Below are 279,921 nucleotides of genomic sequence, written 5' to 3'. Positions count from 1 at the left end.
AGACTTTTAAAAATCAGTGTTTCAACAAGTTATCTCCACTGCGTGTTGAGGAAAACTGCATCTGGTGAGGATCTTCTTTTTGCTGAGCATTGTGGTAGCTGTTACTTGATAGAGTCCTGTAACAGGTAATTTTATAGATGAAGGAACCAGGGCTCAGAGGTCTTAAATAATTCGCCCATATCACACCATTAATAAATTACAACGTTGAGATGCCAATTTAAAGCAAAATCACTTTCCAGGGCTCTTTTTATTTTTTTTATTTTTTATTTATTTTTAAAATTTTATTTATTTATTTTTGTTTGCATGGGGTCTTCGTTGTGGCACGCGGGATCTTCCGTTGTGGCATGTGTGCTTCTCTCTAGTTGTGGCGCGTGGGCTTAGCTGCGCTGCGGCATGTGGGATCTTAGTTCCCCGACCAGGGATCAAACCAGTGTCCCCCGCACTGGAAGGCAGATTCTTAGCCACTGGACCACCAGAGAAGTCCCTCCAGGGCTCTTTTTAAATCAAGCATCTGGGGTTTCTTAGTTTTTCTGAAATAATTCTGAAGTGTCCATTTATATCCTGAAAATCACAGCTTCTAACCAAAACATTAGACTTCTGCAATAATTAAATTTTCTTGAAAATACTTGTCAACTGTTCTAATGGTAGATCTAAGAAATAACAGAATCAGATCAAACCCTGGGCAGTATTGTCCGAGTGAGTGGCATATTTTGTTATATTTGGCAGCACTAACAATCCTCGTGCAAAGATAGATTTTAAGCTTCAAGCCATCCATTTGGGCATCACCAAGTTCTGCTTCATGAATAAATCTGAAAAAGGAAACCCATACCCATTTCAATCATTTCTGAAAGTTAATTTTCATATCATCTGTGCCTTTATCCATGTTACAATGTTCCTGCCAAAGAATCTATATTTTGGGTGGGTTGTGATTCAGGCTGAGAACAGTGAGAAGAAAGATGGGTGGGATGGGGGAGATGGGAGGGAGGTCCGAGAGGGAAGGGATATATGTACACATATAGCCGATTCACTTCGTTGTATAGCAGAAACTAACACAACATTGTAAAGAAGCTCTACTCCAAAAAAAAGAAAGAAAGAAACTCAGTATCACTGGCTTCTGAAACATTGCCGTGTTAGCTATGTGATTTCATACACAAATCACTGTTTGGGGTGAGGAGTAAGGGGCAAGGGAAGGATAGGAGGTTGGAAGGAAATATGAAAACTTTGGGGGAGCACTTAGCATGGGCCAGAAATGGAATCTTGAGCTCTTACATTCTTTAATCCTCACAACAGCTCATGTTGTTGCTCTTGTGATTTTACAGAAGAGAAAATCTAGGTTCAATAAATGACCCAGATCTCACCTATGTTATTGCTCATAGAACAACTTCTGAATCCCTTTGGGTTTTAGTCTCTAGCTTAGTGACCCTTAGCTCCAGGTGAACTGTCCTTCCCGTAATGCACACTCCCTGGTTGCTGAGTCAACTTTTTTTTTTTTTTTTAATGCTATTCTTGTCTGCTTACATTCTTTTTATTTATGTATGTATGTATGTATGTATGGCTGTGTTGGGTCTTCGTTTCTGTGCGAGGGCTTTCTCTAGTTGTGGCAAGTGGGGGCCACTCTTCATCGTGGTGCGCGGGCCTCTCACTGTCGCGGCCTCTCTTGTTGCGGAGCACAGGCTCCAGACGCGCAGGCTCAGTAGCTGTGGCTCACGGGCCTAGTTGCTCCGCGGCATGTGGGATCTTCCCAGACCAGGGCTCGAACCCGTGTCCCCTGCATTGGCAGGCAGATTCTCAACCACTGCGCCACCAGGGAAGCCCTGAGTCAACTTTTTATTCTTTGGTGGATGTGATTTTTTTTTTTTTCCTAGTGGGAAAATCAGGTATTAATGCAGTGAGCACAGTCTTAAAGGAATTTCCAATATCAACAAATGCAGTGTTTTCCAAACTTAGGTTTAACCTTGGTGATTTTTGCCATTTAAATGTAAGGTGAATGTGAATTTTAAAAATCATTCTCTGTAAGAATAAGGGCTCTTCAGTCCACAAAGGCACCTATGACCCTTTTGTTTCATGCATTCTTTTAACCAGAGAATATTCATGGTGTACGTGCTCCGTGCCAGGGACTGTTCTGGGACGCCAGATTAATAGCTGCTGCATTCATTAGTCACCTCTGACTAGTGGATGCTGGTATAGTCTGATGCACATGGTGTCTATTAAAAAGTTCATTACAAGTGACAGAATCATTGAGAGGGCTGGAGAGCCACTCCTCTGAACTAATGAAACTGCTGAACCCCAGGCACTACATTTTTCTTCTTTTTTTCTTTTTAACTGATGGTCATTTATTTTATTTTTTTAAGATTTTTATTGGCGTATAGTTGATTTACAACGTTGTATTAGTTTCTGTTGTACAGCAGAGACATTTTTCTTTCTTTTTCTTCTTTTTTTTTTTCCAGCCACGCCCCCATGGTAGGCAGGATCCTAGTTCCCCAGCCAGGGATTCAACCTGCACCCCGCGTAGTGGAAGCACGGAGTCTTAAACACTGGACCGCCAGGGAAGTCCCAGCAGAGACAGTTTTCAGTCCTACTCCCAGGACCTCACTCGGCAGCCCCTGCCGCTGCCAGCACCAAAGCTTCTTCTGTCCCAGGCGCTCTCCCTTGGAGCCACCACCATTATGTCTGCCTGAAAGAGAGAAGTGACTCTCCCAACCCTTTCCTCTTGTGTGATCAGTTCTTGACTCTAAATCCTCTGTCGATGTGCCTGATGGGAGATGCTCATGTCCTATGTACAGGAGAGCCTGGTAAATTGAGTGGAGCTGGGGATGGTCTTTTGCCTTCCTGCCCCTCCCACCAGGATTCACTAAATCGTTGGTTCTTCCAACATAGAAAGTTCAGGTGCCGAGTCACTAAAAGGAAAGGCAAATGTCATCTATGACTCAACAAAACAGACGTGGAACTTTCCGCCTAGCAGGGAAATAAATAAATACAGTTAGTCTCCTACATACGAATGAGTTCCTCTCAGAGAGCACATTCATAAGTCTAATTTGTTCGCAAGTCCAACAAAGTTAGCCCAGGTACCCAACTAACACAATGGGCTATATAGTACTGTACTGTATAGGTATATAATACTTTTCACACAAAAATAAAGTACACAAAAGCACAACCACTTGTAGAGGACGCACGCACGTGACAATGTACGCCAGACACATGAACTAACTTACGTGATTGGACATGCGAATGCACGTTCACATCTTTGAAAGTTTGCAACCTGAAGGTTCGTATGTAGGGGACTTACTGTAATCGTACAAGTCATTGCCGTAAGTGTTAAGAAGAAGAAAAGGAAACTTTGAGAGCCTATCATATGGAGATTTAAACAAATGTGAAGGAGCAGAGGAGGTGGCCTTAAACCTCGCCCTGGAAACTGAGAAGCAGCTGCAGGAAGAAAAGGGTGAAGGAGGCCATTCTAGACACAGGGAACAGCACAGGCTCTGAAAGTCAAAGAAAACGTGCGAACAACTGAAAGAAGGTCGCAGTGATGTGATTTAGAGCACTGGAGAGAAACTGGAGAGGCAGACAACAAACAGAGTATGCAGAGTCTGGGAGGCCAGGATACTGACTGTGGACTTCATTCCAAGAGTTCGGGGATGTCATTGAAGAATTTTAAACAGAAAACCAACAGGCATAGATTTGCGTAATTAAAAGACCACGCTTTTAAACTTAGAGAATGAACTTGAGAAAGACATGAATGGATGTGGGATGAAGAGATGACAGTGGCTTTTTTTTTTTGGCCATGCCACACAGCATGTGGGGTCTTAATTACCCGACTAGGGATCGAACCCGCCCACACCCCCTCCTCACTGGAAGCGTGAAGTCCTAACCACTGGACCGCCAGGGAAGTTCCTATAGTGGCTTAAAACAAAATCTGTGGTTGTGGAGATGGGGGGAAAATGGATTTGAGGAATATCCAGGAAGTGAAATCAATGGGATGGAGTGAACGATGGGCTATGTCACCCAAAGATGAAAAGGGTTACTCTTAGGCTGCTACCAGGTGATGGTTCCATTTCCTTAGGGACAGCAAGTCTAGTGGTTCAGAATGAGATTGAGGGCTTGTCAGATAACCCAGCAGACATGTGCACCAGGTCACTGGATAGATGAGTCTGGAACTCAGAGGAAAGAGCTGGGCTGCGGACACCGACTTTGGTCTTAAACAGCAAAAGGATGGTAGATGAAGCCGTGGAGGAGGTGCTACGGTCTAGAGGGACAGAGTGAAAGGGAAGAAGGAAGGTCTAGAAAGAGCCCCAGAAAATGGCAACACTGAAAGATGTGGACAGAGGAGAAGCTAAAAAAGAGGCTGAAAAGGAAGAGCCAGGGAGGAGGAGGAAAGCCAGGAGTGGGAACCGGGAGAGGAGCGTACTTACAGAGCCGCGATGCCAAACGCTGTTTCAAGATCAGTTTACAGGGCTTCCCTGGTGGCGCAGTGGTTGAGAATCTGCCTGCTAATGCAGGGGACACGGGTTTGAGCCCTGGTCCGGGAAGATTCCACATGCCGCGGAGCAACTAAGCCCGTGCGCCACAACTACTGAGCCTGCGCGTCTGGAGCCTGTGCTCCGCAACAAGAGAGGCCGCGATAGTGAGAGGCCCGCGCACCGCGATGAGGAGTGGCCCCCGCTTGCCGCAACTAGAGAAAGCCCTCGCACAGAAACGAAGACCCAACACAGCCAAAAATAAATAAATAAATAATAAAAATAAAGGAATTCCTTTAAAAAGAAAGCATATGTCACTTTATTAAAAAAAAAATCAGTTTACATGAGGGACTGCAGAGCATTTGCTGGTTTCATCAACTTTGTGGAGGAGGTGGCGGAGGAGGAATGGGGACAGCCCTTTCGGGAGCACGTGGCCACGGAGGAGAAGAAAGAGACAGGATGATGACTGCGGGATAGGGACGTGAGGGAGGACTTTTTTTTTTAAGCTGAACAGGTTTGTGCATATTTAAATAGTAAGAGAAGGATGGAGTAGAAAAAGAAGTTGAAGGTGAAGGAGAGATACAAGTAGGCAGGGTTTTGCTCTAGTCTCTTTTTGCTCCATTAAGATCAATGGCCCTGAGAAGGAGGAAGCTGCCTCAGAAGGTCTCCCTGAGACCCTCTCCTCCAAGCCCCTATCGCATAAGGCCAACGCATTCCCCGCCTTGGAGGGTGGGGCAGTTTTCCTGAGCGCAGTGATGCGCTTACCTTCAACACCATTAAACCAATAAATATTACTTGTAAAGCGATTTTGGGGGGGGAGGCCGCACCTCGCAGCACGTGGGCGTGGAGCCCTAACCACTGGACCTCCAAGGAAGTCCCTAAAGCGATTTTTTAAAGGCATGTGTGAAACTACATCCAACCTTGCAGTCACACCTGGTATGTAAGTTTGAGAGCACAAGTTAGAAAACTAAACTGGTCTTCATAATCCAGGCAGAGGAATTTGGGGTGAGTGTAGAGGTCAGATCCCTAGGGGATGGAGGAAGAGGAAAGAGGCCACAGATATTCTCTAGCTGAGAAGGACTTTGGAATGTAAATCTCTTTTTCCCAAACAAAATCTCCAGTGAAGTCTGCCCTGCTTGTTCCAGAGACTAAGTGGATTATTTGGGGGGCACTCAAAGAGATGTTGTATTTCACAACTGGGTCAAAATTGTAATTCAGAGAAAGCTGTACTTACCGGATAACTTGTTTTTCTCCATTGAAAAAATTAGGCTTCATTTACATAAAGTAAAACTTTTTAGTATACAGTTCTTCGAGTTTTGACAAATGCATAGAGTTATATAACTCCCACCATAACCAAGATACCCAGCAGTTCCATCACCCATCCCCCAAATTCCCACACCTTCATACTATTCATATTATCCTCATATTAAGAACAAATCCTGATTGGAAAACTGGAAACACCCTCAGTCAACGGTAGTTTTGATTGCTTATCCCAAAAATGATGGGAACAGGCAAAGAAAGTTAACATGGATTTAAAAGTTATACTGGGGTAATTGCAAGTGTTGAATGGAGTTGCAAACATGCCTTTAAAAATCATTTTACAAGCAATATTTATTGGCTTAAATGATGTTATAAGGAGCTCTTTCCAACCTGTTCTAAGCAAATCAAATAGACAAATTTTTTTTTTTTAAAGAAGGGAAAGCTATATCCACTCTCAAAACAGGATAACATATAGAGACCCATGCAGAGGTGGAAACTGCGGGGCCTTCTGGGCTCTAGTTCAAAAGCAGGCAGTGGAGCTGGAGGTGGGGAGTCGCAGCCCTCACAGGGGGTGCGTGCAGGGCCAAGGTCAGCCAGCTCTGGAAGGAAAGCTGGTGTCTGCGGGACAGAGGACGGCTCCTGCAGGCACTGCATCATAAACCCCGGCTGGTAGGAAGCTGAGGCCGAGGGAGGAGGAGCCAGCCTCACAGCCGAGCTGAGCTGCAGCCCAGGGGCACCGCCAAGGTCACAGTGGAGGAGACTCCGCAAACTACACAGGCGCGGAGGCCCCTGTGCTGCGTGCCCAGCAAAGACCTCCGGCCTTGCGGGAGCCTCCAGACCATGGCTCACACACTTTCATCTCTCGGCTTCCAGGATCTTGCCTTCTTGTGTTTTTCCCTCCTACATCCCGGGAGCTGCTCCTCAGGCTTCCTTGCTGGACGCCCCTCCTCTCTTGCCTCCTGATTCCAGCGCACCCCAGAGTGCTCCCTGGACATGAGCGCCCAGCATCTCATGGCATCTAGTTACGGAAGACTCCCGAGTTATGTCTGTAGCTGCGATCTGGCCCCTGGACTCCAGGTTCATACAACCATCTGCTTCCCACCTCCACTTGGACAGCTATCAGGCATCTCAAATTTATTGTGTCCAAAATACATTTCCCCTCCACACACAGACACAGACCACTCATTTCTCCTGCATTTTCCTCCATCTGATTAAAAGGCAACATGGTCCATTCAGTGGCTTAGGTCACCTCTTCCTCCCTCTCCGCCTGTGTCTCTGTAACACTCCAATATTCAACCTATCAGCAAATCTTAGCCTCTACGTTCAAAATACATCCCAAATCTAACTTCCGCCACTACCACCTCAGTCCAAGGCTCAAACCAGCCATTGCTCTGCTCACTGCCCCTCCTCCCCCCAGCAGTGACTTCTTATTTCCTTCTAGATAATATTTAGAAGTCTTGACCATGACCTAGCAGGTCCTACCTTGCTACCTTGATGCAATGCTGACCTCCTTAATATGCGTTCTGCAGGCTGGCTCCCACCTCCAGACCGTCTCATCAGGGGTTTCTGGGACTGTGTTGGGAGTAAAATGACTCTTTTCACTGTTGCCTCTTCTTTCTCCACTGGACCACACATTCCTCACCATCTTGGGCAGGTTCCATAACTTCACACTTGCTTTGGCGATTAAGAGGCCAATCTGATCCACTTGAAAAACACCCATCTCGGGGAATTCCCTGGCAGTCCAGTGGTTAGGACTCTGCGCTTTCACTGCCAAGTGAAAACTGTGTTTTTATTGTTGTTGTTGTTTGACAACAGCCATCCTAAATGCGTGTAAGGTGATCATGACTTAAATTTTCAATTTTTATCTGGAAATGATTTACGTTAAGTTAGATATACAACATAGTTAACAGTCACTTGTATGTGTGTGTGAGAGAGAGAGAGAGAGACTGCATAGGTATAAACTGCCTATTTTTGCTAATTAGCACTGAGAATACAATTGGAATTATTTGAGAAGGAAGGATTCAGTGTCATGTGGTAGCCAAAGCCCAGGCAGTGGAGAGAGGAATTCTTGTCTTTTTGCCCTTGACTCGGGTTTCGTGAGTGATCATGTAAATTCTCTGGGTCTCAGTCTCTTCATAGTGAGGATTAAAAGAAATATACATGTAAAAGAACAGGGGCTGACATGTATCAAACAATTAATAACAAGGCCATCTAGAATAAATAAAGGGAAACAACCAAAGGGAACTGGGCTAGATAACAGCCAAGTTCAGCCCATAGCTGAGGTCTTCACATTATAGATATTGCTGGAAATGGATGGTTTTCTCTATTTTGAAATACAGATAAAATTCACTTTATACATGGGACTTCCCTGGTGGTCCAGTGGTTAAGACTCTGTGCTCCCACTGCAGGGGGCAGGGGTTTGATCTCTGTTTGAGGAACTAAGTATCTTGCATGCTGCTCAGCCAAAAAAAAAAAAAAACCAATACTTCACTTTACATAGCAAACATGTTGAAGAGATACTGTGCCTATCGGGAATTGTTGTTTAATAAAGCAAATGAAAATGTAAATATTTTCAGAGAACTCTACATGAAGGAATCCCATGGTGAAGTTAAATGTAATTTGGTAATGTAAATAATCAGTGCGATTGCTAAGTACATGTTCTGGAAGAAATGTCTCTCTCTCTCTCTTCCATTTCTTTCTCTTCTTCATTCTTTTCTTTCCCACCTCCTTTCAAAAAGGACTCGATATACCATATCAAAGATGAGTATAAGATTAAAAGATGGGACTTCCCTGGTGCCGCAGTGGTTAAGAATCCGCCTGCCAATGCAGGGGACACAGGTTCGAGCCCTGGTCTGGGAAGATCCCACATGCTGCGGAGCAACTAAGCCTGTGCACCACAACTACTGAGCCTGCGCTCTAGAGCCCGTGTGCCACAACTACTGAGCCCGTGTGCCACAACTACTGAAGCCGGCGCACCTAGAGCCTGTGCTCCACAACAAGAGAAGCCAGCGCAATGAGACGCCCGCTCACCGCAACTAGAGAAAGCCCGCATGCAGCAACAAAGACCCAATGCAGCCAAAAATAAATAAATAAATAAATAAATTTTTAAAAATTAAAAGATAAATTGGAAGGAAGAGAAAGAAAAGAAAGGAGAAAAATTTAAAGTCAGAGCAAATATTAATTCCCCAAACACATGCTTTGTGAAGATATACTTTTTATTAAAGGAAGTGTGAAAAAAAAATTGGATCTGAGCATCCTAGCACCCAGTGTAAAGGGGGAAACATAATCCAATACAGCATGCACAGTCCAAAAAATTAAAACAAGCCCATTGTGTAATTCTGATTAGTGATGTCTGAAAGACTTTTCCCCCCGAGAAGTATTAAAAAAGGGCACAGTGTCCTATCAATACCTGCATACTCAATAGTTATCTCCAGAATAAATACAATACTGAATTTTTAAAAAATCAATGAACCAGCAAACCATAGCCTGGCTTGTGTCGAAGAGCCCTTTCCTTAGATGTTGCTGATCTTGTCTTTGTGAGCTCTTAGTCTTTTTATAATCTTCAGAACTGACTCATAAAAAACAAAGGAAAAAGCCTCTGTCGAACCTTTGGAGCCCCAGTCTTAACCTCAAAAATCCTAAGGAAAATATTTGATGACTTAAAGTTGATTATCGAAAGCATGTAAACTTGTGTATTAAAAATACCATAAACAAAGTCAGCAGATAAATGATAAACCTGGAAAATGCTGTTCAACAAATATGACAAAGAGAAAAATTGCCTCTTCTTCTAAGGCAGCCCCCCTCCCCTGTTCCCATTTACATGTAAGCGGATACAGCGCAGAGAAGGGAGGAACCAGGATTCGGGAAGGGCCATTAAGGAAGATGCTGTATGATAAAGTTTGTAGTTCATAAAATCTTTGTGAAACCCTTCTCTCAGAATCAGCCTTCTGCGGGGACAGTGCTCAACTTCCATGGTGTTTCTCCATCATACAACCTGTAACATCCCCCAGGTTCTGGCAGCCCCATGACCCTGCCTGGCTTTCTTGCTTGAGGACCCTAGAGCTTGGGGATGGGTGGACAGGTCCCGGGTAGTCTTTTTTTTTTTAATATTTATTTATTTATTTAGGCTGCGCTGGGTCTTAGTTGCAGCATGCGGGATCTTCGTTGCGGCATATGGGATCTTTTAGTTGTGGCATTCGGACTCTTAGTTGCGGCATGCACGCAAGATCTAGTTCGCTGACCAGGGATCGAACCCGGGCCCCCTGCATTGGCAGGCAGATTCTCAACCACTGCGCCACCAGGGAAGCCCCATACCACATCTTCTTTATCCATTCATCTGATGGACACTTACGTTGCTTCCGTATCTTGGCAATTGTACACAATGATACCATGAACATTGGGGTGGAGAAGTTGTTTTTGGACTGTTTAGAATTTGAAATGCCCATTGGACATCCAGTGGAGAAGTCAACAAGTGGTTAAAAATACAGGTCTGGGGCTTCCCTGGTGGCACAGTGGTTGAGAATCTGCCTGCCAATGCAGGGAACACGGGTTCGAGCCCTGGTCTGGGAGGATCCCACATGCCGCGGAGCAACTGGGCCCGTGAGCCACAACTACTGAGCCTGCGCGTCTGGAGCCTGTGCTCCGCAACAAGAGAGGCCGCGACAGTGAGAGGCCCGCGCACCACGATGAAGAGTGGCCCCCGCTCGCCGCAACTAGAGAAAGCCCTCGCACAGAAACGAAGACCCAACACAGCCATAAATTAATTAATTAATTAATTAAAAAAAAAAAAGATTCTCTCCTTGTTTAAAAACAAAAAAAACCCACTGGTCTGGAGATGTAAACCTGGGAGTCATTTATGATAGACAGCATGTACAGCTGTTGCTCTGGATGAGCTGCCCTCCCTAGAGAGCGTGGATTAAGAAGAGAAGGGGGCCCGGGTTTGGACCCTCAGATGTTCCAAAACTTAGCCAACAGCCAAAGAGATGGACCACTGTCATCAACACACATCTATCCTGTTTGAGGGACTGCCCCGTAAACGCTCATAATCACACAAGAACCAGTCAAAGCAAATAGTTTAACTTACACTCAGATACGGGTAGAGAAGAACCTGGAATGTCCAACCTCTGGAGGAGATTTTGTCATGTCAGTCTGGGGTTCTGGAAGCCTATGGTAGGAGGGGTGTGGAGTCAGAGAATATGGGGGGCATGGGAGGCCCCAGGCATCCTTCCTCTGGTCAGTATAGCCAGGCTTTGTAACCTTCTAGGTGTGGTTGTATCAGAATGTAAGAGTGATGGGCAGTGCAGTGTGGTGGCCAAGAGCTTGGATACCGGAGTCAGGCTGCGTGGGGAGAATCCTTGTTCTGACACTTAGCTGCGTAGACGTAGGCAAGATAAGTAATCTTTCTGCACCCGATTTATTCTTCTTTAAAAGGGAATGATATCAATTGATTCCCCTTTTGGTTATATGTCCTAAAGAATCGCAAGAAGGGACTCAAAGAGATATTTGTACTTTCATGTTCACAGCGGCATTATTCCCTATAGCCAAAAGGCAGAAGCAACCCAAGCATTCATCAAAAGATGAATGAATTAAAAAATGTGATATATACATATAACAAAATATCGTTCAGCCTTGAAAAGAAAGGAAATTCTGACATGGGGTACAACATGGATGAACCTTGTAGACATTATGTTAAGTGGGATAAACCAGCCACGAAAGGACAAATACTGTATGATTCCACTGATATGAGGTCCTAGAGTAGTCCAGCTCGTGGAGACAGAAAGTAGATGGTGGTTGCCAGGGGCTGCGGGCAGGAGAAAAGGGAATTTGTTGTTTAACGGGAACAGAATGTGTATACAATGTGAACGTCATGCCACATGGGTACACTCAAAAATGCTTATGTGTACACTTTAAAATGTACATTTAAAAATGGTTAGGGCTTCCCTGGTGGCGCAGTGGTTGAGAACCTGCCTGCCAATGCAGGGGACACGGGTTCGAGCCCTGGTCCGGGAAGATCCCACATGCCGCGGAGCAACTGGGCCCGTGAGCCACAACTACTGAGCTTGCGCGTCTGGAGCCTGTGCTCCGCAACAAGAGAGGCCGCGATGGTGAGAGGCCCGCGCACCGCGATGAAGAGTGGCCCCTGCTCGCCGCAACTAAAGAAAGCCCTCGCACAGAAACGAAGACCCAACACAGCCATAAATAAATAAATAAACCCAAAGTTAAAAAATAAAAATAAAAAAAAAAATGGTTAAAATGGTAAAATTTGTTATGTCTATTTTACTGCAATGGAAAAACAAGGAAGGGGGATAATAATATGTGCCTGGTAGGTTTACTGGGAGGCCTAGCTGAGCTGACACACGTAAAGACCATGGAGCAGGGCCCAGTGAATGGCAGTTACTGTTACTTTGTGAATTCATTCACCTTAAAAAGATGCTCATTTTATGGACCACTGTTCTCAAGAGTCCACCCTCTGGGCACGTCCCCTGCATGACCCGTATGTGGCCCTCCAATTGCCACCGTAAATACTGCTGAAGTGTCTCTCATTTTTCTCGGGAAAACTGACAATTGTTTAACTAGATCTCAGCAGTTTTTAACCTTAGTTATAAATCCATCTGTTTTGTTGACAAAACTTGAGCCAGGACACAGCTGACAATACTTAGAAGTGCCCGAGCCACTTGTTTATTGTATGGTCCAGGGAAGCTGGGTCGTCCAGGTCTCCCTGGATGTCAGGGGACACGTCCCAGCCGGCCTGGAGAGGGCGGGGCCTGGGAGGAACACTCCAGCTTCCAGGCCTGCTGGGTCTGTGTGGTACCCCCTTCCTGGCTCTCAGATCCTCTTGTAAGGATCCCAGTGGTATTGTTTATCAGATCATCACAGACACACTCAGAGTCACGTTTAACCAAATATCTGGGCACCCTGTGGCCCAATCAAGTTGACGCACAAAATCATCCATCACGAATCTCACATGAATCAGCGAGAAAAATGTCCTGGTTACAAATACAGTTCAGGACCTAGAAAGGGAACCAGGCTGAGCTCAATTTTAGGTCCGGAAAGGGCTTCAGAGGGCATCCTATAGAGCCTAGTGTTTAAGAGCTTGAAGTGCTTAAGTGTTTTGCTCAGATATGTAGAGCTACTTAGTGGTGGAGACCCAGGTGCCCTCAAATGAATGAGCCATTGCTTATTATGATAATAACAAGTTAACACATATTGAACCTCACGGTGGGCTGAACACCGTTTTCTGTTCATCTCCTGTATTAATGCATTTAATAACACATAAGCCCCGAATTTGACCAATGGGGATGCTAAGGTCAGGCCACCAAGGGGCAGAGCCAGGAATCAAACACATGCATTCTGGTTCCAGACCTTGTGCCCTTAGCCACTGTGCTAGAAGACCTGACTGATTTGCCTGAGAGCAGTGCATGGGTCCAGGAGAACTTTTTATTAGGCATGATCTCAGTTGGAACTTGAGTGGCCACTGTGGGCTGTGTGAGTTTGGCCAGTTTTGGCCTCTATGAAATTTTTGAATTGGATTCAACAGATCAGTCTGTTCTCTAAAAGGAAAAGGACCGCATTTGCTATTGGAATTTCATTAAAAGGAGTTTCTGGCCCTTTTACTATACCTTCAAAAGAGGATATACTGGGCTTCCCTGGTGGCGCAGTGGTTGAGAATCTGCCTGCCAATGCAGGGGACACGGGTTCGAGCCCTGATCTGGGAAGATCCCACATGCCGCGGAGCGACTGGGCCCGTGAGCCACAATTACTGAGCCTGAGCGTCTGGAGCCTGTGCTCCGCAACAAGAGAGGCCGCGATAGTGAGAGGCCCGCGCACCGCAATGAAGAAGAGTGGCCCCCGCTTGCTGCAACTAGAGAAAGTCCTCGCACAGAAATGAAGACCCAACACAGCCAAAAAAAAAAAAAAAAAAAAAGAGGATATACTTTCTTGCATGAGTCAACACTGCTGCTTTTCAAGAACATGGGACCGATCTTTATTTTGGAAGCTGTCAGCTGCCCTGTAGGAAATGAACCAGGCGAAATAGGGTTTCAATACCAGGGAAACTACTCAGTTTACTGCCCTCCAGGGACAAACAGGAAGCTCTGCTTCCTTCCCCTACAAACGGACTCACGTAGCCTTGTCTTTTTCCCTTTTTAAAATGAACCTGGAGTTTCCTTCCCACATTCCCATATATGTTTTGCCCCCATTCATGTTTTACCCATCAATGGTATTTTACCTTTATTTATTAAAAGCACACTGTTTTAGATCAAGTCCCCAGAAGCAGGACCTGAGAGAGATATTCTTGTGAAAGTGATTTATTAAGAGAGTGCTCTCCAAAAAATATCCTAAGGGAGAGAGGGAAGCGGGATGGAGATGGGGAAAGGCTGGGCCCCAGCCAGGATGCAGTCTCAGGTCAAGTGTAGGTTTGGCTTAATCCACAGGGCGAAGGTTCTAGAACATAAACCGCACTGCAGAGCTGACCCACCTCGAGGCAAGGGGTCAGCTGTGTCCACAGTACCATGATATCAGTTCGTGGCCTTGGGGGACTCCCCTCCGTGTCAGCGAAGGGTCATTCTCCAGACCCGGGGGGCTCTGGCCGGCGGTGGTTCTGGCTCGGGCATCACAGCTTCTGCTTCACACGTGTGGTTTGATTGCTCCGCATCCAACACCATTTCCCCGTAACTTCCCTCCTCCTCCTCTGCCTCCTGTGCATCACACAGCAGCTACCAAATCAGCACGGGCGGAAGCAGCGACGTGGAGGGGTTGGCAAGACAGGGGAGGCGGCGGCTGCTAGGGAACCAACTGCCCGTGGCCATTTGCTCTGTTCCTAACTCACCGTGCACCTGGCCTGGCGTTCAGTCCGCAGATGTGAAAAATCAGAGTGGGGGAGCAGGAAGGGAAGTTGGAAAACACCTGGTCGGCAGGTGGACAGACCTTGTGGGTGCCATGCTTGCGGTGTGCGTCGAATTCGTGACGAAATCAGGGCTGGGACTCAGGTCTCCTGACTTGAGGATGGGACTCTTTTCCCAACAGCCCGCTGCCTGTGCTGCCTTCTCAGGCCGGCTCCTCATGCTGTCTGCCCCGCCCACCCCCCCGGAGATACTATTTGCTGTGTGACAACCCTGGAGAGAGTACCTTAGTGCACACTTAGTGTCATCAAAGTCTGGGGCACAGGGACTTCCCTGGCGGTCCAGTGGTTAAGACTCCGTGTTTCCAATGCAGGGGGTATGGGTTCGATCCCTGGTCGGGGAACTAAGATCCCACCTAACGAATGGTGTGGCCAAAAAACAAAAAACAAACAAACAGACAAAAAAAAAAAAAGAAAAAAAACACAAACAAATACATGCAGGTCATTTCATTAAAAAAACAAAGGGATGGGGCACATGGCAAGGGAATGAGAATAGACAGGACAGAGATAAGTTGAGATAAGATTCTTCAGATTCTCCGATCACATGTTACGGAGCTTTCTGTAGGGCCTGGGTAACCAATGGAGATTTTTAACAAGAGGAATGATGGAATCGGTTGGTTTGGGGGGAAAGTGGCAGTATGGAGGATGAACCAAGAGAGAAAAAATGGCAGACGATTTTTAGCAAGTTAGGCAAGATATGGTGAGGGCCTACACTAAGATGTCTTATAGCATAGGTGCTGGGGGGAGAGTTGAGCAGGAGAGCCAAAAAGCCAGGGATCTGATGCAAGCAACTCCCCAAACTGCATCTGTAGGTAAAATAGGGGGTACCACCGAGAGCGCTTCCTAAAAGTCTCTTGCATGTGTCTCTCAGAAGGAAGGGGTAGGTGATTCCATGGCCAGCACCATCAGCGAAGGGTTGTATTAGGTTCCTAGGGCTGCTGTAACAAAGCACCACCAACCGGATGGCTCGAAACAACAGAAATTTATTCTCCCGGGGTTCTGGAAACTAGAAGGTCAAAATTCAGGTGTCAGCGGGGCTGGCTTCTTCTGGAGTTTCTGAGAGAGAATCTGAGGGAATTTCCACGCCTCTCTCCAAGCTTCTGGTGGCTCATGGCATTCCTTGGCTTGTAGATGCGTCGCTCCAATCCCTACCTCCATCACTACACGGTGTTACCTCCTGTGTGTGTCTGTGTCCTCAGCCTAATCTAATGGGGCCTCATCTTAGCCTGATCACATCTGCAAAGACCCTAATTCCAAATAAGGTCACACTCACAGGTATCAGAGGTTGGGACTTGGACACGTCTTTTTGGGAGACACACTTCAATCCACACAGGTGTGTTACGCCTACGCCTACTACGTTGAAAGTTTCAGACAACCTCTGGCTTTAGGGGAAGAAAGGGACTTGACCTACTTGCGTAATTTGAAGCACGAGGGCATGGCTCTGCCGTCCTCAGTGTTGCTTCACTGTCCAGAAGGATCTCTCCTCTGGGTGGCTAAGATTACCCTCCACCCACCCTGATCACATCCAGATTTACAAAGGTAATCTCGGAAAAAAGATCTCCCCCCTAAATCCGTGGCCACCTTTCCACAGGAGTCATGGGTCACATGCCCATCCTTGGAGGCAACTTGCCCAAATCATAACAACATTCCATTATCATGGAATGTGTGTGTGAGGGGGAATTCCCCGAAGTGCTGCTGGGCAATGTTCTTTCTCTGCCTCTGCCCGAGTGAGGGCAAGGGGAGAGCCCCAGCTGTAAATACCAGCTGCTTCCTGGCCGTCTTGATTTTGTGGGCAACCTACATGATGGGTAGACATCGCATCTGTTGACTTCTGTTCATGTGTTTCTGATGGACACACCTCTGTCCAGCCTTTACTTTATTCTGATCAGGAATCTGGCATTTGTCCCCGTTTCCTCACCTGCCCAGCAGAGATAAGAGCCAGCGGGAGAGGTTGCCTAATGAATGAGCTGAGCTCAGTACCTAGAGGCTGTCTGCTGTCAGTGCCTCTAGGGCCGTGACACTGGAGGTGGCTGGCCCTTGGGCGCTGTTCCTTGCATCACGTCCTTTGGGATTGCCCACCACCCATCAGCTTCTCCCTTCACAGGCCTCCCGGGGGTGCGGGGAACCTAGTCTGCTCCCACCTGGCCTGCTCCTACCTCTCTCACACAGGCAAGCAAGAAGCTAAAAACATCTTGAGGTCCATACCTGGGTCGTGGCTCTATAAACATCCTGCTACCACCACCGCCATCGCGCTCAGCTTCGGAGCTGGAAGACTGCCCTACTTCCCTCCGGCTGGCTTTTCTTCCATGTTGCTCAGCCTAAGAGTTCCCTGACCATAGGCCAACAGAACTAGGAAAAGCCCCAGGGACAACTAATCCAGGCCCCCTTCCGGTATGGACGGTGGTGAGATGTTCATTTTCACCCTCGTTCGCCTGTGGGGCGATGGAGGAAGGGAAGCCTTATCGTGCCTTGACTAGCATGGGCCTCCTGGACCGGGATGACCCGCGGCCCCCCTGGTTGCCTGTCTTCCCTTTGTCCCAGGTGAACAGCCCTCCTCCCCCCACCCCCCAACTTGGCACTCGCTTTTCCACCGTGAAGATAGATAAAGGAGACCTCCTTTAAAATGGAATTGGGCAGCTCTGAAAGGGGAGCTCTCACACACTCAGCCTAGGTCACCAGCAGGGAGAACAAAAGATGAGAATTATTCTGACAAGGGAGGGCATTTTCCACCCCGGGATTTTATCTCCTGTTTTTAAGAATAAGAAGGAAGATTCCTCCCTGCTCCAGCAACAGCGCTCCAGCTACCACTGGCAGCTGGTGAGAAACTGCCACGACCTTGAACTCTCCTTCTCCTCCTCTGATAAACTTTTGCTTAAAACAACCCTCCCAGTTTCCTCCTATAACCTTAATAAAAGCTGACCTTCCCTTTGTCTTTTTTGACTTGCCCGTGGGTCACCATAGCTTCCTTGTCCTGGATGGCAATTCCCCTGTTCTTCCCGAATGAACTTCATTTTGCTTCTTCTAATTTGTCAATTTTTTTTTTTTTTTTTAAGGTTGATGCCACTCACGTTCTCCTCGTTAGGACCTCCCATAGGGTGAAACAAAATATGAATATTCTCATGAACAATATCATCATTAACAAAATAATAATAATATGCATCCCCATGTGCCAAGCCCTGTATTTAGTCCTGTAATATATCTCTACTATTCAGATGAACACACTGAAGTTCAGTGTGAGAGATTGGGTAATAGGTCCACGTGCACAAACCTAGGGTGTGAAAGGACTGTCAGACTTGAACTCTGAGGGGGTGGCCTCAGGCCACGCAGGCAGTGGGAAAGAGGTGAATATGACTATGGCTCCTTTTTTGTCTTCTCCTTGGCATCACCTGCATTTGTCCCCTGTTCCTGGCCATCTCCTATAGGCATTTTTCTTAATTAGAAAAAAAAAAAAACTTTATTTTTTAATTTGTTCACTGCTTTTTAATTTTTGAAATATTAATTTTTGCCTTCTCGTCCTTCATTTCTTCCTTTTGATTCCCTTAAGTTTCTTTTTCAAATGTAAATGTTCTCAGTGTTATTTTCTAAAGAATCTATCATTGCAGCTTGAGTTTCTCTTTGACCCAGGAGTTAAAGAGAGGGCTCCTAAGATTTCCAAGTGGTTAACCTTTCCTGACTAATGACTAGTTTTCTTTGTGTGTTTTGATGGTGGGATGGGGGTGGGCCGGAAGGCTATTTGTGTAAGTATCTTTGTGTGTGTTTAGGAGAAACTTGTTTATTTGACCTGCATTAACTGACATCAGCTGTGTGAGGGCATATGTTGAACTCCACAGGAAACACAGAGGCAGGTAAGGCAACTCTTGTAGAGAATCTTAAGTCTCGATTACTTGCATCAGCTTCCAAGGCTTTTTGTTTTCTTTTTTTTAATTAAGATGTAATTGACATATAACGTTGTATTAGTTTTAGGTGTATAACGTGATTTGATATATGTATATATTGTGAAATGATTACTGCAGTACCTTTAGCTAACATTCTTCACCTCACATAGTTACAAATCTTTTCTTGTGATGAGAACTTTTAAGATCTAGTCTCTGAGCAACTTTCAAATATACAATTACTAGTGTATTAACTACTAGTTTTTATTGCATTGCTGTTAGATATTGTGACCTGTACAATTTCTACTTTTGGAATGCATAAAGCTTTTTAAAAAGAATATATATTCTCTGTAAAAGTAAATAGAAAGCTCTTAAAACTATTAAACTCGACATAGAAAACAAACTTATGGTACCAAAGGGGAAGGGGGGGAGGGATAAATTTGGAATTTGGGATTAACAGACACACACTACTAAATATAAAATAGATAAAAAACAAGGACCTACTGTACAGGACAGGGAACAGTATTCAATGTGTTGTAATAACCTATAATGGAAAAGAATCTGAAAAAGAATAAATATATATGTATCTATAATTGAATCACTTTGCTATACACCTGAAACAGTGTAAATCAACTATACTTCAATAAAAATGTGGGTACAAAAAAATTTTAGATTAGAGCCTAAAAATAATGAAATATAAAACTCTTGAGAAGAAAACATAGGGAAAAAGCTTCATGACATGGGATTTGCCAATGATTTCTTGGGTATGACACCAAAAGCACAGATAACAGAAGGAAAATTAGATAAATCGGACTTCATCAACATTACACACTTTTGTGCCTCAAAGGACAGTATCAACAAAATGAAAAGGCAACCTACAAAAGGGGAGAAAATATTTGCAAATCATATATCTGATAAGGAATTAATATCTAGAACATGTAACAGACTCCTACAACTCAAAAACAAAAACACAAACAATACAATTCAAAAATGGGCAAAGGACTTGAATAGACATTTCTCCACAGAAGATATACAAATGGCCAATAAGCATGTGAAAAAATGCTCAGCATCACTAATCATTAGGAAAATGCAAATCAAAACCACAATGAGACACCACTTTACACCCAACAGTATGGCTATTATAAAGAAAAAAAAGAAAAGAAAGAAAGGAAATAACAAGTTTAGACAAGGATATAGACAAATTGGAATCCTTGTGCATTGCATGTGGGAAATGATACAGCTGCTGTGGGAAACAGTATGGTGGTTCCTCAAAAAATTAAACAAGGAATGGTCCATATGACTCAGCAATTCCACTTCTGGGTATATACCTAGAAGAACTGAAAGCAGGGACTTGAACAGATATTTGTACACCCACGTTCATAGCATCATTATCATAGTAGCCAAAAGGTGGAAACAACCCAAGTGTCCATCCACAAATGAATAGATAAACAAAATGTGTTATATACATAAAATGGAATATTATTCAGTTTTAACTAGGAAGGACATTCTGACACGTGCCACAACATGGATGAGCCTTGAGAACATTATGCTAAGTGAAATAAGCCAGACACAGAAGGACAAATATTGTAGATTTCACTTAAGTGAGGTAGGTAGAATAGTCAGATTCAGAGGCAGAAATTAGGTTATGGGTTGCATGGGGCTGGGGGGAAGGGGGAAACGGGAGTTATAGTTTAGTGGGTACAGAGTTGCAGGTGGAGAAGATGAAAAATTTCTGCGGCTGGATTGTAGTGATGGTTGCACAGCAATGTGAACATACTTAATGTCATCGAACCATACATATAAAAATGGCTAAAATGCTAAATTTTATGTTATGTATATATATATATATTTTTAATGAAAGCTTATTTATGTATTTTTAATTAATTAATTAATTTTATTTTTTTTTGGCTGTGTTGGGTCCTCGCCTCTGTGCCAGGGCTCTCTCTAGTTGCGGCGAGCGGGGGTCACTTTTCATTGCGGTGCGCGGGCCTCTCACTGTCGCGGCCTCCCTTGTTGCGGAGCACAGGCTCCAGACGCGCAGGCTCAGCAGTTGTGGCTCACGGGCCCAGCTGCTCCGCGGCATGTGGGATCTTCCCAGACCAGGGCTCGAACCCGTGTCCCCTGCACTGGCAGGCAGTTTCTCAACCACTGCGCCACCAGGGAAGTCTTTCTTTTCTTTTCTTTCTTTCTCTTTCTTTCTTTCTTTCTTTTCCTTCCTTCCTTCCCTCCCTCCCTCCTTCCCTCCCTCCCTCCCTCCCTTCCTCCCTTCCTCCCTTCCTCCCTTCCTTCCTTCCTTCCTTCCTTCCTTCCTTCCTTCCTTGCTGTGTTGGGTCTTCGTTTCTGTGCGAGGGCTTTCTCCAGTTGCGGCAAGCGGGGGCCAATCTTCTTCGCGGTGCGCGGGCCTCTCACTGTCGCGGCCTCTACCGTTGCAGAGCGCAGGCTCCAGACGCGCAGGCTCAGTAGTTGTGGCGCACGGGCCTAGCCGCTCCGCGGCATGTGGGATTTTCCCGGACCCGGGCACGAACCCGTGTTCCCTGCATTGGCAGGCGGATTCCTAACTACTGCGCCACCAGGGAAGCCCCTTTTTCAGTTCTTCTATGTCACCGTTTTCCTATGAGATGTGACCAAGACAGAAGGAGTTAAAGTTTCTAAACTCAACGTGGTATTTGTGATTTTCCTTGTTCTTTGGATGGTTTTTACTTTAAATAAGTATATCATACTACTCAAGACCTACGGGTCTGTGACTGTTATTTCCTCCCATTTTTAAAATAAATACAAAAAATGTATTTTTTCCCCATTTCCTTTGTTCTGTTTACAGTTTTCACCTTGAATTCCACTTTGTATGACATTGGATTTATCATCTTTGCTTTCTCTTTTGGCTTATATTTCATTCACTCCTTCCTTCCTTCCTTCAATAAATAACCATGTTCCGCCACTGTGTGTCAGGTTCTAGGTGCTGAGGTAGAGTAGGCAACAAAATAAACCAAATCTTTACCCTCCTGGAACTTACATTCTAGTGCAGGGAGAAAAAGTAAAGCGAGATAAATATGAAAACTATGGTCTAGTGTTTTAGGTCCTTCCTATTTAAAGGGTCGCCCACAGATCCAGAGGCACAAGGTGGGAACGGGTTAGAAACGTGGGAACCCACGTTGGACCAACTGAATGTGCATCTGTGTTGTAACAAGTTTCCCAGGTGGATCCACCGGCACATTCCGGATGGAGAAGCACTGCTTACACCCTGATAAATGCGAGGGAGAAAAAGTAGACAGTGAAAGGGGTCGGGAGGCCTCGCTGGGAAGGGGGCCTTGGAGTAGAGGACGTGAGCTCCGCAGATACCCGGAGGAAGAAGCTGCAGCAGCGAGCAGGTGCAGGAGGCTCCCGAAGAAGCCGACTCATCCTCACTCGGCCTTGATCCCAGGCCTTTTGTTTTGGGTGTGCCCTGGCGGCGCTGTTTCTGAGCGCGGCGATTTGGGCGGCGCTGCAAGATCTCCCGGCGCTGGGATGCTAGGAGCGCCGGGCGCTGTGCTAACTCGGGGGCACTGGCGAGTAAAGCTTGCTTGCCCAGGGTTTCTGTCGCTCCAGCAGAGCTCCCAAGACTTTCTCTTTAAAATGCACCCCCGCCCTGCCCCTCCCCTTACACTAGCCAGGCTAGTAACGGGAGAAATACCAAGGCAACCCTTCGAGTTTACCCTTTTCTCTCGGCTTCCTCTACCTAAACGTACCGCCCTAAGTTCCTCCTCTCATCCCTGCTATCTTCCCCTGTTTTTCCACGCCTGTACCATCGAAACTCTTAGAAGAGTCGTCCAGGCAAGTGGATCTCAGACGGGGCAGACCGAGAGCATCACCTGTGCCTCCAGTGGCCCTCAGTTTCTGAGCAGGAGGACGTGGAGTCCGGCCTGGATCCGCGTGTGACCGAGCCGGGCTCCGCCGCCCAGCCTGGGACCTTGGCGCAGTTACTCGGTCTCGGCCCCCTGTCCTTTCCTCCGCTGTGAGAAGGAGGTAACCTCCGCCTCACCGGCCTGTTTTGAGGACCGAGAGAGAGCATTTGTAGGAAAGCATTTTGTAAGTGACAGAGTGCTAAACATACTGGACTAACTTAAGCTCGCGGATTGCGGCTAAATGACTGATGTCTGGACTCCCCCTCCCCCCCGCCGTCTTCCTGTTTCCTCTGCACTTGGAATTGCCCTCTCGCCAGGTTATTGCACACGACGTACTCGATTCTGCATCTCCGGCCACAGGTTTCCCCGGGGAGGGCAGGCCTGGTGCGGAGGAGAGGACTGATTGGCTGGGCGGGAGGTGGGACGAGCGGTGACGCGCGGAGCCCGGGAGGCTGCGCCGCGGGTGCGCGGGACGCCGGGGCCGCGGAGAGGGCGGGGCGGAAAGGGAGCGGACTGGTCGCGGGGCGGGGTGGGGGGAAGAGGGGGACAGGGCAGGATGGAGAGGAGGGGGAGAGGGGCGGAAGGAAGAGGGGAGAGGGTGGGGTGGGGCAGTGTGGAGGGGAGGAGGAGAGGAGGGGAGAGAGTGACGGGGTGGGAGGGAAGGAGGGGAGGGCCGGGGTGGGAAGAGGGCGGAGGGCCTGGATGGGGAGGGGAGTATGGGGGAGGGGGCGGAGACCTGGTCCCGGCCGGGTCGCCGCGTCCCGCTGAGGACAGTGTCCCTGGTGAATCATCACTGGTCCAGTAGGGAAAGAGACAGAGCCTGAGCTGCGGGAGGAGGGGGCGCGGGAGAGGGAAGGGCCCGCGGGGGCGCCAGGCCGGGATCGGCTTTGCAGCCGCCCGCAGAGCTTTGGCTCCTCGCGTCGCTGCGCCGGGAGGTTTCCGGTCACACCACGTCTCCGGGCATTTGGGTTCTTCCCGGGCCGGCTGTTCTCACAGCCGCCGCCCTTCCCTCCCTTGGCTGCTGCCCCGCGCGGGAGGCGAGGGACGTCGGGGTCGTGTCCCCGGCGCTGGTTGGCGGGGCGGAGAGGTGGGATCTCTCAGTGACCCACAGCGGGGCCTCCGTGTGCATGGTGCGGGTTTGTAGGCTGTGGAACTGGAGTACAAGGTCACCATGAGGACCCCGGGAGAGGGGCCGCTGCAGGGGCCCCTTGAAGGGGGTCTGACCTCGGGGTTTGCGAGGGTCAGGGTGGAGAAGGCGTGAGCCTTGAAAGATGGGTGCGATCTGGCCAGTGGAGAGGTGGGTGCTCCAGGCCGAGGGAATGCGATGATGGGGGCACGGGCCTGCTGGGGTCGAGGGCTGGAGGAGTGGGAGGCGAGCCGGAAAGGTCCCGGCCCGTCCAGTGCCTGCAGAGTGACCCGCTGAGGTGGCCCTTCCCTTCTGGGCCTTCAAGTCCTCATCTGTACGTGGGACAGTAGCTCACTGTTGGGAAGATTTATAATGTATGTGAAACTAGAGCAGTTCCCAGCATGGCTCTGCTTAATAAACTTAGTCCTTTTCCCTCCTGGAAGGAGAAGAAAGTGAACTTGTGAGGTTTCGCTGGACGTTTTACAAACACAGCTAAGAGCCAAATAGAGTTCAACAGAATAGATGTCTTAAGAGTCAAAAGGAATAGGCGCCTGGCCTGACCCACCATCTGCTTCTGAGATGCACACCCCTTAGGACTATGGTCTCAACTTGTTTAGGCTTCGTTGGGGATCCTTACCTAGCACAACAGAGGGAGTTTACTGGTACTGATTGCATTAGAATGGACAGGCACACACAGCTGGTGACTTTCTCTCTCTCATAGGGATCTAGAACCATCCAGATTATCTTCAGCCAGAATTCCTTGATTTGCAAGTCTATGCTGGGTTCAGGATTCAACCTAATAGGTCTGCGAGGCGGGTTCCCAGAGCTGTCACTGATGAGCCCTGGGCAAAACTTCTGTCACCGGCCAGGCCCCGTGTCCAAGATAAAGCACAGGGCAGGGCGACTGGCCTGAAGTCACACAGCCTGTGCGTTGGGCTTTGTGGAATTTTGACCTCGATGAGTCACGGAGGAGTTGAGAAGGCCTTGGCAAGGAGTTTCCATGACTCAGTTTCTCCACCTGTATCCCGGGAGTGAGAATACCGGCTGTTTAGCTTCCTTTAGGTTAGGTGCAGTCTTAAATAGCTCCTCCCACGACAAGGCAGTGGTGGGTGGGACGGTCATTTTTGTGGTATGGGAGTGGGTGCAGCCTCCCAGTGAGATGCGTGCTCTGGCACGGCTGAAGCAACATGGAAGAGCCTGGTGGGAGGGTGGGAGAGCCCAAAGGGAGGGGAGGAGGAAGGTGCAGAGGTGTGGCGGACTTGGCAGGGAGAGATGTCATGACACTCCCATGACAGGGGCAGGGCGGGCTGTGTGAATGCCCTGGACAATGGCCAGGACAGGTGAAGCTTCCCCTTGTGGGACCGTGATTTAGGAAGTAGCTTGAGTAATGGGACAGTCAGGGCTGAGCCACAGAATGTGGCCGTAAGTGCAAATAGGTGTGCACCTTCTTTCCTCTCTCCTACGAGCAGTAGTCAACCCAACCCTCCTGAACTTGGCTCCCGCCTTCGTTTCCTTCTCCAGGTGGGCTCTGCTTTGATGACAGGCTCACTCTTGGAGGTAAGGTCTTTCCGCAGAGATTTACATAATAGGACGCTGAGCAGGCCGCTCTTGATGTCATTGAAATACCCAGTGAGACCTAGCGGCAGCTCTGAGTGAGTGTAGTGGCTTGTGAGGCCCCTCTTCATTGTGGCCAGGCCATTGTCTCCTGCCCATCGTCCTTCTTAGCATTACCTCTGCCCCTCTCTTCAGCAAGCTCATTTATATCTTTATACCTGCTCTCAGGATACCCCCCTCCCCATGCACACACCTAGAATATTCTCTCCCACTGCAGTCAATCCTTCTCATCCTCAGGGTTTAGTGCAGCCCCACCTCCATCTCCAGTCCTCCCCTGACAGGTCCAGCCTTGTTCTGTGAACTCGAATAGCATTCAGAGTCATTTCACATGTTTATATATGATCATGAGTGCCTGCCACTGTTTTATGTTTCTGAATCTTAACTCCTTATCTGAAATGTGAGTTTCCTGGTGGCAGAGATGCTATCTGTATTTATGTCCTTTTGAAATGTTCCCATCAACCTTTAAGCATTTCCTTACTTAGTATAAGAATATTCTAGGCACATTTTGTACTCTGAGCCATTTGTCCTAGCAGCACCAGTTCTTTTTAGCAGAGAATGATTTAGAAACCAAGATTAGGGTGGTAGGTGTGCTTGTTACAGTTGGAGTGTTGCAACTCCCGTGCCTTCTCAGCGGACAGAGCTAGGGATATACACGAGGATACATTTGTATATTTGCATCTGTACATATATATTTATTTCTATATTGAAATGTACTGGTGAAAAGAATGAGCTCACACCAATACTTACTGATCACCCCCTTTTTATGTAACTGGTTCCCACTGCCACAGGTACCCCTTCCCTCTATGGATGCCACCCTCACCCCCTTGAACTCCAGCACCTCACTCACACACAGTTGCCTTCCTCACCCTTTTCAGGATCTGATACTCTGTGCCACACCCCTCCTTCCTGCTTGGACTCTGTCCTCCATATGCTTGGGTTTTGACATCCCACACTGGGGCACTCCTCAATACCCCCGTGGGTTCTCCTCACACTGCTCAGTGTCTGAGACCTCACACTGTCACCCCCTGAACCTGAAGTCAAATCCGGCCTCTGTACCCCAACACCAAATTGAATCTCGGAGTTTTGGGTGAAGTAGAAAAGAATAGCTTTATTGCTTTGTCAGGCAAAGGGGGCCACAGTGGGCTAATGCCCTCAAAACCATGTGTCCTGACCTGGAGGGGGTAGTGAGGAGATTTACAGTAATGGTTCAAAGAGGGCGTGATCAGCTCATGGGCAATCTTCTGATTGGCTGGTGGGGAGGTACGTGGGAGTCGGCATCATCAACCTTCTGGTTCCAGCTGGTCTGGGGTCTACAGGCTTGTGGGCAGCATACCATTGTCAACCATTAACTTCTCCCACTTATTTGGGGTTTCAGTATCTGCAAAACAGCTCAAAGATATTGTTATGTGTATCCCTTGATGGGGAACCAGGACCCTGCCCAGAGGCTGCAATATTGTTTCTCTTGACTGTTCCTCCCTTGTCTCCCAACCCCTCCCTTCCCTGATTAACAACTGTTCGAACCTGCGTATTGGAACTCAGGGAAGGTCATGGAGGCTGAGTGAAGCCTATTTCCTGTAATCAAAGAAATGGGGAACAAGAAAGGCTTTTGTGCCCAGGAGCGCCACAGGGTCTTGCTCAGTATCAAACTTAGCTGCCCTTCTACCCTCATGCAGACGTCCTTTCCACCTGCTTGGGGTGAAGTGGGGGCCCGACACCCCAGTCTAAACCCCTCCAACCTCCATGTGGACACCTGTTTTTCTAGGCTTCACCCAATGGCTTTAGGACCAAGTTATTCAGGAATGAAAAGGTAAGAGGAAGAGGCACATGCTAAATTTTTAGTCTCAGATTCCTCATCAGTAAAATGAGCTTAATAATGGTGCCCACCTAATACAGTTCTGTTACGGTGAGAACTACATGAGATAACGTACGGAAGTGCTTCCTCAGCACAGGGCTTGCCAGCACTCAGTGTCAAAGGCCGTCATTATTACTATAAATTAACGTTCCCATTTTTTTGCATCATTTGGCAGGAATACAATGGAGACATATAGAAGAGAATTAAACGGGAGGAATGGGTGCCAATGGCAGATGTATCAAGACGGGGGGACTGTTGCCTCTTTCTTAAGAGAATGAAGACACTCATTATATCAGCGAAGTTCAAGTATGTAAGTAAGGAGAAGAAACGGGGAGGAAACATCCAGTATGTTGAGTGGTTATCTTTTTGGTGGGATTATTTGACTTAACATTTTTTAATGTGTTTTCCAAAATGTATTCAATAAATATTATTCAGACTTTTAGACAAAAACATTTTAGAAGGACTCTGCTTAACTTCAACATAACTAAATGAAAACTGCTCTCAGCCTGAGTGGTTGGTTGTGCCTTTTTCTTCTGCCTGGTAGGTTCTGGAGTCAAGAGTGCCTGGATTCAAACTCTGGCTCTGCCATTTACTAGCTGGGTGACCATGGGCAAGTTAATGAACTTCTCTGTGCTTTTGCTTTTTGTTTTGTGAAGTGAGGAGTCTTGCAGTGCCTAATTCAGGGTTATTTAACAATTAAATGAGATAATGCTTCTAAAGCACCGACCCAGGGTAAGCACACAAAAATGTTAGCTTTTAATGTTATTATTATTCCATGGGACAGAATGTAGTGAGTGTTTCCTCAGATGTCTCAGAGGAAAGAATAGCCTCAGCTATGCCTCCCCCCGAGTGATTATCTTGTGACTAACCCAGAGACCTCAGGCAGCTGGGCCTCCTGTGGGACATCAAGCAGAGGCAAGGGTGACAAATTAAAGCAGGGGAAGTGTTTTCCTCACTTCTTGGATGGGATCCAAAGAGATCAGTTTCTTAACTGACTCAGCATCCTGACATTAGGACACTGTGACTGACACCCACAGGACAAATGATACAGCTCTGTCTGAGTTGATGTCCAATTTGGGATTCACTCACGCATTCGCTCATCTAGCTGTCAGTTTCATATATATTTATTAAATGCTTGCTATGTGTCAGGCACTGTTGTAGGCAATGTAGTATACAACCATTAAAATGCAATTAATTAAAATTATATTTAAAAATTAAAAATGTAATTAATAAGGGACTCAGATATCTGTATACCCATGTTCATAGCAGCATTATTCACAATAGCCAAAAAGTGGAAGCAACCCAAGTGGTCACTGATGGGTGAATGGATAAACAAAATGTGGTATATACATACAAAAGAATATTATTCAGCCTTAAAACGGGGGAAATACTGTCACGTCTACAACATGGATGAACTTGAAGACATTATGCTAAGTGAAGTAAGTCAGTCACAAAAAGACAAGTGTTGTATGATTCATTTGAGGTGCCCAGGGTAGTCAAGTTCATAGAGACAGAAAGCAGAATGTTGGTTGCCAGGGGCTGGGAGGAGTGGGGAGAAACGAGGAGTTAGTTTTTAATGGGTAGGGAGTTTCAATTTGGGATGATGAAAAAAAGTTCTCGAGATGGATGGTGGTGATGGTTGCACAACAGTGTGAACGTATTTAATGCCACTGAACTATACACTTAAAAACAGTTAAAGTGGTAAATTTTATGTTGTGTATATTTTACCACAATTTTTAAATGTGAAAAATTATAGATATTCCACTTTAGATCGTGGAGTAAAGAATAGAAAGTAAGTTCATGAAAAGATTTCCCTAACAGGTTTAGTTTTCACAATTTATTTTCTTTTAAAATTTCTTGGAGACTTCACCAAACAAGATGTGTGGATGGCAAATAAGCACGTGAAAAGATGCTCAGCATCATTAATCATTAGGAAAATGCAACTTAAAACCGCAATAAGATACCATCATACACCTATTACAGTGGCTAGAATTAAAAAGATTGACCATACCAAGTATTGACAAGAATGTAGAGCAATTGGAACTCTCATACTTTACTGGTGAGAATGTAAAATGGTACAACCCCTTTTGGAAAACAGTTTGACAGTTTGTTAAAAAAGTTGAACATATGCTGCCATATAATACAGCCATTGCACTTCTACATATTTACCTAGGAGAAATGAAAGCATACGCTCATACAGACAGGAAACAACACAAATGTCCATCAACAGATAAATGGATAAACAGACTGTATTATATGCATACAGTAGAATACTACTCAACAATAAAAAAAGGATGTACTACTGCTATTACATGGATGAATCTCAAAATAATTACACTGGGTAAAAAAAGCCAGGCAAAAAAGAGAGCATATACTGTATGATTACATTTATATAAAATTCTAGAAAATGCTAACTAATATATGGTGACAGAGCCAATCGGTGGTTGCCTGAAAATGAGAGAAGGGTTGGAGAGGGCTGGAGGAAGAGATTATCAGAGGACAACAAAGAAATTTGAGGGGCTGATAGATAAATTTATTATCATTTTTAAAAATATTTATTTATTTATTTTTTGGCTGCATTGGGTCTTAGTTGCGGCACACGGGATCTTCATTGAGGCGTGCGGGCTCTTCATTGCTTCTCTCTAGCTGTGGCGTGCGAGTTTTCTCTTCTCTAGTTGTGGCGCACAGGCTCCAGGGCACGTAGGCTCTGTAGTTCGTGGCATGCAGACTCTCTAGTTGAGGCACGCGAGCTCAGTAGTTGTGGCGTGCAGGCTTAGTTGCCCCGTGGCATGTGGGATCTTAGTTCCCTGACCAGGGATTGAACCTGCGTCCCCTGCACTGTAAGGCGGATTCTTTACCACTGGACCACCAGGGAAGTCCCTAAATTTATTATCTTGAGTGTAGTGATTCTTTCATGGGTGTGTACATGTCAGAGTTAATCAAATTATATACTTAAGTGTGTGCAGTTTATTGTATGTCAATTATACATTAATAAAACTGGTAAAGCCAGTTTAAAAAAATTGTAACGCACACAAAAAATGCAATAACGGGCAGGAAGATGAAAATCACAGAGTTCTATGGGGCTGTGCATGCAAGTGGTAGAGGTCAGGTGGGGCTTCACAGAAGTGAGCTGAGGACAAGTAAGTGTTGTCAGGCAAAGCGTGGGATTGTGGATGGTGTTTCACATTGGGGAAGAAATGGGTGTGATGACCCACAGGCAGGAGAGAGCCTGAGCTGAAACTCCGTGTGGCTAGAACTCAGGCCGTAGTGGGCAGTGGAGAGACATGAGGCCAGAGAGCACAGCAGGGGACCAACTATGACTGTAGAATTTACCCTGGAGTCAATGGAGAGCGACTACAGGCAAGCAGAGGGTTATCACTTGTGCAGTTTAGAAAGGTGCTCTGGCTGCAGTCTGGGAGTTGAGCTGGGGAGGAAGCAGAGTGCAGGCAGGAGTCAGGTATTAGGTAAGGAGGGCTGAGGACATTTGACTGGCGGGGAATGACCCAAGACTAGAGCTGTTGGGATATGCCACTTCCCTTCAACTTTTCAACACCCCGGAGAGTTAGGAAATTTTATCTCAGCTTTACAGAAGAGGAAGCAGACTTGCAGCAGTTAAGTAACTTGGTTACGGTCACACAACTCCTGAGAAGGAGATCTGGGGTTTCCGGTCTGATGGGTTCTGAGTCCAAAGTCCATAATGCTCACAGGCTTCTCTCTAATTTTAATAAAAGGCATCTGGGATGACTCTCCCTTCGCCTACTGCCTGCTTTTCTCATCCTCACTGTGGTTTGTTCCATGAATGTCTTCCCCTGGGAGGAGGCAGGGTGCCACGGGAACATGTAACAGAGGATGTAATGTCATCTGGGCAGTCAGGAGAGGAAGGCTTCCTGGAGGAAGGGACATGGCAGCTGAGCCCTGAAGAATTGGAAGGAGAGGGAAGAGCTAGTAAAGGAACATGCTGGGGGAGTGGGGCATGAGAAGGACAAGGTGTTCTAGAATGGAGAGAAGAGCATGTGGGAGTAAACTCCAGCATGGCATGCTGGAATAACAGCTTCAGAGCACCTGAGTGATGGCGTGAGAGGCAGAGAGAGGCATATCGGACAGATTTTTAGCTCTCTGTGTAGCAACTTAGAGAATGGAGCGGATGGGAGGGAGACCAGTAAGGTGAACCCTGTTGCTTTGATGGTGAAATCCTGCTCGCCAGGCATCTGCTTGTTGTGGTTACCATGGAAACATTAGACCGCAGACCCAGAAGCCTCTAGTCAGCCTCGCTTATTAAAGATGATGAGACTAAGTCCCTCAAGATGGAGAAGAGGTTTGTTTGCTGGCTTTCCTACTGGCAGCATGGAAACCTTTTTTTTATTTTTTATTTTATTTTTTAAAAATTTATTTTACTTATTTATTTTTGGCTGCGATGGGTCTACGTTGCTGAGCTCAAGCTTTCTCTGGTTGCAGCTAGTGGGGTCTACCCTTCGTTGCGGTGCACGGGCTTCTCATCATGGTGGTTTCTCTTGTTGTGGAACACGGGCTCTAGGCGCATGGGCTTCAGTAGCTGTGACACGCGGGCTCAGTATTTGTGGCTCGCGGGCTCCAGAGCACAGGCTCAGTAGTTGTGGCACACGGGTTTAGTTGCTCCGTGGCATGTGGGATCTTCCCGGACCAGGGCTCAAACCAGTGTCCCCTGCATTGGCAGGCGGATTCTTAACCACTGTGCCACCAGGGAAGCCTGAAACCTTTTTTTAAAAATAATGTATGTATAGTGATAAAATATACATAACATAAAATGTATCATTTTAGTCATTTTAAGTATATAGTTCAGTGGTAGTACATACGTTCACAGTATCCATCACCACCATTTATCTCCAGAAATTTTTCATCTTCCCCAACTGAAACTCTGTACCCATTCTTATAACTCTCATTTTCCCTTCCCCCAGCTCTTGGTAACTAGTATTCTACTTTCTGTCTCTCTGAATGTGGCTACTCTAAGTACCTCATGTAAGTGGAATCATGCAGTATTTGTCTTTTTGTGACAGGCTTATTTCACTTAGCATAATGTCTTCAAGGTTTATCCATATTGTAGCACGTGTCAGTATTTCCTTCCTTTTTAAGGCTGAATAGCATTCCAGTGTGCGTATATATCACATTTCGTTTATCCATTCACGTTGATGGATATTTGGATTGCTCCATCTTTTGACTATTGTGGATAATGCTGGTATGAACGTGGGTATGCTGGAAACCTCCTCTACAGACATGGATTATTGGTACTGAGTGAAGAAGACAGACTTTTGCTGATGAGTTTTGAGTAAAAGAAAAAGAGAATAGAGAGAAAAGAATAATGTTTTCCCTGAAAGTCAACCAGAAGTACCTTTTGTGCCTAAATATTTTAAGGACTCATTCTAGGCAATGCCCTCCTTTGCTGTTGTCCTGAATATGGTCCGTTAAGTCTGCACGTGGTCCACCTTGAGTTAACATGACAGACTCGGCAGAGCAGCTTCCATTTTGGAGGCACAGATTTGCCTTGGGACACTTCTCCTGAGGAATTCTTTGGGCTTCTAGGAAAATTGTCAGAAGGCCAACACGTTTACTCCGTCATCTGCAAGAATATAGGCTTCTTGATGGGAGGATCATGTCTGTTTGATTTTAATATCTAGTAAATCTCCAACACCTAGAGCACTGCCAGTCACTTAAAGAACATTTGTCAAATGAATGAATGTGTCTTCCACTGATTGAGCCCTCCATGCTCCTGGACAAGTCTTATCTCAAGAAAAGCGGCCACGGGACCCGGACCAGACTCAGGCGCTTACCCAGGCTCTGATTCTGTCTGATATGCCATGTGGTCTTGGCTTGTCGTTTATACTTTCTCATTTCTCATCGCTCAGCTGGTGGAAATGACACCTGCTTGGGCTCACCTCACCAGGTGTCACGGGCACGGAGGGGATCGTATAAATAAAAGTGACGTAGGAACGACATCGTGATCATGTCTAGCCTTGAGCTGTCTTCAGGGCACCAGCCCTGCCTTGACCACTAACCTTGCACCTGCGGGCACCTGCCCGATCTCAGAACCTCCCCACAAGCAGCCCTCCATCCCAGCTTCCTATTTTTCTCATTGTATCACTATTTTCTCGGTCTTTTGTGCTTGAAACTTGAGTCTCGCCTAGCTCTTCCCTCTCTCTTGCCTCCCCTTTCCTGCCCTAAGTCTAGCTGCTTCTTTCCTTTACCACCAGCCCTGGTCAGGAGTCCCTCCCTACACTATGACCATTGCCAAAGCCTTGACCATCTCCTGCCTCTTGACTTTGCTGCTGCCAGAGACAACCCCCAGCATGCAGCTCTGATTCCATCATGCCCCTACTCAAAAATGACTGAAGGATGCTTGCACACACTAGAATGGCAACTATCGAAAAAACAAAAAATAACAAGTGTTGCCGAGGATGTAGATAAATTGGAACCCTTGTGCCCAGTTGACAGGAATGTAAAATGGTGCAACCACTATGGAAAACAGTATGGTGCTTGCTCAAAAAATTAAAAATAGAACTACCATATCATCCAGCAATCCCACTTCTTGGTATATATCCAAAAGGATTGAAAGCAAAGACTCAAAGAGATATTTGTACACCCATATTCGTAGCAGCATTATTCTCAAGAGCCAAAAGGTGGAAGCAACCTGCCTTTATCCATTGACAGATGAGTGGATAAACAAATGTGGTATATACACACAATGGAATAGTATTCAGCCTTGAGAAAGAAGAAAATCCTGTCACAGGTTATAACATGGATGAACCTTGAAGATACTGTTAAGTGAAATAAGCCTGTCACAAAAAGACAAATACTGTATAATCCCTCTTGTATAAGGTACCTAGAATAGTCAAATTCATAGAGGCAGAAAGTAGAATGGGAGTTACCTGCGATGGGAGTAGGGGAGAATAGGGGAGTTGTTTAATGGGTGCAGAGTTTCAGATTTGCAGGCTGAAAAAATTCTGGAGACCCATGTCATAACAATGTGAATATACTTAACGCTACTGAACTGTACCCTTAAAAATGGTTAAGATGATACATTTTATGTGCTTTTCACCACAATTTTTAAAAAAATGACTGATGGATCAATTGACTGAATCTATCCTCCGCACCCTGGTTTTCAAGGCCCTCCCATAGCTGCTCTTTCTGCTGAGCTCAGCTGGATGTACCCTGAACATCCTTGCCTCTTTGCCTTGGCATCCACTGCCCCCTCTGGCAAGAACACTGATGTTCTCTCCTCCCTGCTCTGTTGAAATCCTGCCTGTGTTTTAAAAACCCAGCTCATGCGCTCCACTGTGCTATTTCTGCGCACCGTACGTGCTGTAGGTACGGTACCTACCGCATTGGCGGGGAAGTGTTTGGGTGCATTCCTTCCTTTGCTCCCCTGACTAGGCTGGATTCCCGAGGGTGGTGGTTTGTTCCAGCACAGTGTGGTCCAACCAGCAGTAGGTGGTTGCTGGTTTGGGGGTGGGTCTCCTTGCTCCCCCATGAGGCCTTTTCTGACTCTCTTTCTCTGTCTGTCCCAGCCTCAGGTGCTGACCTTATCTCCTTTCTGGTCCATGAGTTCTTGAAGGGCAGAGCCTGGAGTTTATTCTTTTTTTAAAAATTTTGGCCGTGCTACGTGGCTTGTGGGATCATAGTTCCCCAACCAGAGATTGAACCCGGGATGTTGGCAGTGAGGGTGCGGAGTCCCAACCACTGAACCTCCAGGGAATTCCCTGGATGTTTTGAAATACCTATGCATTGTGAAATAATCACCACAATCAAGCTAATTAACATATCCCGCACAGCATAAGGGATCTTAGTTCCCTGAGCGGGGGTCGAACCTGTGCCCCTTGCAGCGGCAGCGTGGAGTCTTAACCACTGGACCACCAGGGAAGCCCCTGGAGTTTATTCTTTGCATGGCCCACAGTGCCTTGCCCGGTGCCCAGCTCGGAGGGGCTGTACAAATGTTTGATGGTTATAAAAATAGGTGAGACTCCCTAGCCGTGGGCTTTGTTGCCTCTCTCCCTGATGGGAAGCTGAGAAGGAATTGACCGAGCCCTGCTTTCTCCTGCCCTTTATGAATCGTAAACCCTGGGTCCTAGCTGTCCTGCTGCTTCAGCATTTCTTTGTTCTGGAACAAGTGCAGCAGCCAAGACTGCAGCATAAGGGAATGAGGGAGTTTCTCAGCCATCGCAGATGATTGTACTTGTTGCATCTAGTGCCACCAGCCAAAGGCCTTTTCATGAGACCAGACGCGTTGGCTCTAGGCTGGCCGGGTTTCCTGTCACCGATGGACTCTGTGTAATGTCTCAGCTGGATTTGGCAGACGTGGCGATCCCAGGGGACGTGGCTGGTCCACTCTGGTGGATTTGCACATTGGCATCCTGTCTGCGTGCCTGTCTGCAGGCCTGGCAGCTTCCCGTCACTACTGCCTTCTTCTCGCAAGCTCAGCAGCAGGGCAGGGGGCTCCCTCCACTACCTAATGGAAACCGGACTGCCGTGCGCACAGAGGAACAAGACGAGTCAGGTCTGGGTTTTTCTGGAATAGTTGAGATTGTCGTCATTTTATTCATTGGAATGGCGATGAAGTGCTAAATGTAACAGTTAAATGTAATGTAGATGTTTTATCCTTGTGAAGGTTTTTTCCTGTAAATTCACTAATTAAGAAAAATCTTTTGGACAGTGACCTGCCCTTATTTTTGTGTGAGCCATGGGGAAACAGACGTAAGATATTCCAGCTGGGACACACTTTTCTGCTTCTGAACGTGAGGAATTGCCTTTAAAACGTTAGACATAAGAGAGAAGGCTGGAGTTAGCCTATTAGCGGGCAGCCTTTTGAAAGCATCCCTAAGGTCCTCTTTAGAGAACAGTGGGTCCCAGGCAACCATTTCTTATCTTCCAATTTGTCAGCACCTTGATCTTGTTGGTGATCCCTGATCCTCAATTCCCACTTTGAGCTGCGACTTTTGTATAAATCATGCCTTTTAATTTTTTGTATTGATATTTTCTGATGCATTGACATCTAGGGCTTGCTGATCCTGGAGAGACTGTCCCTTCCAGTCTGGGCAATTTCTAGAGCTAGTAAAGACATGCCTGCAAGGGCACCTTTCGTAAGCAATCCAACCAATCCAGACCCCACACCTCCAACCACCTCCTTTATCTGCTCTCACCCTCTGAGCCAATGTCCGCCTGCCCTAATCATCCCAGGGCCAGGTGCTAGACAACTAGGGACAATGCCTGTGACCCAGAGCCTGCTGAAGTTATTCAAATTAGCCAGTCCTAAGCCTGCTTCCCCTGCCTTGCCTTTCCTGCAAAAACCACAGTAAAGGCTCTTTCTTTCTCATTCCCTCTGCCCCCTGACTGACCCTGGTTCTTCCCCATGTGGCCCTGCATGGCATGTCATATAGCTTATTTTTAGGGGTGTCTGAGTATAAAGACTTCTTTCTTCATGATGGTCATTTTCATGCCTGCATGTTTACTATACCTGATTCAAATAATCAATATGCAGCCTTTCTTTGGCTCCAATCTTGGTAATTCCTGGTGACTCTCAAAATGGGACTTGGCCCCTTGCCTCTGGCCTCGATTCTTTAGCCTGAGAATAAGCCTGTCATCCAACTCTTCAGGCTCTATGCTTTCATTTCTTGCTGACCAGTGTCAAACTAGACACAACAAGCAATGCTGAACTTATGCCTGGAAGAGAAGTTTAGCTTCACAGGGTAATTTGAGTTGCCCTAGAAAAGCTCCAAGCCCCCTAAACTGCACCCTGATGCCTACAGTTTTCCCATCACTAACCCATCCCTTCTCCTTGAGCATTATCCTCTGCTTTCTTCTCAACTTTTTGTTTTGATATAATTTTCTCAGTTGCTTTTCCCCTTATAATAAAAAGAAGAAAGATTGGATCAAAATGGCATATGGAGTGCATGCATCTACTTCTTCTCCTATCACAAATCCCACGAAATGACAGTAAATATATCCTTAATAAGGAGGGCCTCCAAGCTTAGTCATTAGTTCCCCTCTACCCATACTGAGAGCATTTAGGGGAATGACGTATATTCTCATTAGCACTAGATTTTGATAGGAAAAAAATGAGTTTCAAGTTAAAGGATATCCATAGAAAAATAGAATAATAATGTAGAAATCATTAGAAGAAAAATGCAATCCAATAAAAGTCAGCAAAGAAAGAACAAGAAAACATGATAAGTATAAAACATAAAAGATAATCAGGAACAAATTTAAGTACATCGATAACTACAATAAATGAAAATGGGTTTAAATATTGTATTAAAAGTCTCTCAGTTTGGGTTAAGAAAAAAAAATCAAGGAATATACAGTTTATAGGAGACTTTTCTAAAACAAAATGTCTTAGTGTTAAAAACAAAGCATGAAAAAAGATATTTTAAGTAAATGTTAGTAAAAAGAAAGTATCAGAGAAAAATAAAACTCAAAGTGAAAATTATTATAAGAGAAGGGTTTTGTTTTTTATTATAAAAGCTATAATTCACAAAAAGAGCTATAATAGTTATAAATCTTTATGCACCTAATAACACAGCTTTAAAACATACTAAGCATAAACTGATAGAAGTATAAAGAGAAATGAATGAATCCATAATCATAGTGGGAGATTTAAAAATTCACCTCTTTCAGATATTGACAAACAAAGTAAACAAAAATTAAGTGAGGACACGGAGAATTTGAATAAATGAATACATTTTACAAATAACTATATGTAGAATTTTATACCCAACGAAGAGAAATTACATTATTTTTACACACTTATGGTACATGAATAAAAATTAACTACCAGTCTCACACACACAAAAAAATCTCTATTTGAAAAATGCAGATGGCTACAATAAAAAAATGATTGCAAAAGAAAATATACACAATGAAATCATTCATATGGTACTTAAGAAAGAATCAAAAGCTGTTGGTAGTGATTACCTCTGGGGAAGAGTTGGAGGTTGGTCTGGGCATTTTTACATATAGCCTCATGTATGAAGTATTTGCTCGAATTTATTATTATTGTGTGTAATTTTGAAGTGTCTAAAGTAACAAGTATATAAAATAACAAATGAATAAGATATATAATGAGCAAAATCTCCCTTCTTACAATAAAAAAACTGAAAAAATAAGATATTTAGAAATATATATATTTCTAAATATACATAAAAAGATCATCATATATAAAATCCCATGGATAAATACAAAGCAGTAGCCAGAGTAAATGTATAGCCTCAAATGCACGTTAGAAAATAATAAACAGAACGTAAGTGAACCAAGTGTTTAACTAAAAAGGCTTTTGTAAAGCCTTCCAAAACCCAAAGAAAGGCTAATCCAAATAAAAATTTCAAATATTGAAGAGACAAGACTATTATTGGCAGTTACTATAAACATCCTAGAGAATCAGCTGAAACCCCATAATCCAATAAATAAGAATAAAACAATGATATTTTTGCTCCTTATTTGGATAATATTTAGAATTTCCAGTGTTCGGAGGGGTGTGGGAAATAGACGCTCATATACAGTGCTGGTGGGGATGTAAGTCGGCCCATTTCGAGGGCAATTCAGCAGAATCCATCAGTTTTAAAAGCACTAATCCTTTGACAAACAATTGCACTTGTAACTATCCTAGAACAATATTTTTGCATGTGCTCAAAGAAACTCGTACAAGGAGTTCGCTGCAGCATTGTTTGAAATCGGGAAATTTAGGAGCAATCTAAGTGTTTATCAATGTGAAACAAAAAATGTCATCGATTTATACTATGCAATATAATACAGAATTTTTAAAAAACGGTATTAAAATTACTGACAGAGAATCTCTAAGACATACAATATTGTTAATTGAAAAACATATACAAATTTAAAAAGTAGCAGTTCTGTCAGGCACAGCTGTTGATAGATCCAAAAGCAGCTGTCAAACTGCCTCCTTGGTGCCACCTCCTTGGATGGTTGGAACAGTTAAACATTTGCCTTTCTGCTTCCACTGCATCTAGAGGTGGCCATGGGACACATTTGGCAAGTGAAACATACGGAAGCCTATTGGTAGGTTTCTGGAAATCTTTGCTTTCGTGATTAAAAAGATCAGATACAGCAGTTCTCGCCTCTTCTTCCCACCTAGAACACAGAGATGTAGCAGGTGGACCACTGGAAGGGTACAGGCATCTTGTAGCCACGAGGTCGCAAACAGGAGTAAAAGCTCCTGAGAATCATCAAGACAGTGGTGTCACCTAATGTCACTGAGCTTCTGGGCTAACTCTAGGACCAACTCATGTCCAGAATTCTTGGACTGTGAGTCAAATCAAACCCCCCTTTAAGTCACTGTAAAGAAAGTTTCTAGATGAACGCATTTCTAAGTAAAACAACTGTGCATTGGTATATGTATATCCAGAGAAGATGCACAGAGACTACCCAGAAGGCATCTCACCAAATTATCTATGGTTACCATTCCAGAATGGAATGGGATTGACTCTAAATCCTTCTGTAGTGTTTCACACATTTTCAAGAAGGAAGTATTTATGTATCAATCATGTAATTAACAATTTTAAAAATAAATAATGAAACCTTATGTTGAAATTATGGGATTACAGTCAAATGCAAAAGAAAATGATGTCACTTTTATCACACAGAAATAAACATTGTCCATTTGCTCTCTTTTTTTCAACTAATATGTTTTATGTTTTAGAAGTTTTAGATTTACAGAAAAATTGAGCAGCTAGTACAGAAAGTTCCCATATACTACCCCTCTCCCCTACAGTTGCTTCTGCTATTAACATCTTGCATTAGTATGGTGCATTTGTTACAATTAATGAAACAAAGCTGATACACTATGATTAACGAAAGTCCATAGTTTATATCATGTTTCACTCCTCCTGGTGTACAAAGAATTCTATGGGTTTGGACAAATGTGTAATGACATGTATCCACCTTCAAAGTATCATACAGATTAGCTTCACTGCCCTAAAAATTTCCTGTGCTTCACCTATTCATCACTCTTTTCTCTCCTCCCACCTCCCTCCATCCCCCACTGCCATCGGCCCAATCTCTGGCAAGCGCTGACTTTTTATTGTCTTAATTTTGCCTTTTCTAGAATGTCATATAGTTGGAATCATATAGTATGAAGTCTTTCAGATTGGCTTCTTTCACTTAGTAATATGCATTTGAGTTTCCTCCAAGTCCTTGCATGGCTTGATAGCTCATGTCTTTTTAGCACCAAATAATATTCCATTGTCTGGATGTGCTACAGTTTATCCACTCACTCACTGCAGGACATCTTGGTTGTTCCCAAGATTTGGCAATTCTGAATAAAGCCACTATAAATATCCACGTGCAGGTTTTTGTGTAGACATATGTTTTAAACTCATTTGGGTATAAATACCAAGGAGCACAATTGCTGGATGGTATGGTAAGATTTTGTTTAGTTCTGTAAAAAACTCCCAAACTGTCTTCCAAAGTGGCTGTACCATTTTGCATTCCCACCAGCAATGAATGAGAGTTCCTGTTCCTCTGTCAATGTTTGGTATTGTTGGATTTTGGGATGTTAGCCATTCTAATAGGTGTGTCGTGGTTTGTCATTGTGGTTTTAACTTGCAATGGCCTAATGACATATGATGTTTGCATCTGCTCACATGCTGCTTTATTTTCTATCTGTTGCTCTCTTTTCATAAAATGTGTAACCCAGGTGACAGCTGGGCTCTGCTGATCCCTCGAAGTCAGATAAGATTTTTTTTTAATTAATTAATTAATTAAATTTTTGGCTGTGTTGGGTCTTCGTTGCTGCGCATGGGCTTTTCTCTAGTTGCAGCGAGTGGGGGCTACTCTTCGTTGCAGTGCGCGGGCTTCTCACTGCGGTGGGTTCTCTTGCTGCGGAGCACGGGCTCTAGGCGCATGGGTTTCAGTAGTTGCAGCATGCAGGCTCAGTAGTTGTGGCTCGTGGGCTCTAGAGCGCAGGCTCAGTAGTTGTGGCGCACGGGCTTAGTTGCTCTGTGGCATGTGGGATCTTCCCAGACCAGGGATTGAACCCATGTCCCCTGCATTGGCAGGCGGCTTCTCAACCACTGTGTCACCAGGGAAGTCCCCCAGATAAGGTTTCTTAACCTATTTATTCCAAGCTCTGTGAAAGCGCTGATCCCTCTTTGAGGTAAATCTAGACTAGATTAGACAAAGAAAGGCATATAGACGTGGAGGAATCTATAATGCTTAACACCCAATCCTGGTCCTCTTCCAGCAGCCCCCATCTCTGTCTCATCCACTTGGGCAAGCCAGAGCCCTCAGGGTCACCCTCCATCACTCCACTGCCTCATGCCCTTATCCATGTCCTGGCAATGGCAGCTCCAAAATATTTCTCAAATCCATTCACTTGTCTCCACTGCCACCACTGCCACCACCAAATACAATAAGAACCTAGTTCAGGCTACCTTTTTTCTCGCCTAAAGGACTGCAAATGGGGCGAGAGCTAGAGAGACCTCTTCAACAGGCAAATCTCTTCACGTTACCCTCCTGCTTGCAGAATAGGTAAAACCCTGACAGGGTCCCTCTACCGCAACCCTCACTCCCCACTCCGCTCATCGGCACATGCACTTTTGTCCAGCCGCAGTCCTTTTCCTCGCCTCGATTCCTGGGAACACCTACTCAGTATTCACCACTCAGCTCAAGCATCACTCGGCAAAGAAGCCAGCTTCCTGAGCGGGACAGGCCTCCTTCTTACAACACAGGTTCTCTCTCCCGCAGAACACCTGTCACCGGTGTGATTTGATTGTGCGGTTTTCACAGTGCCCGTTTCACCATTAGACTGTGAACCCCGTGCCATTGAGGCTTTTGCCTGTTGTTGCCCACCATTCTATCCAGTGCTTAATACACTGTCACCCTCCTGACAGGCACTCGATAAATATTTGTCAAATGAATGAGTGACTAAATGAATCACTTCCCTAGGGGATTCTCAATACAGGACTAATTGATCCTCCTGGCTACCTTCTTCTGAGGCCGGCATAATAACACAGATAAAAAAATCGCCCCAAAATGTGAGCGGCTCTAACCCAGGTGACAGATGAATCTTGTTAAACTCAGCAAGGGAGAATGGCTTTTGACTTTCTGGGAAAAGATCCAGTATAATAAAATAATGCTTCTTTCTCCCAACATGCAACTAGGCTGGAAATATTTTACATCAGCTTGTGTTTTACATCATCACCATTCATTAGAGCTCCAGGGAAGCTCTCAGTATTCCAGAGGCTAAAATCTGGACACATCTGTGAGATCTGAATTTCCGCACCCTACGTTAGGCTAGCAGGAAGGAGGTTCCTGAGTTCGGCTTTGTCTGACTTCTTTCACATATGGATGATGTGACCCCGTGATGGGGGCACATGGGGCCCCTCTGTTTCTCCCAGGAGCTCGTAGCCTTTCTTATGCAGGACAGGGTATATATTAGGAGAAAGTTTGGACCACAGCCTCCTGCTGAGTCATCTGCCCAGAGATTTTGGGAGAATTCCACCGAGGAGGACTTTGAGGAACCAGAGGATACTTTGGGTGCCTGTTCGGTCTGTGCTCCCTTCTCTGAGATGCCTCACTGCGGAAGGGAGAGAGGTGACCCTAGGCTTTGTCTGGTCACACCTAATGGACCATAGGGGGGAACCCTGACTGAGCGTGGGTGAATGAGACAATTTTCCTGGAACCGGGGGCTGGCACAGAGACTCTTCTAGCTCATATTGAGCTTATGAGTCGGAAGGCTACATGGAGTCGGGGCTGGCATGACCATTTCTTCCCTGCACACAGAGAGGCAGGGCGAGCTGATCAGCAGAGAGAGGCGGAGAGACTAAAGCGCAAGAGACAAGAGACCGTTTAGTCCCAGTTCCTGGTTCCAGGCCCTTAAGGGAACTGGGTCTATTCCCCTCCCGATGTCCTACAAGATATTCCTGCATGCTGCCAATAGATTCTAATTTATGCTCGAGCATGTGCCGTATAAACAGTTATAGAGATATGGTGAGGACCTCCCATCTATCACCTCCTTTGCAAGAACCTTACGCATCCGATCTCATTACCCTCATTTGACAGATAAGGGAGCAGAGGCTTAGAGAGGTCAGGCAGTGTCCCAAGGTCACACACCTAGCAGGTGGCATGGAAGCAGATAAGGAGCTGGCATTAGGAACGAAGGTGGCAACTCCAGTGGCTCCTGCCTTAACGACTAACCGGTGGACCAGGAGTGGGGCGATGGCTGGGATGGACATCGTCTCTCTGTCCAGGGAAGCAGCAGCATCTCCCTCTTGTCCTAGTTATACCTGATCACCATCAGACCACGTGGCAGAATGCATCAAATTCACTGCTCTGTGCAAAATTCCTTCTCTGCCCCTCAGCCCCGTCTCATTTCCTCCGCTGACATGACAGGGTGCAATTTACATTGTTGCCTTCCCTGGCAGATGCCTGTTTGTCCCATCACTCAGGCCAGGGGAGGTCTGTGCTTCATGTCATTAAGGGGCTGGCATATTTCCCATCGGGGTGCCTGGGAAAGTGGGGGTGAGAGGAGGGAAGAGGAAGATGTATGTTCTGGTTGTAGAGCAGCAATCTTTGTGCTTTTCCCTTCTCACAACGTGTCTGCTGGTTCCTACCTCAGGCACTACATTCTCTCAGGAGCCAGGGCTGATTGTGTTAGAAGTTGCCCTTGTGCAAGAATAGCCCAAGCATGGTTTCCATGGGAACATCTCAGAAGGAGGATGCTAGGATTCCAGGCTTTTTGTGGCCTTGGATAAGCAATGAACTGATTGCTTCTGAGAAGCCCAGAACTTTCCCTCGACCTTCTCTAACACTGTGTTCAGTGCCCATCCCCCCCCCCGCCACATACAAAAAGCAAGTGAAATGAAAAATTAAGTCAATTCAGCCTTAAATTTGTAGGAAAAAAATAAACCTTGTGTTTATTTAATAATCCAAGTGTGTGTGGGTTTAAAAAACTGAGTGGTCAAACCCACTCAGAAGTACAAAGAATCCTAGTAGAGAATTCTAACCAGGGATCGCTGAAGTTCCTGTGGCGGACTGGGGGACCCTAGCTTCCCCTTGATACCTTGTCTGCTCAGTCACTGCCTGATTAAGTAGTCTCTGCCATGCTGCCCCTCAATTAAGGACGCATTCATCCATTCATCCATTCACACATCCCACTGTCATTTACGGAGCGCCTACCCCTGGTGGAGCCAGGTGCTGCACCACCAGCTGTGGACACAAAGGACACTTAAGGAACTCACAGCTTAGTAAGAAAGACAAATAGTGGGCAGGTTATAAATCACAGCTGAGTCCAGACCTGAGGCAGGAGGAATTCAAGCAGCTCCAGCCCCCACGTTATAACTCAAACATTGAGATATTATTGTTAATGGTCAGCCCTTAGCTTTCTGCCCTGGTGACTCTTGAGTAGTTGGGTCCTGTAGTTAGAGGGGAATGGCCTTTCTCTTTCTAGACTGCCTTCTAAGGGTTGGTACCTGCCATGGAGCCCCTGTGGTCCCCAGGACCCGCTTTAGCTGACTTCTCAGATGCTTTATTTTGTTTTGTTTTTTTAATAGTTTTAAAAAATTCTTTTTCAAATGCTTTTCTCATTTAGGTTATTAGAGTGTATTGAGCAGAGTTCCCTGTGCTATACAGTAGGTCCTTGTGGTTATGTGTTTTAAATACAACAGTGGGTACGTGTCAATCCCAAACTCCCAATCTATCCCTCCCCCTCATATGCTTTAGTATTGTAGGGAAAGACCGTGGGCTTTGAGGCCAGGATCTGGGATCAGATTCCATCCCTGTCATTTACCCACTGGGTGACTGCTGAATCTTGGTTTCCTCATTTTTATTTTTTAAAATGTTTAAAAATTTATTTTATTGAAGTATAGTTGATTTACAACGTTCTGTTAATTTCTGCTGTACAGCAAAGTGACTCAGTTATACATATATATATACATTCTTTTTCATATTCTTTTCCATTATGGTTTATTATAGGATATTGAATATAGCTCCCTGTGCTATACAGTAGGACCTTGCTGTTTATCCATCCTATATGTAATAGTTTGCGTCTGCTAATCCCAAACTCCCGATCCATCCCTCCCCTACCCCCTCTCCCCCTTGGCAACCACAAGTCTCTTCTCTATGTTTGTGAGTCTGTTTCTGTTTTGTAGATAAGTTCATTTGTATCATATTTTAGATTCCACATATAAGCAATATCATATGGTATTTGTCTTTCTCTTTCTGACTTACTTCACTTAGTATGATCATCTCTAGGTCCATCCGTGTTGCTGCAAATGGCATTATTTCATTCTTTTTTATGGCTATGTAATATTCCATTGTGTATATGTACCAACCACATCTTCTTTATCCATTCCTCCGTTGATGGATATTTAGGTTGCTTCCATGTCTTGGCTATTGTAAATAGTGCTGCAATGAACACTGAAGTGCATGTATCTTTTGGAATTATAGTTTTGTCTGGATATATGCCCAGGAGTGGGATTGCTGGATCATATGGCAACTCTATTTTTAGTTTTTTGAGGTTTCCTCATTTTTCAAATGGACTATCTGGGGGACTTCCCTGGTGGTCCAGTGGTTAAGTCTTCGCCTTCCAATGCAGAGGGTGTGGGTTCAATTCCTGGCTGGGGAGCTAAGATCCCACGTGCCTCATGGCCAAAAAACCAAAACATAAAAGAGAAGCGATATTGTAACAAATTCAATAAAGACTTTAAAAATGCTCCACATCACAAAAAAAAAATCTTAAAAAAAATGTACTATCTGGTAGAGATTGTCAAGAGGTTAAATGAAATAATATCTGCAAAGTGCCTGGCATGGCGTTTGGCATATGGAAAGAGTTAAATAAGTATCAGTCCCTTCCTTTCTACCTTTTAGAATTCCACCCCCTCCCACCCTGCTCCGCTTATTGCCACCTGTTTGCCTGGCCTGCCACTGGAAACAGCTGCCATTTGGGACCCAGCATTACTTGCCAAACTGTACTTTCCTTTTACTGGACCCCATAGCAGAGTGGTTTCGGCGAGTCCCCTGGCCGGCCCCATAGATAGACTGCTTTCTGCAGCTTAGAACTCACGCCCTTCCCCTCCGCCCCTGCCCCATTCCCCTCTTCTCTATTTCATTGTAAGAGGATAGGCAATGCATGGGGTTCCTGTGAAGGAACCTGAAGAAATGAAGAATGTAGGGAAAAGTATATTGAGAAGACAGGTCTTCCCAGCAGAAGTAAGTCGAAGTTCTCCTCTCTTGCAAGTTTCATTGCATTGGTCATTTATGTTCTTTCAATTCCCTGAAGACCTCCACTGCCCCACTTCTCTTTGTATTGAGTCTCATCTATTACAAGGCTTTCAACTCAACATTTACAAAGTCAGTATCTTGAGCGAAAGCACAGGCTGCGTTGAGCATCGCTCCCGGTCTCTGAAAGGGCGTGGTGATGGATGGGGCTGTCTGTCTGAGGAGGCTGAGCAGGCAGCCTCCTGGGAGGTGTGATTTGAGTTACGTCTTCTCCCCCCAAATATCTCCCCTCACCAGCTGTCGGAGCGCCTGAAGTTCCAAAATTAGACGATAGCTTTTTTTACTCCCCTTATTAAAATGTCCCAGTTCCTGGCAAATGCAAGTAGATGAAGTAGTCGTGGGATGGCCAGTGGGGCCAGCCTGGGGTTGCTGGGGACATGCGGGAGCCGGGACAGATTTGCGGACTTGACCTTTTCTTTGGTACTGTTCTACTAGCCTGAGACAGCCAGCCGAGAGCGTGGGCCTGAGGAGCCAGCAGACTCGGCAGGAGAGGAGGAGGAGGATGCGGATACAGGACAGGATCGGTTCTGATGTGGAAACCGTTTAAAGAGATTGTGTTCATACTTGACCATTCAGGGGCAGAGGCCAGGGGAGGGGCCCCGAGCTCCACAGAGGTGGCTTATGAGTGTCTTGAGACCGGGAAGTCCAGTGTGAGAAAAAACAAAGTTAGTGTGAGAGCACCGAGCCAGGACGGAGGGGACAAACTCGGAGGGGACAAACTCACGTGCTACACTGAGGGTCCCAAAGCCTAGGGGAGACTGCAGGTGGGAAGGCTGAGCAAAGCTGCAGGTTAGATGGGGACCAGCAGAGACCAGATTAGATTTGGGGGTTCCAGCAACACTCCACCTTGGGATTTGGGTTGTTGTGACCACTGCTGGGTGGGGTGGGCTTTAGGATGACTCCCACTGGGCCCTGGGAGCACAGCTCAGGGGCTGCATTGTGGGACCCTGGGCTGGCTTGCCTTCATGGGTCCCTATGGGATACTAAATAAAAAACAACAAAAACAAATAAACAGAAAACCGTGGTCTTTGTCCCCAGTTCCTGGCACAGATCTTCAAACACACTTGGACTTTCCAGGAAACTCCCTGGCGGTCCAATGGTTAGGACTCGGTGCTTTCACTGCTGAGGGTGAGGGCCCGGGTTCAATCCCTGGTCGGGGAACTAAGATCCCACAAGCCTCGCAGTGCGGCCAGAAAAAAAAAAGTAAAAAAAGAAAAAAAAAAACCCTTGGACTTTCCAGATGATGGAAACATCTTTTGTTATTTATAATGAGTGCCCCCCCTTTTTTTATTGGCTGTGCAGCCTGTGGGATCTTCGTTCCCCACCAGGGATCGAACCCATGCCCCCTGCAGTGGAAGCTCGGAGTCCTAACCACTGGACCGCCAAGGAAGTCCCTGTAATGAGCCCCTTTTAAACCTACCTGAGTTTATGCGGACAAGGTGACTCATGGCGGGGCCCCTAAATAGCTTCAGGATGGAGACTGGTACCAGAAAATCCCACCGCATGATCGGAGGGTTGGAACTCTCACCCAGCCCCACCCCACCATGCACCTCCAGGGAAGGAAGAGGGGCTGGAGACTGAGTTTGATCCCGTGACCATTGGCTTCCTCAACCAGGCCCGAGTATTGAAATCTTGGCAGAAACTGAACAACAAAGCTCAGGGAGCTTCCTGGTTAGTGAACTTATCAATATACCAATATATCCCCCCAGTGGGACAGAAGTGCCTGAACCTCTACCTCCCTAGGCCTTGCCCTAAGTGTTGCTTCTAGTTGGCTGTTCCTGAGTTGTCTCCATTATAATAAAATGGTAATCGTGTGTATAGTGCTTTCCTGGGTTCTGTGAGTTGTTCTAGTGAATTATCAAGTGGGGGAGGTGTTGTGGGAACCCCCGAATTTGCAGCTGGCTAGGCGGAAACATGGGTAGCTTGGCAATACCTGAGACCGTGGCTGGTGTTTGAAGTGAAGGTGATCTTGTAGGACTGAGCCCTTAACTTGTGAGGTCTGTGCTAACATCAGTTAGTGTCAGAACTCAGCGGAATTGTAGGAAACCCAGTTGGTGTCAGGACATAGCCCCTTCCTCTGATGAAAGATGAAATTATGTATTACAGCTGTATTGGTATAAATGTGAATGTAATCCAAGCTGGATTCACTATTATCAATCCATTATTATGACAGTCATTTTTTCCCATCTGACTCTAAAAAAAATTAACATGAAAACCTTCCCATCAGCCCCAGGCACTGAGCCTTGTGTGCTCAGGGCACGTCTCGGAGAAGCTGGGCTTCTGGAGCAGCTTGAGGATGGAGCATAGCCAGGTGCCCAGAGGGACAGAGAAGGAGGTAGGAAGGAAAGACATCATCATTTTGTACTAGGGTGATTCCTTATCTCCCATATTCCTGTTACAACAACCTGGACCCATGCCCTAATCATGGCAGCCTTTTTAGTCTTTGGGGACAACTTTTAGACACTATTTGGTGCTATCTTTGCTGGCACTCCGGCAAATGTCTAATCTACCAGGGGAGTGAAGCATTATCCTGGTTTAAGTCTAAGAAAGTGTTGTTCACAAAGATTTAAGAAGTTTCCACCTCCCTCTTACAAATTCTACCTTCTTCCAAATACAACCATGTGGCTACGCACTAAATATAGAAGGGAAGTTGGAGCGAATGTCATCAGGATATGAATTAACTTGAAACCTGGAGTTTCCAATCCCAACTTGTCTGGCGGTCTAATTGATATTCCACATAGGTCATCACCAGGCGCTGGGCAATCCCTGCCCCAAACCAAAACTCTAAGTTACCTAAATGGGGGCATGCATCCTTCCCCCTTCCCACTGAATTTGTTTGCTAGGGCTACCATAATAAGTTACCGCAAATGGAGTGGCTTAAACAACAGACATCCATTGTCTTCTAGCTCTGCAGGCCAGAAGTCTGAGATCAGGGTGTCAGCAAGGATGGTTCCTTCTGAGGGATGTGAAGGAGAATCTGTCCCATGCCTCTTCTCCAGCTTCTGGTGGTTTGCTGACAACGTTTGACATTTTGGATTATAGATGCAGCACCCTGACTTCTGCATTCATCTTCACGTGACGATCTCCCTGTGTGCACGTCTGTGTCCAAATTTCCCCTTTATATAAGGACACCAGTCATATTGAATGAGGGACCCACCCTACTCCAGTACGACCTCATCTTAACTAATTACATCTCCAGTGACCCTATTTCTAAATAAAGTCACTGCTTGAGGTCCAGGGGCGTTAAGACTTCAACATATGAATCTTGCCAGCGGGGGGCACAATTTAACCTGTGACACCTACCTTTACTCTTCCTTGTTCACTGGAGGCTCTAACTGAAGCAGGAAGGTACCCAGCAGCCAGAAGGCAAGGTGGATGAGGGCTCAGTGAGCTGGGGATGATGGGGCAGAGAACCGTATGCACATCTCTGGTCGTCCACATGCATCCTTCCTCAAAGAAGCTCAGCAGGGATTGGCTTCAAACGTCTGAATTATTAGACTTCCTTATGAATAATGTTGCACTTTAGCCGTTCTCTTTGGGACCTGCCTCATCTCCAGCGACTTTTCAGAGTCAATGTTTCCTCCGCTATCATGAGGAAAGTCACTTCCTGTAATCCAATGTCCCCTCGCTCCTGAATTAGAGCAGGTTCTTAGTGATGAGCAGCTGAAATTGTCTCTGGGTAATTTAAGAAGAAAAGGAATTGAGGAAAGGATGTTGGGCAGGTCATTGGCTCTCTAGAAAGGATGGCAAACCAGGCCAAGGCTGTGCTTCCGGAAACAAATCACACCACAGTCAGAAGGACCCAGCATGCGCTCTGCCACTGGGCTCAGGCACCCAGGAGGCATGTCCATCCTGGATGCTAGCTGCCTCCACTGCTCCTGGAAACTCTATCTAGAGGCTTTTTTTCCAGATTCGGAGGCATCCCTTAGCCCCAAAGGATAGGCACATCTGCGCTAAAGCTTTCTAAGGCCACCTTTATGACCAACATTCTCTGATTAACTGTAGATTCCAGTAGTCACCTCCTGACCGGTGAAAATTTGTCTCTGCTGGGGTCCCGACAGAAGCAGACACTGAGGTGAGTTAAGTGAAAAAGTTTAACAGATGGCCAACAAACACATGAAAAGATGCTCAACATCACTAATCATTAGAGAAATGCAAATCAAAACTACAATGAGGTATCACCTCACACCGGTCAGAATGGCCATCATAAGAAAATCTACAAACAATAAATGCTGGAGAGGGTGTGGAGAAAAGGGAACCCTCTTGCAGTGTTGGTGGGAATGTAAATTGATACAGCCACTATGGAGAACAGTATGGAGGTTCCTTAAAAAACTAAAAGTAGAGCTACCATATGATCGTGCAATCCCACTCCTGGGCATATACCCTGAGAAAACCATAATTCAAAAATATACATGCACCCCAATGTTCATTGCAGCACTATTTACAATAGCCAGGACATGGAAGCAACCTAAATGTCCATTGACAGAGGAATGGATAAAGAAGATGTGGTACATATATACAATGGAATATTACTCAGCCATAAATAAATGAAACTGGGTCATTTGCAGAGACGTGGATGGACCTAGAGACTGTCATACAGAGTGAAGTAAGTCAGAAAGAGAAAAACATATATCACACATTAATGCATGTATGTGGAATCTAGAAAAATGCTATAGATGATCTTATTTGCAAAGCAGAAATAGAGACACAGATGTAGAGGACAAACGCGTGGATACCAAGGGGGAAGAGGGATGAACTGGGAGATTGGAATTGACATATATTTGCCACTGGGTATGAAATAGATATCTAGTGAGAACCTACTGTATAGGGAACTCTACTCAGTGCTCTGTGGTGACCTAAATGGGAAGGAAATCCAAAAAAGAGTGGATATATGTATACGTATAACTGATTCACTTTGCTGTACAGTAGAAACTAACATAACATTGTAAAGCAACTATACCCCCCCCAAAAAAAGAGTGAAAAAGTTTATCAGGAGTAACACCTGTGAGAGGAAAAGGCAGGAAGCGGGATGGGGCAGGGGTGGGTTCAGTCAGACCACGATACAGAACTGTCCCCTGCAGCCTGATGGGAGCTCTGAGCAAACGCCTGCAGAGGAGTGATGGGTGGGAACGGCTGGGGACTCGAGCCGCGTCATGCTCGGTCACTGTCCAAACCACCCCAGGAAGATGGTGGCTTTGACGCCAAAGCGGAGGTGGACTTAAAGGTGTCTGTCAGTTAACTACTTGTCTAGCGGCTGGGCCGGAGCTTTGGTCCCAAGCAAAGGGAAACAGCCATTCAAGGCTGTGGGTCATGCATAGCCATGCAACTCTCAGAGTCTGCATCCGCTCCAGGCAGAACTGCACCTGTAGATGGGGCATCTTTACAGAGGAAACACATGTCAATATCATACATTGGCTTCTGTCATTTCTCTTCTTCTATGGGTCTTCGTTCCACTTCCCCAGTGAGATTGTGACTCTCCAAAACTACAGACTAATCTGACTTCCTCAGCATCCCCGACAGAGCCTAGCCTGAGGCTGAACACAGAGCAAATGCTCTAGGAACATTTTCTTTGTTTTTTCTTTTTTTAATTTTTTGGTCGTGCTATGCGGCATGTGGGATATTAGACCAGGGATTGAACCGGTGCCCCCTGCATTGGAAGTGCAGAGTCTTAACCACTGGACCGCCAGGGAAGTCCCTCTAGGAACATTTTCTGATCCATCTAAGGTGGCTTTCTCACTGCTTCCTCATCCCGTCTCCACCACGGCCCCCGCCCCGTCCCTAAGCACTGCAATTTGAAGGCTCCGTTAGAACAGGCCATACCTAAAGCCCCTGGCTCACTGTCAGGATGAATTTCTGACAGACAAGTGCTTTCCTGCCCATCGCCCTCTCCAATCATTCATTGTTCTTGTCACAAATTAAAAAGAAAAGCAGGCAGTGCTTAAGAAAATCTGTGGCCCCGCTCGACACCTCCCGCGCAGAAAAGCATTTGACGACCGGTTCCCATGGCAACTGGCTTTCTTTGAAATAATTTCTTGTTCAGTGAGCCAGACCCCCGCCTTTCTCTTCTTGGGAGTAATGGCCAGCGTTGAAAATGAGATCAGAGAAGGGAGAGAACATCCAGATGAACGGAGCCCACAGGCTGGCAAGAGGGCTCTCGCAGCCCAGGAGGGAAGAACTCAACGCCTCTGTCCTCAGGGCCACGCTGGTGCTCACCAAAGGGTTAAAAGATGCCAAGGATGAGGTCTGAAAAGAGCTGACAGCAGCATCAACAGGCACTATTTAGAGCCACACAATTGAGCAGAGTTCTCTAATTTTGGAAAAGGGCCATGTTCGCACATTCTGTGCAACTGTGCCTGCCCTGGAAGCTGCTTGCTTCCTTTTTTTTTGGTTCTTTGGTGCCGTGGTGCATGGGCAGCGCTTTCGCCTCAGAGGAGAGCTGCCCCTGCCCTTGCCCCTCATCCTTATCCCCACTGTGCTAAGCAGTGAGACCCGGACCTGACTTCTGTTGTAAGTTGACTTGTGGTCCCCCCAAATTCCTATGTTGAAGTCCTAGCCTCCAGGACTTCAGAATGTGATTATATACTTTGGAGATAGGGCCTTTAGAGGGGTGATTAAATTAAAATGAGACCGCTGGTGTGGGCCCTAATCCAAGCTGACTGGTCCCTTTATAGGAAGAGGAGATTTGGACACAGCAGAGACACCAGAGATGCACCAGCACTGAGGAAAGGCCATGTGAGGACTCAGTGAGAAGGCAGCCGTCTGTGAGCCAAGGAGAGAGGGCTCGGGAGAAACCAACCCTGCCTGCGCAGTGATCTTGGACTTCCAGCCTCCAGTCTGCGTGTTTTGTTGTGGCAGCCCGAGCACTCAAATACGACTTGCCCCTGGGCTGCAGAGGCTCCATTTGTCAGACTGGGACTCAGGAAAGTCAGTCTAAAATTATCTGCTTTACATTCCCTTCCGAGGGGGATGGGCTCCACCAAGAGCTCCAGCAAGCTCACTGCCCTCACCACGCGACCTGTGATGCACTTGTGTCTTGACGTGTCTGAAGGTCTCTTCTCTCACTGGATACCGTACTCTGTGAAGTGACTGACGGAGGCCCAGTGTCCACACTTAACAGCAAAGGAAGCCAGACGGGTCTAAGTGATTCAGCGCCGGAGGCTGGGCGACCTAAGTACTTGTCTCCTTGCTTCTCCATCCATGCACATTTATAGTATTTTAATGTATATGAGATCCCGGAATGGGATGCTTTGAGGTTGGGATGCTATCTTCTTCCATTTGTATCCTGGCCACTGTGCTTAGCATGAAAGCACTTAATACAGATCCCTGAATAAGTTAATGAATCTTATCCTGCCCAAGAGAAGGAAGCTTTAGGATTTAAATCAAAAGAGAAATCTCTGGTCTTTTGTTCCTTTTCTTTCTTTCTTTCTTCTTTTTTCTTTTAGACGAGGAGGCAAAGGCTTAGAAAGTGAAGTGACACAGAAGCAGAACAGGACCAAAACCAAGGTCTTCTGAACCCAAGTTCTGGGGTTTTCCACTCTGCCATTCGCTGAACTTAATACACAGCCAACTGTGTGTGCGCCCATGTCAGGAAAACAAAGACAATACCTATATTTTCAGGTAAGCACAGTCTCTTTTTTTAAAAAAAACATCTTTATTAGAGTATAATTGCTTTACAATGGAGCGTCAGTTTCTGCTTTATTACAAAGTGAATCAGTTATACATATACATATGTCCCCATATCTCTTCCCTCTTGCGTCTCCCTCCCTCCCACCCTCCCTATCCCACCCCTCTAGGTGGTCACAAAGCACCGAGCTGATCTCTCTATGTTATGCGGCTGCTTCCCACTAGCTATCTATTTTACGTTTGGTAGTAAGCACAAGTCTCTTAGGTTCAGCATTCAAGTGTGAATTTACTTATTATGCTTCAAAGGACCTGGTATTATTCCATGTACATCCTGGTATTTGCCTCTTTCATCTTTTCACTCCCTTCATTAAAATTCTCAATGGCTCTCAACTGAGTCCCAAGCAAAGAGACTGCACATAGTAAGCATTTGATACATTAAAAAAAATTAATGAATAAATGAAAGCAGAGATAATTCTTAATTCCTCCCCCTGGCATTCAAAGCTCTCCATAATCTGGTACCCTAATTTTCAGCCTTCATAGACAAAATCCTTTGCTCTAGCTGGCTCAGTTTCCTCTCTGCTCCCAGAAGAATGCATCATTTGTAACTCTACTTTGGTTGTTCGCCCAGACTCAGATCACCCTTCTCTCCCTTATTTGTCCATCCTGAAGTAGCTCACATCTTCAAGCCTAACTGAAGTCACCCTCCTTCTGGCTTGGTGCACAAATAAGAGCAATAAGGATTTGGAGTCTGGAAGATGTGGGTGGAGGAAAAGGAATCTACAAAGCATTCTGAAATAGAGCTGCAAGTTAGGAAGAAAACCTGGAAGAGACAGAAATAGAGGGGCTGCATTTGCCTTTGCCACTCAGAGAAACTATAACTTGAGCAAGTCACAATCCCGGAAGCTGAAGTTTCTTCATTTATACAATGGAGCTTTAGACTAGACAGTCCTTAAGACAATTCCAGCCTTAACACTCTGACTGCACATCAACCCAAACAGCTGCTGTCTCTCTTTGTAGGGTCCCCAACTCTTTTCTCTCCTCTTCCCCAAGGCCATGTATGCACAAAGCCCTGCTCTCCAGAGACCTTGACCATCAGTCACCCCCTCTTTTCTATCTTCAACTTCTTCCTCTCTAATGGTTCTTTCCTACCAGCATTGAATGCGCTGAAAGTCTTTTCCATCTTCCAGACAAGGAGGTGGGTTTCCACTTTTGTCCATGATGGAATATCGAGTACCAGACTTACCTTCCTGCCGTAAACACCAATTCATTAGACAAACTATATTTAAAAAATGTTTTCAGACATTAGGGAATGGGCAGTGCAGAATTGTGATTCCCAGTAGAAAGGCAACAACTGAGATGAGCCCTAAGATTGCTTTGGCTTTCTGCCTGGAGACACTTTCCCGATGATGGAACAAGAGGTACCCAAGCAGAGCCAGTGGTCTCAGTGAGTTGAGGGGAGGCCAGAGTAGCTGGGATTTGCCAGACAGAGTATCAGAGAGGAGGGAGCCATGTAGAGAAAGCCCTCCAGAAGTCAGCACCGGGGTCCCCTTGAATCTTTGGCTGAGTACTTAGTTATGCCCACATAGGAAAAAACTCCACATCACCAGGCAAAGAAAACTATAATTCCCCAAATGGAACAATTCCCAGAGCTCATGTAGGGCTTGGAGATGTTTGAGTTATGACTAGCCAAAGGAGAGAAACCCCTTTGAACACCTGGATCATTTAGTAAAGACGCCAGAAGGGTCATACATTAGTAGTAGGGCTAAATCAGCCCTATTTGACTTCCCCTAGCAAAGCTTAAAAACAAGCCAAATGATGCAATCAAAGGATGCAAGCTGTTTCAGAAATAACTGTCTGCTAGAGCTAACTTCTATACCCTTTAAAGGAAGGCAACAAAATCCAGACACTCAACAACCTAATATTCACGATGACCAGTGTAAGGGTTAAGTAGTCAGGGTTCAATCAGAGAAGCAGGATGAGTAGGGGTCATATATATAGGACATGAATTTATTAGAGGAACTGGCTTACACAATTGTAGGAATTGGCTAAGCAAGCCTGAAGTCCATAGGGCAGGCAGACAGCCAGGGAAGAACACAGTAGGCTGGAAGCACGGTGGGGAGAAGAAAGAAGAGAATTTCAGATCTAGTCATTGTTTGGAATCTCTGAGCTCAGCGGAGGCCCGAGGCCTCATTTTTTTTTTTTTTTTTGCAAGGTGATTCTCAAATTTATATGGAAATTCATAGATAGAATTACCAAGACACTGCTGAAGAAGATAGATGTGATAGAACTCACTCTCACTCTACTATAAGACTTTTAGACTGTATGGTATTGACATAAACATAGACAAATTGACTGATAGAATGGAAGTGGAGAGCTAAGAACAGGTGCATTTATATAATTTATGACAAAGGTGGCACTGTAGAGCAATAATAAAATAGTATTTTTGAGTTGACCCCTGCCTCACAGCATAATTAAAACTATATATATATATAAAATATAATTCCAAGGGGACTTTATATCTAAATGTACAGAGCCCTCTTTTAAAGGCTTCCAAATTATTAAGTTAGGCCCACTTAGAATACTCTCCATTTTATTAACTTACAGACAACTGATTATGGACTTGAATTACATCTGCAAAATTCCTTCAAAACGGCACCTGGATTTGTGTTTGATTGAAACTCTGGGAAAGGGTGTGTGTGTGTGTATTACAAAATAGCTGCAGTTTCCCTTCCATGCTCCAACTCCTATGAGAGAATATCCCTTGTACCCTACCATAACTGGAAACATACTAGAAAGGGAATTCTGGGGACTGTAGTTCAGCCTAGCCAAGGTGACATATCACAAAGCCATCACATTCAGCATCCATTAAAAGTTAGACCTTCATTGAAGCATAACCAGGAGACTCCCGTAACCAGGAGAAAAATATAAACAGACACAGACATGACAGAGATGATGGAACTAATAGAAAAGAACTTTAAAAGAGCCATCAAAAACATGCTCAAAAATTTAAGGGAAAACCTGAAGACAATAAGGAGAGAAATTGAAGGTATTAAAAGAAATCAAACAGAACATCTAGGGCTGAAAAAATAAAGTATCTACAGTGAAAAATACACCATATGGGCTTAGCTGTAGATTAGACACCAAAGAAGAGAAAAATTAATGAACTTGGAGATGTAGTAATAGAAATTCTCTAAGTTGAAGTACAGAGAGAAAAAGATCTGAAGGAAAATGAAAAGGAAGAGAGCCTCAGTGACAGTATCATGTAGTCTAACATATGTGTCTCCCCAAAAGAGACAGGGATCAGAAAATAATTTGAAAAAATTTTCCAAATTTGATGAAAAATATAAATCTCAATATTCAACAAGTTCAGTGAATACCAAGCAGAATAAATAGGTAGCACATCAAAGCACATAATAATCTAACTGATGAAAACCAGTGAGAAAGAGGAAAATCTTAAAGAAACTAGAGAAAAAAAGACACATCATATTCAAGAGAACAAAAATGAGATTTACTACAGAATTTTTGTCAGAAGCAGTATAAGCCAGAAGTTAAAGGAATGACATCCAATGTGCTGAAATTAAAAAGAAAAAAAACCTGCTGGGCTTCCCTGGTGGCGCAGTGGTTGAGAGTCTGCCTGCCAGTGCAGGGAACATGGGTTCGAGCCCTGGTCTGGGAGGATCCCGCGTGCCGCGGAGCAGCTGGGCCCGTGAGCCACAATTACTGAGCCTGCGCATCTGGAGCCTGTGTTCCGCGACAAGAGAGGCCGCGACAGTGAGAGGCCCGTGCACCGCGATGAAGAATGGCCCCCGCTTGCCGCAACTAGAGAAAGCCCTCGCACAGAAACGAAGACCCAATACAGTCATAAATAAATAAATAAATAAATAAAAAGAACGTGAATTTCTAAAAAACAAACAAACAAACAAACAAAACCTGCTAACCTAGAATTCTGTATGTAGTGAAAAGATTCTTTAAAAGTAGAGTAAAATAAAGACATTTTTGATAAAAGAAGCTGAGATAATTCATTGCCAATAGAGTAGCACTGCAAAAAATTGTAAAAGGAGTTTCCTCAGGCTGAAGGAAAATGACATGAAATAGAAACTCAAATGTACATAAAAAAAATGAAGAGTCCTAGAAATATTAAATGAGTGAGTAAATATAAAAGACTTTTTTTCCCCCTCATTTAAAAATCTTATAAAAGAACATTGGGTACCAGCCAGCAAGGAAACATAGACCTTAGACCTTCAACCTACAACCTAGAACCAGGTTCTGCCAGCAACTTGAATGAGCTAAAAAATAGATTGTTCCCCACGCCTCCAGGTGAGAGCCCAGGCAACACCAAAATGTGAGATCCTGTGCAGAGGGAGAAGTCCAGCGCATTCTGATTTCTGTGTTCAATGTTCTTTTATAAGATTTTTAAATGAGGGGGAAAAAAGTCTTTTATATTTACTCACTCATTTAATATTTCTAGGACTCTTCATTTTTTTTATGTACATTTGAGTTTCTATTTCATGTCATTTTCCTTCAGCCTGAGGAAACTCCTTTTACAATTTTTTGCAGTGCTAGTCTATTGGCCATGAATTATCTCAGCTTGTTTTATCAAAAATGTCTTTATTTTACTCTACTTTTAAAGAATCTTTTCACTACATACAGAATTCTAGGTTAGCAGGTTTTTTTTCTTTTTAATTTCAGCACATTGGATGTCATTCCTTTAACTTCTGGCTTATACTGCTTCTGACAAAAATTCTGTAGTAAATCTCATTTTTGTTCTCTTGAATATGATGTGTCTTTTTTTCTCTAGTTTCTTTAAGATTTTCCTCTTTCTCACTGGTTTTCATCAGTTAGATTATTATGTGCTTTGATGTGCTACCTATTTATTCTGCTTGGTATTCACTGAACTTGTTGAATATTGAGATTTATATTTTTCATCAAATTTGGAAAATTTTTTCCTATTTTTTCAAATTATTTTCTGATCCCTGTCTCTTTTGGGGAGACACATATGTTAGACTACATGATACTGTCACTGAGGCTCTCTTCCTTTTCATTTTCCTTCAGATCTTTTTCTCTCTGTGCTTCAACTTAGAGAATTTCTATTACTACATCTCCAAGTTCATTAATTTTTCTCTTCTTTGGTGTCTAATCTACAGCTAAGCCCATATGGTGTATTTTTCACTGTCTCCATTGTTTTGCCTTCTCAAGGATGTCATATAGTTGGAATCATACAGTTAAGTAGTCTTTTCAGATTGGTTTCTTTCACTTAGTTATATGCATATAAGGTTCCTCCTTGTCTTTTCACAGTTTGATAGCTCGTTTCTTGTTAGTGCTGAATAACATTCCACTGTCTGGATGTACTACCATTACTTATCCACTCACCTACTGCAGGACAACTTGGTAGTTTCCAAGTTTTGTCAACTATGAATAAAGCTACTATAAACACCACATGCAGGTTTTGCTGTGGGCATAAATTTTCAACTCCTTTGGGTATATACCAAGGAACATGACTGCTGGATGGTAGGGTAAGAGTATATTTAGTTTTTTAATTTTTTGGCCGAGCTACTCAGCCTGTGGGATCCTAGTTCCTCAACCAGGGATTGAACCTGGGCCCTGGTTAGGACTCGGCAGTGAGAGCACCGAGTCCTAACCATTGGACTGCCCGGGAATTTCCAAGAGTATGTTTAGTTTTGCAAGAAACTGCCAAACTGTCTTCCAAAGTGGCTGTACCATTTTTATTCCCACCAGCAATGAATGACACTTCCTGTTGCTCCACATCCTTGTGAGCATTTGGTTTGTTAGTGTTCTGGATTTTGGCCATTCCAATAAGTGTGTAGTGGTATCTTATTTTTGTTTTAATTTGCATTTCCCTGATTGACATATAATGTGGAGCATCTTTTCACATGCTTATTTGTTGTCTGTATATCTTCTTTGGTGAGGTGTCTGTTAAGGTCTTTGGCCCATAAAATTCTCTAATTTTAAGGGCTTATGTGATTAGATAAGGCCCACGCAGATCATTTCCCTCTTAATGTCAACTGTACCGTATAACATAACATAATCACAGGAGCGAGATCTCATCATGCTCGCAGATTCCAGGGCATGGGAATAAATGAAGATCACTGATATAAGAACAAAGGCAAGACACCATCACTTGCATTTAGCAGAGACTCAAAATCAGGCTGGGGAGTGGGAAAAGGGGAAGGCTTACCATATGCTCTTATTGAAGGCTTTTGGCATATGGAAGGTGGAGATGGGCTAATTGTAAGCAGAACATCCCATGTGATTGTTAAGGGTAGGATATTTGGCTTTCTCTTTTTTTTTATTTTTTTTAAATTTATTTATTTGTTTTATTATTTTTTTATTTCTGGCTGTGTTGGGTCTTTGTTGCTGCACACGGGCTTTTCTCTGGTTGCAGTGAGCAGGGGCTACTCTTCGTTGTGGTGCACGGGCTTCTCATTGTGGTGACTTCTCTTTTTGCGGAGCATGGGCTCTAGGCGAGCGGGCTTCAGTAGTTGTGGCACACGGGCTCAATAGTTGTGGCTCGCGGGCTTAGTTGCTCCGTGGTATGTGGGATTTTCCCGGACCAGGGCTCAAACCCGTGTCCCCTGCATTGGCAGGCAGATTCTTAACCAGTGAGCCACCAGGGAAGCCCTGGCTTTCTCTTTTTGTTCCTAAGTTGGAAGTGGAGGCAAAAATTAGGGAAGCTAGCAGTTACTGACCAAGTGCTGACTCTTTGGGGCTGGTTGCTGCAGAAGTTGTGAGTCAGAGATCTGTCTTTTTATATATGGTTTGCCCATTGTCATTTTGTATATTCAGCCTTTCAAGGAATTAGTGGGAAGATTTTGGGGGAGCATTTTAGAAATTCTACCTATTGCAGATATCTACAAAAAACGTATTTACAGCTAACACCAAACTTAATGGTAAGAGATTGAATGCTGGGACTTCCCTGGTGGCACAGAGGTTAAGAATCTGCCTGCCAAGGCAGGGGACATGGGTTCGAGCCCCAGTCCGGGAAGATCCCACATGCCACGGAGCAACTAAGCCCGTGCGCCATAACTACTGAGCCTGCTCACCTAGAGCCCATGCTCCGTAACAAGAGAAGCCACCGCAATGAGAAGCCCGCGCACCAAAAAACGAAGAGTAGCCCCTGCTTGCCACAACTAGAGAAAGCCCGCGCGCAGCAACAAAGACCCAATGCAGCCAAAAATAAATAAATAATTAAATTTAAAAAAAAAAAAAAAAAAAAAAAAAAAAGAGATTGAATGCTTTCCCTTTAAGATCAGGAAAAAGACAATGATGTTTGTTTTCACCACTTCTATTCAATATGGTACTGTGGGTTCCAGCCAGTGCCATAAGTCAAGAAAAAAATAAATGATATCTAGATTGGAAAGAGAGAAGTAAAACTGTTTTAATCTCGGATGACATAATCATTTATGCAAAAAAATCCATGACATCAAAAAAAAGTTACTAGAACTGATAACTGAGTTTAGCCAGGTTGCAGGACACATATCAATATATAAAAATTAATTGTAGCTCTATATGCTAGCAACAAACAAATTAAAAGACAAAATGACTTACAATAGCATTAAATATTAAATACTTAGGAATATAATTGACAAAAAGTGTGTAAGACCCCAATACTCAAAACTACAAAATTTTGCTATAAAAATTAAACATGACCTAATAAAATGGAGAGATATACCATGTTCATGGATCAGAAAATTGACTATTGTCAAAATTTTAGTTATCCCCAAATTGATCCATAGATTAAAGGCAATTCCAACAAAATTCCGAAAGGCTTTTTTGGTAGAGATTCAGAAGTTTGTTCTAAAATTCACATTGAAATGCAAAGGTTCACAAACAGAATAACTCTGAGAAAGAAGAACAAAGTTGGAGGACTTACACTACCTGATGTCAAGACTTATTATAGTGTTAGAGTAAATAAGATGGTCAGTATTGGTGCCAAGACAGACAAATAGATCAACGGGGCAGAATAGAGTCCAGAAGCAGATGCCCACATATATGGTCAATTAATTCTTGACAAAGATTCAAAACCCATTCAGTAGAGAAATGATAGTGTTTTCAAAAAATGGTGCTGGAACAGTTGGATATCCATATGCAAAAAAGAAGCAAAACCTGGAAGAACCAAAAGAGAGAAGCAGACAAATCCACAATTACGGTTGCATATTGTAACAGCCCTGTCTCAGTAATTCACAGAAGAAGTAGGCAGAAAATGAGCAAGGAAATAAAGTGTACAACTTTTTCAACCAACTTGACTTAATTAAAACTTGCAACCTACAACAGTAGAGTCCACATTATCCTCATGTGCACATTGACCATTCACCAAGATAGACCATATGTTAGAGCACAAGTCTTTGAAACCACGGGGTGTATTCTCTTACTACAAAAGAATTAAATTAGAAGTTAGTACAAAAAGATGATTGAAAACCCACATATTGGAAACTGGACAACATAGTGCTAAATAATTCAAGAATCAGAAAAGAGATCATAAGAGAAATTAGGAAATGTTTTGAAATGGCTAACAATAAAAAAAAATCAAAATTTGTGGTATGCAGGTAAAGCAGTTCACAAAGGAAATTTATAGCTTTCAAGGCTTATAGGTTGTTACCTATATTCCTGAACAACTGGCTATAAATCAGAAGTTCCCACATCCCCCTTTGGGTTCTATTAATTTGCTAGAGTGAATCACAGAATTCAGGAAACCTGTTTACTCACCAGATTACCAGTTTATTACAAAGGAAATTAAAGGATGTGAATCAGCAGCCAGATGAAGAGATGCATGGGGCAAGGTTCTGAATAAAGGAGCTTCTGTGGAGCCCTGGGGTCCAGCATGGTGGCACATGGAAGCATTCTGGTTCACCCACCTGGAGCTTTCTAGTACCCCTCCTTTTTGGTTGTCTTATGGAGGCCTCATTACAAAGGCATGATTGATTAAATTATTGACCATTGGTGATTGATTCAACCTCTAGCCCTTCTTCCCTCCCCAGAGATCAGGGGGTGGGGCTGAAAGTTCCAACCCTCTGTTCATGATTGATCCCCCTGGCAACCAGTGCCCCATCTTTAGGGGACTTCCAAAAGTCACCTCATTAACACAAACCCAGTTCTGGTGAAAATGGGCTTGTGAATAACAAGACACCTATTTCACCTTTATGGCTCTGAAGCCATTTCAGGAACTGAGAACAAGGGAACAAACATTATAACAAAAGATGCTCCCTTTGCTCTTATTTCTCAGGAAATTGCAAGAGTTTTGAGAGCTGTGAGCTAGGAACTATGGCTGGAAGACTGAAATATGTAGTTATTGTAAATCACCATATCTTTAACTACTTTGCACCCCTCAAAAAACTAATTCATGGTTTATGAAAAAAAAAAGAAAATATTTAAAGTATTATATAACAAAATTATTGGATATAATTAAAGTGATACTTGATTATAAATTTCTATGCTTAAATACATTTTTTTAAAAAAAATTCATGAAACAGAAAAGAAGAAACAATCCTCAAGAAGCTGGAAATGAAATGGTATATTAATTCTAAACATCATGAAAGAAATAATAAAAAAAGAACAAAAATTACTAAAATAATGATGGAGAGGATGAACAAGTCCAAAAGCTGATTCTTTGAAAAACATAGATGGAATAGCTACACTTCTAGGAATATTAACCCAGAGATAAAGAGCAAAAACACAAACAATAGAATAAGGAGCCATAACTGTAGAAGCATTAATAATTAAAAACATCTGAATAGAACACCGACAAATTTATGCCAATACATTTTTTAAAAACTAGATAAAATGGAAAAAAATCAGAAATCTGAGCTACTATAATTGACTTCAGAAGACCGAAAACCCAAATAGTTCAATAACCTGCCAACCACTTCCAAATATTTCTAGGTTCAGATGATTTTAAAGACAAATTTGTACTAAATCTTGGCTGAACAAGGTTTATTTATCCAGTGGTTTAAATATGTTATTGCCCTTTTGGCCTTCATATTTTCTTAAGAGAAGTCAGCAGTACAGTTAGCCCTCCATATCCGCCTGTTCTGCATCCATGGATTCAGCCAAAGGCGGATTGGAAATATTCAAAAAAAAAAAAATCCAGGTAGTTCCAAAAAGCAAATCTATTTACACAGCATTTATATTATATTAGGTATTATAGGTAATTCAGAGAAGATTTAAAGTAGACGGGAGGATGTGTGTAGGTTATATGCAATTACTGTGCATATAAGGGACTTGAGCATCGTGGATTGGTCCTGAAACTAATGCCCCTAGGATACTGAGGGAAGACTGTAATTCCCATGATTACTTTTCTCTATGAAATATGCCATTTTCCTCTGGCCACTTTCAAGATTTTCTTGGTTTACAGCAGTTTATCTTTTGTTACAGCAGCTTGACTACGATGTGCCTATATGTGTTTTTCTTCATACTTGTCTGGGGTTGTCTGTTCCCTTGCTTATGTTTTGTTTCACTCCTTGTCTGTTTCTAGGTTTTAATTTCCATTGCTCTGTCCTTTGTTTCTGGTGTAGGCTGGAAGTGTCAGGAGTTGGGGTCAGGGGAGGAGGCACGAATAGCCCTCTTGGCCTCTCTCCTTATCTCTCAATATGTATCAGGGCCCATCCCTGTGCCCTGAGGACTTTGTCTACTTCATAAACAGATTGTTCAGTTCAGGTTAACCTGCCCACTCCTGGCAAACACCACACCCCACCTGGTAACAGAGGTGGCACATGGGCCCAAACCCTATCCCTTGTAGTACAACTTTGATGGATTCCTAAGCCAAAACCATTCTCGTTACAGGTGGAATACATTTCAGGTCCATGCCACCGAGGGCTCTGAAGCATCAAAGAACCACCAGCCAGGCTCTGGTCAAGGAGGACTAGCTCCCCGCTAGTTCAGCTGCTGATAAAATCTAGGGTCCCGGGGAGGAATATGACCTAGGAATTCTATGGTCCTGCCAGGTTGCCCTCTTAGTCATCAACTAAAAGCCCATCCAAGGCCCTGAATATGGCCTGGGGAACGTCTGCAGGCTGGGTCCTCACCCCACATTGCCAACTGTAGCCATAAACCCAGGCCAGTGGCAGGGCTTGGGAGTCCAAAGGATTACTATCTTAGTTTTAGACCCATAAATCACCTTGAAATTGGAAACAGCCCTGGAAATTCTGGATTGGTTGATAGATGTTTTTCCCAAGATGGCAACACGCCCAGCCCTAGACATTTACAGTTGCCTCAGGCCTATATAACAGCTTTCTACTTAGAAACTTTAAAATGTTCATTAGCCACTAGTTGGGTAATGTTTTTTAAATTGAAGTATAGTTGATTTACAATGTTGTGTTAATTACTGCTATACAGCAAAGTGACTCAGTTATACACATAGATACGTTCTTTTTCATATTCTTTTCCAGTATGGTTTACCAAAGGATATTGAATATAGTTCCCTGTGCTATACAGTAGGACCTTGTTGTTTATCCACTCTATATTTACCAGTTTGCATCTCACTAGCCACTATTTGGAATAGCAGGGTCCCCAAGCTCAGGAAATGTCATTAAAGGCTAACACCCTTGTATGGGATATTACCAGGGAATGCATTATTTTGGCCAGTCAGCAGAACTCAGTGTCCCTTCTTTTTTTTGTTGTTGTTGTTGTTAATGTGTTTTTTATTTAAAACAGTTTTAGATTTACAGAATTATTGGATAGATAGTACACAGAGTTCCTGTATATCCCACACCCACTTTCCTCTATTATGAACAATACGTACATTGTTACAAATGAACCAGTATTGATACATTATTGTTAACTAAAGTCCACACAGCATTCAGATTTCCTCAGTTATTCTCTAAATTTTGTTTTCTGTCCCAGGATCCCATCTAGTATACCACATTACATTTAGTCATCATGCTTTCTTAATCAGCATCCGTTTCTTACCAACCTAGTTTCCAATGTCTTACATATGTTCATTTACAATACAGAGTTTACTCTTGTAGAAGGAAATCCTGCCACTTGTGGCAACATGGATGCACCTTGAGGACATTATCCTAAATGAAATAAGCCAGACACAGAAAGACAAATACCGTATGATTTCACTTACATGTAGAATCTAAAAAAGTCAAACTCACAGAAGCAGAGAGTAGAATGGTGGTGACCAGGGGCTGGGAGGTGGGGGAAATGGGAACATGTTGGTCGAAGGGCACAAACTTTCACTTATGCAGATTGAATAAGTTCTGGAGAGCTAATGTATAGCATGGTGACTATAGTTAATAATACTGCAGTATGCACTTGAAATTTACTAAGAGAGTATGTCCTAAGTGTTCTTACAACGCACACAACGGTAACTATGCGAGGTGATGGATGTGTGAATTAGCTTGATTGTGGAGATCATTTCACAATGTATACTTACATCAAAACATCACACTGTACTTCTTAAATATATACAACTTTTGTCAATTATACCTCAGTGAAGCTGGAAAAACAAAGTTTCCTTTTGTGACAATTGCTTGTTATTTCAAGAAAGCTTCATTTTTAGTAATTGAGTTTGTTAGCAAAGCTGTTGAGCCTAGAAGCCAGGAGAGACCCTCAGTGGGGCTGCCTTTAGGCCTGCAGAGCAGGGGCAGGTCTGGGACAGGATGGGATGGGGGTGAGCTTCTCAGCCCTCCCCTGGGGACATCCTGCAGTGGCTCCCAGCCTGAGCACCACGGTGCAGTCTGGGTAACTCCTCCCTCTGGGAACTTTTCCCTTCAGGGGGGCAGGGGCGGGTTGTGGGCAGATGGGGAAGTCTCAGCTGCCGCTTAAAGCAGCCCAGACAATTAATGGGCAGCTCCAGCTGGTGGCCTGAAAGAGACACTGAAATCCTACACCGGTTTTTTTTCTCTTATGATAGAATTGACTTTGGCATACACTTCTGGAGTTACTCTGGTTTTTAAGAAAATGTCCATTTGGGATGTCAAGGACCACTTTGGCACTGCAGAGAGTTGGATAACGGAGGTCTGGACCAGCGACAACTCCAGGGCCTGCTAGAGTGAGAAGGCTAGCTTCGGAGAAGCCCATTGTTGGACACCATCTTCCACCCCAGGAGAGCTTCTGGATGAGTGTTAAGTCTTCCCTGGGCAAACTCAAGAAGATCCTGGTCCACCCAGACAGGTGGGGGATGGGAGAGATGTCTGCCCTGATCCTGGGCCTTTAGACCGTCCAAAGATTATGCTGGTCAGACAACTACGACAAAACACACCCCGAGTGAGTTTGACAATACTTGTCTCAGACCCTCTTACTGCACTTGTATGTTTCATCTCAGGTTCCACTCCTTCAAAACTCTACCTTCCAACGCTCTAGCTTAAAAACTCTACCTTCCAACGCTCTAGCTTAAAAACTCTACCTTCCAACGCTCTAGCTTAAAAACTCTACCTTCCAACGCTCTAGCTTAAAAACTCTACCTTCCAACGCTCTAGCTTAAAAACTCTACCTTCCAACGCTCTAGCTTAAAAACTCTACCTTCCAACGCTCTAGCTTAAAAACTCTACCTTCCAACGCTCTAGCTTAAAAACTCTGCTTTTCCAGTCTTACTTGTAGGTCTCCCTTGGACACGGTTTGTATTCATTAGCTTTTTCTTCCTATTTCTTGTGATAACACCCAGCCAGATTCCATCCTAAATGCCGCATCCCCCCACCCCGAGAACATTAGCTTCTTTGCCAATGCTCTGTCCAGGCTTGTCAGGACCGAGCCCCAGTGGGTGGTGCAGCAGAGTGAGTGAGGACACGCCAGGAGGAAGCAAAGGTGTTTGCAAGTGGAGAAGTGATGGCGGTGAATGAAAGCGAGGCTGTCACCGCTCTCCAATCTCTCCTGAGGTGAGGGACACTGAGCAGCTTCCGCTCAAGGGACTTGAGGGCAACAGACCACCAGGAGGACCAGAGTTCAATTAAGGAATATGGTGACAGGGTATTCTGCAAGGACTTTGATGATATAGGCTGGTTTGTTTAGGACCTCATGGAATATCCAGTAGGCATGTCGGAGGGTCTTAAAGATCAACAGTTGGGAGGAGGCATTAGTGTAGTATGGGCATGAGAGTAAAGATGGGAACCGATGACCAGAGAGTCTTGGGTTTAGGACGAACAGCAGAAGACAACAGAAGGAGAGGCTTGGCAGGGCTGCCTGGCACACGTGGAGATGTCAGGTGATACCTACGGCCTGAAGAGGTGGGTGGCCCCTGGTGAAAAGTTAACTTCAGCCGTGGGTTATGTAATCTTGGAAGCCTCGGTCTCCAGGGTCAGGACCGGAGACAGATTAAGTACAAGGTGAGACCGATCTCCCGGAAGGTTTTGCTCAAGTGATTGGGAGAGACTGCTGGGTATTCCTGCAGACACCCGTCTTACAATGGGTCAGTCTGCACTGTGTACGGCCTTTGAGGAATGCTCCCTCATCGCGCTGTAGAAAAGAGGAAGGGAAATTTCGAGGGCCAGAGGCAAGAGAAATTTTATCCCCTCTCTACATCTATATAGTGAAAAATGATTTCATCCAAGAAATGCAGTATTTCACCTTTAGGTCATTTCACCCTTAGCAGAATAGGGGCTGGTGAATGTATCTGTACGGTTACTTGCCTAAGCAAATGAGTTGGAGGTCTCCAAGGGAACTGGCCTCCATCTGTCATTTCTTGTATTTTAAAGGGGAAATCAATGACGGGTGGACTGAGCTCTCTCTCATCCTTGGAGACAAAGCCCAAGTATTCCCATTCCAGCATTTTGCTCTCAGGTTTCCTTTTCTAGAAGAGGCAAGAGCTTTTGGTTTTAGCTTGATCTTTTAATCTTACCTCTCAATTTTTTTTTTTTTTAGTAATGAAATCCCTTCTTCAAGCATAGTTTATACAGAACCACAACACATGAAGCAGAAAAAACTCAGAATTTTGCCAGCATGTATTTATTTTATAACTTCACATTTATAACACTTTACTTTGCATACTGTGACTACATGAGAACAACAAGGCCATTTTCATGACTACAAAAAACACATGAAATCAGGGTGTATAGAATGACAGTTGTATCACTTTGGTTGAACAGTACTGAAAAATATAACTTAGATAAATGATCACAAATGGTACCTCTTAAAAAAAAATGTTTTTCTTACAATCTCAGGATATTCTTCAGTTAAAATATTCACGATCGGAAAGAAGAAGTTATTTCTTATAATCACTAACAATAGTCAACAATGGCTGGAAAATTTATCACAAAGATAACAGACAACAAGCACTCAAACTTACCACAAGAGCCAAAATGGTGTCTAATGCAATGTTGTCACAACCTCACAGGCAGATTACATATTTACTTGTTACTGCAGGACTGTTAGAAAAGGAAGAGAGCATGCATTGACCGGACAATAAGCAGTGTGAAAATAATAAAAAGAGTCTCGATGTATTGAGGGCTTTCTATGTTCCAGACATCACACTAAGTGCTTAAAAGGCATTACGTCATTTGATCTTAGCAACAGCCCTATTCTATTGTCCTCCCATTTTTCTGATGAGGAAACTGATATTTCAAGAAGTTAAGCCACTTGTTTATCGTACATACAAAGCTACCATGATGCTATACATCAGTTGTGTTGGAGCCTTGCCTAGCATTTAACTGAATGATGCTCATTTACGCTTGAAGCACACTTGACGTCACAGGACATGCACGGGCCTGATTTAAACACCTCTGACGTGCTATGGCTTCCTTAATCTATGAAGAATTAAAATAAGCTTGGATGTGTGCTCACATATCTCAAGGGAACCTTTCTTCCAAGGTCTGTACAAAATGAGTCAATCTGAAAACAAAAGCGAGCCTGTTGGTAAATGCCAGTGTGTTAAAATTCGGATATCAACACGCTTGTGTCTATCTGTTATTTATTAGAGATTTAAAGAGTTTAACATACATTTTCAAGATGGAACTGCTGAAAATCCCTGCAGAACTACGAAGCACAATTTGAAAACCGCGGTCACGGTGCAGAGAGGATTAGCCAGTGTCAGAGAGGTCTGGACTTCCGTCCGGGCTCTGCCACCTGTTAGCATTTTGATGTTGAGCAGACCATGTAACCCACCTGAGTTTTTTTTCCCTTCTCTTTTAAAATGAGCATAATTATACCACACTGGGGGTGCTGTACACATAAAATGACATACGTGGAAAGTGCCCGGAACAGAGCAGGTCCTCAGTAACTGTGAGCTCTCTTCCTCTCCCCTTTGCCCTTTGTTGCCACTAAAAATCCTCCTCTCTATCCAGGCTGGCCCGAATCCAACGTGGCCTGCACAGCCCCATGCTCCGTCAGGCCCTCCTGTGATGTCTACCCTTTCTTGAGGATGTCCCTCACACTGTGGACCTCTGTGTCCTCAGGGCCCAACACACTGCCTGGTACCATCTATCTGACACCCAGCAGAGAAGCGGGAAGTGCGTCCCAGGTAAGAAAAGAGAGAAACCTAAGATAGAGATGTCGTGCTCATTTGGCAACAACACTTCTCTTGGCTTCTATTGGCATCATGAACTTGTTTACACATAAGGTTATTTAGCTTTTCACACTCGGAGGCTATGTCCTCCCTGAGAGCAGGGCCAGGCCGGTGGGTTTATGACCGTTAGCTCTTTGAACACTGCCTCACATGGCTTGGTACTCAGAGATGTGTACTCGGTACTCTTGCTGATGTGAGAAAGGAAAACACTTGATAATTCAAAGAGCTTGGATTTTTACATAGATGACAAAATTTTTTTTTTTTTCTCACATCATTTCTTTCTTTTGGTCTATTGGGAGGTATTTAAAGGAAACCTGGTCCAGATTCCTTTAGGCGTACTATCTAGTATTTGGAATTTAATATTTTGTTTATTAATAATCTATGTAGGGTCCAAAAAACTCTCAGATATTTTTTTTCTTAGAAAGAAGAAACAAGACCGGGCTTGAATGCCATGATTTCCACTGTGTAAATTAGAGGGAAAAAAAAGACTGAAAAGGTCTTAGCCTGGTAAAACGGCTGTCTCTCCCCCTGCCGGCTGTGGGTCCCCCTGTGGGTTGGGTTTTAGTCATTGGCCTCGTTATCCCAGTGGCCATAGCCATCCCCATCTTCCGGCTCTTCAGTATTCTCATTTTCAAAAGAGGCCTCTTCCTCCTCTTCTTCGCGGATTACCTTCATTAAGTCCAGGAAGCTGGGAGGAGGCCCCTGGTCTCTCAGCTCCCTAAGCCTACACCAGAGGATCTCACTGAGGCTCGCCCCGGCCATGACCTGCTCCAAGCGGACCTGGTCCGCGATGTTCCTTGGGATGGCCCGCTTCTCCACAGCTCTCCGCAGCAGGGTTTCTAGCCGTAGCACGTACGCTGAGACTTTCTCTCCTTCCTCCTGATAGGTCTTCAGGTATTTCACCTGGGAGGTCCTACGACTCTCCAGGCTTCCAAACACTTGCTTAAATGCTTCCAAACACTCTTCCACACTTATGGACGGATTGTCTGCCTGGAGTATGTGCATGAGGTCCAGGGCAGGGCCACGAAGGCTTTCCATCAACCATCTTTTCTTTTCTGCCTCTGCTACCGGCCACTCTTTGACTATCTCGGTGGCCTGTTCCAACCAGATTTCAAAGGGCTCTTCCTCTGGGGTGGGCACAGCGCTCCCTGAGAACACTCTCAGTTTCCGGTACCTCATGGGGAGCAAAGGCTGAGGGGCGTGTGCTATTGCCTGTCCCAGCAGATGGGCCAGTAACTCCGGTGAGACACAGGGCATGGCCACTGGAGACACTCCCTCATGCCCAAGCGCTCGGAACATTCCCGAGACCGTCTGCCCCTCTTTCTCTAGAAAGAGGTTCAGTCTTTCAAGAAATTCAGTGTCCTGGTTAGGGGTCTTAAAGATCACTTTCCAGATACCCCCCTTTCCCTGAACCTCGCTGGGGATCACGGAGATGTCGGCGTCCTCCAGAAGCTCTACCAACACAGCATTGGCATTCTCCTGCTTCCTGAATATTTTGCCAAGCACTCTATACCTGCCCAGAGACTTTAAAGTCTCCTGGAGGACCTCCTGAATCTCGGCTTCATTGCAGCCCACTGGTATCCCCATGACCATCAGTGATTTCTGATCATCCACACTCATGATCCTACACCACTCCTCCAACAGGGCCAGCGCCATTGCCCCAGATATTGACTCGCTTGAACTCTATGGCGACCGATTAGTTTGTGGGGTAGATGGGCGTTGCCTTAGAATTGAGAATATCCTGGATGAACTTCTAAACTTATAACCCACCAGTGAACGGGTTCTAGGTCCTAGTTTTCTGTACCAATAACCCTCACTGCTCAGTGGCAAGAGCTCGGCACTTTCCGTGAGGTCTCCAGACCTGACCCAAGGTGGGTGGTTAGTATCTCAGTTATGACAGGACCACGGCCCGTGGCTCTGCAGCCCAGCGGCTGCTGATTCTCTCACGCAGCCACGTGGTGGGGCTGCCCCATGGGAAGCGTGTGCAAGAGCTGCTTTCACTGCCCTCGGGGTCTCTGCCGCCTCACCTCTCTCTAGCCAGTGGGGAGTCGCCTTCACTCCTGCGTCCAGAACTCCTGGAGGGAAGTCTCCCAGCAGAGTGGCTTGGGCTCCTAGGGAAACAAGGCTCAGTTTTAGCACACAGCCCTCTCCGTCCCGGGAAGCATCAGTACCTGGTTAGGGATGGAAGTGGTGGGTGGACCAGGGATTCTGCCTCACATGGTATTTGAGTCTTCTTTGCTTACAGTGACTTTTTCGTTCTCTTGGGGACCCTCCTGCAATCAGGCTTCCCCACCGTATGCTCATCAGGCGTGCCAATTAATGGAGCCCCAGTTGTGGACAGGACCACGATCTTTCCCGCGTGAAGAATGAAATCAGGAGACATGACTAGATACCTGTGTATGCATTCCAAAACGTTCCATGACAGCCACGGAGCTTATGTATTCTGCTTCTAGCACAGGAAGATGTCACCCAACGCTGCACAATGGCGTGTCTGGGTGTCTCTCAGCTCCATCCAAGCCAAGCTGCCCTGTATAAATATAATAATAGTGTACTTTTAAGACTCGATAATATCCAATGTGAAGACTGTTAATGCACTTATTCAAAAACATGACAATCCTTTACAGTTTAATTAAATCTACTAAACAATATTGAGTTGATTCATTTCTTTGATTAAAAAATCCGATTAGGAAACACTCAAACTTTTAAAATCAATTTAATATAGGTTTAGCAATATAACTTATATAATATACTTTAATATAATAACATAGATACAACAATTTAATACAGGTTTAACAATTTAAAAAATCTCAGAGCCAAATAAACTTGGAGTTATGAATTAATTCTCTTTGGTTATGCCTGGCTATGCTTTGCAAATGCATAACTAGGGGTTTCTTTTGCTATAAATGTTAAGTTAGTAACATGATGCTTTCTTCATAGCATCTGAACTTGAATGGGTCATTTGAGGACAAAGAAAAAAAGAGGAGGCAAGTCTGTGTCGAGCCGGTGAAGACTGGGTAATGTAAAAAGGGAAAAGCCGTCTATCTCCCGTTGCTGTCGTGGAGTGTGTGTTAAAGGGCTATGACCATTCTTCCTCTAAAAATCTCCATCAGTCCAAATGGGGTCCATATGCCACAGACACCAACCTGCAGCTACAGCGGTAGCTGCTGCAGGCACATTTCCCAAGTCCTTCTGGAAGGTTGAAAGGAGGGTGCGTGCCAGAGGGCGGGGAGGGCAAAATGCTGGATCGCGTCCTCGCCCAGCAGCTCCAGGGATCTGAGTCCAGTGATACCTCCCTCCATGCCTCACCGTCCTCTTCTAAGTTATGGGAGTGACCTTCCTCTCCGTTATAATATTTAGGGGAAACGTGAGATGTCATAAGGCATCAGATACCCAGGAAGAAACATCTCCAAGGTCTACATAACTGTCACGCTGAAGTTAGGCTACCTTTGGGTGGCTTCTTCCTCCAGGCAATCTCTACCTGCAATGCAACCTTCAAATAAAAAGACGGCAAGCGAAACGTCCCTGATACACAATTAGGCCAGGATTGGAAATATTTGGATATGGGAAAAAAAACGAGAAAATCTTGTCTTTTCTCACATAAAGATAGGATAAGTTGGAAAAGGAACCAGACTTTCAGGTGGAAGACCCCACTGGAATTGTTGGATCATTTAACTAGATAGTTACCTTGGACAAAGCATCTAAATCTGTTTCCTACCCTGGAACCCTTGAAAGTGGTTATAAGGAAGCACTCATGCCAGGGGGATGCTGGGAGTAGGAAATGATATAATTCGTGTGGGAGCCCTTTATTCAAATGTAAAGCACATCTGGTGCTAAGTCCCAGTGCCTGCCTTTGGTTCCCTCATCCCCCTGCATGCGGACATTCCTCTCTCCTTCCTCCTCTCCTTCGTATCCGTAGACTCCTGCCCACTTATCATGGTGGGCTTATCTTCAAGCTGAGATTGGTTGTCCTCCAAATTTAACTCCATTCGCCCAACTATCCCTCACAATTGTGGAGGAGGGCAGGGTATCCGCATTTAATCCTGCCAGGGGCAAGGGCGGACAATGGGACAGAATATTTGGTTGCTCTGCCCGGCGCGACGCTCCTGCGGTCAACAGTTTCCCAGCCCAAACCCGCCCTGGTTACTGAGCATGCCCAGAGCTCCTATTCGAGCCAGCCAAGGGATGCGCATCATTTCTGCAGGGTTTTGCCACTGTGGAGAGAGGGGCGGGGCTGTAATCCACCCTGGATAGGGACTGAGACATGGACAAAACACGGGGATAAGAGTAAGCAATGGACCCTCAGCAATGGACCTTCAGAGGCCGTGTTACTGTCATACATCAAGATGCCTTCTGATGCCACCAACCCGGTGGCTGTGGCCGATCTACTCGCGCAGACACACCAAGTCCCCATACATCGTTCCCCTGCTCGGCCTCTCACAATTCAAGGCAATCATCACCCCATCTCCTTACCCAGCCCTGGACGCACGCGCACTAACGCCCCAGGCGCTTGGCTTCTGGCAACGTAGGAAACCCCGCGGCTCTGGCGCAGTCCTCCACAACGGCGGTGGAACGAGGTGGGGCGCCCCGGGCGTCGAAAAGGGCTGGAGATTTGGGGAGTGGGCTTCAGTGTGTATCTTTCCCCCTTCTTTGGCGGGGGAGCGGGGCGGAAGATACCAAAGGAAGACATTCTGCTGGGCCCTGCTTGGCGCACTGGCACAATTACGGTACACAGCGCCCTCGGGCAATATAGCGGGCCTGCGTCCTACCTCACTATACACCTAAGGGGCCGTGCTGGGCTGGAATTTGCAGACTGCACGCTTTGCTACACTCGCACAGACCGCAGACCTAGGTGTCTCTCTCCATACCCACCCCCTCCGTATTTGCTACGTCCCTGTGTCTCTTCCCACCATGCTGCGCGCCCCCCTACTACAGTGGGTGCAGTTAAGTGAGGACCTTGTTTCAATCTCTGCTCCCAGCAGCCCACCAAGGCCCGTGGTTAGACTGAAGCTTTGGTGTCCGCGCCTCGTATGGTCCCCAGGTTTCCGCGCGGCCTGCGCCATCCCTTCCCCGCCTTCAGCGCCGCCCCTTCCTCTGCCCCCCACGCCGGTGTCCTGGCGCCTGCCACTGCGTGCCCCTTTCCCCATCCATCAGCTCACACCCCGGGTAAGAGGGAGGGAGCGCTCCCCACGGTGAGCCCTCATCGCTGGCCCACCTCCGCAGTGCGGTGGGGGAGAGGCGCCTGGGCCAGGCTGGTCTGGGAGCGGGGCGCGGGGGCCAGGCACTGCGCCCCACGATCTTCGCCCCCGCGTGCCCTGCCCCATACTCACCCTGGCGCCGAGAGCGGTCAGCGGGCCCTCAGTTCCGCATCCATTAGCCGGTGGTCTGGCAGCTTCACTTCCGGAGCGCGGGGCTCTGGGCTGCGCGGCCCTCCCCGCCTCCCCGCCTCTGCGCTCCCCTCCCCGGAGCCCCGCCCCGCCCCCGCGCCGCCCGCGCCGCCCTCCTCCCGCAGCTGCCGGGAGCTGGCAGCCTCTCCAGTCTCGTTGCCGCAGCGGCCACCCTCCCAGACCCAACTTCGCTGCTCGCCAGAGCTCGCGCGGCGGCGGCGGCGGCGGCGGGGGGCGTGGGCAGGGAGGGGAGAAAGCGGGGTCAGGAGGAGGGACCGGGAGGGGTGGGTCGCTCGCTCGCCAGCCCTCCTTCCTTTCTGTACACCTTGCGGGAGGCAGAGAGCGGCAGCCGCGGCAGCAGCCGGGGGCTTGGTGCATAGAGACAGGCAGACTTAGGGACCGGCAGACGGACTGACGGACGGAGAGGACCCTCCCCAAGCCTCCCCACGCCATGGCCGAGAGGAAGCAATCCGGGAAGGCGGCAGAGGACGAAGAGGTCCCTGCCTTTTTTAAAAACCTGGGCTCAGGCAGCCCCAAGCCTCGGCAGAAATTCTGTGGCATGTTCTGCCCGGTGGAAGGGTCCTCGGAGAACAAGACCATCGACTTCGACTCGCTGTCGGTGGGCCGGGGCTCGGGGCAGGTGGTGGCTCAGCAGCGGGACGTCGCCCACTTGGGCCCGGACCCGCAGCCGCCGTACTCCCGGCAGGGCCGGCGCGCCGGCGGGGAGCCATCTGTTGAATCGGGCCGGAAGGTGGAGATCCGGCGGGCCTCGGGCAAGGAAGCCCTGCAGAACATCAATGACCAGGTTGGTACGGGTGGGAGGCGGTGTTTGAGACAGAGGATGGGGCGTGGGGATGGCCCCTCCCTCGCCCCCTTCCAGTTCGGTGGAGAACCGAGGATCCCAGCGTGCCCACCGTCCTGCCCCGCCTCGAGTATTGCTTCCCTGCATGTGCATACGCACCCCACCCTACCCGGCCCTGCGTGCAGGGTGCCGAGGGGCTCGGGCTCGCTGGTGGGCGGCTGTGTGCCCACAAAGGCTGCCCGCGCCTCCCTGGGCCTGGGAAGGAGGGGGTGGGGGTAAAGGATGGGCTTATCTCCGGCTGGGGGTGGGGGGCGGTGGTGTCTCATGGTTGGAGGGGGAGGGGAGGGGCCGCGGTTCCATTCTTCTTAAATCCTCCCGGGCGGCTTCCAATTGCAGCTGCGGCTGGCTGCCCCACCCTTTTTCGATGCAGCTCTGAGCGTGCAGTGGAGGGTTCGCGTACAGGCCGGCGGGCTCCCCGGGGGTCGGGAGGGGCGGGGGCCTCGACGGCTGCTCCCCGCCGCGCCCTGCGAGCTTTCTCGGCGCTTCTCCTCCTGCGCCCTCCGCGCTCGCGGCCCAAGCTCGTAGGCAAGGACCATGGTCAGCGCCTCCCCGGACCGCAAGGGAGAATCAATCTCAGCACCCTGACTCCTGTTCGCACGGCGAGAAGAACCCGAGAGGCAGTGGAATCACGCCGAGGAAACCGCGACGCTCCTAAATAGCCCATGTGGAGAACAAAGTTCCGCTAAGTATCTCGGCAAGGGTTTCCCAGAGCGGTCCCCCCGGCCACTATTTGGGAGGGGCTTTGGGGATGGGGACTGCGTGGATTATATTCAAAGGGTAAAAAGAAAAGAAAAGGGAAAAACCCTCACATTTTGAATAGACTGTCACAGATGGATTAGACCCCCCCATACTGTGTTAATGAGGAAACAAAGACCAATTTGGTAAACCTAATTTCAGAAGATGTTTATCTCTGGCAAATAGTACAGTGTGCGTTTTAAGTCTTCTCATACCACGTGTTTTTTTCTTTATCAGGGTGACCTTCATACTTGTGCAATTTTTTTCCCCTCAGCCTTAATTTCTCAAGTGATAAATTACAGTGTGAAAGGTTTCAGCACTTGTTTGCTGTTGATCTCCCATGCCCGTTGGTGAAGACAAGAAATCAATGATTGATTATTTATTGAATACCTAGTGTGTGCCTTGCTTTTCTGGGTAAGGTGAAGGTTAGCTATTAAAAGTTGAAGGTGATTTCTTCTTAAGGGTCTTCCAGAGTAGTTGGGAGTGGTCTATACCTATCCACCGAGTGATAATAAGTGCATTTAGGTTGTAGGCTTACAGTGAACTCATCAGAGAACAACTAAGGGTTGATGACAGTGGTCTGAACACATTACTGTTTCCTGATGTGGCACAGAGTTTTGCAGCTTTTGACTTTCATAGGATCAATTCTAGGAGAGACAAACCATTTGCTGTCACTTTCAAATGACAGCTAATTACTTGATTCCTCCTCCCCCAGCTCTGTCCTCTGATTTATGCACATGGGAAGGAGGTACCTGCTACCCATATTTCACTATGAGTCAACTGGAAGAACTTAATCCAAGAAGTCACTTTGTTCCAAGTGATCAGACAATCAAAGTAAAAGTTCCTAATAATGTGACTTATACTGAAAGCTGAGTGATATGAAATACACTGGGTGAGGGCCACGCCCAGTGAGTGATTGTATAGCATCCTGGTTGTGTAACACCCTCATCTTCAACTAGTTGTGATGGTAATTCTAATGTCCTAAAGGAGGCAGAAAAATGCCTTGACATAAGGAAGAAATCATCTAAAAAATGGCAGATCAGAGGGCAGATGTTGAAAGTGACCGCCTTTATAATGATGACAGTGAATTAAAACTCAAGTTTGAAAGGCAAAGCTTCATTGGGTTGAATAACACATCTCTTTTCCTGCCCATTTAGAAGCTTGGATGTTTGATCATCAGAGCTGCTTGTTTGAACACTGTCTGAATTTAATAGAAATTCTAAATTGTAAACCTAGGGCACGTGGAGGGGGAGATTTGAAGATGAAATACCCAACCAATACCCCAGGCAGTTTTAGCCTCTGCAAACCCACATTTGCTTTAGGTATCCAGTTACTAGTAACAGAGTGATTCTGGCTTGGTCTTTCGGCAGCCTTCCCTGAATTTTCATTTTCAATGTTGCCTTATCACATAACGGCTGTTCCTGTGGGATTTTTTTTCATTCATGACTAAAAGCTTTTACCAGGATTGGTACATTTACCAGGATCAGTGTTTGAAGATTTCATGTCTATACAAGAGAGAAAAGGAATTTGGGGTTGTGTATCTATCTATATCTACATCTGTATCTATGTATATAGTAATGCTTATTTCCAAAAGCATGATTGAACCCACCACTTTGACTGAATTGAGTAGCCATTACTTAGTTTTCAGCTAACGAGCAGGGTAACTGCCAGCATTCCAGGGCATTCCTATCTGAAGTCCTGGAACAGAGAGAGGTGGAGGAGACTAGAGTGAGTGGATCCTGGGCTCCCTGACTCATGCCTCCCTCCTCCCCTGAATCTGTACTTACATGTGTCGTTATTGTATGGTCAGAAGTGGCTTTGTCCACCTAGAGGACCTGTCGCTCTAGAGGTCCTGCTGTTCTTCTAGCGAGGCTTTGGGAAGGGAGGGTACAGGCTTCCTTAGCTCAGATGCCACATGGCTTGCGGGAGGTGAGGGGAGATTGACCACCTGCATTTGCATTTGCAGGTGTGAGCAGGTTGGCACCAGAAAGCAATGGGCGTGGCTTGGGCTGGGTTGGTAGATTGTGGTGAAAGGAAAGAGCCGGTGTAGTGAATGTGAATGAGGACAGCTATCTCATTACTCTCTTTTTCCTTTGTGTCCTTGGGGATGTTCACCTTGGGCTGCAGTGAGATTAAGTTGATCACCACCCGTGAAGGACTCTGAGCCTCTTAGAATAGAGAGCAGCGTGGTTGGCCTAATTTTCCTTGCTAGTGCCCAGGGGTCCCTCAGCCTCCCCCCTGCTTCCTAGGAATTCCCTCCATTCCACCTCGGACACAGTTTAGCCAGAACCAGCTGTTCAGCCAGGGATACTGGATCATGAGCATCCCTTCCAAAGGGACTCCCAGGCTCTTTTCCCAGCAGCAAACAACCTGCATAGACTAGAGTGTCAGGGGAGTGATTCTCCACTTTCCTAGGGCAGGTGCCAGTGAGTGAACTATACAAGAGGGCTGCGGAATGTGACAAAATCCCCAAGTCTGTAAAATGTTTTCTGATGGTCCCTTCCATTCCGTGCCCCCATCCCTTCTCCCCATGTTGATTATCTTCCCAGCCCTAGATGCCCAGTGACTCTGCTGCCCTCTTACTGTTCAATGCCACTCCTACACCATCCTAATGGTGATGCTTTTTCTAGATCTTTCTTTCTCCAAAACCAACGGGTTCTGAAATCACTCTTCTCCTTTCCTGCCCCCCCCCCACCTTCTCCCATTCAAAAATCTCTTCTCAGGACTTCCCTGGTGGTCCAGTGGTTAAGACTTTGCTTTCCAATGCAGGGGGTGCGGGTTCGATCCCTGGTCAGGGAGCTAAGATCCCACATGCCTCGCGACCAAAATACCAAAACATAAAACAGAAGCAATATTGTAACAAATTCAGTAAAGACTTTAAAAATGGTCCACATCAAAAAAAAAAAAAATCTCTTCCTCATATTAATCTTAGCTAGAGAGAAATCCCAATGGTTGAAGGCATCCATCTCTTATGTGAGTAACTGATACACAAGTTGTCCCCAGAGATACTTGTTTGATAATAGACTAGCCTGTTCAACAAAATTGATGTCTAGTTAGCGGGATGTGTGGTAGAGATTTGGCTGGGAGCCTAAAACAAGGGCATTAATTTGATATCTTAGAGGCCACGTCGTCTCAAAAGGGGAGACACAAATATGAACATTCGTGTGTCCAGGATTCCAAAATACCTAGGACCCATCTGGCTTCGAAGGAGGAGGGGTACTTGGGGAGGAGAAGGAGATCGTGAGGATCCATAATTATTGGTTACTCTTGATTTCCCAAATGACCATATAATTCGCTAAAATTTAAGAAGTAATTGTGGTGAAATACACATAGCATAAAATTTACCTTCTCAACCATTTTAAAGGGTACAGTTCAGTCATGTTAAATATATTCATACTGTTGTGCAACCAATCTCCAGAACTTTTGAATCTTGCAAAACTGAAACTCTGTGCCCATTAAACCATTAACTCCCTATTCCCCTCCCCCCAGCCCCTGGCAACCAGCTTTCTACTTTCTGTCTCTATGAATTTGACTCTTCCAGGTACTTCACGTAAGTGGAATCATAGAGTTTGTCTTTTTGTGACTGGCTTATTTCAGTTAGCATCATGTCCTCAGGGTTCACCCATGTAGTAGCCTGTGACAAGATTTCTTTCTATCTCATGGCTGAATAATATTCCTAAGATCAGTTAAATTTTAACAAGTTCTTGATGATTGAAACATTTGTAACTCAATTAACTGATCTGCAATGATCTCATTGTGAGAGGAAGTGAGAAGAATTACAGTTGGGATGAGATAGACTCACCCAGCCTGGGGCCCAAGTCCTGAGTAGAAGAAAACTCCTACCAGCTAAACAGCCTCTTCCATTTTCCTTCCCTTGTAGCTTGAGGGTGGAGAGGAGAATTACTGTTATTGAACCTCCAGTGCAAAAACCTGGCCATGACCTCTTGAACATTGCATGGTTCACAAACTTGTGGACCATGGAAATCAGGCATGGGCTGGGCATTTTCCCACCCTTGGTAAAGACAAGCTAAGTATTCTCATGGGTCCTTTGGTGACAGTGTTCCTCTCTACTTCTTTGAGAAAGAAGGGAGAGTCAAAATTGATCATGGATTCACATGTGTACTACCATTGAATGTCTGGGCTTGAAAGAGACCTTATGATCACCTCACTTTAGAGGTGGAGAAATCGATGCCCAGAAAGACAGTGCTTCACCCTGTGGAACTCAGGTGACAGTCCCACGACTAGGACTGTCCCTCTCACTGCCCAGTCCCACTGCAGTCCTACACCAGTAAAACCTTGTTATTTATGTAGCACTGTATAACCCTAGAATGTATTTGTGGGAAGAGGTGAGCTTCACGTCCTACTACTCCACCATCTTGATTGCTCCCTAGAATGTACATTTATGTTCTAGATCCTGTATTTTAGAATGTGTAGAATATATTATTTTAAGACTTGTCCCCAAACCTTCTGATATAGGCATTATTCCCTTTCTGTAAATAAGGACACAGGGAGGTAGTGACATTGCCTGACCTATTCCAAGGTCTTGCTATTTAGTAAGTGCTGGAACTAGGATTTGAACCAAGGTTTCCTGACTCAGTCCCTTACTTCTTCTTGCAAGACACCATTCTATGACTCAGTTCCACTGCAGAAATAGTTAGTGAACTTAAAAGTACAATTTAGTTTTGTAGGCAAAATATTTCATATCCCATTAAACTTTATATATTCTATGGGGTATGCCCTGTGTTAAATGCTTTATATGCATTATCTTTTTAAAAAATTTTTATTGCAGTATAGTTGATTTACAATGTTGTGTTAGTTTCAGGTGTACAGCAAAGTGAATCATTTATACATATACATATATCCTCTCTTTTTTAAAAAAATTTGTATTGGAGTGTAGGTGCTTTACAATGTTGTGTTAGTTTCTACTGTACAGCAAAGTGAATCAGCTATATGTATACATATATCCCCTCTTTTTTGGATTTCCTTCCCATTTAGGTCACCACAGAACATTGAGTAGAATTACCTGTGCTATACAGTAGGTTCTCATTAGTTATCTATTTTATACATAGTATCAATGGTGTATATATGTCAATCCCAATCTCTCAATTCATCCCACCACCCCGCCTTTTCCCCTTGGTATCTTATCTTATTTATGCTAAGACAACTCTATTAAGCAGGTACTACTCTTATCCATATTTTGTAAAAGGAATATCTGAAGGTAAAAGAAACTTGCAAAGCAACTTGCTAACTAAAAGCCAGAGGCAGAATCTGAACCCAGGTCTATGTGACTAAAGAGCATCTTAATCATTGTGATGTACTGAATTGCTTTCTGCATTAATTATTCTTTTCTCATTTTATCTCCTAAGAATTAACTATTGTAAAAATAGTTCTGAGTAGTTCTGAGAATCTACTTTTTTTGTTTCCATTTTGCAATGTATTCTTTGAAGCCATTTATGAAAGAGACCTTTGATCTGTCTTTATGGATGTACCCTACACTGCTGATATTCTGTCCATCATTTTTTTAAACACAAGACATGGCTTCAAATATCACTGGGACAGAGGCCAACCCTGACAGTATGAATGACATGCTTTCCTAAGATTAGAGCAATGTGATGACAATGTGATTTTCCCACTTGATGCAAATCATGAACTACAAGCAAATAATGAGGGAGTCAGTAAAAACATTGGCAGGTGTTTTGAGGGACACTTGAGTTGGGTTGGTTGCAGCCCATGGCCAAGGCTGGTAACTTAGGCCAAGGGCTGCAAACAAATAGTGCCTTGAAGGGAAAACACCTGGTCTTGAAGGTGGCTTGGGGTTTGCTTTTGAGACATACAGACAGCTTGCCTGGGCTCTGATTCCAAGGCAGCTCCCTTGTGGAAAGAATTCTGGGCTAGGAGTCAGGAAGCCCAGCTTATAGTCCTGGCTTTGTCTTCACAAGCTGTGCTACCTGCACAGTCACCTACCTGGGGCTGTCATTGGGCCAGGCCTTAATCTCCTTCTCCCATTTCCACTAAAGGCTCTAAAAGAAAGCTGTGCTATCCCTGGTTGTTCTTTGTTTGTTTTTTTCTATAGAGGTAAAATTCATGTAATAAAATTCTCATTTTCACCATTTTAAAGTCTACAATTCAATAGCTTTTAGTACATTCACAATCTTATGCAATCATCACTACTAATTCCAGAACATTTTCATCACTCCAAAAAGAAATCCTGTATCTCTTAAGCTGTCACTTCCCAATCCTCCATCATCCCAGCCTGTGGCAACCAACCATCTACTTTCTGTCTCCATGGATTTACCTGTTCTGGACACTTCACATAAATGGAATCATACAATATGGCCTTTTGTGTCTGGCTTCTTTCACATAGTGTAGTGTTTTCAAGGTTCATCCACATTGTAGCATGTATCAGCACTTCATTCTGAACAATATTCCATTGTTTGTATAGACCACATTTTATTTATCCATTCACAAGTTGATTGATACTTGGGTTGTTTCCACTTTTTGGCTATTATGAATAATACTGTTATTAATATTCTTTTAAGTTTGTGTTTGAACATATGTTGTTGGTTCTCTTGGGTGTATACCTAGGAGTGGGATAGTTAAGTCATATGGTAATTCTATGTCTAACTTTTTGAGGAACTGCCAAACGGTTTTCCACAATGGCTGCACCATTTTACATTCCCACCAAAAGCATGCAAGGGCTTCAATTTCTGCATGTCCTGCACAACACTTGTTATTTGCTGATTATAGCCATCCTAGTGGGTATAAAATGGTATGCCATTGTGGTTTTGATTTGCATTTCCCTAATGAATAATGACTTTGAACATCTTTTCATGTGCTTATTGGTTATTTGTATAGCTTTGGAGAAATGTCTATTCAAATCCTTTGCCCATTTTTAAATTGAGTCGTTTGTCTTTTTGTTATTGAGTTTTAGGAGTACTTTATATACTCTAGATACTAGCCCCTTATCAGATAAAAGGTTTGCAAATATTTTCTCTCATTCTGTGGGTGTCTATTCATTTTTGATAGTGTCCTTTGATGCACAGAAGCTTTTAATTTTAAGTCCAATTTATCTGTCTTTTCTTTTGTTGCTCATGCTTTTGATGTTATATTATCCCTGGCTGTTCTCAAAACTGCTGGATCAAATGAAATCTGGCAAAGAAGTTCCAGGGCCTTGTTTCCTAGAATCATATTCATGTAACTAAATTCTGTTGTTTTATGGGAGCCTTGAAATTCATTTAGAATCGCACTTGCAATAGCACAGTATTCTTGAGTGCTCTGTGTACTGCCTAAGTCTGATCTTTCTGTCTCACAATCCTGTTCATGTAAAGAAAATGCTTTCGCGTGTGTGTATTCGCACATATATGTGTTTATATGTATAAATATATTTATATATTTTTTTAGTGAAGTAGAAAATTTGTTTTCTACACCAGTGATTTGGGAGTGGTAGGGATGGTATTAGGAGGGCAGTGACTAACAAGCTGAATTTAGGAAAAATAACTTTGAGAAACTAATTGAATTCAATTTTTATTTTGTTCTATTTTTTAGAAATAACATGACAAAGTACTATGTTTATTGTAGATTACTCTGATACGCAATTTAAAAGAAAAAGAAATCAGTGATAATCTTATTAGCTAGAAATAACCACTGATAGCATTTTGTGTATTATACAGCCTTTATACTCCTACCAAAAGTGAATGAGAAATACTGTTTTTCAGCATCCCTGACATCACTGGGTATTATAGTTCCTATAGATATTTCTCAAATTTATAGGTGACAAGTGTTATCCTGCTTTTTGCAGATTTTCCTATTAATGTATTCATATTTTAAACACTGATATGTAAAAAATCATATATTAAAATGGATACATTTTAAAATCACTTGTTACACGTTTTTTCTTAGTTTGCACCTAATTTTTTTGACCTTTATTTTTTGACATCCAAATTTAAATTTTATGTAGTTCAGTCAGTTCATCTTTTCTGACATGTTTTTTTTTAACTTTCAAGATTTATTTACTTGTATTTTCTTTTAAAACTTTTTTGGGTTTTGTGTTTATTTACATTTAAATCTGGCAATTAATTTTTGTCTATAACTTGAAGTAAGGTATAACTTAATTCTCCAAATAGTTAGCCAGTTTTCCTAATGGCATTTATTGAATAATTAATATTTCTTCACTTATTTTTTATATACTCAACTTTTTATATATGTCTGCATGGTTTTTGTCTTCCTGCTCTGTTTCATTGGTTTGTCTTACTAATTTTGTAGTGATTCAATACCACTGTAGTTACCGTAACTTTTTTTAAATTGAGGTGTAGTTGATTTACAATATTATATTAGTTTCAGGTGTACAACACAGTGATTAAAAATTTTTATAGATTATACTCCATTTATGATTATTATAAAATATTGGCTTTTTTCCTTGTGCTGTACTGTAACTTTTTTATTTATTTATTTATTTATTTATTTATTTATTATTTTTTATTTTATTTTATTTTTGGCTGTGTTGGGTCTTCGTTTCTGTGCGAGGGCTTTCTCTAGTTGTGGCGAGCGGGGGCCACTCTTCATCGCGGTGCGCGGGCCTCTCACTATCGCGGCCTCTCTTGTTGCGGAGCACAGGCTCCAGACGCGCAGGCTCAGCAGTTGTGGCTCACGGGCCCAGTTGCTCCGCGGCATGTGGGATCTTCCCAGACCAGGGCTCGAACCCGTGTCCCCTGCATTGGCAGGCGGACTCCCAACCACTGCGCCACCAGGGAAGCCCCTGTAACTTTTTAATATCTTAATTTTCTTCATTTTTTTCCACCATTCAACTGCATTTTCCATGAAAGATATTTTCAGTTGCAGAAACCTGATATGATTTTTACCACAATTATATTAAATTTATATATTGGATTATAAGAAATATTTATTTTTAAGATGGTGAGTCTTTCTACCTCAGTTTATAGTATGTTTTGCCATTTTTTCCTGATATTTTGCTTTATTCCTCTGAAATTTTTTGTTACATTTATTCCGAGAAGTTTTGTAGTTTACATTCTGGATGACTCTTGAGTTTTAAATTAATTTATAATAGATTGCTTTATTGAACTCAGTTTGCATTCTAATAGTTTTCAATTAATTCTTTTGGGACAGTTTAATTATCTAATATTAATTTTATATCTTTTTTCTAATGCCTTTGTTTATTATTTCTCTTCCTGGTCTGATTACATTGCTTGAACTCCTGGAACTATGTTGAAAAATGGTGTTCTTTTTAGGGTTCCCTGTTTGATTTCTGACTTTAATGAGAATTGAATGAGTTGGGTTTATTACTTGCTGCAGTGAGAGAGACCACACACCATAGGGAAACAGGGGGCATCTGTAGGAGGGCATTAGAGAGAGATTTGGGCTTTGGTGTGGTGATTTTGGTGAGGGCCCAAGGAAGCGAGCATTCCCTCTGGGCTGGGTGCTGTCATAAAGGGGTGACACTTCTGTGATTAGGTATCTCAATAACTCTTTATCTCTAAGGGCAGATTAGACTGAAGCTAAAGCTGTGGTTGGTAAATAAGCAGTGGTTACTCATATTAATTCGGATGGGGGATTTTGTTTGGTATTTTGTGACTTGGACAACGTTCATATTTTATCAGATGTGATTTTCTGGAGGGGTCTCATCTTTATTTTGATCCGTCGTGGTCACCGAGTGGCCTTCTCTGATACTGATGCTCTGTGAAATTTACATTTGACAAGAGATCGCTCAGGCCTTGCTGTGAGTGCCAGGCCAGCTCTTGGCAAGTATTTTCTGTTTCTTAATATGCTGTTAACATCAGGGCTTGGTGTGATACAGTCTATTCTGTAGTGTTTTATGTCTGTTTATATTTGAGAGATATCTTCCTGTCCTCCACTGAAGATGCCAAATAGTTTCCTGAACTCTCCCTCCCTCCCCCCAGGAGGTAGTATCTCTTATTCCTTGTTCTGTAATAATTTTTCATAAGCTTGATATTTTTCCCGTTGTATTTATCTTCAGTTCAGGTGAGGTCCCTTCAGAATTCATGATTTTAGCAGATGAGTGTGTGAACAGTCTTTGGCCTCATTCCCTGACTGTGTGTACCAGTTGAATCTTTATTAGGCTTAGAGTTTGAAGATTGATTCAAACACCAACTTCTTATCCAATTCCCGTTTTCTGGTGCCGAAGTTGCAGACTTTGGCTTTCACTCTTCAGTTAAATTTCAAAAACAATTTTGGGGAACAACTTAAGGGCTGCCAAATTTTATGTTGCCAAAATAAGGACACCAAAAAAAAAAAAGCCCAACATAACTCTGTAGTATCATCTTACAAAATGAAGAACATTTTTGCACTAAAACTAATAAAGAGAAAAATAACTCTAGAATTTAAACATATGCATAAATTGAGCTATATGAAAAACTACATGTATTGTCCTTATTTTTCTCATTTTGACTTAGATTTGTGAACACCTTGCCCCAGGCAGCCTGGCATTGGCTGCCAGGCCAGCATTGGTTGAGGTGGCATATCTCTTTTTAAAAAAATATATTTATTTTATATTGGAATAGAGTTGATTAACAACATTGTGTTAGTTTCAGGTGTACAGCAAAGTGATTCAGTTATACATATACATGTATCTATTGTTTTCCAAATTCTTTTCTCATGTAGGTTATTATAGTATATTGAGCAGATCCCTGTGCTATACAGTAGGACCTTGTTGGTTATCTATCTTAAATATAGCCGTGTGTACGTGTCACTCCCAAACTGTCAATCTATCCCTCCCCCCAACCCTCTCCCCCTTGGTAAGGTGGTACCCCTCTTACCTGTCTGGCCTTTCCTGCACAGTCTCTTTCCAGAAGTTTTCACCTCTGTGGGTTAAAAGAGACATGACCTCCCACAGGCCAGCATCGGCAATTGCTTTAAAATGCACCTGGGATTTGTTTCAATAACGTATGGGAAGACATGCGGACGTGGAAATGACTGCCATGAAGGAAGAAGTCTTTATTCTCACAGATTCTTAGAAGCAGGAGACAGAGCATGCGTGCAGGGCTACATGGAGAAGCACCAGAGTCAGTCAGGAGGCAGTGGGAGTGAGGGGAGGACAGGGGTAAGAGCCATTATTCTGATTTCTGGGAAGGAACAGGCAAGGCAGGGTAAACAGGATTGGCTAGTTTGGATAATTTTAGTGGGCCCTGGGACGTAGGGGCTGTCTTTAGTTGTCTGATACCTGATTAGGAAAGGTGAAGTGGCCCTGAGTTTAAGAGCTTCAAAAAGGTGGCAGGTGGGGTTATGCATTCTGGATTGATTGGTTTGCATATGAAAGGTGCACTCCCAGAAAAGTCTAGGAATCTAGGAACTGGCTAGCCCTGGGAGGGGCAGTCTCTCCAGGGTCAACTAGGCCCCAGATGTCCAAGGACTAGAAATACAGAACGTAAAAAGGCATGATTAATATAATAATACTAGCTGGCAATAGTAGACCTAAGATTATTACAAGATTCTGGCCTTATGTATGTGTCTGTTGGTCTTAGATTTATAGAATTATTGGGTGCTTCTGTATTTGTATGATCTTCATTACTATTTTAGTGGGAATGTTCTATCTGGGGTTTCTGACCTAACACCTTTTTGTTTTTGGCCTGCGTTGGGTCTTTGTTGCTGCGCGCAGCCTTCTCATTATGGTGGCGTCTCTTGTTGCAGAGCACGGGCTCTAGGCGTGTGGGTTTCAGTAGTTGTGGCTCACGGACTCAGTAGTTGTGGCTCGTGGGCTCCAGAGTGCAGGCTCAGTAGTTGTGGCACATGGGCTTAGTTGCTCCTCAGCATGTGGGATCTTCCAGACCAGGGATTGAACCCGTGTCACCTGCACTGGCAGGCAGATTCTTAACCACTGCGCCACCAGGGAAGTCCCCTAATGCCTTTTTAAGTCTAGAAATCCATAATCTGACTTTTAGTTCTTTAAAAAATTTTTTTAAAATTGAAGTATAGTTGATTTACAATGTTGTGTTAGTTTCTTCTGTACAGCAAAGTGATTCAATTATATGTGTGTGTATATATATATATATATATATATATATATATATATATATATACATTCTTTTTCATATTCCATAATCTGACTTTTAAAAACCTGATGCATGTTCAGAGTTATAGACACCATCACTAAAAGCAATGGAGCCAAAACCTGTCCATCACACTGCTGGGCTTTTAATTTATTTATATAAATGAACTACATTTCTTACAGGGCATATGATCATGCCACAATTGGTAGTGAAGATGACTAGAAAAAAAATTAACTGCAAAAAGCTATTATCTACAGTTCTGTTCACTAAATACCCTCCAACTGCAGTGACAGAATTAGCAAAAACAGGATTTCTGGGAAGGATCAGCTTTACCTCCTGACCATAAATCATTCAGTGAGCATGCTAATCACTGCCCTGTGGTCCTTAACTTAACAATAATACACCAGCAGAAGTATATCTTTAAAATGTTAGGGAATTCCCAGGCTGTCCAGTGGTTCGGACTTCACGCTTTCACTGCTGAGGGCCTGGGTTCGAGCCCTGGTCGGGGAATTAAGATCCCGAAAGCCACATGGCATGGCCAAAAAAAAAAAAAAAAGTTATTCTTGATATAACCTTTTACTGATCTGTGGCATTTTTGGTCATATGCTAATTAGGTGAGGACTCTGAAATTATCATTGCAGGATTCAGGAATTAAGTCCTGCATGGAATTATCTAAGTTTGGAGCCAGATAAAGCAATGCAGAGACATTTTACGAACTTCTTGGGCCCAGTAGGACTCTAGATTGCTTTTAGAACACAAGTATTTGACATTATCACCAGCTGGTTCTGTTCCTTTCCTTTTGGCCATTTAGTTAGGTAAGAAGATGTACTTCTGTGAGAAAACCAGTCTGGTGTTGTGTTTCACACTCAGTTCTTAAGGTTTCCTTGAATGTCACTGGAGAATGTAGTATGCAGAAGGTTAGGAGAGTTTTCCATGTTATGGAGAGTTTTTGATTATACCGGGTGATGGCTTTGAGCAAATCACCTATTCCTTTAGACCTGCTTCCTCATTTGAAAAGTGGACATCAAAATAGTGGCCCTATGGGTTTTCTGGGATGACTGAGTGGAATATTGTATGTAAAATGCTTGGCCTGTGTAGGGGCTCTGCAATCTTACGTGTTATTGTAAAATGAGTCTGAGATGGATGTGTGTATAAATAATTAGAGCACCATTTGATGAGGTCCATAGCAAAAGTATGGAGGCATTACTTGGAGCACCAAGGTGGGAAGAGTTTATTTTCATTTAACTGATGGCCACAAACTGCAGATGGACATTCAACCCTTTTGAGTACAAAGACAAATGCTCTACATCTTCTCTCCACTCCAACCTTACACACTCTTTCCTTCTGCCTTCTCTCAGTGGATGACTCCACTTTATTTACTGGGAGGTAGTGGGAGGAGCAGATCTTCAGGGAGGAACCCACTTATTTTCTCACCTTCCATCACTGGGACGGACTTCCCTTCCCCTCAGCTTACAGCAGAAGGAAGGTCCCTACTCTGCCCATGGCCACCTGCTCACGTACGCCCTGAATACCATCGCTTGCCCCCTCTGGAAACTGTCTACCCCTATTGCTGTCTACTGGATCATTTCCATCAGCACGCAAACATCCTTTAACACCTCCATTATAAAACAACAGAAGTAAAACTCATGAAATCCTCTCTTGACCCCATAATCCTCTCCAGATCCTGCGATTTTTCTACTCTTTTCTTAGTCAACTTTTCTAAAGTCTAATTTATATTTGCTGTTTCTGTTTCTTCCTCTCCCATTCACTGTTTTTAAAAAATGAACTTTATATATACCAACAGGAATATATTATTAAGCATAGCGATAAGGCTAAAACCCACTTTGACCATTCTCCCCATCCTGGTCCCCTCCCCCGACCAGAAGTAAGCAAGGTTTATCCATTCCTTTGTATCTTTCCAGCCCCTTTCCTACATATTTACATGTGCATGTATCCTTGGAGAAAATGTGTAGTATTATTTGTGTGCATGCGTGTGTGTGTTTGTTTTACATAAAAGATATCACTCTATATTGGCAGCCTGTTCCTTTTTTCTCTCTGTGTTTCAGAGGTCTTTGTTAATGTATATAAATTATGTTATTTCTTAGAAACTCACGTTCTTTTAACTGCTGATGCCAATAATGATTGCTAATATGCATTGTGTGCTGACCATGTCCTAAGCACTATTCTAATTGTTTTACATGGGGTTACCTACTTAGGGCTTTCAAAGACGCTGGGGAGTAGGTATTATTGTCTCCATTTTAATGAGGAAATTGAGGCAGAAAACAACTAAGTAATTTGCTTAAGGTTATGCTTGCTCAGTAAGTGATGAAGTCAGGATATAAAATCAGGCATTTGGCTCCAGAGTCTGTGCTCCTAATCATGACATTGTTCTAGAATATGCATATACCATGGCATATTTAGCCATTTTTCTGTTGTTTCCAGTTTTTATTGATAATAAGCAATGCTTCAGGGGGCATCCTGCACGTGCTTGTTTGTTTGTGGGGGATTGTGAGTGTTTCCCTGTGGTAAACCCTGGATAGTGAAACTTCTGGGTCCCAGGTAAGCACATCTAACATTATTATAGATACTGTCAAATCACCCTTGAAAGGGACTGTCCTTTTCACACTCCCATCAGCCATATAAGAGTATACCTGTTTCCCCATGATCTCACCGACCCCTGATACCAAATTTTAAAGATTTGCCAGTCACATAGGCTAAAAATGGTATCTCATAATTTTCACATGCCTTTGTCTGAGTGCTAGTGGATGGAGCACATTTTCATATAGTTACTGGTCGTGTATAGAGTTTCTTTTGTGAACTGCCTTGTTTATCATCTTTACCCATTTTTCTGTGGGAATATGTGTCTTTTTCTTTTTGGTTTCTAAGAGTTGTTCATGTATTTGGGATACCACAGCTCACCCTTCAACCCACTCCCATAGGACTTCTACACCTACTGAAACTCGTCGAGAGCATAACATTTTCCATGGAGTGTATTCAGTGGACCCTTTCCTGTCGTTATCTTACCCTATAACCCAGTGGTTTGTGAGGGTGCCCATTGTAGTGGGTTTGAGGACAATTCGGGCAGGTAAAGGGAAAAACGTGACCAGTAGATGGCAGTAGCACACAATGAGCTTTTTTGGGCGGAGCTTTGACAAGTTGCTAGAGAGGGGAAGTCCCTTCCAGCAGGAGACCTTCCCGGGACAGAGGTGTGGGCTGCCACCAGAAGGGGAAAAGGGCAAGGGAACTCGTAGGGTGAGAGGGGCGTCATACACGGTGGGGTAGGAGCTTATGATTCTAGGTAGTGTTGCTCAGTAGCACAGTGTGTGTCTGCAAAGCCTCAGAAGGGCAGCACCACTTTGGAGTCTTTTATAGACAAAAGGTTTTCAAAATCTATGGCTAGCAGATGTTGGGTGCAGATTTTCAGGATATGCAAAGCAGGCAGGCTTCAAATGGCTAAAAATAAGCTTACTGGGGCTATATTTAAAGCAATTGGATGTATAAGAATTTGAGTTTGGTGCTGGCGGGCTTTGAGCCAACCATCCCAGTGTACTGTGTAGAAGTAAATAATATAGGGGCCAAGATATAGGGGCCACCTTGAACCCATTTATTTAATACTCTATTTTTGAAGCACTCTTCTGATTTCTGTGATGCTACACTCCCCTGGTTTTCCTCCTAATCACCAGCCTCCCTCTCAGTCCTCTTTGCTGACTCACAGTCTTCTATCTGTCCTCTAAATCAGCCCTTCTCAAGCACTGATGCTTTTACATTCTTAAAAGGTGCGTTTACATTCTTAAAAATTATTATTATTATTATTATTATTTTGGCTGTGTTGGGTCTTCGTTGCTGTGTGTGGGCTTTCTCTTGTTGCGGCGAGCAGGGGCTACTCTTCATTGGGTGTGTGGGCTTCTCATTGCGGTGGCTTCTGTTGCAGAGCGCGGGCTTCAGTAGTTGCAGCACGTGGGCTCAGTAGTTGTGGCGCATAGGCTTAGTTGCTCCGTGGCATGTGGGATCTTCCCGGACCAGAGCTCGAACCCATGTCCCCTGCATTGGCAGGCGGATTGTTAACCACTGCACCACCAGGGAAGTCCCTCTCATGATGTTTTGTACCTATACAGTGTCAGTTGTAATGTTTCCTCTTTTATTCATGATTTTATTTGTTTGAATTCTCTCTCTTTTTCACTGAGTTTCCTGAGATAAGGGTTTGTCAGTTTTGTTTATCTTTTCAGAAAACCAGGTCTTAGTTTTGTTGATTTTTCTATTGGTTTTCTGGTCTCTATTTCATTTATTTCTGCACTGATACTTGTATTTCCTTCCTTCTGCTAACTTTGGGCTTAGTTTGTTCTTCTATTTTTACTTCCTGAAGGTATAAAGTTAGGTTGTTTATGATTTTTTTTAAATGTAGGTGTTTATCACTATAAACTTCCCTTTAGAACTGCTTTTCTACATCCTGTAAGTTTTGGTATGCTGTGTTTCCATTTTCATTTGTTTCAAGATATTTTAAAATTTCCCTTTTAATTTCTTCTTGGAGCCATTGGTTATTCAAGGAGTGTGTTGTTTAATTTCACATATTTATGAAGTTTACAGTTTTCCTCGGGTTACTGATTTCTAGTTTCATACCATTGTGGTTGGAGAAGATACTTGGCATGATTTCAGTCTTCTTAATTTGTTAAGACTTTTTTGTTACCTATCATATGAACTATCTTGGAGAATGTTCCAGATCTGCTTGACAAAAATATGTATTCTTCTGCCATTGGATGGAATGTTCTATATGTGTCCGTTAGGTCTATTTGGTCTAAAGTGTAGTTCGAATCCAACATTTTCTTGTCGCTTTTGAGTGGATGATCTATCCACTGTTGAAAGTGAGATATTGAAGTCCCCTAATATTATTGTATTCTTGTCTATTTCTCCCTTCAGATTTGTTAGTATTGTATTTGCTTAATATATTTAGGTGCTCCAACGTTGGCTGCACATATATTTACAATTATATCATTTTGATGAATTGATCCCCTTATCATTATCTAATGACCTAGCAGGAGGGTGAAGAATTTATTAGAGGTGGGATAAGTCTGGTGGCAAAATGACTAAAAGAGATTAAGGAGCAGGAACCAGAGGAACAGGATGAATTGCAAGGAAGAGTGGTAGCATGGTAGATAGAGCACTGCTAGAGCCATCTAGAGCTGGAGGTGAGTCAATTATTTTATTCTGGGCCTCAGTATAATGAATCTACTAGCTCTGGAGCCAATAAGAAAAATAGAGACAACCCTTATTCCATAGCACCACTCGGATTAACCAAGAGGATTGTAGACATACAGCGCCTGGTATTAGCAGGTGCTTAATCGATGGCCTATGATGTTAATTAACATCAAAAAAGTTAAGATAGAGAAGGGAGGGAAGGAAATTTCAGAAGGGGCAGGATGGTCAATAGTGTCTAATGCAGAATAAAATAAAGTAGGATGAAGCCTGAAAGGGCCCACTGGTTGTCTGTTAGGCTCTGGGTCTTTGTGGGAGCAGTCTTGATGGAGGGTGGGTGGCAGCTGCTGTGTGCTGTGAGGTTGGGGAGAGTGGGAGTGAGGTGGTGGAGGTAGGTGAGGGGATCACATTTGGGTATCCTTAAGAAAGACAGGAAATTTGCTAGGGAGGCAGGCACAGGGAGGATCCTTGTGTGTTTGTAAGTTCATCAGCTTTTTGTAAGATGGGGAACCCTGATTGTATGTATTTGCGTAGTGAGAGGAAGGCCCCAGTAGGAGGGCAGGACTGTTAGAGAGTGGGGAGTGGTTCCCTGATAAGGAGGGAGGGATTGGCTTCAAGCAGAGGTAAATGTGGGGATGATCACATTGCTTGGGGATGATCAGCGCTTTCTCTTGCAGCTGGGAAGGGACTATGTGAACCCAGGGATAAGGCTGAAGGTGAAGAGAGGCACTTGAGGGAATTTGTCCCTGGTGGGCTCAATTTTTAGATAAAAGGGGAGGGGAAGATGTCTTCCAAGGGCAAATGGGGTCAGAGTGAACCTCAGGAGAGGAGTGAGTTTTGGAAAAAGCATTTTTTATTGAGATATAATTCACATACCACAAAATTTTTACCCCTTTAAAGAATGCAATTCAGTGGTTTAAGTTTATTCACAAATTGTGCAACCATCTACCTTCAAAACATTTTTATCATGCCCCAGGGACACCCATTAAGTAGTTACTCTCTATTTCTTCCACCCCCAGCCCCTGGAAACCATGAATTTGCTTTCTGTCTCTATTGACTTGCCTATTCTGGACCTTTCATATAAATGGACTCATACAATGTATGGCCCTTTGTGACTGGCTTCCTTCCCTTAGTTTTATGGACTGCATGTTTGTGTCCACTCAAAATTCATATGTCGAATTCCTAATCCCTACTGGAATGGTATTAGGAGGTGGAGCCTTTGAGAGGTAATTAGGTTATGAGGGTGGAGCTCCCATGATGGGATTAGTGCCCTTCTAAAAAGAGGAGAGCTAGTCCTCTCTCTCTCTCTCTCTTTGCCACGTGAGGGTACAATGAGTAGATTGCTATCTGTAAACCAGGAAGAGAACTCTCACCAAAACCCGACCATGCTGACATCCTGATCTTGGATTCTAGAACTGTGAGAAATGAATGTTGCTTAAGCCACCCAGTCTATGGCATTTTGGTATAGCAGCCGGAACTTGCATAATATTTTCAAAGTTCATCCACATGTAATATGTATTAGTACTTCACTCCCTTTTTTGGGGGCTGAATGATAGTTCATTATATGGATATACTATTTTTTTATCAGTTGACAGGAATTTGGATTGTTTTCATTTTTTGGCTGTTATGAAAAATGCTGCTATGAATATTCATGTATAAGTTTTTGTATGGACATATGTTTTCAGTTCTCTTAAATATATATCTAGCAGTTGAATTCCTGGTTCATATGGTAACTCTATGTTTAACTTTTTAAGGACCTGCCAAACTGTTTTCCACAGTGGCTGCACCATTTTACAATCCCACCAGCAGTATATGAGGGGTTCCAATTTTCACATATCCTCGATAACACTTTTTTTTAGTGTTTTTGATTATAGCTTTCCTGCTGGGTGTGAAGTGGTATCTCATCGTGCTTTTGATTTGCATTTCCCTAATGACTAATGATGTTGAGCATCTTTCCATGTGCTTATTGGCCATTGGTATATCTTCTTTGGAGAAACATCTATTCAAGTCCTTTGTCCATTTTTTAGCCAGGTTGTTTGTCTTTTTGTTGTTGAGTTTAGGAGTTTTTTATATATTCTGGATACTAGCCATTTATCAGATACATGATTTGCAAATATTTTCTCCCATTCTGTGGGTTGGCTTTTCACTTTCTGGATGGTGTCCTTTGATGCATAAAAGTTTTAAATTTTGATGAAGTCCGATTTATCTATCTTTTCTTTTGTTGCTTGAGCTTTTGGTGTCATGTCTAAGAAACCAATTTCCTAATCTGAGGGCACAAAGATCTACCCCTATGTTTTCTTCTTAGAGTTTTATAGTTTTATCTCTTCCATTTAGGTCTTTGATCTGTTTTGAGTTCATTTTTGTATATGTAAATATGCATGTGGACCTCAGGGTGATCCACCCTAAGTATAATTGACAGGAGTTTACAATCTGCTAATGGCGCTTATTTCTCACCAGAAAGGAAGGAAATTCCATTAATTATATGATGAGTTTTCATGGGGCCTCCAGGTCTAAAGAGGAATTTGAATTTGAACTAGGGTCTCACAGAGGAGAAGAGAGAGCAGTTGTCCGTGGTAATTAACACACCTTATATAATCCCATAGCTGTCGCATCAATTATTTTACTCTCTGCCTGCCCACGGTAACCTTCAAAGAAAGCAAGGTGGGCAAATGAGAAGAGAAAGGTCCATCCAGGAGTTTGTCACTGAGCGTGACATGCCCGTAGACTGTCAGGGTGGGGATATTCTGTCAGCCTCTCAGCAGCCTTAATCCACCACTCCCGCTTTCCTGAAGGGCTTTCCTCCTTGGTGCCTATTTCACCACATCCTTCTGATGCCACTCCTTTTTTGTTCTCACCGCAGATTTTTTTTTTTAATTGGATTAGAAATAGCAGAACTGGCCCCTCTTCTTCCCATCATCCTCACCTTCTCCCCAGGTGGTCTCATGGTGTCCTCTGGCTTTAATTACTGTCTTGGTCCATTCAGGCTGCTATGACAGGATACCATAGACTGGGTGGCTTATAAACAACCGAAACTTATTTCTCACAGTCCTGGAGGCTGGGAAGTCCAAGATCAAGATGCAGCAGATTCCATGTGGTGTCTGGTGAGAACCTGCTTCCTGGTTCATAGACAGCCGTCTTCTTGCTGTGTCCTCACATGGTAGAAGGGCGAGGGATCTCTCTGAGGCCTCTTTTATAAGGGCACTAATCCCATTCAGGAAGGCTCTCATGATGTGATAACCTCCCAAAGGCCTCACCTCCTAATATCATCACCTTAGGGATTAGATTTCAATACATGAATTTTGAGAGGACAAAACATTCAAAATGTAGCAATTACCATCCATGACTAATGGCTCCTAAATTAAAATCCTAAGCCCTGACTTCTCACCTGAGAGCTTTATTTTCACTTGGATGTCTTAAACACATCTCAAATGACCATGCCTCAAATGGAAATCTTCCTCCCCCTCAAAAATAGAAATCTTGACCAGCTTCCACATTCTCACACCCCCATGTCACCCTGCTTCTCCCCTGGTCTTCCTGATATCAATCAATAGGACCACCATTCACCTAGAATCAGGCCTCAGATCTAGGGTTCACATTTGAGATATATATATATATTTTTTTTTTCCCCCTTATTTTCGGCCGTGCAGCTTGTGGGATCTTATTTCCCTGACCAGGGATCGAACCCGGGCCCTCAGGAGTGAAAGCACAGAGTCTTAACCACCGAACCACTAGGGAATTCCCACATGATATTTTCCTTGCCCTTAACTCCTATCCAATCTGTGGGTGATTCCTGCTGACTGTAGCAACAAGAGTGGGTAAGAGGAGGTAAGTGCTCAGACTCTGGCCAGACAGCAGATGCTAGATTCCTGGCTCTGCCACTTACCAGTTTTGTGTCCTGGAGAAAGTTCCTTAATCTCTCTCTGTTTCCACCCTAACTCACAGGGGTTTTGTGAGTATTAAATATAAGTATTATGAGGATTAACCTGAGCTAATACATGTAAAGTACTCAGAACAAAGCCTGGCTCAGTAATTACTGAAAAAGTGGTAACTGTTAATATTACCTCCAAAGTCAATGACATATTTGTCCATTTCTCTCAATGCTACCTGCCCCACCTTAGTCTCAGCTACGATCAACTCTCCCCTTCTTATGGATTGCCTCCCAACAATCCTTTCATCTCTGAAGCTAGAATAATACAGAAAGTATGAATCAGATTTTGTTGCTCCCTAAGACCTTTCAATGGTTTCCTTATAAACATAGAATAAAATCCAAATTTATTTCTATGGTCTAGAAGGTTCTCTATATGTGGCCCCTACCTATTGATTTAACTTCAGTTGTACAAGGTAGATATTGCTGTGTAACAAACTACCCCAAAATGGAGTGGCAAAAACCAACAATAGCAATTGTTTTTGTTTTTGTTTTTTTGTTTTTTGTTTTTGTCTTCACTGCGCAGCTTGTGGGATCTTTGTACCCCGACCAGGGACTGAACTTGTGCCCTCGGCAGTGAAAGTGCAGAGTTCTAACCACTAGACTTCCAGGGAATTCCCCAACGTTAGTTTTATTACGCTCATGGATTCTGTGGGTCAGAAATTTGGATACAATAGAGCAGGAATATATTGTTTCTGCTCTACAATGTCTGGGGCTTCGTTTGGGGAAACTTGAATGGCTTTGGGTGCCTTGAACAAGGGGATAGCAGCATCTGGAGACTTCTACATTCATGTGTCTGGCACCTTGGCAACGACGGCAGAAAAGCCAGGCTCAGCAGGGACTGTCCATTGAAATTCCTGTGTTGGCCTCTGCATGGCTTGAGCTTCTTTACATCATGGTGGCCGCAGGGTAGTGCGTTTCTTACTTGGTGGCTCAGAACCCAGGACATGGTATATGATGAGCTATACTTGGAAGGCAAATAGCATCTCTTCTCACATACTTGTTGGTCAAAGCAGTCACAATCCCACCCAGATTCAAGGGGAGGGCACACAGACACCACCCGTAAGAGGAGGATGTCGAAGAATTGTGGAAACGTTTGTTTTTATACTGCCACACTCATCTCTGTCTTTCTTGCTCACAGCTCTCCAGTCAGACCAGACTCCTTTCTGTTCTAAAAACATACTGCCTAATCCTAACCTCAGAGCTTTTCCAGCTTTTTGATCTCTCTGATGTGAACTGTCTTCTTATCTGAGTCCAGAGATGGACTAAGTCTTCACCGTTGATTCACAGAATGAGTCTGAAGCTTTGCTACCAGAGATGAAGCCCTCAATTCAGTTCCCAGGCACCACATTCTGACTTCTGTCTGTGCAGTCTGTTCCGACCTCTGCTGCCTGAGGCTAAGTCCAGAATTTTCCCTCCAGAGGCAAAGACCTGATTTTTGCTCTTGTGACTAAATCTCCACTCAGGTGTCAACTCTCCAGAAAGACCTTCCTAGACCACTGTATCTAAAGGGCCTCTCCATCTTTCTATCCTCTGTTTACTTCATTGATAGTGCTTACCACAATCTGTAGTTTTCTTGAGTATTTGTTTCTTTACCTGTTTATAGAATGTAACTTCCGTAAGTAGAGGAATAAGTTTTTTTCATTACTGTATCTTTTGGCACACAGGAGGCACTTAATATATCCTTGTTGAATGAATGAATGAAAGCTGGGAGGGGTCAGAAGTGAAGATTTGGAAGTCACAAACATTTAAGTGGTTATTGAAACCACGGCAGAGAAAGAGGCTCAGGGGATAACGTCAAGGATCATTGGTATTTAGGATGGCGTAAGAGGAGCCCACAATGAACATTTAGAAAGAAAGGCCATAAAGAGAGCCAGAAGAAAGATGTCAAGGAAGGAAGGGAGGGGAATTTGAAGAAAAAGGGTAGAGGCAATAATGTTAAGTACCACAGGGAGGCTAATTTAGATGAAGACTGCAAAATGTTCCTTAGGTTTATCAAGGAGGGGGCTTGTTGCCAGAGCTCTTTCAATGGAATCAGGGGAAGAAGCCACATTATAGTGGCTGAGAAGCAAATGGGAGTTGAAGTTGAGGAAATGGTGACCATGCCACTTAACAGTGAGGGGAGATCAATGCCAAGGCAATAGCTGTTGAGGAACACAGAGCCAAGGGTGGGGGGGGGGTGTCGCGAACGGATGAAAGATGTTTCCAAGCTGAAGGGAGTGAACAGTAGAGAGAAAGAGATTGAGATCCAGGAGGGAGGGACACAGCATGGATTCAGGAATAACCCTGGAACAGGCTGACCTCTTCCAGTGAGACCACGGGGAAGTGGAAAAGATGGGCGTGCACAATTCTCTCCTAGGAATACTCATTCCACTTGTAATTCTTTGTTCGGCATCTGCCTTGCCAGCCGGACTGTGAGTTCCACGAGGGCAGGTTTGAGTGTGGCCCGAGAAGACGGTAAAGGTCATGACAGCTGCTGAGACGCGTGAGGGGGTGACCAAGGCAAGGACAAGTGCAAGTGGGAGGCTCTTCTGGGATTATCTGTCCCAATCTTTAAGGCAGTGGGAGTTTTCTCTGCCTTCCTCCCGCTGTATCGGTGCAGGAATAGTGACTTCTGTGTTGCTCCAGGACGGGAAGTTTGCAGGGTAAGAGGAATAAAGGATGCTGCCGCCGAGAGCTGTTCAGGTGATGGACCATGGCGTCCGGCTTGGAGGGAAGAAGGTGATTCAGCTATTGATGTTGTGGTGGGAATGAGGGCTCATGTAGCCCTGAGAGGCAATGGCTGAAGATAAGGGCAAGCCAAGGTTGCTGGGATCAAGAAGGTGCATGAACTGAGGAGTGTGTTTGTGTGTGTGTGTTTCACACAGATTTTAAATCCAAATAGGATTATGATAGGAGTTGGGATAGAAAGAATATTGCTGCTATAACAAATAGACTCCAGTACGTATAACGGCTTAAGCACAAGAGGAGTTTATTTCTGCATCATGTAATAGTTCAAGGTGTGTGTTCTTGATCCGCAGGCCAGGATGGACACAGGGTTCCTGCTGCATGCAGTGAATTGGAGACTTGGGCTGCTGATGGCTCTACCACCTAGAACACATAGCTCCCAAGGTTGTCTGGGGGACCATCATCCCAGTCAGCTAGAAGGAGGAAAGAGCTTGCAGGAGCATAGAGGGAGTTCTCTGTATCTCAAGGCCCCCAAGAGACAGCCATAGTTGTCAGCCAATCACATTCAGTTGGCTAGAAACTCTGTCATATCTAGTTGCTGAGGATGCTGGGAAATGTAGTCCAGGTGTGTGTCCTAGAACAGGGGTCCCCAACCCCCAAGCCATGGACCAGTACCGGTCCACACAGCAGGAGGTAAGCAGTGGGCAAGCGAGCAAAGCATCATCTGTATTTACAGCCACTCCCCATCGCTCTCATTACCGCCTGAGCTCTGCGTCCTAACAGATCAGCGGCGGCATTAGATTCTCATAGGAGCGCGAACCCTACTGTGAACTGAGCATGCGAGGGATCTAGGTTGCACGCTCCTTATGAGACTTTAATGCCTGATGATCTGAGGTGGAGCTGAGGCGGTGATGCTAGAGCTGGGGAGTGGCTGCAAATACAGATCATCATTAGCAGAGAGGTCTGACTGCACAGAGACCATAATAAATCAATTGCTTGCAGACTCATATCAACACCCTATCAGTGAGTGGCAAGTGAAAACAAGCTCAGGGCTCCCACTGATTCTGCATTATGGTGAGTTGTACAATGATTTTATTATATATTATAATGTAATAATAATAGAAATAAAGTGCACAATAAATGTAATGTGCTTGAATCATCCCGAAACCATCCCCCCCTGCTTGCTACCCCTGTTCCGTGGAAAAATTGTCTTCCAGGAAACCGGTCCCTGGTGCCAAAAAGGTTGGGGACCGCTGTCTTAGAAGGAGAAGGAACATGGATTTCCTCAACAGCTGGCAGCCTCTGACACACTGCAGTGCCACAGAGAGAAAGACCGATCCAGTGGCTTACATCCTGAATAAATGTGGAAAGAGGTCTGGAAACAGAGATGCACAGGGCACTGGGTGCACTGGGGTGGGGCTTCTGCAACGTGATGGGAGAGTGATGGTCTGGAAATGACACTGTGGGGTGGACAGATGGTGTTCAAAGGAGTCAGATTTATCTGCATTTGAATGGTGGGTATGTTACTTTCTAGGTGTCTGAACTTGACCCAGTTATTTAACTTATATATTTAACTTCTTCCAGCCTTGGTCTCTTCATCTGTAAAATGGGAGCAATAGCACTGATTTCACAGTGGTAAATGGATAATGTAGGTGACAATTTCTTGGTGATGAGTAGCTGTTTCAGAAGTTATTTTTCTCCTTCTACTTACTTAAGGCTCATCAAAGTCACAGACAGAGGGAAAACTTTGTTCAAACAGTTGCCAGAGGTCTGTGGCTGGATAGAGCAAAACTTACCTGGATCCAGGTAGGTGGATGTGCAATGGTTATGAATGAGGAGGGTCTCGCGGTACATGAGGGACGGTAGCTGGAACTCAGCCTCAGTGTGAGGGAAGTGGAGGGGGTGTGGCGAATTGCACAGAACACAAGGCCCCCTCCAGGGCAGCTGCTACCCTGCTCCAGCCACCTGTGTCACCTGGGGACAGACACTAGAGTTGCCTAGAGCTTCTGAATGTAGAAGTGTGGCTTTTTCATACGAAGTGTCCTAATTTTTAAATGTTGGCTACAAATTCAAAATCAATTAAAATCACTGCATAGTCAAACAAGATGTGTCTCTGGGCTGATCTAGCCCTTGGGCCACCAATCTGCGACTTGTGGCGTATTCTGTGTCAATTAAGACCAGTTATAAGCCCTGGTCTCCACATCTGTGCCGCCCAATGCAATAGCCATAAGCACAAGAGGCTATTTGAATTGAAATTAACTTAAATGAAGTAAAATTAAAAATTCAGTTTCTCAGTCGCACTAACCACATTCCTACTGCTCCATTAGGCATGGGCGGCGGCTAGCGGCGACTGTGTTGGGCAGAGCAGGTATAGAACATTCTCTCATTACAGAAAGTTCTTTTACAAAGCACAGTGCTCTAGATGGAAGGGGCATGAAAGGCGATGTCGTGTCAGAAGTGGTTCCCTTTCTTAGACGTAGACATACGGCTATGTTTTAGCTGCGCTGATTTGTTAGGTGTTGTCATATAACCAGGATGTGGGTCAGAGGAATGATTCGTGCAGTTTCATATTGTCTCACGCTTCTCAGGGCTGTAACTTTGGTGAGTTATGGGGGCTTGACAGTGTCAGATGGATGGAAAAATCCCACCTCTCCATCCCGTTTCTAGCCACTCTACCCTGAGTATAAGAGATCCACCCCCTGCGTGAGGAGGAGTTTTATCTTAACACCCTTGAGGCAGAACTCTTGGTTCCTCCAGTGGGAAGGGGCTGTGGTCTGCACCAGGATGAATATGGAAGGTTGACTCATTTTTTCTTTTTTAATTTATTTATTTATGGCTGTGTTGGGTCTTCATTTCTCTGCGAGGGCTTTCTCTAGTTGTGGCAAGTGGGGGCCAGTCTTCATCGCGGTGCGCGGGCCTCTCACTGTCGCAGCCTCTCTTGTTGCGGAGCACAGGCTCCAGACGCGCAGGCTCAGTAGTTGTGGCTCACGGGCCCAGTTGCTCCGCGGCATGTGGGATCTTCCCAGACCAGGGCTCGAACCCGTGTCCCCTGCATTGGCAGGCAGATTCTCAACCACTGCGCCACCAGGGAAACCCTGGAAGGTTGACTCTTAAAAAGAGGTTGGGGGCTTCCCTGGTGGCGCAGTGGTTGAGAATCTGCCTGCTAATGCAGGGGACACGGGTTCGAGCCCTGGTCTGGGAAGATCCCACATGCCACGGAGCAGCTGGGCCCGTGAGCCACAATTGCTGAGCCTGCGCGTCTGGAGCCTGTGCCCCGCGACGGGAGGGGCCGCGATAGAGAAAGGCCCGCGCACCGCGATGAAGAGCGGTCCCCGCACCGCGATGAAGAGTGGCCCCCGCTTGCCGCAACTGGAGAAAGCCCTCGCACGAACCGAAGACCCAACACAGCCAAAAATAAATAAATAAATAAATAAATAAATAAATAAGAAAATCCTTTAAAAAAAAAAAAAAAAAAAGAAAGGGTCTAACTGTCATGACATCATAAGCCTTGGTAAATATTTAAAAAAAAAAAAAAAAAAAAAAAAGAGGTTGGCACTGGTGCTTAGTTGGGCAGGTACCATCCGTCAAACGATTAGGCTATCTGTAGTCACTTTTCAGGCAAAATGGGTGGCAGTGGTGGCATTTGTGGTGGTGGGGGATCTCTAGGATGCAAAGGCCAGTGGTTCATCAGTGAAGTAGAGCCCTGGGATGGGATCTGAGAGTAGGACTCTGAGGAACGCCAGCTGGTAGGTAGCGGGCAGCTATTCCAGGGGAGGCCCGCCGTTTTTCAGGAGATGCTCCCATCCGATCATCCCAGTGCCTGGACTTCACCAGGCTGGGGTGCAGCCTGTGATCACCTGGAGCCACTATATCTTCATGCTTTGATGAGAACCACAGCCTGTCGTGTTCCACATGGCAGCATCTCTCTCAGCCACGCATTCGCTGGTTGGACTCAGACTGGTGTGGGCAGACACAATTGCCACAGGAGAGCTACATGACGTTGCAATTTAAACAGGCCTGGAGGACGCTGTCAGAAGGACCCTGCCATGGTCGGGGAAGGGAGAATCAGGCATTCAGTCAGGTGTTGCTGTCTGAGTTGTTGAAGGTCCGAAGGCGCAGAGAGGCTAAGTCACTTCCCTATTGTTCGTGGTGATGCAGAGGACGAGTGGGATCGTGGCCAGCTGTCCCGCTCTTCGCGGTCATTCGGAGGACCAAATTAACCTGCACAAGTAAGCGCGGAACGCTTCCCGGGTTGTCCCAGTCGGAACCGCTGCTGAGCATTAGCCTAGGTAGGCTGAAACAGAGATGTAAGCCAGCTGCACTTTGGCCAATCAGCTATGGATATGCGTAGGCGGAGAGGGTGGCTTAAGCTGGCAATGGCCATGTGTCCTGATACTGCATGCTGTGTTTTTCATTATGACTTTGCAGCCTGACAACATATTTTGCTGCATCTTTGCTAGGAGAAATGACAATGGCCTTGATGTACTCTTCCCCACTGTTCTTCTCCATCATTCTGCTTTTGAGGTCATCATATGAATGCCCAGATCTGGCCTCCCCAGTAGATGAGGACTCAGGAAATGATCTGCACTGTGTCTCTCAGCTCTGGCCTTGACCCCAAAGGGGGATGAAAGGGAAGGGCTCAAACCAATGGCTCCCCAGGGGTCATGAGTTTAGGATTCAGACCCCTGCAGTTGTGAGGATAACCTCGATCTCCCACCAGATCATGACCACTTTTGGTTCTGTAGGCCAAATGGCCAAATGACTTGATATAGAAAAAAAAAAAAAAAAGAAAAAAAAGTGGGAGGAGCCAAGATAAAGAACATATATCCCAATACTGGATTGAAAGAACATTTCACAAGGTGACCTTGATCGTCCTGTCTTTGCCTATCTGAACTTCCCACATGCCAACCAAGAAGGATATTTGTCACACTGGAGGATGCCAGTGCTATAAAGAAGTCCTTTGTTCAAGCTATTCTATCCCATATCCATTAAGGAGAAGTGTCTGGAGATACATCCACAGATTCTAGAAGTTTCTGCAACATGGAGAGTGTCTCCCAGAGAAGACCTAATCCATCTATGAATATAAGGTGGTACTGGTAGCAAGTTAGGGCACCCAGGCCTTAGTGACAGGTCCACAGACTCTTCTACTAGGAGAGAACGGTTGTCCTGAGTGCCCGTCGGTCCTCCTGGGAGCATTCACTAAATGGATGGGGCCTAGGACAGAGCCTAGTTGTGAATTTTGTGCCTTAGAAGGTCATTTTAGACTCAAGTTCCAGTGTAACTGTATTTTATAACTGGGACATTTGTTCAGTGAGCTTATTCATTTATTCATTTATCCACCCTTTACCCATCAGTCCATCCATCCGTCATCCATCATCCATCCATCCATCCATCCATCCATCATCCATCCATCCATCCATCATCCACCCATCTACCCACCCATCCATTCTTTCGGAATTTGTTGTGGGCTTACTGTCTGCAAGGCACTACAGTGGGTGCTGCAAAAAAGAAAGCGTCATCTCTGCCCTCAAAAAGCTTATTGTCTAGGAGAAGGAGACAAGGTATAAAGAAATAGGTGCAGGAAACTGTTTCGGGTGCATTGTTAGAAGTCTGCACAGGGCCCAGCAGTGCATAACAGAGAGAGTGGTCAGCTCTACTTGGGGGCTCAGGAATGGCTGCACAGAGGAGGTACAGGAGTCAGAGAGGGGATGGGGGTGTTGGGGGAGATAGAGGTATGGGTACAGACACAGAGGCTACAAATAGCCCAACACCTTCAGGGAAAGCAAAGAGTTTGGTGTGGTTAGAGCACGGGCTGTGAACTAGGGCAGCAGAGAGAGCTAAGGAAGGCAAGGGAAGTAGGCAGAGGTTGGCTTATTCACAAAGCCTGGATACGATGCCAAGGGTTTTGGACTTTAACACACAGGTATTGTGGAGCCATTCTAGCATTATAAGCAGAAGAGTAACATGGCCAGATGTGCGCATTTGAAAAAGTACTCTGACTTCAGGACAGGATAAGACCCAGCAGCAGGGTCCCAGTTAATTAGGCCTGTGAGAGATGGTGACACCTCAGACGAAGGCAGTGGCCTGGGATGGAGAGGAGAGAGAAGGGGAGAGGAAGGGCACCGCCTCCCCCTTAGCCTCTTAGGCCTCCAGGATTACTTTCTTCCTCTTTCAGCCCAGTCACTTTAAAGTGGCCATTTTACTAATTTAACTCCATTTCTCAGTTCCCGAGGAACAGAGGGGAACTCCTGAGCCAGTGGCCCAGTGCAGGCACTCCAGCTCCTCCCACGGTTGGACTGCAGCGCCCACACGAAGTCAGTGTTGTCCGTGGGTGTAGAATCTGGTCTAAAGGCCCACGTCCTCAATGGAGAGTCTGCTCACAGCACAGCTTCCATTGGCTGTTCATCTTTCTCTGACTTCCTTATCTGCTTGTGTCTAGTGAGGTCTCGTTCTGTTTCTGGAGGGAGGCCGGATGTGCTCAGAAGTTGGATGGTGCTCAGTCTTTGGATGGGTGACACTCTGGGGGCACAGAGCCCGCAGCCGAGGCCTAGGGCAGAGGGGCACACTTTTCTGGAGCCGGTCAAGCACCCGTGCGTTGCCCGATGGCCTCGCTGTGCGCGGCACTTCGTCGTAATGCAAGGAGGGGCTGTGCGTAGGGAGCTTGTGAGCTCACCTCCCAATTTCCCTTCGGTCTTGGGCTGGTCCACAGTGGATAATAATCTCTGGCTAACTTGAAAACAAACATTGGGTGGGCTGGAGAGAGAGGAAGGAGGAGGGGGGGAAGGCAGACCAATCTGATTAAGGGGAGATTCCGCGTTTCTTGAAACCTTTACAATATCCAACTGGACTACTTCCAAGAATTCACAGACTAAGCTAATAAATCGCCCCAAAGAGGTCTCTAGGGAACCTGTCTAAAAAAATAGTCAAGAGGCATGGAGTGTTTTTGAATCAGTGTGTAGTTCTCAGTATTGGAACACGGCTGGATTCTTTTAAGAGACTTAAACTCCTGAAATATTATTTACATTCCCTGGGAACAGAGTTCATCCTTTTTCTCGGCCCTTTTTGGAACTGACACAGCTTCTGAATCAAGGAGGGCCCAGACTGATGACGAGGATCCGCTGTCTTTTCTGGGTGTGGGTGAGTCCGAGCCTGAGGTGTGGGCTTGGAAAAAGGAACCTGTCTGCAGTGCCCAAGGCTGGCCTGCAGGTGGCGCTGAGCGTTAGGATGCTTTTGGAGGAGAGATCCTAGTGGGAAGGGCATCTGCTCGTTCTGCCATGGATAACTGGAACCCAGCCCACAGGGCTCAACCCAATGAGGCGAATTCTTGATATCTGGCATTTTAAAAACCTGGGGTTTACATCAGGGAGGCAGAGGTGCTCACTTAGGCTGCGGGCTGGCTCAGCGGGGCCGGATGGCAGGAGGATGCCGGCATGGGGTCGTTAGGAAGGCCGCGCCATCGGTTTGCTCATTCACCTTGTGTTTATTGAGTGTTGTGAGGTCTGTCCTGGGTGGGGTGGAGGGCAAGGTCACTTAGGGAGTTTGCAGTTGAGAGGGAGAAGCGAAATTCCCCAAGTAAACGAATACACAAAAATACTTCCAACTTGTGATCATTGCTGCTGAGGTGCTGCTGAGACAGGGAAGAGTGGCGACTATGTGGGCTGACTTCAGACAGGCTGGGCGGGGAGGAGCACGCTGAAGAGGGTATTGAAGGGTGAGGAGGAGCCGGCCCTGCCACGAATAGGAGAAGAGGAAACAGAAGGAAACCAGGGGGCTGCAGAGTGGGGGAGGGTAGGGAGCCCAGGAAGAGTCTGGGGAGGAGAAGGTGGAAGTGAGAGTTTGCATTTTATTTATGGAAGCAGCCAATCAAGCTCTTCCCCTGTCAGTCACATGTTAATCTATCATGTTTCCAATGAGAGGAAAGTTGGGCCACTGAGAGAAACTGAATCCCGTTGAATGATGAGGAAAGAAAGAGATGGAGAATTATTTTGGGGACCGGGGAAGTGTCTAAGTAATGCACACGGGTCCTGATTGACTGATGGAAGTTCTCGGCGCCTCGAGTGGCAGCAAACGGGGTGAAGAAAGAGACCACAGGGACTTCCCTGGTGGTCCAGTGGTAAAGAATCTGCCTTCCAATGCAGGGGACGCGAGTTCAAGCCCTGGTCGGGGAACTAGGACCCCATGTGCCACAGGGCAACTAAGCCCACGCGCCACAATTACTGAGCCTGCGTCCCTCAACGAAGATCCTGTAACTAAGACCTGATGCATCCAAAAAAAAAAAGAAAGAAAATAAATAAATAAAATTAATTAATAATAATAATAAAAAGAATGATACTGCAGACCACCTACACCCACCTCTTTCATGGCAGGTCCTGGTTTCTGCTAAACAAGTATTTTAATCATTCAAAGAACTAGCCCCTTGGGCTTGGGGTCACCACACAGACCTGGATTAGAATCCCGCTCTTGTACTTGAAAGAGAGGTTTCTTTGAGCTTTACTCTCCTGCCTAGAAAATAAGGATATGGAGACTTACCTAGTAAGATTTTGGGGAGGATTGAATAAGATGTATTTAAAGCACCCAGTGCTGTACCTAGACTATGGTAGGTGCTCAATGAATGTCAATTCCCTCCTTGCTGACTACGTAACAGTGAGGACAGATAAGTAGAAAGATAGTGATGATGATATTAATCACTCTTTCATAAGATGCTCGCACTGGGGAAAGAGCAGGACCGTCGATGTACTTTGAGGAGGGGGAAGTCCCGGGTAGGGAGTGAGACCTGCATTTTAGTTCATATTCTCCCAGCTTCCTCTTCTGTAAAACGAGGGTAGGGGTGGTCTACAGGCCAGAGTTAGACTAGTTTAAAAACATTCTTGGGCCTTATCTCTGGAGATTCTAATCAGCAGGTCTGAGCTGGGGTCCTGGATGATTCTGACACAGAGGCAAAATCACTCCAGGTGATTAAGACCCAGGAACACTGGAATAAGTGTCTCCAAGACCCTTTCCTAGTCCTGAGTCATCATCCATCACACCAGACAAGGACCAAGGGGACCAGAACCACTCTCCTCATTTGCCACCAGAGGGCGAGCTTGAGGCATGATGGCCAGAGCGAGATGCTATCTGTCTCGGCTCTGACTGAAAGAGCCCAGGGAAAATCTGTAGTCCCACAGAGGGTGCTGTGCGAGACAGATAAGGCAGGGGTCATTTGGGAGGATTGTGTGCCAACTGGAGATAAGAGGAGAAAGCCAACGTCTACTAGATTCTGTGAAGTGTACGCTTTCTTCTGTGCCCTGATGTCGGACAAGATTTGGACGATGAAACTTGCTTCTTCGTGCAGTGAGGACTTCGTCAGGATGCTTCAGAGCCCCAACTTCCAGTTCCAGCAAAATCAGCATCTGGCTCAGAGGGCCAGTCACTCCCGACCCTCATCTGCCCCCACTCTGTCCCCCCCGGTAAAGGATGCACCCACTGGAAAAGGCAATGGGCAGGCTTGAATCTGTTGGTCCTTGGCTGTCCTTCTGCAGACTCTGCCCCTTCAGAGTTACATGCACAAAACAAAGGACCGTCATGGCCTGATTCCAGCTGCAGAGAAGCAGGCATCACTTCCCGTTCGGTGTCCTAGTCGATGCCCTTAGTTTTTGGCAAGGCAGAATTCCAGTCCTTTCTCTTTACCACCTCATTAATTTTGCCTTCTGCGGCAGGCTGCATTTGAGGCCACAGCCCTTGGCGTCTGTACTGCAGCAAAGTGGGGACTTGAAATCTTCTCTTCTTTGCCAGCAATTTATATTTGGACTTTCCCTGCTCGGTGACATCCTCTAGGTTCCACTTCCACAGAGACCCAGGGGGCCACAGAAGCAGAAATGGTTACCCCTGCTCCCCAAAGGGGGAAGAAGAAACCGAGGGCAGTGGCAGGGCTGGTCCAGGACTGCTGCTGAGGGTGCTGAGGAACCGAAAGCAGCCCAGCCACCCCGGAGTGCCTGAGTGACAGTACCTCACCTCCCGCCCGCAGTTCCTGGCAGGTTGTAGCATGGGAACACCTCAAAAATCCTGATTGGACGTCATCACTCCATGCACCCCATCCTTCTTGAGCCCCTACGCTGTCGGGCCCCATATTAGCGTAAGAGATGAGTAAGACTTTTGAGAGTTCCTGGACTCCATGAACTCAAACTTCACATGGAAGGAAAACCGTGCTCACCTGGTTATAGGTGAGGGTAGTAGTGTGTTGATGGAGTAATACGATAAATGGCATAACATGGGCACATGCAAGGAATAATGGGAGGGTGGAGAAAACGATTGAAGAAATTGATGCTGAGAAAAAATGACTAGAGACGCCTCATCTGATGCTGGAGTTGTTTTAGGATTCGATGCTCTCTCCCCGTGTTTTCTCAGTCTTGGTGGTATGTGGCAGTTTTTTTTAGGGGAGGCGTAGCTTAAGATTCAGGCAGCTACACCTGTGCGAGGAATAATAAGCTGCATTCTAACAAGGTCCTCATGCAGTTTCAGAGGACAGGAGTGGGCTGGCCAGGAAAGGAAGCCCCAGCAAGGTGGCAGGGCTAAAAGAAAGGCCTGCGCTGGGGATGTTGCTGACAACCAAACTCACCTCCGTAGGGATGTGAGTCTTTTTTCTTGTAATAGCAATGACAGCATTTGTTTATGTACCAAACGTTGAGGGTCCCGCCACGGATCAGGCAGTGTGCTGGTCACTGGAAAAAGAGGAATACAAGGCTCTTAGCTTCTGGGAGCCATGCTCTGATAGAAGAAATGGACAAGTAATTACGATGCAACAGGATGTGTGTTACAGCAGAGGTGAATAGAGGAGGCTGTGCTCAATGCTTTGGGGGGTGGATGGGTGCAGATGCACCCGGTGAGGAGGTGACATTTAAGCTCACTCTTTTTTTTTTGTTTTTGTTTCTTTTTAAATTTATTTATTTATTTATTTATTTTTGGCTGTGTTGGGTCTTCGTTTCTGTGCAAGGGCTTTCTCCAGTTGCGGCAAGCAGGGGCCACTCTTCATCATGGTGCGCGGGCCTCTCACTATCGTGGCCTCTCTTGTTGTGGAGCACAGGCTCCAGACGCGCAGGCTCAGTAGTTGTGGCTCACGGGCCTAGTTGCTCCGCGGCATGTGGGATCTTCCCAGACCAGGGCTCGAACCCGTGTCCCCTGCATTAACAGGCAGATTCTCAACCACTGCGCCACCAGGGAAGCCTAAGCTCAGTCTTATCTATTTATTTATTGTTTTGGCGGCGCCGTGCAGCCTGGGGGATCTTAGTTCCCCGACCAGGAATTGAACCCGTGCCTCCTGCAACGGAAGCACAGAGTCTTAACCACCGGACCAACAGGGAAGTCCCTCAGCTCGCACTTAGAGGAAGTGTTGAGGGAGCAGGAAAAGGGACCAGCATCCGCAGGCCTGGATTTGAGAAGGCACATGGCCCGGAGGGCAGTGCGTGTGTTGGTGTGTGTCTGCATGCGCCCCCCCTGAGCCTGGGTGTGGGGTCGTGGGTGCTGAGAGATGGGAGATGAGACTCCAGAGAGACTGTGGTCGGTCTGGTACAGCACCGGAGTAGAACTCACTCCTGCCGCTCATGGATCACGAGGCAAGTTCTCCCTTCCTCCAGATCACCAGGATGCCCGGGATAGAACCATCTCATTAACCCACTGTTCATCACTTCTTGCTCTTTCTGGATGCTGGGGGAGGAGTATGGGAAGTGGGGAGGCAGGGGCTCTGGGAAGGGGTCATGAATGTGGACTAGGCCAGCTTATAATGCTTTAATGTTTTAAAAATTCAGAAAAATCAATGCCTGAGAATCGGTTCATATATATGGTTCAGGGACAATGATTTTTAACTTTACAGGCAATTGTCATTGAGTGTTTGTCTAAAGACAGTGTAAAAATACTGTATATTAACAAGTCAATCAATGCAGAGTGGGTGGAAAAGTCTCCCCCACGTCCTTTACTTTTCTGCATTGCATTGAGTGGTAAGTATGCTAAAAAATGCAGATTAATGACAGTTCTTTTCCTTGGTCAGCTAAAACTATTTGGAATCTTCTATGTGCCAAATACTCTTAGGCTCTACTCAGAACAGACAAATCAACTTACACCTTACATCTTTAGATATTTATGAGTGGTAATATCAGTTATCACAGCCTAGGAACCTCATATGAATGGGTATAGAAATAAGACTGATACAAATAAGACGGACATAAAAGCTCCTGGGAGCAAAATATTCAAGGGCAAACTGATCAATAACAAGGTATAGTTAAAGCTGTTATGATTAAGCAATTCAGGAGCAGGAAGATAGAACAAGAATATAAACAAATAATGTAATTAGAGGTTATTTTGTTTTAAATTAATTTGACTCATTATTTGTTTGCCAAGTAGCATTTTCCTTATGATTTAATAGGACACTCGTCCCCCTGCTGCCCTCTCCCCCCCTCCCCCCACTGCTAGTTGGAGCCTACAGTGGGTTTTCTCGGGTAGGAGGGTACATTCTATGCTTTCTCAGACTTGTGACTTTGACCCTTTTAGGGTGACACCAATACTTGCTGACTTCAACTCACTTGGCTCTTAGCACATCACGTAGTTGGAGGGGGAAATGCTCCCTTTTAATTTTTAAGATGCACAGCTAATTGGAACTGGAATGAAATAACCAGCCGGGAAGCTTGCTGCATGCCTCACAGCCCCTTTCTGGGACTTCAGAATTTACAGGAATAGGAATGAAAGGGTGCATTTTACACCTTCTGGACAGACAAATAACCATCCACAGTGGCCAGATGCAGAAAGACTTTGAAACATGGGCCCATAGTAGCCTCAGGATTATTTTGCATTTATCTGGCTAATCTTTGCTGATCAGGTGTGAGCCAATTAGATTCTTTTTTTTTTTTTTTTCATGGTTGCCTGAAGGCCTCCATTATGTAGGGATTCTATCTATTGTTTGATCTCAAGCAGAGAAGCCCAAAGCTGTGGGCCAGCCCAGATGTTTTAGTCATTGTACCTGGCTGGGCAGCTTTCCAAAGAGATGACCTTTGGTAGATTGCTTGGGATCAACTGGTCCAGCTTTTTCCTTCTACAGGGATTCTGAAGTAAGAGCATCAGAGCAGGACTTGGACAGAGCCAAGGGGTCCCAGCCTGCTCAGTTGCTAGCCCAAGAAGAGAGGCCTTAAAAGCTGCTGTAAGTGTGATAGGATCTCTGGCTGGGGAGTCAAGTCTCCTCCCGTGTTTTAAACTCAGATTCTGGGAGGTTCTCTCCATGACTCAGGATCCCTTGCTTTTTAGGATATAAGCTCGCCTTTTTTTCATTCCTCCTGCTTCTCCAGTTCATCTCCCGGCTTCTGGCCTCATTATGTTAAGTAGGGGCCCGCCTACAGCAATGCAAATCCTTTGGGCTCCTAGGGCGCTGCAATCCCAACAGTTTCTCCTCAACAAAACTGCAGGCAGCAGCGAAATGCACTCTCTCCACCATATCCCCAAATGGGTGCAGGTGAGCGTGACTGTTAAAGAGGAGACCCGGGCCCTAGATTGGGCCTTTTTTGGCCTCAACAGGCGGCTGCTGCTTCCCCCCCTGCCCCCAAGTTCCCTGCGACCCCAAGGCACAAAAGGACGTTTCAGGGCGGGGTTTCCATCCCCAGCAGCGGGCTACAGTCTTCCCCGGCTGCCTTCCTTCCCTACTCAGAGCAGTGAGGGCTTCGGACTTTCCTTTCCAGCTAGCTGCCAGGCCACTGATGCCCGAAGCCCGGCCTCCGGCTCCACTTCCTGTTTGCTGCCTCACCTCGGGCCCGCGCTCCTCCACCCCGGGGGAGCCCAGCCCGGCGCCGGCCGCCCGCAGGCCCGCGGCCAGCTGCCCTTCTCCGGGGCTGGGCGTGGCCGGCGCGGCGCCGCGCGGAGACTTCCCGCCCCGCTCCCCTTCCCTCCGCTCGCGGCCATCTGAATTCCCCCTTCGACTCCTGGGCGGAGGCCGAGCGAGCCTTCGCGAAAGGCGACGGCGGCGGGAGGAGTACTTGGGCGCCCCTCCCGGGCGGCGCGGCGCCGGCCGGCCGTGCAGTCGCGCGCTCGCCGCCAGCAAAGCTATTGGCTCGGCGCAGTCACCCCACGCGGGCTGCAGCGGCGGCCTCCGCGGATTGGCGCGCGGGCGAGCATCCACCGGGGCGCGCGCGAGCGGGTGTGTGCCGCCTGGGCCGCACCGAGGCCCGCCGCCCGGGCCGCACCGAAGCCCACCGTCGCGGGGCGCGGTTCTCCCTGCCCGTAATGACCACCCCTCCGCTGTCCCTGCGTTGCTGATGCTGCATTTGGGGCCGCTGCCAGCCCGGGTGGCCGATGCACCAATGCAAAGAAAGGGCGCGAAAGGCGCGCTCCCCGCTCGGGCGCACGCACCGACCGCCGCCCTCGGCCGCACACTGCAGCAATTCGCGCTCTCGCGCCGCACCCCTCCCTGCCTGTACTCATTTGCATATCCCACGATTGTGGCCAATCAGGACCCGTCTATCTCGAAGCGGACGGCTTTGGCCTGAGAGGAAAGGGAGTGGCTGGCGGCGCATGCGCCGCGGTGGCCGACTTGAACCGAGGCTTTTATTGCTGTAGTTTATTTCCACCCCCTTCCCTACTGCTCTGTCTCTCTCTCTCTCTTTCTGTCTCTCTGTCTCTCTCTCTCTCTCTCTCTCTTTCTTTTTTTTCCACCCTAGCTGAGGCAGTGTTGGAGGAGAGGAAGAAAGGGAGACAGAGGATTGCGTATATCTCTTAACATTCCTGAAAATTTCTATCAGCAAGACCAGCTAAGCGGCTGCACATTTTTCAATCCTGCAAAAAATACCAAGTCTCTTTCCGGGCAATTTTTGTTTTAAAGCTGCCCTCTTGAAATTAATTTTTTCCCAGGAGAGAGATGTCTTATCAGGGGAAGAAAAATATTCCACGCATCACGGTGAGTTTGGTACTTGTGAAATCTGCGATCGGCCAGCAACCTTTTGTGGCACAGAACATATAAGGATTTTTTTTTAAGGAGGGGGAGGAAGAGAGACCCAACTTTTTTTTTTTTCCTTTTTTCCCCTTGTTGCTAAAGAAGGCGATCGTGATGGGAGACGCAATCCTATAGAATTGTAAGCCATATAGTTTCTAAGGCATTAAAATAGGAGCGTGAGTGCATTAAGGTCGTTTTAGGTAGCGCGCCAGATCCGCTGTATCCTTTTATTGTCAGAGCGAGATGCTGTAGTGCTGGCCTGCGGGGTGTAAGCAAATGGATGCCAGATTGAATATGCATGGTTGAAGCTCGGATATTGTTCTCCCGGCTGCGTGCTGCGATGCTGGACTCCAGGAGCTGGACTCCAAGAGCTGGATGGGGAGATGGGGAAATGGATTCTCCCTGTATCTCCCGCCCCCCACCATAAAGGGCTTTCTGGAGGCTTCCTCTGGTTCCTCAGAAAAAGGAGCGGGTTTTAGCCCGGAGGCGTAATGACAGCAGAGGGATGCTGAAAAGGGCTGGGTGTACCGGGATCCTGTGGAAACGGGAAGGAAAAACAGGGACGCGGTGTTGAGCAGAGGAGGGGGGGAGGTAGGCTTGGGCTTTTTGTTGACCGGGACCGGTTTTTGGTGGCCCTCTCGGCTTCCTCGCCCAGTGGTTTGGGGCTGGGACCCTGGCGGCTCTGGGCTCGCTTTCTTGTGTCTTTCTGCCCCTTCTGCAGCCGGGGAGGCGTCCGTGTTGGCGCATACAAAGCGGGCTGGGAGGGTGGGCGTTGGGGACAGCGCCGAGCCGGGCTCTGGGAGGTAATGGCGCTGCGCGACGCGCGGAGCAGATGGCCCGGCCTCGGCCAGACAATGATCGCAGAGGCCGGAGATGCCGGCGCAGCTCTGGGGCCTGGGGTTGTTAGTTTGTAAATCGCGAGAAGCTCCAAGCGATGACTTTGCGATGCTTCGGCGATGAACACAGGTTCTTGTTCCCGCTGCTCCCCCGCCCCCATCTTCTCCCCATCTTTTCCCGGAAAAGTCTCGCCAGTCTTATTTCTCTACATCCCCGAATGAAATCCCGGGGAGGGAGGAACGCGAGGGAAATTCATTGTTATGTAATGATGTGCAATTGCAATGGGCCGGCTGATTGCTGGGTAGAACCCAGGGCTGAGGCGGTGACCGAAAGAATCTTTGAAAAGTCCAGATGTGTTTAGGGCTGGGTTTGAGGGCGTGCTTTCGCTCTGGTTTCCTCCTTAGCCACGGGTACCCCGACTTCCACTGGATGTACAAGGGCACACCCATCCGCAGGAGAGAGATGTGGGAGCACATGCACAGGGGAAGGGGCGTGTGCTCGGGAGGATTTATAGGATGAGGGGCTCTACAGCGGGTGGTGGGTACTAGCTTTTTCTTGAGGGCCAAGGACCCAAGATCCCAAAGGGCAGAGGGCCGGGGGGCCCAGCGTTATGTGTTCCTTGCACTGCAGGAAGGAATCTGGGGAGTGGGGTGGAGAGCAGATTTGCTGCAAGCCTCAAGTACTCTGCTGTCTTCGTGAATGAAAAAGGCGGTTTCGTTTTGACAGTGTGGGGAGAAAAAAATTTAAAAAGCAAACAATCAACAAGACTGATTTTTAGAAGAGCGCCCCCTCTGCCCTTTAACAAAATCTGGTGGCATTATCATAGGACCTATAGCATGGTTTCCCTTCCTCCGTCAGCACGGCCAGCCTGTTATGTAAGATGCCACTCGAGTGAGCGGGGCTGTGATGTTTCATTTTTTTTCTCAACATGATGTTGGCTAGGGGATTCGCGTGATGGCTGGAACAGGTACTGCAGTGACTAAGGGGAACAGGTGGTGAAGGGCAGGGCTTCTCTTTGCCTCCCAGGCGATGTTTATCCCATCAGAGCTGGATTCTGGGGAAGAGGGGGAGATCACTGTAGACAGATAAGTGCACTGGATCAGGTGACCTTGGGCCAGTGGCTTAACCTCTCTGAGCCTCAGTTTCTTTATGTGTCCTTGGGACAAGAATCTAGCTCCCATCACTTCACAGATTTGATTTGAGGCTTGGGTGACGTGGTTTACAGGACAGGATTTTGTAAAGGTCTTAACCTTTACCTTATATAAATGCAGGAATCGTTTCTGACTATTTATTACCATTTGACTTTCCAAAGTCTACAGCAGGATGAAGGCCCCTACAGTGTAACAATTAAAATAATCTTAGTGTTTCTCATGATGTTAGAAAAACAATAAATACTTTCTAAACCCAGGTGTGTGTGCATTTCTGTGTAAAAGTATCTTTTTCCCTAGGTCTCTAGTAGCTTATATATATATTTTAAAAGTTGCTGTAATTTCTTGGTAGGTGCTAAATATAAAGCACTTGCTGAGAATATTATTCTTAACTGAATTTTGAGTTAACCGTTGTCAAAATGAATGCCGTTCTTTGAAGTGCTCTGTATACTAAAAAAGCAGTCATTTAAACCCAGCAGGGACTAATACAGGTGCGTGTCCATTGAACACAGAATTTTAGCATAACATTCCATCAACAGCATTTGGGATAGAGATGAATCATAAGGTAACATTTCTGTTACATTCTTGGCCCTTATATGCTGCTTGTCATATATTTTTTGTACCAATTAAAGTATCAGTATGTTTACAGTCAATAATGGTGTTAGATTTTAGAACTTGCCATCTCACCTACTTTATTCTAAAACTACCTTTTTCTTAACAGCTTCATAGTTAAAATGGTGCATGTTTGAAGTGTTTTTTCCCCCTCTTTGCTACAATTGCTGTGATTTACCTCGAAGATAAATGCAAATATAAAGAACATACTGAATTGAAACCTTGCTATGGATGAACCAAGTGTGTTTGTGTATAGTATCCCATGACAACAGACTTTTGGTTAAATTTTCCCAGCACAAATCTCACCAAGAATCTACTTCCTCTACATGTGGGTGTATTTTTTTTTTTTTTAAATGAAGTTTAGCCTAAAGCCATTTAAAGCGATTGCCTTCTTTATCTGAAATCGTTTTACTGATCTTTAAAGGAAGATTGTTAGGCTTTTTTTTTTCATTCTTTCTCTTTTGTGCTTGTAGGTCTAATGGAAATAGATAGTTGTTGTCTCTGTTGTGTTTTTTTTCTTTTTCTTTTTCTTTTTTTTCTCTAGGATAAGCTTTGAGCTTTGCCAGTATGTTCTGACTCATCAAGTGATGAGTAGATTGCCAAATACAGATTCACCTTTGTCACTGAGTCTTTCCAAAATTGGCTCATTTTGAGCAGTGAAAATGTGGTCTTAGCTCATTTATCTTACTACCAGCTGCTTCTCATGGATCAGTTACGAATTGTGACCTTACTACTTCTTTGTTTCAGAGTGATCGGCTTCTGATCAAAGGAGGTAAAATCGTTAATGATGACCAGTCATTCTATGCAGACATATACATGGAAGATGGGTTGATCAAGTAAGTGTAACTCATTATTGCCACAAATTTGGGTACCTTGCAGTGTTCCTAAGCATTAGCTACAATTCATACCCGTAGTATCAAGCTGTCGTGATTTAGAGACTAACTCAGTATCTGTTTAAGTCTAGTTTGATTGGTGGTAATGAGTGAGTTTGAAAACTCAGATTTAGGGAATTCAAAGCCACAATTAAATGCACACCCATTTCCTTACGTGTTATGTAATTGACTATTTTTAACCGAGGTGACACAACATCTTCTTGTTGCCACATACTCAGGTTATGATCCATTGACTATATTAAAGGTTTTACTAGAATGTACTTGTGTGGGGTGGACAGGACAATCAAAGGACACAAATGTGAAGTACAGCCTTTTCTATCATGATAGCACATCTGCCTTCTTAATCAAGAATCTAAGGTGTTGGGGGCAATGGACACCAAATTAATTACTTAAGTCACAGAGACAAATTACTGCCTCATTCTGAGGGAATTTTAGGTTTCATTTTTTAAGTGGCAACTAACACAAATAGGACTGCCCTTTTGTTTATTGTGTATTGTGTTTCAAAGGAGAAAACAACAAAGCAGTTACTGAATTAGGATATTTTTGGGTCCTAGAGGGTTAAGTGAGCTGAGAACATCTCAATATCCTCGTGCCCTTCCGACTGGGACAGCTCAGAGGGCTCTGAAGAAATAGCACATCTGTTTAAAGACAAACACTGCCGCAAATGACATCTTTTAAATAAGCAGCATTTATCAAGGGCTAGCAGTAAATCAGTCCAGAGGAGTGGAAAATTGTAGTGGACGTGTCTGTTGCCTGGAAACTCACACCCTGATTTATGATCCTAAAAGAGGTTTTAACATTTCCACATTTAATGTTTTCTCCATGTGTGTTTGCTTGTGACAGTCTCAGCTCCAGACTCTAAAATACCACGACTTTCATGTTCCATTTTCCCCCAAGTGGAAAGCAGCATGATCTGGTCTGTAACACTCTGGCCTAGAAGTGAACAAGCCTGTGTGCTATTTTTAGTCATCACTAATTTGTTTTAGAACTTTGCCAACTCCCCCTTGATTACTTTTTCCTTTTCAAAAAACTGGCATAAAGATGTAGCAGAGATATTTTTTAAAAATTGGAGATGAATCCTTGTTACCCAACTTAATGAATATTAATTTTGCCGCCTTTGTTATCTGAGTTGCTGATCACACGCTTCCATATTTTTAAATAGTTGCAATCATAGTGTTTACTTATTATTATTATCTTTGCTTTGTTTTGTTCTCTTCCCTTCCCTTCGACTCCTCATTTCTCTTAGCTGGAAAGGATATGGTGAAAATAAATGTTTGTAAAGTGCAACCAGGTCTGGAGAAAATTGTTATAGGATAATTAACTCAACTGAGTGTGTTGTAAGGAAAGTATAGTGATATTTTATGTAACTATCTCAGGGCTTTGTTATCATTTGATCCTATGGGTTTTCTGGTAACTAAGCCTCTTTGATTGGCCTCTGATGCCTTATTTAGATTTTGTTTTCTAGTATGCTCTGCATTGCCTCTTGAGGGTAGGGAGTGAGGGGTGCACAGATTATGAATGATAACAATAATCTGAAGAGTCTTTAGAACATAGGGAGGGGTTGTTTATGGCTTGGTGAAAATGTCTGTCAGATCCCATTTGATTTAGGACATTTCTTTACAATCATTATCACCCACCCTGTTTATTTAGGCAAATAGGAGAAAACCTGATTGTGCCAGGAGGGGTGAAGACCATTGAAGCCCATTCCAGAATGGTGATCCCTGGAGGGATCGATGTCCATACCCGCTTCCAGATGCCCGATCAGGGGATGACCTCTGCTGATGACTTCTTTCAAGGCACCAAGGCGGCCCTGGCTGGGGGAACCACCATGATCAGTAAGACAGCTTACAAAGAATAATCTTAGGGCTTGGGAACCATTATCGTTTGAAAATGAGTCTGTGTTGTTTGAGTCTTTCCTTTTAAAGGTTGCGGAGCTAAGCAGTGGACGGATCTACCACGTAAGGGGGTTAGGGTGGGCCAGCCTTACTTAGTCTCATTTTCTGTCCAGCTCTGAGGTTCTCCAGTTGAACTTGAGAATACGCTTCTAGAGAATTTTGGTAGGATAAAAGAGTGGCTTCTTGCTTTCTCTGCTTGAGAACTTTTGTCTTCCTTAACCTGAAAATGTGATTTGATTGTGGTCACTTTGAAAACACAGCATTTGGAGTAATCTTCAAAGCTATTAGTTTTGAGCCTTTGCTCCTAACTATTTGATTTTGACTTTTAAAGAATTCCTGAGTGTGTATCTTCTTGGAATGAGGCTGGGGTACAGCAAATGAACTGTTGAACCAGGAACGTCAATTCCACTCATAGGAAAATCAAATGGAGGGATTACTTCCTGGCCTGGGTTTGACATAAATGGAATTGGGCAGTCCTGCTTGGAGAAGCACCCACAGATATCAGTTGTTTAGATATGAAAATTGCTGCTGTGAACAGCTGGGTGCCCTGTAAATATTGCTCAGTTGGATTTATGCTTTTCATTCAGCTAAATCTAAAGTATATTTCCTAACAAATATGAAGAGTTTGCTTGTGAATGGTCAGTTTCCAGCATGCCTGTCGATTGTCCCTTTGGCAAATATCATTTTGAGTTTGAGGAGGTAGGCAAGTTGCACAGTGGCCCACCAGACACATTTTTTTTTTAATTTTTATTTTTTTATTGAAGTGTAGTCGATTTACAATGTTGTGTTAGTTTCAGGTGTACAGCAAAGTGATTCAGTTACATATCTATATGTATCTATTCTTTTTCGTATCCTTTTCCATTATGGCTTATTACAGGATATTGAATATAGTTCCCTGTGCTATACAGTAGGACCTTGTTGTTTATCTATTTTATATATAGTAGTGCATATCTGTTAATCCCAAACTGCTAATTTATCCCTTCTCCCCTTTCCCCTTTGGTAACCATAAGTTTGTTTCTATGTCTGTGAGTCTGTTTCTGTTTTGCAAATAAGTTTATTTGTATCATTTTTTTTTTTTTTGGTTCCACATATAAGTGACATCATATGATATTTACCTTTCTCTGTCCGACTTACTTCACTTAGCATGATAATCTCTAGGTCCATCCATGTTGCTGCAATTGGCACTATTTCATTTTTTTTTTTAAAGATTTTATCCAAGAGTGAAAGTCAATATACAGTCTGTCTTAAAAGCTTATGGTTCAGTTCAGAAGAGGGTCCAAGTGGAAAGAACTTAGCTCTTTCTGCTTTAGAAAAAAACCTATCTTGCTGGTTACTTTTCAGAATGATGCTCTCTTTACGTGTAACTTCAGGGTGTGTTTCTGAGCTTCCTCTTGTCTGCCCTACCACCCAGAAGAACATTGCTATCCTATTCTAGTTGGAGCTCTTCGACTTTTTAAATCACACACTCACCTCCCTGTGTCCTTTCTGGTCTTCGGGGTGTCATCACTGATCAGAAAGGGCATCCAAGTGTAAGCCTCACTGTTGCTGCCTCTTTCTTGCCGCCCGTATTACCTTCTAACCTAGAGGGCGCTGTTCTTGGTGGGGGCGGTGGTGGCATCCGCACACCCCTTGGGACCCTGGCCTAGTGTTGACGCCTGCTGTTTTGTCGGGGGCATCTGTCAGGACTCCCTGGAGCCAGTGGGCGTCTCTGCCCTCCTCCAGGGCCAGCCGTGGAACCGCACGGGAGCTTGGAGAAGCACGGATGGCCTGCGTGTCAGCCTAGAAGACCAAGTCAAGGTTATAATCGGCCTCAGTTTGGAGTCCCTGTGGCGGCCCTGTAGGCCTCTGCCTTGGTCACAGAGTGTTAATAAGTCACAAATAATATCTCCTAAGGGAGCGATCAGTGACATCTATCATTGGGCTGAGGGGCAGCCCTCCCAGGTGGAAATAACCCCCAACCAGGGCACTAACTTGCGGTGTGACCTTGGGCGAGTCACCTCGCTTTCTTGGGCTGCTCATCTGCACAGTGAAGGATTTGCACTAGGTGACCCTGGATGCCCTTTCCAGCGCCCACGTCTGGCGATTCACTGAGCTCAGAGACAGGGTTTGCCTCTAATCAGATGCACTTCGCGCCACAATGCATCAAAGCCCTGCTTTCTCTCCGACTTACTTGAAAGACCCCATGCTGCATTCTCGAATGTGCGTTTTTGCTCCTCAACACTTGACCGGTTCTTTGGCCCCTCTCCTGCTTCTTGTCCCTTTCTGCCTTCCCTCCCCCCCCCACCACCGTCACACGTGGGCGCATCCCCTCCTGCTGACACCCTGACATTCCCTTTGGCCTTCTTTCTCAGCGGTTGTGGGTATTTTTCCCTTCCTGCCAGGTGGGTTCCTTGTGTGCAGGGACCAGGGATGTCTCCACAAGTCCTGCACCTGTACCGAGGGCCCAGAATAGGCAGCGGATGACCTTATGGCAGCTCGGAACGAAGGAGGAGGGAGAAATCAGACTGCCTGCCCCTCTCAGTTGAGCAGAACGCAAGCGTATTTTAATGCAGGGGTGGTGATGCAGTCAAAGAGGAGGACGATTTAAGGAGCAGATCTCAAAGGACGAAAGTAATCAGAGGTAGTGGCGATGTGGTCACAGTTGTCACACCCCAAACTCCACTGCTTGTGTATCCTGAGAAAAATATTTACTCCTGCAAATGCTCACCTGTGGTTACTGACCTCTATAGAATCCCCACTGCCTGCCCTTCCCTCAGGAGATCACGTGGCAATAATACAGATGAGGAAATCAGGGTTCTTTTTTCTGCTTGCCAGTCCTGCGTTCTGCATTGCTTTAAGTGAGTCCGCGGCTGGAGCCTGTGTTATAGTGGGAGCCTTCCAAAGAGGCATAGCTAGCTTAGTGGGTCGGGACCTGCGACCTGCTGCTTCAGTGAGATTGTAGCTTCTTTAATGAGCATTGAGGCCAGAACTGAGTATTTCGGGCACTCCGAAGGGATTCAAGTGAAAACTTACAGAAACAAAAGCCATTGAAGGAAATTGGCACCATACCCCCGGCAGCCCCTCCCTCCCAGCTTTCTGAGTAGCTCCAAGCCATGTCACCTGATGTGTCTTCACCTGCCGCTTGCTGTGTGTTTCCCAGGTCACGGGACCTGGAGGCTCCATTTCGGTCTGAAATGGCCCAGCCTGTGGTGGAAAATGCAGCTGAATATTCCCAGTTTGGAAACGGAGGTGACACGTCAGCAGCAGAAAATAATATTATTGCCATCACACAGAGCCTCCCATTGAGAAATGTACAATGAGATCTTTGTAAGGGGCCGTCCGTGTGGGGCAGAGGGAATGTCCTTTGCCCTTCCCATCCAGTGACGCGTGGGCACAGGCTCTAGACATGCTCCCTGTAGGCGGTATCCAGACCAGCTGAGGGGTCACGGAAGCGACAGGGGTGCTGCTTGGAGAAAGCGCTGCTGGCGTCCCGGGGACTTTATGATCATCAGAGTTGTTGAGACCCCAGCGTCTCCAGGAAGCAGGCGGGAACAGTTACTTCCATTTCACAGAGGGGAAGCCAGAGGGCAGGGCACTCACCCCGCGCATCAGCGCAGGTGGCAGGTGTGGAGCGCACACCTGCAACTGTGACTTCACCACCTGCCAGCAGTGTGACCTTTGCTTTAAGCCTCGGTCGCCTCACCTGCAAAACCGGGAAAGTTGTTACAGAGATCGACAGTGGAGACATCAGAATAGTACCTGGCCCGCAGTTATCACTCAGCCGTGGTGGTTATTATCATTCCATCTCACATCAGGTACCAGCAACCGCCCATCTCCATAGAGGCCCCCTCTGGATCTCAACTCTCTCAACAGAGGCAGAGAAAAGAGGCTCCAGCTGTAGGGTCTGACCGGAACATTTGCTGGGAGCAGGGGTCCTCCAAGCACGGTCAGCAGACTGGGTACCCTGGTGTTACTTGGGGTAACGCCTCCTAAAACATTCAGCTTCCTGGGCCCACCCAGCCCCTTGAAGTGGAGAGTCTGCTGATGGGACCTGTGAATCTGTACTTGAATCTGGTGATTGTCAGGTGCACCTGGGGAGCTGTTGGAAAGTCTGGATCTCGGGGGTCCTTGCCAGATCTACAGACTCTAGATCGCTAAGGATCGGAAGCCACTGCTCAGCGAAGAGAGCCTGAATGTTTCTGCTAACCTGAACTCAGGGCTTTCCCTAGGGTTGTGGAGCCCCCAGCACAACACACCCAAGGGGGCTTCTTCCCCGCCCTGAAGCTGCTGTACAGCAGAGACCAGGACGGGACTTGAGCACAGACAAGGCGAGGACAGCCAGATGCCTCAGGGCTGGAAGGGGCTGTCTCTCCTGAGCTCTGGACTTGTCACTTACCTGCTGGATGTGACTCCCAGAGGTACCCCGATTCCCGCACCCAGCCATCCCCAGTCAGACTCACCCTCTTCTCTCCATCTCCTGCTGCTACCCCAGCGCCCAACCCTGGAGAGGGCTGCCCTCAGGGTCCTGCTGGCTCAAACCCACAGTCACCTTGTGCCGAATCAAGTTAATTCTGTCTCTGTATTATCTCTTGGCGTGTTATCTCTTCCTTTGCCGATCCAGACCTTTGTCGTCTCTACTGGATTTTGGCCCCAGCTTCTGAGGGTCTCACTGCCCTGATCCCTACCGCTGCAGCCCATACATCACCTCGCAGCCTGGGCTCTTCTTGTGGACCGATCATGCTACCTCCATCCTCTGAAGCCCTCAGCGACCCCCTCTGGCTCTGAGAATGCAGCCCAAGTGGCAGAACCCAATCCTGCTGCCCCAGCCGAGACTCACATTGTCAGTTACCCCAGCCAGGGATGCCCTTCCGTCCTTTCCTTTGCCTCTGGAAATCTTCGTTACCCTTCAAGGGCTAGCTTAGGTGTTACCTCCGTCCCGAAGCCCCCATGCAGCCCCCTCTGCCGTAATCTACCACTTATTCTGTGTGCCTCGGCCAACAGTGGGTTTTCATGGCCTGGCCCTCGGGACATTCATCCTGTGTTACAGTTTGATCAAGGCTCCTCTGCCTCTTTCTGTTAATGTTCCCCGCCCAGCAGTGTCTCACTCCTGAGACACTCACTCCACTGATGCCTGCGGTTGAATGAATGAATGAATGAATGATTGGATGAGTTTATATACTCATGGGACTTGGTTTCCTGCTTCATCTGAGTGTGATGCCAGAGGACCGAAAATCCTGGGGCGGGAGGAGGGTTTACACGTCTGGTGTTAATTGCGTTCATTTGCACCGAAACAGCTGTCTCTTCAGCAGTGCCCCGTTTCTGCCGCTCCAGACCCCTGGTCCCTGCGGTCCAGTCAGCTGTGGCAACAGTTGGAGGGGGAGAGAGGCAGGAGGGGAAAGCCCAGAGCTCGAGCATCGGCCTGAGGTCACGAATGGGTATTTCTCCCTCCGTCTTTTCGGCAGGAGGTGGGGATGCTGGTCCTCCCATGAGAGAGCTCGCTCTCCGAGTGCACGGGGTGGTCCCTGAGTGCCACGGTGAACTCAGCAGTCATCCCCGAAACCCCTCGGGCTTGTCCAGCTCTTCCTAGAGAGCCATGCCTGCGGAGGCAGGAGGCCTAGATCGAGGCTAGGTGACTTCCCACAGCCCCGCTGGCCGGGCCTTCCTGGGGGGACGTGTCCTCGGAGCGTCCCGGGGGCACATCCACTGCTTGTCGTTTCTTCGTCCATGTGGCATTTGGGTTTGTTCCCCCGCCTCTGACGGGTCCACGTGTGAACACACACACTGTAATGTGAATGTGTCTGTAATCGATACTTTGATTATTCCCTTTGCATCATTCATTTGACTCGGGTTAGAAAGTGTTTACAAAAAAACCTGACCACATCAGACGAAAGTCTCGAAGTCCAGGACCCAAGCTGTCGCCACTAAATCTGCCTGTGGGCTGGCGATTAGAAAGCGACGTCATCCGATGGGCTGTGGGAGTGGGCTCTTTCTGCCTGCTTCTCCTCGCGTCTCCCCAGTCCCCACTTGGGCGAGATCACACATTTTGCCTGCGGACACGAGGGCCTTCTGCAAGCGGACGCCACAGGACGGGGCCTGCTCAGGTGTCGCCGTGCAAGTCTTGGCCACGAATGGCTGGATTGGAAGAATCCGAGCACTCCCGGGGATATTTTGGGCCGATCACCTAATAGCTGGTACCGAGCAGAACAGAGGAAGAGAGTGAAAAAGGTGAAGCACCCTGGGAGGTAGCACCGCTCTTCCGGAAGGGCCAGCACCCTCTTTACTAGACGCTCTTCACAGGAAGGAGGCCGTTGGGTTGGGCTCCAGCCAGCCTCATGGTCCAGCTGGGTTTAGGGTCTGCCTGGCCCTTCCGGAAGCAGGGACATTTCTGTTTGGGTCCCTGGCCCTATTTCATGGACATTGTGGCAGTTATCCTAATCTACTCAGGGTGTCTTGCCTGGCTTCTGGCCCTGAGAGCTGGTGGTTACAGCTTTGGAAATCACCCCAGCCCACAGAAGGGTGGGCTTTATCTCTTAAGACGGCATCTGGGGACTTCCCTGGCCGTCTAGCAGTTAAGACTCCACTGCAGGAGGCACGGGTTGGATCCCTGGTCGGGGAGCTAAGACCCCACATGCCGTGCAGCGTGGCCAGAAAGTAAAAAATAAAAAGAGGCATCTGCATCCTCCGTGATCTAGTTCTGACGTGGCCCGTGGGTGCTGTGTACAGAGCGTGGAGTGTCTCAGTAGTGGATGTTCCCAGAGCCTGTTCTCTGACTTTCTGTGGAGCGGGATATTCTGACAGTTGGGGATGTCTTGTCAATCCTGTTGCCCAGAGTTGCTCTTCTTCCTGAGAAGAGCGTCTAGTAAAGAGGGTGCTGGCCCTTCCGGAAGAGCGGTGCTACCTCCCAGCATGCTTCATCTTTTTCAGTCTCTTCCTCTGTTCTGCTCGGTACCAGGTATTAGGTGATCGGCCCAAAATATCCCAGGGAGTGCCCGGATCCTTCCAGCCCAGCCATTCGTGGCCAGGGGGATGTGGATGTGATGGGCTCCAGCAAGGTCCTGCTGGCCTTTGATGTGAGGGACGGACTTTCAGCTGTCAGCGTCGCGCAGGCTCAGGGTTCCGCATGGCTAGATAAGAGCCTGCATGACACACACATGTCCAAGGATACCCTTGTTCCCTGTCCTTGCTGAGTGAGCTGGGCAAAGACTTAACAGACCGCACAGATCTTGTCCTATCCATTGTTATGCGACCCCCAGCAAATGTGGAAGCTGCCCTTGCTGGCTGCCTGATAAGCAGCTGAATGAGTCTGGACCAAAACCTGGACCCCATTGCTCTTCCTCTTGGGATCTTTGGCATTGTTGTCCTGGGGTCACCCTCTTCTCACGTGATGAAAATCTTACATGGGACCTGGTACCTGGCAGGTAAGACTAAGGAAAGCAGGGCAGCTCTGGCTGGAATGGTGGGCCATGGGAGAGCCCAGGTCCTCTCCCCCTTCTCTCCGTCCTCCCCCTGTTGGCAGCCCCTCTGCCTCTGGGGAATCCTAGGGCTTGGGGAAGCACAGTTGGAAAGCCCCCATTCCATCACTGCCTTCCCGCATTGCTTACCTTCCCTCCAGAGCCTGGCAACGCGACTGGTCCCTGCACAGCTTCTGTGCTGAGTTGTAGGGGGAAAGTAAGAAGTGTTCAGGAAGAAGGGACATACCCACTTAGTCACTTAGGAGAACTCCTAACCACACTGTACGTTTTCAGTGGTTTTGTTGAAGGTGATTTCTGTTCAAGACAGGAACTAGAACGCAGCACCCCATTTCATTTCCCTGCCCAGCTTGGTGTCCGTCTGCTGTGCTTCTCGTAAGAGTGCCTTTTCGTAAGAGGTGGACGTTCTGTCCTTTAAACAGTCAATGATGTGAGTGTTTTAAAGGGATAGATGACTATCTTAGGAAGGGGTTGGTCTAGGGATCTGTCCATAGCTCTGGTCCCCATCGCTCCATGGGGGGCCCTTTCCCCTGCTTTCCCCCTTTTTCCTCTTTGAAAAGACCTCCCTGTTGCTTCTCTGGAAATGATTATTTATTTCCCTGGGCTTTGAGGGCTCTGCCTTCAACTGTCTGCCGTTGTTGGATGAAGCCATTTACCCAGATCCCTTGCTTTTAGTCTTCTTAACTGCCAGGGGAATGACCCAGGGGAATGACAGTGAGTAGAAATTAGAGTTCTTTCTGGTTAACCCATATGGGATCCGGCTCTCTTTGAATGTGACTAAATGTGCCCCTAATGATAGGGAGGAGGCAGCGGGGTAGGGTCTCTGTGGCCGAGGCTGACTATCCTGTGAAAGGAATTTTGCAATGAGCCAGTTACAAACCTCGCCTGCACGCTGGAATCCCCTGGGGAGTTTTCACTAAGCACAGAGACCAGAACTTCTGACTTGACTGTTCTAGGTGGGCCTGGGTATTGGTAGGTTTTTGTATTTTTGTTTTTTAATACTTATTTTATTGTTTTTTGCCACACCGCGTGGCATGCAAGATCTTAGTTCCTCGACCGAGGATTGAACCCGTGGCCCCTGCAGCGGAAGTGCGGAGCCCTAACCACTAGACCGCCAGGGAAGTCCCCTGGGCGTTGGTAGTTTTAAAGCTTCCACGGGGTGGCCAGGGTTAGGAGCCGTGGATCTAGGTGCCTAGTCCAACAGTTGGACTTCTGTTGAAACTGAATGAATGTCTGCCAAGGTTTCCTAAAAGCCAGAGCTGCCTTCTGACCCCAGTTCCCTGCTGTATCCTGTCCTCTTTGCAAAGGGACGGGGATTCCACTGGTGTGACCTGGGGTGGGTGAGTTCTGTAGCCAGGTGCCCTCCAGAAGCTTAGAAAACAGGGTGGGGCTGAGCTCAGGTCCCTGAAAAGGGCCTCCTCCTTCGGTTGCTGTCCTTGGTGTCCTGGAAGGTTTTACTTAGCTGATTGCCTAACAGGGCACTGGTTAGGACTTAGAGTTGGGGGTGGGGGTGAGAGGTGATGAACAGGACAGGGCCGGATAGTGGGATGACAGGGGGTGCTGAAGGCAAAGTGGAGCTGGGGTGTGGACCCAGCCCTGTGGGCCACCTGCTGTGCTGGTTTCCCTGAGAAAACCCTACTGTCTTTAGGTTGAATCAATAGTGTTTATGACCTAATCTCCCTCTAATGATAGCTCAGAACTGGAATCCTTCCTTGTGGGGAGACTGTGAGGGAAAAATCAAAAGGGCCTGGTAATAACATAGAATCATAGACTTTTAAGGCAACCATTCATATCTTCTGTCCCAGCCTCTCTCTCCTTCTCTCAGCTGGGTGAAATTTACTGGAGCATGTTTCAGAGGGTGAGATTGCAAGGAACAGGGCAGGACAAGGATGGGAGAGCTCCAGCAATCAGAAGGCCTAAGTTTAATTTCCCTTTCTGATACTTTCTGTTTGAGTGTGATCATCTAATATATTTCTAGAGGCAATTTCCATGTCTATAAAATGGAGACAATAGATTCCTATTTCTTAGGGTTATATGCAAAGTAAGTGAGACTGTTTGTGCTATACTATTTATTTTTTAAGTTTTTTTATTTTTAAAAAAATTTTATTTATTTATTTACTTTGGCTGTGCCAGGTCTTAGTTGCAGCATTCGGGATCTTCGTTGCAGCATGTTTAGTTGTGGCATGCAGGATGATCTTTAGTTGCAGCATGTAGACTTCTTAGTTGCAGCATTCAGACTCTTAGTTGCAACATGCATGTGGGATCTATTAATAGTTTGGCAACCGGGGATCGAACCCAGGCCCCCTGCACTGGGAGCGTGGAGTCTTACCCACTGGACCACCAAGGAAGTCCCTGTGCTATTTTATTTAAAAATGATTATTGTGACACTTTTGGCACATGTGTGAATCAGTTGATCAGTTGATCTGTCTACCTATCTAATCTATGATCTAGCCATCTACTCTCTATATCAATATCTCAATTACCTATCTAAGCTATCATCATCTATCATCTATCTTATATATCTAGTCTGTATATTCTTGCTGTTTGTTATCTATGTAAATCAATATGATCTCTTTAATCCATCTATCTAATCTGATAGCTATCTATCTATCTATCTATCTATCTATCTATCTACCTACCTACTTGCTGTTCATCACTCCTGATCCAAGGATGCAGTCACATGCCAGCTGATTCCAGATGGATCTCTCCCTTTACTGCCACTTGGGGGGATCAGGAAGAAATTCGAGCTTCTTTCATCTTCAAGCCCATAATGGAGTTCATGTTTCCAACGCAGCAGGAAAAACAGTCATCTATAAAAAGCCCTTTAAAATGTCTTCTTATACAAAAAAAAATTTTTTTTTTTTTTTTACTTTTCTTCCCCTTCCAAATAATCACTAGAGAATTTGGGGCTTAAGTTTCTTGACAACACACTTGATGCCACAGATGCAAAGCAGTGTCATCAACAAATGGCTGATCTAGTCAATAACTTGCTAGATTTGAATTTTTAGCCAAAAAAGGAATTTAAACGGGGCCAACTTTATCATGGGTCGTCACTGTGCTGTTGAACGCCTGGGCCCCTCGTTTCTCGTGGTGGATGCATTACAGTGTCTGCATGGAGGTTTGCATTCTCTGCACAAACATCTCCCTTCCCACAGCCCTGCGGCCTGCTGCATTCCCAGTGCACGGCCTGGGGTTACCCCTCTGGCAGTGTTGGTGACAGATTCTTCCCCAGGGGCTGTTTTGGCTAAAAAAGCTTTCAGCCATAGAGGGCCTCACACTCAGAGACATGTGGCATGAGAGTCCTGTGGGACTCAGCTCACTCCTCTCTGGGCAGACGCTGCCAGGGACCGGTTCCTCTTTTGTGGCATCAAATGAAGGGACTGTGTCAGACCCCTCAGAGATGACAGCGCTGGTCCTGACCATTGGTGGCCAGTTCTGGTAGAGACAGACAGCTGCTTTTTACAAAAACTTATTTTATTTTATTGAGATATAGTTGATTTTCAATGTCCTGTTAGTTTCAGGTGTACAGCACAGTGTCTCAGCTATACATATATATTCCTTTCTCTTATGGGACACTACAAAATATTGATTTTAGTTCCTTGTGCTATACAGTAGGTCTCTGTTGGCTATCCATTTTATATATAGTTGTATGTATATGTTAATCCCAACCTCCTAATTTATCCCTCCCCCACTTCCCCTTTGATAACCATAAATTTACTTTCTATGTCTGTGGGTCTATTTCTGTTTTGTAAGTAGGTTCATTGGTATCTTTTCTTTTTTTTTAAATTTTTTTAAGATTCCACATATAAGTGATATCATACGATCCTTGTCTTTGTCTGGCCTACTTCACTTAGTGTGATAATCTCTAGGTCCATCCATGTTGTTGCAGATAGACAGCTGCTTTTGCTTCCACATTCACATCTCATACTTCTTTCATCCAGCTGGGAGTCTTTATAATTGTTATTTATTTATTTTTTGCCTTTGTTTATTAGCTCCACAAATCATGGGGGTAGAAAAAGCGGGCAGAACAGATCCATAGTTAAGGCAAGGAGAGAGTTTAGTTAGAAAACTATGTCCTGAGGGGTTGACAGATAATTTGGGGGCCCCTCTGAGCCCAGTGGAGGCGGGTAGACTTAGTATTTTGGAGGAAATGCAATCCTTGCTTCAGGGTTTTAAATGCAAACCCAACGGAGTGTCCCAGCAACAGGCTCGGAATTGGTGGTGTGTTTTACGTGTCATTTTACACAATTAGATGGGGGCTTCAGCCCTACGTGTACGATGGGCATGTAAGTTATTGTCCAAATTGGATGCACTTTTGAGAGTGAAAGGGCTGCTGCTAATTGTTACCCCAGGACAACAGCATAAACCAGGCTGCCCGGGTAAACCCATGTATATGTCACTCTTCTTCCAAGGGGCTCGCGTTGAGTTCTCTTGTTCTCTGATGAGCTCGGAAGGGGAATGACCCAGTGGCTGCTCTCCGGACCCCTCCACTGACCTGCAGGGGATCATAGTGGGGAGCTGCCTGATTCCGTCCTTTGCACAAGAAACAGTAGAAGAAAGTGAGATGATTTGGAGGCAGCAGATAATGGATACCATTGATTGGAGTCTGTGCCCCAGTACAAGCCCTGTACACACCATTTCTAATCCTTACGTCAACCCTGAAGACAGCTGGGCTTGTCCTCATGCCATAAATGAAGAATGGGAAGCCCAGAGATGCCAGCTGACTTGCCTAAAGCCACAGAGCTTGCCTGTGTTAGGGCTGATCCACGCTCTGGGCTCGTGGCACTCTCAGACCACAGAATAAGGAGCACTGTTGGCTTTCGAACAATCAGAGAGCGTGCTCATGGGAATTCCCTGGCGGTGTAGTGGTTAGGACTCTGCGCTTTCACTGCCGAGGGCGTGGGTTTGATCCCTGGTCGGGGAGCTAAGATCCCACAAGCCTCGCGGCACGGCCAAAAAACAAACAAACAAACAAACAAACAAGAGCGTGCTCACAAACGCTGCTCGGTGCCCAGCATCCAGGTGCTTACAAATATCCCAGAGGCAGTCGCCCACCTGTAGTTTGCGATGGGGCGTTGGGCTATCCAATCCCCAAGAAACAGAAAGATTTTGGTGTTCAAGCTTTATCATGTCCTTCAACCCAACTTTTATTTAAAAGTAATGTTTCTGCAACGTGAAGGGAGAAAGTGATCAGATAGTGACTGTCACCGAGCAGGAGGCTGCGTCCAGCGGGGGTAGATGCTGACTGAGGTGCTGGAGTGCCGAGAATCTCTGCTCTCCCAACAGAAGCGCTGGATTGATGACCTTGATGTCCCCCTGCATCCCAGGGGCGGGGGGATTTGGAGAGCAATCAAGAGGAGTAACTCATGCCGTGCATTCATAAACTGAACTTAATCCCTCTTCTGGGAGGCCCAGGAGCCCCTTTCCATGCATGGCCAGATTGTGCTACGCAAGCTGCTTCAAAGGTCTCCTTGCCCGGATCTGGTTTTCTCCCATTTCCCTGAATCGCTTTGGCACGGCCTGCTATGAGGTTCATTAGGTTCAGCTCTTTACAAGTCTGGCTGGGAAACACCTCGGGCAGATGGCACTTTTTGAGGAGGAGCAGGGACAGGGCAGATCAAACAGTTGCTCAGAGTCGGGGTTTCTGCTCTGTGCATTGTTTTTTCCTTTATGGAGATCATCCAAGGAGAAGCATGAGGTATAATGGAAAGAATTTGAGGCCTCAACTTCTCGACAACACATCTTCACGGAGCCGGGAATTAGGAGACCTTAATTCTGACCTCGACCCTCCTGCTTATTAGCTCAGGCAAGTTGCCCCACATCTCGGTCTTGGTTTTGTCAATTGTCAGAAGGGCCTGGATCGGCCTTTCTTGCCTAATAGGGTTGCTGGAAGGATTTGGTGAGATGGCAGGTATGACGTGGCTTGGGCAGGTTATACAGGAGGGGAGGTAGGCCCTGCAGCCCAGTTTTGGCTCCTGATGGTCAAAACTTTTTACCATGACACCTGGATCCTGAGATGTTTGAAGGGCTAACTTTGTTTTGTGGGGATTGGTTTCAGCAATCATTTCTCATTTCATTACACACCTCTCTTTCTTCTTTCACTGGGAATCAATTAAAATGGTCAGCATAGCTCTGAAATGGCATTTTCTTTGACATTACAGAGGTACATCCTCACCAACGCCCGGATTTCTTTTCTGACCGAAAGCATTCATCTCTGTTTATTGGAGGGTTCCGCCACCCGCCTCCTCTCCGGACTCCCCTCCAAGGAAAACATATTTTCCATCTTCCTTTGGAAAAGGAGGGTTCGCTTTGCTGAATTTTATATCCTGCTCAGTGGGATGTTCAAAACATCTGATCATGTTCTCTCTTTACAGTGTAGAAAACGGTGCTTTTAATGAATGGTTGGCTCAAAGGACAGGTAAAGGTTCAACACGCAAATCTTTGTCACCGGGGGATGGATGGGAGTCCAACACCTGATCCCAAGCTCCGGGTGCGGGCTCTGTCTGGGACATAGAGGTGGTTTACTGCAGTCTCCTCATTTTGCAGTGGGGAAACTGAGGCCCAGGAGTTTCTCCACGTCTGTGCCCTTTCTCCCTAGTGCATGCTTGTATCTGGGACTAGTGCTGCTTATGTGCATTTTAGTTCGCTACCAACAGCGAGTGCTGGTGATGGCGAGAGAAACTTTCCCACTGCACAAAAACTCAACTCTAAGAAAGAGCTTACTTTCGAGAGGATAACTGAAGATGGTCTTATCATCCCTCTTTGAAATGTGAATTTTCATTAAATGGCAGGGCCTCCTAATGAAACACAAACTGGAAAAGCTAATCAATAAAAAAGAAATAGGTTCTGCTATGTCGGGGGTTGGAAAGTTCTCACTCTGTATTTTCTGGATCCTTCCGCTTTTGCAGACGGGCTTTTAAACTTTTCCATCTTAGTTCTGAGAGAGTCGGGGATCCGGAAGCCACGTGCTGTGTGATGTTTCTGTCTCTCTGACATAAATCCTCTCTTTCCACTGTCTCCTTGCCAGTTAGAAGTGGCCTCTAGAGACTGATGGCTTTTCCATCCATGATTGTGCCAGAAAAATGTTATTTTCCTGATTATTTTCCCTCTTCGTGGATTGGCTTGGCCCTTTCTTCTTCTTTCTCTTTGTCCTTAAGGCAATTTGCGAAAAAGCCGTCTATTGTTCTTGCTTGTTCTTAGGAATTGTATCAAGAAAAGATGCCGAATAACAGAGTCTTAGCAGTTTAGGCTTCATTCATTTATTCTTTCATTATTTATTTATGTATGAATACATGTGTTGGCTTACACAAACTATACTGACTCTTTAAAAATTAAAAAAATTATATATAATTTATTTACCATAAAATTCACTCCTTTAAAGTGTACAATCTTTTTTTTTTTTTTTAAGATATTCACAGAATTGTGCAACCATCACTCCTATCTAATTTCAGAACATTTTTACTAATCCCCAAAGAAACTCCGTATCAGTTAGCAGCTGCTTGCCATTTCCCAGCCTATGGCAAACAGTAAAACAGAAAGTTCTCTACGGATTTGCTACTCTGGACATTTCATATAAATGGAATCATACACTATGTGGCCTTTGGTGACCGGCTTCTTTCACTTAGCATGATGTCTTCAAGGCTCATGCATGTTGTAGCATGTATCAGTACTTTTTTCCTTTTTATGGCCAAATAATATTATGCTGTAGGATATACTATATTTTGCTTATCCACTGATCAGTTGATGACATTAGGGTTTGTTTCCACTTTTTTGGCTTCTGTGAATGAATAATATTCACTTGTGGACAAGTCTTTGTGTGGACATATGTTTTCATTTCCCTTGGGTATATATCCAGGAGTGGAATTGCTGGGTCATAGGGTAATTCTATCTTTAACTTTTTGAGGAACTGCCAAACTGTTTCTCAAAGTGGCTGCACCACTTTCCATTCCCACCAGCAGTGTCAGAGGGCCCGAGTTTCTCCACATTTTTGCCAACGCTTGTTACTTTCTGCATTAGGATTATAGCCATTTCTAGGGATGTGAGTGGTATCGTATTGTGGTTCTGACTCTAGGCTTTTTTTTAAGGCCAGTCCACTTGTTCACTGACACTTAGTCACCCTTCTCTTGATCCATGATGTGAGAACTTGTTTTTGAGTATGCTTTCCTAACCCTGCATGGGGACATCTGATGTGAAAAGTACAAGGATGTTCATAGAGATGAGAAAGATTAATTGAAATTAGGGATGCCCCAGAAAAACAGGGCTCTCTGCCCTCCCACAGAGGGTACTCTGGGATTCACTGTCTCTGGGGTTCACTGTCCCTGGCTGGCTGGAATGGCCACCTCCTTTCCCTTCAGGCCCCCCTCTGCTCTTCCAGATGCACTGCTGTCTCACGATGGGCCCCAGAGTGACTCTTGTTTTGCTGTTGTTTATGACCACCCTTCATTCTGCTTTATGGTGGGTGGGCAGGTAAATGGTCTTGTGCCATGGAGGGAAGTTGCTGGTGGCCTTGTAGGCTCTTTGCTCCAATGTCCTTCTTCTGACACCTTCTATAGCCTGCCAGGCTGGGGCACTCTCAGCCAAGGACCGGGGATCTCCCAGGCCCGTCTGTTCCTGCCTTAGATGGGCATCCCCCCTCTCCATAGGCCAGGGTAATAAAACTAATCACATCCTGCATTTATAGCTTGCAGAGGCTTTACTCACAGCTGCTGTCTCCTGGGACCCTCCCTCTCCCTCTGTGAGATCGATAGGGTGGGGACTATCCCCCACTCCCCATGAGGAAATTGCAGAATAGAGAAGTTAAGTGACTTGCCCAAGGCCACCCAACTCATACAAGGCTGAATGAGGACTCAGACCCTGGTCGTCTGGCTCCCTGGACAGCATGTGTCCTGCTTGGTGTGTTGCTGGGGGCATCAGGTGTGATGCATGGTTTCAGTATGTGCACTGGATCTCAGGCGACTCCATCCTTGCTTTCCGGATGCTTCTGACATCATAGTGATGGACACCTAATAAAACTGCGAACTGAGAATGGTGCTGGGTGCCTGGGGCTGCACTGATGTGGGTGGGGGGAGGGAGATAACAACGGAAGGATGAGGTCCTGCCCAGCGCCATCACAGTATTGCTCTGTGTAATCTCTGTGGTTTCCACCACTAGGAAACCCTGTTCATTCATCCATACAGTCATTGACTCATTCTGCTGGTCTTTAGTAGGCCACGTGGTAGGTCCTGGTCTAGCCATTAGAACTGCAGATATGGGCTCTATTCTTTTTTTTTTTTTTTTTTTTTAAGGATTTATTTATTGATTTAGACTGCACCGGGTCTTAGTTGCAGCATGCGGGATCTTCTTTGTGACATGTGGACTTCTTAGTTGTGGCATGTGGACTTCTTAGTTGTGGCATGTAGACTTCTTAGCTGCGGCATGTGGACTCAGTTGTGGCATGTGGGCTTCTTAGTTGAGGCGTGTGGGTTTCTTAGTTGCAGTATGCATGTGGGATCTAGTTCCCTGACCAGGGCTCGAACCAAGCCCCCCTGTATTGGGAGTGTGGAGTCTTGCCCACTGGATCACCAGGGAAGTCCCTGGGCTCTATTCTTAAAGAAGTTGCCATCTACTGGGGAGACCCACAAAGAAAGGATTATAATAAAATGTGATCATTTCTAGATGAAGGCTCAGGGGCAATAGAGAAGAAGAAATCTTGACAATCTGCCAGAGACGGTCAGGGGGAGGCTTCCCTGAACAGGTCTGAGACTTGAGGGCCTTAAAGGCCCATCATGATTTTGCCCTGGAGTCTGATTGTGGGGTGGGCAGCAGGAGGGGGGTGTCCAGGCAAAAGAGAGGCATGGGTGAGTGGACTGAGGCATGTGGAATTTGGTAAATAAGAGTCTGGTATCCTTTAGAATGTACGAATACATTAGTTTTGCTGGGTATAAAAAAAAGAGTTTCGGAGGGAAGGGTGTAGGGGGGAGTCTGGAGGGAAGGTGAGTGGGAAGGGTGAGGGTGGTGGTGAGGGCCTGATAACCATGTGTGTCACCCTGGGGGTGGGGTGGGAGTGGTGCTCCCTGTTCCCTGAGGTTGAAGGTGAGCCCTAGTTACCTATTTTTTTCCAGCTCCTCTCCAGTCTCTAACCCCTTCTGTTTACTGTCAAAATTCAGCGAGAACTCTCACAAATGGCGCCAAGAGACTCTGACTGTGAGAGTATGTGGCCCAGCATGCAAAGGGGGATTTAGGGCTGAGGAATCTCCTTTGCTAGAGAGCCTGGAAGGCTGGAGGAGGGTGTGACAGAGCCTTTGTTGTGCAAGGGCAGCTCTTACGGAGTGTGAGTCTTCGGGGCAGGGAAGTTCTAGTGAGGTACGTGGAGGGAAGGGGTCTTGGACTCTGAATTTGGCCTATGGTGGGGTTTTTTTTTAATAATTTTAAAATTTATTTAAATTTATTTTATTTTTTGGCTGCGTTGGGTCTTTGTTGCTGCGCGCGGGCTTTCTCTAGTTGCAGCGAGCGGGGGCTACTCTGTTGCGGTGTGCTGGCTTCTCATTGCGGCTTCTCATTGTGGCGAGCAGGGGCTACTTTTGCTGCGGAGCACGGGCTCTAGGTGTGCGGGCTTCAGTAGTCGTGGCACATGGGCTTAGTCAGTAGTTGTGGCTCGCAGGCTCTAGAGCGCAGGCTCAGTAGTTGTGGCGCACGGGCTTAGTTGCTCCGCGGCATGTGGGGTCTTCCCGGACCAGGGCTCGAGCCTGTGTCCCTTGCATTGGCAGCTAGATTCTCAACCACTGCGCCACCAGGGAAGCCCCCTGGCCTATGGTGTTTGAGTTCTACCTTCACTGCTGGACAGTAGTTTCCATTTTCAGAGGAGTTACAGGTTTTTTTTTTCCCTTTCCTTCCTTCCTTCCTTTTTAAAAAATTGTGATAACATATACATAACATAAAGTTTGCCCTTTTAACCATTTTTAAGTGTACAGCTTAATGGCATTAAGTACATTCACACTGTTGTGCAACCATCATCCCCATCCATTTCCAGAGGTTTTTCATCTTCTCAAACTGAAACTCTGTACCCATTAAACACGAACTCCCCCTACCTCATATAAGTGGAATCATACAGTATTTGTCCTTTTGTGACTGGCTTATTTCCCTTAGCATAATATCTTCAAGGTCCATCCATGTTGTAGCATGTGTCAGAATTTCATTCCTTTTGAATAATATTCCATTGTATGTGTATACCTACATTTTTAAATCTACTCAGTGGACATTTGGATTGATTTCACCTTTTGGCTATTGTGAATAATGCTGCTATGAACATGGGTATATAAACATCTATTTGAGTCCTTGCTTTCTATTCTTCTGCGCATGTACCCAGAAGTGGAATTGCTGAATCATATGGTAATTCTGAGCCGCAGTTTTCTGATCTGTAATACGATGTTTCAAGGTTACTGAGGTGGCTTAAATTTGATAGAGGGTACAAAGTCCTGAGCATGTGCCTGGCTCATAATAAATGTTAAGTCCCTTCCTTCCTGAAAGGCCCCTTCCATCCTCTCCTGAAAAGTTTACCCTTTAAAACAAAAGCCTTTGAAACTATTTTGATGAAAAATTTCTTTCCAAAGCTAGTGCACAGTTCCTTCTAAGTGGAGGAAACAGAATGTAATTTAACCTTCCTTTGTGGCCCAGGGTTATTATTTTGAGTCCATGTCTTAGCACTGTGCTCACCTACAAAGTGGTGGGCCTTTGACAACTCCCACAAATGGTCTCTAGCTGTTGGAAACATTTGTCTCTGTTTCATCATTCTCCGCCTCCTCCCTTCCTGTCCTCTCTCACTTACTGGTGCTGTTAGTGTACCTGACTATGGTTGTCACCCTCCCTCATTTAAGTTCACATTTCAAGCCTTCCTTCTGCTTGGGGACCAGATGATTGAGATCCTCATAATTGTGTGAAAGTAGGAAGATACAGACCCTGAATGAGAATCGATAACCACCCCTCCCAAGGGCAATTTATTTTGATTGCATGGAGGTCCTTTATGGACATTTGGTGGAGTTTGAGTGAGGGGGTCAATGGCCAGATTTAGATAGTGGGGTGTCATTGCCTCTGGGAAAGTCATGCCAGGGAGGAGGTGAAAGCCAGGTGAGTACTCTGCCAGATCTGAAGGGCAGGTGGCCAGCTTCCATCCGGATAGTCTCAGAAGGCTTCCTGGAGGAGGGTGAAATGGACCGAGTTGGGGAAGGAGGAGGTGAAGAAATGTGTGAGAGAACCTGCCTCCCTCCTACTGAGAATCAAGGGAAGCACAGAGCTAGGAAATGGGCCACTGGCTGCCCCTCAGGCTCCAGGGCCACCAGGCTTTGAACACTTCTTCACTGTAGGAATGACCATCTGACATCTGACCATCTCCATCCTAATCCCCTCACTTGTCAAGTCTGGCATTTACCATAGGAAATATTAGCGTTGTCTTCATTTGGTCTCTTTTGGTATCCGATATCTTATGTGTTTCCCAAAGGCATTTTGTTCAGTTGTGGAAAATGTGTTGAAACTGCTCTCTCTTTGCCTTGAACCTGCATCTTGCGTCAGGTCTCTGGGCTGTGGAATTTGAGCAGGAGCACTTGGGCTGGCCCAGCAAATACTTCAAAGTCTCCCTTCCTGATGAGTATGGAGCCAGAATGCCAGTTATTATCACTGTTATTTAACATTGTTCTGGAAGTCTTAGCCAATGTAATATGACAAGAAAAATAAGAAGAAGTAAAACTGTTGGAAAGGAAAAACAAAATGACTGGTATTTGTTAGATGGTTTACCTTAAATATTCACAGGAATTAACTGAAGAAGATATTGGCTCTAAGAAAAAAGTTTATTAAGATGACCCAGTATAAAAATATGTATTCAGGGTTTCCCTGGTGGCGCAGTGGTTGAGAATCCGCCTGCCAATGCAGGGGACACGGGTTCGAGCCCTGGTCTGGGAAGATCCCGCATGCCGTGGAGCAACTGGGCCCGTGAGCCACAACTACTGAGCCTGCGCGTCTGGAGCCTGTGCTCCGCAACAAGAGAGGCCACGATAGTGAGAGGCCTGCGCACCGCGATGAAGGGTGGCCCCCGCTTGCCGCAACTAGAGAAAGCCCTCGCACAGAAACGAAGACCCAACACAGCCAAAAATAAATAAAATAAAAATAAATAAAAAATTAAAGAAATTAAAAAAAAAATTAAAAAAATAAAAATATGTATTCAAAATTAATAGCCTTCCCATATACCAGAAATAACCAATTGGAAAATATAACTTAAAAATCCCATTCACAATAGCAACACAAAATATAAAGTAACTAGGAATTACAAGAATACATTTTTATGTTTTGGACCTAAGAGAAGACTTTAATAAATTTAAAAAGTGCTATGTTAATGAATAGAAAGACCTAATACTTTAAAGAAGCAGATTCTTTAGAGATTAATTTATAAATTCAGTGTGATTCCAACCAAAACTTCAAATTGTGTTTTGTTTTGTTTTTGTTTTTTTTGGACACCTGACTGAATGATTCTGGAGTTCTGGTGGGAGAATTCATATGTAATGAGAACTGAGAAAAATTTTTAAAAAGCATAATGAAGAGGGGGAGGAGACCACTACTGGCTTGATATTAAAAAAATTATAAAAATAGAATAATTTAGATGGTATGGTACTAGCTCCAGAAGAGACATATACATCAACAGGAAAAAAAAAAAGAAAATCTGTAAGTGCCAACTGTATTTAAGTATTTAGTGTATGAAAAAGATAACGTTTCAAACTCATGGTGAAACTATAATATAGTTGCAGTATTATGCTGGAATAGTTAACTATTTGAAAAACAAAGCAAAGTAAGCTCCTCAAATCATATGCCAGAATACCTTCTAGATTTTGGGTTAGAGTTAAATATAAACAACAAAGTCAAAAGAGAACCAGAAAAAAATACAGCCAAAGAGTCATAGGAGATATTTCATCAAAGGCAGAAATCAGAAAAGATGGAGACACTTGACTACATAGAAATTAAAACCATTATCAGAGTAAAATAGTTAAAAGAAAAACAAGAAGTAGGAAATTTTATTTGCAATATATATATGACATAGGGTTGATACATTTAAAATATGAAATCTTAACATTTTAATAAAAAGATGAATGCTTTAATAGCAAAAGTAAAGGGTATGAATGAGGTACTCACAAAAGAAGACATAATTCTACCACTAAATTTATGCAAAAATATTCAACTGAAATATTAATAAAAGAAATACAAGTTAAAATAGCAATAAGCTAAGTTTTTGTCTACTAAATTTTCAGATGTTAAAAAGAGTTCTGACATCCAGTGTTGTGGTGAAATGGGCACTCATAGACTGCTGGCAGGTGTTTACATTGCTATGGCCTTTCTGGAGGGCAGTAAGGCACTATCTAACAGGAGCTTTAAAAACTTATGAGCAAAAAATATTCATACCCCTTGACCCAGAATAATCTATGTGCAAGCATTTAGTTCATTGTTTGTTTGTTTCTTTTTTTTAAAAATAAATTTTATTTATTTATTTATTTATTTATTTATGGCTATGTTGGGTCTTCGTTGCTGCGCGCAGGCTTTCTCTAGTTGTGGTGAGCGGGAGCTGCTCTTTGTTGTGGTGTGCGGGCTTCTCATTGCGGTGGCTTCTCTTGTTGTAGAGCACGGGTTCTAGGCGCACGGGCTTCAGTAGTTGTGGCATGCGGGCTCAGTAGTTGCGGCTCGCGGGCTCTAGAGCACAGACTCAGTAGTTGTGGCACACGGGCTTAGTTGCTCCGCGGCATGTGGGATCTTCCTGGACCAGGAATCAAACCTGTGACCCCTGCATTGGCAGGCGGATTCTTAACCGCTGCACCACCAGGGCAGCCCAAGCATTTAGTTCTAAGGATGTTCACTGCAACATTATTTATGAGAAAAAATTAGAAACAACCTAAGCGACCAAAATAAGTGATTGGTTAAATTATGGCCGCTTCTAGGACAAAATATTATGGAGTCATTAAAAACCAGTGTAGGAAATATTTATTAATATGGATATGTTCACAATATATTGATGGAAAAAAGGAGGGCTTGATCACTATGTCCAATTTGATTCTACTTTTTTTTTTAAAAAGAGTTTAATGAAGTACAATTTATACTATAAAATTATGATACTATTTTCATAAAGAATATATATGTGTGTGTATAAGTGGGTAGGAATAAAGATTTCATAGGTGCATATCAACATATTAATAGTGATTTTGGGTGATGGAATAATAAAATTTTTTTTCGTAAATTTTTTCTGGTTTTCCAAGTTTTTGGCATTTAAGTGCTTTCACACTTAAAGGAGTTTTATAAAAAGAAAATTCCCTTGGAGCTGTCCTTTTCATGTGGGTTGCTGTCTCTTACCCCTGTCGTTCCTGGGAAGGAAGAGAACATAATGTGAGGAAGTGTTTGAATTTATGTACAGCCGTGCGGGTGGTCTTTGTGTAGGACCCGAAGTCTCCACCATCGACACAGTTGTAAAGTGTAATTAAGGCTCCCTGAACAACTGGGTCCCTTATCAAGCTTAAACCTTGTTGTCCAGATACACTGGCTGTTAGTCAGAGTCTTATTAATCGGGGGGGAAAAAAGATCCATTGAATAGCCAGCCCTCAGCCCAAAATGGGGAGCACATCATGGTACAAGGGCCATGGTTCAGACTCCAGAGATGTTATGTTGTGTTTTTGAATTCAGTCCAGGTTCCTAGGAGGAAAACACCCATCAATTATGTTGGCTCTAGATAGATCCCAGTCAACATATGACATCACCAGCTCTTATTTCCCTGCCCGCCTTTATTTGGAGGGGAGGCAAGGAGAATTGTGCAACGTTGGAATAAACAGAATAGAGCCCAAATTCCTTGTGCTTTTGTTTCTGGGTTGAACTCCAGTCTGATAGCTGCTGTTTTCTTCACCATAAACAGTGAGGCTGTGTCATAGCAGCTCTGTACAAGGGAGGAATCGTTGTTCAGTTGCTAATTAGAACCCAGTGTTTACGACAGTTCTTGTTTGAACTAGGTGCTCTCGCCTTTATTATGTTATTTGGTGTGTGTCCACACGTGATGTCCTGCATTAGAGTAGGTGTGAACCTCACACTACTTCAGTCCATATTTTCACGGAAAGATTATTGTCATCAGATTATAGGGTTTGTTTGTTTATCTACTTCAATAAGAGTGTAAACATGACCCTGTTTGATGAAGTTGCTCGTTGTTCTTTCCTGTTATTGACAACAACCTTGGGCCTTGGGCTGGAGCATTTTGACATAGTTCTTCACATTACGTATGTCAGTACGTGTGTTTCTGTCGGTCTCTAATTAGGAAGCTGCAAGACCTTGAGTTTCTCGTCGGGTTCCCTTCCCAACAAGGAACCAGCAGGAACGAAAACAGACAGACCCAATCTTTGCACGTGAAAGCCTTGTGGTGTGACTTTTATTTTTTCATTATGTTCCGAACAGCCCTGTAATCTCTTATTTTTGGCAGGCCAGTTCAGAATCTGTGGTCTGGTAGTCCCAGGCAACCAAAAGCTGAGACAAACAGAGGAAGTGTCATTCCTCACATGTTTCCCCAGCCACCTCATCGTGGCCTGACACAGCCAGCTGCCACCCCTCTTCGAGGTGGAGCTGTTCAGAGCTGAGTCTGCCCTATAGCCCTGGATGGAGTCCCTTTTGGTTGTCCCCCCAACCCCTAGGTTCCCCCCTCCCTCATTACTTTCCTGCATGCTTTCCGTAATTTGTTTCTATTCTGGAATTTATTTATGGCAGACTTTGTGGTGAAAACTGGGAAGTCTCTTCCATTTTTTTCAAAGCAGCCTGGAGTGGGACTTCCCTGGTGGTTCAGCCATTAAGAACCCATGCTTCCACTGCAGGGGACGCAGGTTCGATCCCTGGTTGGGGAACTAAGATCCCACATGCACGTGCAAAGATTGGGTCTGTTTTTGTGGCTGCACGCTGTGGCCAAAAGTCCACAGGAAGTAGGATAGGGAGCTCACCTCCCATGCGCACACGCATGCGCACACACACAGGCATGCACATACCCTCTGGTCATCACCCTGATACCCAGGGCCTTGTGATTGGAATTACATGGACTTTGTTAATGATGATTAGTTGGTGTTTTCTGCTCTGCTTGGCCGTTTTTCTTGCATTTGGTTCATAATGCAAATGGATACATTTCTTCATGCCTAAGACATTCCATTTGATAGGAGGATTGTTTCCATCATGCTGTGCCGGGGTTGGGAGCCGGGTGGGTAGGGTGATTCCCTGGGAGGTGAAAAGTCTATATTTATGTCTCTTGACAGAGGGTCTCTGTGATTCTTCCTGCTCTAGCATTTACTGTCTTTTATTTTACGACCCATGCCTACTTGCTGTATAAACAGGACAGATTTGTTTTGCTTGTTTTAGTCTTATTTAGTTTTATGCAGAAGACTGTTCAGCTAGATGAACACTTCAAAGTTCCAGTTCTTTCTTGTGGCACTGGGAACCTTGGACCTCCTTCTCTCAATAACGTCTTTATCTGCTCCCTTCCCGCACTCTGTTACCCCTCACGGGTCCTCCACCTGACCCTGACCACCCCCCCTCGCTCCCCCCTGCCCTGTCCCTGCACCCTGGCGCACCAGCAGCCCTGAAGGGTGCCCTCAGCCTCCTAGATTCCGTGCCCCTGCGACGCCCGAGCCCTGACCCCCCCTCACATTCTACCTCAAAGCACGATCAAGCACGTGGAGAAGACTGACTTTGTGCCAGGACTTAGGCCAAGCAGCCTTATATGCTCAAGATGATCCTATTTTACTTTCAATTTATTTAATGAATGTTTGTATAAGACCTACTCTGCCAGGCACTGGTATAAGCCTTTTGGAAACACCATTTCATAACAACCATGTGAGGAGGTCCTGTTATCTCCGTCTCGCAGGTAAGGAAACTGAGGCCCAGAGAGGGTGAAGGATCCTGAGTTGTACAGCTAGTGGGTGGCAGAGCCGGGGTGCCAACTTAGGCAGTCTGACCCCAGAGTTCATGCTTTTGACCCCTATGCTATGAGGTAGCCATGGTTGCTATACTTATTTTGCAGATGGGGAAACTGAGGTAGGGGGGTGGGTGGTTTAAGTAACTCGCCTAAGGCCCTAGAGCTAGTTAGTGGCACAGCCAAGATTCAACTCCAGACAGGAGAGCTTGGAGCCAGGGCTCTGTGCACGCTCTGTGGGGTTTCCGGCACATTCAGCGTGGACAGTTACAGCCCTGGAGACCATTCCCACACAAAACTTACTGGTTCTAAAAACTTACTGGTGCTCCAACGTTTTTTTCATGAACACGAGTGTATTTTAGCTGGTGGAGTTGAGGCCCCAGTTGTCCGACCAGGGCATTTGAGAGCCAGCCAGCTCGAGGGCCTGTGAAGTCCCCGTCCATGAGAATCCCCAGGACTTCAGACGGCTTAGAGGAATTCCAGGATCCAAACACGTGCCTGGAGCAAACTTCGTGTTTCTCCCACCGGTACACGGGTGTGAGGTACCGTAAAGCTGGCTTGTCTCCAGGCTGAGACTCAGAATGCCTGTCTAATGACAGGAAACAGAACCCTCTCCCGCAGTTAGCCAACGATTTCAACATCTCTTGGAGAAATTCTGCATGAGCCTGGAGTTGGAAGCTTTGATTTCTAACGAGTTTGGCTGGAATTTTCACCTTTGGCTTTTCTTGCCTTCTGCCTGGGCCACGATTTCACCATCCGGCTTCGGAGCTGGCACTTCCTATTAAGTGTCTGTCTGTCCGTCTGTCTGTCTGTGAGCTTACACGTTGCTGAGAGAAAGCACAGCTTCGGTCTGTGCACTTGGGGCCCAGGGGCTGCTGCCCTGCCTCTGTCTTGAAGGCCTAACAAGGCGCCCTTAGGGGGGATCATTTTAGGGCTCAGATTGACAAAGCTAAGAGCAGAGCTAAGGGGACAGGAGAACTAAGATGGTGGCCGTAGCCATTTCATCATATCCTGCTTAAATTGTCAGTAACCTCTTTGTACAGCTGGTTGATCTGCTCTCTTATGTATTACTTAGTCCCCTACTTGGGTCTTGGAAGGTGGCCATTTATCTGAAACAGAGACGGCCTAGAATAGTGAAAAGAGCTTTGTTTTTTACTCCCTTAAATAGCAAGCAAATAAAATGAAAATACCAGCACTGCCTGGGGTGACATTCTGATGCGTGGCTAGAGGCGGTATGAAGTGATGATACTTTGGAATGCAACGTGCTCATCTGTATTATTACTGTAGTAACTCTGACTCCAGGACCCTCTCCAGAGAAAACCATTTAACATAAGGCGAAAGTTATTTGCGTGAATATGTCCATAGAAACATTATGTATAATAGAGGAAAATTGGAAGCACTCTGTAGGTTCAACATAGGAGAATGGTGAAGAAAGTTGTAATAGATTCTCCTTAGAATAGTTCTCATAAAAAAATGGAATTACAAAGACTCTGAGACAGCACGGTATTAAGAAAAAAGCCACAATTAAGAGTGAGTGGACCTTTTGATTACACCCACATAAAACATATGTACATGACAGTTGTGGAAGATGATATAGAAAAAGATGAACAGTTATGATTAGGATGGTGGGATTATCGGTAATATTTTATCCTGTTATAAAAAAAGTAAAGGCAACAGTACAGATATTGGATTCAGACCTGGGATTAATTCTGGTACTGGTACATCACTTTATGTGTCTTTAGTGCCTCTTGAAACTTCCCTGGGACTCAGATTCCTCATCAGTAAAAAGATAGAACCATTTCTAAGGGTCTCTGGATCTGAACCTTATTGTAGCCATTAACAGTCTCTTTAAGTGGAGTCTGCCGGACTTGCTTATATCAATAAGCAATTAGTAAAAAAAACTCGTGGGCAATTAGTGCCATCGTTGTGCACAAACCATGGAGTGCTTTAAGCACTCCTGGTGGTCAAGCAGTGCTGCAGATTTGTTGTCACCTTTCGCAGCTTGATGATGCCTTGCCTGCAGGCGCTACTCCGCACATCCATTTCAAGTGAGCGGAGAGCAAACTATCAAGTCCACTGAGCTGGTTTTGAAGTAAAGCCCTGTCTGGCAAAGTGACTCCACTTCTTTCCCTCCCCATGCCCACCGGTCGACTCTGGTGGGCCCCTTCCTGGAAGGTTGACCCACACGTTGCCTACAGATGGGCTCTCAGACTCTCCACGTCTGCTTTTGATGAGTCAAGGAGAGGATTTCTGCGTATCATTGGGTTTGTAAATCCTCTTAAAGGATTTACACATTATAAATGACCCTTCATTGCCACACATAGATTTCATTAGCTCAGTCTTTGATCGTACATGCAAGGAGGCCGTGCGCAAGCTATACCAAGACTCAAAGAAAAAGGTTTTACAAGGTGCTGACATTTTGACAAGCTCTTACCTGGCGCCCCAAATTGAATTTCAATGACCCACATTGGCTGTAGCCCCTCTGCCCACCGGGCTCAGTTCATTAGCTGCCCACTTAAGTGAACCTGTGTATGTTTTCGGTGATAGAAAAGGGTTTAGGTTTGGAAAGTTGAGGTGCGTGCTATTCGTAGATATGCCAAGAAGGTGATGGTTAGTAAAGGCTGTCAAACAAGGCGGGTTGGGATTCGAGCTCTGCAGTCACGTCCCATGGCCCCCATTTCCTCATCTGTGGTGCGAGCATTGTGAACCCACCCTGCCTGCCTGGTTTGAGCATCACACAAGACAAGGCACGTGAGAGCACTTTGTGAACCACTACAGAGCTGTACCGAGGTGCGGTTGATATTGTGGCTCTCAAATAAATACAAACAGTGGCATGAAATTAGAAAATGATTTAACTGTCCCTTTCCTATTTAAAAAAAATTTCTGGAGGCGTGGATATGTTTCCCTAAAGTGGGAAGCTTTGGTTATGCCCTGTGCTAAATTGTGAAAATGGAATGAAAAGCCAAGAGACCTTTCCAAGATCATCGTTAGAATCAGAACTAACACTGGGTTTGGAATCTGGGTCTTCTGTCTGCCCTGCTCCCCACCTTTCCTTTCTCACCCTCTGTCTCCAGCTCTGATCCCTGGGCTCCCAGGGTTACCTTCCAGCAGCCTGGAAGCAAGGGACAACCTCATTCCACCAGACCCAGGCCACGGGAAGGGAGATCTGGTGGGCAGGGGGCATGGGCTGCAGGTGTGGGAAGCTCCAGGTACCCACTTGCAGCTTCTGGATGGGCAGCAGGAGCCACCCTTACAGGTGCTGCAGCATGGGGGTCCCACCTGCTTCTCCAGCTACTCATCACGGGGATTTGCCTGAGACCGAAGAGGGCCCGGGTCCCCAGATCCATCCACCAGTGAGTGCTGAGCCCAAGACACAGGAAGAGTCAAGACACAGGAAACTTGCAGCGTGCTGTCTGGAAGCAGGGTCCGTGGTGCTGTGGGTAGTCACACCGAAGTGGTAGGGACGGGGTTGGGATGAATCTGGAGCGTGTTCAGGCAGGGGATAGATAGGGGTACAGTGGGTGTGAAGGGGAGGCTGGGACATGGGGCGTTGACAGCGGTTCAGCCCTTTCCAGAGCTTGGTGGGAAGGACAGGGCAGGAAGAGAGCAGTAGCCCAAGGATGGAGCACAGTCATCCTATATGTACCTTTTATTTTATTTTTTAATTTTTATTTAAAAAAATTAAAAAAAATTTTTTTAATTGACTTTCTTTTTATTTTTTATTTATCTGTTTTTGGCCGCACTGCGTGGCATGTGGGATCTCAGTTCCCTGACCAGGGATCGAACCCGTGCCCCCTGCAGTGGAAGCACAGAATCTTAACCACTGGACCGCCAGGGAAGTACCCCTATGTGTACCTTTTAATGTATTTTTTTTCCCACATAGATTTTAAGTACTTCAGGAGCATGGTTTATTTCCTCCAAAGCTGGCTGATCATAGGATCACTTAAGAGGTTGTTTGTTTGTTTTATAAATACATTTTACTGGCTCCTGCCTCGGCCCTTATTCCCCCCAGATCTGGCTTAATGATTCTAGCAGCGATCACTGGATACTGAACAGTTTCTTTTTTCTTTTTTTTTTTTTAAATTTAGGACCACATTTTCCTTTCCCCAAGGATTTTTATATATATATTTATTTATTTATTTTTGGCTGTGTTGGGTCTTCGTTTCTGTGCGAGGGCCTTCTCTAGTTGCGGCAAGCGGGGGCCACTCTTCATCGCGGTGCGCAGGCCTCTCACTATCGCGGCCTCTCTTGTTGCGGAGCACAGGCTTCAGACGCGCAGGCTCAGTAATTGTGGCTCACGGGCCCAGTTGCTCCGTGGCATGTGGGATCTTCCCAGACCAGGGCTCGAACCCGTGTCCCCTGCATTGGCAGGCAGATTCTCAACCACTGCGCCACCAGGGAAGCCCTGAACAGTTTCTTATGGCTCGACTTACTTCATATGAATATACTCGTTTAGTTTTAAAAACAAGATTACATTAAAGGAAGTTCGGGAAAGAGAGAAATAAGGGGATGACCCCAGTGCCTCAAGGTTCGAGCAGTTAGTATGCCTGCGATTGTTAGGCTAACGACACAGTTCTCTTCTCTGTTTATTGAATTATTGAACTACTTGCTGTCGTTATGAGAAGTAAAGGGATAAGGCGGCGCTTTACTTCTCAGTGAGCCCCCCTCCCGGCTCGCTTTGGCGCAGGGGTGGCTGAATAGGGGCTCTGGAGCCTCCCATCTGGGGCCACGGTTCACCTCTGCCAGCTAAGGCCACGTTATGGCCCACCTTCCAGAGTTCTGCCCAGGGCCTGGCAGGGCTGCAGCCCAGGTGCTGTGACGTTGCTCACCTCCTGCAGGCCAGGCCCTCCACCCCGTGCGCCCTAAGTGACGTGAGCAGCTTACTCAACCTCACTGTCCTGTCCCTCAGCTCCTTTAACTGAAAACTCAGGCCACCACGGCTCCTACTGCAGGGGTCTGGTGTGAGGACTGAGCGGGATAATCCAAGGAAGATGCATAGATTAGTCCTGGACACATACGAAGTACTTGATGAATATTCATTATTTTTGCCATTCCTCCCATCGTCAGAGTCTGTGAATTACACTTGAGTTTGTTGTTCCTTTCTTTGGCCAGGGCTAGCCTAAGGCTGGGGGCCCCTTGCTGGCATTCATTCCGGAGGGCTGGGATGTACCAGTCGCCGTGGTGAGTCTATATGGGGGATGGATGGGATTGCTGTGTGTGACAAGGACTTTGGTGGAGTCCTAAGCTCGGTGTGTTCATTCGCAGAATCCCATGGCTGCGCCCCTGGGAGGAAGAGTGGTCCAGTCCTCGAGATGGCCGAGGCCTTGCTTGCTAGAGGCACGTGTGATGTTTGGTCTCTCCTGTGCCTATTGAGCACCTTCTGTGTGCCAGTCCTCCTGCTTAATTAATGCTTTGGGGGGCACAGAGAAGAGAATACGAATGGTAATTGGTCATATGTGACCAGCACCTGGTAGACTACATCGTATTGAATGCTCACAAAAATGCGGTGAGGTGCATTATTATCGCCGGTTTGTAGATGAGAAAACCAGGCACAAATGTTCTAGGGGCTTCCCTGGTGGTGCAGTGGTTAGGAGTCTGCCTGCCAATGCAGTGGACACAGGTTCGAGCCCTGGTCCGGGAAGATCCCACATGCCGCGGAGCAGCTAAGCCCGTGCACCACAACTACTGAGCCCGTGTGCTGCAACTACTGAAGCCCGCGTGCCTAGAGTCCGTGCTCCGCAACGAAGAGTAGCCCCCGCTTGCCGCAACTAGAGAAAGCCCGCGCACAGCAACGAAGACCCAACGCAGCCAAAAGTAAATAATAAGTAAATAAATTTATATAAGAAAAAGTGTTCTAGATAGTTCCAGCTCTTAGGAAAATGCTTCCTTGCTTTGTGGGAGAAGCAGTATATTTGTGCAAGGCAAGTAGTTAGCCCTGGAAACATGTGCTTTAGAGGCATCTTAATACTTCACAAAGGGATTTATGTGGGAGTTTTCCTTATGAAGGAATGTAACTTTGTCTACCTGCTGGTCTTTTTCAGCGTGTTCGTGTAGCAGGCACTCTTCGGAGTAGGTCCCATGTCGACTCATTTACACCTACTAGAACTCTGTGGCTTAGGTACTAGTATTAACCCCATTTTACAGATGAGGAATCTCAAGTCCACGGAGGCTGAATACCTTGCCCACAGTCACACATGATGAGGAGGTGGCAGAACTGGTCAGGAGCTCAAGCACTACCTCTCCTATGTGTCCCTCTCATATTCCCAGGTGCTTTCTCTTCCCTTTCTGCCTTTTTTCAGAACAAAGCCATGTTATCCTGACTGTCAGGCTGGGCTCCCCAAAGGCTCTTATCTCTCTACCAACAAAAGCCATTCCCTGCTGACTAGGTCACCTGGCATTTCGCTGAGTAGACGCCAGCCCCGAAACTCCATAGATAAGCCAGCGGTGGTTTGTGTTGTTATCTCCCTGATGGTTTGCTTTTAATTCAAGTCCATTAATTTATCTAAGATGGAAATGGGCGAGGCCAACGCACATGCAGTTAAGTGCAGGGCCTGGAGAATGAGGCAGTGCTGATTCTGGAAGGGGAGGCTGGTGATGGGCAGTTCTGATAGTTTCAAGGCCCCAGGGAGCGCCGGTGGTGTGTGTACCGACTGCAGGAGGTTCTAGACCTGCCCCTGCAGGGGTCTGTGTGTGAGGCTTCAGAGAGGCAGGGGGAGGGCCCGAGGGGGAACCTGGCAGGGCTGACCACCCCCCATCTTTCTCCTGCTTTACCTGCTTCTCCCCCCAGCAGACGTGGAACTTTGTTCTTGCTCAGCCGCCTCAATCCCAGAACAGGGACTGCGGTGGTGATTTTCTAGCATCTCTGTGTGTTCTAAATACGAAGGGCCCCATGCAAATTGATCAGAAACACTAACCGCTGGCTTTTTAAAAATCTGGGGTCTTGGATTATGTCAGGGCTGACTTCCTAGGTGTGATGTTGTACTCAGGTTAGCAAGACATCACCCCTGGCTGGGGGGCGCGGTTGGCGGGGGGTGTCATTGGGTGGAGGGTCTGAGCATCTGTCTGTATCGTTTCTTTCTTTTCTTTTTTTTTAACATCTTTATTGGAGTATAATTGCTTTACAATGGTGTGTTAGTTTCTGCTTTATAACAAAGTGAATCAGTTATACATATACATATATCCCCATATCTCTTCCCTCTTGCATCTCCCTCCCTCCCACCCTCCCTATCCCACCCCTCTAGGTGGTCACAATGTATCGTTTCTTACAACTGCATGTGAATCTACAATTACTATAAGAAGTTTAAAAAATAGGGTCTCTTAAATGCTACAAACTCCAAAGAGGTCCTAGATTTGAATTTTCCAGGAGCAGCATATTTACGTGGTGTTAACGCTTTGCCAGGTGTCCAATAAACATAACAACAGGGTACCAAAACCACTCAAGGCAATAAAAAGGAATGAAGGGCTGATACGTGCTACAGTGGATGAACCTTGAAAACACTATGCTAAGTGAAAGAAGCCAGACACAAAAGACCACATATTGTATGATTCTTTTTATATGAAATACCCAGAGTAGGCAAATCCGTAGAGACGGATAGCAAATTAGCGGTTGCTTCGGGCTGGGAGTATCAGAGATGGGAGGGCGTGGGGAGGGGCAGTTGATGGCTGTGGGGTTTCTCTTTTGGGTGATGTTCTACAATTAGATTGTGGTGATGGCTGCATAACTCTGTGACGAGACTAAAAATTGAACAGTTTAAATGAGTGAATTGGCTGGTATGTGAATTACATCTCAATAAAGCTGTTAAAAGAAAGTAGGGTCCTTTGACAGTTTTAAGAGAAGTAATAACAGTCCTTTGGAAAGAGCTGGTGTCTTCTACATGCAAGCACTTCCGGACGCTGGTTGGAACTCCTCAGTTCAGGCCGCCGTCCTGGGGCATCTTCTTGGCTCTCTCATAAACCAGGTTCACAGGCCTCCTACTGAAACCACAGTGATGTTTCCGATGGCTCATCCCGAGGGAACGAAGACTCAGCGTGTGCCAGATGTTTTGCCAGGTGCTTTCACACGCTTTCTTGAACTTCTTACAGCCCTGCAACTCAACGGTAGTTGTTTCATGCCCGCGTTTTATATGTGAAGAGAGGGGGTGTCCCAAGGAATATACACAGCAGGGGGGTGAGGCAGCAGGAGTCAGAATCAGAACTTGGGGTTCACCAACCCCAAAGGCCATCCTTTCCCGGTCCGATGCCAGGCTGAGTTGACGATCTGTCCCTCACGTCTTACAAGAGCGGAGAGAAGTCAACTGTCAGGCAGAAGCCAGGCTCTCGTAGGGACAGATGGCTTAGGAAAGTCACCAGGGAAAAGGCCTGTGAGTTCCATGCAAGTCATTTCCAGGCTCTGTCCTCCGAGGAGGATCTCTGCTCCCTCCGGAAATGAGTGTGACACTCTGCCCTGTTCCCTGGAGGAGCTCTTCCCGGGAGAGCTTCTATTTAAAGAGAACTGTGGGAAAACATGTGGAGGCTTTTCGTGGACACGTTTCTGAGTGTCCTTAGCTCTTGGAGGAAATGTGTTTATTTCCCTGAAGCCCTCAACTTTGCCTGTGTCCTGAGTTTTCAAGGGTTCATAACTCTAGGAGCTGCTTTTGGATATGGAGGGAACCAGGTATTTTTGGTCAGTGATAATGCTGTTGTGTAGTAAACAGGACCCTGGTGGTAAAGCGGGCATGAGTGAATGGCGGTTTCGCAGAAGAAATCAGTGGGAAAAGACTTGCCCTCAGTTAGTGATGCTCAGAGCGAAGCTCCCAGGGAGCTTATTACAAGTTCAGGTTCTCGGCTTCCCTAGTGGCGCAGTGGTTGAGAATCTGCCTGCCAATGCAGGGGACACGGGTTCGAGCCCTGGTCTGGGAAGATCCCACATGCCCCGGAGCAACTAGGCCCGTGAGCCACAACTACTGAGCCTGCACGTCTGGAGCCTGTGCTCCGCAACAAGAGAGGCCGCGATAGTGAGAGGCCCGCGCACCGCGATTAAGAGTGGCCCCCGCTTGCCGCAACTAGAGAAAGCCCTCGCACAGAAACGAAGACCCAACACAGCCAAAAATAAATTTAAAAAAAAAATTCAGATTCTCAGGTCCCAGCCCAGACCTACAGAATCCGAAAGTCTGGGGGTGATGTCCAGGAACCTGGGTTTTAATAAGCTCTCAAGATAACTTTTATACACCCTGAACTTTGAGGAACATAGCACCCGATGATCTTACCTATGCTTGGAGTTGAGCAGGAAAACCTGATTGTGTTCCAAGGAGGGCGTGTCCTGATCTTGCAGGGTGGTGTGGGAGCTGGAAGGGAGCATTCATTCATTTGTTGAAAATAGGTATTGAGCACTTCTTATGTCTAGGCACCCACCCCCTGCTCTGAGGGAGTTTACATCCCGGCGACAGGGGGTGGGAGGGGGAGAGTCAGAGAGTAAAGTACGGAAACGATGCAGAAACTACTGCACATGGGGGTGCGACCCCGGGATGGTGACATTTAACCCAATCAGAAGGAGAAAAACGAGATGCCCAAGGAAAGAGCAAGGTGAATGGATTTCCAAAGAAAGAGCACACTGCTTGTGCAAAGGCCTGAGGTCGGGGAGTTGGGCAGGTCAAAGAGTGAAGCAAGGCCGGGGTGGCCTGAAGGTGGTGAGCAGGGGGTAGGTGGCAGAGATTATGTTGGAGAGATGAGCAGGGACCGGTCTTCAGGACCAAGAAAAGGAGTTAGAATTTCACTCTAGAGGTGGTGGACAGCTACCAAAGGCTTTTTTTTTTTTTTTTTAATGTATATATATATATATATATATATATATATATATATATATATATATATATATATTTTAACACGTCTTAATTTTATTTATTTATTTATTTTTGCTGTGTTGGGTCTTCGTTTCTGTGCGAGGGCTTTCTCTAGTTGTGGCAAGCGGGGGCCTCTCTTCATCGCGGTGCGCGGGCCTCTCACTGTCGCGGCCTCTCTTGTTGCGGAGCACAGGCTCCATACGCGCAGGCTCAGTAGTTGTGGCTCACGGGCCCAGTTGCTCCGTGGCATGTGGGATCCTCCCAGACCAGGGCTCAAACCCATGTCCCCTGCATTGGCAGGCGGATTCTCAACCGCTGCGCCACCAGGGAAGCCCCGACCAAAGGCTTTTTGGAGGAGGGCAGGTGATGAAGCCAGGGGCGTGACTAGGGAGATACTGCCCAAACTGTGATTGCTACAAAGTCAGGTTTTCGTCGTTTTTTTCTTTTTCTTTTTCTTTTTGCCAGGGACAGGGGGACACAATTTAAGAAGAAAACTTGAAATCACTTTGTCAGAGTTTCTATGTTACTATTTTACAGATGGAACAGACTTGTAATAGAAGTGTATATCCTCATTGCTTTTGCTAGGTAACATTATATGTTATATGTATTACCATACCAGCTATGTATTTACCCATTTAATTACATATACTACTACTTATAAAAAGTAAATTTTGTCAAAAGAAAATTCAGCTCAGATGTCCATATTTTCAAGCATATGAAGCTAAGCTCAGTTGGTTACAGTTGAGCAGCGTCTGCGAGATTTGATCCACTTCAGAAATCTGAGCTCACTAGCATTGCCTGGGCCGGCATTTTCTTAGCTGAGAACTGCTTACCTGGGTGTAGAAAATCCAATATTTAGAGGAATGATTCATTGCTTTAGGCGTCAAGAATCCTGGGTTTTGTCTTCTTGGTTGTGTAAGTTTGATTTAACCTTGGACACGTCATTTCAGTTTGTACTTCAGTGTCTCTGTGCAGAAGATGAGTAATAATAATCATGGTAACTGGGCGAGAGCTCTTCAGGACCTAGGAGAGACAACATGTGCAAAGGCCCTGTGGCAGAAGGGAGGAGGCTGAAAGATGGCCTGTGTGTTTGGAGATCAGAGTGCAAGGGGTAGATGGTCCAGGGTGATTTGTAGAGGTAGGCAGGGGCCAAGCCAAGATCTTGAAGACCTTGTTGGGAACTTTAATTTTTATCTGAAGAGTAAGGGGAAGCCGTTGGAGAATTTAAATTGGGGAGTGACATAATGTTGACATGCCGTCTCATTGAGTCCTCATAACAAATGTATGGGGTACGTAATATCCCTATTTTAAACCAGCACAGAAACTCAGGGTAGTGGAGATTAAGTAGCTCACGTTGCTGGTGGGGGTTGGAGCCAAGAAACAGAGTCAGGTGAGCCTGACTCCAGAGGCCTCTGTCCTCCGTATCAGCCTACCTCAATAATAATATAACAATAACCGCAGTTTTCAAATGCTTTAAACTCGTAGGATGAAAGATCTCCCTTAAATTACAAAGTGGTATTATGCCGCAGAAATCCGAGTGGTGATGAGAGAGTGGATATGCCGGGGAACTTCTAAAAGGCCCCGTCTGCATGGCTGCGGTCCAGCATCCTCAAGTTCCTTGCCGTCTGGTAGGGGGCGTCTCGCAAGCCAGCTATCAGCACAAGGAAGGGCTTGCCGGCTCTGGCCCGCCATTTGACACTGCCATTGTTCCTAAGGACTCATTGTCCTTGAAATGTGCCCGAGCTCTGTGCTTTCAGCGGTTTTGAGCTGGGGAATCAGATCAGGGCAGGTCGTGCGTGGTTTCACTGGAGGAGTCGTGCCGTGCCAAGTTTCTGCTTTCTCCTTCTTGGGTAGTCGGCTGGCTTAAGTGAATTCTTAGAATCTGGTGGTAGAGATCACCATCTCAATTTTGAACCCAAGAAGCCCTTGTTCAGGGTCGAAATGGGGAAACAGCTGCTGGCCCGCAACCCTTGAAGCTCCTGTTGGTGACGACGCGTGTCTGTTCCTTTCTAGTTGACCATGTGGTTCCCGAGCCTGGGACCAGCCTGCTGGCTGCCTTCGACCAGTGGAGGGAATGGGCCGACAGCAAGTCCTGCTGCGACTACTCTCTGCACGTGGATATCACCGAGTGGCACAAGGGCATCCAAGAGGAGATGGAGGCCCTGGTGAAGGACCACGGTAGGTAGTGCTGCCCCAGCACCTTCTGGGGATATTTCCTTCTCTGCCCACGAGCTGGCTGAGCTCTGAAGGAGAGCTCTGGGAAGAGTGCTGATTGGTGCCTTCTGCACCCGCGTGCCTGCCAGGAGGGAGGGCTTAGGCTGCAGCTCGTGCTGATTGCAGGCGGCCAGACAGCTAGTCACAGCTTACTGGTGTGAGCGAACTGTGTGCGCCAGCCAGGCTGGAGAGTTGAGGCTGTGAGAGTGATTTGCCCTCAAAGGATAACATGGATATCCCAGAGAGGATTCTGGGCGGTCTTAGGAGAGAGCCCGGGACCCTGCGTACAGGACTTGAGCAGTCTCCTCCTGCAAACCCAGAAGAATCAGGGTAGATTTGAGGGTGATGAGGCTTTGGGACCACCTGCGGGGTCTGTCTTTGTCCATAGGGCTATTTAGGGGAACAAGATTCTAAGGATTGGGTTCTGAAAGATTCCCAGGGAGGCTGGGGGAAGTCTTAACTACCTCAAGGTGCCTCTGGGACCCTCTTGTCCACAGGAACCTTGGGGGTTTGGGTGGTGTTACCAGACCACATCATCTTTGGGCGTCTCCTTGACCTTGGCTATAGACTAGAGGTCACATGGGGTCACATGTTGCCCTCTTTGGATCCTAATCGTCAAGGAAGCATCTATGCTTTAGGGTTCTGGGACTGCTAGGCTCAGAAATGCCATGAGCTATGAGTAAAATCTAGGCATGGATCTGGTAGCTATCCATAGATTTGGTAGAAAAAACCTAGAATAAAAATCTGGAGTCTTGGGTTTATCTCTCTGCTCTTCCAGAAGCTAGCTGTATGACCTTGGGCAAATCACTTAAATTTTATGAGTCTCAATTAGGAAAAAAAATCTCACATGAGGGTATTGGGTTAGCTACCTTAAGATTCATTGCAGCCTGAAGGTCCCATGTGAATGAAACTAAGTAACCCTTGACCTTTCTCACTTTTGAGAGTACCAAGACTCAAATGGATTCAATACTTATAATAAATTTACTCCACATCAGCCTGGAGGGTTCCCATAGCAACTGTTGCCTAGCAGGGGACAAGGGCAGGGATGTCCTGAGGCATTGAGCCCAGGCAGCTTCCAGCACCCCCGGCAACTTGAATTAAGCTCCAAGGCTAGCAGGTTGTCAGTACAGTTGTTTACCATTGGGATGAATGTTGAGCAGGGATGTTTGATCTGGTGCCTCTGGAAGCAAGAACTCTAAAATGCCAGGGTGAGAACTGTGACATCTGCTTGTCACACTCACGGCCCTTTTCTTGTTAAAAACGTTTCTTAAAAATCAGCCTGGAAGGCCATCGGTTTACCAGAGAAACAACATTTATTATAGATCTTCACCTGCAGGGTCTTCTAATTCATCTTCTTGTTAAAGTCACAACAGTTAGGAACAACTTTTATGTTTAACTTTTCACTTTTAATTGTGGTAAAATACAACATAGTGTACACTTTACCATGTTAATCATCTTTAAGTGTGCAGTTCAGTGGCATTAAGGACATTCACATTGTTGTGCAGCCATCACCACCATCCATCTGCAGACATTTTTTCATCTTTCCAAAATGAAACTCTGTACCCATTAAACAATAACTTCCCCTTCTCTCTCCTCCCAGCCCCTGGCAACCCCCATTCTACTTTCTGTGTCTATGAATTTGGCCTATAGGTGGAATCCTACAGGATTTGTCCTTTTGTGACTGGCGTGTTCCCCTTAGCAGAATGTCCTCGAGGCTCATCCATATTGTAGCCTGTGTCAAAATTCCCTTCCTTTTTAAGGCTGGATAATATCCCATTGTATGGATGGACCACATTTTGTTTATCCATTCATCCACAGACACATTTTGCTTCCACCTTTTGGCTATTGTGAGTAATGCTGCTGTGAACATGGGTGTACAAATACGGGCAATTTAAAATTTTGATATAGTTTTAACTTTAGAGAAAATTATAAAAATACTAAAAAGAATCCTTATGCACCCTGTTGCCAGATTCGCCAGTTTATATTTTACCACATTCGCTTTATCATTCTCTGTCTCCATCTCTGTCTCTCTTTGTCTCTCCCTCTTTCTCTCTCTGACTTTCTGTCTCTCTGCATACATATGCATAATATTATTACTTCCTTATTCCCTTCCAGATTATTGGTTTATGTATTTGTCACATCTCCACCTCTCTGTTTTGTCTGTCCACTAGGGGTAAATTCCTTCCTCGTGTACATGGCTTTCAAAGATCGCTTCCAGCTAACGGATTCCCAGGTAAGAAAAGCCTGCTCGCTGGCATTCGGTATGTTCGGACCACTGCTGTTGTCTTGAAAGCTGCCTCCAGTGAATGCTCACGGGAAATGGCTGGTGGATGAAGCCCCTGATGTAACTCCCTTTAGGGAGGGTACGAACCCAGTGCCCTGGTCCCCCAGGACAGGTGTTCCACCAGGCTCTGGAATCAGCCACCTGCCGTGGACCAGTGTGACCGAGAGGTGTTCCCCGACCCTCTTCAGCAAACCTGGTGCAGAGAAGGTGTCACCCAAGAGCTTCTCCTAATTCAAGCCCTTTTAGGTTACGCTGCCTCTGTTAATTATCTGTTAATTACCGAGAGGTCCTGCTCTGCCACTTGTGGCCAGAAACACTGCCCTCGGGCGTGTCAGAAAAGCCGGCCTTAATAGAAGCAGCGAGGGGTCCCGGTGCTGGTCCCTGTGGCTGTCAGGGCTGTGGTACTTGTGACCAGGAAGGCAGAGGTCCCCGTCTCTGATCCCACCCCCTCCCTCTTACAGATCTATGAAGTCCTGAGCGTGATCCGGGACATTGGCGCGATTGCCCAAGTCCACGCGGAAAACGGCGACATCATCGCAGAGGTATGTGCTTTCTCTTCATCACCTCGACGTGACCCACAGGGTGAGAGGCAGGCTCGAGAGTGGAGCGGCTTCCATAGCTCAGCTCCAGTGGGGAACAGCGGAGTGACCCAGTGGGACCGTGCACACAGCCTCGCTGACAGCCTCGTGAATGCTGGGGATGCACGTGCCCCTCGGCATCTTCTGGAGGACGTGTAGCCTTTCCACAGAGAGAAGTCCTTCCCCTCGGCGCTGTGACGCGGCTGCCTGTGGAAGTTCCACGTATAGATATTTTACTCTGTAGCCCAGGGCTGGGGACACATTGGCTTTCGGCATCCCAGGGGACAGCTGTACATACTTGGGAGGCTGTAACCGATCTGTCGTAGCTCGGGCAGCACTGAGAGCCGGGTACCGTGCCCTCTCTTCGTGGGGTCTTGGGATGAGGGCTCAGTGGTCAGCGTGCCATCTTGATGCCTTGCCCGAGTAATTTTTACCCACGTCTCAGCAGTCGGAGCCATCTGGGATCCAGCTCCCCCTGACAGCCTGCTTTCCTTTAAACGTTGCAGGAACAACAGAGGATCCTGGATCTGGGCATCACGGGCCCCGAGGGACATGTGCTGAGCCGGCCCGAGGAGGTGAGCGCCTGTTGGATGCAATGCATGAATCCGTGTTCTGGGGCGGGCGCCACCAGAGCCACAGAGAGCCCACTTCCTGCCTGTTGAGAATGGGGCTTCTCGGGTGCTGATTTTGGTCCCTCCGAGAAAGTCACATCACCCACTGAGAAGTGTCTACACAGGCGAAGTGAAGGGTTAGACTGTGCTGTGGGGTAAAGCAGTATGGCTTGTTTAGCCTAAAGATTCCTCTTTCTGTCTCTAATTCTTCAAGCCCTTTCTTGGGTAGACAGACACAAACAGCTTTTTATTAGCATCCAGCAGTTGGGGTTTTGTGGTTCATAAGCCAGGGCCTCCAAAATCTTACCATAAAAGCTCTTCTAAGTGTCTAGAAAGCAGAAGGGGGACTGTAAGGTTTTCCGTGATAAGTCTGCACAGGGTATAACATAATCAGCAGAGTGTGGGAGACAGAATCTTTTAAAATCGAGGAGGGAAGATTCAGAGCAGGGTTCTTGCTGGCCCCGACGTTGAGAGTCACGGTCCTGGGTGGCGAGGCTTGTGAGTGAGAAGGGGGTGCTCACATCTTATGTGGCAGAGAAGCTGTTTTTCTAAATTAGAATCTGTGGCCTCTGAATACTTTTCAGGAGTTGGCTCTTTAATGAAAGGCTCAAGGTCAGGCGTTGGAGGACTTGGCAGCTCTGAGCAGAGGATGCTGGGGGTCTCATGGAAATGAATAGATTTTGTCCTTCCCGGAAAAGAGACAGGCAGAGAGCGCAGATAAAATCATCACAGGAGCGGATGGTGACTTAAAATTAGGATTTTTCCTCCTGGAAACAGGTGGAGGGAGATGCTGGGTGAGAGGGGTATGGATGGGACCAGGGCCCCCAAATTGCAGAACTTTAGGGCCAGGACGTCCCCTCTGAGTCTGGGAAGGGGTCACGTTAGGCCCCGTGGGCTCTGCTCCTCCCAGAAGAAAATGGATTCTGAAGGTGTGGCATTGAAGGAGCCATCAATGGGCTGCCTGGGTCGGGTGAGGTGGCTCGTCTCCCCAGCCTTTTCCCTAGGCTTTGGGGGAGGGAGGGATGAGGCTGGAAAAGGAGAAAGAATGTAGGAAAGAGGCAGAAAAAAGCAAAGGTAGAAGCCACTTAGAATGTCTTGCACACACTGAGGGCCTACAGTTCCTTGTTCTGCCCTTTTACTGCGTGTGAGCACATAGACACACACACAGGTACACACACAGAGTCACAGACACAGACATATGCACAGATACACAGAGTCACAGACACACAGAGACACACACACAGAGACATGCATGTTACAGATATACACACAGACATACGCACAGAGGCACACAGATACATACACAGAGCCACAGACACGCAGTCACACACATGCACATGCACACCAGGGCACCTTCATTACCATCTGAGGCCCTGGGGTCATTTGTCTCAGACGAAAGGATGGAAGCTGTTACATTTTCACTGCTGTGTGGTCCCTCTCCAGGCCCTGGGATGCAGGTCCTTTCACAATCACCAGCCTTACCGCGCGCGCGGAAGAGCTGAACCGGAGCTGGCGCGAGGGTGCAGGAGGCTGAAGTGACCCCTTTAGGCCCCTGTGTTGTTGGCTGCGGGAGCCCCAGGCTGTGACCGTGGCTGGAGGGCAGTGATTTGGGGATGCAGGTCGCGGGAGAGGCAGACAGTCCCAGTAGCCAACGCTAAAAATACCTGAGGCTGGTTTTATACACAAGGGTGCACACACACAAGTGCACACATGTTCACGCACACGTGTACACACAAACACACAATGTGTGTGCACATTCACACACATGCACATACATGTACACGCACACGTGCAGACACCATCTCACTTGCGCAGATACTCCGAAGATTCCTTTCTGTGCCTTTGTTTCCCCTTCAAGACTGGCCTCGGTGATCATTTTAACCGCATCTCCCTGGATAAAGCTGTGGGAGTGGGAAGGGCGGCGCAGGCATGACGGTCCCCAGACCCATCCTCCTTGGAGGTGGCTGGCCCTGCGTTCAGTCTTGAAACAGATTTGGGATCAGGCCTTGGAGCTGCAGGGTCTCCAGGAGAGGCAGCGGGATGTCTCCTCCTTCTTTTCCTTGTAAGCCCCACCGGGAGCTAGCTTTTCCTGAGTACCCAGAGGCGCCAGACACTGTGCGTAACAGCCCACGTTTCGGCTTTAGAGCGTCCTGTGAGGGCAACGCAACACAGCCTCCTTCGCACAACCCCAGGGGGCGCCATTCAGTCCATTGCACGGCTGCATCCAGGGGACCCATTCCGTCCTGCTGCCTGTGTGTGGTGCCGCCCGGAGGTGTCCTGCGGTGAAGTGTGTCCCTCGTGGAAAGAAATCACGGGGGTGTGAAGTTCAGCATCAGAGAGCTAGAAAGTGCAAGCAGTATCCTGCCTGCCCTCCCGACCCCCTCAGTGTGTACACACACACACCCCGGAGCCCAAGCTCAGTGGGAAGCCAGCGGGCCTGTGTAACCAGGTGGCGACACCTGGGGCTGGCCTGCGTTGGAAAGTGGACTCTCGCCTCATCCGGGGGCTGGGCCGGATCAGCTGGGAAGAGGAAGAGGATATTGTCCTCTGAGAAAAGCAAACGCCCCTCTTCCTGATACCCGGGGCTCCTCGTGAGAGCCGCGCGCTTGTTTCCATTTCAGAGCCTTCCCGGGGGCTTGCTTCCGTCTCTCCCGCCGTCTGCTTTGCATCCCCAGGTCCCTGCAAACCCCAAATAGAAAGCAAGCCCGCCCTGGGTTTACTGAACAGGCCAAAGCTATCAGAGGAGAGGGGTCCTGGTTGCTATTTTGACCACAAACATCAAACCTGTTTTTCCACATTGAGGCCCGGGAGACTTCTCTTGTAGCCGCTGTTGCACTGCGAACCTCAGAATCCCCAGCTGTAGATTGGGAAGGCTCCTTTAGGGGCTGGCAGAGCGGCAACGCTCCAACACGGGGAGCTTCTGGCTCCTTGGGAGGGTCCTGTGGTCTCACGAGAGGCTGCTTTGGGGACTTTCTCTTCTGTCTGCTTTCCACGGTCACCTGCCTCTCAGCTGATTCAGAGGCACTGACTCTAGACCGGGCACAGCATGCAGTGCTTCCCCTGAGCAGGTGCACTTCTAGGTCAGCCCTGTGAGCGGCCAGGCACCAGCTGCCCCCTTCTCCCTTGGCTGCTGGGGGTGGTTTTTTAGTTCATCGCCAGGGATCTGTTAACAGTGTGTTAAACCCTCTGTAAGAGATAAAGAGGATAAAACATGGATGCATTCTGAGGGAACTGAGCTTTCGAGTCCGGTAAGGAGATATTGCCAATGCACAAGAAACAGTTAAGAACATCCAAAAATGTAATTCCTTCCTGGTTTTATGATCCATCGCCAGCATCATGACGGTTAACTTGTGCTTGAACCACACAAAACCCGTTCTTCTTTCTGCTGCCCTTTCCAACCCAACCGTGTGAGATTGCCAGTCGGATTTCCCCCAGTTTTCAGCTGAGAAGATTGAAAGGGAGACGATAGGGGATGTGGAAATCTAGAAACCTGCTGTCCGTCAGTGGTACCCAAGCACGTGTTATGATGGAGGCCTGTGGGGGGCATCGAGGTGGATGAGAAAGTGGGCCCTTCTGAGAGGGATTCCAGACAAGCTGGGGAGGAAGGGGGAGATGCAAAGTTAAGTAGGGGCATGGCATATGATGGGGTTCGGAGCCAGTTACAGCTGTAAGACAGGTGTCTGGGGAGTTCCCTGGTGGCCCAGTGATTAGGATTCCTGGCTGGGTTCAGTCCCCGGTCGGGGAACTGAGATCCCACAAGCCATGTGGTGTGACACAAAACAAACAAACAGAACACACACACACACAGACTGGTGTCTGGGAGGAGAGTGGGGCACCGGAGGTAAGGGTGACAGAATTCTTGATGGGGGAGGGAACCTCCTAACCGGGCCTTGAGGTATGGGATGACTGGGGTATGCAGACAGCTGGGGGCCTGGGCCGCAAGGGGAGTGTTGTGTACTGACACTTCTGTGCGTGCTTGTACAGGTTGCTTTGCTCCCTGGACCTTGGGGCGGCTCATCTTTAAAATCAGAAACCAGGGCTTAGGTGACCCCCTAAATCCCTGACAGCTCTGTAAGGAGACAATTACAAAATTTTATTTTTAAACTGTAATACTGTTGTCATAATATTGAAGCCAGAGTTCACTGTGTGTTTATGTTTTTTTTTTTTAATTTATTTATTTTTGGCTGCACTGGGTCTTCGTTGCTGCACGCAGGCTTTCTCTAGTTGCAGCGAGCGGGGGCTACTCTTCATTGTGGTGCGTGGGCTTCTCATTGTGGTGGCTTCTCTTGTTGTGGAGCATGGGCTCTAGGCGCACGGGCTTCAGTAGTTGCGGCACGCAGGCTCAGTAGTTGTGGTGCACGGGCTTAGTTGCTCCAAGGCATGTGGGATCTTCCCGGACCAGGGCTCGAACCCATGTCCCCTGCATTGGCAGGCGGATTCTTAACCACTGTGCCACCAGGGAAGCCCTGTGTGTTTATGTTTAACATAAGACGGTTTATGTTTAATATCGGAGGCATACACATACATGTACACCAGAACGGTACACGTGGATCCTTCCATGGTTCTGGGTGAAAGGTGGAGACATGGGGATTACATGACCTTCTCTCTCCGCGAGGTGACCTTAGAGCCTCTGCCCTCACTGCAGGCCTGTTGTCCGACTAGGGGGTGGGGAGGGCTCAGAGCTCACCTTCCAGCGGATGAGCCAATCCAGACAGGGCCCTGGGACCCAGATTCTCCCACCAAACCAGTCTTCACAGAAGCCAGTGCCCCAGGGTAGGGCCCCCTAGAACGGGCACTTCTGCTCCATTTACTGCCTAATCAGCATGACTGTGCATTCTGGTTCACCCGGGGCAGTCCTGGTCCAAACCCGTCGCCCCGTGAAGTTATGAATAGCGCCTCTGTTCGCTTTCAGAAGAGTCTGGGTTGGGACAGTGAATTTGGGCAGTCGCCCGCACCCCTGGAACCCATGCAGCTTCTAGTGGCGTCCTGTTTGCATTTCACCCTGTGGACTTTTATGGTGACCGCGGAGATGCAAGACGTCCGTCCTCTGTGCTGCCTGGGCTAGAGGCCCTTGTGTTGCAACTGGAGCCCAGGAGAGGGGAGGCTGATTGTTCAGCTATGCCAGGAATTAAAAACACTTGGATGTTTAATGAGCTTTTTCAAGAGCTGTTTGGTTTGCCTTTGGGTCTCGAGACATCTCTCTTCACATAGCTGAAGCCCAAGAGACCAAATGTGAAACATGTCCTCGTATATTAAATTAGATCACCCCTTAGCGCAGTTGCAGAACTTCAGCTCTTGGCCGAGCTGCCGTAGAGACTGGTTAGCTAAGATGATTCAGTCCAGAGCTTTGGTCATTTCTTATGAAAAGTAGCAGCTCTTTATGGAACAGCCTAGCTTTAACCATTAACCCAAAATGAAGTCACTTATTTGCTCAGTAAACATTTTTGAGCACCTGCTGGGTACCAGGTGCTACCCCGGGAGAACTGCCTGGAGGATGCAAAAAACCAAGGAAGACCCAGTCCCTTGCCTGGAAGAGCTGAAGCCAGCCTTTTTGCCAGGATTCGGGAGGGAGCAAAAGGCTTTCTGAGGTCCTCTGTTACATCGTCTCACTTGCTCCTTCAGCTTCTCATGCTAAGCACACACTGCTGATTCCCCTGTACGATATAACGGTCTAAGAACTAGTCTCACCTGATCAGGTATTTAGCAGTAATCCCTTGGGGTCTTTGGGACATCATTCACTGAAGCATCAGGTTTAAAGAATCAGGTTACTGGTTAGAGCAGCCCTCCCGTCTTGTGCTGAAGGGTGTACCAGTCTGTGGCTGGTAATGATCGGTTTGCCTATACAGAGGGACCTTTGGTTTAAACAAATCTGCCTGCTCTGTTCCCAGAGCCCTGTGAGGTCGCATTGTTTCTTGGGTGATGCTGGCTTCATTTGTGGGCGTGGGACAGAAGCCCAGCTCAGAAATTCCACCGCTGAGTGTTTTGACTGGAAACCATGCCCCTGGAGTGAATGCACCAAACTGGGAGCCATTCGTTTCCAAGCATGGCGGTTCTCAAACATGAGCAAGTGTAAATATCACCTGGGGTCCGTAAGAGCCACATTTCTGGGTCCCACCCCCAGAGTTACTGATCCTGTGGGTCTGGGGAAGGGCCCGAGGCACCTGAGAATCTGCATGTCTTACGGACCCCCGGCTGATGCTGACCACGCTTAGAACCATCCACACGGGCCGGGAAGGAATTGCCCCGTCCTTTCAACCAATCAGTACTGAGTGACACTGGGCAAGTCACGTCCCCCGCCTGCAGTGCCCCTCAAGGTAGAGCCCTGAGGACACAGTGGTCTCTGGTTCATCGTGGCCTCTCCCGGTGGGGGGAGGGTAGAGACGGGCTCAGGGAACAGACTGAGTGTGGGTACATTTCTCACGCTTGGATGCCCTACTGCAGGTCGAGGCTGAAGCCGTGAACCGTTCCATCACCATAGCCAACCAGACCAACTGCCCCCTGTACGTCACCAAGGTGATGAGCAAGAGCGCCGCGGAAGTCATCGCCCAGGCCCGGAAGAAAGGTAAGTGCTGCCTGCGGTCTGACTGCGCGCAGGTTCCAGAGGGGAGGGGGACGGGGTGAGGGGGGAGGGGGAGGGCTGCTTTTCCAACCCCTCCTGCCAAGTGGGTCGCCCTGCTCTCCTCACGTTCCAGCATTAACCTAATTACAGCTGGGCACGGCGGGGAGCTCCAGTTCCTTGCTTGTGTTCCGGGGCCACGGCCGTGTTGGTATCTATTTAAAGCCGCGCACAGCACAGGGTGGGTGGACGGGCACACTTGCCTCCTGCCCCCACTTCTGTAGAGAAGTTGGAGTTAATTTGATGCAGTCTAAATGGACCAGACACATACACAGATGACGTCAGTCCATGTGCCACAGAATCCTGGGGAACATTCTATTGCTAAATACCGTTCCCCTCCGTGGCTGGTAGTGATTTCCGCTGGGGTGTGTTAGAGAGTCTCATGGGGGCGTAGGATGGGAATTTTGCCCTGGCCGCCCTCGTGTCCTGTTCTCCTTGTGCTGGAGTGGCTCTCTGTAGTTTATAGCGATATATTCTGGGCTGAGGCTGGTCCTCTGTTCCAGCGGGAAGGTTCTTGGAAACTAATTTACTAAGTGCTGCTTCCAGAAGATGTGCTGTGAGCCCCTTATCCATTATGAATGCAGCACAGCCCTACTGAACCTGCCTTTGACTGTGAGTACGGGTAATCACACCACGTGGTCTGTGCTTGGGCGTGTAGCTCCGCTTACAGAAAGAAAGCCTGATCCTGTTTAGTGGACTTGGGGTGGATCTTGGCTGGATCAGAACATGAGTATCATAGAAGAGTCCTCCCTCCCTCCCTCCCTCCTTTCTTCCTTCCTCCCTCTTTCCCCATTTTATTTCCCAACCCGATTACCTCTTCGCATTTCTCCAGCTCGGTGTCTCCATTTCTCTCTTGACTTTCTTCTAGCTTTCTCCTGGTCTCTGTACCACTTTCTTGGTGTCTCTCTCTCCCTCCCCACGACCTCTCATTCTTTTTCGATTCCTTTATCTCTCTCCATGTGTCTTTCTTTCTCTGTCAGCAAGGGAGCAGTCTGACCTCTCTGGTTTGTTTCTGGTTCTCTGTGGGATGTGATCCACATGGATCCGGATTTTTTCACTGGTGGGTGAGTTGGTGCAAGACTTAGAACAAATTGCTCAATGACCACTGAGTCAGCCTCTCCCAGGAGCTGATAGCCTCTAGATGGACCCAGCAATGAATTCCTAGCCCCTGTTCTTTGCAGCTCCCCTGGGGTCTTTGTCCTTAGGCTCTTCGTGAAATGGTTGCTGCGTTACCAGTTTTTTGGAAACCTGCCCTCTCCTGGCAGCTAGAAGGAACTGCCTTTCTGAAATGGAACATTCACTTAGAATCAGCTCTGAGTTGTTTCTAGGAGACACGTGGATGATTACTGCCGGTGACCCTCCCTCACCTGGGCCCTTTATCACCCAGACACACATCTGCAATACGGGAATCAGCCTCAGCACCCAGCGCTAATCACAGAATCGCTGCTTCCATGTAGCGGGGTGGAGTGGACAGCTGGCTCGACGTGTGCAAAGGGGAAGTTGGGGGCAGCTTATCTTAGGAACCGTACCATACCCAGATGAAAATAAGAGAAAGAAAGTTAAGCGAACATTTTAATATAGTTTTAATATAATTCAACATTCAATTTAGCAGAATTTAAACACCGAGGCCATGTTTTCCAATTCGGATTCTCACTTGTCTGAATTTCAAGATGGAGGTGTCCCGGTTCTGGGGCAGGTGGCACTGGCCCTGCTCGGGGGCTGCAGAGGGGGCTCTGGGCTCCAGGCCTCTCTGCCGGCAGTGCCGCGGCTTCTCCTTTCCGTGTCTCAGTTTTCCCAACTGAAGATGCGGAGCTGGAGTCCAGGCCCTCTCAGATACCTGCGACTCAGCGCCCCAGGATGTCCCTCTGTTGTCTTTATGACTTAGACCCTGTGTGTGTATTGGGGGCTGAGCACCAAGAAGGGACCACTTCCAGTCTATTCATTTAGAACCTTCGGGGTGTGAGTCCAACTGTGCCTGCTTTGTGGTTCCCAGGGCGGCTCTTGCATTCAGACAGGGGCCCTGTAGCCCTTGAAAGCCTTTGCTTTAGATGAACTTGAGCTGCCAGAAAGGAATTTCCAGTGCATCTGGGTGCTAATGAGCAAGAAGGAGAAATCCTCACCTGCTTGTAGGCGCTTAGGTTCTTTCCATCTTGTCGGAACTTCATAACAACTTTGGGAGGTGGCCGGGGCAGGAATTTCTGCGCTTTGTTTTACTTTGCAGCTGAGTAAACTGAAGCTCAGAGCTGGTGAGTGGTGGAATTGGGCTTTGGTGGTCGGCATCTGACCTCGGGCCATGAAGGTCTGCATTAATGTTTGACTCACCTTCATGCTTTGAGATTATTTTAATATGGGAAATGCTGTGACCATCTCCTTCTCGGTATCTGCTGGGGTTTAGTTCCTCAACAAACTGGGTAGAAACTGGAGTCTGACACCCAACAGAGTCATGGATAATATTGAAGCAAGGATTTCCCCAGTGACCAAGAAGAAAAACAACATAAAGCTGTATTGAGCGTTAGGGCTCTGGGATCAGTATCCTGTCCTGGATCAAATCCCAGCTCCGCGAGGCACTAGCAAGTGATGGTGGGCAGGTGACTTACCACCTCTAGGTCTCATTTTCCATCTGCAGGGGAAGATAGTAGTGGTGACAAAGGCAAAAGGATGATGCTTAAATGAGATAATGCACGTTAAGGGCTGTGTAATAACGGTACCTGCTACTGTGATGATTAAAGAGTGAAGGGCTGGTTTAACTTTGGGCTTGTTAGAAAAGCAGAGCAAGGGGCAAGGATTTTCTGCTGAGGATTGTTTTTCAGCTTCAGGTGGCTTCTTCTGGACCCTGGAGGCAGGTATGGGACACTGCCTACATGCTATGGCTCCTTTTCTTCGTCTGTAAAATAGAAAGTTCCCTTATTTATTCCACAAACTTTTACTATGTGATACTTAAGGCATTTGAGCTGGAGGTGAGAAATGGTCCCAGCCCTGTTAGCTCCTTTACTAGCAGTGGGAGGGTGCAGGAGCAGACGGTCACATGGGAAATAGTTCATCAAAGAGGCGCGAGCCAAGTATGGTTAGAGCACAGGGGAAGGCGCCACTGTTCACAGACACGCACTGCAGCCCTGGTCTTAGAGGGGTCAGGCTGCGTAAAACGACTCAACGTCTCTCTGCGACTGTGAGCTGTTGAGAAACCAGAATCCCATCAATGGCTGGCGCAGTAGCATCTCCCCTCACGGGGCTCCGTGTGCCTCCCACCCAGAGACCTGCAGGTCCTAAATCCAAGACAGGAGGTGTTTAGGTAAGTGAAGGTGTGAGACAGAGCGTCAGTGAGGACTGTTTCCACGGGGCTGCCTTGCCCGTGCTTCTTCCTTCATTCTGTGTCCTTCCACAGGACAGCGTGTCACCAACCCCACTCTGCAGATAAGGAAATGAAGACACAGCCAGCACCACGATACCCTGGGCAGTTTTCACTCTTCAAAAGAACTTAGACACAGGTCGATGTAATAATAGGCTCATGTCACGGAAAGGAAACTGCAATGCGGAAATTGACTATCTTGCCCCAGGTCATCCAGCCCGTGGGAAATAGAACCCTTAGTTCCAGGCTCCGGGCCGGCTCTCTCTCCACTGAGGATCCAGTGTCGGGATTTCTCACAAACAGGCACCCTCCGACTGCATTTTGTCCACGTGAGGGGTCGAGCATAGCGCTGATGCCTTCCGAGTGTGAGTGGTGCGCGTAGGCAGTGCCCGATGACCTCATCCGGTGCACACCCCTCCCCCTCCTCCCCCCTCCCCACCCCCGGAACCCAGATGCAGAAACGTTCACAACCCAAACATGAGACGAGACTTCCTATGCCCTGCGGGTCAGTAGGAATGGTGGCGGTGTAATGAGAAGCACATGGTCACGGGCCCCGTGAGGACTGACCCAACCTGGGGACGATTCCTTCGTGTTAAGTTAATGCACAACCTAGTAATCTTGAACCCAGAGAGTGGCCCATGGGTTGGGCTGTGAATGTTATAAAATCTCACCAAGATCTGTGTTGGTCAGGGCTCTGGAGAAACACAACCAATCTCTCTCTCCCTCTCTCCCTCTCCCTCTCTCTCTCTCTCTCTCTCTCTCTCTCTCTCTCTCACACACACACACACACACACACACACACACACACATTTTAAGGAATTGGCTCATGCGATATGGGCACTGGCACGTCTGGAGTCTGCAGGGTGGGCTGGCAGGCTGGAGACTCGGAAACGTTGACATTGCAGCGGAATGCCCTCACCTTAATGGCAGATGCTTGCAAGTTGGGAATTCAATTCAGCCACTTGCAGGGTGAGACTCTGGGTTCAGTTTTCAGCTGGTTTAGCTCTGAGGCTACTGGAGATGAGGATGTCTTTTGGGGCAGATGTAGAAACTTTTGGGTCATTTATGGGACCCTTGAGCTGGGAATTTGAATCCCTGAGTCATCCTTGTCTTTTCTCACTTTGTCCAGTGCAATTAGGAACAACCAGCTAATCTTGTTATACTCAATTTGACAAAAATGTTCTAAGGTGTCAAATACACAGTTACCCAGAACTTTGCCTGTTCTAAGTACCTGCTGTGGTGTTTTGTGCATTTCTTTTGCCCCATCACGCCATGTACTATCAGTGCTCTCTTAACTACTGGGAGTGGAGTCGTTAGTGCTTTAAGTCACATCAGATTAGAGAGCCAATTTCAGAAACCCCAGAGCCAATTCAGAAAACTTTAAGAGTCTGTTCCTTTAGAACCACTCTTGATACCAAAATCTGACAGGGTTCTCCATGGACAGGTGCCGGGGTGTTGAGTTCTGGCCTGGGGTCTCTGAGAGGAGAGGGAGAGTGGTGTGTGTATGTATTTGTATAGTGTTTTTTTTTTTTTTTTTTTTGGCCGTGCCAAGGGGCATGCGGGATCTTAGTTCCCTGACCAGGGATTGAACCCAGCGCCCCCTGCAGTGGAAGCGCAGAGTCTTAACCACTGGACCCGCCAGGGAAGTCCCAGTGTTTGTGTAGTTTTTCACTGTGCTTTTGTGGCTGTGTTTTGAAATACATACACGCGCGTGCGCGCGCGCACACACACACACACACACACACACACACACACACGATTTTCCGTTGTTTCTGCTCTGGGTTTGTCCTCTTGCTTCTCGTTCATGGGAAATGACTAACCGTCCGGATGGAAGCTGTCAAACATATCTAACCCCCAGCCTTCCTTTATTCTTCATGAATGCGCTCAGTCCCATTGTAAATAAACACCACCCCCAGCCCTGCTGTTCCCAGCCATCCTAGGGAGCCTGCCAAAGGCTGGCCTGGGATCACAGCCTTCAGTTTAGACTTTCCCCGCAGAAGGAGAGCATGAAGGTCTAACTGCCACCAAGAAAACATCAGCAGTGTGTTTGGAGGAGGGCAGAAAGGCCAGTGAAGCCTGTTTGGTGGTTTATTATTATTAGTGGTAATTATTTCCGGCATGCAGTGCAGCGGTGTCTGTGGCCTGACTGAGGTCCAGAAGCCCATTCATGGCTGTCTTAGGTACAGTGTTTATAAAACGGGCGGAGGTGGAGGCCTCCTCAGGACGATGTAACTCCTGCCCTGCCTTTGGGGGTTGAAGAGAAGAAAACCCAAAAGACAGCAAGGACCTCTGAATCCCTGAACAGGGCAAAGCAGGAATGAGCTGCAAAGATGGCTTTCTCCCTGACTTACTTCACTCTGTATGACAGACTCTAGTAAGTCAGAAAGAGAAAAACAAATATCGTATATTAACGCATATATGTGGAATCTAGAAAAATGGTACAGCTGAACCTATTTGCAGGGCAGGAATAGAGATGCAGACATAGAGAATGGACATGTGGACACAAGGGGGAAGGGGAGGGTGGGAAGAATTGGGAGATTGGGATTGACATATATACACTACCATGTGTAAAACAGATAGCTAGTGGGAACCTGCTGTATAGCACAGGGAGCTCAGCTCAGTGCTCTGTGATGACCTAGATGGGTGGGATGAGGCGGGGAGTGACAGGAAGGTCCAGGAGGGAGGAGATACAGGTATACATATAGCTGTCACTTCGTCGTACAGCAGAGACTAACACAACATTGTAAAGCAGCTATACTCCAATTTAAAAGAAAAGAAAGATGCCTTTCTCCCTTTAAGTGCCCACATCTTTGCTGGGCCCCCGGCCCAGGAGTCCTGGCTCAGCCTTGGTCTGAGGAGGCAGGTCTGGTCAGCAATGGCCTTGAATTCTGACCCATTTCTGGGTTTTGCATAGGCTGAAGGCCGAGTTCATTCCCTTGTGGCGAGGTGCATGGGCCGGTGCACGGAGGGGATGGGCCCTGTCTCCTCTACCAGCTCCTCCACCCCAATCTGAGTTGTATTTTGCAGAGTGAGATGCAGGCCGAGGTCAAGGGCACTCACACTTGTAGGATTCAGGACACATTCCAGGAACCAGCCCCTCCTTGTACTCAAGTTTCCAAAGGCAGGACTGAAGTGCAGATCCAGAGAGAGGATGTGGAATATCGAGTTACTGGGGAAGATCAGGAAACTTCTGATGCTCGTCCAAGGATTTCCAAAGACTGGCAGCCACTCTTTTTCTCCAGGCAGTTCTGTCTCTTGATTGATTTCATGTCGACAAAGCCAGGAAACCTTTAGGATTTCGGGTCCTTTGTTTTCCTAGTGACTCGCCCAGACCTCACCTTCATGCTCAGTCAATAGCCAGTGGGACCTCCAGACCTGGCTGGGTTGGAAGAGTTACCCTCAGTTCAGCCAATTCTGGCCGATGCTCCAGCCGAAAACTGTGGCCCTTGGGGGAGCTGGGGCCTGCTCAGCCATTTGCATTTCATAGACATGTACCTGACAGCGGCCAAGGCCTTCTTGTTGAGGGGTTTTACTACTTTGAGATGAGCTAGAGCGGGTTTTGCAGCTGCCCAGCAGCTCCTCTACCCAATCCTGCCTGGGAGGCTTTGAGTAGGTCAGGAACGCTGGGGACCTTCCAGGTGATTCTGAGTGTTGCCCTTCTCTTCCTGGGGGGGGGGGTTCCTTCAGAGGGAGGCTTCCCCTGGGTTCTGGAGCCCTCCCTCCTGCTCGGGGATTGTCACCGATTTCCTCAAGTGAGCTGCCTGCCAGGCCTCTAACACTCCCTGGTGGAACAGAGCATCCTTTGTGAAATTCCTGAGGCTGGGGTCAGGGTAGGGGGCCAGCTCCCAGAGCCAGCTCTCGGGGCAGCGGCTGTCCCAGAGTGGGTGTAGTGCTGTGTTACCAAGAGATAAAGTCTTGGAAAAGGCCGCGGAGAGGAAAGGAGACACATTCCAGACTGAGGAGTGTTTGGCCTTGAGGGCCCTGGGTTTGGAGAAAAGGGCCCACTTGGCAGGATCACAGTGCGGGGTAGGGGAGCCCTTGGTGGGAGCAGGTAGAAGAGGTGAATTCCCGGTGGTGGTGAGGCTGGCCTGGGGTCAAACTCCAGCTCTGATGTCTTTACTTAATAAAACATCTCACCCTTCAATCAGTTCAACACACATTTATTGAGTCACTTTCCTAAGGGTATCTCCATCAAGTGGAAAAATCAAAAATTGATTATTTCTTTAAAAATTGTATCGGGGGCTTCCCTGGTGGCGCAGTGGTTGAGAATCTGCCCGCCAACGCAGGGGACATGGGTTCGAGCCCTGGTCTGGGAGGATCCCACATGCCGCGGAGCAACTAGGCCAGTGAGCCACAACTACTGAGCCTGCGCGTCTGGAGCCTGTGCTCCGCAACAAGAGAGGCCGAGATAGTGAGAGGCCCGCACACCGCGATGAAGAGTGGCCCCCGCTCGCCGCAACTAGAAAAAGCCCTCGCACAGAAACAAAGACCCAACGCAGCCAAAAATAAATAAGTAAATAAGTAAATTTATTTAAAAAAAAAATTTAAAAAAAAAATTGTATCGGCGTGTAGTTGATTTACAATGTTGTGTTAGTTTCAGGTATGCAGCAAAGTGATTCAATTATGCATATACATATATTCATTCTTTTTCAGATTCTTTCCCCATAAAGGTTCCTACAGAATACTGAGTAGAGTTCCCTGTGCTGTACAGTAGGTCCTTGTTGCCTATCTATTTTGTATATAGTAGTGTGTATATGTTAATCCCAAACTCCTAATTTATCCCTCCCCGCCACGTTTCCCCTTTGGTAACCATAAGTTTGTTTTTGAAATCTGTGAGTCTGTTTCTGTTTTGTAAATAAGTTCATTTGTATCATTTTTTAAAAATTAGATTCCACCTATGAGTGATACCATATGATATTTGTCTTTCTCTGTCTGAAAAATCAAAAAATTTAAAACTGAATGATTATTGGATTATTGGAGTGGAGGACAGGGTGGAGTTTTTGGATGATGGTAGAGAAGAGACCAGTTTTGATGTGAGGCCGGCTAATGAAAGGCATGAGATGCTTCAGTGAGAAGTTTGTTTCTATCCTTGAAGTCAGAAGGTCTCCTTGGGAGGATTTTATGCAAGAGAGTGACACGGGAAGATTATGTTTTAGGAAGATCACTCTGCAAGTGCCATGGAGAATGGATGAAGAGGTGGGGAAGGAGGTGAGCTGGGGAGAAATGATGAAGTCCTGATTTTTTTTGTTTTTTTATAAATTTATTTATTTATTTATTTATTTATTTATTTATTTATTTATGGCTGTGTTGGGTCTTCGTTTCTGTGCGAGGGCCTTCTCCAGTTGCAACGAGCGGGGGTCACTCTTCATCGCGGTGCGCGGGCCTCTCACTGTCGCGGCCTCTTCCGTTGAGGAGCACAGGCTCCAGACGCGCAGGCTCAGCAGTTGTGGCTCACGGGCCTAGTTGCTCCGCGGCATGCGGGATCCTCCCAGATCAGGGCTCGAACCCGTGTCCCCTGTACTGGCAGGCAGATTCTCAACCACTGCGCCACCAGGGAAGCCCCTGAAGTCCTGATTTTAAGGGAAGGTATGCAGAGGGGAAAGGAAAGGATGTATTTAAGGCATTAAAGCATTGGCATTCGATGGATATAAATGATTCCCAATTTTCTGGCTTGGACATGAGTGGATAGAGAAGAGGATGTGATTTAAGCATCAGGAAATCAACATTCTTTCTTGACAATATACTGAATTAGGCTAAGCTTCTGCAAACTCTGAAATCTCAGTAACGTAACTGTGCAAAGTCCTTTACTTTGCACTCTTACAAAGTCTGATGTGAATCTGGGGACCCTCAGGGTGGTGACTCAGGGATCCAGGCTGTCTCTTGGGCAGATGTGGAGGGTTGTGTACTTGCTCTCAAATGCTTCATCCCACTGATGTCACATGTTGTTTCCTGTCTCGGCTCATTAACCAGAGCTGGACACTGGGAGAAGGACTGGGAGACATTGGGAGAGCGGGGGGCATGTTTTGGTGAGCAGTGAGGTTAAGTGTGAGGTGCCCTGGATCACCCAAAATAAGAGTCTAGATGGCTCTCGGGATTGGGTGCTTGAATGCAGTCTGAGCTGGAGATTGTGAATAGATTTGCGAATCAACAGAATAGGAGGTGGAAATGTTTGGGATCCCCTAGGGGGAGAGGGTTGAGTTAGAAGAGCAGGGGTAAGGGGGAGGGATTATTAGGAGGTTGGGATTACCATACACACACTACTGTATAGAAAATAGATACTCAACAAGGACCTACTGTACAGCTCAGGGAACTCTACTCAATACTCTTTAATAACCTGCATGGGAAAAGAATCTGGAAAAGAATCGATATATGTATAACTGAATCACTTTGCTGTACACCTGAAGCTAACACAACATTGTTAATCAACTCTACTCCCATATAAAATAAAAATTAAAGAAAGAGAAGAGCAAGGGTCACAGATGAAGTCTTAGGGAGTACTCGTTGGATCGGTGACTGGCTGGCTGGGGTATTTGACTTCGCCGAACATGAGTTTCCTCAGCTGGGAGAGCAGGTGGGCCCCTTCTTTGAAGGGGTGCTGAGAGCTCTGGGCATGCTGCCGGGCAGGCAGTGGGTCCCAGCAGTGGTGGTTTCCTCCCCCCACCTTTGCACAGCGCTCAGCTCTGCCCTCTGTTTGTCAGGGACCGTGGTGTATGGCGAGCCCATCACCGCCAGCTTGGGGACTGATGGCTCCCAGTACTGGAGCAAGAACTGGGCCAAGGCTGCTGCTTTCGTCACCTCCCCGCCCCTGAGCCCCGACCCGACCACTCCAGACTTTCTGAACTCCTTGCTGTCCTGGTGAGTGTTGGCGACTTGTTCCCACCTTCCGTTCTTGGTCTTTCCTCGGACCAAGCTGACCGGTGGGTTCCTACATGGTGGGCAGAAGCAAACTTGCAAATAGAGACCTCGTTCTCCAAACTCGGATTGCCGGACGGCAGCAGGGCATTGTCACCCTGACGCTTTTGGGGGCGATTCTGGGTAAAAACCAGGGCCATCTTGAAAGTCAACCAAAGGGGATGAATGAGGTAGCAAACGGGTTCTACTGTGGTGCAGTGTCACTCGTAAGATACCTCACAAACTAGACGTAGATACACAGCATTAGAATGAAGCTTCCGTGTCAGGCCATAGCTTCCCAAATTTCTTGTCTCCTGAGGGGGGAAGACAGTTAAGTCAAAAACTTTCAGTGGCCTGGCCCATTAAAAAGTACGTTCAAGGATGATCTGAGGTCAAAGATTAGAGAAAAGCCAGTGGTATGTTTTCCTTCCAGTGGAGATCTCCAGGTCACTGGCAGTGCCCACTGTACTTTCAACACTGCCCAGAAGGCCGTAGGAAAGGACAACTTCACCCTGATCCCCGAAGGCACCAATGGCACGGAGGAGCGGTTGTCCGTCATCTGGGATAAGGCTGTGGTAAGGAGCGGTGGTCTCACGCAGGGGGAGGGCTCAGCTTTCTCCTGCCTCCTCATCCGAGGGCCCTGGGTCTCATGCGGGCCTGGAAATGGCAGTTGAGAGAACTCTAGAAACTGGAACTTGTGTGATAATATTTCTTAGGTTTGGAAATCTAAGACCACTCCTCAGAGGTCATTTCCTCCTAAGTATCCCATATGTGTTTGTCACCATTATCATCTGTGGACCAGTAGAGACTGGAAAAAACCAGTCTTTACAATATGACTGACTCTTTTGATCAGTCCAGAAAAAGCTTCTTTAGCAACCTGGTGACTTAGTTAATCCACTCGTGGAAATGGACTCAGTTTCTTTAAAATGATCTTTTGGACTCTCTGGGCTCAGCCCGCTTTGAACATATACTGACCTTTAAGGGATCTTTGGGTTTTTTTATTTTTAATATTTTAAAACGTAATAACAATAGGTTTTCTGTTTCTTAATGAATTTTTTCAATTATGTAAACTATGTATCGTTATTCCAGAAAGAAAATAAAAATCACTTATGACACCCTATTTCAGATACAACTGCAATGAACGTTTTAGCAAATGTCTTTCATTTTTTGCCAGTGAGAGAGTGCACGTGTGTGTGTGTGTGTGTGTGTGTGTGTGTGTGTGAGTGTGTGACTGGCATACTATTTTGTAGCCTATCTTTTAAAAAACCTATAGCATGAAAAAGTCTCCACATCCTTAAACATAAGTGAACAACTTGGTTTTTAAGAGCAGACCATTCCATCTTAATGCTGAACTGTAATTCATTTGTAATTCTTTGGTTGGTCCCTTATGTTGTTTCTGATTTTCTTACTGGGATGAACACCCTTATAGCTACATCCTTGGACACATCTTTAATGATGCTTGTAGGAGAAATTTCTAGAAGTGGTAGTGCTGGGTCAAGGGGTGTGCATATTTTTAAGGCTTTTGATATATATTGTCAAAATTCCTTCCAAAAAGATTGCACCAATTTGTATGCTGCCAGCAGTATGTGGCATTACCCAGTTAACTTCTACCAGGTCTGAACTGGTGTTACCAGCAAAAAACCCAAAGTATCACCGATTTGATTGGTGAATTTTGTGTCTCATTGTTTTTCAATCTCTTCAATGACCGACTAAAGTGTATATTTCTTTTGTATGCTTTTGGCCATTTGTATTTTTCTCTCCCTCTTACTACCTGCTCATTTCCTTTGCCCATTTTTCTGTTGCATTTAGAGCAGTTTTCCTAACTTGGAGAAATGCATTCATCTCCTCAAATTCTGCATTTAAAGGGACATGAGGCGCAAGTGGTAGACATGAGAAGGTGGGGGGAAGGACGTGGGGAGTGTGCTTGGCGCCCAGGGTTTGCTGCCGGGACGGGCGGCTGAGACTCCCTTGTTGGCTGGACTTAGAGCCAAGGTCTGTGCCTGTATCTTTGAAGAGGACATAAGCCAAATGATGTTTCCTGAAGAGGCCCTGCAGCCCCTTCAAATTTCTTTTAAAACTTTTTACTTTGAAATGATTATAGATCCAGAGGAACTTGCAGAGATAGGACAGAGAGGTCCTGTGTACCCTTCACCCAGTTTCCCCCATGGTTACATCTTACATAATTAGAGTGTGATATCCAAACCCAGAGATCGACAGTGGTGTGATGTGTGTGTATAGTTCTGTGCCATTTTGTCATATGTAGATCCATGTAACCATCACCACAATCAAGATAGAGATGTCCTCCGTCACCACAGAGACCCCTCTCCTACTGCCCCTTTATAGTCACACCCACCCCTAACCCTTGGAAGAATCTCCGTCTCACCCCTGGTCTGTCCATCTCTATAACTTGGTTATTTTGCCCATGTTATATAAATGAAATCATACAGTACGTGACCTTTGGAGGTTGTTTTTTTCACTCAGCATAATGCCTTTAGTATCCAAGTTGTTGTGTGTATCAAGTGTGTTCCTTTTTAATGGCTAAGTAGTATTCCACCCTTCAACTTTTTAGTCTGCTTTTGTTGTGTGTGTGCGTGTTGTGCATGTGTGTGTTGTCCTCCTCAGGTCACTGGGAAGATGGATGAGAACCAGTTTGTGGCCGTGACCAGCACCAATGCAGCCAAAGTGTTCAACCTTTACCCCCGGAAAGGCCGCATTGCTGTGGGATCCGATGCTGACCTGGTCATCTGGGACCCTGACAGCGTGAAAACCATCTCTGCCAAGACCCACAACAGTGTAAGGCCGCGTGGACCCAGTCCAAACGAACTACAGTCACAGAAAGGGGCAGAGGCAGGGAGAGTCCTCAGGATTTATGAAAAGAACTCGCTGTGATAGGAAAGAACTCTTCCCCAGGATATGTTATAACTTGGAATTTGCTGAGAAAAAGTAGCTCTTTCCTTTTCGTTAGTGAGGTCAATAAGACTGTTAATCTTATCACTTTGGAGTACGATGGCCTCTCTCTGGATAGAAGTCTCTATCTATGGACCTTCAGAGCCTCCGGCATCATGCCTGGACATCAGAAGCTTCTAGAAGTCAGGCAGCATTCCATTTTAATAGTTTGGTGCGGCACCTCTCATGGCGTCCCTTGGTGCAAGGGATCCAAATAAAACATTCAAATATCCCCTCCCGAGATGCCCACTGGGCACTTTTATTCTTTGAAGCAACAGTTTTCTCATGCCAGTGTTGTCGTCCAAAAGCCTAAAGGGCAGATGCTCTTATGTCCTAAAGGAATGAATTGACTTTGAAGAAACAGAAGAAATACCCTGGCAGCCGTTCTGATTAGGACTTTAGGATCTGCAGTTCTGGGGTGTCTCTTGCCTTTCGGTCTAGACTGCAGAGCTTGGGGATGCCCTGTCTTGTTAATGGGACCCTGGGCAGGTGACTTCATGTCATGTCTCAGGCTCATCAGCTGAGAATGAGCTGTTTAGACGAGGCCCCTGAGTGTCCTGTGATTCTGTGAGGTCAGTGGGCATTAGGTAGAGGTGTAGATACCATTGGTTCTTCATAGGAAAAATTGTGTGTGTGTGTTTCATATTGAGAGGCCAAGGACAAAGGGAGAGCTTTGGAAGAGAAATGGGCATAGGACAGAGTGTTTTATGTCAGCACCCCGTATGACTCTTGAAGTGAATTCTTAGTGAACGAAGAGGCTCTTCAAGATCAAGGTCTAAACTGAAAGCTGGCTCAATGCGGAATCTGATTCTAGATTGCCCACCCCAGGTGGCCTGGGCCAGCAAGTACCAACGCCCCCTCCAAGGGCCAGCTCAGGGGTGGGCTTCTGGCATTTCTCCAGGACAGCGCTGGACTCTTGGTCAAATCCCAGTCGTCTTTCTACTTTGGGCAGAGGGGCTTGAGCTGCCCTGGCACCCGTGGGTGCCAGGATGGTGGGTGCCTTTAGGGAAGGCTGCTCAGCTCTCAGCATTAATAGTTGACTTTTCCCTTCTCCCCCACTGGCTGGCTTAGCTATGCAGCAGAGCCTTACAGCCGTACCAACTTGTGACTTAGATCATAACCTCCCGGGGGTCCAGAATTGGCTTCTTTATGGACAGGGGTCCTAGGATCCTGCCTGGTGAACCTATCTCTTCATATGCATTTAGCATCACAGCTCCATTTACCCTTTCATTTGGCCTTCTCAATAAAGGGATGGTATTATTATCCCAATCGGGAAGATAAATAAACCGAGACTTAGAGAGCTTAAGTGACCAGTCTAACATTACATAGCTATTTTGCGGTGGAGCCAGAATTAGAACCCAAAATTGTCCAGGCCTCTTCCCTGCCAGACTGTGTGTGCGGCCTCTTGGTCAGGGTTAGAGGGAGAACATGCTTCTCCTCCCTTCCAGGGTCCCCTCCCCAGAGGTAATGGAAAGGGCAGACTGGACTCATCATGTAAACTGCAGATGACCTAGCTAGGGAGCCTGCGTTTGGAGTTCTTAACCCAGCACAAGACAGGATGTAAAGCAGTGATGATTTGAGAAGACAGATTCTGCCCTCCAGGCATTCAGTAGCACTGCCCTGGCTTTACCTCCAGGCAACCCCATATAGGAAATCATGACTTCTAGAAGTGTCTCTTGCCCATCCTCACCTGTTTGAAAGAGCCCACACTAAGCATGCTTGTACAGCTTTAATTACCTGGGAGAATGCAGGCAAAAGGCTTTCCCTGTGTAATACGGTGTTTCCTACCATGGGGCTAATTAACTTTAATTTGGAGTATTTTAGCTAACTCTTGTTGACAGCCCTGTTGCTAAGTCTCTGCTTGGATTTGCCAAGCATCCAGCCAGATGAGTCATTTTAGGAAACCTATGTGGATAGAGGTTAAAAATGTCTAGACCTGGTAAGCGACGAAATCTCAGTGCCTCACAGTTTGACAGAGTAGGCTCTGAATGCCCCGAGCTGTGATCTGACCATTGAACTTGTTAATTTTAAGTCACTTAGAGTCATGGGACTGGTTCCTCCATCTTTGAAAAATGGGAGGTGGCCCAAAGCTCTTCTGGGCGCTGTGATCGGTCATTTATAGGCAACTAAACTCAATAGATGCGTCTTAGGATGTCTTCGACACTAAAGGGCTTGCAATCTTGTTGGGAAAGTGCAATAAAAAACCAGACAGTCCATCAGGGATTTTCTAAATGCCTACTTAGTGCTGAGTAGTGGGCTAGATGCTTTTGTTCCTTTTATCTCTTGTGATCCTAGCATCATTCCTGTAAGGTGGGCCGTGTCCCCTTATAGATGAGGATGCTGGATCTCAGATCAGTGCAAGGGATTTGTCCAAAGTCACTCAGCTGGCAAATAGCAGACCTGGGATGTGGACCCCAGGCCAGTGGCACCATGGCCAAAGTTGTCTCCATGACTCCAGGAGGTCACAAGAGGAGCTTGTATAGACAGCCGTGCAGGAACATGGAAGAGATGGGGCTCGATTCAGCCCTTAAAGGATGACCCTTTCAAAGGTCATTTCAGAGCGGACAGAATTCTCTGCTGGTAATCTACACCCATAGGATGCTTCTCGTGTTGTCATTTTCACATAAGCCTTGCGCGGGAGGCAAGTGAAAAAACTGAAGGTCTGAGGCAGGATTAAATTGATCTGCCTGGAGTCACACAGCTCCTGAATTTCACCAGATCTAAGAGGCCACCGATTTTAAGATATTCCATTAGTTTAGGCACTGCTGTGAAAGAAAACATACCCAGGAGGAGGAGTCTAATGCAAGACTCCTTTAAAAATACGCTGTGCTGCCGAGGGCCAGCTCGTACTGAGTTTGGGATAATGAGATGTGGATCTGCCAGACAGAAAGGGTGGCAAAGAATATTGCCTTCCTCGACCTTGGCATTGGGTGCAGAAAGGGCAAAAACGGCTCCTCTGAGAATCTGAACTGAGTCAGGCAAGTTGGTGGTCTGAGTCCTGCATCCAGCAATGGTCCAGAAAAACCAGAGGCTGAGACTTTCTCATAAAACGGCCTCGGTGTGGTCATTCCCCAGGCCGGTGGGAAAAGCTGACGCTGATTCCCCGGAAGGACTCGGTTCCTGACACTAACTGTGCAGCTCCATGTGCTGTGAGACACGTTCTCATTTCAGGGGTGAGCGTCTTAGAACCGATGAAAGGCTTTGGGGGGGACACACTTTGGTCCCGGGAATCCACATGTAGAGTCCCCTTCCCTCCCCCAGGTGCCTCTTTCCCTCATTCCTTCAGTAGCTTCCACGTTACTCCTTTGAGTCTCAGCGTAGGGCTGCCAGCCCCTTGTTGCCCTTTTCTGTCAACACCACTGGTCGAATGTGAGCTGTGGAGCCAGCCTGGGGCTTCTGCATACTCACCAGCCTCTGCACTAGGCGGGGGTTGTTACCCTGAATGGCAGGGCAACAGACGGACTCTTCAGTGCTGATAACCTGGTCTGAATCTCCCCAGAAGCCCAGCTGCTTTCTATGGATGGAGCTGCCTATTAATTCTCCAGGTCCGGCCATGTGTACCTGGGAGCAGGGCGGGCGTCTGGAATCTGGGGAAGGAGCAGTGGAGGAGCTGAGGTTATACCATCGACGGTAGCGCCCCTCTGTCCTGTTGTCACAGCAACAAACTCACTCAGAGACCCCACATGGTTTCCAAGAGGGCACATGGATACGTCCCCCTTTCACCGTGAAAAGCTTGAAAACTAAAAGGATGGCCGCCTTGTTGGGAAATTAAACCTCAAAGATTTTATCAAAGGCCTGTCTCTGGAGTTACCACAGTCCTTTCATTTAGGAACTTCAGCTTGACCACATCTCTAAGAGATTGGAAATCCAGGCAAACCAGTGGGAAAACCTCCTCGTGGATGGCTCATTTCAAGATTAAATTTAGAACTTGGTCAGAGAAGGCTTCTTGGGATTTTAACCTGATTGGAGCTTGAGTTAGTGAGAACAAAGTCACCACTAATACGAGGAATCATTTTCTTACATTCATGTGGCATTTACAAACCCTCATGCTTTTCCATACGATTTTTCTGTTCAATTACTTTTACTCCCCCAATTTGTTTTTTTGGTGCCGAAACCCAGGAATGAACAAACCCAAATTTTTGAGAGGTAGGAAAGATTATTCCATGTTCTAGACAGAATTAAGACATAGAGATTAAGTCCTGTTGGGTGGCCAGTCAGGAGAGGGACTTCATCTCTGGGCTTTTCTTTCGTCCGAGTGATGTTGGGCCGTGGGTGCCGCTAGATCGATGAGATCTCGCCAGGATGGAGGGTGGATTCTGAAGTTTACTATGTTCCCTTCTCTAGTCTCTCGAATACAACATCTTCGAAGGCATGGAGTGCCGTGGCTCTCCACTGGTGGTCATCAGCCAGGGGAAGATTGTTCTGGAAGACGGCACCCTTCATGTCACCGAAGGCTCTGGGCGCTACATCCCCCGGAAGCCCTTCCCTGACTTTGTTTATAAGCGTATCAAGGCAAGGAGCAGGGTGAGTACCTCTGATCTTATGAGTGGTTTCTATCGTGGATTAGGTTCAATTCCAAAATCACTAAGCACCTTGAGTCAGACTATCGAGGTATATACAGAGGATTCATGGATAAGGGAAACATAGTCTTTTTATTCCTGGAGTTCAGAACGCCAGCGGAGGAGTCAGGCATGTCCACAGCCAGCCAGATTGAAGTGAGACTGCTGTGATGAGGGGTGTGTGATGAGGCTCAGGGGAGGGACCCGCTGCTGCGGAGTCTTAAGGGAAAGTGTCATGGGGAGAGGGCATTTTGAGTTGGATTTTGAAGGTTAAGTAGAAGTTGGATAAGTCAAAGAAGGGAGACAAGGGAATTCAGTAGAGAGAATGTTACAAGCATGGAAAATGTAGAGAGTATTCAGGACGTGGTGAACAATCTCCAGCACTGGTGCCTGGGGACTGAGGCAGGGAATGGGTAGGGATGTAAAGGAATTAAAGGGACAGTAAGATTGGAAAGTATGGGGCCAGATCTTGAACGTGAGACCAGATCCTCTTCACAGCATGTTTGGGAATTCCTGCAGGGTTTAAAGTGAAGTGTCTTGGGAGAAAATAGGAAGAACTGTTTATCAGTTTTTATGTGACCCATGTTGGGGTAGCTTTGCCCTGGAGCCAGGGGCCCTGCCTCATGCTGACATGTGTCCCTGCTGTACCCGACCATAGAAAGCCCTCCATCCCCAAATGTCACAGGAAGGCACCTGTTCCTTCCCCATCAGGAGGGTTGCCAAGGAGGCGTCCTCTGTGAATGTGGCCTGAGTCGAGGGGCTCTTGTGTTTTTGCAGCTGGCAGAGCTGAGAGGGGTTCCTCGTGGCCTGTATGACGGACCTGTGTGTGAGGTGTCTGTGACACCCAAGACAGTCACTCCGGCCTCCTCGGCTAAGACGTCTCCGGCCAAGCAGCAGGCCCCACCTGTCCGGAACCTGCATCAGTCTGGATTCAGCTTGTCTGGTATGGTTTTGGTTTGGCCAGGGCCCAGTTCTGCAGGGCTGTGCTCCGTGTTGCTGGTGGGTCTGGCATCACTTTTGAGAAGGAGAAGAAGTGGAGGTGAATGATAGACCTATTCTTCCCAAAGATGTAACGCACTAGAGATGTAATTCATAGCAGATGATGGGTTGGGTTTCAGAATCTTGACACGAGTCTATATCACATATAATGTCATGATGTGTACACTATGTGTCATACCCAGGATATTAGAGGACATTTTTTCAGTGCATCATGTTCATTGTGAAAAAGGATATTGTGTTTTAGGACTCTCTTCTCCCCCACTTATGCAATATACTGTAGTGGTTCAGCTTGTGGACTCTAGAGTTTCAACAGCTTAACTTCGTAGCCCAGATTCGAACTGTGCCTCCGTCTCCTCATCTATAGGATGGGTATAATGGTAGTAGTTACCTCATGGGGTTGTTCTGAGGATTAAATGACTTAATATACATGTAAAATGCTTAAAATCAAGCCATTTGATAATTGTTAGCTATTTGCCTGGATAAACTATGTGATGTCAGGGGAGGTGAGAGGAAAGAGTCCAGATTTTAGAGCTTCCTTACTTGAACTTCAGTACTTCATTTTGCCTATGATTAGAAACCTACTTTTCTAGTTCCTTGAGTCACAGATATGTATCTAAATTTTTATGGAGGGTTAAAGAAACAGTAAAGCAGATACATATTTTTTTTCTTGTCAGATATACTGGTTTTTAGAAAGTTGCCATACACAGATTACCCATTTTCAAAAAATTTAAAAATAATGAAAATTAGTTTTTCTGTAAAGTAACATGGGCGTGATACAGTCTGTGCTGTCTTTCACCAGGCCATTGAAATATAAAGACCATCATGACGCCTGTCTTTTTTTTTTTAAATTTTATTGAAGTATAGTTGATTTACAATGTTGAGCTTAATTTCTGCTGTACAGCAAAGTGACTCAGTTATACATATATATTCTTTTTCATATTCTTTTCCATTATGGTTTATCACAGGATGTTGAATATAGTTCCCTGTGCTATATCTATGAAACAAAAACAGACTCACAGACATAGAGAACAGACTTGTGGTTGCCAAGGCGGGCGGTGAGGGAGGGAAGGGTTGGGAGTTTGGGGTTAGCAGATGCAAACTATTATATATAGGATGGATAAACAACAAGGTCCTACTGTAGAGCACAAGGAACTATATTCCATATTCAGTATCATGACTCCTATCTTTGATTACACAGAGGATGGATAGTGTTAGGGGAACAGAATGTACCTCTGGAAAAGCCACACTCGATTTGATCACTGGGAATAGGGACAGGATGTAGTCTGAGTTGCTCAGAAGCCTGAAATATAGTGTCCTTTTACATATAGTTTTACTTTTTAGGTACGGGATCCAACCAGCTTCTACAAGGATGGCTTTATTCAGTGTGTGATTCCTAGGCCACCTGAGACCCATCCTTTTTCTGTAGCTTATACTTTTGGTGAGGTTTTAGAAGGACAAAGAATGGGCCTGACACTTTTTCTCCCAAGCTATGTTATTTCGTTACAAAACAGAAATAGAGTCACAGATGTAGAAACCAAACTTATGGTTACCAAGGGGGAAAGGGAGGGGTGAGGGATAAATTGGGAGACGGGGATGGACATATACACACGACTATATGTAAAATAGATGATCCACAAGGACCTACTGTATAGGTCAATACTCTGTAATGACCTAGATGGAAATAGAATCTAAAAAAGAGTGGATGTATGTATATGGATAACTGACTCACTATGCTGTACAGCAGACACTAACACAGCAGTGTAAATCAACTAGACTCCAATAAAAATTAATTTAAAAAACCCAAGCTATGTTATTTCGGTTTAGAGCAGGGATCCGTGTAGCTGTCTCTGACCCTCATCCTCTCTCGTCTCCAGGCGCCCAGATTGATGACAACATTCCCCGCCGCACCACCCAGCGCATCGTGGCTCCCCCTGGTGGCCGTGCTAACATCACCAGCCTGGGCTAGAGTTCAGGGCCGCTGTCGGCTTAGGGATGGGGGATGGAACACCTGAGGACATTCGGAGACTTCCTTCCTTCCTTCCTTCCTTCTTTTTTTTTTTTTTAAAGAGCCTGTGATAGTTACTGTGGGGCAGCCAGTTCCTGGGGCTCCCTCTCGGGCCCCCCCGCACTCCGTCCCTCACCCGGAGTCACCAATTTTGCTCACCCACCTCCCTACATACACATCTACGAATATCACACCTGCGTCTCTCCACCAGGCCCGTACACAGAACTGCGTCCAACACTCAGACATGCGAAACAAAGCAAACCCCAGTGAGGGCGTTGCTCATGTCCAACCTCTGTTGTGCTTGCATCATCTTCCTTTTCATCGGGGGGAGGGGAAGATAAAGTGAATTGCCCAGAGCTGCCTTTTTCTTTTAAAATTTTTAGAAAAGTTTTCTTTGTGGGGCTGCAGGTGGGGTGGGCAGGGGAAGGGCGGGGAGAGGTTTGTTTTTTTTTTTAAATACTGAATTGGAAAGCCTAATGCAATATTAATACAAGGGGTTTGAACTGGACATCCTAATGATGCAATCGTGTCACCTTCAAGCTGATTCAGGGTGGTGGGCAGACTTGTCATGTCCCTCCTGAGAGGCTGTACAGCGTCCACACCGCCATTCCATCGTCAGGTTTTCTTTCTGGCCTAGATTTTGCTGCAGATGAAATCTTCTGAGGAGTCTCTTCTCCTCTCTTCACCTCTTTTCTGCTCGCACTCTCTCCCTCTTGCTTTTTCATTCATGGATATTTTCACGTGTCTGGCTCTTTCTTTGTGTTTCTTCCGGCCCTTGTCTCTGACGTGCTGTTTTTGCCTTCTTTCCCCCATGGTCTTTTCCAGTGACCAGGTCTGCCATTTTACTGTGGCCCTAAGCACCTGCCTGGAAAGATACGAGCTTTGTCATCGCAACCATCGTAATGTGCTATCCTAGCCCATATAAGACCAGTGCTACCCACCCACGTCGCCAGGATGTGCGTTTGAGTTTGAGATGCTTCCCAGGTGCAGAAAAGGGCCAACTTATCCACACTGTCACATGCGGGCCCAGAATAGACCTCAAACAGTGCCGAGCTGTTGAAGAAGTCTGAGGCTCTAGGACCTGAGAGTTTTTCCTCTGTGCAATGCTAAGTGGCTAAAGACACAAACAAATCTGTAAATCAAGCCCAAGACCCAAGGGAGCCAATCAGCCTCAAGCCAACCACCAGCTCAGAGGTGCTAAGCTGATGGTGGTCTGGCCCTGAGGGCCTGCTGTTTACCAACTAGATATTTTTTGGGATGCCAGAGCACACTGGGCTTCTCACTTTGGAGGAAAAGAAATCTGTTTTCTTGTCCAATTATTTAGAAAGACATCACGCGACACAGGGAAGCCCGCTAAACTCGGAAAACCCATGGGAGATTTGACTTAAAGACCATTTTAGTTTGCAAGAGGAAAAATCTGTTTTGTGAGTCAGAGCTCTTGTGGGGAGAAAACCTTGTAAATTTGACGAGTGGCCCCTTAGAGACCGCAGGCGACCTTGTGTCCACACCCCACCCGCTCCTGGTCTCAGAGACCCTTTCCACTCGCTGCCTGTGCTCGTCCCTGTCTTTGCTGAGCTTTGTTGCATCTCCTTCCAAGCGTGTTTACAGGTCCTCCCAAGTCACGTTATGTCTGCAGGCTTTTATAAAACCAAATCTGCTTTTGTAAAGCGTAACATCAAGAAGTAGCGCATCCCATCATGACACTCCTCTCTCCACATGTTTTGCCTTTGGGGTTATGGTTGGGGTTTCTTTTATTGTTGTTGTTGTTGTTTGTTATTTTAAAAGTAAATTGCACTTTTAAAGAATAATTGGTTAACTTAATATATTTGCTTTTTTTTTTTCTCATCTGCACTTCGAGGGAATTTGAACCAGTCGGAAAAAAAATTTTGTTTCAATTCTGAGAAACACTTGCAGCTCTCTTCTATTCACTTGAGTCTTCCTGTTTTTCCATGATGGTCATTTTGGTTGTTTCAATTGTTTCCTTCAAACAACTTAAAACCTGAAGATTTCCGCAGGCTGTGTAAGCATGTTTACCTGTTGGCTTGCTTTGTGTGTCTGTTTAATGAATGTCATGTGTAAATGCTAAAATAAGTTGACAGTGTCTCAGAACTGAATAACTGCAGTGACCTGATGCTCTAAACCAGTGTAGGATTTAATCATAGATGGTTTTTAATCCTTGGAATTGTGATTGTGACCCACGAGTGGAGGAACTTTCAGTGCTAAAGCTGATTATGTGTGTAGCCAGAAGAGTACCTTTTTTTTTTTTTTTTTGTTACCACTGTCTTAATGGCAAAATAATTATGGTAAAAAAAACAAGTCTCGTGTTTATTATTCCTTAAGAACTCTGTGTTATATTACCATGGAACGCCTAATAAAGCAAAATGTGGTTGTTTCAGGGTGTGTCTGTGTTGAGATGTTCAAGGAGGTGGCTGCTTGGCCCGGGCCTCCATCAGAACTTCCCTTTCTGGAAAATTCTGGATGCCTTTGGCCTCGTTTTGATGACTGTGTCCATTCAGGTGTTTTCACTGAGTGTTGTGGGTGGTTTTGTCCAGGCCACTGAGGTCTAATTCTGGGCAGAGCCCCGAGTCTCAGAAATTCATAGACTCAACCCCAAGACAGGCCAAGGGAGCCCCCCGAATCGAGCTGCAAATGTAAGTCGGGACGTAGAAATCCGGTGGGACCACGTGGGTTAGTGTAGTGACCCCCGGGATCTGTGTGTCCTTAGAGCTTGTGCACTCTGGAAAATCCTCAAGCCACATGGGGGGCATGGAAGATAAGGGACTGGGATATATGGGCCTGCATCCAGAGTTCCGTTAAGGAGCTTGCAGGAGGGAATTCCCTGGTGGTCCAGTGGTTAAGACTCCGTGCTCTCACTGCTGGGGGCCTGGTTCAATCCCTGTCGCGGCCAAAGAAAAAAAAAAAAAAGGAGCTTGCTGGAAACCAGGGCGTAAAGCACACATTCCTCTACCCTCCAGGCAAGTGCCAAGGATGCACATCGCGGTGGGAGGGTGAGCCATGCCCACCCCTGCCTACCGGATGCTTGGTTCCCATAGTTACCTTGTTAACTGGCATCGGTATTATTGGTTCACAAAACACTGCATGAAGAGGGTGTGTGCTTGGGGGCTCCCCTGGCCCATCATATGGTTGATGAAGTCTTTTACTCTTTTCTCTTGTTTTCTATCCAGCCCTGTGCAAACAGGATAGGAGGTGATTTACAAAAATACACAACACTCTACCAAGCTTTGATGAGCAGGGTGTTTGAGTTAAGGGAAAATAAGAGCAGGAAAAATAAGATAAGGTCTGCATTAGGTTGGGACAACACACTGCCATGAGGTGGTAAATTTCTGAGGGAACGCTGAGTGTTCTAGCAACAAATAGAAAAAAAGAGAAACATAGCCAGAAGACCGTGTAACATCTATAGTGACCCGAAGAGGAATTAGTCCTTCCAAAAGAATACAGAGATTCCTGGTCCTCAGCCCTGAGGGCAGGTCCTGGTTCCCCCCCAAGAATGACAGTATTCCGTGTCTAGGGCTGGAACTTGTCCTGCCTTCACTGTAGGCTGATGGTGGAGCACCGAGATCTAGGAAAATAGAGCCTGTCCAGGTGAGAAGGGCAAAGAGGCTCCCCCTGACATGGGACCCCTGATAAGAGCTGAGGTGGAAACCCCAGGCCCAGAGCCCAACCTCCCCCTAGTCCCCGCCTGGCTTCACCCCACTCCAAGACAGTCCCCGCGCTCAGGCCTGTGGACGCTCCGCCCATGTGTCCAAGTCTGGCCCAACCTCCAGCAAGCAGCCAGTCCAAGGGCCGTCCACACCTGCTGTGAGGCCCGCCCTCTGACGGAGAGGGCCCTGAAGATGCTGGGAAGAGGCTTGTGTCCATCTGAGGAGGGAATTGAAGGCAGGTGGCCAGAGGGCAGGTACTCTAAAGAGGGGAGTCCCATGGGTGCCAGGTGGCTGAACAATGGGACCAGGTATATAACTCTGGTGGTATAATTTAATCCAAAGACAGATGTTAGAGCATCTAGAATAAGTAAGTGGAGGGCATGTCCTTCAGGAAGTGTTTTTGTGTTGAATTGATGGGAGTTGAAGGTTATACTGTCTGGCAAGTTTCTGCAGTACACGTCCTGTAAGAAAAGGCAGATCTAAAAAGAAAATTATCAAATTCAGTATTGAACAAACAAAAACAAAAAAAAAAAAAAGAAAGAAGGAAAGAAAAGGCAGATCTCCTCCTTTCCCATGAACTGAGATGGGGTTAAGTTTTGATGGTGCTACTGATTAGGTATGTATGTTTGGGAAAGCTGTTTCACATCTATGGGCCTGATTTCCCCTCTCTGTGAGACAGGTGATGTTATCTACCCAACCTAACTCCCATAATGGACAAGCTATAAATCAGATACGGTGCAGAGTAGAGGAACAGGAAGCTGTCGGGAACGGTGTCCTAAGTGTCTCTCCTGAAAGAGAAATAGATTAGCTGATGAAGACTGATGACTGCAGAGGTCTTTAGTTGACTGCAGAGATCGCAGAACGATGAGACATCAGAGCTGGTGTCAGTCGTTAAATAAAAAAATCTGTTGGTTGAAGTCACGCTGATAATAGTAGAGGTTATTATGTGCCAGGCCCTGCTCTAAAGGGCGTTTCACACATTAACTCAGTCTTTGCAGCAACCCAGAAGAAGGTACTATGACTTATGCCATCACACAGATGAGGGTACGGAAGCACAGAGCGTTCGTGACTTGCTTAGAACCAGGCTTTGGCCCCCGTTCCGTCTGGGGCCAGTGGCCAGGTTTATACTCATTGTGATTCCACTCTCTCTTACGAGAAATCTCCTGCTTAGAAGGGGGTGGGAAAAGAGAGATGGAAAGTGCCAGAGAATATGACTGTGCAGGTAGTGAGGGAGACTCATGGAGGAGAATTGTGGACAAACAAGAGGCAGAAAAGAATGATGATCTCACGAAGCCCAACACAGATTTGGAGCTATGTGGCCTTTAGATAAGAAGAAATGAGAGGCCTAGAAAATACACAGAAAGCCAGGGAAAAAAGAGTTTAGAGAAGGGCAAAAAGGGTAAGGGAAAACAATAATTTGAGGCCATTATGTTTTATATACCAGATGTGGGGAAATTGTGTTGATTTGGTGAAAAATTACAAATGTGTGTATATGCAGAGATGAACATATGTGTATAATTTTTATAAGGATCTCAAAAGAATGAATAAAATAGTGTCTATTGAAAATACTTTGGGGGCGTCCCTGGTGGTCCAGTGGGTGGGACTTGTGCTCCCAACGCAGGGGGCCTGGGTTCGATCCCTGGTTGGGGAAGTAGATCCCACCTGCATGCCACAACTAAAGATCCCATGTGCCTCAACTAAGACCCGACGTAGCCAAAATAAAAACAAATAAATAAATAAATCTTTAAAAAGAAAAAGAAAAAGAAAATACTTGAAGAGGAGCAAAGGGACTAGACGTGGGAGTGCATTGTCGTTTTCTGAAGATTGATGTCAGGAGAGGCATGTTGCAGTCGGAGGGGGCAGGCAGGTACCACCCCCACCCTTAGCAGCAAGGAGCGTAAACTCTGCTCAGGGCTTTGGGCCTTGTGGGGCTGGACATGACATGAGGGGCCCTTGGAAGGAACACTGGGAGGGTCGAAGGTCAAACAGTATGCCAGATAAAGTTGTATGGTTCAAATAATTTATTACATTGAGATTATTTATGTGATTCGTTTTGGCAGCTAAGCCTTGTCCGTGCTGTAGTTACACAAACGGTCCACATCCTAATAAACTTCATCTCGCAGCCCAGAACCTGGTGTGTGTGATGGGAACAGGGCTGGGGGGAGGGGGGGTGTCAGAGAGAAGTGTCCTGACCTCCTCCAGTGATGACCTTCAGCTTCACCTTGGGATCTGGGGACACCAGGAACCCTGGATAGCACCCGAGGGTGGACCCCTCAGGGGAGAAGGGGGCAGGAGGGGAGAACTTCCTGTCTGACTGTTCACAGGTCTTCAGGGTCCATCCCTCCTCAGGAAAGACCGGATGTGCAGTGGACTTCACACTGAGCTTACATGTCTGATGGTTATTCCCCTTGCGTGTTCCTGTCACTCCAAAGACTTGCTGTTTCCATCCCTCAGCAATTCAGGGGGCCCCTGGGGACCTCCCGAATAAGCCTAGTAATAGAGGCCAGCTTACTGTGGTGTTGCTTTCCCCCAGCTGGAGACACACATCTTTTGTCTTTTCCTACATGTTTAAGTGTTAGGTGAGAAAGCACAGAATGTAGTCAGGGACCGCTTTGTCTCGCAAGGGAGCAAGGAGGAGACGGGCCGGCCACCTGCTGGGATACTCTGGGGGGCCAGCAGGGAAGTGGGCTCCCAGCTTGAACTTCCACTCTTTTTTTTTTTTTTAATTTTAATTTTAATTAATTAATTAATTTATTTATGGCTGTGTTGGGTCCTCGTTTCTGTGCGAGGGCTTTCTCCAGTTGCGGCAAGCGGGGGCCACTCTTCATCGCGGTGCGCGGGCCTCTCACTATCGCAGCCTCTCTTGTTGGGGAGCACAGGCTCCAGACGCGCAGGCTCAGTAATTGTGGCTCACGGGCCTAGCTGCTCCGCGGCATGTGGGATCCTCCCAGACCAGGGCTCGAACCCGTGTCCCCTGCATTGGCAGGCAGATTCTCAACCACTGCGCCACCAGGGAAGCCCATTCCACTCTCTTTTTGACCACCCACTTTTTGATGTCATACACCTTCAGTCTTGTGACTTGGCTGTTCTCCAGCTGTTAGCCTACCCCTAGCATCTCACCAGTGCCCCGTGGTGGGTGTTTTCACTCTCCTCCTAGTTCCCTTAACGTCCTCCCACTGTTCCTGTTGAACAAACCCTGGCTCTGGATCCCCAACCATAGCAGACCTGCCAGCCAGCAGCCCCTGCACTGCTATCTTGATCCAGAGCACCAACTCCAAAGGGCAGACACAACCCCACCAAGATGAAGGGCTCCCTGCCTATTGCTTAATTCCTCCCTGGCAATGCACACCACGTGCCAGATCGTGAGGAATGTGAATTCCTGACCGATCCCCAACTGCCTGGCCTCCTTCCAGGCCATGGCTGAGTTCTGGGAGGCCCAAGTGCTACTGTGCAACACGGGACTGTTGACCTGAAACAGACTGTCAGATATTTCTCCAGCAAAGATGGGTTTATTCGGGATCTGCAGAGAATTGCCATTAACTGTCTGTGACCATGGTGAGCCACGTGCAAGTTCCCGTGGGGCAAGGGAAGGAGAACACTTTTTTAAAAAAAATTTAAATAGAGGAAAATGAAGTTGGGAAGCTCTAGTAAACAAAGAGTCCGTGGCTTTCATTGGCTGAACTCTTGCCAGGGAAGAAGAGTCTTCATGTTGGGCCCTGTGATCATCTCAGGACGTGAGAGCTCCCCCTTCTGGTGGCCCAGCTCTATTTAATTGAGATTTCCATTTGTTAATTTTTTTTTTAAAGGAATTCCTTTATTTTTATTATTTATTTATTCATTTATTTATTTTTGGCTGTGTTGGGTCTTCGTTTCTGTGCGAGGGCTTTCTCCAGTTGCGGCAAGCGGGGGCCACTCTTCATCGCGGTGCGCGGGCCTCTCACTATCGCAGCCTCTCTTGTTGGGGAGCACAAGCTCCAGATGCGCAGGCTCAGTAGTTGTGGCTCACGGGCCCAGTTGCTCCTTGGCATGTGGGATCTTCCCAGACCAGGGCTCGAACCCGTGTCCCCTGCATTAGCAGGCAGATTCTCAACCACTGCGCCACCAGGGAAGCCCCATTTGTTAATTTTTTACAGGTCTAGGGAAAGCCAGTTCATCGCACCTCATCTTCCTTTCTCTTCTCCGTTTTCACCTACATATTGTCCTTCTGGGCATCTGTTCTCTTCTGTGTGTCTTCCCCTTGACCAAGCCTCCCACTCCCAAACTCTCTCTCTCTATATGCTTCATGATCAACAAACGTACTGACATGATTCCATAAACACCCATCTTCACGGAACATTCTTCCCTATAACTTTGTCTTAAAAGAAGACAAGTCCCCCTTTCTGAGGACAAAGTTTTGTCCTTAGTCTTCTCAGGTGGAGCTTCCTCTGCGTCTAACGCCCCATATTCTTCAGGTGGTGGGGGGTTGACGACCTTGCTGCTCCAGCCTCAATACTTCTTCCATGCTCGGCCATCTGGCTGCGCTGCCCCCTCCCGGGCTTCCTGCTGTTGTCTCCCGATCTGCAGACATTTGGTGACAAACCATGGCACAGTTTTGCTCCCACCAAACAGGGGGAGTTACTTCAACGTCCACGTAGATGACCCATCCGGTGTCCTAGACTTTCAATTTTGTGATCCATTCCCCGCTCTGCCTTAGCTACTATCTACTCCTCAGGCTGTTGCATTACCCCGAATGCTCTACTCGCTGCAATCGCATCCCTTCTCTGACCAATCCTCTGGTCCTTTTGGTTGACTTGTTCAAATACCACCACTGCTCCCGTTCTCTGGCGGCACCAGGAGCTCCTGTCCCTCATTCCATCCGTCTTCTCCCTCCACCGGCTTCCTCCTGCCTTCCCTCCCTATCCTACTTAGATACATCGTTTCATTCATTCTCTGGCCAACAACCAAATCCCTTGACCTTTGTCCTCTCATTGCTTCTTCTTTGTCAAAATTCAAACCTAAATGAACCCAACCATTCTCCTCTCTAGCTTGGGCACGAACCCCAGAGTTACATTCGAGGAAATTGCACAACTAGGCAGGTTGCTATCCTGAGAACATCGTGGCACTAACCCCAGCTGTACACTGAGCACTGACTACTTCCCAGGAATCCTACCATCCTGCTGCCCTACATTCTGTATCTCAAATCTCTGTCCCTCTTTTCCCCATGTCCTCCCCAGGAGGTGTTCTTGCCTCTCACTTCACAAGGAAGGTGTAAACCAGCAAGCAGAAACTTCTTCAACATCTCTCTACCAGATGAATAAAGCTATCTGCAGCTACACCCACCCACCCTATCCTGCTCCCTAATCCCACAGTTTATCCAAGTCAGTTCCTCTACCTTTGCCAGATGCTCCCACCATCTCAGAAAACTTTCTCACCTGTACCTTCAATCTCTCTCTCTCTCTACTGGCTAATATTGTCAACATCGAAACACGTTCAAATATCTTTTTTAAAAAATCACTCCCCTAACTCTATATTTCCATTCAGATACCATTCGATTTTATCCCCTCTTCAGAGCCAATTTTCTTGGATGAGGTATGTAGATTTGTTGCAGGAATGGCCCTTCCAGGGCCCGAGAATGGGCTCTTGTCTAACATTTGGAAATGAATTGTCCGAGGAGACACACGTGCTGACAAATTGACAAAGCAAAAGACTTTATTGGGAAAGGGTTTCCCGGGCGGAGAGCAGCAGGGTAAGGAAACCCAGGAGAACTGCTCTGCCACATGGCTCAGTCTCAGGTTTTACGGTAATGGGGTTAGTTTCCGGGTTGTCTCTGGCCAATCATATTGCTTGGTCCACATTTGGTCTGACTTAGGGTCCTTCCTGGTGGTGCTCACATCTCTCAGCCAAGATGGATTGCAGCGAGAAGGACTCTGGGAGGTTGGTAGGACATATGCACTGGCATCTCCTCCCTCCTTTCGGCCTCTCCCGAATTCTCCTGGTTAGTTTTTGGCGGCAGCGCTGTGTTCCTTATGGGAACCTCTTGTTGCGGGACAACTCATGCAAGTGATTATCATTGTGCCTGGCCAAGGTGGTTTCGGTTAATGGTTCCCTAACAGAATCACTTGATCCATTTTCCCACCTCCCATTTACTCCTTAATATATTCAAATCCCGAATAGACCATAAATGACCTCCCTGTTAGTAAATCCAAGGAAGATGTTTCCATGTTTATCTTTCCTGACCTCTTAGGGGCACTTAGTGTGGTTGACTTCTCCCCTTCTTCCTTTAATGCTCATGTCACTTGTTTTATTTTCTTCCTATCTCTCTGGCCGTTGCTCAGTATTCTTTGCTAGCCCTTTCTTCTCTAGTTGACTTGGTATTTAGAATCCTCCCAAGCTCTGTCATACCAGCCTTTTAATCTCACTTCACTCTGCATTCGCTCCTGGGGCAATCTTCTCTACTCTTTTTTTTTTTTTTTCTAAATATTTATTTACTTACTTGTCTGTGCCGGGTCTTAGTCACAGCACGAAGGATCTTCGTTGCGGCATGTGGGATCTTTAGTTGCGGTGTGTGGGATATTTAGTTGTGGCATGTGGGATCTAGTTCCCTGACCAGGGATTGAACCCAGGCCCCCCTGCACTGGGATCACGGAGTCTTAACCATTGGACCACCAGGGAAGTCCTTCCTCTACTCTTATAGTTCACTTTCTTTTTTTTTCTTTTAAAGTTTTGTTTTTTAAATTTTTTAAAATTTATTTTATTTTTGGCTGTGTTGGGTCTTCGTTGCTGCATGCGGGCTTTCTCTAGTTGCGGTGAGCAGGGGCTACTCTTTGTTGCGGTGCGCAGGCTTCTCATTGCAGTGGCTTCTCTTGTTGCAGAACATGGGCTCTAGACGTGCAGGCTTCAGTAGTTGTGGCTCGCGGGCTCTAGAGCGCATGGGCTCAGTAGTTGCGGCATGCAGGCTCTAGGGTGTGTGGGCTTCAGTAGTTGTGGCTCGTGGGCTCCAGAGCACAGGCTCAGTAGTTGTGGTGCACGGGCTTAGTTGCTCCATGGCATGTGGGATCTTCCTGGACCAGGGCTCGAACCCGTGTCCCCTGCATTGGCAGGCAGATTCTTAACCACCGGGCCACCAGGGAAGCCCCCTTATAGTTCACTTTCAATCTATGTGATAATGATTCCCAAGAGGTGATAGTAGCTTGTCTTCCAGGTCAAACCCATATATCCAGCTATGACCCAAACCTTACTTGCATAGTTTATGGGCACTTCATACACATGTGAAATAGGTAACTCTCTGTCTTCTTTCCCCCACAAATCTGTTTTAACTTCAGTGTGTCATAAAAGTGAAACCAAAAACTATTTAGCTGTTTCAAACCAATAATCTAGCGATCATGTTCAATTTCTAGTTATCCTTCACCCGTTCTACATAAAGTATCTCCAAGGTCTGTTAATTCTACCTCTGTAGTAGCTCTCAAATCTACGGTTTCACCTCTGTTCCTACTATTATCCTCCCCTCTGCTCCTTTGCCTGTATCTCAACTACCATTATTACTCTCCTAGATAACTGAAGAATTTCTTTCTTTCTTTTTTTGGCTGCACCATGCGGCTTGAGGGGTCTCAGTTCCCTGATCAGGGATTGAACCCAGGCCACAGCAGTGAAAGTGCTGAGTCTAAACACGGGATCACCAGGGAATTCCTGATAACTGAAGAATTTCTTAAGTGGTTTTACTGCATCCATTTTTTGTTTGTTTTGCTTAACTTTTCTTGATTGAGGTATAGAGACAAAAAATGGTGCAGGTTTTAAGGGTACAATTCCTTGAATTGTCTTGATGTGTACACCCAGGTAACCAGTGCCCCAGTTAACATACAGAACATTTCCATCACTCAGGAAATTCCCTTATATGCCTCTGCCGTCAGTACCTGCCACAATAACCCCCGTCCCAGCCTGGGGCCATCAGTCTTCTGACTTCTAGCACCATAGTTTAGTTTTGCCTGTTCTAGAATTTCATCTACACTGAATTATAAAGTATGTAATCTTTTACATCCAGCTTCTTTTGTTCAGTATAATGTTCATGAAATTCAGGAAATCTTTCTTATGTATTGGTGAAAAGCATTCCACTGAATGAATATATTGCCATTTGTCTGTCCATTAACCAGTGGATGGACATTTAGGCTGTTTCCAATTTCTGGCTATTGTGAATAAAGCTGCTGTGCATTTTTGTACAGCCTTTGTGGATATATGTCTTCATATATTTTTTTACTATTGACTGTTACAAAAAGCAGAAAACATTTATTAAGGATTCACAAATTTGAACAATGCAATGATCAAGCTTGACCTAGTGGACATATATGGAACCTAGATTTGGTATCACATTTTAATAAATAAATAAATTAATTAATTTATTGAAGTGTAGCTGATTTACAATATTATATTCACTTCAGGTCTACAACAGAGTGATTCAATATTTTTATATTCTGTTTAAAGTTTTTACAAAACAATGGCTATATTTCCTTGTGCTGTACAATATTTCCTTATTGCTTATTTACTTTATACCTAGTAGTTTGCATCTCTTGGCCCCCTACCCCTATCTTGGCCCTCCCCTCTTCCCTCTCTCTCGGTAACAACTAATTTGTTCTCTGTATCTGTGAGTCTGTTTCTGTTTTGTTATATCATTCATTTGTTTTATCTTTTAGGTTCCACATATAAGTGACAACATAGAGTATTTGTCTTTCTCTCTCTGACTTGCCCATCTATGTTGTTGCAAATGACAGAATTTCATTCTTTTTTATGGCTATGTAGTATTCCAGTGTGTGTGTGTCTGTGTGTGTGTGTGTATGTATATATATGTACACACACCCACCACATCTTCTTTATCCATTCATCTGTGGTGAAAAGTTAGGTTGTTTCCATGTCTTGGCTGTTGTAAATAATGCTGCTATGAAATTGGGGTGCATTATCTTTTTCAATTAATGTTTTCATTTTCTTTGGATATATACCCAGGAGTGGAATTGATGGATCCTATGGTAGTTCTATTTTTAGTTTTTTGAGGACCATCCATACTGGTTTCCATAATGACTGTACCAATTTACAATCCCACCAACAGTATACTACAGTTCCCTTTTCTCCACATCCTTGCCAACATTTGTTATTTGTAGACTTTTCGATGATAGCCATTCTGACAAGTGTGAGGTGATACCTCCTTTTGGTTTTGATTTGCATTTCTCTGAAGATCAGCAATGTTGAGCATTTTTCATGTTCCTCTGGCCATTTGTATATCTTTTTGGAAAAATGTCTGTTCAGGTCTTCTGCCCATTTTGTAGTCAGGTTGTTTGTTTGTTTGTTTGTTTTGATACTGAGTTGTATGAGGTGTTTATCTACATTGGATATTAACCCCTTATCAGTCGTATCATTTGCAAATATTTTCTCCAGTTCAGTAGGTTGTCTTTTTGTTTTGTTGATAGTTACATTTTAAGTTTATAATAGGTTCCATTTGTTTAATTTTGCTTTTGTTCTTTTTGCCTTAGGAGATAGAGCCAAAAAAATATTGGCATGATTTATGTCAAAGAGTGTTCTGCCTGTATTCTCTTCTGGGTGTTTTATGGTTTCAGGTCTTACATTTAGGTCTTTAATCCATTTTGAATTTATTTTTATATATGGTGTTAGAGAATGTTCTAATCTCATTGTTTTACATTTAGCTGTCCAGTTTTCTCAGCACTGCTTATTGAAGAGGCTGTCTTTTCTCCACTGTATCTTCTTGCCTCCCTTGTCATAGATTAATCGACTATAAATGTGTGGATTTATTTCTGGGCTCTCTATTCTTTTCTGTTGATCTATGTGTCTGTTTTCATGCCAGTACCATGCCTTTTTGATTACTGTAACTTTGTAATATAGTCTGAAGTCAGGGGGGTGATATTACCAGCTTTGTTCCTTTTTCTCAAGATTTCTTTGGCAATTTGGGGTCTTTTGTGGTTCTCTATAAATTTTAGGATTATTTGTCCTAGTTCTGTGAAAAATTTCATGGGTATTTTGATGGGGATTGCATTAAATTTGTAGATTGCTTTGGGTAGTATGGACATTTTAATAATATTAATTCTTCCAGTCCATGAACAAGGTATATCTTCTTTTTATCATCTTCAATTTCCTTCATCAATATTTTATAGTTTTGAGGGTATAGGTATTTCACCTCCTTGGCTAAGTTTATTCCTAGGTATTTTATACTTTTTGATGCCATTTTAAATGGGACTGTATTCTTGCTTTCTCTTTCTGATAGTTCTTTATTCGTGTATACAAAAACAACAGATTTCTGTGTATTAATCTTGTATCCTGCAACTTCACTGAATTCATTTATTAGTTCTTTTTTTTTTTCTTAAAGGGAGGCTGCAATTTTTTTAAAAAATTAATTAATTTATTTATGGCTGTGTTGGGTCTTCGTTTCTGTGTGAGGGCTTTCTCTAGTTGTGGCAAGTGGGGGCCACTCTTCATCGCAGTGCGTGGGCCTCTCACTATCGCGGCCTCTCTTGTTGCGGAGCACAGGCTCCAGACGCGCAGGCTCAGTAATTGTGGCTCACGGGCCCAGTTGCTCCATGGCATGTGGGATCTTCCCAGACCAGGGCTCGAACCCGTGTCCCCTGCATTGGCAGGCAGATTCTCAACCACTGCACCACCAGGGAAGCCCCATTTATTAGTTCTAATAGTTTTTTTGTCCATTTCCTCTAGGTTGTCCCATTTGTTTGAATATAACTGTTTGTACTATTCTCTTAAAGTTTTTTTGTATCTCTGTGGTACTTGCCATTATTTCTCCTCTTTCTTATTTTGCTTATTTGAGTCTTTCTTTTTTTATTGAAGTGTAGTTGATTTACAATATTGTGTTAGTTTCAGGTATACAACAAAGTGATTCAGTTGTATGTGTGTGTGTATATATATATATATATATATATAGGTATTTCAGATTATTTTCCATTATAGGTTATTACAAGATATTGAATATGATTCCCTGTGCTATACAGTATATCCTCGTTGATTATCTATTTTATGTATAGTAGTTTGTATCTGTTAATTCCATACTCTCAATTTCTCCTTCCCCGCCCCATCCCTTTCCCCTTTGGTAAGCATAGCTGACTGTTTGTAGAGAGGTGGATCTCCACCAAACTCAGGTGTCTGTGGGCTCTTCCAATTCAATAGAAAATGGATCTAGTTAGGTCTCAGTCTAGAGGGGAAGGCAAATGTATAAGCAAATAATTGTGATTAGTGATGTGACAGAACTATAAACCACAATATACACAAGTTGGGGGATGTAGCTAATGGGACAGAAGGGTTGGGAAAGATTTTGCAAAGAATTAATGAGTCAAAAAATGAAAGTAGAATAATTAAAAAAAACCTGGAGAAGTCTGCTACTGCAGAGCTGTGACCCATAGGCTCATTCTCTGTATATCTCAGACCCAGTTCATCTCCAAAATTGCTAGCCTGGTCCTTGGATTTGAGCTTTTTATGTAAACTGTTTTAGTTTAGGACCAAGGTGACCAGAAGTCCTATTTCTCTGGTCCTGTTTTCTATTCCTCAAGAATTTTCTATCCGTTTTCAGTGACTCATTTGCAAATCTGATATTGGGCCACTTATTGAAATGCTGTAATGTTCATAAAGGGTTACTTCATTGGGATTATTATTGCTCTTTCTCCTTCTCATTCCCAGTTCTCCAGCTTCTCCTCCACACCCCACTTGGCCACTCAGCTTCTACCCATTCAAGTGGGCATCCTCTTCTTCAGGTTCTTGCTTAGAATGGTCCTTCACCTGATGGCCTTTAAATGCTTAATTCCACTTTAATAAGGGTCCTGCCTGCTCTTGCTGTGTCCTTTCCCTCCTGGATGGCAGGCCTATGACAAGATGATAGGCTCGGTTGACAAAACGTTTGTTGAGGAATTTGGAAGGAAGCCTATTAAAAACTTAGCTCTGGGGCTTCTCTGGTGGCACAGTGGTTAAGAATCCATCTGCCAATGCAGGGGACATGGGTTCGAGCCCTGCTCTGGGAAGATCCCACATGCCGTGGAGGAACTAAGCCTGTGCGCCACAACTACTGAGCCTGCGCTCTAGAGCCCGTGAGCCACAACTACTGAGGCCGTGTGCCACAACTACTGAAGCCCTTGCGCCTAGAGCCCGTGCTCTGCAACAAGAGAAGCCACTGCAATGAGAAGCCCGCGCACCACAACCAAGAGCAGCCACTGCTCGCCACAACTAGAGAAAGCCCTCGCACAGCAACAAAGACCCAATGCAGCTAAAAATAAACACATTTATAAAACAAATAAAAAAACTTAGCTCTGGCAGGTTGCACAGGTTTTCCAGTAGATGGCAGCAGTGCATGAGCTGTGCAAACACCAGTTCCCCAACCCTTGAAACAGAGCATGAACAGAGAAAGTCAGTGAATGACCCATTCCTAAACAAGCACCCAGCGAGCTCCCTAATGCATGGGCTATGTTCTCTCCATGAAGAGACCAAGGGATGACTCCGAGTTTGGAGAGTTTTATGTATTAATGCAAAGTGGGTGTGTAGATTTTACGAATCACTAAAACAGTTGACTACTAGGGGTCAAAGTCTCAAATTCCCTCATTAATTAAGATGGTCTTCCTGTTAGAGGTGGCCTGTTTTCTAAGAGTTTACAGCCGAGTTGTCAACTAACTAACCAGATACAATAGGATTGGGCTCTTCATTTCTTCTCGTAGGCTGTTTTGGTGTTTCATGTTGATGTCCTGTAGTCAGAGTCAGTTTCTCTCTCTCTCTCTCTCTCTCTCTCTCTCTCCATACTTCATCTTATTCCTTCCCATCCGGTTCCCACTCCCCATGCCCATGTTTGGCTGTCCTACTGCTTGATGTACAGGGGTATGAGGGTACACATTGCCATTTAGGATACCCTGGGAGACATGGGCTTTCCATTATAGAGTCATGTGTTGGAGAGGTGTTCTCTTTACATTTGTATTTTAAGTGAGTCAAAGTGTTACGAAAACTGGGATAGGTAATATATTAGCTGCTTATATAACACTGATGCAAATTCATTTATCTGTACTAATTAAGGCTTAGCACCCTAAATGAATGGAACATGACAAGTAAGCTTTTAAAAAACAACATAGTAATACATGTTAAATGTAAAAAAAAAACAAAAAGGAGGAAATACATTTTGGTATATATATTCATTTATTTTCCCCGCCCCACTGCCAAACTGATATCATTCTGTGTATACTGTACAGACATAGTTTTTAGTAATACCATTTTAAATGACTGGCTAGTTCTCGATTCTAAGGAAGTATAATATGTTTAATCCCCTATTCTTGGGTAGTTATGTTGGTTTTCATTTTTTCTATTATAATTAATTCTTTAATGAACATACTTGCAGATAAATATTTGTATTCATTCATGATTATAGCCTTAGTACAAATTGCTAGAAGCTGAATTCTTTAGTCAAAAGGTATGCCCATTTTGAGACATTGATAAGCATCATCAAAGTGACCTTGAGAAAGCCCTCTTGTCCTAACACTGAATATAATAACTTTTAAAATAGTATTGCCAATTTGATAGTTGAGAGTATTCTATTTTTTGTGTTATTTATGTTTCTTTGTTACTGTTTCTTATCTTTATTAACCATTCGTACTTATTCTTTGTGAACTGTATATTCATGTCATTTGTCCATTTAAAATTTATAGTGATTTTTTTCTCATTGATTTGTATGAACTCTTTGTATGTGAATTATATTTACCCTTTTCCTGTAATGTATTTACAAATATTTTCTCCAATTTGTACTTGCATTTTTTTTTTTTTTTTCTGTTTTGGCGGCACCAAGTGGCACGTGGGATCCTAGTTCTCCAACCAGGGATCGAACCGGTGCCCCCTGCAGTGAAAACGCGGAGTCTTCACCACTGGACCACCAGGGAAGTCCTGTCACTTGCTTTTTAAAAGTTAAAATAAGTGTTAATTTTTAAAAAATTTATTTATTTTATTTTTGGCTGCATTGGGTCTTCACTGCTGCGCACGGGCTTTCTTTAGTTGCGGTGAGTGAGGGCTACTCTTTGTTTTGGTGCGTGGGCTTCTCATTGTGGTGGCTTCTCTTGTTGCAGAGCATGGGCTCTAGGCACATGGGCTTCAGTAGTTGTGGTGCGCAGGCTTCAGTATTTGTGGCACATGGGCTCTAGAGCTCAGTCTCAGTAGTTGTGGCTCACGGGCTTAGTTGCTCCGCAGCAGGTGGGATCTTCCCGGACCAGGGCTCGAACCCGTGTCGCCTGCATTGGCAGGCGGATTCTTAACCACTGTGCCACCAGGGAAGCCCAAAATAAGTGTTAATTTTAAAATAGCTTTATTGAAGTCTAATTGACATATACTGATAAAGGTAATGACCAAAAAGATAAACATTTCAATTACCCTGAAAGTTTCACTGAACCCATGTAATTCCTCTCTCTCTCCCCTCCCTGCCTCCTATCCCTATCCTCAGGCAACCGTTAATCTGCTTTCTGTCACTATCAATTAATTTGGATTTTCTAGAATTTTTATGTAAATGGAACCATGTGATATGGATGATTCATTTTACCTGGTTTCTTTCTCTTTGTCTGGCTTCGTTCTCTCAGTATAATTCCCTTTATTTTCATCCATGTTGTTGCGTATCTCAGGAGTTCATTTCTTTTTCATCACTGGGTAGTATTACATCACAGAGACAGGTTGTTTATTCATTCGCTTGTTAATAGACATTTGGATTATTTCCAGTTTATGGCTATAACATAAAAACTGTTATGGACTTTCTTGTACAGTTGGACATATGTGTTCATATGTAGATACCTAGGCGTGGAATGGCTAGGTCACACGGCATGTTTGACTTTTTAAAGGAAATTGCCCAGCTACTTCCAAGTGGTTGCACCACTTTACGTTTCCACCAGCAGATGAGATTTCCAGTTGCTTCCTCCCCTAACTAATACACAGTATGGTCTGTCTTTTTAATACTTAAATTGTGTTTCCTCAGTGACACATATGCTTATTTGCTGTCTGTCTATCTTCTCTGGCACTTAATATTGATATTTAAGCATTTAAAAATATTCTGGATTCAAGTTCTTAGGTATTCTCTCCCAGTTTATGGATTGCCTTTTCATTCTCCACTGAATTGCCTTTGTACTTACATTAAAAAACAGATGTCCATCTCTGTGTGGACCTATTTCTGAACTTTATAGTCTGTGGTGTTGACCTATTTTTCTATCTTGACACCAGTGTCCCATTGTCTTGATAATCAGTCTTGAAATCAGTTAGTTTTAGTTCTCAAACTTAGTTCTCCTTTTTCAAAGTTGCTTGGGCTATTCCGGAACTTCTGTATGAATTTTAGAATCAGTTTGTCAGTTTTTACAGAAAAAGCCTGATTGGAATTGTGTTGACTGGATAGATCAATTTGGGGGAGAATTAACATCTTAACAATATTGAGTTTTCTGACCTGTAAACATGGTACATCTCTCCATTTATTAAGGTCTTTATAGAATTTCTATCAGCATATACATTTTTATTTTAATTATATATATATTTTAAATTATATATATATTTTCTTTATAATAGTTTTGGAGTTACAGAAAAATTGTGAAGGTAGTACAGAGATTTCCCATGTACTCCACACCCAGTTTCCCCTATTATTAACATCTTATGTAAGCGTGGCACATTTGTCAAATTTAGTGAACCAATATTGATATGCTATTAATAACTAAAGTCCATACTTTGCTCATGTATCCTTAGTTTCTACCTGATGTCCTCTTTCCGGTCCAGGATCCCGCCCAGGACACCACATTATTAGTCGTCATGTCTCCTTAGGCTCCTCCTGGCTGTGCAGTTTCTCAGATTTCCCTTGTGTTTGATGATCTTGATAGTTTTGAGGAGTACTGGTCAGGCGTTTTGAAGAATGTCCCTCAATAAGGATTCGTCTGATGTTTTTCTCATGATTAGACTGGGGTTATTGGTTTTTGGAGGATGACCACAAAGGTAAAGTGTCATATTGTCTCTCATCACATTATATCAAGGGTATATACTATCGACATAACTTATTACTATTGATGTAAATCTTGGTCTCCTGATTGAGGCAGTGTTTTTCAGGTTTCTCTTCTGTGAAGTTACCCTTTTTTCCTTCATTACTTACTGTCCCCTTTGGAAGGCAGTCATTACAGTAAGTTCCCTACATACGAACATTCAAGTTGCAAACTTTCAAAGATGCAAAACTGGATCGTTTGAAAAAACTGGATTGTTTTTTTAAGAGGGTAGATAGAATTAAATCCAACAAGGAACCAGAACCTGTTCCATCAACGTCAGGCTTGAGTGAAATTGCAGCTTGCCCTCCGTCTCCTATTGCTGACGATCCTTCAGCTCTACCATCTCCCACCTCCTCTCCCTCCTCCAGTCAGTAACTCTTCTCTCCTGTTCACTCCATGCCAGCCCCTGGATGCCAGCTGTTGTTCTGTACTACTGTACTTTTCAAGGTACTGTACTGTAAGATTAAAAATGTTTTCTTTATTTTTTCGTTTCTTTTTATGTATTATTTGTGTGAAAAGTATTATAAACCTATCACAGTACAGTACTATATAGCTGATGGTGTTAGTTGGGTACCTGTGCTAACTTTGTTGGACTTACGAACAAATTAGACTTACAAACACGCTCCTGGAACAGAACTCGTTAGTATGGAAGGGACTTATTGGATGCACGTTTTGCACTTAAGGAGTGGAGAGTTATGCTTCACTTCTTTAAGGGCAGAGCGTGTAGATTTTTAGTGTACAGATCTTTCATGTTTGTCAGATTTATCCCTAAGTACTTTGTATTTTTGATGTTATTTTATATGGGATTGTTTCATAGATTCTAAGTTCCAATTTTTCGTTGTTAGTGTTTAGAAATACAATCATCTTTGTATATCAATCTTGCAATCTTGATAATCTTGCTTATATGTCCCAGTAGCTTTTTGTAGGTCCTATTTGATTTTCTACCTAGACAATCAGGTAGTCTGCAAATAAAAACAATTTTACTTCTTTCTTTCTAATCTTGGTGCCTTTATTTTTCATGCCTTATTTTTTTTTTATTTTTAAAAATTAATTAATTAATTTTAAATTAATTAATTTTTGGCTGTGCTGGGTCTTCGTTGCTGTGCGTGGGCTTTCTCTAGTTGTGGTGAGTGGGGGCTACTCTTCATTGCCGTGCACGGGCTTCTCATGGCGGTGGCTTCTCTTGTTGAGGAGCACGGGCTCTAGGCACTCGGGCTTCAGTAGTTGTGGTGCACGGGCTTAGTTGCTCTGCGCATGTGGGATCTTCCCGGACCAGGGGTCGAACCCATGTTCCCTGCATTGGCAGGCGGATTCTTAACCACTGCGCCACGAGGGAAGTCCCATATAATTTCCTTTCTTTTATTTGCTTTGGGTTTAATTTGCCCTTCTTTTTCTAGTTTCCCACAGTGAATCTGAACTATTTCTTCTTTTCTAATATAGGCATTTAGTGCCATAAATCTTACCCTAGTTACTGTTTTACTTTCTTCTTTTATCTATGAGTTATTGAGAAGTATGTTAGTTTCTAAATATTTGGAGATTATCTAGAGATCTTTCTGTTATTTATTTCTATGTTAATTTAATTGTAGTTAAAGAACATATTTTATATGACTTAAATAACTTTAAATTTATTGAGAATTGTTTTATGGCCCTAAATGTGGTCCATCTTGGAAAATGTTCCAAGCACACTTGAGACGAATGGATTTTCTGCTGTTGGGGGATGAAGTGTTCTGTAAATGTCAGTAGGTCAAGTTGGCTGATAGAATCACTCAAATCTCCTAATGTCCACAGTGATTATCTGTCTACTTCTTACATTAACTCATCCCAGTATGTTAGCTGAGAACAATTTGATCTGAAACTGTAGAACAACATTAAAGTGGAGCCAGTAACATTCTTATTTTGTTTTCCACATTATTGAGAGATCATCACTACAACATTTTCCAAAGTGACTTCCTATAAAATACTAGTCTGATGAGATGCTCTGTGCAAACAATGTCCTATAGGGTCAAAGGAGTATGGAACATTTGGACAGTTAGAATACACATAAGCACATAAAAGCCTGTTTTCTTTGGTTAGTCATTTCTCAAGTTTATTTGACCACAGCACCATGTCTACACTTACTGATAAAATCCCTCAGAACTAAAATTATTTAGAACACATTTTAAGAAATACCAAATACGGCTATTGTGTTCACATAGTTATTCTTTATCATGTTAGGAAAGTATTTTTTAAATCCTATTTTAGAAAGAATTCTCTTTTTTTTAAAGAACAGATGCCAAACTGTAACAAATACTATTGGGATGATTATGTGATTTTTCCTTTTTGATCTATTAAAGTGACAAATCAAATTAACTCAGGCATATTATTTTTTATCAGAAAACTGATATCGATTTGTTAGAATTTTATTTAGACTTTTTGGGTACATTTTTGTGATTGAGATTGGTCTATTTTTTATGTATATGCTAATTTGGTCAGATTTTGGCTTTAGGGCTGTGATATCTTCTTCAACTAATTGGGATTGTTTCCTTTTGTTTCTGTGCTACAGAATAGTTTACATAGCATAAGAATTGTCTGTTTATTGAAAGTTCAAAAAGACTTGCCCATAAAACTGTCTCAGAGCCATAACTAGGTTATAAATGTATGCAATTAAGGGAATGCGATTTGCTTTGTACGTAAAGACTGGGGGATTATTAAATGCTTGATGTATTGAAGAGGCCTCTTTAAAGTAATAGAGCGCCTTGACATCCATTCCAAGAAAAGATGGGCTCCCTCTGTGTTATTTGACTTAGGGTTTCCCTTTTTCAGGAAGCTAAGGCTTTACGTAAAAGGTGTAAACTGTATGTTGACTAGAACAGAGGCCCCTGGCTATATCTTTACCGGCAACAGAAGAAACGATGGTGTTAAACTCTTCTCAGTCAGGACTGGATCACTTGACACTGGACCAAAGTGAGTGAACCTGAGAGAGGTTGATGGGAACACAGCATTCCGCTAAGCAAGGGTCTCACCGTCTCAGAGACTGCAGGTACAGCACAGGCCCAGGTGCCGATAGTTCCCAGTTTTCAATGTCAAGGCAGTACCGTGTCATCACCCAACGTCAAAACGCTCTTCTTCGCGGGCAAATCAATTCCTGTTGCCTCTTTCTTAGGGTCCGCTCTGTGTGTTTGGTAATTGAACCATGAACCTGGAGGGAGGAGAAATTCACTAGCCCCGCACCCCAGGCCAGCAGCTACACTAGTCCTGGGAATCCCTCTCTCTAAGGGAGCCGAGTTTAAAGCTCTTATTCTCATGGGACTTTGAGGCGAGGAACTGAGGTCCCGCTGGGCTTCATGTGAACTTGGCCACCCTCCTGCTCTCAGCGATCACGCGTCTCTGTGTCTGCTGCTTTCGGCCCATGGAGACCAGTCTCCTCGCTGACTTCCCTGTACACTTTGCTTCGCAGGTGGCTTTGGCTTGACCCAGACCTAACCTTCATGATCTGACAGTTTGATTCCCTGCAGATCAAAGGTCTGACTCTACGTGTCCTGGATTCCAAACACTGAGGTCAGGGCTTTAACTGGCCTAGCATGGTAAAGGTGCTCCTGGGCCCACCCTGGTCCTGTCCCCCATGATCAGCGATCATGTAGTGCATCGTATAGTACAGAGTGGCCACCTACAGGAAGAATAACACAGATCCCTGTAGAATGTTCTTTACATGGCCCCCACGTTCAGGGTGGGCAGAGGGCTTCCAATATCAAAAGTTGAACAAGGAGAGAGAAGGAAAATGTAAAGGCCATCATGGTAGCAGAAGTACAGGGCAATTCCTCTTCCTTCCGCCTGCTTCGCCTGCTTGCTTAGCATCGTGCAGAGTCCAGGATGGAGGGAGCCCAGCACAGGAGGAAGGCAGACTGAGACCAGGGAGTCTGGATCGAGTGGCCTAGTTCAGGTTGAAGATGTTCCACGTGGAGGACCTCAGACAGGCAGACCCTCATCCCTCCAGCCCCCAGGGTGATCCAGTTGTATTTAGACAATTGGAATATGGAAGAAACTCGGTTTCCCTCTAAAATCTGTCAACTTAGTATAGGATCTTTTGTTTGCTATAAATTAAGCCTCTTCTTTATTCTGAAAGTACATGCATGTGGGGAGCGTTCAGATGTCCTGTACATCTGCCCAAATGCACTAAGAAAAAGAAATGCTTTCCCTAGACACAGGACGATAGCTGTGTGCAGTCAGGCCAGCGTTTGCATGAGTCCAGACCAGCCTGCCTTGCTTCGTACCTTTAAGTCACTTTGCAGAATAACAGGCAGGCCTGTGCCTGGTGACCAGTTTCGCGTCTCCTGATGCTGTGCAGGTTTTTAGGCTGTTTTTTGCCTCTGATGATAGCTCCACTCGCCTCGTTGATTGCTCTGGTCTTCGAACCTCTGTAAGCTGAATTTCATACCTGCATTTCACCAGACTTGTGGTGTGAAAGTGGTCACTTTAAAACGGACAACAGACTTTTCTAACTTCGTATCTCCCACGTGCTGGTCTGACTGAAACTTAAGCTTCCTTAAATTCTCCCCCAGTTATTTCGGCGAGTCCCCTGTGTTTCCCCACATCCTCTCTGTCTCTGGTAGAGGTCCCATGCCTTTGTTTCTGGCACTGCCACACAAATGCAGTGTCACTGGCTGCCACTCTGAGTGCCACCTGGTGTCAAAGATGCCTGGTCGGGGGGACATGGTGCAGGTAGAGGTGGAGGAATTGTCTTTTCCCCAACTCCATCACACTTTGAGTAGTGGGAATTCAGCAACAGAAGAGGTTCTCCATCTTGGCTGGACCTCGGAATCACCTGGGAAGCTACACCAATTCGGATGCCTGAGCCCTGGAAATCAGCATTCTGATTTAATTGGTTTGAGGGTATAGCCTGGACCTTGGAAGTTTTAAAAGCTCCCCGGATTCTGACGTGGTCAAGGTTGAGAATCACTACCTTGCTACCTAAAGTATGGTTTGCAGACCAGGAATCTGGGTAGGCCTTAGGAGTGTGCGGAAATGCAGAATCTCAGGCTACATTCCCCCATCCCCCCAACCTACTGAGTCAGAATCTGCATGTAAACGAGCTCCCAGGAGACTTGTGTGCATATGAATGTTTAAGAAACACTGGCTTGGACCCTGACTGTAGTCGTCCAATATTATAAATTAGCTGACGGTGGTCAGAAGCACTGTCACCTGTTGAAGAAGCAAATGTGTCCTTTTAACTCTAATGTGTGTATATATGTCTTCTTATGTTGAGAAGTTGCACCAGGCCTCTCTGATAGAGAAGAGTGGTTGCTCAGAGCTGGAGAGATTACTGAGAATTCTTTGGCTCCTGATTCTGCAAACTTCTGGAATTGTTATAGGACGAAATGTGTATCTCCCACCCTCCATTCATAAGTTGAAGTTCTAACCCCCAGGACCTCAGATGTGACTGTATTTGGAGAGGAAGTCTTCAAAGAGGTAATTAAGTTAAGCGAGGTCATTAGGATGGGCCTTACAACCCAGTAGGACTGCTGTTCTTATAAGAAGAGGAGATTAGGACACAGACACACACAGAGGGAAGACCATGTGAGGACGCAGGGAGAAGACAACCATCTACAAGCCAAGGAGAGAGGCCTCAGGGAAAACCAAGCCTGCCAACACCTTGATCTTGGACTTCCAGCCTCCAGAAGTATGAGACAATATAGGTCTGTTGTTTAAGCTGCCCAGCCCGCGGTGCTTTGTTGTGGGAGCCCAGCCAGCTAGCACCGGGCTCTTCAGAGCTTCACAAACTCCCTCTGCCTGCAAAGCAGTGTTCCATCTTCCTTCCCACCCTCTTTGTACCTGAATCCTTACAGCTGAACAAGCTGTGTGCATGCTCGTCTCATGTGCCTAGGAATTTCAACACTTGTGTGCAATCCAGCAAACCCGATCCCTGCAGATTTGTCATGCTCTGTCCCTCGGACCCTCCCACTTTCTTTCAAAAAAACAACTCCTGAAGCTGCTGATGTCTCTGACTTTGCTCCGGGATAGATCATAATTGGTCCAAGGGACTAGGTGAAACAGACTTCGTGCCATCTCCTCTTGTCCACATTTCTCCCCAAGACGGCGGTTCATAAAAATGTCTTCCCCATTCCTTGTAGCCAAATTGGAAAAAGAAAAGTGCTACATGCATATCAGATGCTGTTAGTACTCAGCTCCACAGCTGCCCCCAAACCGCCTTCCCCAGTCCCTGTTGCTAGCTGCTTCTCAGGTAAGGGCTGTCAGTGGAAGCCCTAGCGGGAAACTGGAAAACAAGAGCTTCCTGTTTCTGGCTCAGGAAGCAGCAAGTGCAGCTGCAGCTCCGGGAACAGCTTCCTGATCTCTGGGTAACCCCCAACCCCTCCTATTTTACGTCTCCAGTGATGCCAACACACTTGTAAGCAGTACATTGCATTAAATTCCATTCTACTCTAACTATGCAGGGCGATTTCTGTTTCTCTGTCTGGGTATTGACTGACACAACATGCAAATGAGCTGATGCAAACACACCCTGATCAGGCGTGTGTCTGGATGGGGTCCGGGGGGAAGGGGTCGCTGGCTTCTCAAGCCAATTTCTTCTCTGCTCTACTCAATCCCGAGCGCCTTGGCCACTGTGGCTTTTGTAGCACAGGTATGATGCTTGTCTGCCATCAACTATCATGGCTCTTACTAACGTGTTTTGCATGTGACTGACACTGGCTCCGTGCCTCAGCTCCCTCCTTCACCCATCAAAAGCGTGGTTGCGACCTCTCTGGTACCTCAGTCACCTCTTGTTTCGGGCTTTTCCTGCCCCGCACATGCAGTGTGCAACACTGCTGCTCTAACTCTTCCAAGCCAGCCTCCACACAGAGTCTTCCCCATTCCCATCCCTGGAAGGAGATAAAATTCATCTAAAAATCCCAAGTGTATTATTCTGGCTTCAACCAGAGAAGCAGAACCCTTAGGAAAAGGGATCTAAATATGCAACAGGATAAAGGGTCAAGGGATTGTTACAGAGATGGCCTCCACAGTCGTGGGAGCTGGTTAGGCAGTCTCTCTGAGGCTGTGGTCTCCACGCTTGACGCTGGAGCTTTAAGTCCACAGGACAGGGAGTCGGGAAGGGAAGATGAATGTCAGGGGCAGCCTGGAAGGTGCAAGCATGGCTGGAACCCCTGAGGATGGACTGAAACCGTGTCAGTTCTTGTTGCCTCTGACCTTGTGGTATGAGTGTCCTGCAGAAGGTGGAGACTTTTTAAATGCAGCTAAACACACACATCTGGCCCAGGAGTCGGAGAGGTGGAGGGAGGCCCTCGGGGAAGGAAGAGCTGGTCCAGGTCCAGCAGCTGCTTCATGCCAGTGAGATGAGTCAGCAGATCCTCAGCAAAGTGTGCGAGCTGCACCATTGCTGTTTCCCCTCTGCCCTGGGACCACTCTAACCGGAAACACAAAAGAAAGGCAGTTCTGGGAAATGTGACTCAGCCCAGCCAAGGTGACACATGACCAAGACACCACCCCCAGATGAAATGGCCTTCGATTTCCTCTTCCTTTGGCAGCTTCAAGACATCTTCTAGCCAACCTCCTCCTTGAGATTTTAAAACCATCAGAGCTTCTTGAGCTAATAGGCACAGTGCCAAAGGGCTACCATTTTTCCTGCAGAGTTAGAATAATTTGCAAAGGATAGAAAGTCATTGTTACAAGAAAGCAGATTCTAATGCTCATGACTTAGAGTTTACTGTCTATCAGCATGACTCTTAGTTGCACGTTTAGAGCACTCTTTGAAGGGGATTATAAACAACGTTATCTGTAAAAAATGCTGGGTGAGCTGCCTGAGACGAAGTATGACTATCTTTGTAAAAATAAAAAAACCACTTGTTTGACCCAGCTGAATCAATAGCTAAACCAATTATATTCAAAATTTAATTTTAATTCAAATAAAAGCAATTGAATTGAAAAAAAATAAAAATAAAAATAAAACCATCAGAGCTCTTTCTCTGGGATTATTTAAAATGACCTCCCCCCAGAGCTATGAGACAGAACACACTGCCTGGCTCTGGTCCTTGCTTCTCCGGGTCCTTGTGTAGAGCATGGTCCTCACAGGTCTTTGCTGGTCTAGTGGCATATTTGTGAGCAAGGAGAAGAGCAAGGTGCTATATCAGCTGATTTTGATTAACTAGCAAAATATATTATCCTCTTCACCAATAAGAAATACACTCTCACCTTTCTCAGACTCAGCCTTGGGACGTCCCTGGTGGCTCAGTAGTTCAGAATCCGTCTGCAGTGCAGGGGACACGGGTTCGAGCCCTGGTTGGGGAAGATTCCACAGGCCACGGGGCAACAAAGCCCGTGCGGCACAACTACTGAGCCTGCGCTCTGGAGCCCGCGAGCCACAACTACTGAGCCCACATGCTGCAACTACTGAAGCCCGTGCGCCTAGAGCCCATGTTCTGCAACAAGAGAAGCCACCGCAATGAGAAGCCCGCGCACTGCAATGAAGAGTAGCCCCAGCTCGCGCAACTAGAGAAAGCTCAGGCGCAGCAACGAAGACCCAATGCAGCCAAAAACAACAACAACAACAAAAAACTCAGCCTTGCATTCCATGCCGGGAAGAGAGTCCTATGCTGCTCAGGCCTCTAGATTCCTATGCCTTTTAAAAAATTTTAGTTTTTTAGCTTTTATTGGTGTCAAGTTATGCATGCTGCTGTTCTGGACTTTAAAAGGTACCACATTCTACCAGGTTTGTTAGAAAAAGTAGCAGTAGCCCCTTGGTCCCTCTCCCAGAAGCAAGTCTTTTTATTCCTTTTAGCTGATAATTTTGGGATTTATCTCAATAACTCTAAAGAACATGGCTTTATTGCTTTTTGCTTTTTCTTTTTAGTTTTAAGCTCCATGGAATATGAGGATAAAACTATGTTTTCCCAATGTAATGATGGTTAAGCGGTATTATTTTTTTTTTCATGAGCTTACCACACATATAACCCCTAAGTCACAATTGTCTAAATCTTCTCTCATGATATTCAGACTCATCAGGTATTCTATCAATTTCATCTTCCTGAGGAATAGTCACCCTGACATTTCTGATCGTCTCCAGTTCGGAGTGATTTTCCTCTGTACCTGAGGCACAGCTATTATCCTGAGGTGTCCTTAAATCATATTTGGGGGGGATTTCCTTACGTTTAACTTTTTGAGGAACTCCCAAACTCTTGGACCTCAGAATCACTCTATGCATCTCAAAGAAATGTTATGAAACAGACTCCGTTACCCAAGTGAGGAAAGAGCTGAGCAGATACACAGGATAGGGAAGCAACCTAGAGGCTAGTGACGGCAGACCCACGATTTGTTGAGAAAGAGAGTCTCATGCATTTGGTCTTTCAACCTCCACTCAGCTGTGGAAGGATGGGTGTTGGGCCTGGAACACTTCCTACCAAGAGGAAGCCCACATAGTCTGTGCAGGGCTTATGCCTTGTGTGGGAATGTCTTCTCCTGTTTCATGCTCAATGAATATTCCTTTGTTCTGCTTAAGTGTGTGCACCAATGGCCTTCAGGTAAGCCCCCAGCTTTCAGTCTTTCAAACTCCCTGGGGGAAGGGCTGTGGCATGAGAAGGGTGCCCATAAGCTATCTGCCCTTTGTTGGCTGCCGGGGGGACCCACTAGTCATGAGGGACCATTGCTCATGATTGAAGCTGAACTTGCTCTGACTGTTCTCCATGTAAGTAAAGCATTGTTCCATTCAGTGCTTGAGTATGTTGTATTTTTTGATACCAAGATGCAGTGGGAAGCAGTGTTTGGAGTCCTCCCCTTGGGGATGGATAACCAGTGCATGGTGTTCTGGTCAATGGCATTGACTTGTCCCCGGTGCTACTCCCATGGTCCCTTACTCCAGCCTCTGTGATGGTCTTCCTTTTCCATGATCTTCCTTGGTCACATAGGAAATGAGCTTTGGAGAATGTGCCCTTTTTGAGGGCTGACCAGCTTTTTTGGTCTTGTAGATAGGTGGGGCCCCTGTCTCAGCCTACGGGTCCCTAGCTGGTTACAACTTCACAAGAAAATGCGGGAGGTTGCTTGATCACATCAAAACTACTGTATCTCAGAATCGTCCATCATGTGGAGGAAGAATGGGCGATTGTCTGCTGACCCTTCCAATCTTCTGTCCCTCACTAACCAATGTCCACCTCTTGGGGCACTAACTCCCTCCTGTTTCTGGGTTGTGTTATCTGATCCTACTGAGTGGCCACTGGGGAAGCCAGAGTTTCCCTGGCTCCAGCTGGCTGAACTGGGTGCTGGAGTTTTTGAATACTGCTGTGATAAAAACAACAAAGCTGTGATGAACCCCGGTCCTCACACCTGGGAAAGACTGTGATAATCAATAGGATTAGAAGATAAAGCAGAGGTGAGAATAGAATAAAATATTTGCAAATAATCTCTGATAAAAGACTAGTATCTAGAATATACAAAGAAATATTAAAATTCAATAATGAAAAGAAAACCCAGTTTAAAAATGGGCAATGGATTTGTTTTTTTTTTTTAATTTCTTTAAAAAAATTTTAATTTTATACTGGAGTATAGTTGATTAAGAACGTTGTGTTAGTTTCAGGTGTATAGCAAAGTGATGCACATACATATGATATATGTATACATGTATCTATTCTTTTTCTAATTCTTTTCCCATTTAGGTTGTTACAGTATATTGAGCAGAGTTCCCTGTGCTGTACAGTAGGTCCTTTTTGGTTATCTATTTTAAATACAGTAGTGTGTATATGTCAGTCCCAAACTCCCAATTTATCCCTCCCCCTACTTTTCCCCTTTGGTAACCATAAGTTTGTTTTCTAAGTCTGTGAGTCTGTTTCTGTTTGTAAATAAATTCATTTGTAACATTTTTTTAAAGATTCTGCATATAAGCAATATCATATGATATTTGTCTTTCTCTCTCTGACTTACTTCACTTAGAAGGATAATCTCCAGGTCCATCCATGTTGCTGCAAATGGCATTATTTCATTCTTTTTAGTGGCTGCGTAATATTCCATTGTATATATGTACCACATCTTCTTTATCCATTCATCTGTCGATGGACATTTAGGTTGTTTTCATGTCTTGGCTATTATAAACAGCACTGCAATGAACATTGGGGTGCATGTATCCTTTTGAACCATAGCTTCTCTGGATATGTGTAAAAATGGGCAAAGGATTTGAATGGACATTTCTCTGAAAAATATTCACAAATGGTCAATAAGCACATGACAAGAGGCTTGTTATCATTTGCCATTAGGGAAAGGCAAATGAAAAACACGAGATACCACTTCACACCTGCTAGGATGACTATAAACAAAAAGTGTCGGTGAGGATGTAGAAAAACTGGACCCCTCATACGCTGCTGGTGGAAAGGTAAAATGTTGTAGCTGCCATGGAAAACAGCTTGGGCATTCCTCAAAAAGTCAAACATAAAGCCACCATATGGCCCAGCAATTCTACTCCTAGGTGTTCTCCAAGAGAACCGAAAGCATAGGTCCACACAAAACTTCATACATGAATGAACATTATTCATTCATAATAGCCACAAAGTTGAAATAACCCAAATGCCCATCAATTGATGAATGGATAAGAAAATGTAGTATAGCCATACAATGGAATATTATTCAGACATAGAAAGAATAAAGTACTGAAACATGTTACAACATGGATGAACAATAAAAACATTACAGTAAGTGAAAGAAACCAGACAAAAGGGCCAGCTATTATGTTGTTTCATCTATATGAAATGTCCAGGATAGGCAAACTCCTAGAGACAGAAAGTAGATTAGTACCATCGGGGACTTGGGGGTGGGGAGGAGGGGTGGGGAGTGACTCCTCCTGGGTTCAAGGTTTCTTTCTGGGGTGATGAAAATGTACTAGAATTAGTGGTGACAGTTGCCCAAGTTTTTGAATATACTAAAGACCACCGAGTGGTACACTTTAAATGGGTGAATTTTGTGGTATGTGAATTATATCCCAATAAATATTGTATGAGAAAAGAAGATGAAGTAATGGGGCAGCAGCCAGATTGTATGAGCAGAGGAGTGTTGTGAACCTTTGCTGGGGTCGCTCTGTGTAGGGAGAAAGGCAAGTGGCTGAGGCCCAGGGGGCAGTTGTCTGCGGAGGTGCATAGACTGGGTCTCAAATAGGGTCTGAAGTTATTGCAGTCCCTTTTAGTCTATACTGGTTGTTCATTTGGATGTATAGCCCCTTGAAAAACTTAGTGGGCTTCTGATGTGTCTGATTCAAGAACGCCATTATGGGGCTTCCCTGGTGGCTCAGTGGTTAAGAATCTGCCTGCTAACGCAGGTGACACAGGTTCGAGTCCTGGTCCGGGAAGATCCCACGTGCTGCAGAGCAACTAAGTCCCTGCGCCACAACTACTGAGCCTGCGCTCTAGAGCCCGTGCTCCACAACAAGAGAAGCCACAGCAATGAGAAGCCTGTGCACCGCAATGAAGAGTAGCCGCCGCTCGCCGCAACTAGAGAAAGCCTGTGTAAAGCAACGAAGGCCCAACGCAGCCAAAAATAAATAAATAAATGAATAAATCTATTTAAAAAAAAAAAGAATGCCGTTATGTGTCAATAGCCTTACCCATAATCCTTCTGTGGGCTCATTTTTAATTTTTATTATTTATTTATTTTTTTCCATTGAGATAGGTTTCTATTTAAAAAAGACCTGATTATCTAGAAACAAACGTAAGATTTAGGAAAAATGAACACAGTATAATGCAAACAATATTTGATACTAATAGAGCGACATCGGTATCTCCATAGATGAAGTACTCAGAAAAACAGGTAAGCAGAACACAAGACCCTACAGATAAATGAACAAAGGACATGCCCAGACATTTATTTAAAAAAAATTTCCCCAGGTTTATTGAGATGTAATTGACATGTAACATTGTGTAAGTTTAAGGTGTACATTTGATACATTTCTCTATTGCAAAATGATTACCATTTTGGTGCTACCATTAGCTCACACCTCCATCATGTCACATAATGACCATTTCTCTTTTGGGGTGAGAACATTTAAGATTTACTCTCTTAGCCACTTGCAAGTATATAATAAAGTATTATTAGCTATAATCACCATGCGTACACAGGATCCCCAGAGCTTGTTAACCTTATAACTGAAAGTTTATCCCCTTTGACCAACATGTCCCCATTTCCCCCACCCCTCCTGCTCCTGGGACCCGCCAATCTACTCTGTTTCTTTGAGTTTGGCTTTTTTAGATTCCACATATAAGTGACATCATACTGTATTTGTCACAATCATGGGATAGTGGTGTGACCCATCTAGACCAGTCCGGATCAGAACAGTGGCTACAAGCCTGCAGCGAGGGCAGGAAACACCTGCTGAAGGGTAGATACAAAGATTGTGTCAGTTTCAGAGGTAGGAATCTTGATTAGGGCACTGATCAAAGCAGGGCCCTTGGTTAATAAAAGATTTCTGGAGAAAAGGTAACTTTGAATTAGACACCTGATTTCTCAGCATCTTGTAAGACTAAAAATTAGCATTTATTTAGTGCTAGGCACTGTTCTAAGCACTTTGCACGTATTTACCCATTTAATTATTACAACACAGTATGAGATATTTTGTGGAGTAGGAAACTGAAGCACAAAGAGTTAAAATAATTTGCCAAAGTTTATACAGGTACAAAATAGCTTTGCTGGGAGTCAAACACAAGCTGGCTTTTTAAAAAAAATTTTTATTAATTAATTTATTTTGGCTGCATTGGGTCTTCTTTGCTGTGTGCGGGCTTTCTTTAGTTGCAGTGAGGGGGGGGGGCTACTCTTCGTTGCAGTGCGCGGGCTTCTCATTGCGGTGGCTTCTCCTGTTGCGGAGCATGGCCTCTAGACACGCGGGCTTCAGTAGTTGTGGCTCGCGGGCTCTAGAGTGCAGGCTCAGTAGTTATGGCGCACGGGCTTAGTTGCTCCGCGGCATGTGGGATCTTCCCGGACCAGAGGTCGAACCCGCGTCCCCTGCACTGGCAGGCGGATTCTTAACCACTGCACCAGGGAAGTCCCCCAAGCTGGCTATCTTTAAATCCTACACTCCTAGCCACTGTGCTACTTCAATAACATTAAATAAACTTACCAATCAATTTTGGAAAACAGGAAAATATGCTTGACTTTATTAACTTTATCAGATGGATTTGACAAAGTTTAATACAATTTTTTAGTAGTTTTGCCGAGACCAAGAGGCAGCATTCTCTTTGTCCACCAGAGGGCGCTGCCAGCGCAATCCCCGAATTCACGATTCTCAGCCTCTTTCGTGGTTTTAACACATTGGGTCTGTGCCGTCATCTACTGATGACAGTAGCCAGCCTCACCCAGTTGTCCATCTTTGACAAAACTCAAAGGTGTTCAAAGCACAGACAAAGGAATTGTTACTTCCAAATACTAAAACAGATGGAGTTCTGCTCATTGTCGTGTCCTGTTTGTGGCTTTTCTCAAGGAGAGGAAACCAGTGGAGAAGGGCAGAGTTGTCTGAGTCATCATGATGATTCTGGGGTCCTGTGAGGGGGATCCCAGGACCAGAGCCCAAGTTGGCTCACACACTAGGCCGGTGTGATGTGACGCTGGCAGACCAGGGAGTGGTCTCTCTTCAGGAGGAAAATGTTGGGACACATTTGGAGCCAAGAGTGGGTCCATTGACTAAGACCCCTGAGTTGCCAATTAATAAAATCAGCTCTTAATGCCCATGCAGTGACTCAGGTGGGGAAGAAGTTTCCTTGATAAGCCAAACAGGGAGGGATTTGTTAGGGCTGCCCTGCCGTGTTGCACATAGTTGAAGAAGCCACTGATGAACTGTTCTGTTGGCTTTTTCCTCTCTGCATGTGTGTACATGACTATATTGTCACCCGGCAGGTGGTCTGTGAAAAAGCTGCTACACTGATGTTCGAGAAGCATGAAAGCAGGAATTTTCAATACTACGAGCACACACACACGTATACACGTGGCACATACCATGTACACACGCGCACACATGAAAGACGACAGATCAACAGGGGCACTTCTTCTGATTATTTTTCATGGCATTTACCATCACTTTATAGGTTTGAGGATATATTACCCAGAGAAAGTGAATACTAAGGCAGCTTGCAGGGACTTTAAAATCCTAGTGCAAACTTTCCAAAACTCTTGGGATTGGAAAGGAGCTGAAAAGACACGTTCTCCAACCACTTTTTGATGCTTGAATTATCTCTGTGACAGCACTCCCCAAAGGGTCTCTGGCCTATGCTTGAATTTCTTCATGGTGCCTGTCATACCTGCCAAGGCGTCCCCTTCCATGTTGGGTGCTCACCTTTCATTTCTATCCACTGGTCTCAGATTTCTAATGATCACTGCCAGTATTTATTGAACACTGGGAGCTGGTTAGGTGTTCTTTCATTTTATCCCCTAAAGCATGTCTATGGGTGTATTAGATAACTCGGCTGCCATAACAAAGTGTCATAGCCTGGGTGACTTAAAAACAGAAATTTATCTTCTCGCAGTTCAGGAGGCTATAAGTCCAAGGTCATGATCTGCCTAGTTCGATTTCTGGTGAGACTTCTCTTCCCGGCTTTTAGATGGCTGCCTTCTTGCTATGTCTTCACATGGCCCTTTCTCAGCGTGTGTGCACAGGGAGCGAGAGTGTTCTCTGGTGTCTCTTCTTACAAGGATGCTAATTCAGTGGATCGGGGCCCCACCTTAATTACTTCCTTAGTGCTCCATCTCCAAATACAGCCACACTGGAAGTTATGGCTTCAACATATGAATTTGGAGTACACAAACATTCGGTCCATAACAATGGGGTAAAAATCTTTATCCTTATTCTACAGAGAAGGCATCTGTAAGGAATTGATTTGCTTTTTCATGCAATGAGTGTCGTGATTGGGATTGAAACCAGATCTACCTGACTCCAGAGCTGGGGCTCTTCCCACTATGCTGCATGGCCCGATGTTCCTTATTCTTGGATAGAAGGCTGGTGCACCTTGGCCTTGAGACAGTGATGAGCCCTTGCCATTCACTGTTCAGCCCAATTCACCAGTGAAGGAGACCTGATAAGGGTTTGGGACCACAGCCCTATCTAGAAACAAAATATGCATTTTTCTGGAGTGGGGTCAAAGCAGAGGCGCTGTGGCCAAGGTAATCAAGGACTCAGTATACTCGTTTGAGGGTTGCCATAATGAAGCACACAGGTCGGTGTCTTACACAACAGATGTTTATTTTCTCACAGTTCTGGAGACAGGAAATCCAAGGTCAAGGTGTCAAGGCTTCTCCCGATGACTCTCTCCTTGGCTTGTAGAGCCCTGTCTTCTCCCTGTGTCCTCACATGGTCTTCCCTCTGTATGTGTCTGTGTCCTAATCTCTTCTTATAAGGACAACGGGCAGGTTGGATGAGGGCCCACCCTAATGACCTCATTTAACCTTAATTACCTCTTTAAAGGCCCCATCTACAAATAAAATCATATTCTGAGGTACTGGGGTTAGGACTTCAGCACGTGAATTTTGAGAGGGGCACAATTCAGTCCCTAACATGCGGGGTGCTGTCCACTCATCCCCAGAGACCTGTCCAGCAGAGGGTGCTAATGCTTGCAGTCTGGCTCGCAGGATAGGGCCGGCCAGATGGTCAGCCTCCCTTGAAGAATGCTTCCAGAAACACAGCTTGTTTCTCCTGGGAGTACCCCAGTTCACTTGTTACCCCAACTCCTTCCAAATGGCGGGGAAAGAAAAAGAGAGACAACTTTTAATGTAATAAAACAAAGTTCTCTTTTTGAACTCTGGGGTTGTTTCCCTGTTTCCAGAAAACATTTTTTCTCTGTTAGGTAGCATCTCTGTCAGTATTCTATTTGCTTTTTCTCCGAGCACTTGCCCTCTGTCCCCTCCCATCTGGCGATTACCAGTGAGTTACATAAATTGGTTTCCTTACCTATCATGACGCATAGGAGTAGCTTGCCGTGGTGCATAAGATACAGGCTGTCCTCTGGAAAGGGCACAGTTACGAAACCAAATCACACCAGGAATTTAGAAATATTTGGAGAAAGATACAGAAGCACCCATGAGCTCAGCACATTGAAACAACTCTTTTCACCTTGCTTGTGGCTTGTGGTTTCTTAGCCTCATGCTTATATATTTTGTTCAATATCTGTGAAGATCCAGGCAGGAAAGCAGGAACTAAATTGTTTTCACAGAGAAAATTTAATATAGAGAATTGGCTAAACAGGAGTTGGAGAATTGACAAAGCAAAAAGGGGAAACTGAGGCAACACAGAGCCCGTAGTTGTAGGGAACAGCTACCACTCCTTGGGGGAGTGGGGCAGGGAAGGGAAGGGGGTGAGATGATCAGAAAACAGGGTCATCTTGGAGGGGGGAGGTCTCTGGGGAGCTGGGACTCAGGTCCCCGAGGCTCTGAGGTGGCACAGGAGGCTGGTTCTAGAAACTCAGAGAGAGGCTGGAAACAAAGCATCTGCTGCTTCCACTGCTGGCGCTGGAAGGAACAGACAGCACACAGGAGGGAGTATGGCCCTTTTCCTCCTACAGCCTTCTCATCTCCCGCTACTGCCCCCTGGTGGCAGAACCTAACAGGAAGTCCGCTGAGGCTAGAATTCCAGTCCTAGCCTCACAGAGCAGAGCACAGAAGTATGAATTTGGAGCTGAGAGATCAGAGTATAATATTAGAGTTCATCACTTTGGTACTCAGCCTTCATATACACAGCTTTCTACACACATCCCAACTGCTAAATGACAGTAGTAACAACTTTATGCTTCCACCCAACCAGGTGCGACTATATTTCACATAAATGAAATATATGAGGCTCAGACTCTCCCCTCGAAAAGGAGACATAAAGCCTCAAAAGTAGCTCTCTCTAGGAGTCAGTCATGGCATTCATCTCTGGGTGATGTTTATTACTCCCCAAGTTCAGTTAAAGGCCCCCTGGAATATTCGGTCACCTAAGTGACAAACCAACAGTTAACCACTACCAACAATCCTTATATGAAATATAAAGGGGAAAGTAAGAGAGAAAGAAAAATCAGTCAATATATACCACACACACAAAGCACAAGAAAGGGAAAATGTGCATAAGCTCCTAGAGTATTTGTGTTTTCATTTGTTTATAAAGCTGTAGTTAACGTTTATATCTTCTTTTTTCCCAAAGCTACAGACAAGCAAAGGGATAAAAGGCTAGAATAAACTCTGTTGTACTGGATTAGAATTGGAGACATCAGTAAGAACTCAGGTTCACTAAATATTTGTAAACAGACATATGGATACTAAAACGATTATGATGTGTGTATACACATGGGTTAGTATACGTACACATCACTAGGGTTTGTCCACTGAGAGTGCCTAGAAGCAGTGAAACCCCAGTAGCAAGTAGCATCCCAGTGCCCAGATCTTGATTTCTACATACTATTCTCCAATAAAGAGAACCAGACTTCTTTGAAAGAATGGCTGATTTTAGATCTAAGTCAGGGAAAATATAAGATAAGCCTGGAGCATCTTGTAGTGCCAGAAAGTAAGGAAGTGATCAAAACCCCAAAAGATGAGGGTATGTCAAAGGGACATAGGAGCCAATCTGAAAGGGTTTCCTACGACCAGAATGGAACAATTGGAGCTACAAAATATAAGATAGTATTGAATTATAACCCAAAGTGTAAATGAGTCCATTTACACCAAAGGATCTGAATCCTCAGTGGTCTTGTCTTGGTTTAGTTGCCATAGTTTTCCATTAACTATTATTGTTGGGCAGGGAAATATGAAGAGAATCTTAGAGGATCCACTGGAACCACTGGGTTCCAGAAATGTCCTCTTTTCTCTGCTGTGTAGAAGTGACCCACTTACTTGCAAGCAACTCTAGCTGGTTTAGGAGTTGCCCTTTTTGCTGTTGGTTCAGAGGCAGGAGGACCCCAACATAGTCATAATGGGACCATTGTATTTGTCTCTGGGGGAAGTATGCCTTTCCTGAGAACCCATGCCTTCAAACCAGCAAAGCTTACAGTGGCAAGGATGGAAAACAGAAATTCTGCGAGGGTACTGTTGAGTGTAAGTAAAGAGAGTTACTCTCATTTTCACCCATAGATTCTCGGACTCAGGTATTCTGATTATGAGGGAAAAAAGCATCAGTACATGAGTACTGCAGATTCAACATACATACTATTTCTTCTAAGGTAGAAGCCCAGTTTTTCAGGATGTTGTCTTTTAACTGACATCCAACGAGCCTTCAGGAGACCATTCCACTGGGCCACCACATTCTGCCAGGCCTGTCCATTCTAGGGATGTGGTAGTTGTTAAGATAAGTAAATATCATGACCGTGAGCCCATTGTTCTATGCATTTTGCTGTAAAATAAGTTCCTTGGTCCGAGGCAATACTGTGTAAAATGAAGGTGAATATGGTGTTTTGTGAATCCACAGATAATTGTACCAGCAGAAGCATTTTTGTGCAGGAAGGCAAATGCATGTCCATTCAATGAGGATGAGTTTGTGCTTCCCCCTTGTGGGAGTGGTCAAGTATCTTCAACCACTACCAGCCAGCTGCCTCGCCTTCCCAGGGCAAGGATGCCATAATGCGGGCCCAGTGTTCATCTTCATAATTGACAGATGTGGTGGTAACAATACCTAGATTGGCCTTGGTGGAGAGAAGCCCATGTTAGTGGGTTCATGCATCGTCCATATTATGGACTGAATGTTTGTGTTCCCCCCCAAATTCATATGTTTAAAATCTAATCCCCTCTCAGACTTCCCTGGTGGTCCAGTGGTTAAGACTCTGTGCTTCCACTGCAGGGGGCAAAGGTTCAATCCCTGGTCAGGGAACTAAGATCCCACATGCTGCGCAGAATGGTCAAAAGATTAAAACAAAAAAAAAATCTAATTCCCAATGAGACTGAATTGGGAGTTGAGGCCTTTGGGAGATAATCAGGTCATGAGGGTGGAGCCCTCCTGAATGAGATTAGTGCCTTTCTAAGAAGAGGCCACAGAGATAACTCTCTCTGCCATGTGAGGGCACAGCAAGAAGGTGACCATCTGCAACTTGCAAGAGGTACCTCACCAGACACCAAATCTGCCAGCACCTTGATCTTGGAGTTTCCAGCCTCCAGAACTGTGAAAAATAAATGTCTGTTGTTTAAGCCACCCCATGTATGGCATTTTGTTATAGCAGCCTGCACTAAGAAAGCTCCCAGTCTGAGCACCAGAAACCCTTGCACAGGTACATACAGAGAGAGAGCTGGGTCACTGGGAGAGAGGCTGGCTCACTCTCACCTAGTTATTAAGAGCCTCCACTGCAGTGACACCCTAGGCTTAGCATTCATACCAGGCACATATATCTCCATACCCCATGCTTATTCTCAGAGATCCATCCATATACATCTTTAGCACCAGACCACTCTAATCACCAGTTTTCCAATCCTGTTCTCTCTACGTCCCTAACCACCTGCCAAACCATCAGCCCCTCCCCAGGAATCAGTGTAGACCTGTGCCTCTGGTTCCCTCTCCAAAGAGAACAACAGAGTTCTTACTGGAGTTCTTCCTGTTTCCTTTCAGGGGCACTGCTGATTGGGTTGGTAAGCAGCAGGCCATTTCCGCTTCATGTCTCCTGCAGAACCATCTGAGACAAGGGTGGGGGCTTTTCTCTCCTCAGTCAGGGAGTCCTAAGCGACTCCCCACGAGACTGTACACGTGGACTGAGCGAGAAGAAACGTCAGGGAGTCTGAGACACCTGCTCGTGCAGTTTACCTGTGCCTTCTGAACCTGCTTGAGCCTGATTGTACCATTTCTACCTGGAAATGTGCGTCTCTGATCTCGAGCATCCCTAACATTATGATGCAGGGTATCAGGTAACGCCGGTTTGTAATGGGACACTCAGGTCCCATGACACTGTGATATCCCATACCTAAGTATTCAGTGCCTATCAGGCCCAGTAGAAAGCCAGGAGTCATTTCTCAAAAGGAGAATAATTGTCTGTGGATGAGGGCAAGGCTTTGCTCCTAAACCTTAAGGTTCTGCTCTATGATTCCCCTACTGAAGCTTCTCATACCGCATTGTTCGTTTCCATAGAAACCTCATGCATCACGGATATTCTGGGTCATAAGGCCCAAATGACAGAGCAGCTAGCTCTGGAGACTGGGCCTGCTACAGATACCCTTTTGGCCTCTGGACCCCACTGAAAACCCGAAGCCTGATGTGTCAGAATAGCATATATAATGCAATATGTTCCCTCTAAAATAAAAAAAGACACACCAAGCATTATCACGTCTTTTTCCGTGGTAAGAGGTGAGAGGAGCAGCATCTTGTTTTCACTTTGGAAGGGACATCCCAGCTCTGCTGAGACCACAGGGCTCATCTCTCAGCCTCTGGCTTGCGTCTGTTTTCTTACTAAGGCATCTTAGTTGCTATTTCTTGTGCATCAGGGCCGATCTGCATAATGTCAACATCATAGACCAGTATGCTATTTGTGGGGCGTCAGGACCATCAATATTTCTACCCTCTGGCAACATCTGAAGGTGTGCTGTTGGCTCTGCCAATGAAAGCAGATTGCTTCCTATGGTCTGTGGTGTAGAGAAAACCAAACATCTGCCATGTAAGCTATGAATTGTTCGATTTGCTCCAGATTAAGTTTCTGCATCTAGAGCAGCAGCTGTGATAGAAGCCGGCACCTGCTTAAATTTACAATAATCAACATCCTCCAAGATCTCCTTCTCCCTACAGACCAAGCAGTTCTGTTAAACAAGAATGAGCATCACCCTTTCTCCTTCTTTTGAGTCTGATCGTGGCCTTGTTTCTGCACGTGCCTCTCAGGATGGAGTATACCTTTAGGTTTTGCATCCTAACAGAGAGGGGAGATTTCAGGGGCTCTTCTGACCACAGTAGCTCTCATCCCAGGGGTCAGGAGCCAAGATGGGGATTCTTGCAGTTGCTGAGTGAGCTGTTCTAATTATACATTCAGGAAATGGAGAAACAACTCTAAGGATGGTCCTTGGACCTACTGGGCCCGCTGTGATGTAGATTGGAGCTAAGACTTCCCCTGTCTACTGACTTTTATAAATAACCTCCCCCCCACTTTGATTAGTGGATCCCAGAGAGGTTTTAGGTCCTTAGAAATAAGCACCTGTTCTGAACTCACGTCTTATAATCCCCGAAGTCCAGGGATCCTCCTTTCCCAGGGCACAGTCACCATTTATTAGGGTCACATGTCTTTTGGGAGGAGGCTTGGAGGAGTATATAACTGTGACCATGTTGCAGGGTCCTTCCTTAAGGTGACCTAGTCTCCTCTTCAATCAAGGGTCTGTGAAATTGAGTGTAGAAACTAAAGTAAAGGTTGTCCATTGCAGTGAATCAAGTCAGGTTTCTGATCAGGGGATCTGGAGTTTTTCCTTTTATATGGACCAAGATCTCTGTTAGTAGGTTGCCCATTGATTCTGTCCCTAGGAACACTAATCAGTGTTGGATCAAAGACCTGTACAGATCAAAAGCTTCTGACTTGCCATGTCGCTTCTGCTGCATGTCAGTCTAATTGCGCCCACCTTGTCCCTGGCAGGTAAGTACTGCCATTGGCCTCTGCTGTTCTCAGATCGCGTGATTCGCCTGCAATCCGGGAGCCCATCTCTGCAGAGGCATCGTCCCCTGTCACTCTGGCATCCAGGAGACAGTCACCAGAGAGGCTTGTGAGGGCCCCGGTGCTTGCTCACTGCTGTAATTCTCAACGCCTTAGTGAGTAAGGGTCTCCTGAGCCCTCTTGGGGAATGTTGAAGGGGTGCAGATGGGTGTGCAGCTTATGTATGATGTCCCACTGTAACAGTTCTACCTCCAGAACCCTTTAAATTCCTTCCTCTAAATCATGCCAGGAAAGTTCTAGAATCCCAATCGCGGTAGATTTAGGCTACTGCTGAGTCCAAGTTTCAGCCAAGCAGACTGTTAGAACCATTTCCAGTTGTAGTAGCGGACGTGTGAACCCCTGCATCTCTGGTGGTTTGACCCATATTAATACATTTCTCCCAGTCCTGCGCTATGCTCTGTCCTCTTGGTCTGACATCCTTACAATCCACTCCTACATACATTACCAGGTTTCTGCAGCTATAGATTAGCCCAATCTTGAACGTCGTTTGTAGCATAAGCTATTTCCTCCAAGGTGAGATTTTGTGTTTGAGCCTCTAGAATGTCCTGAGGAGAATTTAGCATTTTACTTTTTTTACTTAACAGTTTATCATCAGCTTTTCCTTTGTTGTCTGCTTAATGGTTGCTTTTTTTTTTTTAATGATTGAAATTTTTTTTTTTAAACTTTGGGTTTATTTATTTATTTATTTATTTATTTATGGCTGTGTTGGGTCTTCGTTTCTGTGCGAGGGCTTTCTCTAGTTGCGGCAAGTGGGGGCCACTCTTCATCGTGGTGCGCGGGCCTCTCATTATCGCGGCGTCTCTTGTTGCGGAGCACAGGCTCCAGATGCGCAGGCTCAGTAATTGTGGCTCACGGGCCTAGTCGCTCCGTGGCATGTGGGATCTTCCCAGACCAGGGCTCGAACCCGTGTCCGCTGCACTGGCAGGCAGATTCTCAACCACTGCGCCACCAGGGAAGCCCTATTTTTAGTTTTGTTGAGGAACCTCCATACTGTTTTGCATAACGGCTGCACCAATTTACGTTCCCACCAACAGTGTACCAGTGTTCCCCTTTCTTCACAACCTTGATAAAATTGTTATTTGTAGACTTTTGGCTGATAGTCATTTTAACCAGTATGAGAGTGCTATCTCATTGGAGTTTTGATTTGCATTTCTCTGATTATTAGCACTGTTGAGCATTTTTTTATGTGCCTGTGGGCCATCTGTATATCTTTGGGAAAATGTCTACTTAGGTCTTCTGCCCATTTTTATTTATTTATTTAGTTAGTTAGTTAGTTATGGCTGTGTTGGATCTTCGTTTCTGTGCGAGGGCTTCCTCTAGTTGTGGCAAGCGGGGGCCACTCTTCATCGCGGTGCGCGGGCCTCTCACTATCGCGGCCTCTCCTGTTGCCGAGCACAGGCTCCAGACGCGCAGGCTCAGTAATTGTGGCTCACGGGCCCATTTGCTCCGCGGCATGTGGGATCCTCCCGGACCAGGGCTCGAACCCGTGTCCCCTGCATTGGCAGGCAGACTCTCAACCACTGCGCCACCAGGGAAGCCCTTCTGCCCATTTTTAATTGGGTTGTTTGCTTTTCTGACACTGAGTTGTGTGAGGTGTTTATATAGTTTGGATATTCATCCCTTATCAGTCATATTATTTGCAAATATTTTCTCCCATTCAGTAGGTTGTCTTTTCGTTTTGTCAATGATTTCTTTTGCTGTGCAAAACCTTTTAAGTTTAATTAGATCCCACTTTTTTATTTTTGCTTTTATTTCTTTTGCCTTAGGAGACCAATCCGAAAAAATATCACTGATTTATGTCAAAGAGTGTTCTGCCTGGGTTCTCTTCTAGGAGTTCTGGGATGCGTTGGGGGCCGCTGCCTGGGATGTGAATTTAATCATGGAAGTGTGGTGGCTTAATCCTCCCTGAAACGTGAAGGAATACACACCAGCATCTCATGTCTATTTCCTGTGATTAAAATGGTAGCAGCATGTGAGCCTTAAAGCAAGGAAATGAAGGTCTGTCAGACAACAGCTCCTTTTCCAGTGAGAGCAAGCATCAACAAAGGTACATCCAAACCACTTTTGTTTCCTCCTGGGGAGTTCTGAATAATCGCATTTCGTTTTTTTCCAAACTTTGGAGCACGAGCAGCCGCTAGCAACTGAACGTGTGAGTCCAGTTCTTGCAAACATTTTGCAAGTACCACCCTGACTCCACAGTGGATGAAATGAAGTGTTAAAGTATGTAGCACACTAACATGGTCTCCATTTGTGCTAGTCACAGGTGTTAGTAGAAACCCCTAATTGGCTGACATCATTTTTTTTATCACCAGGCTCCACATACAGAAACTGTCAGTCTTGACCTCCTGTGTATCTTTAGGGAAGCAACACTGGCTGCTCATTTGGAATTTGCCAGCAAACTTGTAGCTGTGCTCCTAGTTCATAGCAGGTGAAGTAAAAGGAATCTAGTCACACAAAATCTTGCAATTAGTACATTCATCTTGGTCTCTTTTTCGTGTTGTAGGTTTTCCTTAAATGTCCAGTAACCACTGATTGCTTGCTTATGTCTAAACATGAGGCAATAAAATGATTGATTTGGAGGTGACCTGCTCACCAGGTGGGAGGGTAAGAGGTCAGTCGTTACATAAGTGCCCTTCAAATGGTGTCATTATCCTTAGTCGGTGGACAGCCAGGCAGATTGTTCATTTTAATTTAAAAAAAAATTTTTTTGGCCACGCCGAGACGCGGTGTGCAGGATGTTAGTTCCCCAACCAGGGATCGAACCGCACCCCCTGCAGTGAAAGCGTGGAGTCTTAACGACTGGACCACCAGGGAAGTCCCTCATTTTTAAAAAGAGCATCCCTAGTTTATGTTTTGTTTTTTCTTCTGTCTTTTCTGGTAGTATGTTGGGAAGGAGCCAGTGGCCACCCACTTTCTCTGCTTGCTTTATGGTAGCTGTCAGAGCGGGTGGGTGGAGTACTTTCACGTACACAAACCTTCCATAAAGGCTCTGTTTCCAGTCACATCCTCCTTGTCTGCAGGGCAAGTCTGAGGCTTCCAGGGCTGAGTTCCAAGACATCCACGCTCAGCTCTGCTTCGCTGGCGACCCACTTCCATTTACTTCCCATCTTTCAAAGATGTATTGCAATCTTTTATTTACTGTTGAACTTCCATTCTCTTCATAAAACTTTAAGGATTTGGCAGTAAGCCTATTAGTAGCAGGATGGTGAGTTTCAAAGTAAGTAAATGGAAGATTTATCATTCTACTGCACTCTGAGTGATGGTTTTCAGACTTCAAGGAATCCAGGCCAGCTATTGACAGCAAACAAATCAATTAGCACAACCTCAGCATGGTACAGGGAATGAAAATGTCAGCATGTAGAAGTGCCTTCCTGCTTTGGGGCATTTGCTTTGTTCTATTGTCTTCCTGTATATTGATTCTTTTCTACTAGATGTGCTGTATAACAAAATCTTATTTAAAAAATTTCCAGCTGGTGTCAAAAAGCTTTTTTGAAAAAAATTCCAATAGTAATTTTATTTGTTGATAGCTACAAATGCCTATACTTTCATTAGTCAACTGGTATCACTTTTGAGTTTATAGCCCAAACCTGCACCGTCAAACAGAAGTGTAATGTGAACCACAAATGTAGTTAAAATTTTTCTGCTAACCATGTTAAAATAGTAAAGAAATGGGAAATTAACCACTTCTAGTTAGTGGCCATATATATATATATACACACACACACATACACACACTAGATAGCACAGGTTTAAACCCATAGCTGGCATTCTGAAGAGAAAATTCATTAAAATTATATAAAACATATTGCAATGTATTAAAATGTTCATGGGCATCACATAATAGAACAAACTGATTATTGCTCCTAGTCATTCCCACACTAGACAGACAAGTTTTACAGGTGCTATGCTTTTTTATCAGTAGATAGCTACTAACAGTATGGGAAATTATAAATCTAAAGTTTTTTTTAAAGAAAATTAATGACTATCACCTGTTTTTTTCTACTTAAAAACATTCCTTGAATTAATTGACATTATTAAATACGTGGGCCTATAGATTGAGAGATTTAGTTTTTTTTTAAAATAAAACTGGGTCCCTGGCCAGCATTTCCTTTAATATGTTGACTGAAAGTACCTTTCTGTAAAATCATAAGGACTTCTAAATGGCCAAAAACGTATTAAAATATATTTACGCTCATTAGTAGTAAAATGCAAATTAAATGAATAATAATCAGGTATATTTTCCTCATTTACATTAATTGATTTTACATGACGATAATATGCAATCTGGCAAGAGAACAGACCAGTGGAAGTGAAAACTGACATTTTTGGAGAGAAATTTGGCAATCAATATTAAAAGCCTTAACTCTGTGTATGACTTTGTCAAACAATTTTGCTTTTAGGAGCTTATCCTAACCAAAGAATCACTCATGTTTGAAAGAACGTAACTGGAAGAATGTAATCACAGTGTTATTGTTTTACCAACTGCTGGGACCAATCTAAATATCTAAAATAGGAAATTGGTTAATCACTTATTGCATATATAAACAAAAATCAATATAGCCAAAATAATGTCGTAGAATATTTAGCAGCTTGGAAAAATCCTCATAATAAACAGTTACAAAAAAGATAAAGTTAACAAAAGTACTGATAACATGAATCTTTGTTGTTCATTTAATTTTTTATTTATGCAAAAAAAAAAAAAAGACCCCTTTGGAAGGGTGTGCAGGCTCAGTTCATTGTCAGAAAGAAAACAAACTTAAAGATAATTTAATAGACAATTTTTAATTTTATTTAAAAAAATTTACTTACTTTTTTTTGCTGCGCTGCGTGGCTTGCAGGATCTTAATTCCCTCACCAGGGATTGAACCCAGGCCACAGCAGTGAAAGCGCCGAGTCTTAACCACTGGAGCTCCAGGGAATTCCCTAGACTACTTTTTAGAGTATTTTTAATTTGTAGAAAAATGAACAGAAAGCACAGAGAGTTCCCATAGGCCCATTCATCCCCATGCCCCAGTTTCCCCTATTAGTAACATTTTCCATTAGTGTGGTACATTTGTTACAACTGATTAGCCAATATTAATACTCTATTATTAAATAAAATCCATAGTTTACATCAGGGTTCACTCTTTGAGCTTAGATTCTATGAGTTTTGACAAACGTATAATGTCATGCGTCCACCATTACGGTACTGTACAGAGTAGTTTCACTGTCCTCAAATCTCCTGTGCTCCACTTATTCCTCCCTCTCTCCTTCTCCCTGATCCCCTAGCGATTACTCATCTTTTTACTGTCTCAATAGTTTTGCCTTTTCCAGAATGCCATATACTTGGAATCATACAGTATGTAGCTGTTCAGACTGGCCCCTTTCACTTAGCAGTACGCATTTAAGGTTCCTCCATGTCTTTTTGTGGCTTGATAGCTCATTTCTTCTAATTGCTGAATAATAATCCATTGACTGGATGTATCACAGTTTGTTTATTCATTCATCTACTGGAGGGCATCTTGGTTGATTCCAAGTTTCAGCAGTTATGAACAAAACTGCTATAAACATCCATGTGCAGGTTTTTGTGTAGACATATTTTCAGCTCATTTGGGTAAATACCAAGGAGTGTGATTACGAGATTGTATGGTAAAAGTATGTTTAGTTTTGCAAGAAACCACCAAGCTGTCTTCCAAAGTGCTTGAACCATTTTGATTCCCACCAACAATGAATGAGATTTCCTATTGCTCCACATCTTTGCCAGCATTCGGTGTTTTAGTGTTTTGGATTTTGTCCACTCTAATAGCTATGTTAGTGGTATCTTACTGATCTAATTAATTTGCAATTCATTAATGACATATGATATTGCTTCATATGCTTATTTACCATCTGTATATTTTCTTTTTTTCTTTGGTGAGGTGTCTGTTGCCCATTTCTTAATTTGGTGCTTTTTTTTTTTTTACTGTTGAGTTTTAAGATTTCTTTGTATATTTTGGATACCATCCCTTATCAAATATGTGTTTTGCAAATATTTTCTCCCAGCCTGTGACTTATTTCATTCTCTGAACAATGTCTTTTGTGGAGCCGAAGTTTTTAATTTTAATGAAGTCAAATTATCAATTTTTTCTTTCATGGGTTGCGCTCTTCATATTGTATCTAAAAAGTCATCACCGGGAAATTCCTGGTGGTCCAGTGCTTAGGACTCTGCACTGCCACTGTAGGGGGCACGGGTTTGATCCCCGGTTGGGGAACTAGGATCCCACATGCCGCACTGCACAGCCAAAAAAAAGAAAGAAAAAAAGAAAGTCATCACCAAACCCAAAATCCCCTAGACCTTCTCCTATGTTATTTTCTGGGAGTTTTACAGCTTTGTGTTTTACATTTAGGACTATGATCCATTTGAGCAAATTTTTGTGAAAGATGTGTCTGTCTAGATGTTGTTTTTTTTTCTTTTCTTCGCATCTGCAAGTCCAGTAGTTTCATCACCATTTGTTGAAAAGACCATCTTTTCTTCATTGAATTATCTTTGCTCTTTTGTCAAAGATCAGTTGACTATAATTATGTGGGTCTATTTCTGGGCTCTCTATTCTGTTCCATTGATCTGTTTGTTTATTCTTTCACCAGTACCACACAGTCTTGATTACTGTAGCTTTTAGTAAATCTTAAAGTCAAGTAGTGTCAGCCCTCTGACTTTGTTCTTCTTCTTCAATATTGTGTTGGCTATTTTGTGTCTGTTGCCTCTCCATATAAAATTGAGAATCAGTTCATCAATAGCCACAAAATAGTTTTCTGGGATTTTGATTGTGATTGCATTGAATCTATAGATAAAGTTGGAAAGAACTGACCTCTTGACAATAGTGAATCTTTCTATTCACCAACATGCAATATCTCTCCAATTACTTAGTTCCTCTTAGATTTCTTTCATCAGAGCTTTGTAGTTTCTTCATATAGGTCTTGTATATATATATATTTTAGAATTATACCTAAGATCTTGTATATATATTTTAGAATTATACCTAGGTATTGTACTTTTTTGGTGCTAATATAAATACTATTGTATTTTTAGTTTCAAATTCCAATTATTCTTTGCTGTTAACAAACTTATTTCTAACAGATCACAAGTGTACAAGAGGATGAGACCAGACACCTTTTCTCTTACCTATCAAGTAAACATATTTTCTGGCAGCTTATTTAAGAACATGTGTCAGGGTTTTATTTTAATCTTGCTGCAAAGGAAAAGGCTAATTAATATATTCTAAGAGTTCATTTTGGGGGAGACATACTTAAAGGAAAAGAGAATGGTTAGCTAATCATTGTTAAACTATACACAAAAAGTTACACTATATAAAAAGAAAGGAATACTTGTCCAAAGTGTTTATTGTCCCAGCTGGCACAGTTTGAGAGAGCACAGGCACACGATTATTGATTACACTGAGATGAACCTGGGACTTTACCACACACCCAGGGATGCAGGACCTCTACACTCTTGACTGACAGCGCAAAGCATGGTTTCCCAGAACAAGTCTTAATTCCTTTAAAGTTTTTCAGAAAATTGCTCAAGCATTTGATCAGAAATTTCTTTTCAGAATGAGTTTGAATTATATCATACAAAAAAGTTCTGTTCCAGGCTGGGCTTAGGGCAACTTTTCTTTTACATGGCTTTTTAGTCCTTACGGAGTCAGGTGGTTGCCTTGGAGTCCCTTTCTCTCTCTGGTTTCTCTTCTTCTTTTCTCTTCTGCCCATATTCTCCTCTGGCTCTCTGACCTCCTCCTCAAGTTTCAGCTTCATGCTCGTGGAACTCCATCCAGTAACTCCACTGTAGTAATAGGAATAATAGCTGTGAATTCTTACAGAGTGATTACCATATAACAGACGTTCTAAGTACAATATATGTATTTACTAATTTAATCCTTACAAGAGCCCTTTGAAGTAGGTACAGTACACATCCTATTTTAGTTGAGGAAACTGAGGCACAGAGAGTTTAAGTAGCTTGTCTGGTATCGCAGAGCTAGTAAATGGTAGATTTGAACGCAAACAGACTAGAGACTTTGCTTTTAACCACTTTGCTATAGAGAAGAGTATCTATTAGACAAACCTTTTTCTTTTTTTTATTTTATTTTATTTTATAGCTACTTTATTTATTTATTTCTTTATTTTTGGCTGTGCTGGGTCTTCGGTTCGTGCGAGGGCTTTCTCTAGTTACGGCAAGTGGGGGCCACTCTTCATCGCGGTGCAGGGACCGCTCTTCATCGCGGTGCGCGGGCCTTTCACTATCGCGGCCCCTCCCGTTGCGGGGCACAGGCTCCAGACGCGCAGGCTCAGTAGTTGTGGCTCACGGGCCCAGCTAGTCCGTGGCATGTGGGATCTTCCCAGACCAGGGCTCGAACCCATGTCCCCTGCATTAGCAGGCAGATTCTCAACCACTGCGCCACCAGGGAAGCCCCCTTTTTCTTTTTATAGAGCATTTCACACCTGGGCAAAGTCAAAAAAGAAAGCTAGGAGTGAGAGGGATGGAAAACCTATGGCCCACATTACAAAATATATGCCTGTTTTAGTCTGCTCAGGAAGCCATAACAAAATACCATAGACTGGGTGGTTTAAACAACAGAAATTTATTTCTTTTTTATTTTTTAGAAATTCATGTTCTTATTGATTGATTGATTGATTGATTGATTGCTGTGTTGGATCTTCGTTTCTGTGCGAGGGCTTTCTCCAGTTGTGGCAAGCTGGGGCCACTCTTCATCGCGGTGCGCGGGCCTCTCACTATCGCGGCCTCTCTTGTTGCGGAGCACAGGCTCCAGACGCGCAGGCTCAGTAATTTGTGGCTCACGGGCCCAGTTGCTCCACGGCGTGTGGGATCTTCCCAGACCAGGGCTCGAACCCGTGTCCCCTGCATTGGCAGGCAGATTCTCAACCACTGCGCCACCAGGGAAACCCCAGAAATTTATTTCTTACAGTTCTGGTGGCTGAAAGTCCAAGATCAAGGTGCTGGCTGATTAGGTTCTTGGTGAAACCTGGTTCCTGGCTTGTAGACAGCTGCCTTCTGGCTGCGTCCTTCCATGACCTCTTCTGTGTGCACACGGGGAGAGAGAGAAAGAGAGCTGTAGTCTCTCCCTCTTCTTGTGAGGACACTAATCCCATTATGGGGGCTCAGTCCTCATGACCTCATCTAGCCCTAATCACCTCCCAAAGGCCCCACCTCCTGATACCCTCACATTGGGGATTAGGACTTTGACATATAAATTTTGGGGGAACACACATTCAGTGCATAACACCCTCACCTACAATGCATTGGAATAACACACGTGCACAAATTAACAGTGGTTATCTCCTTGTGGTAGGATAAGAGGGGGTGTGTTTTTCCATAGTTATAATTTTTTTTCATAAGATATTTAGCTTTTACATAAGGGGACACATGCTATTACAACACCTTAGCATTGAATAATGACCTCCAAATGTGTTTCTCCCTTGGTTTTGCATTGAAGTATGAAACATTTTCTATGAATTCCAGGACAAAGAATTTACAACAAACATCGTCCTTGAAAATAGGTGAAGTGACACCATGGCATTCAAATGCACACCGAGCATGGGCTCTGGGGTTTATGGGAATTACAAACCAAGTGAGCTAAGCTTTCAGCCCAGGCAAGAGACGTTTCCTTTGCACACACAGAGCATCGTTGTTGAATGCTCGTACCATCCATCATTTCAAGTTCACTCTGGGTCAAAGCATAGATCATTCCCTCTCTTATTAAAGAACAAGCAGAAGAAGCTCCTGGGAATTGGCAATTAAGAGCAGCATAAATCAAGCTGGAAAATTGCCCACAATTTCAACCATTTGTTCAGACGCTTTCCTTATTTCCCATCTTCTCTACTTTTTCTTAATTCCATTTTTTTGTTGTTAACACAGGACTCAATTATGGAGGGCTGCTTTATCTTTCTGTTTTGAATGTAATAAACTAAAAGAAAAAAGCTATAGAGTTAAGAAAGCTGCATTAGGAGTCCATGGATATCTAAAGAAAAAGAAAAGCAATGAAGAAGTTTTCAGAGAGAACAATGGCACAGAGATGACTGAAATTATGGGCCAACGTATTCCTCAAATGTTGGCATCTCTCTGTGGTGTTACTGACATTAGCATAAAGGTTATTAATTTTTCTAGACACTGAATGCATTAACTCAGGAGCACAGAAAGTGAAAACCTAAATTGTTAGTTGTTAAGTCTACTTGATGTCCAAATAACCATTTAAACAACTGAAAAATATTACTCAGCTCTGTAGACAAAACTCAATCTAACCAATTTTGAGGTCTTAACATTTGTGTCTTGTGTCCAATAATTTAACGTAAGAGCCTGGGTCCCAACCTTACATGACAAAAACTAAAAGCCATAATTCTAAGACAATCATTTCTCTGTTTTAAAGTACTCCATTAATGCCTTAGTAACAATTATATTTCTCCTTGGCTGAACCCTTCCCCTCCAAAAAGAGCAAATCTAAGTGTTTGAGGAGCTTTCATCAGTAGCTTTGGAACTGCATTAACATAGAATTTAGATCTTTTAGTAATGAAGAATCTCACCGCATGGAGAACTGGAGTTTGCAGGTTCCCCTTTCTGAAAGTAGGGGCTTCATGTAAAGTAAAAAGAATAAGAAAATAACAACTGGTTCTTGTTTCCTAGAGAATCAGGTCTCCCTGCCTGGCTTTGTGTGTTCGACCAGCTTTGTTCTACCTCTCAGTTCATATGTTCTGCCCCATCCCTGTAGGTATTCCCACTGTTAGGCAAGTATCCTGTGCTCAAAAGTGGATGCGAAAATGAAAGCGATATAAATCTTTTTCTTAAAGAGCTTACAGTCTAACGAGGAGACAGGAAAAGGTAGAAAGAGGTATAGATAAGGTATGGTGGGGATTCAAAAGAAGGACACTTGAGTTTTTAGAGAATGAGATGAGTCAAAGATAAATCCCTGGAAGAAAATATGACATGGAGATGTCTGGATATTTTATCATGACTCCCCAGCCATCCAGCTACAAAGCATGTTGTTTGATGCCAGACGCAGTATCTTGCATTTCTTTGTGAACCTCTCAATGTTAGCTAGGAAAGCAAGACTCTTAAAAATCCTTTTTTAAAATTGTAAAATATAATACATATACAGAATAGTACATAAAACATAAAAGTACAGCTAAATGCATTATTGAGGAGGGAACATCTATGTAATTACCACCTAGGACAAATCACAGAATATTCCTAACGATCCAAAGTCCCATTCTAGACGGTTGTATTAGAGTTCTCCAAAGAAACAGAATCAATAGGACACACACATACATCCATGTTTAGAGAGTGAGAGTGAGAGAGAAAGAAAGACTGAGAGAGATTTAAGATGCAGTCATGGGGACTGGCAAGTCCCAAAACGGCAGGGCAGGACCGCAGGCTGAGATGTAGGAGACAGCTGAGGTTGCAGCTTGAGTCTAGAGGCAGACTTCCTTCTTCCTTTGGGGACCTCAGTCTTTTCCCCTTAAGGTCTTCAATGGATTGGATGAAGCCCACCCACATTATGAAGAGCAGTCTGCTTTAGTCAAAGTCTACTGATTTAAATGTTAATCGCATCTAAGAAATGCCTTCACAGCAACGTCTAGACTGGTGTTTGATTAAATATCTGGGTACCGTATCCTAACCAGGTTGACACATAGGATTAACCAGCACATGGATCATGTTCTGCTTTATGATTTACCACCTATGTATACATCCCTAAGATTAATTTGGTTTTTCCTGATTTTGAACTGTGTAAATGGAATTGTACAGAATGAATATTTTTGTTTGTTTTGTTCAACATTATGTTTTTGAGATGCATCCATCCATGTCATCTTTGCTGTGTGTAGCTGTAGTTCCTTCCTTTTCATTGCTGTATAGTATTCCATTGATTAACACGCCACAATTTAGCTATTCTTTTGTGGGCATTTCATTTCCAGTTGGGGCTATCACTAACTATGATGCTATTATGACCATATTCTGGAGCACATAAACATGAATTTTCGTAGAGTAATTACTTAGGAGTGGAATTTTGGGGTCATAGGGTGTATGTATCTTAAACTTATTAGATAGTGACAAACTATCTTCCAAAGAGATTAAATCAGCTTCCTCTTTCACCAGCAGGATGGGAGGATTCCTTCCTCTCCTCTTCCCTCTCCTCTCCTCTCCCTTCTCCTCCTGTTTGCTGTCCCATCTACCGTGAGTCAGGTGCTATACTCCCTTCCTTATATGCATACTTCAGCTAGTTGAAGAGTGATATTTTTATAATAAATAATCAGTCAATACATCGCAAAACTGATTGAAAGACTGAATTAGTGACTGAAATAGTTTCCATATCCATTGGGGACTATCTTTAAAAATTCTTTATTATTTAGTTATTTATTTTTAAGATTTTTTTTTTTTTGATGTGGACCATTTTTAAAAAGTCTTCATTGACTTTGTTACAATATTTCTTCTATTTTATGTTTTGGTTTTTTGGCCGTGAGGCACATGGGATCTTAGCTCCCCAACCAGGGTTCGAACCCACACCCACTGCACTGGAAGGCAAAGTCTTAACCACTGGACCGCCAGGGATGTCCCCACTGGGGACTATCTTGAAGACATAAAATATCATTGTGCATTTTTCTAGTCTTGGGGAACATGAACTTTTGCAGACAGATTTTATTCTGCTTGGGGGTCGTCTAAGAGAGTTGCATTGTGTGTGACTGTGTGTGTGTGTGTGTGTGTGTGTGTGTGTTTCTGGGAGAGAGGCAGTGTGCCAGTGGTCCACGTGCTGTGTCTGGGCCCCCCCATCCCATTTACAGAGTGATAACCGAGGCCATTCTGTCTGCAGCGCCCTTTGGTCCACTTGCTTCCCTCTGCTGCAGGGGCTCACTCCTTCCTATTTCACAATCCTCTTCTGCAGTAAAACCAGGCTTCTCGCTTTTCCTCACAAGTGCTTGAATGTTTCCATTTTCTGAATCCCCCTTGGTTCCACCTGTATTCACTTACTCATTTTTCGTTCATCCTGTATCCTTCTCTTTCTGGGCCTGGACCTGCACCAATTGATCTGACAGGCTGTTTGAGTTGCTGTAGTTAATATACTTTGTTTGAATCTATTTTTAAAATTATTTATTTATTTATTTATTTATTTATTTTTGGCTGTGTTGGGTTTTCGTTGCTGCAAGCGGTCTTTCTCTAGTTGTGGCCAGCGGGGGCTACTCTGTTGCCGTGCGTGAGCTTCTCATTGTGTTGGCTTCTCGTTGCAGGGCACGGGCTCTAGGCGTATGGGTTTCAGTAGTTGTGGCACGCGGGCTCAGTAGTTGTGGCTCACGGGCTTAGTTGCTCCGCAGCATGTGGGATCTTCCCAGACCAGGGCTCGAACCCGTGTCCCCTGCACTGGCAGGCGGATTCTTAACCACTGCGCCACCAGGGAAGTCCCTAAATATTCAACTTTAGAAGATCATGACAAACTGTTTCAATATATTTGCACAAATTTTTGTATCTATGATTAATCTGTAAGAAATGTAATGGTTTCCTGTGCTTTCTAACATTTGGTATTGTCAGACTTTTACATTTTTTTCTTACCAAATTGGGGCAAAATGGCATCTCACTGTAATCTTGATTTACATTTCCCTGAACAAGATGATGCTGAACATCTCCACATGTTTTTTGGCTATGTGTATTTCCTCTTATATGAAATGTCTCTTTATTCCCATTTTACAGATGAGAAAACTTAGGCTCAGAGACATTAGGTATCTTGCCTATGGTTACATAAGTACCTATCATGGGACAGACTTGGGCTCCAAACTCAGGTGTGTCTGAACACACGTTTGTTTTCCCCACCACTTGACACTATTTCTTTAAGCAATGGGACTGGTTTTTAATAAACATATCAGAGATCATTCATTCAAATAAGTGCTTTCTCTCAAAGGACTCACTTTAGAAGTCCACCTCTTTATTCCAACAGTGAGACCACGGTTTGAACAATTTGCAGATTTCTTTTCACAATTGCTACCATTTGAAACTGTCAGTTTATAAGCCTTGTAGGCAAAATAGTTTTATTAAATTAAAATTTTCTCACTTTTTTTTGAAATCGAAATGATATTCCCCAGGCTTTTCATTCAGTTTAGGAGTTAGGTCCATTCTGAGTGGCTATTGAGTGTTTAAAAATAAAAAATAACACTAAAATATTGAAAATGTGCCTCATGACTCATTTTAGTGGTTTTCCAGCTGTGTCCCTTGAAGCTCTAGGGTCTGTGGACATACCCTGGGGTCCCAGGAGGGGTCAAAAGGAAGCTGAGCGCTCCATTTTAACTAGATATTTTGTGTTTTCTATATTGGGATTCTTTTTTTAACGTCTCTATTGGAGTATAATTGCTTTACAATGGTGTGTTAGTTTCTGCTTTATAACAAAGTGAATCAGTTATACATATACATATATCCCCATATCTCCTCCCTCTTGCGTCTCCCTCCCGCCCTCCCTATCCCACTCCTCTAGGTGGTCACAAAGCACCGAGCTGATCTCCCTGTGCTATGCGACTGCTTCCCACTAGCTATCTGTTTTACGTTTGGTAGTGTATATATGTCAATGCCACTCTCTCACTTCGTCCCAGCTTACCCTTCCCCCGCCCCGTGTACTCAAGTCCATTCTCTAGGTCTGCATCTTTATTCCTGTCCTGCCCCTATATTGGGATTCTATATAATATTCATTCTGGAGGAAAAAGGGCCGACAACAATCAAGTTATGAAATGTCTCCCCTAAATCCTTACGTCCTTCATCATCTTCTACCCCCTCACCCTGCTAGTGCTCTTCATAGCACTTACTCACCTGATCAGTTTCTTGGGCTGGTCATCCACTCTGTACCCACTAGAATGTAATTTCCTTGAGGGAGAACCTTTGTTTTGCTATTGCATCCTCACCATCCGCAAGAGTGCCAGACCCAGAGTGGATGTTTATTATCTAGTCAAAGAAAGAAAAAATGAAAACTGTTATACTGAGTGGCTACTGTTTTCAGAGGCACCCTCATCCTAGCTTGACCTGTTTTTTTTTTTACCTCCGCTAACCTTGTGCAAAGAAGAGGGAGGGAGATGGCAAGGTTGCGTGGCATCATGAGAAGTTTAAACTCCCTCTCTTGCTCCCCATAATTAAACACTCTGTGTGGGCGTCAGAGACTAAGACAACTTGATAGTAGTACAAGGGGATTGTAGTTTTATAAGTGTTTCATCTATTCACAGCATCAGAGAGTCAGGTACTGGAAGTAAAATTTGATAACATTTTAGCTTAACAAGATTGTATCAGATAAAAGCTCCCTGGACATGAAAATTGATCCAGAAGCTGAATATATCAACTGTTCTCCAGCCATATATTTGAGAATAAAATTGTCATCACCCTAGTGGAGAGATTTCAGGGCAAGGACAGTCCACACACCTTGAATTTTGGTAAATAATGAGTCCAGATGGATATCTTGTCTTTATTGGTTAAGTCAACAGAAAACATTTCATCATAGGGCTTATGAAATCCTCCCTCAAAAGAAAGGAGAGGGAACATCTTTTTGAATATTCAGTGGGAGAGTAAAGTCTGAAACGACCTTTTGCAGAAGTAGAAGCACATTTTAGTGTATCATTTGCATAACAAGATGCAGGAAGACATGGCTTCAATGATGAAGGGATAGAAATTTATAAAAGAAGGTGCTGCCATGAAAATATAAGAGGATCAAACAAGAAGGCAGTTGGGTAAATTAAGGGACGATTGCAAGGCAATTAAAAATGCAACAGCTGAATTGCTATCCACATTGAAGCAGTAAACTGCAGGGTGGAGAGAAAACAATGGAAGCACTGAAGTGAGAAGAAATGTCATAATCTCTTCCAGAATGCAGAGGAAAAGTACAAGGACTTTTAACCAAGATGATGTGGGAGTGGATAATAGCAATTGAAGATAGAAAAGGGAGTGCCAGCTTCAGAATTTCAGATATTCCCAAGGAGGAAACAAAACAATGGAAATAGAAGCAATTTTCAAAGATCTGAGTGAACTAACCTTCCTGAGTTTGTTCCAGGGAGGATATGTTCACCATGTTCTAGGAAGAAGCTGTGAAAAGCCTTCCTTCCTCTCCTTGGTGCTCTCCTTTCTGGATCAGTGGTCTGTAAGGCAGTACAAGGAATTGAGGTCCATATTCTGGGGATTGAAGGTGGAGCCTTGAAACAGAAGTGCATAATAGACAGGGAATATAAGTTTTCTGTAGTTTTTCTGGAAAGGTCCAGGTCAGTGGCTTCTTGTTACCATTAAACTGGTGCAGCTTAGGCCTATCTGGCCAGTGGCTGTGAATTTTAAGAAATCTGTATGAGTCAGGGTTCTCCAGAGAAGCAGAACCAATAGAATAGTATATATACATATGTGCACATAGACATACGTACACATATACACATGCACACATACTTATAGATAGACACACATATGCCTACGTACATTTACATAAACACATATACATACATAGACATAATTGGCTCGTGCAATTATGGAGGCTGACAAGTCCCAAGATCTGCAGGGTGAGTCAACAGATAGAGACCCAGGAGAGACAAGGGTATAATTCCAGTCCAAGTCTGAAGACCTGACAACCAGTAGAGCTATTGGTGTAGTGCTAGAATGGCAGGCCAATAGGCTGAGAGGCTTGAGATCCAGGAAGAGCTGATGCTTCGTTTTGAGTGTGAAGGCAGGAAAAAGCCAATGTCCTACTTTGAAGACAGACAGGCAGGAGGAATTCTTACTCATGAGAGGATTGGCTTTTGTGTTCTAGTGAGACCTTCAACTGATCGGACTCACGTTACGGAGGGCAACCTGCTGTACTCAGGCTACTGATTTAAATGTCAATCTCATCCAAAGACACCCTGGCAGAGACACCCAGAGTAATATTTGGGCACCTTGTGGCCCAGTCAAGTTGACACATAAAATGCACCATCATGGAACCCTTGCCTCTTTTGGATCACTTATGCCAAATTTTTAATGTCTTTTACGTTCCATGGTTGGGGGAGGGGCCAGAGTGAATTTGCAATAGTCCAGAAACCCTGGACCTCAGTCCCTTCTATGTCTCGTGGGACAACTTCTGGGCATCGGGAAGGGGCCCCAGAGACAGAGATGTGCACTATCCACGAGGAAAAGCATCTCTTTGAGAATCAAATCATACAAACCTACCTCCCACCCAAACCTGAGGCAGGAGGGTCCTGACTGATGGAGTTTGCCTCTGGGAAGTGGGGAATCAGCTACTGACAAAGCAGCAACTTTCCATGTCAATCAAACATGACTCACGTAGACTAGTGTTTCTCAACCTTGACTACACACAGGAAACCACGAAAGAGCTTTAAAAGATTTGAATGCCTGAATCCCACCCAGAAATTCTGAATTAATTAGTCTGGATATAGCCTGGGCATTGGGATTTAAGATAAAATATATACAGTGGTATTCACTTTTTTGGGAGGATGTACCTTTCTCCTTTCGAGTTTAAACACATGCCTAGACTCTTGTTACACCACCACAATCAGGATACAGAACAATTCTAACAACCCCCAAATTTTCCTAGTTCATTTTTTGAGGTCAGACCCTCAGCTCCACCCTCAGCCCCAGACCCTGGCAACCACTGATCTGTCCCTGTAGCCTCCCCAGCCCCCTTTTAAGAATATCATTTAAATGAAATTACATGCATGTCATCTTTGGAGCTTTGGGAGTTTAAAAAGCTTTCCAGGCGATTCTAATGGGCTGCAAAGGTTGAGAACCACCGACATTCTTTGTAGCTTGTTCCTTCAGTAAGGATGAGGGCTGCTTCCTTCTTCTTCTTCTTTTTTTTTAAAATTTATTTATTTAGTCTTGGCTGCTTTGGGTCCTCGTTGCTGCGTGCAGGCTTTCTCTAGTTGCGGCGAGCGGGGGCTACTCTTTGTTGCGGTGCGCGGGTTTCTAGGCACATGGGCTTCAGTAGTTGTGTCACGTGGGCTTCAGTAGCTGTGTCACGCAGGCTCAGTAGTTGTGGCACACGGGCTTAGTTGCTTCGCGGCATGTGGGATCTTCCTGGACCAGGGCTTGAACCCGTGTCCCCTGCACTGGCAGGCGGATTCTTAACCCCTGCACCACCAGGGAAGTCCAGGTTGCTTCCTTCTTAAGAACGAGCAGTAACATTTGATAGAGACCCAAGAACATTCCACCAGGAGATCCAGAAAGGTGACCAATGTGGAAAGAAGATAAATCATTTTTAAAGGAAAACAGGTGATGCAAATTACTGAAAATCTAGTCCAGATAAAAATATCCTAAAATGGGATTGTTCTTAGAGCTTAAAAATAGGGAACAAGACTTTCTTGGCATAGAGCAGCATCGGATGACATGCGAGAACTCAGCCTCCTCTAATGGCCATACTTGAGGATTTGCACATAGAGGAGGAAATAAGACACCATTCATTCAGTCCAAATGAGTAAGTTATGATTGCTGCCAGATGTCCCTAGGCAAAAACAAAATTTCAAGCAAACGATAAAGTCTGTCTCTTTTTGTGACACTTTGTCAGATCATCACTGGACCAGGACTATTACAACAGCTAGATTCTAATTAAGGCGCCATCTAACCATGGCGCCAATTCACCGTGGGGGAAGTCTCAGAAAGCTTTGAGGATAAAACTTATGGGTCTTTACTGCATTCCTGTGGGTCAGGGGCTCAGGCACGAGTTCCCCTGGAAAAATGACAGCCTCCATCTCCTTCTTTTATGAGCTGGTTGTGAGGACAGGATTGTCTTCCTTCCTTGGCCCATGTTCCCTCCCTTCCATCCCCTCTGTGGCTATTCCCCTCTTGCTATCAAGCCCCATCCTCAGGCAGCACAAGGAAGAGCACTGCAATAGAGACAAGAGTGGAGGGTAATTTTGAGGAAGCCCCTGGGACCCATCAGTGGCTACAGAGCCACATGCAAATGCATTTTGGGGCGAGATTTATAGTTGAGTATTCTCTAATGGAAGTAGAAGCCTCTCTGGGTAATGCTAGGAGGCCAGGAATAAGAAAACTAAGCTTCATAATTTAATTTAACTGCCTCTTTGGTTTTGTGGAATGCATCAGGGGAGTCAGTGATATTGCAGTGGTGCACCTAAAAATAGCCAGACTGCAGACTTGAGACTGTGAAAGGTATCCTTCTGGCAAGAAACATACTAGTCTATCAATAATAGAATAAGTCGAGCACACAGTTTTATTAAAACTAGTCCTGGTTTTCACCAAGAGGTTTCAGGGTTGGGAGCCTATTCATTCAGTGCAGGTCCTGACTTCCTGTCCTGAGACTCTATATTTAAGGTCAAAGGATTATTATTGTCTTATGGCTGCTCAATTAGAAAATAAAATTAGTTCTTTTCTGTGTGTGAGTCTCCCATTGGACTGAAGCTCAGGCTGAATGATTTTTAATTCATTTACTTTTAAATTATTATAATGGGCAAGCACTAGGTAATGAATTAACACTTGAAATGGTTGCATCAATTGGATTGCTTCAACAAAACCAATCACACGCTGTAGGGATGCCAGCAATCTTCTTGGCGGTGTAGCCGTTCACACGGTCAATGGTAGGCCTGGGCAGATACAGATTTAATTCAGCAAACTGGATCTTTAGTGTCTTTCCTGTCCTCTGAGATCTGTACACTTGTGTATCAAGGAGCAAGTGATGTTGCAGCCCTATATGTCCATGATTGATTATGGTAAAGGACCGATACCAAAAGCCAGAGCAGGAAGAAATGGATCTGATGTTCTTAAACAGGATTTGGAGTTTGACAGCACAGGTCCTTTTGCAGTTTTGTGTAGAAATCTCTCGTTGGATTGCAAGATGTTATCATACCTACCCACGAAGAGCCAGTAGAAGCCCCTCCCTCAAACCTGACAAGCCAAACAAACAATGATCCAACCAATCAACAAAGCAACCAGACAAATCCTGCTCTCACACATGTCCAAATGCCTCGATTGAGACGTCTGAATAGCAGAGAATATTTCTGGGAAGAAAGATTTATAGGGAATGACTCAAAGTGATCAAAGGCTTTTATACCTTATCTTCTTTTAAAGAGGTTTTATTTATTATTAAAATTATGCACTCATTACAAAAATTTAAGCAATACAGGTGTACTTAAAATAAAAAGAAAATACCCCTGATAAACACATTTTTAACAGTAGACAGTTAAAGACAGATCTATATTCGGACTCAACAGTATCACTTCAAGGAATCTAGTTTTTAGAAATAATATCACTATTACGTAAAGACATATGTACATAAGACAGTTTGTTGCAGCCTAGTTTATAATAGCAAAACAGTGGAAACCACCTAGATGACCATTTATGGAGAAGTTGTTGAATAAGTTATAGTGTGTACCATTAAAAGTGGCCAAAGTACTACATGGGAAAAGAATCTAAAAATGAGTGGATGTACGTTTTTGTATAACAGATTCAATTTGCTGTACGCCTGAAACTTACACAACATCGTTAATCAATTATACCCCAATGACAATTTTTTTAAAAAGTGGCCAAAGTAGACCTAGATATCCTGATTCATCTCAGATGTATTATTCATTCCAGATATATTATTAGATAATATAAAAGTAAGATGCAATCATTTTGAATAGCAGGAGTCCTTTCTCTTTTTAAAAATGTGTGTAGCTATGTATATATGTGTGTATCTGTATACACTTTGGAGTCAGGAAAGAGATGTAGTGAATGGAAATTTTGGGGGTTGAGATTGGTTGCGAGGAGGAAACATGGGGGAAAAAAGTGACTTCTGCCTTGGCATTTTATATACATATTAAATCGAGAGAGGGAAAGAGAGACAGACAGAGACATACAGAGACAGAGAAAGAGAGAGAGAGAGAGAGAGAGAAAAATTTAATGTGAAGAGTTGCCTCATGTGATTATGGAGGCTGAGAGGTTCCACAATCTGCTGTCTGTAAGCTGGAGGCCCAGGAGAGCTGGTGGTGTATTGCAGTCTGATTCTGACGGCCTGAGAACCAAGGGAGCCATTGGTGTAAGTCCCAGCCAGAGCACAGGAAGAGAGGGAGGTCCAGCTCAAGCAGTCCGGCTGTGAGAGTGAATTCCCCCTTCCTCTGCCTTTTTGTTCTATTCAGGCCCTCAATGGGTTGGATAAGGCCCACGCACGCCGGGAAGGGCCATCTGCTTTACTCAGTCTACTGACTCACATGCCAATCTTTTCTGGAAACACCCTAACCCTAGTCCCCCCACCCCTCCTTCCGCCCGCTGTCTCTCGGAGCCCTGCCTCCATGGGCTGTCAGTGTCTAAGGTGTTTCTCTTCAGTTAGGATGGCTTGTCCCAACTTCCCTCTCCGACTCACTGAACTGGAGTCCTTGGCCAAGTTTCTGTTCTGCAATCCATCTGACTTCGGTGTCCCTGGATCCTTCAAGGAGAGACCCATGCAATTAAGCATGGTGGTTAGGGGCATGGAGTTTGGTGTTAGACATGGCCGAGTTTGAGCCCTAGCTGTTTCCTCTGGCAGTTATGGGACCTTGGGACCTTGTGCAAGTTATCTATCATCTTTAAGCTTCCGTTTCCTCAGCTGCAAAATGAGAAGAGCACTACTGGGGGTAGCACTGCCGTAAGGACCAGATGGGACAGAGCATATTAAGTGCTCGGTACAGGGCCTCGCACTCACACCTGCCCAGTCTCAAAATCCTGAGCCTGCAAAATGGGATGATGTATATATATGGAATCTAAAAAAAAAAAATTGTTCTGAAGAACAAAGGGGCAGGACAGGAATAAAGACGCAGATGTAGAGAATGGACTTGAGTACACGGGGAGGGGGAAGGGTAAGCTGGGACGAAGTGAGAGAGTGGCATGGACATATATACTCTACCAAATGTAAAATAGATAGCTAGTGGGAAGCAGCCGCATAGCACAGGGAGATCAGCTCGGTGCTTTGTGACCACCTAGAGGGGTGGGATAGGGAGGGTGGGAGGGAGACGCAAGAGGGAGGAGATATGAGGATATATGTATATGTAGAGCTTATTCACTTTGTTATAAAGCAGAAACTAACACACCATTGTAAAGCAATTATACTCCAATAAAGGTGTTAAAAAATAAATAAATAAAAGTCAGAAAAGAAGTTAAAAAAAAATGGGATGATGTAAACTTTTCCTACACTGACTTACTTTCTGGAAACATTATCCCCTGAACATGTCAAGTCCCTCCTTCCTGAGCTACAATATTTCTGCGGGTTCCCCAGGGCACCGACGGGGAAGGGTCTAGAATCAGGGCCTCAGCCTCCCTGGCTCCTCATCCTGCCTCCACACACCTGCCTTTTAGGCTCACCTTTTGCTGGGAAGCCCTGTCTCAGACTGTCACGGACACCCCACACTCTGGTTTTTGAAAGCAGAAGTGCCTTTCCTATTTCCTTGCAGCACCACTGCAGCCAAGCTGTGAGTTCACGGATGGCCTGATTCGGGGCTAATGGAATGGCTGAGAATAACGTACAGTAGTGAACAGAGACAGCTGCTGCTGGACACGACAGGCCCAACTGCCCTGCCTGATCCTGGAGGGCCTCCATCTGAGTCACCTCCCCCGGCCCAGAGCCCCCATAACTGCCCCAGGACAACTGGAGAGTGGAGACCCAGTCCCGCAGGAGGACACCTTGACTTCACCCTACACTCAAGGCCATCGCAATAGAGATTTCTCAAAGTGTGGTGTATTTTCTTCTAAGTAATCACTTGTGCACGATACCCCCAGTCCAGTTAGTGTGCTTTGCACCAACTTCCATGCAGGTCTTTTCATAATCTTTCCTCCTGGAGAGACCAAATCTACATTTTCCTCCTGCCATGTTCCAGGCTCTGGACCTTATTGTTGGTGAGCAAATGCTTAGACAAAAGGACACAACTAATTCACTCAAGTTTTCAATTTGTTTGAAGCATTGGGGTGGCCAAAAAGTTTGTTTGGGATCTTCCGGAAAACCCAAATGAACTTTTTGGCCTACCCAATAGTTTCCTTCTAGAGTAGACAGCATGACTGGGAAGGTACAGACATATGCTGCACATGTGAGCCTTTGTACACATTCCCCTACACGGGAACTGGGCCATTGCCTCCCCACAGCATTGACTATAGGACTCTCAGCACAGTCAACCATGCTCAGTCAGCCGCTGGGCTCCCATGACCAAGAGTGGCACTAATATTCACAACATCTATCAAGCAATCAGCATATGTAGATAGTTGTCATTGCTATGGCTGCTCATTGTGAAAAGAAGGACTGAGTATACAAAGGCAAGACTTGCAATGAAAATGTAAAATCCTTTAAAAAATACCTTTTTAAAAAGTAAGCTTTTTGCCTTGCATTAGAAGTTTTTTTCTTAAAGATAAAGCTCTTCAAGAAACAAAACAAAACAAAAAGTTTTAAGAGTTTCTCTGTTCTTAATCGATATTGCATTTGCTCTAAAAACAAATATAATATAAAAAGAAAAACTCAAAGATGAGGAGAGCTACTGCATTTAGATTCATGAATTATAACTTTTAGGAGTGTTATGGTACGGGCGTCTCCTCAGCGAAAATATATCTTTTACTCAGTAAAGTATATGCTTAAATTCCTTAAGGCTAACAGCCTTTACAAATATTTTTGTCATTTTTGCTATTCATTATTTTGGGGGGTTTTAAATTCAGACTTTTGATTGAATGTGATGTTATAATGTGTCACAAATAATCATTATATTTAGCTATAAAATAAAAATGTAGCCAAGAAATCCAGCTATCAAAAATAAAAATTTCATTACACAGTAAAAAAAAAAAAGAGAGAGAGAGAATTGGGCCATTGGGAATGGGAGGGTGTTGATTACTTAGCTTCAGAAATTTATATTGCATCTTTGAATATGAAGCTCAGACTTGGAGAGCTGGAAGGCCCTAGGGTTACAGGCTCCCCTAGGTCAGGTCTGGGATTGGATTTTTACCCTCCTTCCAAGCTAAGAAGTTAGTCTGTTACTGTTTCATGGAATCTGGCAGAAGATACTAGTCTCCTGAATCAGAGACAAAGGACTTTATTACTCCGGGCACATACTGTTTTTATTTGTTGTTTATCTGACATGAAAGTTTAACTGGGCATCCAGTATTTTTATTTGTTAAATCTGGCAAGTCCAGACACAACACATTGCGTGGACGTCGCCATATTTGTTTTGGTCGGTGCTCAAAGCCTTCCCTCCTTGGCATACCCAGCAAGGCACACAGGAACATGAGGGACCCCTGGGCACAGTGGCAGCAGCGCTGGCACGTGGCTAAGGGACTACAGGCATCTGGGGGTTCCCACGCAGAGGTGTTTTCAGCAGTCTCAGTGGGACCCTGACCTAAGTCATCAGCATTTTCCCCCAGCGGCAGTGCGCATGCCTCAAATAGCCCAGCACCTAGTGTGGGCTTGGGATTTCCAGGCCAGCTCTCTGATATCTGGGTGACAATTCTCTTTTTTCTTTTGTTCTCCTAGCCTCCCTTTCATATCCGTATTCCTTTCACCCTTCCAGCCTTTAAAACACATTTAAAACCGATTCCCTGCATTATATTCCTTGTTGGATTATTTAGAGTGGTGCTTATTCTCCTGGCGGGATGGTGACAGCTGGACAGATAGGGCTACGGTGGCATATTCCTGATTAATAAGCCTCTGAGTGCAGCCCAGGGCTCAGCATGTAATGGATGAATAAGAAATGCTGACTTAAAATGAACTAGATTATTTCTGGAGGTTCACAGGTACAGACACAGGATACCATTATCCTAACATAGATGGAAATCAAAGGCACTAGGGGAGGGAATGAATAGGTGGAGCACACGGAATCTTTAGGGCAGTGAAACTACTCTGTATGATATTGTAATGGTAGATACGTGTCATTATACATTTTTCCAAACTCAGAGAATGTACAACACCGAGAGTGAACGCTTATGTAAATTATGGACTTTGCTTGATAGCGATGTGTCAGTGAAGGTTCATCACCTGGAACAAGGATACCACTTTGGTGCTGGATGTTGATGGTGGGGAAGGTTATGTGTGGGGAGTTGAGGGGGTATGTGGGAATTCTCCTGTCTTCTCAATTTTGCTGTGCATCTAAAACTACTCTAAAAAAATGAAGTCTATTAAATATTAAAACATGCTTCTATATCACACACACCAAAAAGGCACCAGGGGATGTCACAGGAAAACTTTTTCAAGCTAAGTATTAAAAAGTTAGTGTTAGGTAAGGCATTATATACTACAGCTCAAAAGTGGAGGCGGTGGAAGACAGATTTTGAACAGAGTTTATTTTATTTTCAGTACATTTTCATTCACAGTATTAATCACAGTATCACACTGTAATTCTCTTCTATAAATCTCCCCAAATGATGAAATGACATACAATATCACATTCATAGGAGGAAAATATTTTAGCAGTGTGAGCGTAAATGTAAAAATGAATATTCCGCAGTCATTGATTCAACAATATTTATTATCTGTTACGTGCAAAGTAGAGCTAAAGTGACCTTTCAGATATAGTACATTAGCGTAAATGTAATGATTCGCAAGGGAATCTTAAAACATTCCTCTTGGATCCCATGAACTTGATTTCTGTCTCTCTCAAGCATACAGCGTCAGAACTGATGGCATGTGGGATATGGGTTGGGAAGATAAGAAGCCAACTGATACTTACACTGTTATTTGGTTTGCTAATAAACATTGCTCTATTTCATTAATCCTGTTTCAGGAGCCACTAAAGGAAGAGCAACTGCCTCTAATTAAAAAGAGGGGGTTCTAGAAAAACATCTCACTCAACCTGGAATGAACCTGCAGTAAAATTTAGTGGTTCCAAGTTCCTGAGTCTGATTTTAGAGATCAGTGGTGCATTATTCACTAGCAGAGCTGGGACCAACTGCTACTCCTTTGTATCTCTCTGTGATGGTTAATTTTATGTGTCAGCCTGACTGGGCCATGGAGTGCCCAGGTATTTGGCCAAACATTACTCTGGGTGTGTCTGTGAGAACGTTTCTGGATGAGATTAACATTTAAATCAGTAGACTGTGTAAAGCAAATTGCCCTCTTCAATGTGGGCCTCATCTAATCAGTTGAAGACCTGAATAGAAAGAACAAAAAGTCTGAGTAAGAAGAAACTCCTGCCTGAGGGCGTGAGCTGGGACATTGGTCTTTTCTGGCCTTTGGACTCAGACTGAAACATTAGCTCTCCGGGGTCTTCGGCTTTCCTGATTCAGATCTTGGGACTTAGCCTGTATAATCATGTGAGCTAACTCCTTATAATAAATTATTTCTCTCTCTCTCTGTATATATATGTATGCACGTCCTACTGGTTCTGTTTCTCTGGAGAACTCTAAATCAAAGTAACAAAGGTTCCTTGTGAGGGAGGGATGCAAGGAATTTAAGGACAGGTTATCCTATCTCACAGAACCTAAAATATGGGAAGACAAAGCAGAAACATATGAGAAGCTAAATAACAATATAATTTAAATAACTGCTCAAATACTATCAAAAAGATGTCAAAAGACAGTGCAAGAGTCCCTCAGATGGAAAGTGCAAACAATAAATACTTATCTTTCATGCAGATATCATCAGAGGAGCCTTTCTGGAGAAGTTGAGGTTAAAAATGCATCACAAAGGATGAAGAAAACAAGAGAAGACTTAGTGTGGATGAGGGAGAGGAAAGTGTAGATTGGCAATGAGTAGAAAATTCTGGCAGAAGTGTTAACTTCACGTATGGAAAGAAGGAAAGATAAGATTGAAACACAGGCTGAGGTAAGATTGTGGAAGGCACCAAAGACCAGGCTAAATGATCTGCAATTAATTTTATAGCTCTATATAGCTACTGAACATTTGCCTTCCATATGATACTTGAGAAAATTTAGTTCGGTGGGTATAGTGGGTTCAATGGTATCCCCTGCAAAGGATATATCCATCCAGAACTTCAGAATGGGACCACCTTATTTGGAATAAGGGTCTTTGCAGATGTTATTAAGGATCTCGAGATAAGATCATCCTGGATTAGGTTGGGCCCTAAATTCAATGCCAAGTGACCTTATAAGAGACAGGAAAGGAGAAGACACACAGAGATACTGGGGAGAAGGCCATGTGAAGATGAAGGCAGAGATTGGAGTGATGCAGCTATAAGCCAATGACTACCAAGATTTTCCAGCAACTACTAGAATCTAGGAAAGAGGCATGAAACAATTTCTCTCTCAAAACCTCCACACGGAACCAACCCTGCCCACACTTTAATTTCGGACTTCTGGCCTCCAAAACTATGAGAGGACAAGTTCTATAGTTTTAAGTCACCAAGTTTATGGTAATTTGTTACAGCAGCCCTAGCATATTAATCCTGTGGGGATGTGTAGGTAAATTACATAGGTCAATGAGCCTAGAGATGGAGTAGCTAGCTAGTAGGAAGAGGTTTTGACAACCCAAGTCACTTCTATGTGTTCTACTTTATTAAGGACCATGCAGTGTCCCTGTGTTGATTTCTCATAAATTCTGTCTACATGATACGAAAACAATTGGTTGCAAAAAAATACTTGTCAGAATTTTAGGTATCATAAAATCCAAATCCCAACAGAAAATTTAAAAAGTATAACCCAAAATTGGTAATTGTTGTTGTGATGGTTAATGTTATGTGTCAACTTGAGTGGGCCATGGGATACCCAGGTATCTGGTTAAACATGGTTTCTGGATGTATCTGTGAGGGTGTTTCTTTAAGAGATTAGCATTTGAGTTGAACTGAGTAACTCAGGTGGTCCTCACCAAGGCAGGTAGGCAACCTCCAATCTGTTGAGGGCCTAAATAGAACAAAAAAACAGAGGAAGTTTGAGTTCACTCTCTTTGCTTGATTGCTTGAGCTGGGACGCAGGTCCTCTCATGCCCTCTGCTCTCCTAATTCTCAGGTCTTCAGACCTGCACTGGAATCTACACCATCTCTGGCTCTCAGGCCTTTGAACTTCATCACTAGTCTTCCTGGGTCTCTAGCTTGCAGACAGCCAATTGTGGGAATTCTCAGCCTGCACAATGGTGTGAACCAACACCTTATAATAAATCTCTTTATAACAAATATAATAAATCTTTATATATGTATGTCCTAATGTTCTGTTTCTCTGGAGAACCCTAATACAGTTGTGTTTTACTAAATTTAGTGAAATTTACTAAATATGTTGGTCACACAATTACAAATGAGTTATGTATATATATAATATAATAAGTGCCACCAAGAAGTATGGGATGCTACAAGAATGTATATGAAGAGGATCTGAGCTAGTCTTGCGGGTCAGGGTAGGGGCTAGCGCTGCTCAGGCTGAGCTCTGAAGGGTGGGTAGGAAGAGGCTGAGTGGAGAGGGGTGGGCGTTTCCTCACAGAGGCTGGAGGGAGTAGGCAAGTTCAAGGAGCTGCAAGGCAGAGTGTTGGAGAGCAGAGAGGAATGGAGAAGGAGGCCTGTGCAGCCAGGAACTTGTTAGGGATTTTGGATTTTATCCTAAGAGGAATGAGAAGTCCTCGGAGGATTTTAAGCAGGGAGTGAGTTGGTTGATTTGGCAGGAGACCAGACAGGGATTTGGGCCAAATCCTTATTAGTTATGATTAGCTGCCACTTGCCTGGCTTTGCCCTTTTTTACCTAAATGGCTTGGAAACCTGGCAGGAATAGCTGTAAATACAATAGGATGCAAGTTTTCTGGATCCTGACCGCTCTCTCATCAGAATCATAACCTCAACCCACACTGCTGGGTGACTGGAACATCTGCCCAGGGACCTGTGACGTGTTCAGTACTGTTCTTCCAGGTCCTGCCGGGGTGGGACCAGACGCTCCTCTCTTTGGTGAGTTCCCATCCGTAGAGAACAGGCATTTGTGGTAGGGGAAGTTCTCAAAGGAGGAATGGGTGTTACTGGAGACAAGCAATCAATTCTAGGGCCGGAGAAGAGTCTGTCTGGACCATCACTTCCTACAGGACATTTCCCCAGTGAAGCAGGTGAGATCTCGCCACAGGGAAATTAGAGATTAATTCAAAGGCCACAGCGGTGGACTCAGCTCAAATGATCTCAAGGGTGTAGGCTTTTCAGGTTGGAGTTGGCTCGGCGTTTATCACCCTCTTTTTTTTTTTCTTTTTTTCTTTTTAGAATCTAGATAAAGTTTATTTAAAAAATATATTTACAAGTTTACTAGAACATTACATATGAAATGATTGTGGAGTGGGAATTAATACAAAATTTTCTTGAACATGGAAATATCAAATTGATCAGTTATAACTGCTTCTTGGTACCCTTATTTTATTTATTTATTTTTAAAAATTTTCATTGGAGTATAGTTGATTTACAGCGTTGTGCTACTTTCTGCTGTACAGCAAAGTGAATCAGTTATACACATATTAACTCTTTTTTAGATTCTTTCCCATATAGGTCATTAAAGAGCATTGAGTAGAGTTCCCTGTGCTATAAAGTAGGTCCTTATTAGTATTCTATTTTATATAGAGTAGTGTGTATACGTCAGTCCCAATCTGGCATTTATCATCTTAGTCTCTTTATTCCTTCTTATCCGGTTCTTTAAACTGGCTGACAGTTCCTTAACCTGGCACTCCAGAAGGAAGAGATTTAGGTGTGTATTATTGTAGTAAGGAAGTTTAAAGAGATAGATGTTTATGTTTCCAGTAAGCTAATGATGTCTATCCTAGGACTCGAACTCAGAGAGCAGCATGGCTAACTAGATGATAGAGCCTGAGGCACGGGCTTGGTAGCAGCTGGGACAGAAGCAGGGTATACCTTAGACGACCTTAGGATTTGTTGTCTACTTAGGGACATAACTGGAATGACAGCCTACCCTCATATAGTGCTTCTTATGTGTCAGGTCACCTATGTGTCTAAGCCCTTCACATATATTAGCTCCTTTAATCCGTTTAACAACCTACTGAATAGATGCACACCTCTTTTACAGTTGAGGAAACTAAGGCACAGAGTGGATAACTCACTGCTAGTCAGTGGCAGGGCTGGGATTTGAAATTTAATTAAAAAAGGCAGGCACTACAGTGGAAAAAGAGACAAAGGATATAAAAAGAAATGAAGATATACAGATTCTCAATAAACTTACAAAGTAAGGTTTCACCTTCCCAGGAATCAAATATACTTACAAAGCAAGATGTCAGTTTGGTCTATCAGACTGAACAAGAATACAATAGGATGATAATAGTAGAATGAGTGGTGTGAGAGTATGGGGGACATCTGTGCTTTTGAACACTGTTGTCAGAAAAGTAAACGGACACACTTTGTTGGAGAGCAATCCAATTTAAAAATGGGCAGAGGACCTGAATAGACATTTTCCCAAAGAAGAGACACAGATGGCCAACAGACACATGAAAAGATGCTCAACATTACTAATCATCAGGGAAATGCAAATCAAAACCACAATGAGATATCACTCCACATCTTTCAGAATGATGGTTATCAAAAGGAAAATAAATAACAATTGTTGGCAACGATGTGGAAAAAGGGGACGCTTATGCACTGTTATTGGGAATGTAAATTGGTACAGCCACTATGGAAAACACTATGGAGGTTCCTGAAAAAATTAAGAATAGAATTACCATATGATCCAGCAATCCCTCTTCTTGGTATATATCTGGAAGAAATGAAATCACTCTCACAAATAGATATCTGCATCCCCATGTTTATTGCAGCATTATTCACAATAGCCAATATGTGGAAACAACCTAAGTGTCTGCTGATAAATGAATAGCTACATAAAATGTGATATATATATATAGATAGATACATATAAACCAATTTATATATATATATTTATGATGGAATAGTTTTCAGCAGTAAAAAGGGAAATCCTGCCCTTTGCGACAACATGGATGAAACTTGAAGGCATTATGCTAAGTAAAATAAGTCAGACAGAGAAAGACAAATACTATATAATATCACTTATATATGAAATTTAAAAATTTCAGTCTCGTAGAAACAGAGTAGAATGATGGTTGTCAGGCGCTGGGGAGTGGGGGAAATTGGGAGATGGTGTTCAAAGTGTATAAACTTTCAGTTATGAGATGAATAAGTTCTAGGGATCTAAGGTACGGTATGATGACTATACTTTACTTAACAATACAATTTCTCCCCCTTTTGTCATGTATCTAGGTAGATGCTGACTAAACTTATTGTGGTAATCATTTTGCAATATATGTAAGTCAAGTCATTATGCTGTAGACCTTAAACGTATACAGTGGTATATGCCAGTTATATCTCAATAAAACTAAAAGAAAAAAATGCTGAATTGTATACTTGAAATTTGACAAAAATGTTCTTACTACAGAAAATAATGGTCACTATGTGAGATGGTGGACATGTTAACTAACCTTATTTTGGCAATGATTTCACAATATGTATTACATCCAATCATCACATTGTACACTTGAAACTTACACAGTAGTATTTGTCAATTACATCTCAATAAAGCTGAAAAGAGAAAACAATACAGCAGCAGCCATCCTTGGTTGTTTTGGGGGCTGGGGATCCTGTTAGTGTCTCTTTAACCTCTAACATCACTCACTCCCTCTCTCACTCCATCCCCAGCAGAATCACTGATGTGGGTCCTGCACTGTGTGTCATTAGGCTTGGGATGGGGGGTCCCCTGGGAGGGGTGAAGGGACTATAAATACAGCTGAGCTGGGCTGAGAGCTCCCTGGCTCTGGACCCTGTCTCAGGTGTGGCTTTGTGCTGCTTTTCTTTCCTTCCGAGAGACTGGTGAGGTTAAGCATTTGGAAGGATGTCACCCCCCCACTGAAAAAGATGCATCCACTCTTGCCCAGTCCTGGCTCCCACCCCCAGTCCAGGCTGGGCTTAGGTCCCCCTGCCCAGGAGGGAAGACCCATAGTAAAGATATGTATGCCCCAGATTAATTTATGAATGTAATACCATTTTAATCAAAATCCCGTGACTTTCTTAGAATGTGGCAAACAAATTCTACGTTACTAAAATTTATCTGATGGACTGACTAAATGGTTAAGTCTAATCAGAAGTTTTTGAAAAAGGAAAAAAATAATGTGGAGAACTTGTCCTAGCAGGTCTTGAAACATACTATACTATGAATTTCCTGAAATGTCCTTGCTTGTAAAATGGGGAACAAAAATGCTTCCCAGCAGGGTTTTTTTATAAAGATAATAAGGCATAACTGGTAAAGTTCTTAGCAATTGATAAATGGCAGTTGTTATTATTTTATTCCTGGGATAGCTTTGATAAATTTGTAGGTTTGGGGGTACAGTCAAAGAAGCACCTACCTTCTAACCTTTGTTGTTGAAATAGGAAGTGAGGACTTCTGTGTAGGAAGGGGGAAAGGGTCTTGGGACCCAAAATACGTCCAAGATTGCAGCAGCAGCTGAAGAGAGTGAGGTTGATCAAGGACAAGTATGGCTGAGGGACTAAATAATATTGGACCTCATCAATCAATATGTGTTGTTTCACAGCACTGACTCTGTAGCTGCTTGACCCTGGGCAAATTACTTAGCCTCTTTAAACCTCTGTTTTCTAATAGGTAAAACGTGGATTAATAATAACCATCTATCGTATTGCTGTGAGCAATAAATGATAGCACACGTAAAGCATTTATCATATTACCTGACGTGTGGGGAGGCCTGCATAAGTGGTAGCAATGATTAGTTTTGTAGCAGGTGGTTGGTTTTGCTGGGCTACGCAGGGAAGAAGGACTGAGCCAGGGGACTGAGGGCTCCAGGCACGGTGAGGAAAGAAGTAGGATGAGTGGAGGGTCAGACATGGAGCCATCAAAGGAGATGGGCATGATTCTCTTGATATTGCCAAGCACATTACTAGTCATCCATGTAAGCTTCAACTTGCCTAAGTCAAGGTCAGGCTTGTCTATGTATTGGCTGCTGTTCACCAGCCAATACTCCAGCCCCGGCCCCAGGAGTCCACTCTGCCCTTTCACTGATGGAAGTTCTGAAACTCAAACCATCTATCATGTCATTTTTCTTTCTTTTTTGTTTTTCAAATGATTTTATTTTATTTATTTTATTTTTTCCACGCTGCGCGGCTTGCGGGATCTTAGTTCCCCGACCAGGGACTGAACCTAGGCTCCAAGCAGTGAAAGCACTGAGCCCTAACCACTGGGCTGCCGGGGATTTCCGTGTCATGTCATTTTTCTTTGTAGCCACACCTTTTTCAAGTTGCACGAATGGACTGATGGTTTTCCTCTGGCCAGGCACTAGTTAGAATACAGTTCTGGAAGGATCTATTTTTTTTGTCTACAGGCTTACCCGTAACATTTCTGGACCGAGACAAGAGTGTCAGTGGAGACCCAAATGCCATCATCTTAAATCAAATACAGTCATCTTCATTATTCCCAGATTTCGGATTTGCAAATTTGTCTACCTGCTAAAATTTATCTGTAACTCCCAAATCAATACTCGTGGCATTCTCACCATCATTCCTGCGTCCCCATCTGAGGTCGAACAAAGCAACAGTGTGCCTTCTTGCTTCAACTCAAACTGTAATCGAGGGTCCTTTTCGTAGTTTACTTAGTGTCATGATTTTTGCATTTTCTGCTTCTTGTTGGGGATTTCACGGTTTAAAATGACTCCAAGTCTAATTCCGAAGCGCTGTCTGGGGTTCTCAAGTGCAAGAGGGCTGGTATGTGCCTTATGAAGAAAACACGTGTGTTAGATAAGCTCCGTTCAGACATCCGACAGCGTTGTTGGCCATGAGTTCAACGTTAATGAACCAACAATATATATTAAATAAGGTCTCTTCAAATAGAAGCACCCATAAAACAAGGGTATGTTTGGATCAGTTGACAGAAGTTGTAACCAGAGGCTTCCAGGAACCTAACCCTGTATTTCCCCTAAGAGCAATGGTTCCGTATCTGCTATTCAGGTTTGCAGCCATGCTGTGGACCATGACAAGAATGACTGTATGTTCTTCCTCCGACGATGACAAATACACATTCAGAATGACCTGGAAGGCAGGTTCCGATGCCCAGACCTGTGCTGGAGAGCTGGCCCCTGGCCTGCAGCTCACTTCCTTGCCACCTTCAGCTCTGTGTGTGCCTGTGTCTGAACCCCCTGGGCTGCAGGTCCAAGCTCTGCCCACAACCCTGTAAACAGCCCTCCTTGGCCACGGCTTAAGTGGACAGACGGGGGAAGAAGCCGGGCAAGCTTTGGAAACAATCTCAGGGCCAATTGGGCAGGGCATTTTGGGCATTCCAGGGTACCTGGGATGTGGTCTAGAAGGTTGGAAGGGTCACCCTGGCCTCGTGGATTTCTTGCCATATCCAAAATGAGGCCTCTCAAGGTCAAGGCTGAGGACTTTCCTGCCTGCCTACACAGCTTTTAACCCTAAGCAGGTGGGAAAGTGATGCTTGCTGATCAGTGAAATTTTTCTTCATTTCTATTGATTATTTCTCAGGTGACTGCGATCCAAAGCAGTGCACAGGGATCTTGTACCAGAGACATGAGAATCTTGTCTTTCCTGTTTTGTTCTAGAATTTTCTCTTCTAGGTATTCTAGTATCTAGTATTTCTCCTCCAGCTGGAGGCATAACTTGAAGTTGTCTCTTCCAAGTATGAATGTGAATTCTTCTCACACCTCAGTATTCCCAAATTTCTGCAGAGTACTGAGCCTGGAGAAAAGAGTCTCTTTGTTCTCTTCCTAAATACTTACCCTAATGTGACAGGACCCCTCTCGCCCTTGATGTGGGTAGCAGGCAGTGATTAAGTCAGCAACTCTCCAATTACCAGCTAACTGGGGGCAAGGGTATTAACTCTGCTGTTGTCTTTGCAAGTAATTAAAAACAGTGTTACTGAGATGAATTCTAGGAGGAAATTTTTCTGGAAGCAATATTTACTATCTGGAGAATTTCAAGATCTGAGTCCTTAGGGAGGCTTCCAGCTGCAAGGCCGAACGTGGCTGCAAAAGGAATAATAATTTTTGGTGCCTCGATGCCGGTGTCCACGTTTTATTGGTGCTGGGCCTCTCATTGGCTTTCTCATCAGAAAGTCAGGAAGTCAGATTGTATCAGCTCACTCATGGGACTATGAAATTAGTTTAGGGGCTACTTAATGCAGTTGTGTGTAGGAGAGTGTTAAACTGACGATGCTTGCTTGGGGAACTGGGGATTAGTGTAGTTAAGCAACCATATGTCTAGGGATGCCCCACCTCTAAATATCTTGTCTGAATTTGAAAACCGCGTGTCCTAATGTTGGAATGAGAGAATATTGTCAACAGTGGGCAGTGAATATACTTTTGTAGCGAAGCCATAGTCAACATTTTATTAAAAGCTTGACTATATGCAATGGAGAATTTTTTTTTTTTAAACAATTTTTTTAAAAAAATGGGAATTATTTATTTATTTATTTATGGCTGTGTTGGGTTTTCGTTTACTGTGCGAGGGCTTTCTCTAGTTGCGGCAAGTGGGGGCCACTCTTCATCGCAGTGCGCGGGCCTCTCACTATCGCGGCCTCTCCCGTTGCGGAGCACAGGCTCCAGACGCGCAGGCTCCAGACGCGCAGGCTCAGCAACTGTGGCTCACGGGCCTAGTCGCTCCGCGGCATGTGGGATCTTCCCAGACCAGGGCTCGAACCCGTGTCCCCTGCATTGGCAGGCAGATTCTCAACCACTGCGCCACCAGGGAAGCCCCTGCAATGGAGAATTTTAAAGGCAATGTACTAATTTAGGGTAGCGTTTGAATATTCTGCATTGCAGCAAGTTTCTCTTCCTTCTTTGCCAAAAAGTGAGGTTTATTAGAGGCAGAGAGGAAACGTGACTCTGGCATGCAGCAGCTGGGAAACTGTGAGCTGTGCTGGACCTCGCTATGCCTCGGTTTCCTCATCTGTAAAAGGAGCTTACTACGTGCTCTAAAAGCTGGCTGTGAAGACTAGCTTGGGCAGTGTGTCTTAAATGCCTGTCATATAAGGGTGTTTGAAGCCATATTATGACTGTCATAGTTGCTGACTTTTTGCCCAGCCCATGGCTCTACCTTTTGCCACCACTTGCAGGGAATCAGCCCCTCGGCTTTGCTTTGTCGCCGGGTCTTCGTACTGCCCTGAATTTTCTTCTTACGGGAATTGGGGGCCCATTGTTTGCCTGACGTTTCCTGATTGGACAATTTGGAAAAAGCAGATAGGGCAGCCCCTCACAAAGCTCAATTGCCCACGGGTATAAGCTATCTCCTGCAACTTGAAGCTCTATTAGCAATAAAACTGAGAGCCTAGCTTCCAGAGCCATCATGGCATATTGGTTAAGAGATTGGTCTCCAGAGTCAGATTGGCTGGCTTCGAATTTTAGTTCTGTCACTTACTGGTATGTAAATTTCCCAACCCCCTAAGCCCTATTGGACCTCAGTTTCACTTTTATAAAAGGGAGAAAATAATAGAACCTACTTGATAGGCTTATTGGGAACTTTGGATGAGTTAGTAGCATATGGAAAACATTTAGAACAGTACCTGGTAAACAAGTGTTAACTAATTGCTAGTCCCTGGTCACGGTCAGCAGTTTATTCAGAACTTGCTCAGGGAAGGCAGATGGTGGACCCTGGGCCCCGCAGAGATTCCCATCCCCGTTTCTGCTCTTCCACGGCTCCCCTGCACCCTTGCCACTGTTCCTGAGCCCCAGCATCTCCTGGCCACCCCACCTGCCCTGGCTGTAATTCCCGTGAATCCTGCTTCAATACCACTGTGCTACTTTTCCAGTTTTTAAATAGATTATTCTCTCTGCTGGAAATTGAGTGTCTGTCTTCTCTGTCATCAGTTATCATTACACCATCCACCCAGGCCGTGGATTCAAAGAGAGTCAGCGTCCTTTCCTCTGCAGTCCTCATAAACTTGGGCTGGCTCTGGATTTCAACCTTCAGCAAATCGTTCTTGCAGATATGGGTCCCTGCTCGGCAATTATCTTTGGTTATCGGCCCTCTGTTGATCTTTAGCAGGCTTCTTTAAAAACTAAGTTCTTTAGGGAGACACTTTGCCCCCCAAAAGCCTTTTTTTTTAAATTTTTTTTTTTTTTATAGCTACTTTATTTATTTATTTATTTATTTATTTTTGGCTGTGTTGGGTCTTCGGTTCGTGCGAGGGCTTTCTCTAGTTGCGGCAAGCGGGGGCCACTCTTCATCGCGGTGCGGGGACCGCTCTTCATCACGGTGCGCGGGCCTCTCACTATCGCGGCCCCTCCTGTTGCGGGGCACAGGCTCCAGACGCGCAGGCTCAGTAGTTGTGGCTCACGGGCCTAGTTGCTCCGCGGCATGTGGGATCTTCCCAGACCAGGGCTCGAACCCGTGTCCCCTGCATTAGCAGGCAGATTCTCAACCACTGCGCCACCAGGGAAGCCCCCAAAAGCCTTTTATTACCTGATTCCCTCCCTCACTTGGGAAACCTTTATTGGCTGATTGCTTTGTGCCAAGTCTACGAGAAAGTGAGCTACCCCCTGGCCCAGAAGAATGTGTAGTTCAGTGGTGCTTAGACCCTGCTCCTGGGGGTCCTAAGGGTCCTGCGGGGGCTCCTCAGGGGCCACCAGGGAGACAGTGTGTGTGCAGTGGGCGTGTCTGAGTGGTTGCGGTGTTACCCTGCCTCCCACATCATTCCAGAACGGCTCTGCTTTGCTTTGTTCTGCATGTCGGCCTTCTGTGTACGATTTTATCCACAGAGAGGACTGAACTGTTTGTAAAAAAATTTGAACACCATCGACCTAATGTTTTCCACTGAATTTATTCAGCATAACTTTTTATAGTGGTTCAACCCTTCTTCCAGCTTGTGTCTGGCCAACAAGATGACAGAGCAATCTGGCGGAGACATTGGCACCTTTCACACACAGAGTCAAACAGAGGGCACCGCGGGAGTTCCAGAAAGACCTAGCGGGTCAAGGCTAGGATATTCACGGTCATAAGTATATAACCCGGGAAGGAGGAGGAAGAGGTACCACATAGAAATTGATTCCAAAGGTACTCTCAAAAGAGTTCCCCAAATATTTTAAGCAGTGACAACGCTGTTGAAATAAGTTTATGGCCCCTAGAAATGCTAGAAGCTCTAAAATAAGCCCTTGAAGTCGTTTTAGACTTCAAGAATTCAAAATATTCAAAATATCAAACAGGAGCTTTGCAAAGGGCAGGAGACTAGACTTTGCTCTCTTAACTTTGCCAGGTGTTTGTTAAGGCAAAACTTTACAGATCTAAGATAATCAAGGATCGACCAATTGCTCAATCCCTGAACTATAAAAATGCATCTACTGTAACCAATCAGAATATCTGGCTCATTCTCCTTTTATAAACGTTTTTAAAGGATCCATATATTTGCATATGTGTAGAGCATTTCTGGAAGAGGCTCTAGAATGGAAACTTCATGGGGCAAATCTTTTTTCCCCTGCTTTGTTTATTAATGTATGTCGTGATGATGGCTGGCATATAACAGATGTTCAACAGATTATGTGTTGAGTGGTAAAGGTGGTTGCCTCTGGGGAGTAGGGCTGGGAATTGGTGGAACTATTACTTTTCAGCTTATACCCACGATGGGATTTATTCGTATGGGGATGGTGGGAAGAACGTCTGCTTCTCTCCTTGTACCTTTGCCTACAGAAGACGAAGACATTTAGATTGGACATTTAGTTCCATTGGACATTTTAGATTCAGGCAAGTCAGTGTAGGAAAACTTGCGTGGGAACAGCGTTCTCTTGGGGATTAATGAGAGTTGTACTTTGTTTCCCACTTGGCTCTTATGTTTCTGTGGACAGTTCCTGGAGAAGAGACTACAGGGTGGTGTGTGGTAGCCTTCAGGGACCCAAAACTCATCCCAATCCTATGACACTGTAGTGCTTTTATTTACTTAGTCTACTGTGTGCATATATTATCTCTGAAAAGAGTGTATGGTATAAGAAGATAATAACAAAGTGAGAAGGGATAACGGGTTCTTTGGTCCACCTACACAACAGAATACTTATTTTTCATAAACACTGTTGAAGGCAATTTGTATTTATAAACAGAAGAGATCATAATAATTGGTTGGCAGAATGATTCGGTATGAAGAGGCTCTTTGAGAAAACTGGCTCATAGAATCATTAAATACTTTGGTTAGGATAAAAATGCAAAGGAGTAGAATTACCACTGAAAAACTTTGGTGTCTGAAACAGACACTAACACATTCAATGTGAATGGGGGGTGAGGAACAAGTTGCTATATAGTGTCTAAAATGGGATTGTAATATTGTCACATATATTTTGGAAGAGTTGCTCCTCTAGGAATTGAGTAAGGATGAACACTTTTGTTATTCTGAGATGGCTTCTGCCTTGTGTCTGTGTGAAGCAGTACTGTATTAACAATGGCGATAGCAATAATAACTAACATCCACTGATTTCTTACTGTGAAATAAGCACAGAAATTCTTTACATGTATTAAATCCAGTGAGGAAAGTACTGTCATTATCCCGTTTTACAGCTGAGGAAATGAACACACAGGTAGGCTTAGGTCACATGCTACTAAGGGGGCAAGGTTGGGATTCCAGGTGTGCTAAAGTTGGCTCCTATGGCTCTAGAGAGATGATTATGCACATTTCTCCCCAGCACCATGTTCAATGACCTCATGTTGGCAGCTTGATATGGGTCACTGTGGGAGAATTTACACCCCAAGAATTGGCAAATGCTGTAAATCGTGGGGGTATTTTTGTTTATTTTTTTTCCCTGAGACGTGGTTGCTAAACATTTACTGACATATCACTGGATAGGATTCTAACCCAGGCAGTTTGATTTCAGGGCATTTTGGCAAAGATGAATGTTTTCATGCCAAATTATTGATAACAGTATTACACATTTCCTATTGTGTGAGCCACTTTTATTTGGGTATTCTGTTACTTCCAGACAAATGCACAGTAATTGATTCCTAGCACTTCCTTATAGAATTGTTATGAGGATTAAATGAGATGATGCATCTGAATTAGTTCGAATAGGGCTTCCCATAGTAAATATTAGCCATAGAAGAATGCCCAGCAGAGATATGTCCCTAACGTCACTGCGGTCATCAATTTCAAACTATTTCTCTACCTTCATAGGAACTAATGAATGGCAAAACTGAACATATCTCCATTTTCTCTCTCTTCCAGAGTCTATATCCTGGGGCAAAAAATAAATGAGTTAAGGAGAGAAGTCATCAGGATAATCCGTGCTGTTAGTTTACACACCCGTTTTACCAGTTCCATGCTCCATGAAAACAAAGCCTGAACAACTGACCTCCCACCCTGCCTCTGCCCTGCACTCCACACCCTCTGTGAGACCCCAGGGAGTGAAGCTGGATCGTGACCAGCAGAGCATCCGTAAGACATGACATCATTTGGCAAAACCCAAATCAGCATGTATAGGAGATGTGGTACTGTCATTTGACTGAGATGCTAAGGACTTTGGGTAAAAAACATAATGATCTCTCATCACCAGGAAGGCAATGCTCGTCTTTGTGGGCAGCCAAAAACAATGGCCACAAGAAAAACATCAAGATCAATGGGAAAAGGAACAACCTATAATTGCTGAGTGCTAACTAGATGTCAGGCATTTTTCTAACATTGTATATGCATTGTTTTATTATATTATCCCAGCAACCCTCTGAGCGATGTACAGTAAGTGTCCCCATTTTTTACAAGAGGAAACTAAGATTTAGAGATGTTGAATAACTGGCTTCAGATCATATAGGTGACAAGAGGTTGAGGGAATTTGGAGCCACAAATGGAGTGACAATTTGACTCCAGAATTCTTGTCCCCAGTGATGACATCATGTTGCCAAGGAGCCCCATTGAGGGAATGGAGCTAAAGTGTTGTCCTGGGGCTTCCAGGTTCTGAGACCATGGTCAGAAAAGAATCTTCATCAAAGAACTCTCCTTGAACTGTGCTTCCCAAGACCTTCTCTGACTACTAGCCCCCTTAACCTATTGCCTTGGCTTTGGGTTACTTAGCACATCTATCCTTGAACACATTCAACATTTTTGTGTGTCTGGCTTCAGTATCAACTTCCCCTTCCTCTAAACCTGATGATGCAGTTATATTTCAGCTTTTGTCTGTGCCTTGAATACTGCCAACTCGCATATCTTATGTACAATCTACCCTATATAGCTGACCAAAGGCATCAACTCTCCTTCTTAAGAGTTACCCACTCCAGTTCTCAACAGATATATTAACAATGCCTTATGATTGAAGAACTAGGGCACTGTGTGTATAAAGAAAGAGGTTTAAAATATTTTATTAGAGAACATACATAGATATTGAACAACACTTAATTTAAACATTATGGCATCCATATTTAGAAGGATAGTATAAATGCTTATAATTTGAACAGTCACTTTATTAAACAAATAAAATAAATTCCTTTTGAAGAGTGGGCTGCATGATTCATAAAGTCCATTTTTTCAATAATTTATTCATCTGCTTTATATATACTTTTGTTTTCTTAAAAAAAAAAGTAACCAACATGATTGTTCACCATATCACATCAGAAACAAATGGATCTGTAAAAATGGCATGTAGAAAATGCAGAAACACTTAAGCAGCACATTCTAAGCATATTGAATCCATTTAAAAGGAATTAAATGCTTTAGAAGCCATTGTAGTCAGCCTGGGAGTCATATACATGCATCCATACAAAATGGTGCAGCGAATTCAAGTATAACAATTCACACACATGAGCATGTTTATCTGACATCAGAGAGAATCCTCCCTCCTGTAGCACAGAGCACAGACCGAACTCCCAGCATGATTCAGACGAACTTTGTTACATGGCGGGAAAGGGTGGTGAGATCAACTCAACCGACCAAATAGCAAACCTGGAGAAGACGGATGTGTACGCAAGCAGTGCGTAGTGGAACTCACACCTCGTGGGGATCTTATTTGTCACAGCAATAGTAGGGGTTATAGGAAAACCATAGCAGCTGAACTCAGCCCGTCAGCTCACATTTGCTTCCCTGGCAATGTGGAAATGCCATGTTTGTGTTTTGAACAGATCTAATGAGGCGACAAGCCATAAAGCTGCAGTAAGCCGGGAATGTCCTGGGGTTCATGCTTAAATGGCATCAGCTTTATTTACTAAAACACAGATTTATTTTCATAGACAGAAGGAACCTCCAAATTTGTTTTCCTTAGTCCCAGAAAGTCAAGTCCCTCCTCACTGTTGCTTGATTGTAAAAGTGCAGCTCCAAGGCCTTCATTTCTGTTTCAGTTTCTCCCAACATCTCTGCTGCACTGGGTGTGGAATAAAACCCTAGGCCCCCTTCAATAATAATGTGCCCCGATACAGCGTTAGATACCCACCCTTCACTGATGGATGGTGGGAAAGGCAGCCTCTGGGGGTACTGTAGTGATCCAATTATTTTCTGCATTTTTTTGGTAGGAAAAACTCTTTCTTTGAAAACGTATTGCACGGTCATTTTCTTGCTAAAAACAATTCCTCCATTTTTAAAAACGTTAATTGCATCATCTAAGATTTGCTCGTTAAGACTAACAAAGCGTTTGGTTATTCTAACGGATTAGCTACTTCATGTTCAAGCAAATGTTTATTTGCACGACGAGAACTAGACTTGTTTTTTTCTGTTTAGCCATCCCCCTGTAATGCTGTGCTAAGCCTTGAGACCTAAAATAATCAGAAGACTGAGAAAATAAGGCCCTTCAGCCAAGCCAAACGCAGGAGCTCTGATACGAAAGGCCCTGGACTCATGATTTACTGGCTCGTCCTTGGTTCTTCCTTGGCTTAAAAGAAGAGTGAGAAGAACAGCCAGCGTGGTTTGCCTGCAGAGGACGTGAGGGCTGGGGATTTGGCCGCCATGATGAGCAAGGCTGACTTCCACTTGCCCTGGCCCACTGGAGGAAGAGGCCGCCCAGCACATGCCCGGGGATCACAGCCCCTCCGCTTTTGCACGGGTGCATTCCTTCCTTGCTTGGAACAACTCCCGCTGTTCCAAATTCCACTTTGTCCTCCAGGATCCCACCAAGAGTTCACTATTTTTGAGAAGCCTTCTACCAAACTCCCATGGTACCACGTGAATGCTCGTGCTCTAGCGCTTACCACTGTCTGCTCTCATTGACTTGCCTGGACTCTCCACAGACCACCGGATATTACAGAACAGATAAATGAGGGCAGGAGCTGTGTGTGGAAAGGCAGCTTCCTTTGCAGGAAGGTGATTTTATTTGGCAGTATGACTTCTACTTCTATCGATGTGCTAGAGTTTGAGGGACACAAAAGGAACTTCAGTGTTTACCTTTTCAGAACAGAACAGGGGGAGTTGTACTAAGCTGACTCTCAAAACGTAGAGCTATTGTTCCTCCAATCTGTTTTCTTCATTCTCTTCCCATTCAAAATCATCTCCTAAATTACTGTTGTCCCAGCGCTGACAAGAGTAATCTGCAAGGTTTGTGCCTTAGTCAGATGAATGCTGGATAAAGAAGGAAATCCACACGGCAGGGAAGACTTATAGGCTCCTGAGGTGCATTCAAAAGACAGTGGCTAGCAGGAAAGGGGGTTGGGATGGAGACCCACCCTCCCCTTCAATGGGTGGTAAGGACCACACTCATGAACATGAAGCTGGCTTCATGTAATGGATGTATGTCCCCTCCAAAAACAAGGCAGATCAACCTTTAATGAATTATATTAATACTCAATATGCTAAACGTTATGCATCAAAATTTTATCCTCCTGTAGAGTAAGAATTCTTACTCCAAACCCATGTCTTCGTTTGTACAAGTTCAGACTTTGGTGAGCTGGTTCTTTGTAAATCGAAGCCCACGCTTATTTCCCTGTTCGCAGCCCCGTCGCATTCTGCTCCCTATGAGGTGATGCTCTGTTTTCCATCTCCCAGCACTGAAAGTGTGGAAAACTCTTCGTTTCAATTTGGGCCAACACCAATCCATTCACCCCTGCCACAAGTCAGCAGCTGCTTCAAAAACCCAGAACACCGAAATAGACATAGACTGTGTTTGTACAAAGCAGAGTTGGGCCAAGGACCTCATCCCTGAAAGTGACTTTTCCCCTCTGTTTAAAACAAGTTTGAGATTCTGAGTCACGAGAGGCCGTTTGGCAGGGAGAGGATGGCAGCTCCTCGGCCAAACACCGCCTTTTGAGTCCAGCTGACTGCCCTGGGCAGGCTGAGTCGTGGTGAGCTGAGCTTGCAGTGTGGACTTTCCTATCCAGCCACTTGCCCAGAAGGGTCCTGGAGATCGTTTAAAGGGGTCCACAGAAATGCCGAGGCTGTCACGAGCAGAACTTGAAATTAGAGCTAAGACTATGGGTTGGTGCTCCCGTGATGTGGGTTTTAATTCCGGCTGAAATCTAAACTGCCCGCAGGTCATGACTGGAATTTGCTATTTTGTCTTGTAAACACTTACTTCTGACAGTTCCCCAGCCCAGGTGGTGTCCAGCCCTATTTCCTGAGACGATTTTAGACCCAAGCTTTGCTTCAATTGCTCTGCTGTCTTCCACGGGTCAAAATTACTTCTCTGTCTTGTAACGTTGGTTACGTAGACACATACACACCTTTTACGTAATGACTGCATCCTGTAGACTTTCACAGAGCAACGATGGTAACAAAATACTTCCTATTTGCCAAGTAAGTCGTCAGTGTGAGAAGGATTACAAACACCAGCACTGCGAACTCTTGTTCTGAGTCGTCTATAATTTGAAGGTTGGGTGGAAAGCCTCAAAGTAGCACAGTGAGTCTGACTTTTAAAATTTAAAACAAAATGTCTGGTGGGGATATTTCCAACCAGAAGAAAATAGCATCGTGGAAGGTGTCAGGGGTCTGGGTGTGGAGAAATAACTGAAACTTGGATTTTGGTGGCCGGCACTCTAAATTTAGGAATGACGGCACCCAGGCAATGGTAAAACACCCATTCTGTGACTTCCTGTCTAGTGAAAGAGTCATTAGTGTCTTGAACTGGTGATGACTAACTTCTAGAAAGGATCAACCTGAACTAGGATGAAGAACAAAGGAAATGGACTTATTCCGTCTTTTCCTGCACGTGGAGTTTTCAGTGCTTTAAGATACCATAAAGGTGATCTAATTTATAATAATGTTTTATTTATATAGCACTTGTGAGGGGAAATGACAGGGAAAGAGGGCTAGCATTTATCGGGGGCCTACTGTGATTTCACACGTTTTATCAGCACATGAGGTGTTTTCACCTCCACCATTTCATTTGCTTACCCATTTCACAGATGAGGAAGACCAAGGGGCCAAGAGAAGTCACATGACTTGTCCAGGGTCACTCAGTTAGGTGCAGAGTTGTGGCTTGAAATTAAGCCCAGGCCTTGTGGCTCCCAGGCCCCTGCTTACAGAATCCACCAGTTCCCCTCCTATGATGGGCTCTGGGGTAAAGTCAGGCCAAGGGTTCAACAAACTGGGTGCCTGCCCGCACAGGTGAACCCCAGAAAAAGGTTCACAGAGAGCTCAACTTTTTCCAGTCTTTTTTTCCTGAACTCCCTTACGACTTTACTGTTTTTATTCTTCTCACACCCATATCACTGTGTTGGTTCTCTGTGAAAATATTTCTTTGGTAACGCGACTGTAAAAATTTATATTTTACCATATCAAAAATGTGCAGAGGGCTTGGCACATAGCAGATGCTGGAAAAATGTAATTTTTACTCTTCAGAATTTATCTCTACATATTCCATCACAGTGCCTTGTATGCAGCAGACTCGTTTCATTGTCTGTAATATTGGGTTAAGTAGGTGTGGTAATACTGGAAAATGGATTGCTTATGGCTTGTTATACCCCAGAGACAAAAGTAGCTATTTTCCTCCCTCCACATCTGATGAAGAAAGCATGTGTTTTGACTCAGGCTTTACAAGCTGAAGCAAAGTTTCTGTTGCAGGATGGCAGCTCTCATGTGCTGAAGTTTAGGGATCAAGGTTGTATGCGATGTTTGGAATAAAGAGGCAGAGGGTCAGGGGAGCTCTTAGGAATGGAGACAAAAGCAAGAAGGGGACCCCACTGTTTTCTTCAATGACTCCCTAATAAATGTTTAACTCCGTTATGAAAGTATATAGAAAACTAGCAATAACTTGTTATGTAAATATTTGTAATCCTTGCTTGTTTTGCTCTTAAAAATACTTCATCAGCCTACTTTTTAACAGCCTTCCTACTTATCAGATTGAATTGGAGCATCCTTATGTTTTATTAAATCTGTTCATTTATCTACCCAGTCAGCAGTGCTCCCTCTTTCCCAGCTCTTTACAACCACTGTCACCTCTGCTATGACACTGGGCCTGGGTGGGGAGGACGCTGGGACTAAGATGCATTCATACTAATGCTCAGCTTTTGATTAATATGCCCAGGGCCTTCCCACCCTTGAGACTTCAATTAGCCAAGCTGCAGAGCTAAAATCTTTTCACTATTAAGGTAAGGCTGGGTTTAGCAAAAGGCATGGGGACCAGAGTGGGGAAGAAAAACAGTTCTGTCTTTTTACTGGATAAATCAATAAGCCATCGCGACACACATTCAAACCTATTTTTGGATGGTTTTGGCTTAAATACACTTAATGCTTTTGTAGGACCCGCCTTTTCATGTGATTTTTCCTCCTGTAATTTCTAGATTGGATTGAAGCTGGCAAACCACATCACTCTAGACAAAACTGTGTTCCCTTGTGATAGATGTTGTGGAACCAGGAACACTTCCAATATGAGAGTCTCTGGGGAGGAGACAGGGGGGACGGGAACCGAAGTGGCATTGTTCTTCGTCCGGAAAGCATGGCAACAGATGCTACGCTGATTCTTCCAAATGAGGATAAATGCTCGTGCCTCTCAGCAAAATGCAGGCAGAAGAGAAGGCATCTCTCTACGGCTGTCAGGGAAGCACCACGTAGGTAATAAATTTGTCTACAATGAGGGGCTTGGGGGGGGTGTTGATGAAACAGAAGTGGGACCAGGCCAAGGTCCTGTAATGCCACACGGAATGGGCAGTGGGACCCAAGACGCAGGAGCGACAGCAGCTGAGATTGTACCACTACAGTCACTAAGGGTGTGGGCAGTAAGATTGGGAGGTGGTCTTCAGAAGGTCTGAATGAAAAGGTCTCTGAGCAGGGACTGGCTGTCTACATCCTCAAATCCAGTCAAGTCAGTGGACTTTCCTTTCCTCTTAGGCTGTGAGACAAAGCAGAGTAAAAGCTAACTGGAGGCTGGTTGGCACCCATCTTCCAAGTTAATCCTGATGCAGGGCAGGCGTCACTGAAGTAGCACTCACCCACTGCTGGGATTGGGGCCCCGTGGTGATCACAGCGTCCCATGTGCTCCTCAGTGACCCAACTCCCAGAACTGGGTTCTGCCTTTGATTCTTTTTTTTTTTTTTTTTTTTGGCCACAAGGCATGTGGGGTCTTAATTCCCTGACCAGGGATCGAACCTGCGCCCTCGGCAGTGAAAGCACAGAGTCCTAACCACTGGATCACCAGCAAATTCCCTGGCTTTGGTGCTTGATCCCATCTTGCTCTGTCTCACCTTCTCTCAGGGTCTAGAGTCTGTCCCCTTCATTGATGGCTCCAGGGAGGGATTCCGTGCCTGTGGGTCTGGAGACAGTCACTAGCCTGGGATTCCCCACTGCTGGGTTCTGAACCCTGATTAGAACCAGAAGCCTCTTGTCATCAGCTATTACCCGAGCCTTCCTGGTGGAGCATCTGGTGCTCCCAAGAACCTGTGGTCTTGGTCTCCCAGCCCCTACCTGTAACTAGTGCCTGAATTAGTGGTCCCTTGCTTGTTCCTTGCCTGCTTATGAGGGGGTCCCAGTTCTCCGAGATGACCACCCAGGTGCTGAGGACCGCTGTGGGCATATGAAGTCATGTGACACTCCCTGTCCTCCAAGAGTTTTCATCTAGTTGAGAAGACAAAACCTATATAGGTAGAGTGTAAAGTACGTTTTAAAGTGAAAAAATAGTTATGGATTTTAAAAAGCAACAGAAAGATCACAATAAAGTGTGCAAGTAGTTAAATATATTTTATAGACAGTCGCTGTAGGAACTTGGAGAGGGTGATCAGGAAGGGCTGCATTAGAACTTCTGATTTGGGAAAAGAATTGTGGAAAATTTTTTATGGGCAGAAAGAAGACAGTGGGAAGGGTAGTGTTATGGGCTGAATTGTGTCCCCCCCT

General features: G+C 45.2%; 2 protein-coding genes across 3 annotated transcripts; one reads left to right on the top strand and one right to left on the bottom strand.

Moving 5' to 3' along the window:
* Window positions 1-68,729: 68,729 nt before the first annotated feature.
* PNMA2 (PNMA family member 2) lies at window positions 68,730-75,741 on the bottom strand. The gene is made up of 3 exons (XM_007192754.2): window positions 75,619-75,741; window positions 72,685-72,818; window positions 68,730-72,402 (listed from the first exon to the last, which is right to left on the bottom strand). The coding sequence occupies exon 3, from the start codon at window positions 71,945-71,947 to the stop codon at window positions 70,853-70,855; it is 1,095 nt and encodes a 364-aa protein (XP_007192816.1). The 5' UTR covers window positions 71,948-72,402; window positions 72,685-72,818; window positions 75,619-75,741; the 3' UTR covers window positions 68,730-70,852.
* Window positions 75,742-76,072: 331 nt separating this feature from the next.
* DPYSL2 (dihydropyrimidinase like 2) lies at window positions 76,073-192,045 on the top strand. Of its 2 annotated transcripts, none has more exons than XM_007192752.3 (14): window positions 76,073-76,480; window positions 119,360-119,448; window positions 121,156-121,340; window positions 158,615-158,779; window positions 160,987-161,048; window positions 161,561-161,641; window positions 162,184-162,252; window positions 168,730-168,850; window positions 178,949-179,105; window positions 179,575-179,716; window positions 181,764-181,934; window positions 186,432-186,611; window positions 187,424-187,589; window positions 189,520-192,045. In XM_007192752.3, exons 1-14 carry the CDS (start codon window positions 76,127-76,129, stop codon window positions 189,609-189,611), a joined length of 2,034 nt encoding a protein of 677 aa, XP_007192814.1. In that variant the 5' UTR covers window positions 76,073-76,126; the 3' UTR covers window positions 189,612-192,045. The 2 variants fall into 2 exon arrangements, with proteins under 2 accessions (XP_007192814.1, XP_007192815.1); XM_007192753.3 differs by lacking the exon at window positions 76,073-76,480 and adding an exon at window positions 115,606-115,979.
* The last annotated feature ends 87,876 nt before the right edge of the window (window positions 192,046-279,921 follow it).

The sequence above is a fragment of the Balaenoptera acutorostrata genome, chromosome 6, assembly GCF_949987535.1.
Source record: "Balaenoptera acutorostrata chromosome 6, mBalAcu1.1, whole genome shotgun sequence".
Classification (NCBI taxonomy): domain Eukaryota; kingdom Metazoa; phylum Chordata; class Mammalia; order Artiodactyla; family Balaenopteridae; genus Balaenoptera; species Balaenoptera acutorostrata.
This window is presented reverse-complemented; position numbering and strand designations above follow the sequence as displayed.

Excerpts from the sequence above, each read along its gene's own strand:
- PNMA2 (XM_007192754.2), bottom strand. The coding sequence starts at position 71,947 with ATGGCGCTGGCCCTGTTGGAGGAGTGGTGTAGGATCATGAGTGTGGAT.
- DPYSL2 (XM_007192752.3), top strand. The coding sequence starts at position 76,127 with ATGGCCGAGAGGAAGCAATCCGGGAAGGCGGCAGAGGACGAAGAGGTC. Across the intron at positions 158,780-160,986 it reads GGCCCTGGTGAAGGACCACG|GGGTAAATTCCTTCCTCGTG; the intron begins GTAGGTAGTGCT and ends TCTGTCCACTAG. Across the intron at positions 168,851-178,948 it reads CGCCCAGGCCCGGAAGAAAG|GGACCGTGGTGTATGGCGAG; the intron begins GTAAGTGCTGCC and ends TCTGTTTGTCAG.